General features: G+C 44.3%; 2 protein-coding genes across 13 annotated transcripts; one reads left to right on the top strand and one right to left on the bottom strand.

Annotated features, from left to right (window-relative positions):
* Nucleotides 1-142,627: 142,627 nt before the first annotated feature.
* LOC122550562 (centrosomal protein of 57 kDa) lies at nucleotides 142,628-193,067 on the bottom strand. 4 transcript variants are annotated; one of them, XM_043691474.2, is made up of 12 exons: nucleotides 192,702-193,066; nucleotides 173,727-173,781; nucleotides 173,367-173,523; nucleotides 168,921-169,100; nucleotides 168,465-168,586; nucleotides 159,068-159,181; nucleotides 156,358-156,435; nucleotides 153,702-153,803; nucleotides 149,233-149,310; nucleotides 147,664-147,908; nucleotides 146,963-147,107; nucleotides 142,628-144,567 (listed from the first exon to the last, which is right to left on the bottom strand). In XM_043691474.2, exons 2-12 carry the CDS (start codon nucleotides 173,730-173,732, stop codon nucleotides 144,334-144,336), a joined length of 1,461 nt encoding a protein of 486 aa, XP_043547409.1. In that variant the 5' UTR covers nucleotides 173,733-173,781; nucleotides 192,702-193,066; the 3' UTR covers nucleotides 142,628-144,333. The 4 variants fall into 4 exon arrangements, with proteins under 4 accessions (XP_043547409.1, XP_087844140.1, XP_087844138.1 ...); XM_087988014.1 differs by having other exon boundaries at nucleotides 173,731-173,781; nucleotides 192,702-193,065; XM_087988012.1 differs by lacking the exon at nucleotides 173,727-173,781 and having other exon boundaries at nucleotides 153,702-153,797; nucleotides 192,702-193,067.
* Nucleotides 193,068-193,214: 147 nt separating this feature from the next.
* Nucleotides 193,215-283,097, top strand: fam76b (family with sequence similarity 76 member B). 9 transcript variants are annotated; one of them, XM_043691481.2, is made up of 12 exons: nucleotides 193,282-193,545; nucleotides 202,070-202,115; nucleotides 207,903-207,967; nucleotides 208,057-208,111; nucleotides 225,841-225,912; nucleotides 228,310-228,474; nucleotides 238,268-238,431; nucleotides 243,793-243,840; nucleotides 250,228-250,311; nucleotides 255,077-255,212; nucleotides 255,598-255,699; nucleotides 256,547-256,741. In XM_043691481.2, exons 5-12 carry the CDS (start codon nucleotides 225,862-225,864, stop codon nucleotides 256,724-256,726), a joined length of 930 nt encoding a protein of 309 aa, XP_043547416.2. In that variant the 5' UTR covers nucleotides 193,282-193,545; nucleotides 202,070-202,115; nucleotides 207,903-207,967; nucleotides 208,057-208,111; nucleotides 225,841-225,861; the 3' UTR covers nucleotides 256,727-256,741. The 9 variants fall into 9 exon arrangements, with proteins under 9 accessions (XP_087844137.1, XP_043547416.2, XP_043547413.1 ...); XM_087988011.1 differs by lacking the exons at nucleotides 193,282-193,545; nucleotides 202,070-202,115 and adding an exon at nucleotides 193,215-193,275; XM_043691478.2 differs by lacking the exons at nucleotides 202,070-202,115; nucleotides 225,841-225,912; nucleotides 256,547-256,741 and adding an exon at nucleotides 279,890-283,097 and having other exon boundaries at nucleotides 228,310-228,465; nucleotides 255,080-255,212.
* The last annotated feature ends 5,261 nt before the right edge of the window (nucleotides 283,098-288,358 follow it).

Genomic DNA, 288,358 nt, shown 5'->3' with positions numbered 1-288,358 from the left:
GCGACAGAGAAAACACACGAGAGAGAGAGAAAACACATCAGAGAGAGAGAGAGAACACACGAGAGAGAGAGAGAACACACGAGAGAGAGAGAGAGAACACACGAGAGAGAGCGAGAGAGAGAACACACGAGAGCGAGAGAGAGAGAACACACGAGAACGAGAGAGAGGGAGAATACACGAGAGAGAGAGAACACACGAGAGAGAGAGAGAGAAAACACATGAGAGAGAGAGAAAACACACGAGAGCGAGAGAGAGAGAGAGAACACATGAGAGTGAGAGAGAGAACACACAAGAGTGAGAGAGAACAAACGAGAGTGAGAGAGCAAGAGAACACACGAGAGTGAGAGAGAGAGAGAGAACACAAGAGAGTGAGAGAGAGAGAGAACACACGAGAGTGAGAGAGAGAGAACATACGAGGGAGAGAGAGAGAGAGAGAGAACACTCAAGAGCGAGAGAGAGAGAGAACACACGAGAGCGAGAGAGAGAGAGAGAACACACGAGAGCGAGAGAGAGACAGAACACACGAGAGAGAGAGAGAAAACATACGAGAGTGAGAGAGAGAGAGAGAGAACACTCAAGAGCGAGGGAGAGAGAGAACACACGAGAGCGAGAGAGAGAGAGAGAACACACGAGAGCGAGAGAGAGACAGAACACACGAGAGAGAGAACACACACGAGAGAGAGAACACATGAGAGAGAGAGAGAGAGAAAACACACGAGAGAGAGAGAAAACACACGAGAGCGAGAGAGAGAGAGAGAACACATGAGAGTGAGAGAGAGAACACACAAGAGTGAGAGAGAACACACGAGAGTGAGAGAGCAAGAGAACACACGAGAGTGAGAGAGAGAAAGAGAGAGAACACAAGAGAGTGAGAGAGAGAGAGAACACACGAGAGTGAGAGAGAGAGAGAACATACGAGAGTGAGAGAGAGAGAGAGAACACTCAAGAGCGAGAGAGAGAGAGAACACACGAGAGCGAGAGAGAGAGAGAGAACACACGAGCGCGAGAGAGAGACAGAACACACGAGAGAGAGAGAGAACATACGAGAGCGAGAGAGAGAGAACACTCAAGAGCGAGGGAGAGAGAGAACACACGAGAGCGAGAGAGAGAGAGAGAACACACGAGAGCGAGAGAGAGACAGAACACACGAGAGAGAGAGAGAACACACACGATAGAGAGAGCGAACACTAAAGAGAGAGAGAGAGAGAGAAAGAGAGAAAACACACGAGAGAGAGAGAAAACACACGATAGAGAGAGAACACCCAAGTGAGAGAGAACACACGAGTGAGAGAGAACACAGGAGTGAGAGAGAACACACGGGTGAGAGCGAACACACGAGAGAGAGAGAACACATGAGAGGGAGAGAGAAAACACACGAGAGAGAGAGAAAACACACAAGAGCGAGCGAGAGAGAAAACACACGAGAGAGAGAGAGAAAACACATCAGAGAGAGAGAGAGAACACACGAGAGAGAGAGAACACATGAGAGAGAGCGAGAGAGAGAACACACGAGAGAGAGAGAAAACACACGAGAAAGAGAGACAGGACATACGAGAGAGAGCGAGAGAGAGAACACACGAGAGCGAGAGAGAGAGAGTACACACGAGAGCGAGAGAGAGAGAACATACGAGAGTGAGAGAGACAGAGACAGAACACACGAGAGTGAGAGAGAGAGAGAACACACGAGAGTGAGGGAGAGAGAGAACACACGAGAGAGAGAGAGAGAACACATGAGAGCGAGAGAGAACACACGAGAGTGAGAGAGAGAGAAAACACACGAAGAGAGAGAGAGAGAGAAAACACACGAGAGCGAGAGAGAGAGAGAACACACGAGAGCGAGAGAGAGAACACACGAGAGTGAGAGAGAGAGAGAGAACACATGTGAGCGAGAGAGAGACAGAACACACGAGAGAGAGAGAGAACACACACGATAGAGAGAGAGAACACTCGAGAGAGAGAAAGAGAGAAAACACACGAGAGAGAGAGAAAACACACAAGAGAGAGAGAACACATGAGTGAGAGAGAACACACGAGTGAGAGAGAACACAAGAGTGAGAGAGAACACATGGGTGAGAGCGAACACACGAGAGAGAGAGAACACACGAGAGGGAGAGAGAAAACACATGAGAGAGAGAAACAAAACACACAAGAGCGAGCGACAGAGAAAACACACGAGAGAGAGAGAGAAAACACATCAGAGAGAGAGAGAACACACGAGAGAGAGAGAGAACACACGAGAGAGAGAGAGAACACACGAGAGAGAGAACACACGAGAGAGAGAGAGAAAACACATGAGAGAGAGAGAGAGCGGACACACGAGAGAGAGCGAGAGAGAGAACACACGAGAGCGAGAGAGAGAGAGAACACACGAGAGCGAGAGAGAGAGAGAATACACGAGAGAGAGAGAGAACACACGAGAGAGAGAGAACACACGAGAGAGAGAGGGAGAGAAAACACACGAGAGAGAGAGAAAACACACGAGAGCGAGAGAGAGAGAGAAAACACATGAGACTGAGAGAGAGAACACACAAGAGTGAGAGAGAACACACGAGAGTGAGAGAGCAAGAGAACACACAAGAGTGAGAGAGAGAGAGAGAGAGAACACACGAGAGTGAGAGAGAGAGACAGAGAACACACGAGAGTGACAGAGAGAGAGAACATAAGAGAGTGAGAGAGAGAACACACGAGAGTGAGAGAGAGAGAGAGAACATACGAGAGTGAGAGAGAGAGAGAGAACACACGAGAGCGAGAGAGAGACAGAACACACGAGAGAAAGAGAGAACACACACGATAGAGAGAGAGAACACTCGAGAGAGAGAGAGAGAGAGAAAGAGAGAAAACACACGAGAGAGAGAGAAAACACACGAGAGAGAGAGAACACCCAAGTGAGAGAGAACACACGAGTGAGAGAGATCACAAGAGTAAGAGAGAACACACGGGTGAGAGCGAACACACAAGAGAGGGAGAACACACGAGAGGGAGAGAGAAAACACACGAGAGAGAGAGAAAACACACAAGAGCGAGCGAGAGAGAAAACACACGAGAGCGAGAGAGAACACACGAGAGTGAGAGAGAGAGAGAGAACACACGAGAGCGAGAGAGAGAGAGAACACACGAGAGCGAGAGAGAGAGAACATACGAGAGTGAGAGAGACAGAGAGAGAGAACACACAAGAGTGAGAGAGAGAGAGAACACACGAGAGTGAGAGAGAGAGAACACACGAGAGTGAGAGAGGGAGAGAACACAACAGAGAGAGAAAGAACACAAGAGAGAGAGAACACACAAGAGAGAGAGAGATAACACAGAAGAGAGAGAGAGAGAGAGAGAACACACGAGAGCGAGAGAGAGAGAACACACGAGAGAGAACACGAGAGAGAGAGAACACACGAGAGAGAGAGAGAGAGAGCAAACACATGAGAGCGAGAGAGAGAGAGAACACATGAGACAGAGCGAGCAAACACATGAGAGCGAGAGAGAGAGAGAACACACGAGAGCGAGAGAGAGAGAGAGAACACACGAGAGCGAGAGAGAGAGAGAACACACGAGAGCGAGAGAGAGACAGAACACACGAGAGCGAGATACAGAGAGAACACTCGAGAGCGAGAGAGAGAGAAAGAGAACACACGAGAGCGAGAGACAGGGAGAACACACGAGAGAGAGAACACACGAGAGAGAACACGAGAGAGAGAGAGAACACACGAGAGAGAGCAAACACATGTGAGCGAGAGAGAGAGAGAGAGAACACACGAGAGCGCGAGAGAGAGAGAAAACACACGTGAGCGAGAGAGAGAGAGAGAGAACACACGAGAGGGAGAGCGAGAGAACACACGAGAGTCAGAGAGAGAGAGAACACATGAGAGCGAGAGAGAGAGAACACACGAGAGCGAGAGAGAGAGAGAGAACACACGAGAGTGAGAGTGAAAGAGAACACACGAGAGAGAGAACACACGAGAGAGAGAGAGAGTGAAAACACACGAGAGAGAGAGAGAAAACACACGAGAGCAAGAGAGAGAGAGAACATACGAGAGTGAGAGAGAGAGAGAGACCACATGAGAGCGAGAGAGAGAACACACAAGAGTGAGAGAGAACACACGAGAGTGAGAGAGCAAGAGAACACACGAGAGTGAGAGAGAGAGAGAGAACACACGAGAGTGAGAGAGAGAGAGAGAACACACAAGAGTGAGAGAGAGAGAGAACATACGAGAGTGAGAGAGAGAGAGAACACACGAGAGCGAGAGAGAGACAGAACACACGAGAGAGAGAGAGAACACACGAGAGAGAGAGAGAGAACACACGAGAGAGAGAGAGAAAGAGAGAAAACACACGAGAGAGAGAGAAAACACACAAGAGAGAGAGAACACACGAGTGAGAGAGAACACACGAGTGAGAGAGAACACAAGAGTGAGAGAGAACACACGGGTGAGAGCGAACACACGAGAGAGAGAGAACACACGAGAGGGAGAGAGAAAACACATGAGAGAGAGAGAGAAAACAAACAAGAGCGAGCGACAGAGAAAACACACGAGAGAGAGAGAAAACACATCAGAGAGAGAGAGAGAACACACGAGAGAGAGAGAGAACACACGAGAGAGAGAGAGAGAAAACACGAGAGAGAGAGAACACACGAGAGGGAGAGAGAAAACACACGAGAGAGAGAGAAAACACACAAGAGCGAGCGAGAGAGAAAACACACGAGAGAGAGAGAGAAAACACATCAGAGAGAGAGAGAGAACACACGAGAGAGAGAGAACACATGAGAGAGAGCGAGAGAGAGAACACACGAGAGAGAGAGAAAACACACGAGAAAGAGAGACAGGACATACGAGAGAGAGCGAGAGAGAGAACACACGAGAGCGAGAGAGAGAGAGTACACACGAGAGCGAGAGAGAGAGAACATACGAGAGTGAGAGAGACAGAGACAGAACACACGAGAGTGAGAGAGAGAGAGAACACACGAGAGTGAGGGAGAGAGAGAACACACGAGAGAGAGAGAGAGAACACATGAGAGCGAGAGAGAACACACGAGAGTGAGAGAGAGAGAAAACACACGAAGAGAGAGAGAGAGAGAAAACACACGAGAGCGAGAGAGAGAGAGAACACACGAGAGCGAGAGAGAGAACACACGAGAGTGAGAGAGAGAGAGAGAACACATGTGAGCGAGAGAGAGACAGAACACACGAGAGAGAGAGAGAACACACACGATAGAGAGAGAGAACACTCGAGAGAGAGAAAGAGAGAAAACACACGAGAGAGAGAGAAAACACACAAGAGAGAGAGAACACATGAGTGAGAGAGAACACACGAGTGAGAGAGAACACAAGAGTGAGAGAGAACACATGGGTGAGAGCGAACACACGAGAGAGAGAGAACACACGAGAGGGAGAGAGAAAACACATGAGAGAGAGAAACAAAACACACAAGAGCGAGCGACAGAGAAAACACACGAGAGAGAGAGAAAACACATCAGAGAGAGAGAGAACACACGAGAGAGAGAGAGAACACACGAGAGAGAGAGAGAACACACGAGAGAGAGAACACACGAGAGAGAGAGAGAAAACACATGAGAGAGAGAGAGAGCGGACACACGAGAGAGAGCGAGAGAGAGAACACACGAGAGCGAGAGAGAGAGAGAACACACGAGAGCGTGAGAGAGAGAGAATACACGAGAGAGAGAGAGAACACACGAGAGAGAGAGAACACACGAGAGAGAGAGGGAGAGAAAACACACGAGAGAGAGAGAAAACACACGAGAGCGAGAGAGAGAGAGAAAACACACGAGAGAGAGAGAAAACACACAAGAGAGAGAGAACACATGAGTGAGAGAGAATTCACGAGTGAGAGAGAACACAAGAGTGAGAGAGAACACACGGGTGAGAGCGAACACACGAGAGAGAGAGAACACACGAGAGGGAGAGAGAAAACACATGAGAGAGAGAGAAAACACACAAGAGCGAGCGAGAGAGAAAACACACGAGAGAGAGAGAGAAAACACATGAGAGAGAGAGAGAAAACAAACAAGAGCGAGCGACAGAGAAAACACACGAGAGAGAGAGAAAACACATCAGAGAGAGAGAGAGAACACACGAGAGAGAGAGAGAACACACGAGAGAGAGAGAGAGAACACACGAGAGAGAGCGAGAGAGAGAACACACGAGAGCGAGAGAGAGAGAACACACGAGAACGAGAGAGAGGGAGAATACACGAGAGAGAGAGAGAACACACGAGAGAGAGAGAACACACGAGAGAGAGAGAGAGAAAACACATGAGAGAGAGAGAAAACACACGAGAGCGAGAGAGAGAGAGAGAACACATGAGAGTGAGAGAGAGAACACACAAGAGTGAGAGAGAACAAACGAGAGTGAGAGAGCAAGAGAACACACGAGAGTGAGAGAGAGAGAGAGAACACAAGAGAGTGAGAGAGAGAGAGAACACACGAGAGTGAGAGAGAGAGAACATACGAGGGAGAGAGAGAGAGAGAGAGAACACTCAAGAGCGAGAGAGAGAGAGAACACACGAGAGCGAGAGAGAGAGAGAGAACACACGAGAGCGAGAGAGAGACAGAACACACGAGAGAGAGAGAGAAAACATACGAGAGTGAGAGAGAGAGAGAGAGAACACTCAAGAGCGAGGGAGAGAGAGAACACACGAGAGCGAGAGAGAGAGAGAGAACACACGAGAGCGAGAGAGAGACAGAACACACGAGAGAGAGAACACACACGAGAGAGAGAACACATGAGAGAGAGAGAGAGAGAAAACACACGAGAGAGAGAGAAAACACACGAGAGCGAGAGAGAGAGAGAGAACACATGAGAGTGAGAGAGAGAACACACAAGAGTGAGGGAGAACACACGAGAGTGAGAGAGCAAGAGAACACACGAGAGTGAGAGAGAGAAAGAGAGAGAACACAAGAGAGTGAGAGAGAGAGAGAACACACGAGAGTGAGAGAGAGAGAGAACATACGAGAGTGAGAGAGAGAGAGAGAACACTCAAGAGCGAGAGAGAGAGAGAACACACGAGAGCGAGAGAGAGAGAGAGAACACACGAGCGCGAGAGAGAGACAGAACACACGAGAGAGAGAGAGAACATACGAGAGCGAGAGAGAGAGAACACTCAAGAGCGAGGGAGAGAGAGAACACACGAGAGCGAGAGAGAGAGAGAGAACACACGAGAGCGAGAGAGAGACAGAACACACGAGAGAGAGAGAGAACACACACGATAGAGAGAGCGAACACTAAAGAGAGAGAGAGAGAGAGAAAGAGAGAAAACACACGAGAGAGAGAGAAAACACACGATAGAGAGAGAACACCCAAGTGAGAGAGAACACACGAGTGAGAGAGAACACAGGAGTGAGAGAGAACACACGGGTGAGAGCGAACACACGAGAGAGAGAGAACACATGAGAGGGAGAGAGAAAACACACGAGAGAGAGAGAAAACACACAAGAGCGAGCGAGAGAGAAAACACACGAGAGAGAGAGAGAAAACACATCAGAGAGAGAGAGAGAACACACGAGAGAGAGAGAACACATGAGAGAGAGCGAGAGAGAGAACACACGAGAGAGAGAGAAAACACACGAGAAAGAGAGACAGGACATACGAGAGAGAGCGAGAGAGAGAACACACGAGAGCGAGAGAGAGAGAGTACACACGAGAGCGAGAGAGAGAGAACATACGAGAGTGAGAGAGACAGAGACAGAACACACGAGAGTGAGAGAGAGAGAGAACACACGAGAGTGAGGGAGAGAGAGAACACACGAGAGAGAGAGAGAGAACACATGAGAGCGAGAGAGAACACACGAGAGTGAGAGAGAGAGAAAACACACGAAGAGAGAGAGAGAGAGAAAACACACGAGAGCGAGAGAGAGAGAGAACACACGAGAGCGAGAGAGAGAACACACGAGAGTGAGAGAGAGAGAGAGAACACATGTGAGCGAGAGAGAGACAGAACACACGAGAGAGAGAGAGAACACACACGATAGAGAGAGAGAACACTCGAGAGAGAGAAAGAGAGAAAACACACGAGAGAGAGAGAAAACACACAAGAGAGAGAGAACACATGAGTGAGAGAGAACACACGAGTGAGAGAGAACACAAGAGTGAGAGAGAACACATGGGTGAGAGCGAACACACGAGAGAGAGAGAACACACGAGAGGGAGAGAGAAAACACATGAGAGAGAGAAACAAAACACACAAGAGCGAGCGACAGAGAAAACACACGAGAGAGAGAGAGAAAACACATCAGAGAGAGAGAGAACACACGAGAGAGAGAGAGAACACACGAGAGAGAGAGAGAACACACGAGAGAGAGAGAGAACACACGAGAGAGAGAGAGAAAACACATGAGAGAGAGAGAGAGCGGACACACGAGAGAGAGCGAGAGAGAGAACACACGAGAGCGAGAGAGAGAGAGAACACACGAGAGCGAGAGAGAGAGAGAATACACGAGAGAGAGAGAGAACACACGAGAGAGAGAGAACACACGAGAGAGAGAGGGAGAGAAAACACACGAGAGAGAGAGAAAACACACGAGAGCGAGAGAGAGAGAGAAAACACATGAGACTGAGAGAGAGAACACACAAGAGTGAGAGAGAACACACGAGAGTGAGAGAGCAAGAGAACACACAAGAGTGAGAGAGAGAGAGAGAACACACGAGAGTGAGAGAGAGAGACAGAGAACACACGAGAGTGACAGAGAGAGAGAACATAAGAGAGTGAGAGAGAGAACACACGAGAGTGAGAGAGAGAGAGAGAACATACGAGAGTGAGAGAGAGAGAGAGAACACACGAGAGCGAGAGAGAGACAGAACACACGAGAGAAAGAGAGAACACACACGATAGAGAGAGAGAACACTCGAGAGAGAGAGAGAGAGAGAAAGAGAGAAAACACACGAGAGAGAGAGAAAACACACGAGAGAGAGAGAACACCCAAGTGAGAGAGAACACACGAGTGAGAGAGATCACAAGAGTAAGAGAGAACACACGGGTGAGAGCGAACACACAAGAGAGGGAGAACACACGAGAGGGAGAGAGAAAACACACGAGAGAGAGAGAAAACACACAAGAGCGAGCGAGAGAGAAAACACACGAGAGCGAGAGAGAGAGAGTACACACGAGAGCGACAGAGAGAGAACATACGAGAGCGAGAGAGAGAGAGAACACATGAGAGCGAGAGAGAACACACGAGAGAGATGAAGAGAAAACACACGAAGAGAGAGAGAGAGAAAAAACACACGAGAGCGAGAGAGAGAGAGAGAACACACGAGAGCGAGAGAGAGAAAACACGAGAGCGAGAGAGAGAGAGAGAGAACACACGAGAGCGAGAGAGAGAGAGAGAACACACGAGAGCGAGAGAGAGAGAGAGAACACATGAGAGCGAGAGAGAGAGAGAACATACGAGAGTGAGAGAGAGAGAGAGAACCACTCAAGAGCGAGAGAGAGAGAGAACCCACGAGAGCGAGAGAGAGAGAGAGAACACACGAGAGCGAGAGGGAGACAGAACACACGAGAGAGAGAGAGAGAACACACACGATAGAGAGAGAGAACACTCGAGAGAGAGAGAGAGAGAAAGAGAGAAAACACACGAGAGAAAGAGAAAACACACGAGAGAGAGAGAACACCCAAGTGAGAGAGAACACACGAGTGAGAGAGAACACAAGAGTGAGAGAGAACTCACGGGTGAGAGCGAACACACGAGAGAGAGAGAACACATGAGAGGGAGAGAGAAAACACACGAGAGAGAGAACACACGAGAGAGAGAGAGAAAACACATGAGAGAGAGAGAGAGCGGACACACGAGAGAGAGCGAGAGAGAGAACACACGAGAGCGAGAGAGAGAGAGAACACACGAGAGCGAGAGAGAGAGAGAATACACGAGAGAGAGAGAGAACACACGAGAGAGAGAGAACACACGAGAGAGAGAGGGAGAGAAAACACACGAGAGAGAGAGAAAACACACGAGAGCGAGAGAGAGAGAGAAAACACATGAGACTGAGAGAGAGAACACACAAGAGTGAGAGAGAACACACGAGAGTGAGAGAGCAAGAGAACACACAAGAGTGAGAGAGAGAGAGAGAGAGAACACACGAGAGTGAGAGAGAGAGACAGAGAACACACGAGAGTGACAGAGAGAGAGAACATAAGAGAGTGAGAGAGAGAACACACGAGAGTGAGAGAGAGAGAGAACATACGAGAGTGAGAGAGAGAGAGAGAACACACGAGAGCGAGAGAGAGACAGAACACACGAGAGAAAGAGAGAACACACACGATAGAGAGAGAGAACACTCGAGAGAGAGAGAGAGAGAGAAAGAGAGAAAACACACGAGAGAGAGAGAAAACACACGAGAGAGAGAGAACACCCAAGTGAGAGAGAACACACGAGTGAGAGAGATCACAAGAGTAAGAGAGAACACACGGGTGAGAGCGAACACACGAGAGAGGGAGAACACACGAGAGGGAGAGAGAAAACACACGAGAGAGAGAGAAAACACACAAGAGCGAGCGAGAGAGAAAACACACGAGAGCGAGAGAGAGAGAGTACACACGAGAGCGACAGAGAGAGAACATACGAGAGCGAGAGAGAGAGAGAACACATGAGAGCGAGAGAGAACACACGAGAGAGATGGAGAGAAAACACACGAAGAGAGAGAGAGAGAAAAAACACACGAGAGCGAGAGAGAGAGAGAGAACACACGAGAGCGAGAGAGAGAAAACACGAGAGCGAGAGAGAGAGAGAGAGAACACACGAGAGCGAGAGAGAGAGAGAGAACACACGAGAGCGAGAGAGAGAGAGAGAACACATGAGAGCGAGAGAGAGAGAGAACATACGAGAGTGAGAGAGAGAGAGAGAACCACTCAAGAGCGAGAGAGAGAGAGAACCCACGAGAGCGAGAGAGAGAGAGAGAACACACGAGAGCGAGAGGGAGACAGAACACACGAGAGAGAGAGAGAGAACACACACGATAGAGAGAGAGAACACTCGAGAGAGAGAGAGAGAGAAAGAGAGAAAACACACGAGAGAAAGAGAAAACACACGAGAGAGAGAGAACACCCAAGTGAGAGAGAACACACGAGTGAGAGAGAACACAAGAGTGAGAGAGAACTCACGGGTGAGAGCGAACACACGAGAGAGAGGGAACACATGAGAGGGAGAGAGAAAACACACGAGAGAGGGAGAAAACACACAAGAGCGAGCGAGACAGAAAACACACGAGAGAGAGAGAGAAAACACATCAGAGAGAGAGAGAGAACACACGAGAGTGAGAGAGAGAGAGAACATACGAGAGTGAGAGAGTGAGAGAGAACACACGAGAGCGAGAGAGAGACAGAACACACGAGAGAGAGAGAGAACACACACGATAGAGAGAGAGAACACTCGAGAGAGAGAGAGAGAGAAAGAGAGAAAACACACGAGAGAGAGAGAAAACACACGAGAGAGAGAGAACACCCAAGTGAGAGAGAACACACGAGTGAGAGAGATCACAAGAGTGAGAGAGAACACACGGGTGAGAGCGAACACATGAGAGAGAGAGAACACACGAGAGGGAGAGAGAAAACACACGAGAGAGAGAGAAAACACACAAGAGCGAGCGAGAGAGAAAACACACGAGAGCGAGAGAGAGAGAGTACACACGAGAGCGAGAGAGAGAGAACATACGAGAGCGAGAGAGAGAGAGAACACATGAGAGCGAGAGAGACCACACGAGAGCGAGAGAGAACACACGAGAGAGATGGAGAGAAAACACACGAAGAGAGAGAGAGAGAAAAAACACACGAGAGCGAGAGAGAGAGAGAACACACGAGAGCGAGAGAGAGAACACACGAGAGCGAGAGAGAGAGAGAGAGAACACACGAGAGCGAGAGAGAGAGAGAACACACGAGAGCGAGAGAGAGAGAGAGAACACATGAGAGCGAGAGAGGGAGAGAACATACGAGAGTGAGAGAGAGAGAGAGAACACTCAAGAGCGAGAGAGAGAGAGAACCCACGAGAGCGAGAGAGAGAGAGAGAACACACGAGAGCGAGAGGGAGACAGAACACACGAGAGAGAGAGAGAGAACACACACGATAGAGAGAGAGAACACTCGAGAGAGAGAGAGAGAGAGAGAAAGAGAGAAAACACACGAGAGAAAGAGAAAACACACGAGAGAGAGAGAACACCCAAGTGAGAGAGAACACACGAGTGAGAGAGAACACAAGAGTGAGAGAGAACTCACGGGTGAGAGCGAACACACGAGAGAGAGAGAGAGAAAACACACGAGAGAGGGAGAAAACACACAAGAGCGAGCAAGAGAGAAAACACACGAGAGAGAGAGAGAAAACACATCAGAGAGAGAGAGAGAACACACGAGAGAGAGAGAACACATGAGAGAGAGCGAGAGAGAGAACACACGAGAGAGAGAGAAAACACATGAGAGAGAGAGAGAGAGGACACACGAGAGAGAGCGAGAGAGAGAACACACGAGAGCGAGAGAGAGAGTACACACGAGAGCGAGAGAGAGAGAATATACGAGAGTGAGAGAGACAGAGAGAGAACACACGAGAGTGAGAGAGAGAGAGAGAACACACGAGAGTGAGGGAGAGAGAGAACACACGAGAGCGAGAGAGAGAGAGAGAGAACACATGAGAGCGAGAGAGAACACACGAGAGCAAGAGAGAAAACACGAGAGAGAGAGAGAGAAAACACACGAAGAGAGAGAGAGAGAGAAAACACGCGAGAGAGAGAACACACAAGAGCAAGAGAGAGAACACACGAGAGCGAGAGAGAGAGAGAGAGAACACACGAAAGCGAGAGAGAGAGAGAACACACGAGAGCGAGAGAGAGAGAGAGAACACATGAGAGCGAGAGAGAACACACGAGAGCGAGAGAGAACACACGAGAGAGAGAGAGAGAAAACACACGAAGAGAGAGAGAGAGAAAACACACGAGAGAGAGAGAAAACACACGAGAGAGGGAGAAAACACACAAGAGCGAGCGAGAGAGAAAACACACGAGAGAGAGAGAGAAAACACATCAGAGAGAGAGAGAGAACACACGAGAGAGAGAGAACACATGAGAGAGAGCGAGAGAGAGAACACACGAGAGAGAGAGAAAACACATGAGAGAGAGAGAGAGGACACACGAGAGAGAGCGAGAGAGAGAACACACGAGAGCGAGAGAGAGAGTACACACGAGAGCGAGAGAGAGAGAATATACGAGAGTGAGAGAGACAGAGAGAGAACACACGAGAGTGAGAGAGAGAGAGAGAACACACGAGAGTGAGGGAGAGAGAGAACACACGAGAGCGAGAGAGAGAGAGAGAGAACACATGAGAGCGAGAGAGAACACACGAGAGCAAGAGAGAAAACACGAGAGAGAGAGAGAGAAAACACACGAAGAGAGAGAGAGAGAGAAAACACGCGAGAGAGAGAACACACAAGAGCAAGAGAGAGAACACACGAGAGCGAGAGAGAGAGAGAGAACACACGAAAGCGAGAGAGAGAGAGAACACACGAGAGCGAGAGAGAGAGAACACATGAGAGCGAGAGAGAACACACGAGAGCGAGAGAGAACACACGAGAGAGAGAGAGAGAAAACACACGAAGAGAGAGAGAGAGAAAACACACGAGAGCGAGAGAGAGAGAGAGAACACACGAGAGCGAGAGAGAGTACACACGAGAGCGAGAGAGAGAGAGAGAACACACGAGAGATAGAGAGAGAGAGAGAACACACGAGAGGGAGAGAGAAAACACACGAGAGAGAGAGAAAACACACAAGAGCGAGCGAGAGAGAAAACACATCAGAGAGAGAGAGAGAACACACGAGAGCGAGAGAGAGAGAGAACACACGAGAGAGAGAGAACACACGAGAGAGAGAGAACACACGAGAGAGAGAGAGAGAAAACACATGAGAGAGAGAGAGAAAACACACGAGAGCCAGAGAGAGAGAGAGAACACACGAGAGTGAGAGAGAGAACACACAAGAGTGAGAGAGAACACACGAGAGTGAGAGAGCAAGAGAACACACGAGAGTGAGAGAGAAAGAGAGAGAACACACGAGAGTGAGAGAGAGAGAGAGAGAGAACACACGAGAGTGAGAGAGAGAGAGAACATACGAGAGTGAGAGAGAGAGAGAGAACACACGAGAGCGAGAGAGAGACAGAACACACGAGAGAGAGAGAGAACACACACGATAAAGAGAGAGAACACTCAAGAGAGAGAGAGAGAAAGAGAGAAAACACACGAGAGAGAGAGAAAACACACAAGAGAGAGAGAACACACGAGTGAGAGAGAACACACGAGTGAGAGAGAACACAAGAGTGAGAGAGAACACACGGGTGAGAGCGAACACACGAGAGAGAGAGAACACATGAGAGGGAGAGAGAAAACACATGAGAGAGAGAGAGAGAAAACACACAAGAGCGAGCGAGAGAGAAAACACACGAGAGAGAGAGAGAAAACACATCAGAGAGAGAGAGAGAACACACGAGAGAGAGAGAACACATGAGAGAGAGCGAGAGAGAGAACACACGAGAGAGAGAGAAAACACATGAGAGAGAGAGAGAGAGGACACACGAGAGAGAGCGAGAGAGAGAACACACGAGAGCGAGAGAGAGAGTACACACGAGAGCGAGAGAGAGAGAATATACGAGAGTGAGAGAGACAGAGAGAGAACACACGAGAGTGAGAGAGAGAGAGAACACACGAGAGTGAGGGAGAGAGAGAACACACGAGAGCGAGAGAGAGAGAGAGAACACATGAGAGCGAGAGAGAACACACGAGAGCAAGAGAGAACACACGAGAGAGAGAGAGAGAAAACACACGAAGAGAGAGAGAGAGAGAAAACACGCGAGAGAGAGAACACACAAGAGCAAGAGAGAGAACACACGAGAGCGAGAGAGAGAACACACGAAAGCGAGAGAGAGAGAGAACACACGAGAGCGAGAGAGAGAGAGAGAACACATGAGAGCGAGAGAGAACACACGAGAGCGAGAGAGAACACACGAGAGAGAGAGAGAGAAAACACACGAAGAGAGAGAGAGAGAAAACACACGAGAGCGAGAGAGAGAGAGAGAACACACGAGAGCGAGAGAGAGTACACACGAGAGCGAGAGAGAGAGAGAGAGAACACACGAGAGCGAGAGAGAGAGAGAGAACACACGAGAGGGAGAGAGAAAACACACGAGAGAGAGAGAAAACACACAAGAGCGAGCGAGAGAGAAAACACACGAGAGAGAGAGAGAAAACACATCAGAGAGAGAGAGAGAGAACACACGAGAGCGAGAGAGAGAGAGAACACACGAGAGAGAGAGAGAACACACGAGAGAGAGAGAACACACGAGAGAGAGAGAGAGAAAACACATGAGAGAGAGAGAGAAAACACACGAGAGCCAGAGAGAGAGAGAGAACACACGAGAGTGAGAGAGAGAACATACAAGAGTGAGAGAGAACACACGAGAGTGAGAGAGCAAGAGAACACACGAGAGTGAGAGAGAGAGAGAGAGAACACACGAGAGTGAGAGAGAGAGAGACAGAACACACGAGAGTGAGAGAGAGAGAGAACATACGAGAGTGAGAGAGAGAGAGAGAACACACGAGAGCGAGAGAGAGACAGAACACACGAGAGAGAGAGAGAACACACACGATAAAGAGAGAGAACACTCGAGAGAGAGAGAGAGAAAGAGAGAAAACACACGATAGAGAGAGAAAACACACAAGAGAGAGAGAACACACGAGTGAGAGAGAACACACGAGTGAGAGAGAACACAAGTGTGAGAGAGAACACACGGGTGAGAGCGAACACACGAGAGAGAGAGAACACATGAGAGGGAGAGAGAAAACACACGAGAGAGGGAGAAAACACACAAGAGCGAGCGAGAGAGAAAACACACGAGAGAGAGAGAGAAAACACATCAGAGAGAGAGAGAGAACACACGAGAGTGAGAGAGAGAGAGAACATACGAGAGTGAGAGAGAGAGAGAGAACACACGAGAGCGAGAGAGAGACAGAACACACGAGAGAGAGAGAGAACACACACGATAGAGAGAGAGAACACTCGAGAGAGAGAGAGAGAGAAAGAGAGAAAACACACGAGAGAGAGAGAAAACACACGAGAGAGAGAGAACACCCAAGTGAGAGAGAACACACGAGTGAGAGAGATCACAAGAGTGAGAGAGAACACACGGGTGAGAGCGAACACACGAGAGAGGGAGAACACACGAGAGGGAGAGAGAAAACACGAGAGAGAGAGAGAGAAAACACACGAGAGCCAGAGAGAGAGAGAGAACACACGAGAGTGAGAGAGAGAACACACAAGAGTGAGAGAGAACACACGAGAGTGAGTGAGCAAGAGAACACACGAGAGTGAGAGAGAGAGAGAGAGAACACACGAGAGTGAGAGAGAGAGAGAACATACGAGAGTGAGAGAGAGAGAGAGAACACACGAGAGCGAGAGAGAGACAGAACACACGAGAGAGAGAGAGAACACACACGATAGAGAGAGAGAACACTCGAGAGAGAGAGAGAGAGAAAGAGAGAAAACACACGAGAGAGAGAGAAAACACACAAGAGAGAGAGAACACAAGAGTGAGAGAGAACACACGAGTGAGAGAGAACACAATAGTGAGAGAGAACACACGGGTGAGAGCGAACACACGGGAGAGAGAGAACACACGAGAGGGAGAGAGAAAACACACGAGAGAGAGAGAAAACACACAAGAGCGAGCGAGAGAGAAAACACACGAGAGCGAGAGAGAGAGAGTACACACGAGAGCGAGAGAGACAGAGAGAGAACACACGAGAGTGAGAGAGAGAGAGAACACACGAGAGTGAGGGAGAGAGAGAACACACGAGAGCGAGAGAGAGAGAGAACACATGAGAGCGAGAGAGACCACACGAGAGCGAGAGAGAACACACGAGAGAGATGGAGAGAAAACACACGAAGAGAGAGAGAGAGAAAAAACACACGAGAGCGAGAGAGAGAGAGAACACACGAGAGCGAGAGAGACCACACGAGAGCGAGAGAGAACACACGAGAGAGATGGAGAGAAAACACACGAAGAGAGAGAGAGAGAAAAAACACACGAGAGCGAGAGAGAGAGAGAACACACGAGAGCGAGAGAGAGAACACACGAGAGCGAGAGAGAGAGAGAGAGAACACACGAGAGTGAGAGAGAGAGAGAACACACGAGAGCGAGAGAGAGAGAGAGAACACATGAGAGCGAGAGAGAGAGAGAACATACGAGAGTGAGAGAGAGAGAGAGAACACTCAAGAGCGAGAGAGAGAGAGAACCCACGAGAGCGAGAGAGAGAGAGAGAACACACGAGAGCGAGAGGGAGACAGAACACACGAGAGTGAGAGAGAGAGAGAGAGAACACACGAGAGTGAGAGAGAGAGAGAACATACGAGAGTGAGAGAGAGAGAGAGAACACACGAGAGCGAGAGAGAGACAGAACACACGAGAGAGAGAGAGAACACACACGATAAAGAGAGAGAACACTCAAGAGAGAGAGAGAGAAAGAGAGAAAACACACGAGAGAGAGAGAAAACACACAAGAGAGAGAGAACACACGAGTGAGAGAGAACACACGAGTGAGAGAGAACACAAGAGTGAGAGAGAACACACGGGTGAGAGCGAACACACGAGAGAGAGAGAACACATGAGAGGGAGAGAGAAAACACATGAGAGAGAGAGAGAAAACACACAAGAGCGAGCGAGAGAGAAAACACACGAGAGAGAGAGAGAAAACACATCAGAGAGAGAGAGAGAACACACGAGAGAGAGAGAACACATGAGAGAGAGCGAGAGAGAGAACACACGAGAGAGAGAGAAAACACATGAGAGAGAGAGAGAGAGGACACACGAGAGAGAGCGAGAGAGAGAACACACGAGAGCGAGAGAGAGAGTACACACGAGAGCGAGAGAGAGAGAATATACGAGAGTGAGAGAGACAGAGAGAGAACACACGAGAGTGAGAGAGAGAGAGAACACACAAGAGTGAGGGAGAGAGAGAACACACGAGAGCGAGAGAGAGAGAGAGAACACATGAGAGCGAGAGAGAACACACGAGAGCAAGAGAGAACACACGAGAGAGAGAGAGAGAAAACACACGAAGAGAGAGAGAGAGAGAAAACACGCGAGAGAGAGAACACACAAGAGCAAGAGAGAGAACACACGAGAGCGAGAGAGAGAACACACGAAAGCGAGAGAGAGAGAGAACACACGAGAGCGAGAGAGAGAGAGAGAACACATGAGAGCGAGAGAGAACACACGAGAGCGAGAGAGAACACACGAGAGAGAGAGAGAGAAAACACACGAAGAGAGAGAGAGAGAAAACACACGAGAGCGAGAGAGAGAGAGAGAACACACGAGAGCGAGAGAGAGTACACACGAGAGCGAGAGAGAGAGAGAGAGAACACACGAGAGCGAGAGAGAGAGAGAGAACACACGAGAGGGAGAGAGAAAACACACGAGAGAGAGAGAAAACACACAAGAGCGAGCGAGAGAGAAAACACACGAGAGAGAGAGAGAAAACACATCAGAGAGAGAGAGAGAGAACACACGAGAGCGAGAGAGAGAGAGAACACACGAGAGAGAGAGAGAACACACGAGAGAGAGAGAACACACGAGAGAGAGAGAGAGAAAACACATGAGAGAGAGAGAGAAAACACACGAGAGCCAGAGAGAGAGAGAGAACACACGAGAGTGAGAGAGAACATACAAGAGTGAGAGAGAACACACGAGAGTGAGAGAGCAAGAGAACACACGAGAGTGAGAGAGAGAGAGAGAGAACACACGAGAGTGAGAGAGAGAGAGACAGAACACACGAGAGTGAGAGAGAGAGAGAACATACGAGAGTGAGAGAGAGAGAGAGAACACACGAGAGCGAGAGAGAGACAGAACACACGAGAGAGAGAGAGAACACACACGATAAAGAGAGAGAACACTCGAGAGAGAGAGAGAGAAAGAGAGAAAACACACGATAGAGAGAGAAAACACACAAGAGAGAGAGAACACACGAGTGAGAGAGAACACACGAGTGAGAGAGAACACAAGTGTGAGAGAGAACACACGGGTGAGAGCGAACACACGAGAGAGAGAGAACACATGAGAGGGAGAGAGAAAACACACGAGAGAGGGAGAAAACACACAAGAGCGAGCGAGAGAGAAAACACACGAGAGAGAGAGAGAAAACACATCAGAGAGAGAGAGAGAACACACGAGAGTGAGAGAGAGAGAGAACATACGAGAGTGAGAGAGAGAGAGAGAACACACGAGAGCGAGAGAGAGACAGAACACACGAGAGAGAGAGAGAACACACACGATAGAGAGAGAGAACACTCGAGAGAGAGAGAGAGAGAAAGAGAGAAAACACACGAGAGAGAGAGAACACCCAAGTGAGAGAGAACACACGAGTGAGAGAGATCACAAGAGTGAGAGAGAACACACGGGTGAGAGCGAACACACGAGAGAGGGAGAACACACGAGAGGGAGAGAGAAAACACGAGAGAGAGAGAGAGAAAACACACGAGAGCCAGAGAGAGAGAGAGAACACACGAGAGTGAGAGAGAGAACACACAAGAGTGAGAGAGAACACACGAGAGTGAGTGAGCAAGAGAACACACGAGAGTGAGAGAGAGAGAGAGAGAACACACGAGAGTGAGAGAGAGAGAGAACATACGAGAGTGAGAGAGAGAGAGAGAACACACGAGAGCGAGAGAGAGACAGAACACACGAGAGAGAGAGAGAACACACACGATAGAGAGAGAGAACACTCGAGAGAGAGAGAGAGAGAAAGAGAGAAAACACACGAGAGAGAGAGAAAACACACAAGAGAGAGAGAACACAAGAGTGAGAGAGAACACACGAGTGAGAGAGAACACAATAGTGAGAGAGAACACACGGGTGAGAGCGAACACACGGGAGAGAGAGAACACACGAGAGGGAGAGAGAAAACACACGAGAGAGAGAGAAAACACACAAGAGCGAGCGAGAGAGAAAACACACGAGAGCGAGAGAGAGAGAGTACACACGAGAGCGAGAGAGAGAGAACATACGAGAGTGAGAGAGACAGAGAGAGAACACACGAGAGTGAGAGAGAGAGAGAACACACGAGAGTGAGGGAGAGAGAGAACACACGAGAGCGAGAGAGAGAGAGAACACATGAGAGCGAGAGAGACCACACGAGAGCGAGAGAGAACACACGAGAGAGATGGAGAGAAAACACACGAAGAGAGAGAGAGAGAAAAAACACACGAGAGCGAGAGAGAGAGAGAACACACGAGAGCGAGAGAGAGAACACACGAGAGCGAGAGAGAGAGAGAGAGAACACACGAGAGTGAGAGAGAGAGAGAACACACGAGAGCGAGAGAGAGAGAGAGAACACATGAGAGCGAGAGAGAGAGAGAACATACGAGAGTGAGAGAGAGAGAGAGAACACTCAAGAGCGAGAGAGAGAGAGAACCCACGAGAGCGAGAGAGAGAGAGAGAACACACGAGAGCGAGAGGGAGACAGAACACACGAGAGAGAGAGAGAGAACACACACGATAGAGAGAGAGAACACTCGAGAGAGAGAGAGAGAGAGAAAGAGAGAAAACACACGAGAGAAAGAGAAAACACACGAGAGAGAGAGAACACCCAAGTGAGAGAGAACACACGAGTGAGAGAGAACACAAGAGTGAGAGAGAACTCACGGGTGAGAGCGAACACACGAGAGAGAGAGAGAAAACACACGAGAGAGGGAGAAAACACACAAGAGCGAGCGAGAGAGAAAACACACGAGAGAGAGAGAGAAAACACATCAGAGAGAGAGAGAGAACACACGAGAGAGAGAGAACACATGAGAGAGAGCGAGAGAGAGAACACACGAGAGAGAGAGAAAACACATGAGAGAGAGAGAGAGAGGACACACGAGAGAGAGCGAGAGAGAGAACACACGAGAGCGAGAGAGAGAGTACACACGAGAGCGAGAGAGAGAGAATATACGAGAGTGAGAGAGACAGAGAGAGAACACACGAGAGTGAGAGAGAGAGAGAGAACACACGAGAGTGAGGGAGAGAGAGAACACACGAGAGCGAGAGAGAGAGAGAGAGAACACATGAGAGCGAGAGAGAACACACGAGAGCAAGAGAGAAAACACGAGAGAGAGAGAGAGAAAACACACGAAGAGAGAGAGAGAGAGAAAACACGCGAGAGAGAGAACACACAAGAGCAAGAGAGAGAACACACGAGAGCGAGAGAGAGAGAGAGAACACACGAAAGCGAGAGAGAGAGAGAACACACGAGAGCGAGAGAGAGAGAACACATGAGAGCGAGAGAGAACACACGAGAGCGAGAGAGAACACACGAGAGAGAGAGAGAGAAAACACACGAAGAGAGAGAGAGAGAAAACACACGAGAGCGAGAGAGAGAGAGAGAACACACGAGAGCGAGAGAGAGTACACACGAGAGCGAGAGAGAGAGAGAGAACACACGAGAGGGAGAGAGAAAACACACGAGAGAGAGAGAAAACACACAAGAGCGAGCGAGAGAGAAAACACATGAGAGAGAGAGAGAAAACACATCAGAGAGAGAGAGAGAACACACGAGAGCGAGAGAGAGAGAGAACACACGAGAGAGAGAGAACACACGAGAGAGAGAGAACACACGAGAGAGAGAGAGAGAAAACACATGAGAGAGAGAGAGAAAACACACGAGAGCCAGAGAGAGAGAGAACACACGAGAGTGAGAGAGAGAACACACAAGAGTGAGAGAGAACACACGAGAGTGAGAGAGCAAGAGAACACACGAGAGTGAGAGAGAAAGAGAGAGAACACACGAGAGTGAGAGAGAGAGAGAGAGAACACACGAGAGTGAGAGAGAGAGAGAACATACGAGAGTGAGAGAGAGAGAGAGAACACACGAGAGCGAGAGAGAGACAGAACACACGAGAGAGAGAGAGAACACACACGATAAAGAGAGAGAACACTCAAGAGAGAGAGAGAGAAAGAGAGAAAACACACGAGAGAGAGAGAAAACACACAAGAGAGAGAGAACACACGAGTGAGAGAGAACACACGAGTGAGAGAGAACACAAGAGTGAGAGAGAACACACGGGTGAGAGCGAACACACGAGAGAGAGAGAACACATGAGAGGGAGAGAGAAAACACATGAGAGAGAGAGAGAAAACACACAAGAGCGAGCGAGAGAGAAAACACACGAGAGAGAGAGAGAAAACACATCAGAGAGAGAGAGAGAACACACGAGAGAGAGAGAACACATGAGAGAGAGCGAGAGAGAGAACACACGAGAGAGAGAGAAAACACATGAGAGAGAGAGAGAGAGGACACACGAGAGAGAGCGAGAGAGAGAACACACGAGAGCGAGAGAGAGAGTACACACGAGAGCGAGAGAGAGAGAATATACGAGAGTGAGAGAGACAGAGAGAGAACACACGAGAGTGAGAGAGAGAGAGAACACACGAGAGTGAGGGAGAGAGAGAACACACGAGAGCGAGAGAGAGAGAGAGAACACATGAGAGCGAGAGAGAACACACGAGAGCAAGAGAGAACACACGAGAGAGAGAGAGAGAAAACACACGAAGAGAGAGAGAGAGAGAAAACACGCGAGAGAGAGAACACACAAGAGCAAGAGAGAGAACACACGAGAGCGAGAGAGAGAACACACGAAAGCGAGAGAGAGAGAGAACACACGAGAGCGAGAGAGAGAGAGAGAACACATGAGAGCGAGAGAGAACACACGAGAGCGAGAGAGAACACACGAGAGAGAGAGAGAGAAAACACACGAAGAGAGAGAGAGAGAAAACACACGAGAGCGAGAGAGAGAGAGAGAACACACGAGAGCGAGAGAGAGTACACACGAGAGCGAGAGAGAGAGAGAGAGAACACACGAGAGCGAGGGAGAGAGAGAGAACACACGAGAGGGAGAGAGAAAACACACGAGAGAGAGAGAAAACACACAAGAGCGAGCGAGAGAGAAAACACACGAGAGAGAGAGAGAAAACACATCAGAGAGAGAGAGAGAGAACACACGAGAGCGAGAGAGAGAGAGAACACACGAGAGAGAGAGAGAACACACAAGAGAGAGAGAACACACGAGAGAGAGAGAGAGAAAACACATGAGAGAGAGAGAGAAAACACACGAGAGCCAGAGAGAGAGAGAGAACACACGAGAGTGAGAGAGAGAACACACAAGAGTGAGAGAGAACACACGAGAGTGAGAGAGCAAGAGAACACACGAGAGTGAGAGAGAGAGAGAGAGAACACACGAGAGTGAGAGAGAGAGAGACAGAACACACGAGAGTGAGAGAGAGAGAGAACATACGAGAGTGAGAGAGAGAGAGAGAACACACGAGAGCGAGAGAGAGACAGAACACACGAGAGAGAGAACACACACGATAAAGAGAGAGAACACTCGAGAGAGAGAGAGAGAAAGAGAGAAAACACACGATAGAGAGAGAAAACACACAAGAGAGAGAGAACACACGAGTGAGAGAGAACACACGAGTGAGAGAGAACACAAGTGTGAGAGAGAACACACGGGTGAGAGCGAACACACGAGAGAGAGAGAACACATGAGAGGGAGAGAGAAAACACATGAGAGAGAGAGAGAAAACACACAAGTGCGAGCGACAGAGAAAACACACGAGAGAGAGAGAGAAAACACGTCAGAGAGAGAGATAGAATACACGAGAGAGAGAGAGAACACACGAGAGAGAGAGAGAGAACACACGAGAGCGAGAGGGAGAACACACGAGAGCGAGAGAGAGAGACAGAAAACACGAGAGCAAGAGAGAGAGAGAGAACACATGAGAGCGAGAGAGAACACACGAGAGCGAGAGAGAACACACGAGAGAGAGAGAGAGAAAACACACGAAGAGAGAGAGAGAGAGAACACACGAGAGCGAGAGAGAGTACACACGAGAGCGAGAGAGAGAGAGAGAACACACGAGAGCGAGAGAGAGAGAGAGAGAACACACGAGAGGGAGAGAGAAAACACACGAGAGAGAGAGAAAACACACAAGAGCGAGCGAGAGAGAAAAAACACGAGAGAGAGAGTGAAAACACATCAGAGAGAGAGAGAGAACACACGAGAGCGAGAGAGAGAGAGAACACATGAGAGAGAGAGAGAACACACGAGAGAGAGAGAACACACGAGAGAGAGAGAGAGAAAACACATGAGAGAGAGAGAAAACACACGAGAGCCAGAGAGAGAGAGAGAACACACGAGAGTGAGAGAGAGAACACACAAGAGTGAGAGAGAACACACGAGAGTGAGAGAGCAAGAGAACACACGAGAGTGAGAGAGAGAGAGAGAGAACACACGAGTGTGAGAGAGAGAGAGAGAGAACACACGAGAGTGAGAGAGAGAGAGAACATACGAGAGTGAGAGAGAGAGAGAGAGAACACACGAGAGCGAGAGAGAGACAGAACACACGAGAGAGAGAGAGAACACACACGATAGAGAGAGAGAACACTCGAGAGAGAGAGAGAAAGAGAGAAAACACACGAGAGAGAGAGAAAACACACAAGAGAGAGAGAACACACGAGTGAGAGAGAACACACGAGTGAGAGAGAACACAAGAGTGAGAGAGAACACACGGGTGAGAGCGAACACACGAGAGAGAGAGAACACACGAGAGGGAGAGAGAAAACACATGAGAGAGAGAGAGAAAACACACAAGAGCGAGCGACAGAGAAAACACACGAGAGAGAGAGAAAAAACACGTCAGAGAGAGAGAGAGAATACACGAGAGAGAGAGAGAACACACGAGAGAGAGAGAGAGAGAACACACGAGAGTGAGAGGGAGAACACACGAGAGCGAGAGAGAGAGACAGAACACACGAGAGCGAGATAGAGAGAGAACGCACGAGAGCGAGAGAGAGAGAGAGAACACATGAGAGCGAGAGAGAACACACGAGAGCGAGAGAGAACACACGAGAGAGAGAGAGAGAAAACACACGAAGAGAGAGAGAGAGAGAACACACGAGAGCGAGAGAGAGTACACACGAGAGCGAAGGAGAGTGAGAGAACACACGAGAGCGAGAGAGAGAGAGAGAGAACACACGAGAGGGAGAGAGAAAACGCACGAGAGAGAGATAACACACAAGAGCGAGCGAGAGAGAAAACACACGAGAGAGAGAGAAAACACATCAGAGAGAGAGAGAGAACACACGAGAGCGAGAGAGAGAGAGAACACATGAGAGAGAGAGAGAACACACGAGAGAGAGAGAACACACGAGAGAGAGAGAGAGAAAACACATGAGAGAGAGAGAGAAAACACACGAGAGCCAGAGAGAGAGAGAGAACACACGAGAGTGAGAGAGAGAACACACAAGAGTGAGAGAGAACACACGAGAGTGAGAGAGCAAGAGAACACACGAGAGTGAGAGAGAGAGAGAGAGAACACACGAGAGTGAGAGAGAGAGAGAACACACGAGAGTGAGAGAGAGAGAGAACATACGAGAGAGAGAGAGAGAGAGAACACACGAGAGCGAGAGAGAGACAGAACACACGAGAGAGAGGGAGAACACACACGATAGAGAGAGAGAACACTCGAGAGAGAGAGAAAGAGAGAAAATACGCGAGAGAGAGAGAAAACACACAAGAGAGAGAGAACACACGAGTGAGAGAGAACACACGAGTGAGAGAGAACACAAGAGTGAGAGAGAACACACGGGTGAGAGCGAACACACGAGAGAGGGAGAACACACGACTGGGAGAGAGAAAACACATGAGAGAGAGAGAGAAAACACACAAGAGCGAGCGACAGAGAAAACACACGAGAGAGAGAGAAAACACATCAGAGAGAGAGAGAACACACGAGAGAGAGAGAGAACACACGAGAGTGAGAGATAGAATACACGAGAGCGAGAGAGAGAACACACGAGAGCGAGAGTGAGAGAGAGAACACACGAGAGCGAGAGAGAGAGAGAACACACGAGAGCGAGAGAGAGAGAGAGAACACATGAGAGCAAGAGAGAACACACGAGAGCGAGAGAGAACACACGCGAGAGAGAGAGAGAAAACACACGAAGAGAGAGAGAGAAACACACGAGAGCGAGAGAGAGAGAGAGAACCCACGAGAGAGAGAGAGAGAAAACACATGAGAGAGAGAGAGAAAACACACGAGAGCCAGAGAGAGAGAGAACACACGAGAGTGAGAGAGAGAACACACAAGAGTGAGAGAGAACACACGAGAGTGAGTGAGCAAGAGAACACGCGAGAGTGAGAGAGAGAGAGAGAGAACACACGAGAGAGAGAGAGAGAGAGAACACACGAGAGTGAGAGAGAGAGAGAACATACGAGAGTGAGAGAGAGAGAGAGAACACATGAGAGCGAGAGAGAGACAGAACACACGAGAGAGAGGGAGAACACACACGATAGAGAGAGAGAACACTCGAGAGAGAGAGAGAGAAAGAGAGAAAACACACGAGAGAGAGAGAAAACACACAAGAGAGAGAGAACACACGAGTGAGAGAGAACACACGAGTGAGAGAGAACACAAGAGTGAGAGAGAACACACGGGTGAGAGCGAACACACGAGAGAGAGAGAACACACGAGAGGGAGAGAGAAAACACATGAGAGAGAGAGAGAAAACACACAAGAGCGAGCGAGAGAGAAAACACACGAGAGAGAGAGAGAAAACACGTCAGAGAGAGAGAGAGAATACACGAGAGAGAGAGAGAACACACGAGAGAGAGAGAGAGAGAACACACGAGAGCGAGAGGGAGAACACACGAGAGCGAGAGAGAGAGACAGAAAACACGAGAGCAAGAGATAGAGAGAACACACGAGAGCGAGAGAGAGAGAGAGAACACATGAGAGCGAGAGAGAACACACGAGAGCGAGAGAGAACACACGAGAGAGAGAGAGAGAAAACACACGAAGAGAGAGAGAGAGAACACACGAGAGCGAGAGAGAGTACACACGAGAGCGAGAGAGAGAGAGAGAACACACGAGAGCGAGAGAGAGAGAGAGAACACACGAGAGGGAGAGAGAAAACACACAAGAGCGAGCGAGAGAGAAAACACACGAGAGAGAGAGAGAAAACACATCAGAGAGAGAGAGAGAACACACGAGAGCGAGAGAGAGAGAGAACACACGAGAGAGAGAGAGAACACACGAGAGAGAGAGAACACACGAGAGAGAGAGAGAGAAAACACATGAGAGAGAGAGGGAAAACACACGAGAGCCAGAGAGAGAGAGAGAACACACGAGAGAGAGAGAGAGAGAACACACGAGAGTGAGAGGGAGAACACACGAGAGCGAGAGAGAGAGACAGAACACACGAGAGCGAGATAGAGAGAGAACGCTCGAGAGCGAGAGAGAGAGAGAGAACACATGAGAGCGAGAGAGAACACACTAGAGCGAGAGAGAACACACGAGAGAGAGAGTGAGAAAACACACGAAGAGAGAGAGAGAGAGAACACACGAGAGCGAGAGAGAGTACACACGAGAGCGAGAGAGAGAGAGAGAACACACGAGAGCGAGAGAGAGAGAGAGAACACACGAGAGCGAGAGAGAAAACGCACGAGAGAGAGATAACACACAAGAGCGAGCGAGAGAGAAAACACACGAGAGAGAGAGAGAAAACACATCAGAGAGAGAGAGAGAACACACGAGAGCGAGAGAGAGAGAGAACACATGAGAGAGAGAGAGAACACACGAGAGAGAGAGAACACACGAGAGAGAGAGAGAGAAAACACATGAGAGAGAGAGAGAAAACACACGAGAGCCAGAGAGAGAGAGAGAACACACGAGAGTGAGAGAGAGAACACACAAGCGTGAGAGAGAACACACGAGAGTGAGAGAGCAAAAGAACACACGAGAGTGAGAGAGAGAGAGAGAACACATGAGAGTGAGAGAGAGAGAGAGAACACACGAGAGTGAGAGAGAGAGAGAACACACGAGAATGAGAGAGAGAGAGAGAGAACATACGAGAGTGAGAGAGAGAGAGAGAACACACGAGAGCGAGAGAGAGACAGAACACACGAGAGAGAGAGAGAACACACACGATAGAGAGAGAGAACACTCGAGAGAGAGAGAGAGAGAAAGAGAGAAAATACGCGAGAGAGAGAGAAAACACACAAGAGAGAGAGAACACATGAGTGAGAGAGAATACACGAGTGAGAGAGAACACAAGAGTGAGAGAGAACACACGGGTGAGAGCGAACACACGAGAGAGGGAGAACACACGAGAGGGAGAGAGAAAACACGAGAGAGAGAGAGAGAAAACACACGAGAGCCAGAGAGAGAGAGAGAACACACGAGAGTGAGAGAGAGAACACACAAGAGTGAGAGAGAACACACGAGAGTGAGAGAGCAAGAGAACACACGAGAGCGAGAGAGAGAGAGAGAACACACGAGAGTGAGAGAGAGAGAGAACACACGAGAATGAGAGAGAGAGAGAACATACGAGAGTGAGAGAGAGAGAGAGAACACACGAGAGTGAGAGAGAGAGAGAGAACACACGAGAGCGAGAGAGAGACAGAACACACGAGAGAGAGAGAGAACACACACGATAGAGAGAGAGAACACTCGAGAGAGAGAGAGAGAAAGAGAGAAAATACGCGAGAGAGAGAGAAAACACACAAGAGAGAGAGAACACACGAGTGAGAGAGAATACACGAGTGAGAGAGAACACAAGAGTGAGAGAGAACACACGGGTGAGAGCGAACACACGAGAGAGGGAGAACACACGAGAGGGAGAGAGAAAACACGAGAGAGAGAGAGAGAGAAAACACACAAGAGCGAGCGACAGAGAAAACACACGAGAGAGAGAGAGAGAACACACGAGAGCGAGAGAGAGAGAGAGAACACACGAGAGGGAGAGAGAAAACACACGAGAGAGAGAGAAAACACACAAGAGCGAGCGAGAGAGAAAAAACACGAGAGAGAGAGAGAAAACACATCAGAGAGAGAGAGAGAACACACGAGAGCGAGAGAGAGAGAGAACACATGAGAGAGAGAGAGCACACACGAGAGAGAGAGAACACACGAGAGAGAGAGAGAGAAAACACATGAGAGAGAGAGAAAACACACGAGAGCCAGAGAGAGAGAGAGAACACACGAGAGTGAGAGAGAGAACACACAAGAGTGAGAGAGAACACACGAGAGTGAGAGAGCAAGAGAACACACGAGAGTGAGAGAGAGAGAGAGAGAACACACGAGTGTGAGAGAGAGAGAGAGAGAACACACGAGAGTGAGAGAGAGAGAGAATATACGAGAGTGAGAGAGAGAGAGAGAACACACGAGAGCGAGAGAGAGACAGAACACACGAGAGAGAGAGAGAACACACACGATAGAGAGAGAGAACACTCGAGAGAGAGAGAGAAAGAGAGAAAACACACGAGAGAGAGAGAAAACACACAAGAGAGAGAGAACACACGAGTGAGAGAGAACACACGAGTGAGAGAGAACACAAGAGTGAGAGAGAACACACGGGTGAGAGCGAACACACGAGAGAGAGAGAACACACGAGAGGGAGAGAGAAAACACATGAGAGAGAGAGAGAAAACACACAAGAGCGAGCGACAGAGAAAACACACGAGAGAGAGAGAGAAAACACGTCAGAGAGAGAGAGAGAATACACGAGAGAGAGAGAGAACACACGAGAGAGAGAGAACACACGAGAGTGAGAGGGAGAACACACGAGAGCGAGAGAGAGAGACAGAACACACGAGAGCGAGATAGAGAGAGAACGCACGTGAGCGAGAGAGAGAGAGAGAACACATGAGAGCGAGAGAGAACACACGAGAGCGAGAGAGAACACACGAGAGAGAGAGAGAGAAAACACACGAAGAGAGAGAGAGAGAGAACACACGAGAGCGAGAGAGAGTACACACGAGAGCGAAGGAGAGTGAGAGAACACACGAGAGCGAGAGAGAGAGAGAGAGAACACACGAGAGGGAGAGAGAAAACGCACGAGAGAGAGATAACACACAAGAGCGAGCGAGAGAGAAAACACACGAGAGAGAGAGAAAACACATCAGAGAGAGAGAGAGAACACACGAGAGCGAGAGAGAGAGAGAACACATGAGAGAGAGAGAGAACACACGAGAGAGAGAGAACACACGAGAGAGAGAGAGAGAAAACACATGAGAGAGAGAGAGAAAACACACGAGAGCCAGAGAGAGAGAGAGAACACACGAGAGTGAGAGAGAGAACACACAAAAGTGAGAGAGAACACACGAGAGTGAGAGAGCAAGAGAACACACGAGAGTGAGAGAGAGAGAGAGAGAACACACGAGAGTGAGAGAGAGAGAGAACACACGAGAGTGAGAGAGAGAGAGAACATACGAGAGAGAGAGAGAGAGAGAACACACGAGAGCGAGAGAGAGACAGAACACACGAGAGAGAGGGAGAACACACACGATAGAGAGAGAGAACACTCGAGAGAGAGAGAAAGAGAGAAAATACGCGAGAGAGAGAGAAAACACACAAGAGAGAGAGAACACACGAGTGAGAGAGAACACACGAGTGAGAGAGAACACAAGAGTGAGAGAGAACACACGGGTGAGAGCGAACACACGAGAGAGGGAGAACACACGAGTGGGAGAGAGAAAACACATGAGAGAGAGAGAGAAAACACACAAGAGCGAGCGACAGAGAAAACACACGAGAGAGAGAGAAAACACATCAGAGAGAGAGAGAGAACACACGAGAGAGAGAGAGAACACACGAGAGTGAGAGATAGAACACACGAGAGCGAGAGAGAGAACACACGAGAGCGAGAGTGAGAGAGAGAACACACGAGAGCGAGAGAGAGAGAGAACACACGAGAGCGAGAGAGAGAGAGAGAACACATGAGAGCGAGAGAGAACACACGAGAGCGAGAGAGAACACACGCGAGAGAGAGAGAGAGAAAACACACGAAGAGAGAGAGAGAAACACACGAGAGCGAGAGAGAGAGAGAGAACCCACGAGAGAGAGAGAGAGAAAACACATGAGAGAGAGAGAGAAAACACACGAGAGCCAGAGAGAGAGAGAGAACACACGAGAGTGAGAGAGAGAACACACAAGAGTGAGAGAGAACACACGAGAGTGAGTGAGCAAGAGAACACACGAGAGTGAGAGAGAGAGAGAGAGAACACACGAGAGAGAGAGAGAGAGAGAGAACACACGAGAGTGAGAGAGAGAGAGAACATACGAGAGTGAGAGAGAGAGAGAGAACACACGAGAGCGAGAGAGAGACAGAACACACGAGAGAGAGAGAGAACACACACGATAGAGAGAGAGAACACTCGAGAGAGAGAGAGAGAAAGAGAGAAAACACACGAGAGAGAGAGAAAACACACAAGAGAGAGAGAACACACGAGTGAGAGAGAACACACGAGTGAGAGAGAACACAAGAGTGAGAGAGAACACACGGGTGAGAGCGAACACACGAGAGAGAGAGAACACACGAGAGGGAGAGAGAAAACACATGAGAGAGAGAGAGAAAACACACAAGAGCGAGCGACAGAGAAAACACACGAGAGAGAGAGAGAAAACACGTCAGAGAGAGAGAGAGAATACACGAGAGAGAGAGAGAACACACGAGAGAGAGAGAGAGAGAACACACGAGAGCGAGAGGGAGAACACACGAGAGCGAGAGAGAGAGACAGAAAACACGAGAGCAAGAGAGAGAGAGAACACACGAGAGCGAGAGAGAGAGAGAGAACACATGAGAGCGAGAGAGAACACACGAGAGCGAGAGAGAACACACGAGAGAGAGAGAGAAAACACACGAAGAGAGAGAGAGAGAGAACACACGAGAGCGAGAGAGAGTACACACGAGAGCGAGAGAGAGAGAGAGAACACACGAGAGCGAGAGAGAGAGAGAGAACCCACGAGAGGGAGAGAGAAAACACACGAGAGAGAGAGAAAACACACAAGAGCGAGCGAGAGAGAAAACACACGAGAGAGAGAGAGAAAACACATCAGAGAGAGAGAGAGAACACACGAGAGCGAGAGAGAGAGAGAACACACGAGAGAGAGAGAGAACACACGAGAGAGAGAGAACACACGAGAGAGAGAGAGAGAAAACACATGAGAGAGAGAGGGAAAACACACGAGAGCCAGAGAGAGAGAGAGAACACACGAGAGAGAGAGAGAGAGAACACACGAGAGTGAGAGGGAGAACACACGAGAGCGAGAGAGAGAGACAGAACACACGAGAGCGAGATAGAGAGAGAACGCTCGAGAGCGAGAGAGAGAGAGAGAACACATTAGAGCGAGAGAGAACACACGAGAGCGAGAGAGAACACACGAGAGAGAGAGTGAGAAAACACACGAAGAGAGAGAGAGAGAGAACACACGAGAGCGAGAGAGAGTACACACGAGAGCGAGAGAGAGAGAGAGAACACACGAGAGCGAGAGAGAGAGAGAGAACACACGAGAGCGAGAGAGAAAACGCACGAGAGAGAGATAACACACAAGAGCGAGCGAGAAAGAAAACACACGAGAGAGAGAGAGAAAACACATCAGAGAGAGAGAGAGAACACACGAGAGCGAGAGAGAGAGAGAACACATGAGAGAGAGAGAACACACGAGAGAGAGAGAACACAAGAGAGAGAGAGAAAACACATGAGAGAGAGAGAGAAAACACACGAGAGCCAGAGAGAGAGAGAGAACACACGAGAGTGAGAGAGAGAACACACAAGCGTGAGAGAGAACACACGAGAGTGAGAGAGCAAAAGAACACACGAGAGTGAGAGAGAGAGAGAGAGAACACATGAGAGTGAGAGAGAGAGAGAGAACACACGAGAGTGAGAGAGAGAGAGAACACACGAGAATGAGAGAGAGAGAGAGAGAACATACGAGAGTGAGAGAGAGAGAGAGAACACACGAGAGCGAGAGAGAGACAGAACACACGAGAGAGAGAGAGAACACACACGATAGAGAGAGAGAACACTTGAGAGAGAGAGAGAGAAAGAGAGAAAATACGCGAGAGAGAGAGAAAACACACAAGAGAGAGAGAACACATGAGTGAGAGAGAATACACGAGTGAGAGAGAACACAAGAGTGAGAGAGAACACACGGGTGAGAGCGAACACACGAGAGAGGGAGAACACACGAGAGGGAGAGAGAAAACACGAGAGAGAGAGAGAGAAAACACACGAGAGCCAGAGAGAGAGAGAGAACACACGAGAGTGAGAGAGAGAACACACAAGAGTGAGAGAGAACACACGAGAGTGAGAGAGCAAGAGAACACACGAGAGCGAGAGAGAGAGAGAACACACGAGAGTGAGAGAGAGAGAGAACACACGAGAATGAGAGAGAGAGAGAACATACGAGAGTGAGAGAGAGAGAGAGAACACACGAGAGTGAGAGAGAGAGAGAGAACACACGAGAGCGAGAGAGAGACAGAACACACGAGAGAGAGAGAGAACACACACGATAGAGAGAGAGAACACTCGAGAGAGAGAGAGAGAGAAAGAGAGAAAATACGCGAGAGAGAGAGAAAACACACAAGAGAGAGAGAACATACGAGTGAGAGAGAATACACGAGTGAGAGAGAACACAAGAGTGAGAGAGAACACACGGGTGAGAGCGAACACACGAGAGAGGGAGAACACACGAGAGGGAGAGAGAAAACACGAGAGAGAGAGAGAGAAAACACACAAGAGCGAGTGACAGAGAAAACACACGAGAGAGAGAGAGAGAACACACGAGAGCGAGAGAGAGAGAGAGAACACACGAGAGCGAGAGAGAGAGAGAGAACACACGAGAGCGAGAGGGAGACAGAACACACGAGAGAGAGAGAGAGAACACACACGATAGAGAGAACACTCGAGAGAGAGAGAGAGAGAGAAAGAGAGAAAACACACGAGAGAAAGAGAAAACACACGAGAGAGAGAGAACACCCAAGTGAGAGAGAACACACGAGTGAGAGAGAACACAAGAGTGAGAGAGAACTCACGGGTGAGAGCGAACACACGAGAGAGAGAGAACACACGAGAGGGAGAGAGAACACTCGAGAGAGAGAGAGAAAGAGAGAAAACACACGAGAGAGAGAGAAAACACACAAGAGAGAGAGAACACACGAGTGAGAGAGAACACACGAGTGAGAGAGAACACAAGAGTGAGAGAGAACACACGGGTGAGAGCGAACACACGAGAGAGAGAGAACACACGAGAGGGAGAGAGAAAACACATGAGAGAGAGAGAGAAAACACACAAGAGCGAGCGACAGAGAAAACACACGAGAGAGAGAGAGAAAACACGTCAGAGAGAGAGAGAGAATACACGAGAGAGAGAGAGAACACACGAGAGAGAGAGAGAGAGAACACACGAGAGTGAGAGGGAGAACACACGAGAGCGAGAGAGAGAGACAGAACACACGAGAGCGAGATAGAGAGAGAACGCACGTGAGCGAGAGAGAGAGAACACATGAGAGCGAGAGAGAACACACGAGAGCGAGAGAGAACACACGAGAGAGAGAGAGAGAAAACACACGAAGAGAGAGAGAGAGAGAACACACGAGAGCGAGAGAGAGTACACACGAGAGCGAAGGAGAGTGAGAGAACACACGAGAGCGAGAGAGAGAGAGAGAGAACACACGAGAGGGAGAGAGAAAACGCACGAGAGAGAGATAACACACAAGAGCGAGCGAGAGAGAAAACACACGAGAGAGAGAGAAAACACATCAGAGAGAGAGAGAGAACACACGAGAGCGAGAGAGAGAGAGAACATATGAGAGAGAGAGAGAACACACGAGAGAGAGAGAGAGAGAGAAAACACACGAAGAGAGAGAGAGAAACACACGAGAGCGAGAGAGAGAGAGAGAACCCACGAGAGAGAGAGAGAGAAAACACATGAGAGAGAGAGAGAAAACACACGAGAGCCAGAGAGAGAGAGAGAACACACGAGAGTGAGAGAGAGAACACACAAGAGTGAGAGAGAACACACGAGAGTGAGTGAGCAAGAGAACACACGAGAGTGAGAGAGAGAGAGAGAGAACACACGAGAGAGAGAGAGAGAGAGAACACACGAGAGTGAGAGAGAGAGAGAACATACGAGAGTGAGAGAGAGAGAGAGAACACACGAGAGCGAGAGAGAGACAGAACACACGAGAGAGAGAGAGAACACACACGATAGAGAGAGAGAACACTCGAGAGAGAGAGAGAGAAAGAGAGAAAACACACGAGAGAGAGAGAAAACACACAAGAGAGAGAGAACACACGAGTGAGAGAGAACACACGAGTGAGAGAGAACACAAGAGTGAGAGAGAACACACGGGTGAGAGCGAACACACGAGAGAGAGAGAACACACGAGAGGGAGAGAGAAAACACATGAGAGAGAGAGAGAAAACACACAAGAGCGAGCGACAGAGAAAACACACGAGAGAGAGAGAGAAAACACGTCAGAGAGAGAGAGAGAATACACGAGAGAGAGAGAGAACACACGAGAGAGAGAGAGAGAGAACACACGAGAGCGAGAGGGAGAACACATGAGAGCGAGAGAGAGAGACAGAAAACACGAGAGCAAGAGAGAGAGAGAACACACGAGAGCGAGAGAGAGAGAGAGAACACATGAGAGCGAGAGAGAACACACGAGAGCGAGAGAGAACACACGAGAGAGAGAGAGAAAACACACGAAGAGAGAGAGAGAGAGAGAACACACGAGAGCGAGAGAGAGTACACACGAGAGCGAGAGAGAGAGAGAGAACACACGAGAGCGAGAGAGAGAGAGAGAACCCACGAGAGGGAGAGAGAAAACACACGAGAGAGAGAGAAAACACACAAGAGCGAGCGAGAGAGAAAACACACGAGAGAGAGAGAGAAAACACATCAGAGAGAGAGAGAGAACACACGAGAGCGAGAGAGAGAGAGAACACACGAGAGAGAGAGAGAACACACGAGAGAGAGAGAACACACGAGAGAGAGAGAGAGAAAACACATGAGAGAGAGAGGGAAAACACACGAGAGCCAGAGAGAGAGAGAGAACACACGAGAGAGAGAGAGAGAGAACACACGAGAGTGAGAGGGAGAACACACGAGAGCGAGAGAGAGAGACAGAACACACGAGAGCGAGATAGAGAGAGAACGCACGTGAGCGAGAGAGAGAGAGAGAACACATGAGAGCGAGAGAGAACACACGAGAGCGAGAGAGAACACACGAGAGAGAGAGAGAGAAAACACACGAAGAGAGAGAGAGAGAGAACACACGAGAGCGAGAGAGAGTACACACGAGAGCGAAGGAGAGTGAGAGAACACACGAGAGCGAGAGAGAGAGAGAGAGAACACACGAGAGGGAGAGAGAAAACGCACGAGAGAGAGATAACACACAAGAGCGAGCGAGAGAGAAAACACACGAGAGAGAGAGAAAACACATCAGAGAGAGAGAGAGAACACACGAGAGCGAGAGAGAGAGAGAACACATGAGAGAGAGAGAGAACACACGAGAGAGAGAGAACACACGAGAGAGAGAGAGAGAAAACACATGAGAGAGAGAGAGAAAACACACGAGAGCCAGAGAGAGAGAGAGAACACACGAGAGTGAGAGAGAGAACACACAAGAGTGAGAGAGAACACACGAGAGTGAGAGAGCAAGAGAACACACGAGAGTGAGAGAGAGAGAGAGAGAACACACGAGAGTGAGAGAGAGAGAGAACACACGAGAGTGAGAGAGAGAGAGAACATACGAGAGAGAGAGAGAGAGAGAACACACGAGAGCGAGAGAGAGACAGAACACACGAGAGAGAGGGAGAACACACACGATAGAGAGAGAGAACACTCGAGAGAGAGAGAAAGAGAGAAAATACGCGAGAGAGAGAGAAAACACACAAGAGAGAGAGAACACACGAGTGAGAGAGAACACACGAGTGAGAGAGAACACAAGAGTGAGAGAGAACACACGGGTGAGAGCGAACACACGAGAGAGGGAGAACACACGAGTGGGAGAGAGAAAACACATGAGAGAGAGAGAGAAAACACACAAGAGCGAGCGACAGAGAAAACACACGAGAGAGAGAGAAAACACATCAGAGAGAGAGAGAGAACACACGAGAGAGAGAGAGAACACACGAGAGTGAGAGATAGAACACACGAGAGCGAGAGAGAGAACACACGAGAGCGAGAGTGAGAGAGAGAACACACGAGAGCGAGAGAGAGAGAGAACACACGAGAGCGAGAGAGAGAGAGAGAACACATGAGAGCGAGAGAGAACACACGAGAGCGAGAGAGAACACACGCGAGAGAGAGAGAGAGAAAACACACGAAGAGAGAGAGAGAAACACACGAGAGCGAGAGAGAGAGAGAGAACCCACGAGAGAGAGAGAGAGAAAACACATGAGAGAGAGAGAGAAAACACACGAGAGCCAGAGAGAGAGAGAGAACACACGAGAGTGAGAGAGAGAACACACAAGAGTGAGAGAGAACACACGAGAGTGAGTGAGCAAGAGAACACACGAGAGTGAGAGAGAGAGAGAGAGAACACACGAGAGAGAGAGAGAGAGAGAGAACACACGAGAGTGAGAGAGAGAGAGAACATACGAGAGTGAGAGAGAGAGAGAGAACACACGAGAGCGAGAGAGAGACAGAACACACGAGAGAGAGAGAGAACACACACGATAGAGAGAGAGAACACTCGAGAGAGAGAGAGAGAAAGAGAGAAAACACACGAGAGAGAGAGAAAACACACAAGAGAGAGAGAACACACGAGTGAGAGAGAACACACGAGTGAGAGAGAACACAAGAGTGAGAGAGAACACACGGGTGAGAGCGAACACACGAGAGAGAGAGAACACACGAGAGGGAGAGAGAAAACACATGAGAGAGAGAGAGAAAACACACAAGAGCGAGCGACAGAGAAAACACACGAGAGAGAGAGAGAAAACACGTCAGAGAGAGAGAGAGAATACACGAGAGAGAGAGAGAACACACGAGAGAGAGAGAGAGAGAACACACGAGAGCGAGAGGGAGAACACACGAGAGCGAGAGAGAGAGACAGAAAACACGAGAGCAAGAGAGAGAGAGAACACACGAGAGCGAGAGAGAGAGAGAGAACACATGAGAGCGAGAGAGAACACACGAGAGCGAGAGAGAACACACGAGAGAGAGAGAGAAAACACACGAAGAGAGAGAGAGAGAGAACACACGAGAGCGAGAGAGAGTACACACGAGAGCGAGAGAGAGAGAGAGAACACACGAGAGCGAGAGAGAGAGAGAGAACCCACGAGAGGGAGAGAGAAAACACACGAGAGAGAGAGAAAACACACAAGAGCGAGCGAGAGAGAAAACACACGAGAGAGAGAGAGAAAACACATCAGAGAGAGAGAGAGAACACACGAGAGCGAGAGAGAGAGAGAACACACGAGAGAGAGAGAGAACACACGAGAGAGAGAGAACACACGAGAGAGAGAGAGAGAAAACACATGAGAGAGAGAGGGAAAACACACGAGAGCCAGAGAGAGAGAGAGAACACACGAGAGAGAGAGAGAGAGAACACACGAGAGTGAGAGGGAGAACACACGAGAGCGAGAGAGAGAGACAGAACACACGAGAGCGAGATAGAGAGAGAACGCTCGAGAGCGAGAGAGAGAGAGAGAACACATTAGAGCGAGAGAGAACACACGAGAGCGAGAGAGAACACACGAGAGAGAGAGTGAGAAAACACACGAAGAGAGAGAGAGAGAGAACACACGAGAGCGAGAGAGAGTACACACGAGAGCGAGAGAGAGAGAGAGAACACACGAGAGCGAGAGAGAGAGAGAGAACACACGAGAGCGAGAGAGAAAACGCACGAGAGAGAGATAACACACAAGAGCGAGCGAGAAAGAAAACACACGAGAGAGAGAGAGAAAACACATCAGAGAGAGAGAGAGAACACACGAGAGCGAGAGAGAGAGAGAACACATGAGAGAGAGAGAGAACACACGAGAGAGAGAGAACACACGAGAGAGAGAGAGAGAAAACACATGAGAGAGAGAGAGAAAACACACGAGAGCCAGAGAGAGAGAGAGAACACACGAGAGTGAGAGAGAGAACACACAAGCGTGAGAGAGAACACTCGAGAGTGAGAGAGCAAAAGAACACACGAGAGTGAGAGAGAGAGAGAGAGAACACATGAGAGTGAGAGAGAGAGAGAGAACACACGAGAGTGAGAGAGAGAGAGAACACACGAGAATGAGAGAGAGAGAGAGAGAACATACGAGAGTGAGAGAGAGAGAGAGAACACACGAGAGCGAGAGAGAGACAGAACACACGAGAGAGAGAGAGAACACACACGATAGAGAGAGAGAACACTTGAGAGAGAGAGAGAGAAAGAGAGAAAATACGCGAGAGAGAGAGAAAACACACAAGAGAGAGAGAACACATGAGTGAGAGAGAATACACGAGTGAGAGAGAACACAAGAGTGAGAGAGAACACACGGGTGAGAGCGAACACACGAGAGAGGGAGAACACACGAGAGGGAGAGAGAAAACACGAGAGAGAGAGAGAGAAAACACACGAGAGCCAGAGAGAGAGAGAGAACACACGAGAGTGAGAGAGAGAACACACAAGAGTGAGAGAGAACACACGAGAGTGAGAGAGCAAGAGAACACACGAGAGCGAGAGAGAGAGAGAACACACGAGAGTGAGAGAGAGAGAGAACACACGAGAATGAGAGAGAGAGAGAACATACGAGAGTGAGAGAGAGAGAGAGAACACACGAGAGTGAGAGAGAGAGAGAGAACACACGAGAGCGAGAGAGAGACAGAACACACGAGAGAGAGAGAGAACACACACGATAGAGAGAGAGAACACTCGAGAGAGAGAGAGAGAAAGAGAGAAAATACGCGAGAGAGAGAGAAAACACACAAGAGAGAGAGAACACACGAGTGAGAGAGAATACACGAGTGAGAGAGAACACAAGAGTGAGAGAGAACACACGGGTGAGAGCGAACACACGAGAGAGGGAGAACACACGAGAGGGAGAGAGAAAACACGAGAGAGAGAGAGAGAAAACACACAAGAGCGAGTGACAGAGAAAACACACGAGAGAGAGAGAGAGAACACACGAGAGCGAGAGAGAGAGAGAGAACACACGAGAGCGAGAGAGAGAGAGAGAACACACGAGAGCGAGAGGGAGACAGAACACACGAGAGAGAGAGAGAGAACACACACGATAGAGAGAACACTCGAGAGAGAGAGAGAGAGAGAAAGAGAGAAAACACACGAGAGAAAGAGAAAACACACGAGAGAGAGAGAACACCCAAGTGAGAGAGAACACACGAGTGAGAGAGAACACAAGAGTGAGAGAGAATTCACGGGTGAGAGCGAACACACGAGAGAGAGAGAACACACGAGAGGGAGAGAGAACACTCGAGAGAGAGAGAGAAAGAGAGAAAACACACGAGAGAGAGAGAAAACACACAAGAGAGAGAGAACACACGAGTGAGAGAGAACACACGAGTGAGAGAGAACACAAGAGTGAGAGAGAACACACGGGTGAGAGCGAACACACGAGAGAGAGAGAACACACGAGAGGGAGAGAGAAAACACATGAGAGAGAGAGAGAAAACACACAAGAGCGAGCGACAGAGAAAACACACGAGAGAGAGAGAGAAAACACGTCAGAGAGAGAGAGAGAATACACGAGAGAGAGAGAGAACACACGAGAGAGAGAGAGAGAGAACACACGAGAGTGAGAGGGAGAACACACGAGAGCGAGAGAGAGAGACAGAACACACGAGAGCGAGATAGAGAGAGAACGCACGTGAGCGAGAGAGAGAGAACACATGAGAGCGAGAGAGAACACACGAGAGCGAGAGAGAACACACGAGAGAGAGAGAGAGAAAACACACGAAGAGAGAGAGAGAGAGAACACACGAGAGCGAGAGAGAGTACACACGAGAGCGAAGGAGAGTGAGAGAACACACGAGAGCGAGAGAGAGAGAGAGAGAACACACGAGAGGGAGAGAGAAAACGCACGAGAGAGAGATAACACACAAGAGCGAGCGAGAGAGAAAACACACGAGAGAGAGAGAAAACACATCAGAGAGAGAGAGAGAGAACACACGAGAGCGAGAGAGAGAGAGAACATATGAGAGAGAGAGAGAACACACGAGAGAGAGAGAGAGAGAAAACACACGAAGAGAGAGAGAGAAACACACGAGAGCGAGAGAGAGAGAGAGAACCCACGAGAGAGAGAGAGAGAAAACACATGAGAGAGAGAGAGAAAACACACGAGAGCCAGAGAGAGAGAGAGAACACACGAGAGTGAGAGAGAGAACACACAAGAGTGAGAGAGAACACACGAGAGTGAGTGAGCAAGAGAACACACGAGAGTGAGAGAGAGAGAGAGAGAACACACGAGAGAGAGAGAGAGAGAGAACACACGAGAGTGAGAGAGAGAGAGAACATACGAGAGTGAGAGAGAGAGAGAGAACACACGAGAGCGAGAGAGAGACAGAACACACGAGAGAGAGAGAGAACACACACGATAGAGAGAGAGAACACTCGAGAGAGAGAGAGAGAAAGAGAGAAAACACACGAGAGAGAGAGAAAACACACAAGAGAGAGAGAACACACGAGTGAGAGAGAACACACGAGTGAGAGAGAACACAAGAGTGAGAGAGAACACACGGGTGAGAGCGAACACACGAGAGAGAGAGAACACACGAGAGGGAGAGAGAAAACACATGAGAGAGAGAGAGAAAACACACAAGAGCGAGCGACAGAGAAAACACACGAGAGAGAGAGAGAAAACACGTCAGAGAGAGAGAGAGAATACACGAGAGAGAGAGAGAACACACGAGAGAGAGAGAGAGAGAACACACGAGAGCGAGAGGGAGAACACATGAGAGCGAGAGAGAGAGACAGAAAACACGAGAGCAAGAGAGAGAGAGAACACACGAGAGCGAGAGAGAGAGAGAGAACACATGAGAGCGAGAGAGAACACACGAGAGCGAGAGAGAACACACGAGAGAGAGAGAGAAAACACACGAAGAGAGAGAGAGAGAGAGAACACACGAGAGCGAGAGAGAGTACACACGAGAGCGAGAGAGAGAGAGAGAACACACGAGAGCGAGAGAGAGAGAGAGAACCCACGAGAGGGAGAGAGAAAACACACGAGAGAGAGAGAAAACACACAAGAGCGAGCGAGAGAGAAAACACACGAGAGAGAGAGAGAAAACACATCAGAGAGAGAGAGAGAACACACGAGAGCGAGAGAGAGAGAGAACACACGAGAGAGAGAGAGAACACACGAGAGAGAGAGAACACACGAGAGAGAGAGAGAGAAAACACATGAGAGAGAGAGGGAAAACACACGAGAGCCAGAGAGAGAGAGAGAACACACGAGAGAGAGAGAGAGAGAACACACGAGAGTGAGAGGGAGAACACACGAGAGCGAGAGAGAGAGACAGAACACACGAGAGCGAGATAGAGAGAGAACGCTCGAGAGCGAGAGAGAGAGAGAGAACACATTAGAGCGAGAGAGAACACACGAGAGCGAGAGAGAACACACGAGAGAGAGAGTGAGAAAACACACGAAGAGAGAGAGAGAGAGAACACACGAGAGCGAGAGAGAGTACACACGAGAGCGAGAGAGAGAGAGAGAACACACGAGAGCGAGAGAGAGAGAGAGAACACACGAGAGCGAGAGAGAAAACGCACGAGAGAGAGATATCACACAAGAGCGAGCGAGAAAGAAAACACACGAGAGAGAGAGAGAAAACACATCAGAGAGAGAGAGAGAACACACGAGAGCGAGAGAGAGAGAGAACACATGAGAGAGAGAGAGAACACACGAGAGAGAGAGAACACACGAGAGAGAGAGAGAGAAAACACATGAGAGAGAGAGAGAAAACACACGAGAGCCAGAGAGAGAGAGAGAACACACGAGAGTGAGAGAGAGAACACACAAGCGTGAGAGAGAACACACGAGAGTGAGAGAGCAAAAGAACACACGAGAGTGAGAGAGAGAGAGAGAGAACACATGAGAGTGAGAGAGAGAGAGAGAACACACGAGAGTGAGAGAGAGAGAGAACACACGAGAATGAGAGAGAGAGAGAGAGAACATACGAGAGTGAGAGAGAGAGAGAGAACACACGAGAGCGAGAGAGAGACAGAACACACGAGAGAGAGAGAGAACACACACGATAGAGAGAGAGAACACTTGAGAGAGAGAGAGAGAAAGAGAGAAAATACGCGAGAGAGAGAGAAAACACACAAGAGAGAGAGAACACATGAGTGAGAGAGAATACACGAGTGAGAGAGAACACAAGAGTGAGAGAGAACACACGGGTGAGAGCGAACACACGAGAGAGGGAGAACACACGAGAGGGAGAGAGAAAACACGAGAGAGAGAGAGAGAAAACACACGAGAGCCAGAGAGAGAGAGAGAACACACGAGAGTGAGAGAGAGAACACACAAGAGTGAGAGAGAACACACGAGAGTGAGAGAGCAAGAGAACACACGAGAGCGAGAGAGAGAGAGAACACACGAGAGTGAGAGAGAGAGAGAACACACGAGAATGAGAGAGAGAGAGAACATACGAGAGTGAGAGAGAGAGAGAGAACACACGAGAGTGAGAGAGAGAGAGAGAACACACGAGAGCGAGAGAGAGACAGAACACACGAGAGAGAGAGAGAACACACACGATAGAGAGAGAGAACACTCGAGAGAGAGAGAGAGAAAGAGAGAAAATACGCGAGAGAGAGAGAAAACACACAAGAGAGAGAGAACACACGAGTGAGAGAGAATACACGAGTGAGAGAGAACACAAGAGTGAGAGAGAACACACGGGTGAGAGCGAACACACGAGAGAGGGAGAACACACGAGAGGGAGAGAGAAAACACGAGAGAGAGAGAGAGAAAACACACAAGAGCGAGTGACAGAGAAAACACACGAGAGAGAGAGAGAGAACACACGAGAGCGAGAGAGAGAGAGAGAACACACGAGAGCGAGAGAGAGAGAGAGAACACACGAGAGCGAGAGGGAGACAGAACACACGAGAGAGAGAGAGAGAACACACACGATAGAGAGAACACTCGAGAGAGAGAGAGAGAGAGAAAGAGAGAAAACACACGAGAGAAAGAGAAAACACACGAGAGAGAGAGAACACCCAAGTGAGAGAGAACACACGAGTGAGAGAGAACACAAGAGTGAGAGAGAACTCACGGGTGAGAGCGAACACACGAGAGAGAGAGAACACACGAGAGGGAGAGAGAAAACACACGAGAGAGGGAGAAAACACACAAGAGCGAGCGAGAGAGAAAACACACGAGAGAGAGAGAGAAAACACATCAGAGAGAGAGAGAGAACACACGAGAGTGAGAGAGAGAGAGAACATACGAGAGTGAGAGAGAGAGAGAGAACACACGAGAGCGAGAGAGAGACAGAACACACGAGAGAGAGAGAGAACACACACGATAGAGAGAGAGAACACTCGAGAGAGAGAGAGAGAGAAAGAGAGAAAACACACGAGAGAGAGAGAAAACACACGAGAGAGAGAGAACACCCAAGTGAGAGAGAACACACGAGTGAGAGAGATCACAAGAGTGAGAGAGAACACACGGGTGAGAGCGAACACACGAGAGAGAGAGAACACACGAGAGGGAGAGAGAAAACACACGAGAGAGAGAGAAAACACACAAGAGCGAGCGAGAGAGAAAACACACGAGAGCGAGAGAGAGAGAGTACACACGAGAGCGAGAGAGAGAGAACATACGAGAGTGAGAGAGACAGAGAGAGAACACACGAGAGTGAGAGAGAGAGAGAACACACGAGAGTGAGGGAGAGAGAGAACACACGAGAGCGAGAGAGAGAGAGAACACATGAGAGCGAGAGAGACCACACGAGAGCGAGAGAGAACACACGAGAGAGATGGAGAGAAAACACACGAAGAGAGAGAGAGAGAAAAAACACACGAGAGCGAGAGAGAGAGAGAGAACACACGAGAGCGAGAGAGAGAACACACGAGAGCGAGAGAGAGAGAGAGAGAACACTCGAGAGAGAGAGAGAGAAAGAGAGAAAATACGCGAGAGAGAGAGAAAACACACAAGAGAGAGAGAACACACGAGTGAGAGAGAATACACGAGTGAGAGAGAACACAAGAGTGAGAGAGAACACACGGGTGAGAGCGAACACACGAGAGAGGGAGAACACACGAGAGGGAGAGAGAAAACACGAGAGAGAGAGAGAGAGAAAACACACAAGAGCGAGCGACAGAGAAAACACACGAGAGAGAGAGAGAAAACACATCAGAGAGAGAGAGAGAACACACGAGAGGGAGAGAGAAAACACACGAGAGAGAGAGAAAACACACAAGAGCGAGCGAGAGAGAAAAAACACGAGAGAGAGAGAGAAAACACATCAGAGAGAGAGAGAGAACACACGAGAGCGAGAGAGAGAGAGAACACATGAGAGAGAGAGAGCACACACACGAGAGAGAGAGAACACACGAGAGAGAGAGAGAGAAAACACATGAGAGAGAGAGAAAACACACGAGAGCCAGAGAGAGAGAGAGAACACACGAGAGTGAGAGAGAGAACACACAAGAGTGAGAGAGAACACACGAGAGTGAGAGAGCAAGAGAACACACGAGAGTGAGAGAGAGAGAGAGAGAACACACGAGTGTGAGAGAGAGAGAGAGAGAACACACGAGAGTGAGAGAGAGAGAGAACATACGAGAGTGAGAGAGAGAGAGAGAACACACGAGAGCGAGAGAGAGACAGAACACACGAGAGAGAGAGAGAACACACACGATAGAGAGAGAGAACACTCGAGAGAGAGAGAGAAAGAGAGAAAACACACGAGAGAGAGAGAAAACACACAAGAGAGAGAGAACACACGAGTGAGAGAGAACACACGAGTGAGAGAGAACACAAGAGTGAGAGAGAACACACGGGTGAGAGCGAACACACGAGAGAGAGAGAACACACGAGAGGGAGAGAGAAAACACATGAGAGAGAGAGAGAAAACACACAAGAGCGAGCGACAGAGAAAACACACGAGAGAGAGAGAGAAAACACGTCAGAGAGAGAGAGAGAATACACGAGAGAGAGAGAGAACACACGAGAGAGAGAGAGAGAGAACACACGAGAGTGAGAGGGAGAACACACGAGAGCGAGAGAGAGAGACAGAACACACGAGAGCGAGATAGAGAGAGAACGCACGTGAGCGAGAGAGAGAGAACACATGAGAGCGAGAGAGAACACACGAGAGCGAGAGAGAACACACGAGAGAGAGAGAGAGAAAACACACGAAGAGAGAGAGAGAGAGAACACACGAGAGCGAGAGAGAGTACACACGAGAGCGAAGGAGAGTGAGAGAACACACGAGAGCGAGAGAGAGAGAGAGAGAACACACGAGAGGGAGAGAGAAAACGCACGAGAGAGAGATAACACACAAGAGCGAGCGAGAGAGAAAACACACGAGAGAGAGAGAAAACACATCAGAGAGAGAGAGAGAACACACGAGAGCGAGAGAGAGAGAGAACATATGAGAGAGAGAGAGAACACACGAGAGAGAGAGAGAGAGAAAACACACGAAGAGAGAGAGAGAAACACACGAGAGCGAGAGAGAGAGAGAGAACCCACGAGAGAGAGAGAGAGAAAACACATGAGAGAGAGAGAGAAAACACACGAGAGCCAGAGAGAGAGAGAGAACACACGAGAGTGAGAGAGAGAACACACAAGAGTGAGAGAGAACACACGAGAGTGAGTGAGCAAGAGAACACACGAGAGTGAGAGAGAGAGAGAGAGAACACACGAGAGAGAGAGAGAGAGAGAACACACGAGAGTGAGAGAGAGAGAGAACATACGAGAGTGAGAGAGAGAGAGAGAACACACGAGAGCGAGAGAGAGACAGAACACACGAGAGAGAGAGAGAACACACACGATAGAGAGAGAGAACACTCGAGAGAGAGAGAGAGAAAGAGAGAAAACACACGAGAGAGAGAGAAAACACACAAGAGAGAGAGAACACACGAGTGAGAGAGAACACACGAGTGAGAGAGAACACAAGAGTGAGAGAGAACACACGGGTGAGAGCGAACACACGAGAGAGAGAGAACACACGAGAGGGAGAGAGAAAACACATGAGAGAGAGAGAGAAAACACACAAGAGCGAGCGACAGAGAAAACACACGAGAGAGAGAGAGAAAACACGTCAGAGAGAGAGAGAGAATACACGAGAGAGAGAGAGAACACACGAGAGAGAGAGAGAGAGAACACACGAGAGCGAGAGGGAGAACACATGAGAGCGAGAGAGAGAGACAGAAAACACGAGAGCAAGAGAGAGAGAGAACACACGAGAGCGAGAGAGAGAGAGAGAACACATGAGAGCGAGAGAGAACACACGAGAGCGAGAGAGAACACACGAGAGAGAGAGAGAAAACACACGAAGAGAGAGAGAGAGAGAGAACACACGAGAGCGAGAGAGAGTACACACGAGAGCGAGAGAGAGAGAGAGAACACACGAGAGCGAGAGAGAGAGAGAGAACCCACGAGAGGGAGAGAGAAAACACACGAGAGAGAGAGAAAACACACAAGAGCGAGCGAGAGAGAAAACACACGAGAGAGAGAGAGAAAACACATCAGAGAGAGAGAGAGAACACACGAGAGCGAGAGAGAGAGAGAACACACGAGAGAGAGAGAGAACACACGAGAGAGAGAGAACACACGAGAGAGAGAGAGAGAAAACACATGAGAGAGAGAGGGAAAACACACGAGAGCCAGAGAGAGAGAGAGAACACACGAGAGAGAGAGAGAGAGAACACACGAGAGTGAGAGGGAGAACACACGAGAGCGAGAGAGAGAGACAGAACACACGAGAGCGAGATAGAGAGAGAACGCTCGAGAGCGAGAGAGAGAGAGAGAACACATGAGAGCGAGAGAGAACACACGAGAGCGAGAGAGAACACACGAGAGAGAGAGTGAGAAAACACACGAAGAGAGAGAGAGAGAGAACACACGAGAGCGAGAGAGAGTACACACGAGAGCGAGAGAGAGAGAGAGAACACACGAGAGCGAGAGAGAGAGAGAGAACACACGAGAGCGAGAGAGAAAACGCACGAGAGAGAGATAACACACAAGAGCGAGCGAGAAAGAAAACACACGAGAGAGAGAGAGAAAACACATCAGAGAGAGAGAGAGAGCACACGAGAGCGAGAGAGAGAGAGAACACATGAGAGAGAGAGAGAACACACGAGAGAGAGAGAACACACGAGAGAGAGAGAGAGAAAACACATGAGAGAGAGAGAGAAAACACACGAGAGCCAGAGAGAGAGAGAGAACACACGAGAGTGAGAGAGAGAACACACAAGCGTGAGAGAGAACACACGAGAGTGAGAGAGCAAAAGAACACACGAGAGTGAGAGAGAGAGAGAGAGAACACATGAGAGTGAGAGAGAGAGAGAGAACACACGAGAGTGAGAGAGAGAGAGAACACACGAGAATGAGAGAGAGAGAGAGAGAACATACGAGAGTGAGAGAGAGAGAGAGAACACACGAGAGCGAGAGAGAGACAGAACACACGAGAGAGAGAGAGAACACACACGATAGAGAGAGAGAACACTCGAGAGAGAGAGAGAGAAAGAGAGAAAATACGCGAGAGAGAGAGAAAACACACAAGAGAGAGAGAACACATGATTGAGAGAGAATACACGAGTGAGAGAGAACACAAGAGTGAGAGAGAACACACGGGTGAGAGCGAACACACGAGAGAGGGAGAACACACGAGAGGGAGAGAGAAAACACGAGAGAGAGAGAGAGAAAACACACGAGAGCCAGAGAGAGAGAGAGAACACACGAGAGTGAGAGAGAGAACACACAAGAGTGAGAGAGAACACACGAGAGTGAGAGAGCAAGAGAACACATGAGAGCGAGAGAGAGAGAGAGAACACACGAGAGTGAGAGAGAGAGAGAACACACGAGAATGAGAGAGAGAGAGAACATACGAGAGTGAGAGAGAGAGAGAGAACACACGAGAGTGAGAGAGAGAGAGAGAACACACGAGAGCGAGAGAGAGACAGAACACACGAGAGAGAGAGAGAACACACACGATAGAGAGAGAGAACACTCGAGAGAGAGAGAGAGAAAGAGAGAAAATACGCGAGAGAGAGAGAAAACACACAAGAGAGAGACAACACACGAGTGAGAGAGAATACACGAGTGAGAGAGAACACAAGAGTGAGAGAGAACACACGGGTGAGAGCGAACACACGAGAGAGGGAGAACACACGAGAGGGAGAGAGAAAACACGAGAGAGAGAGAGAGAGAAAACACACAAGAGCGAGTGACAGAGAAAACACACGAGAGAGAGAGAGAGAACACACGAGAGCGAGAGAGAGAGAGAGAACACACGAGAGCGAGAGAGAGAGAGAGAACACACGAGAGCGAGAGGGAGACAGAACACACGAGAGAGAGAGAGAGAACACACACGATAGAGAGAACACTCGAGAGAGAGAGAGAGAGAGAAAGAGAGAAAACACACGAGAGAAAGAGAAAACACACGAGAGAGAGAGAACACCCAAGTGAGAGAGAACACACGAGTGAGAGAGAACACAAGAGTGAGAGAGAACTCACGGGTGAGAGCGAACACACGAGAGAGAGAGAACACATGAGAGGGAGAGAGAAAACACACGAGAGAGGGAGAAAACACACAAGAGCGAGCGAGAGAGAAAACACACGAGAGAGAGAGAGAAAACACATCAGAGAGAGAGAGAGAACACACGAGAGTGAGAGAGAGAGAGAACATACGAGAGTGAGAGAGAGAGAGAGAACACATGAGAGCGAGAGAGAGACAGAACACACGAGAGAGAGAGAGAACACACACGATAGAGAGAGAGAACACTCGAGAGAGAGAGAGAGAAAGAGAGAAAACACACGAGAGAGAGAGAAAACACACGAGAGAGAGAGAACACCCAAGTGAGAGAGAACACACGAGTGAGAGAGATCACAAGAGTGAGAGAGAACACACGGGTGAGAGCGAACACACGAGAGAGAGAGAACACACGAGAGGGAGAGAGAAAACAAACGAGAGAGAGAGAAAACACACAAGAGCGAGCGAGAGAGAAAACACACGAGAGCGAGAGAGAGAGAGTACACACGAGAGCGAGAGAGAGAGAACATACGAGAGTGAGAGAGACAGAGAGAGAACACACGAGAGTGAGAGAGAGAGAGAACACACGAGAGTGAGGGAGAGAGAGAACACACGAGAGCGAGAGAGAGAGAGAACACATGAGAGCGAGAGAGACCACACGAGAGCGAGAGAGAACACACGAGAGAGATGGAGAGAAAACACACGAAGAGAGAGAGAGAGAAAAAACACACGAGAGCGAGAGAGAGAGAGAGAACACACGAGAGCGAGAGAGAGAACACACGAGAGCGAGAGAGAGAGAGAGAGAACACACGAGAGCGAGAGAGAGAGAGAACACACGAGAGCGAGAGAGAGAGAGAGAACACATGAGAGCGAGAGAGAGAGAGAACATACGAGAGTGAGAGAGAGAGAGAGAACACTCAAGAGCGAGAGAGAGAGAGAACACACGAGAGCGAGAGAGAGAGAGAGAACACACGAGAGCGAGAGGGAGACAGAACACACGAGAGAGAGAGAGAGAACACACACGATAGAGAGAGAGAACACTCGAGAGAGAGAGAGAGAGAGAAAGAGAGAAAACACACGAGAGAAAGAGAAAACACACGAGAGAGAGAGAACACCCAAGTGAGAGAGAACACACGAGTGAGAGAGAACACAAGAGTGAGAGAGAACTCACGGGTGAGAGCGAACACACGAGAGAGAGAGAACACACGAGAGAGAGAGAGAAAACACACGAGAGAGGGAGAAAACACACAAGAGCGAGCGAGAGAGAAAACACACGAGAGAGAGAGAGAAAACACATCAGAGAGAGAGAGAGAACACACGAGAGAGAGAGAACACATGAGAGAGAGCGAGAGAGAGAACACACGAGAGAGAGAGAAAACACATGAGAGAGAGAGAGAGAGGACACACGAGAGAGAGCGAGAGAGAGAACACACGAGAGCGAGAGAGAGAGTACACACGAGAGCGAGAGAGAGAGAATATACGAGAGTGAGAGAGACAGAGAGCGAACGCACGAGAGTGAGAGAGAGAGAGAACACACGAGAGTGAGGGAGAGAGAGAACACACGAGAGCGAGAGAGAGAGAGAGAACACATGAGAGCGAGAGAGAACACACGAGAGCAAGAGAGAACACACGAGAGAGAGAGAGAGAAAACACACGAAGAGAGAGAGAGAGAGAAAACACGCGAGAGAGAGAACACACAAGAGCAAGAGAGAGAACGCACGAGAGCGAGAGAGAGAGAGAGAACACACGAAAGCGAGAGAGAGAGAGAACACACGAGAGCGAGAGAGAGAGAGAGAACACATGAGAGCGAGAGAGAACACACGAGAGCGAGAGAGAACACACGAGAGAGAGAGAGAGAAAACACACGAAGAGAGAGAGAGAGAAAACACACGAGAGCGAGAGAGAGAGAGAGAACACACGAGAGCGAGAGAGAGTACACACGAGAGCGAGAGAGAGAGATAGAACACACGAGAGCGAGAGAGAGAGAGAGAACACACGAGAGGGAGAGAGAAAACACACGAGAGAGAGAGAAAACACACAAGAGCGAGCGAGAGAGAAAACACATGAGAGAGAGAGAGAAAACACATCAGAGAGAGAGAGAGAGAACACACGAGAGCGAGAGAGAGAGAGAACACACGAGAGAGAGAGAACACACGAGAGAGAGAGAGAGAGAGAACACATGAGAGCGAGAGAGACCACACGAGAGCGAGAGAGAACACACGAGAGAGATGGAGAGAAAACACACGAAGAGAGAGAGAGAGAAAAAACACACGAGAGCGAGAGAGAGAGAGAGAACACACGAGAGCGAGAGAGAGAACACACGAGAGCGAGAGAGAGAGAGAGAGAACACACGAGAGCGAGAGAGAGAGAGAACACACGAGAGCGAGAGAGAGAGAGAGAACACATGAGAGCGAGAGAGAGAGAGAACATACGAGAGTGAGAGAGAGAGAGAGAACACTCAAGAGCGAGAGAGAGAGAGAACCCACGAGAGCGAGAGAGAGAGAGAGAACACACGAGAGCGAGAGGGAGACAGAACACACGAGAGAGAGAGAGAGAACACACACGATAGAGAGAGAGAACACTCGAGAGAGAGAGAGAGAGAGAAAGAGAGAAAACACACGAGAGAAAGAGAAAACACACGAGAGAGAGAGAACACCCAAGTGAGAGAGAACACACGAGTGAGAGAGAACACAAGAGTGAGAGAGAACTCACGGGTGAGAGCGAACACACGAGAGAGAGAGAACACACGAGAGAGAGAGAGAAAACACACGAGAGAGGGAGAAAACACACAAGAGCGAGCGAGAGAGAAAACACACGAGAGAGAGAGAGAAAACACATCAGAGAGAGAGAGAGAACACACGAGAGAGAGAGAACACATGAGAGAGAGCGAGAGAGAGAACACACGAGAGAGAGAGAAAACACATGAGAGAGAGAGAGAGAGGACACACGAGAGAGAGCGAGAGAGAGAACACACGAGAGCGAGAGAGAGAGTACACACGAGAGCGAGAGAGAGAGAATATACGAGAGTGAGAGAGACAGAGAGCGAACACACGAGAGTGAGAGAGAGAGAGAACACACGAGAGTGAGGGAGAGAGAGAACACACGAGAGCGAGAGAGAGAGAGAGAACACATGAGAGCGAGAGAGAACACACGAGAGCAAGAGAGAACACACGAGAGAGAGAGAGAGAAAACACACGAAGAGAGAGAGAGAGAGAAAACACGCGAGAGAGAGAACACACAAGAGCAAGAGAGAGAACGCACGAGAGCGAGAGAGAGAGAGAGAACACACGAAAGCGAGAGAGAGAGAGAACACACGAGAGCGAGAGAGAGAGAGAGAACACATGAGAGCGAGAGAGAACACACGAGAGCGAGAGAGAACACACGAGAGAGAGAGAGAGAAAACACACGAAGAGAGAGAGAGAGAAAACACACGAGAGCGACAGAGAGAGAGAGAACACACGAGAGCGAGAGAGAGTACACACGAGAGCGAGTGAGAGAGATAGAACACACGAGAGTGAGAGAGAGAGAGAGAACACACGAGAGGGAGAGAGAAAACACACGAGAGAGAGAGAAAACACACAAGAGCGAGCGAGAGAGAAAACACATGAGAGAGAGAGAGAAAACACATCAGAGAGAGAGAGAGAGAACACACGAGAGCGAGCGAGAGAGAGAACACACGAGAGAGAGAGAACACACGAGAGAGAGAGAACACACGAGAGAGAGAGAGAGAAAACACATGAGAGAGAGAGAGAAAACACACGAGAGCCAGAGAGAGAGAGAGAACACACGAGAGTGAGAGAGAGAACACACAAGTGTGAGAGAGAACACACGAGAGTGAGAGAGCAAGAGAACACACGAGAGTGAGAGAGAGAGAGAGAGAACACACGAGAGTGAGAGAGAGAGAGAGAGAACACACGAGAGTGAGAGAGAGAGAGAACATACGAGAGTGAGAGAGAGAGAGAACACACGAGAGCGAGAGAGAGACAGAACACACGAGAGAGTGAGAGAACACACACGATAAAGAGAGAGAACACTCGAGAGAGAGAGAGAGAGAAAGAGAGAAAACACACGAGAGAGAGAGAAAACACACAAGAGAGAGAGAACACACGAGTGAGAGAGAACACACGAGTGAGAGAGAACACAAGAGTGAGAGGGAACACACGGGTGAGAGCGAACACACGAGAGAGAGAGAACACATGAGAGGGAGAGAGAAAACACATGAGAGAGAGAGAGAAAACACACAAGAGCGAGCGAGAGAGAAAGCACACGAGAGAGAGAGAGAAAACACATCAGAGAGAGAGAGAGAACACACGAGAGAGAGAGAACACATGAGAGAGAGCGAGAGAGAGAACACACGAGAGAGAGAGAAAACACATGAGAGAGAGAGAGAGAGGACACACGAGAGAGAGCGAGAGAGAGAACACACGAGAGCGAGAGAGAGAGTACACACGAGAGCGAGAGAGAGAGAATATACGAGAGTGAGAGAGACAGAGAGAGAACACACGAGAGTGAGAGAGAGAGAGAACACACGAGAGTGAGGGAGAGAGAGAACACACGAGAGCGAGAGAGAGAGAGAACACATGAGAGCGAGAGAGAACACACGAGAGCAAGAGAGAACACACGAGAGAGAGAGAGAAAACACACGAAGAGAGAGAGAGAGAAAAAACACGCGAGAGAGAGAACACACAAGAGCAAGAGAGAGAACACACGAGAGCGAGAGAGAGAGAGAGAACACATGAAAGCGAGAGAGAGAGAGAACACACGAGAGCGAGAGAGAGAGAGAGAACACATGAGAGCGAGAGAGAACACACGAGAGCGAGAGAGAACACACGAGAGAGAGAGAGAGAAAACACACGAAGAGAGAGAGAGAGAAAACACACGAGAGCGAGAGAGAGAGAGAGAACACACGAGAGCGAGAGAGAGTACACACGAGAGCGAGAGAGAGAGAGAGAACACACGAGAGCGAGAGAGAGAGAGAGAACACACGAGAGGGAGAGAGAAAACACACGAGAGAGAGAGAAAACACACAAGAGCGAGCGAGAGAGAAAACACACGAGAGAGAGAGAGAAAACACATCAGAGAGAGAGAGAGAGAACACACGAGAGCGAGAGAGAGAGAGAACACACGAGAGAGAGAGAGAACACACGAGAGAGAGAGAACACACGAGAGAGAGAGAGAGAAAACACATGAGAGAGAGAGAGAAAACACACGAGAGCCAGAGAGAGAGAGAGAACAGACGAGAGTGAGAGAGAGAACACACAAGAGTGAGAGAGAACACACGAGAGTGAGAGAGCAAGAGAACACACGAGAGTGAGAGAGAGAGAGAGAGAACACACGAGAGTGAGAGAGAGAGAGAGAGAACACACGAGAGTGAGAGAGAGAGAGAACATATGAGAGTGAGAGAGAGAGAGAGAACACACGAGAGCAAGAGAGAGACAGAACACACGAGAGAGAGAGAGAACACACACGATAAAGAGAGAGAACACTCGAGAGAGAGAGAGAGAAAGAGAGAAAACACACGAGAGAGAGAGAAAACACACAAGAGAGAGAGAACACACGAGTGAGAGAGAACACACGAGTGAGAGAGAACACAAGAGTGAGAGAGAACACACGGGTGAGAGCGAACACACGAGAGAGAGAGAACACATGAGAGGGAGAGAGAAAACACATGAGAGAGAGAGAGAAAACACACAAGAGCGAGCAACAGAGAAAACACACGAGAGAGAGAGAGAAAACACGTCAGAGAGAGAGATAGAATACACGAGAGAGAGAGAGAACACACGAGAGAGAGAGAGAGAACACACGAGAGCGAGAGGGAGAACACACGAGAGCGAGAGAGAGAGACAGAAAACACGAGAGCAAGAGAGAGAGAGAACACACGAGAGCGAGAGAGAGAGAGAGAACACATGAGAGCGAGAGAGAACACACGAGAGCGAGAGAGAACACACGCGAGAGAGAGAGAGAAAACACACGAAGAGAGAGAGAGAAACACACGAGAGCGAGAGAGAGAGAGAGAACCCACGAGAGAGAGAGAGAGAAAACACATGAGAGAGAGAGAGAAAACACACGAGAGCCAGAGAGAGAGAGAGAACACAGGAGAGTGAGAGAGAGAACACACAAGAGTGAGAGAGAACACACGAGAGTGAGTGAGCAAGAGAACACACGAGAGTGAGAGAGAGAGAGAGAGAGAGAACACACGAGAGAGAGAGAGAGAGAGAGAACACACGAGAGTGAGAGAGAGAGAGAACATGCGAGAGTGAGAGAGAGAGAGAGAACACACGAGAGTGAGAGGGAGAACACACGAGAGCGAGAGAGAGAGACAGAACACACGAGAGCGAGATAGAGAGAGAACGCTCGAGAGCGAGAGAGAGAGAGAGAACACATGAGAGCGAGAGAGAACACACGAGAGCGAGAGAGAACACACGAGAGAGAGAGTGAGAAAACACACGAAGAGAGAGAGAGAGAGAACACACGATAGCGAGAGAGAGTACACACGAGAGCGAGAGAGAGAGAGAGAACACACGAGAGCGAGAGAGAGAGAGAGAACACACGAGAGCGAGAGAGAAAACGCACGAGAGAGAGATAACACACAAGAGCGAGCGAGAGAGAAAACACACGAGAGAGAGAGAGAAAACACATCAGAGAGAGAGAGAGAACACACGAGAGCGAGAGAGAGAGAGAACACATGAGAGAGAGAGAGAACACACGAGAGAGAGAGAACACACGAGAGAGAGAGAGAGAAAACACATGAGAGAGAGAGAGAAAACACACGAGAGCCAGAGAGAGAGAGAGAACACACGAGAGTGAGAGAGAGAACACACAAGAGTGAGAGAGAACACACGAGAGTGAGAGAGCAAAAGAACACACGAGAGTGAGAGAGAGAGAGAGAGAACACATGAGAGTGAGAGAGAGAGAGAGAACACACGAGAGTGAGAGAGAGAGAGAACACACGAGAATGAGAGAGAGAGAGAACATACGAGAGTGAGAGAGAGAGAGAGAGAACACACGAGAGCGAGAGAGAGACAGAACACACGAGAGAGAGAGAGAACACACACGATAGAGAGAGAGAACACTCGAGAGAGAGAGAGAGAAAGAGAGAAAATACGCGAGAGAGAGAGAAAACACACAAGAGAGAGAGAACACATGAGTGAGAGAGAATACACGAGTGAGAGAGAACACAAGAGTGAGAGAGAACACACGGGTGAGAGCGAACACACGAGAGAGGGAGAACACACGAGAGGGAGAGAGAAAACACGAGAGAGAGAGAGAAAACACACGAGAGCCAGAGAGAGAGAGAGAACACACGAGAGTGAGAGAGAGAACACACAAGAGTGAGAGAGAACACACGAGAGTGAGAGAGCAAGAGAACACACGAGAGTGAGAGAGAGAGAGAGAACACACGAGAGTGAGAGAGAGAGAGAACACACGAGAGTGAGAGAGAGAGAGAACATACGAGAGTGAGAGAGAGAGAGAGAACACACGAGAGCGAGAGAGAGACAGAACACACGAGAGAGAGAGAGAACACACACGATAGAGAGAGAGAACACTCGAGAGAGAGAGAGAGAAAGAGAGAAAACACACAAGAGAGAGAGAAAACACACAAGAGAGAGAGAACACACGAGAGCGAGAGTGAGAGAGAGAACACACGAGAGCGAGAGAGAGAGAGAACACACGAGAGAGAGAGAGAACACACGAGAGAGAGAGAACACACGAGAGAGAGAGAGAGAAAACACATGAGAGAGAGAGAGAAAACACACGAGAGCCAGAGAGAGAGAGAACAGACGAGAGTGAGAGAGAGAACACACAAGAGTGAGAGAGAACACACGAGAGTGAGAGAGCAAGAGAACACACGAGAGTGAGAGAGAGAGAGAGAACACACGAGAGTGAGAGAGAGAGAGAGAGAACACACGAGAGTGAGAGAGAGAGAGAACATATGAGAGTGAGAGAGAGAGAGAGAACACACGAGAGCAAGAGAGAGACAGAACACACGAGAGAGAGAGAGAACACACACGATAAAGAGAGAGAACACTCGAGAGAGAGAGAGAGAAAGAGAGAAAACACACGAGAGAGAGAGAAAACACACAAGAGAGAGAGAACACACGAGTGAGAGAGAACACACGAGTGAGAGAGAACACAAGAGTGAGAGAGAACACACGGGTGAGAGCGAACACACGAGAGAGAGAGAACACATGAGAGGGAGAGAGAAAACACATGAGAGAGAGAGAGAAAACACACAAGAGCGAGCAACAGAGAAAACACACGAGAGAGAGAGAGAAAACACGTCAGAGAGAGAGATAGAATACACGAGAGAGAGAGAGAACACACGAGAGAGAGAGAGAGAACACACGAGAGCGAGAGGGAGAACACACGAGAGCGAGAGAGAGAGACAGAAAACACGAGAGCAAGAGAGAGAGAGAACACACGAGAGCGAGAGAGAGAGAGAGAACACATGAGAGCGAGAGAGAACACACGAGAGCGAGAGAGAACACACGCGAGAGAGAGAGAGAAAACACACGAAGAGAGAGAGAGAAACACACGAGAGCGAGAGAGAGAGAGAGAACCCACGAGAGAGAGAGAGAGAAAACACATGAGAGAGAGAGAGAAAACACACGAGAGCCAGAGAGAGAGAGAGAACACAGGAGAGTGAGAGAGAGAACACACAAGAGTGAGAGAGAACACACGAGAGTGAGTGAGCAAGAGAACACACGAGAGTGAGAGAGAGAGAGAGAGAGAGAACACACGAGAGAGAGAGAGAGAGAGAGAACACACGAGAGTGAGAGAGAGAGAGAACATGCGAGAGTGAGAGAGAGAGAGAGAACACACGAGAGTGAGAGGGAGAACACACGAGAGCGAGAGAGAGAGACAGAACACACGAGAGCGAGATAGAGAGAGAACGCTCGAGAGCGAGAGAGAGAGAGAGAACACATGAGAGCGAGAGAGAACACACGAGAGCGAGAGAGAACACACGAGAGAGAGAGTGAGAAAACACACGAAGAGAGAGAGAGAGAGAACACACGATAGCGAGAGAGAGTACACACGAGAGCGAGAGAGAGAGAGAGAACACACGAGAGCGAGAGAGAGAGAGAGAACACACGAGAGCGAGAGAGAAAACGCACGAGAGAGAGATAACACACAAGAGCGAGCGAGAGAGAAAACACACGAGAGAGAGAGAGAAAACACATCAGAGAGAGAGAGAGAACACACGAGAGCGAGAGAGAGAGAGAACACATGAGAGAGAGAGAGAACACACGAGAGAGAGAGAACACACGAGAGAGAGAGAGAGAAAACACATGAGAGAGAGAGAGAAAACACACGAGAGCCAGAGAGAGAGAGAGAACACACGAGAGTGAGAGAGAGAACACACAAGAGTGAGAGAGAACACACGAGAGTGAGAGAGCAAAAGAACACACGAGAGTGAGAGAGAGAGAGAGAGAACACATGAGAGTGAGAGAGAGAGAGAGAACACACGAGAGTGAGAGAGAGAGAGAACACACGAGAATGAGAGAGAGAGAGAACATACGAGAGTGAGAGAGAGAGAGAGAGAACACACGAGAGCGAGAGAGAGACAGAACACACGAGAGAGAGAGAGAACACACACGATAGAGAGAGAGAACACTCGAGAGAGAGAGAGAGAAAGAGAGAAAATACGCGAGAGAGAGAGAAAACACACAAGAGAGAGAGAACACATGAGTGAGAGAGAATACACGAGTGAGAGAGAACACAAGAGTGAGAGAGAACACACGGGTGAGAGCGAACACACGAGAGAGGGAGAACACACGAGAGGGAGAGAGAAAACACGAGAGAGAGAGAGAAAACACACGAGAGCCAGAGAGAGAGAGAGAACACACGAGAGTGAGAGAGAGAACACACAAGAGTGAGAGAGAACACACGAGAGTGAGAGAGCAAGAGAACACACGAGAGTGAGAGAGAGAGAGAGAACACACGAGAGTGAGAGAGAGAGAGAACACACGAGAGTGAGAGAGAGAGAGAACATACGAGAGTGAGAGAGAGAGAGAGAACACACGAGAGCGAGAGAGAGACAGAACACACGAGAGAGAGAGAGAACACACACGATAGAGAGAGAGAACACTCGAGAGAGAGAGAGAGAAAGAGAGAAAACACACAAGAGAGAGAGAAAACACACAAGAGAGAGAGAACACACGAGAGCGAGAGTGAGAGAGAGAACACACGAGAGCGAGAGAGAGAGAGAACACACGAGAGCGAGAGAGAGAGAGAGAACACATGAGAGCGAGAGAGAACACACGAGAGCGAGAGAGAACACACGCGAGAGAGAGAGAGAAAACACATGAAGAGAGAGAGAGAAAAACACACGAGAGCGAGAGAGAGAGAGAGAACCCACGAGAGAGAGAGAGAGAAAACACATGAGAGAGAGAGAGAAAACACACGAGAGCCAGAGAGAGAGAGAACACACGAGAGTGAGAGAGAGAACACACAAGAGTGAGAGAGAACACACGAGAGTGAGTGAGCAAGAGAACACACGAGAGTGAGAGAGAGAGAGAGAGAGAGAACACACGAGAGAGAGAGAGAGAGAGAGAACACACGAGAGTGAGAGAGAGAGAGAACATACGAGAGTGAGAGAGAGAGAGAGAACACACGAGAGCGAGAGAGAGACAGAACACACGAGAGAGAGAGAGAACACACACGATAGAGAGAGAGAACACTCGAGAGAGAGAGAGAGAAAGAGAGAAAACACACGAGAGAGAGAGAAAACACACAAGAGAGAGAGAACACACGAGTGAGAGAGAACACACGAGTGAGAGAGAACACAAGAGTGAGAGAGAACACACGGGTGAGAGCGAACACACGAGAGAGAGAACACACGAGAGGGAGAGAGAAAACACATGAGAGAGAGAGAGAAAACACACAAGAGCGAGCGACAGAGAAAACACACGAGAGAGAGAGAGAAAACACGTCAGAGAGAGAGAGAGAATACACGAGAGAGAGAGAACACACGAGAGAGAGAGAGAGAGAACACACGAGAGTGAGAGGGAGAACACACGAGAGCGAGAGAGAGAGACAGAACACACGAGAGCGAGATAGAGAGAGAACGCACGAGAGCGAGAGAGAGAGAGAGAACACATGAGAGTGAGAGAGAACACACGAGAGCGAGAGAGAACACACGAGAGAGAGAGAGAGAAAACACACGAAGAGAGAGAGAGAGAGAACACACGAGAGCGAGAGAGAGAGAGAGAACACACGAGAGCGAGAGAGAGTGAGGGAACACACGAGAGCGAGAGAGAGACAGAGAGAACACACGAGAGGGAGAGAGAAAACGCACGAGAGAGAGATAACACACAAGAGCGAGCGAGAGAGAAAACACACGAGAGAGAGAGAAAACACATCAGAGAGAGAGAGAGAACACACGAGAGCGAGAGAGAGAGAGAACACATGAGAGAGAGAGAGAACACACGAGAGAGAGAGAACACACGAGAGAGAGAGAGAGAAAACACATGAGAGAGAGAGAGAAAACACACGAGAGCCAGAGAGAGAGAGAGAACACACGAGAGTGAGAGAGAGAACACACAAGAGTGAGAGAGAACACACGAGAGTGAGAGAGCAAGAGAACATACGAGAGTGAGAGAGAGAGAGAGAACACATGAGAGTGAGAGAGAGAGAGAACACACGAGAGTGAGAGAGAGAGAGAACATACGAGAGTGAGAGAGAGAGAGAGAACACACGAGAGCGAGAGAGAGACAGAACACACGAGAGAGAGGGAGAACACACACGATAGAGAGAGAGAACACTCGAGAGAGAGAGAAAGAGAGAAAATACGCGAGAGAGAGAGAAAACACACAAGAGCGAGCGAGAGAGAAAACACATGAGAGAGAGAGAGAAAACACATCAGAGAGAGAGAGAGAGAACACACGAGAGCGAGAGAGAGAGAGAACACACGAGAGAGAGAGAACACACGAGAGAGAGAGAGAGAGAGAACACATGAGAGCGAGAGAGACCACACGAGAGCGAGAGAGAACACACGAGAGAGATGGAGAGAAAACACACGAAGAGAGAGAGAGAGAAAAAACACACGAGAGCGAGAGAGAGAGAGAGAACACACGAGAGCGAGAGAGAGAACACACGAGAGCGAGAGAGAGAGAGAGAGAACACACGAGAGCGAGAGAGAGAGAGAACACACGAGAGCGAGAGAGAGAGAGAGAACACATGAGAGCGAGAGAGAGAGAGAACATACGAGAGTGAGAGAGAGAGAGAGAACACTCAAGAGCGAGAGAGAGAGAGAACCCACGAGAGCGAGAGAGAGAGAGAGAACACACGAGAGCGAGAGGGAGACAGAACACACGAGAGAGAGAGAGAGAACACACACGATAGAGAGAGAGAACACTCGAGAGAGAGAGAGAGAGAGAAAGAGAGAAAACACACGAGAGAAAGAGAAAACACACGAGAGAGAGAGAACACCCAAGTGAGAGAGAACACACGAGTGAGAGAGAACACAAGAGTGAGAGAGAACTCACGGGTGAGAGCGAACACACGAGAGAGAGAGAACACACGAGAGAGAGAGAGAAAACACACGAGAGAGGGAGAAAACACACAAGAGCGAGCGAGAGAGAAAACACACGAGAGAGAGAGAGAAAACACATCAGAGAGAGAGAGAGAACACACGAGAGAGAGAGAACACATGAGAGAGAGCGAGAGAGAGAACACACGAGAGAGAGAGAAAACACATGAGAGAGAGAGAGAGAGGACACACGAGAGAGAGCGAGAGAGAGAACACACGAGAGCGAGAGAGAGAGTACACACGAGAGCGAGAGAGAGAGAATATACGAGAGTGAGAGAGACAGAGAGCGAACACACGAGAGTGAGAGAGAGAGAGAACACACGAGAGTGAGGGAGAGAGAGAACACACGAGAGCGAGAGAGAGAGAGAGAACACATGAGAGCGAGAGAGAACACACGAGAGCAAGAGAGAACACACGAGAGAGAGAGAGAGAAAACACACGAAGAGAGAGAGAGAGAGAAAACACGCGAGAGAGAGAACACACAAGAGCAAGAGAGAGAACGCACGAGAGCGAGAGAGAGAGAGAGAACACACGAAAGCGAGAGAGAGAGAGAACACACGAGAGCGAGAGAGAGAGAGAGAACACATGAGAGCGAGAGAGAACACACGAGAGCGAGAGAGAACACACGAGAGAGAGAGAGAGAAAACACACGAAGAGAGAGAGAGAGAAAACACACGAGAGCGACAGAGAGAGAGAGAACACACGAGAGCGAGAGAGAGTACACACGAGAGCGAGTGAGAGAGATAGAACACACGAGAGTGAGAGAGAGAGAGAGAACACACGAGAGGGAGAGAGAAAACACACGAGAGAGAGAGAAAACACACAAGAGCGAGCGAGAGAGAAAACACATGAGAGAGAGAGAGAAAACACATCAGAGAGAGAGAGAGAGAACACACGAGAGCGAGCGAGAGAGAGAACACACGAGAGAGAGAGAACACACGAGAGAGAGAGAACACACGAGAGAGAGAGAGAGAAAACACATGAGAGAGAGAGAGAAAACACACGAGAGCCAGAGAGAGAGAGAGAACACACGAGAGTGAGAGAGAGAACACACAAGTGTGAGAGAGAACACACGAGAGTGAGAGAGCAAGAGAACACACGAGAGTGAGAGAGAGAGAGAGAGAACACACGAGAGTGAGAGAGAGAGAGAGAGAACACACGAGAGTGAGAGAGAGAGAGAACATACGAGAGTGAGAGAGAGAGAGAACACACGAGAGCGAGAGAGAGACAGAACACACGAGAGAGTGAGAGAACACACACGATAAAGAGAGAGAACACTCGAGAGAGAGAGAGAGAGAAAGAGAGAAAACACACGAGAGAGAGAGAAAACACACAAGAGAGAGAGAACACACGAGTGAGAGAGAACACACGAGTGAGAGAGAACACAAGAGTGAGAGGGAACACACGGGTGAGAGCGAACACACGAGAGAGAGAGAACACATGAGAGGGAGAGAGAAAACACATGAGAGAGAGAGAGAAAACACACAAGAGCGAGCGAGAGAGAAAGCACACGAGAGAGAGAGAGAAAACACATCAGAGAGAGAGAGAGAACACACGAGAGAGAGAGAACACATGAGAGAGAGCGAGAGAGAGAACACACGAGAGAGAGAGAAAACACATGAGAGAGAGAGAGAGAGGACACACGAGAGAGAGCGAGAGAGAGAACACACGAGAGCGAGAGAGAGAGTACACACGAGAGCGAGAGAGAGAGAATATACGAGAGTGAGAGAGACAGAGAGAGAACACACGAGAGTGAGAGAGAGAGAGAACACACGAGAGTGAGGGAGAGAGAGAACACACGAGAGCGAGAGAGAGAGAGAACACATGAGAGCGAGAGAGAACACACGAGAGCAAGAGAGAACACACGAGAGAGAGAGAGAAAACACACGAAGAGAGAGAGAGAGAAAAAACACGCGAGAGAGAGAACACACAAGAGCAAGAGAGAGAACACACGAGAGCGAGAGAGAGAGAGAGAACACATGAAAGCGAGAGAGAGAGAGAACACACGAGAGCGAGAGAGAGAGAGAGAACACATGAGAGCGAGAGAGAACACACGAGAGCGAGAGAGAACACACGAGAGAGAGAGAGAGAAAACACACGAAGAGAGAGAGAGAGAAAACACACGAGAGCGAGAGAGAGAGAGAGAACACACGAGAGCGAGAGAGAGTACACACGAGAGCGAGAGAGAGAGAGAGAACACACGAGAGCGAGAGAGAGAGAGAGAACACACGAGAGGGAGAGAGAAAACACACGAGAGAGAGAGAAAACACACAAGAGCGAGCGAGAGAGAAAACACACGAGAGAGAGAGAGAAAACACATCAGAGAGAGAGAGAGAGAACACACGAGAGCGAGAGAGAGAGAGAACACACGAGAGAGAGAGAGAACACACGAGAGAGAGAGAACACACGAGAGAGAGAGAGAGAAAACACATGAGAGAGAGAGAGAAAACACACGAGAGCCAGAGAGAGAGAGAGAACAGACGAGAGTGAGAGAGAGAACACACAAGAGTGAGAGAGAACACACGAGAGTGAGAGAGCAAGAGAACACACGAGAGTGAGAGAGAGAGAGAGAGAACACACGAGAGTGAGAGAGAGAGAGAGAGAACACACGAGAGTGAGAGAGAGAGAGAACATATGAGAGTGAGAGAGAGAGAGAGAACACACGAGAGCAAGAGAGAGACAGAACACACGAGAGAGAGAGAGAACACACACGATAAAGAGAGAGAACACTCGAGAGAGAGAGAGAGAAAGAGAGAAAACACACGAGAGAGAGAGAAAACACACAAGAGAGAGAGAACACACGAGTGAGAGAGAACACACGAGTGAGAGAGAACACAAGAGTGAGAGAGAACACACGGGTGAGAGCGAACACACGAGAGAGAGAGAACACATGAGAGGGAGAGAGAAAACACATGAGAGAGAGAGAGAAAACACACAAGAGCGAGCAACAGAGAAAACACACGAGAGAGAGAGAGAAAACACGTCAGAGAGAGAGATAGAATACACGAGAGAGAGAGAGAACACACGAGAGAGAGAGAGAGAACACACGAGAGCGAGAGGGAGAACACACGAGAGCGAGAGAGAGAGACAGAAAACACGAGAGCAAGAGAGAGAGAGAACACACGAGAGCGAGAGAGAGAGAGAGAACACATGAGAGCGAGAGAGAACACACGAGAGCGAGAGAGAACACACGCGAGAGAGAGAGAGAAAACACACGAAGAGAGAGAGAGAAACACACGAGAGCGAGAGAGAGAGAGAGAACCCACGAGAGAGAGAGAGAGAAAACACATGAGAGAGAGAGAGAAAACACACGAGAGCCAGAGAGAGAGAGAGAACACAGGAGAGTGAGAGAGAGAACACACAAGAGTGAGAGAGAACACACGAGAGTGAGTGAGCAAGAGAACACACGAGAGATAGAGAGAGAGAGAGAGAGAGAACACACGAGAGAGAGAGAGAGAGAGAGAACACACGAGAGTGAGAGAGAGAGAGAACATGCGAGAGTGAGAGAGAGAGAGAGAACACACGAGAGTGAGAGGGAGAACACACGAGAGCGAGAGAGAGAGACAGAACACACGAGAGCGAGATAGAGAGAGAACGCTCGAGAGCGAGAGAGAGAGAGAGAACACATGAGAGCGAGAGAGAACACACGAGAGCGAGAGAGAACACACGAGAGAGAGAGTGAGAAAACACACGAAGAGAGAGAGAGAGAGAACACACGATAGCGAGAGAGAGTACACACGAGAGCGAGAGAGAGAGAGAGAACACACGAGAGCGAGAGAGAGAGAGAGAACACACGAGAGCGAGAGAGAAAACGCACGAGAGAGAGATAACACACAAGAGCGAGCGAGAGAGAAAACACACGAGAGAGAGAGAGAAAACACATCAGAGAGAGAGAGAGAACACACGAGAGCGAGAGAGAGAGAGAACACATGAGAGAGAGAGAGAACACACGAGAGAGAGAGAACACACGAGAGAGAGAGAGAGAAAACACATGAGAGAGAGAGAGAAAACACACGAGAGCCAGAGAGAGAGAGAGAACACACGAGAGTGAGAGAGAGAACACACAAGAGTGAGAGAGAACACACGAGAGTGAGAGAGCAAAAGAACACACGAGAGTGAGAGAGAGAGAGAGAGAACACATGAGAGTGAGAGAGAGAGAGAGAACACACGAGAGTGAGAGAGAGAGAGAACACACGAGAATGAGAGAGAGAGAGAACATACGAGAGTGAGAGAGAGAGAGAGAGAACACACGAGAGCGAGAGAGAGACAGAACACACGAGAGAGAGAGAGAACACACACGATAGAGAGAGAGAACACTCGAGAGAGAGAGAGAGAAAGAGAGAAAATACGCGAGAGAGAGAGAAAACACACAAGAGAGAGAGAACACATGAGTGAGAGAGAATACACGAGTGAGAGAGAACACAAGAGTGAGAGAGAACACACGGGTGAGAGCGAACACACGAGAGAGGGAGAACACACGAGAGGGAGAGAGAAAACACGAGAGAGAGAGAGAAAACACACGAGAGCCAGAGAGAGAGAGAGAACACACGAGAGTGAGAGAGAGAACACACAAGAGTGAGAGAGAACACACGAGAGTGAGAGAGCAAGAGAACACACGAGAGTGAGAGAGAGAGAGAGAACACACGAGAGTGAGAGAGAGAGAGAACACACGAGAGTGAGAGAGAGAGAGAACATACGAGAGTGAGAGAGAGAGAGAGAACACACGAGAGCGAGAGAGAGACAGAACACACGAGAGAGAGAGAGAACACACACGATAGAGAGAGAGAACACTCGAGAGAGAGAGAGAGAAAGAGAGAAAACACACAAGAGAGAGAGAAAACACACAAGAGAGAGAGAACACACGAGAGCGAGAGTGAGAGAGAGAACACACGAGAGCGAGAGAGAGAGAGAACACACGAGAGCGAGAGAGAGAGAGAGAACACATGAGAGCGAGAGAGAACACACGAGAGCGAGAGAGAACACACGCGAGAGAGAGAGAGAAAACACATGAAGAGAGAGAGAGAAAAACACACGAGAGCGAGAGAGAGAGAGAGAACCCACGAGAGAGAGAGAGAGAAAACACATGAGAGAGAGAGAGAAAACACACGAGAGCCAGAGAGAGAGAGAACACACGAGAGTGAGAGAGAGAACACACAAGAGTGAGAGAGAACACACGAGAGTGAGTGAGCAAGAGAACACACGAGAGTGAGAGAGAGAGAGAGAGAGAGAACACACGAGAGAGAGAGAGAGAGAGAGAACACACGAGAGTGAGAGAGAGAGAGAACATACGAGAGTGAGAGAGAGAGAGAGAACACACGAGAGCGAGAGAGAGACAGAACACACGAGAGAGAGAGAGAACACACACGATAGAGAGAGAGAACACTCGAGAGAGAGAGAGAGAAAGAGAGAAAACACACGAGAGAGAGAGAAAACACACAAGAGAGAGAGAACACACGAGTGAGAGAGAACACACGAGTGAGAGAGAACACAAGAGTGAGAGAGAACACACGGGTGAGAGCGAACACACGAGAGAGAGAACACACGAGAGGGAGAGAGAAAACACATGAGAGAGAGAGAGAAAACACACAAGAGCGAGCGACAGAGAAAACACACGAGAGAGAGAGAGAAAACACGTCAGAGAGAGAGAGAGAATACACGAGAGAGAGAGAACACACGAGAGAGAGAGAGAGAGAACACACGAGAGTGAGAGGGAGAACACACGAGAGCGAGAGAGAGAGACAGAACACACGAGAGCGAGATAGAGAGAGAACGCACGAGAGCGAGAGAGAGAGAGAGAACACATGAGAGTGAGAGAGAACACACGAGAGCGAGAGAGAACACACGAGAGAGAGAGAGAGAAAACACACGAAGAGAGAGAGAGAGAGAACACACGAGAGTGAGAGAGAGAGAGAGAACACACGAGAGCGAGAGAGAGTGAGGGAACACACGAGAGCGAGAGAGAGACAGAGAGAACACACGAGAGGGAGAGAGAAAACGCACGAGAGAGAGATAACACACAAGAGCGAGCGAGAGAGAAAACACACGAGAGAGAGAGAAAACACATCAGAGAGAGAGAGAGAACACACGAGAGCGAGAGAGAGAGAGAACACATGAGAGAGAGAGAGAACACACGAGAGAGAGAGAACACACGAGAGAGAGAGAGAGAAAACACATGAGAGAGAGAGAGAAAACACACGAGAGCCAGAGAGAGAGAGAGAACACACGAGAGTGAGAGAGAGAACACACAAGAGTGAGAGAGAACACACGAGAGTGAGAGAGCAAGAGAACATACGAGAGTGAGAGAGAGAGAGAGAACACATGAGAGTGAGAGAGAGAGAGAACACACGAGAGTGAGAGAGAGAGAGAACATACGAGAGTGAGAGAGAGAGAGAGAACACACGAGAGCGAGAGAGAGACAGAACACACGAGAGAGAGGGAGAACACACACGATAGAGAGAGAGAACACTCGAGAGAGAGAGAGAGAGAAAATACGCGAGAGAGAGAGAAAACACACAAGAGAGAGAGAACACACGAGTGAGAGAGAACACACGAGTGAGAGAGAACACAAGAGTGAGAGAGAACACACGGGTGAGAGCGAACACACGAGAGAGGGAGAACACACGAGTGGGAGAGAGAAAACACATGAGAGAGAGAGAGAAAACACACAAGAGCGAGCGACAGAGAAAACACACGAGAGAGAGAGAAAACACATCAGAGAGAGAGAGAGAACACACGAGAGAGAGAGAGAACACACGAGAGTGAGAGATAGAACACACGAGAGCGAGAGAGAGAACACACGAGAGCGTGAGTGAGAGAGAGAACACACGAGAGCGAGAGAGAGAGAGAACACACGAGAGCGAGAGAGAGAGAGAGAACACATGAGAGCGAGAGAGAACACATGAGAGCGAGAGAGAACACACGCGAGAGAGAGAGAGAAAACATACGAAGAGAGAGAGAGAAACACACGAGAGCGAGAGAGAGAGAGAGAGAACCTACGAGAGAGAGAGAGAGAAAACACATGAGAGAGAGAGAGAAAACACACGAGAGCCAGAGAGAGAGAGAGAACACACGAGAGCGAGAGAGAGAACACACAAGAGTGAGAGAGAACACACGAGAGTGAGTGAGCAAGAGAACACACGAGAGTGAGAGAGAGAGAGAGAACACACGAGAGAGAGAGAGAGAGAGAGAACACACGAGAGTGAGAGAGAGAGAGAACATACGAGAGAGAGAGAGAGAGAGAGAACACACGAGAGCGAGAGAGAGACAGAACACACGAGAGAGAGAGAGAACACACACGATAGAGAGAGAGAACACTCGAGAGAGAGAGAGAGAGAGAGAAAGAGAGAAAACACACGAGAGAGAGAGAAAACACACAAGAGAGAGAGAACACAAGAGTGAGAGAGAACACACGAGTGAGAGAGAACACAATAGTGAGAGAGAACACACGGGTGAGAGCGAACACACGGGAGAGAGAGAACACACGAGAGGGAGAGAGAAAACACATGAGAGAGAGAGAGAAAACACACAAGAGCGAGCGACAGAGAAAACACACGAGAGAGAGAGAGAAAACACGTCAGAGAGAGAGAGAGAATACACGAGAGAGAGAGAGAACACACGAGAGAGAGAGAGAGAGAACACACGAGAGCGAGAGGGAGAACACACAAGAGCGAGAGAGAGAGACAGAAAACACGAGAGCAAGAGAGAGAGAGAACACACGAGAGCGAGAGAGAGAGAGAACACATGAGAGCGAGAGAGAACACACGAGAGCGAGAGAGAACACACGCGAGAGAGAGAGAGAAAACATACGAAGAGAGAGAGAGAAACACACGAGAGCGAGAGAGAGAGAGAGAGAACCTACGAGAGAGAGAGAGAGAAAACACATGAGAGAGAGAGAGAAAACACACGAGAGCCAGAGAGAGAGAGAGAACACACGAGAGTGAGAGAGAGAACACACAAGAGTGAGAGAGAACACACGAGAGTGAGTGAGCAAGAGAACACACGAGAGTGAGAGAGAGAGAGAGAGAACACACGAGAGTGAGAGAGAGAGAGAACATACGAGAGTGAGAGAGAGAGAGAGAACACACGAGAGCGAGAGAGAGACAGAACACACGAGAGAGAGAGAGAACACACACGATAGAGAGAGAGAACACTCGAGAGAGAGAGAGAGAGAGAGAAAGAGAGAAAACACACGAGAGAGAGAGAAAACACACAAGAGAGAGAGAACACAAGAGTGAGAGAGAACACACGAGTGAGAGAGAACACAATAGTGAGAGAGAACACACGGGTGAGAGCGAACACACGGGAGAGAGAGAACACACGAGAGGGAGAGAGAAAACACATGAGAGAGAGAGAGAAAACACACAAGAGCGAGCGACAGAGAAAACACACGAGAGAGAGAGAGAAAACACGTCAGAGAGAGAGAGAGAATACACGAGAGAGAGAGAGAACACACGAGAGAGAGAGAGAGAGAACACACGAGAGCGAGAGGGAGAACACACGAGAGCGAGAGAGAGAGACAGAAAACACGAGAGCAAGAGAGAGAGAGAACACACGAAAGCGAGAGAGAGAGAGAGAACACATGAGAGCGAGAGAGAACACACGAGAGCGAGAGAGAACACACGAGAGAGAGAGAGAGAAAACACACGAAGAGAGAGAGAGAACACACGAGAGCGAGAGAGAGTACACACGAGAGCGAGAGAGAGAGAGAGAACACACGAGAGCGAGAGAGAGAGAGAGAACACACGAGAGGGAGAGAGAAAACACACGAGAGAGAGAGAAAACACACAAGAGCGAGCGAGAGAGAAAACACACGAGAGAGAGAGAAAACACATCAGAGAGAGAGAGAGAGAACACACGAGAGCGAGAGAGAGAGAGAACACACGAGAGAGAGAGAGAACACACGAGAGAGAGAGAACACACGAGAGAGAGAGAGAGAAAACACATGAGAGAGAGAGGGAAAACACACGAGAGCCAGAGAGAGAGAGAGAACACACGAGAGAGAGAGAGAGAGAACACACGAGAGTGAGAGGGAGAACACACGAGAGCGAGAGAGAGAGACAGAACACACGAGAGCGAGATAGAGAGAGAACGCTCGAGAGCGAGAGAGAGAGAGAGAACACATGAGAGCGAGAGAGAACACACGAGAGCGAGAGAGAACACACGAGAGAGAGAGTGAGAAAACACACGAAGAGAGAGAGAGAGAGAACACACGAGAGCGAGAGAGAGTACACACGAGAGCGAGAGAGAGAGAGAGAACACACGAGAGCGAGAGAGAGAGAGAGAACACACGAGAGCGAGAGAGAAAACGCACGAGAGAGAGATAACACACAAGAGCGAGCGAGAGAGAAAACACACGAGAGAGAGAGAGAAAACACATCAGAGAGAGAGAGAGAACACACGAGAGCGAGAGAGAGAGAGAACACATGAGAGAGAGAGAGAACACACGAGAGAGAGAGAACACACGAGAGAGAGAGAGAGAAAACACATGAGAGAGAGAGAGAAAACACACGAGAGCCAGAGAGAGAGAGAGAACACACGAGAGTGAGAGAGAGAACACACAAGAGTGAGAGAGAACACACGAGAGTGAGCGAGCAAAAGAACACACGAGAGTGAGAGAGAGAGAGAGAGAACACATGAGAGTGAGAGAGAGAGAGAGAACACACGAGAGTGAGAGAGAGAGAGAACACACGAGAATGAGAGAGAGAGAGAACATACGAGAGTGAGAGAGAGAGAGAGAACACACGAGAGCGAGAGAGAGACAGAACACACGAGAGAGAGAGAGAACACACACGATAGAGAGAGAGAACACTCGAGAGAGAGAGAGAGAAAGAGAGAAAATACGCGAGAGAGAGAGAAAACACACAAGAGAGAGAGAACACATGAGTGAGAGAGAATACACGAGTGAGAGAGAACACAAGAGTGAGAGAGAACACACGGGTGAGAGCGAACACACGAGAGAGGGAGAACACACGAGAGGGAGAGAGAAAACACGAGAGAGAGAGAGAGAAAACACACGAGAGCCAGAGAGAGAGAGAGAGAACACACGAGAGTGAGAGAGAGAACACACAAGAGTGAGAGAGAACACACGAGAGTGAGAGAGCAAGAGAACACACGAGAGTGAGAGAGAGAGAGAGAACACACGAGAGTGAGAGAGAGAGAGAACACACGAGAATGAGAGAGAGAGAGAACATACGAGAGTGAGAGAGAGAGAGAGAACACACGAGAGCGAGAGAGAGACAGAACACACGAGAGAGAGAGAGAACACACACGATAGAGAGAGAGAACACTCGAGAGAGAGAGAGAGAAAGAGAGAAAATATGCGAGAGAGAGAGAAAACACACAAGAGAGAGAGAACACACGAGTGAGAGAGAATACACGAGTGAGAGAGAACACAAGAGTGAGAGAGAACACACGGGTGAGAGCGAACACACGAGAGAGGGAGAACACACGAGAGGGAGAGAGAAAACACGAGAGAGAGAGAGAGAGAAAACACACAAGAGCGAGCGACAGAGAAAACACACGAGAGAGAGAGAGAACTCACGAGAGCGAGAGGGAGAACACACGAGAGCGAGAGAGAGAGACAGAAAACACGAGAGCAAGAGAGAGAGAGAACACACGAGAGCGAGAGAGAGAGAACACATGAGAGCGAGAGAGAACACACGAGAGCGAGAGAGAACACACGAGAGAGAGAGAGAGAAAACACACGAAGAGAGAGAGAGAGAGAACACACGAGAGCGAGAGAGAGTACACACGAGAGCGAGAGAGAGAGAGAGAACACACGAGAGCGAGAGAGAGAGAGAGAACACACGAGAGGGAGAGAGAAAACACACGAGAGAGAGAGAAAACACACAAGAGCGAGCGAGAGAGAAAACACACGAGAGAGAGAGAGAAAACACATCAGAGAGAGAGAGAGAACACACGAGAGAGAGAGAGAACACACGAGAGTGAGAGAGAGAACACATGAGAGCGAGAGAGAGAACACACGAGAGCGAGAGAGAGAGAGAGAACACACGAGAGCGAGAGAGAGAGAGAACACACGAGAGCGAGAGAGAGAGAGAGAACACATGAGAGCGAGAGAGAACACACGAGAGCGAGAGAGAACACACGAGAGAGAGAGAGAGAGAGAAAACACACGAAGAGAGAGAGAGAAACACACGAGAGCGAGAGAGAGAGAGAGAACACACGAGAGAGAGAGAGAGAAAACACATGAGAGAGAGAGAGAGAGAGAGAACACACGAGAGGGAGAGAGAAAACACACGAGAGAGAGAGAGAACACACGAGAGTGAGAGATAGAACACACGAGAGCGAGAGAGAGAACACACGAGAGCGTGAGTGAGAGAGAGAACACACGAGAGCGAGAGAGAGAGAGAACACACGAGAGCGAGAGAGAGAGAGAGAACACATGAGAGCGAGAGAGAACACATGAGAGCGAGAGAGAACACACGCGAGAGAGAGAGAGAAAACATACGAAGAGAGAGAGAGAAACACACGAGAGCGAGAGAGAGAGAGAGAACCTACGAGAGAGAGAGAGAGAAAACACATGAGAGAGAGAGAGAAAACACACGAGAGCCAGAGAGAGAGAGAGAACACACGAGAGCGAGAGAGAGAACACACAAGAGTGAGAGAGAACACACGAGAGTGAGTGAGCAAGAGAACACACGAGAGTGAGAGAGAGAGAGAGAACACACGAGAGAGAGAGAGAGAGAGAGAACACACGAGAGTGAGAGAGAGAGAGAACATACGAGAGAGAGAGAGAGAGAGAGAACACACGAGAGCGAGAGAGAGACAGAACACACGAGAGAGAGAGAGAACACACACGATAGAGAGAGAGAACACTCGAGAGAGAGAGAGAGAGAGAGAAAGAGAGAAAACACACGAGAGAGAGAGAAAACACACAAGAGAGAGAGAACACAAGAGTGAGAGAGAACACACGAGTGAGAGAGAACACAATAGTGAGAGAGAACACACGGGTGAGAGCGAACACACGGGAGAGAGAGAACACACGAGAGGGAGAGAGAAAACACATGAGAGAGAGAGAGAAAACACACAAGAGCGAGCGACAGAGAAAACACACGAGAGAGAGAGAGAAAACACGTCAGAGAGAGAGAGAGAATACACGAGAGAGAGAGAGAACACACGAGAGAGAGAGAGAGAGAACACACGAGAGCGAGAGGGAGAACACACAAGAGCGAGAGAGAGAGACAGAAAACACGAGAGCAAGAGAGAGAGAGAACACACGAGAGCGAGAGAGAGAGAGAGAACACATGAGAGCGAGAGAGAACACACGAGAGCGAGAGAGAACACACGCGAGAGAGAGAGAGAAAACATACGAAGAGAGAGAGAGAAACACACGAGAGCGAGAGAGAGAGAGAGAGAACCTACGAGAGAGAGAGAGAGAAAACACATGAGAGAGAGAGAGAAAACACACGAGAGCCAGAGAGAGAGAGAGAACACACGAGAGTGAGAGAGAGAACACACAAGAGTGAGAGAGAACACACGAGAGTGAGTGAGCAAGAGAACACACGAGAGTGAGAGAGAGAGAGAGAGAACACACGAGAGTGAGAGAGAGAGAGAACATACGAGAGTGAGAGAGAGAGAGAGAACACACGAGAGCGAGAGAGAGACAGAACACACGAGAGAGAGAGAGAACACACACGATAGAGAGAGAGAACACTCGAGAGAGAGAGAGAGAGAGAGAAAGAGAGAAAACACATGAGAGAGAGAGAAAACACACAAGAGAGAGAGAACACAAGAGTGAGAGAGAACACACGAGTGAGAGAGAACACAATAGTGAGAGAGAACACACGGGTGAGAGCGAACACACGGGAGAGAGAGAACACACGAGAGGGAGAGAGAAAACACATGAGAGAGAGAGAGAAAACACACAAGAGCGAGCGACAGAGAAAACACACGAGAGAGAGAGAGAAAACACGTCAGAGAGAGAGAGAGAATACACGAGAGAGAGAGAGAACACACGAGAGAGAGAGAGAGAGAACACACGAGAGCGAGAGGGAGAACACACGAGAGCGAGAGAGAGAGACAGAAAACACGAGAGCAAGAGAGAGAGAGAACACACGAAAGCGAGAGAGAGAGAGAGAACACATGAGAGCGAGAGAGAACACACGAGAGCGAGAGAGAACACACGAGAGAGAGAGAGAGAAAACACACGAAGAGAGAGAGAGAACACACGAGAGCGAGAGAGAGTACACACGAGAGCGAGAGAGAGAGAGAGAACACACGAGAGCGAGAGAGAGAGAGAGAACACACGAGAGGGAGAGAGAAAACACACGAGAGAGAGAGAAAACACACAAGAGCGAGCGAGAGAGAAAACACACGAGAGAGAGAGAAAACACATCAGAGAGAGAGAGAGAGAACACACGAGAGCGAGAGAGAGAGAGAACACACGAGAGAGAGAGAGAACACACGAGAGAGAGAGAACACACGAGAGAGAGAGAGAACACACGAGAGAGAGAGAGAGAGAAAACACATGAGAGAGAGAGGGAAAACACACGAGAGCCAGAGAGAGAGAGAGAACACACGAGAGAGAGAGAGAGAGAACACACGAGAGTGAGAGGGAGAACACACGAGAGCGAGAGAGAGAGACAGAACACACGAGAGCGAGATAGAGAGAGAACGCTCGAGAGCGAGAGAGAGAGAGAGAACACATGAGAGCGAGAGAGAACACACGAGAGCGAGAGAGAACACACGAGAGAGAGAGTGAGAAAACACACGAAGAGAGAGAGAGAGAGAACACACGAGAGCGAGAGAGAGTACACACGAGAGCGAGAGAGAGAGAGAGAACACACGAGAGCGAGAGAGAGAGAGAGAACACACGAGAGCGAGAGAGAAAACGCACGAGAGAGAGATAACACACAAGAGCGAGCGAGAGAGAAAACACACGAGAGAGAGAGAGAAAACACATCAGAGAGAGAGAGAGAACACACGAGAGCGAGAGAGAGAGAGAACACATGAGAGAGAGAGAGAACACACGAGAGAGAGAGAACACACGAGAGAGAGAGAGAGAAAACACATGAGAGAGAGAGAGAAAACACACGAGAGCCAGAGAGAGAGAGAGAACACACGAGAGTGAGAGAGAGAACACACAAGAGTGAGAGAGAACACACGAGAGTGAGAGAGCAAAAGAACACACGAGAGTGAGAGAGAGAGAGAGAGAACACATGAGAGTGAGAGAGAGAGAGAGAACACACGAGAGTGAGAGAGAGAGAGAACACACGAGAATGAGAGAGAGAGAGAACATACGAGAGTGAGAGAGAGAGAGAGAACACACGAGAGCGAGAGAGAGACAGAACACACGAGAGAGAGAGAGAACACACACGATAGAGAGAGAGAACACTCGAGAGAGAGAGAGAGAAAGAGAGAAAATACGCGAGAGAGAGAGAAAACACACAAGAGAGAGAGAACACATGAGTGAGAGAGAATACACGAGTGAGAGAGAACACAAGAGTGAGAGAGAACACACGGGTGAGAGCGAACACACGAGAGAGGGAGAACACACGAGAGGGAGAGAGAAAACACGAGAGAGAGAGAGAGAAAACACACGAGAGCCAGAGAGAGAGAGAGAGAACACACGAGAGTGAGAGAGAGAACACACAAGAGTGAGAGAGAACACACGAGAGTGAGAGAGCAAGAGAACACACGAGAGTGAGAGAGAGAGAGAGAACACACGAGAGTGAGAGAGAGAGAGAACACACGAGAATGAGAGAGAGAGAGAACATACGAGAGTGAGAGAGAGAGAGAGAACACACGAGAGCGAGAGAGAGACAGAACACACGAGAGAGAGAGAGAACACACACGATAGAGAGAGAGAACACTCGAGAGAGAGAGAGAGAAAGAGAGAAAATATGCGAGAGAGAGAGAAAACACACAAGAGAGAGAGAACACACGAGTGAGAGAGAATACACGAGTGAGAGAGAACACAAGAGTGAGAGAGAACACACGGGTGAGAGCGAACACACGAGAGAGGGAGAACACACGAGAGGGAGAGAGAAAACACGAGAGAGAGAGAGAGAGAAAACACACAAGAGCGAGCGACAGAGAAAACACACGAGAGAGAGAGAGAACTCACGAGAGCGAGAGGGAGAACACACGAGAGCGAGAGAGAGAGACAGAAAACACGAGAGCAAGAGAGAGAGAGAACACACGAGAGCGAGAGAGAGAGAACACATGAGAGCGAGAGAGAACACACGAGAGCGAGAGAGAACACACGAGAGAGAGAGAGAGAAAACACACGAAGAGAGAGAGAGAGAGAACACACGAGAGCGAGAGAGAGTACACACGAGAGCGAGAGAGAGAGAGAGAACACACGAGAGCGAGAGAGAGAGAGAGAACACACGAGAGGGAGAGAGAAAACACACGAGAGAGAGAGAAAACACACAAGAGCGAGCGAGAGAGAAAACACACGAGAGAGAGAGAGAAAACACATCAGAGAGAGAGAGAGAACACACGAGAGAGAGAGAGAACACACGAGAGTGAGAGAGAGAACACATGAGAGCGAGAGAGAGAACACACGAGAGCGAGAGAGAGAGAGAGAACACACGAGAGCGAGAGAGAGAGAGAACACACGAGAGCGAGAGAGAGAGAGAGAACACATGAGAGCGAGAGAGAACACACGAGAGCGAGAGAGAACACACGAGAGAGAGAGAGAGAGAGAAAACACACGAAGAGAGAGAGAGAAACACACGAGAGCGAGAGAGAGAGAGAGAACACACGAGAGAGAGAGAGAGAAAACACATGAGAGAGAGAGAGAGAGAGAGAACACACGAGAGGGAGAGAGAAAACACACGAGAGAGAGAGAAAACACACAAGAGCGAGCGAGAGAGAAAACACACAAGAGAGAGAGAAAACACATCAGAGAGAGAGAGAGAACACACGAGAGCGAGAGAGAGAGAGAACACACGAGAGCGAGAGAGAGAACACACGAGAGCGAGAGAGAGAGAGAGAACACACGAGAGCGAGAGAGAGAGAGAACACACGAGAGCGAGAGAGAGAGAGAACACATGAGAGCGAGAGAGAACACACGAGAGCGAGAGAGAGACAGAACACACGAGAGAGAGAGAACACACACGATAGAGAGAGAGAACACGAGAGAGAGAGAGAGAGAGAAAGAGAGAAAACACACGAGAGAGAGAGAAAACACACAAGAGAGAGAGAACACACGAGTGAGAGAGAACACACGAGTGAGAGAGAACACAAGAGTGAGAGAGAACACACGGGTGAGAGCGAACACATGAGAGAGAGAGAACACACGAGAGGGAGAGAGAAAACACATGAGAGAGAGAGAGAGAAAACACACAAGAGCGAGCGACAGAGAAAACACACGAGAGAGAGAGAGAAAACACGTCAGAGAGAGAGAGAATACACGAGAGAGAGAGAGAACACACGAGAGAGAGAGAGAGAACACACGAGAGCGAGAGGGAGAACACACGAGAGCGAGAGAGAGAGACAGAAAACACGAGAGCAAGAGAGAGAGAGAACACACGAGAGCGAGAGAGAGAGAGAGAACACATGAGAGCGAGAGAGAACACACGAGAGCGAGAGAGAACACACGAGAGAGAGAGAGAAAACACACGAAGAGAGAGAGAGAGAGAGAACACACGAGAGCGAGAGAGAGTACACACGAGAGCGAGAGAGAGAGAGAGAACACACGAGAGCGAGAGAGAGAGAGAGAACACACGAGAGGGAGAGAGCAAACACACGAGAGAGAGAGAAAACACACAAGAGCGAGCGAGAGAGAAAACACACGAGAGAGAGAGAAAACACATCAGAGAGAGAGAGAGAACACACGAGAGCGAGAGAGAGAGAGAACACACGAGAGAGAGAGAGAGAGAACACACGAGAGAGAGAGAGAGAACACACGAGAGAGAGAACACACGAGAGAGAGCGAGAGACCACGAGAGAGTGAGATAACATGAGAGAGAGAGAGAACACACGAGAGAGAGAAAACACGAGAGAAAGAGAGAGAGAACACACGAGAGTGAGAGAGAACACACGAGAGTGAGAGAGCAAGAGAACACACAAGAGTGATAGAGAGAGAGAGAGAACACACGAGAGTGAGAGAGAGAGAGAGAACACACGAGAGTGAGAGAGAGAACACACAAGAGTGAGAGAGAACACACGAGAGTGAGAGAGAGAGAGAGAGAACACACGAGAGTGAGAGAGAGAGAGAGAACACACGAGAGTGAGAGAGAGAGAGAGAACACACGAGAGCGAGAGAGAGACAGAACACACGAGAGAGAGAGAACACACACGATAGAGAGAGAGAACACGAGAGAGAGAGAGAGAGAGAAAGAGAGAAAACACACGAGAGAGAGAGAAAACACACAAGAGAGAGAGAACACACGAGTGAGAGAGAACACACGAGTGAGAGAGAACACAAGAGTGAGAGAGAACACACGGGTGAGAGCGAACACACGAGAGAGGGAGAACACACGAGAGGGAGAGGGAAAACACATGAGAGAGAGTGGGAAAACACACGAGAGCCAGAGAGAGAGAGAGAACACACGAGAGTGAGAGAGAGAACACACAAGAGTGAGAGAGAACACACGAGAGCGAGAGAGAGAGACAGAAAACACGAGAGCAAGAGAGAGAGAGAACACACGAGAGCGAGAGAGAGAGAGAGAACACATGAGAGCGAGAGAGAACACACGAGAGCGAGAGAGAGAACACACGAGAGAGAGAGAGAGAAAACACACGAAGAGAGAGAGAGAGAGAACACACGAGAGCGAGAGAGAGTACACACGAGAGCGAGAGAGAGAGAGAGAACACACGAGAGCGAGAGAGAGAGAGAGAACACACGAGAGGGAGAGAGAAAACACACGAGAGAGAGAGAAAACACACAAGAGCGAGCGAGACAGAAAACACACGAGAGAGAGAGAGAAAACACATCAGAGAGAGAGAGAGAACACACGAGAGCGAGAGAGAGAGAGAACACACGAGAGAGAGAGAGAACACACGAGAGAGAGAGAACACACGAGAGAGAGAGAGAGAAAACACATGAGAGAGAGAGGGAAAACACACGAGAGCCAGAGAGAGAGAGAACACACGAGAGTGAGAGAGAGAACACACAAGAGTGAGAGAGAACACACGAGAGTGAGAGAGAGAGAGAGAACACACGAGAGTGAGAGAGAGAGAGAGAGAACACACGAGAGTGAGAGAGAGAGAGAACATACGAGAGTGAGAGAGAGAGAGAACACACGAGAGCGAGAGAGAGACAGAACACATGAGAGAGGGAGAGAACACACACGATAGAGAGAGAGAACACTCGAGAGAGAGAGAGAGAGAAAGAGAGAAAATACGCGAGAGAGAGAGAAAACACACAAGAGAGAGAGAACACATGAGTGAGAGAGAACACACGAGTGGGAGAGAACACAAGAGTGAGAGAGAACACACGGGTGAGAGCGAACACACGAGAGAGGGAGAACACACGAGAGGGAGAGAGAAAACACATGAGAGAGAGAGAGAGAACACACGAGAGAGAGAGAGAACACACGAGAGAGAGAGAGAACACACAAGAGCGAGAGAGAGAACACACGAGAGTGAGAGAGAGAACACATGAGAGCGAGAGAGAGAACACACGAGAGCGAGAGAGAGAGAGAGAAAACACATGAGAGCGAGAGAGAACACACGAGAGCGAGAGAGAACACACGAGAGAGAGAGAGAGAAAACACACGAAGAGAGAGAGAGAAACACACGAGAGCGAGAGAGAGAGAGAGAACACACGAGAGTGAGAGAGAGTCCACACGAGAGCGAGAGAGAGAGAGAGAACACACGAGAGCGAGAGAGAGAGAGAGAACACACGAGAGGGAGAGAGAAAACACACGAGAGAGAGAGAAAACACACAAGAGCGAGCGACAGAGAAAACACACGAGAGAGAGAGAGAAAAAACATCAGAGAGAGAGAGAGAACACACGAGAGCGAGAGAGAGAGAACACACAAGAGAGAGAGAACACACGAGAGAGAGAGAACACACGAGAGAGAGAGAGAGAAAACACATGAGAGAGAGAGAGAAAACACACGAGAGCCAGAGAGAGAGAGAGAACACACGAGAGTGAGAGAGAGAACACACATGAGTGAGAGAGAACACACGAGAGTGAGAGAGCAAGAGAACACACGAGAGTCAGAGAGAGAGAGAGAGAGAGAGAACACACGAGAGTGAGAGAGAGAGAGAGAGAGAGAGAACACACGAGAGTGGGAGAGAGAGAGAACATACGAGAGTGAGAGAGAGAGAGAGAACACACGAGAGCAAGAGATAGACAGAACACACGAGAGAGAGAGAGAACACACACGATAGAGAGAGAGAACACTCGAGAGAGAGAGAGAGAGAAAGAGAGAAAACACACGAGAGAGAGAGAAAACACACAAGGGAGAGAGAACACACGAGTGAGAGAGAACACACGAGTGAGAGAGAACACAAGAGTGAGAGAGAACACAGAGGTGAGAGCGAACACACGAGAGAGAGAGAACACACGAGAGCGAGAGAGAGAGAGAACACACGAGAGAGAGAGAGAACACACGAGAGAGAGAGAACACACGAGAGAGAGAGAGAGAAAACACATGAGGGAGAGAGAGAAAACACACGAGAGCCAGAGAGAGAGAGAGAACACACGAGAGTGAGAGAGAGAACACACAAGAGTGAGAGAGAACACACGAGAGTGAGAGAGCAAGAGAACACACGAGAGTGAGAGAGAGAGAGAACACATGAGAGTGAGAGAGAGATAGAGAGAACACACGAGAGTGAGAGAGAGAGAGAACATACGAGAGTGAGAGAGAGAGAGAGAACACACGAGAGCGAGAGAGAGACAGAACACACGAGAGAGAGAGAGAACACACACGATAGAGAGAGAGAACACTCGAGAGAGAGAGAGAAAGAGAGAAAACACACGAGAGAGAGAGAAAACACACAAGAGAGAGAGAACACACGAGTGAGAGAGAACACACGAGTGAGAGAGAACACAAGAGTGAGAGAGAACACACGGGTGAGAGCGAACACACGAGAGAGAGAGAACACACGAGAGGGAGAGAGAAAACACATGAGAGAGAGAGAGAAAACACACAAGAGCGAGCGACAGAGAAAACACACGAGAGAGAGAGAGAAAACACGTCAGAGAGAGAGAGAGAATACACGAGAGAGAGAGAACACACGAGAGAGAGAGAGAGAGACAGAAAACACGAGAGCGAGAGAGAGAGAGAATGCACGAGAGCGAGAGAGAGAGAGAGAACACATGAGAGCGCGAGAGAACACACGAGATCGAGAGAGAGAACACACAAGAGAGAGAGAGAACACACGAGAGAGAGAGAACACACGAGAGAGAGAGAGAGAAAACACATGAGAGAGAGAGAGAAAACACACGAGAGCCAGAGAGAGAGAGAGAACACACGAGAGTGAGAGAGAGAACACACATGAGTGAGAGAGAACACACGAGAGTGAGAGAGCAAGAGAACACACGAGAGTCAGAGAGAGAGAGAGAGAGAGAACACACGAGAGTGAGAGAGAGAGAGAGAGAGAACACACGAGAGTGAGAGAGAGAGAGAACATACGAGAGTGAGAGAGAGAGAGAGAACACACGAGAGCAAGAGACAGACAGAACACACGAGAGAGAGAGAGAACACACACGATAGAGAGAGAGAACACTCGAGCGAGAGAGAGAGAGAAAGAGAGAAAACACACGAGAGAGAGAGAAAACACACAAGAGAGAGAGAGCACACGAGTGAGAGAGAACACACGAGTGAGAGAGAACACAAGAGTGAGAGAGAACACACGGGTGAGAGCGAACACACGAGAGAGGGAGAACACACGAGAGGGAGAGAGAAAACACATGAGAGAGAGAGGGAAAACACACGAGAGCCAGAGAGAGAGAGAGAACACACGAGAGTGAGAGAGAGAACACACAAGAGTGAGAGAGAACACACGAGAGCGAGAGAGACAGACAGAAAACACGAGAGCAAGAGAGAGAGAGAACACACGAGAGCGAGAGAGAGAGAGAGAACACATGAGAGCGAGAGAGAACACACGAGAGCGAGAGAGAACACACGAGAGAGAGAGAGAGAAAACACACGAAGAGAGAGAGAGAGAGAACACACGAGAGCGAGAGAGAGTACACACGAGAGCGAGAGAGAGAGAGAGAACACACGAGAGCGAGAGAGAGAGAGAGAACACACGAGAGCGAGAGAGAAAACACACGAGAGAGAGAGAAAACACACAAGAGCGAGCGAGAGAGAAAACACACGAGAGAGAGAGAGAAAACACATCAGAGAGAGAGAGAGAACACACGAGAGCGAGAGAGAGAGAGAACACACGAGAGAGAGAGAGAGAAAACACATGAGAGAGAGAGGGAAAACACACGAGAGCCAGAGAGAGAGAGAGAACACACGAGAGTGAGAGAGAGAACACACAAGAGTGAGAGAGAACACACGAGAGTGAGAGAGAGAGAGAGAGAACACACGAGAGTGAGAGAGAGAGAACACACGAGAGTGAGAGAGAGAGAGAACATACGAGAGTGAGAGAGAGAGAGAACACACGAGAGCGAGAGAGAGACAGAACACATGAGAGAGGGAGAGAACACACACGATAGAGAGAGAGAACACTCGAGAGAGAGAGAGAGAGAGAAAGAGAGAAAATACGCGAGAGAGAGAGAAAACACACAAGAGAGAGAGAACACATGAGTGAGAGAGAACACATGAGTGAGAGAGAACACAAGAGTGAGAGAGAACACACGGGTGAGAGAGAGAACAAACGAGAGAGAGAGAGAACACACAAGAGCGAGAGAGAGAACACACGAGAGCGAGAGAGAGAGCGAGAGAGAGAGAGAACACACGAGAGCGAGAGAGAGAGAGAGAGAAAACACATGAGAGCGAGAGAAAACACACGAGAGCGAGAGAGAACACACGAGAGAGAGAGAGAGAGAGAAAACACACGAAGAGAGAGAGAGAAACACACGAGAGCGAGAGAGAGAGAGAGAACACACGAGAGTGAGAGAGAGTCCACACGAGAGCGAGAGAGAGAGAGAGAACACACGAGAGCGAGAGAGAGAGAGAGAACACACGAGCGGGAGAGAGAAAACACACGAGAGAGAGAGAAAACACACAAGAGCGAGCGAGAGAGAAAACACACGAGAGAGAGAGAGAGAGAGAACACACGAGAGCGAGAGAGAGAGAACACACAAGAGAGAGAGAGAACACACGAGAGAGAGAGAACACACGAGAGAGAGAGAGAGAAAACACATGAGAGAGAGAGAGAAAACACACGAGAGCCAGAGAGAGAGAGAGAACACACGAGAGTGAGAGAGAGAACACACATGAGTGAGAGAGAACACACGAGAGTGAGAGAGCAAGAGAACACACGAGAGTCAGAGAGAGAGAGAGAGAGAGAGAACACACGAGAGTGAGAGAGAGAGAGAGAGAACACACGAGAGTGAGAGAGAGAGAGAACATACGAGAGTGAGAGAGAGAGAGAGAACACACGAGAGCAAGAGATAGACAGAACACACGAGAGAGAGAGAGAGAACACACACGATAGAGAGAGAGAACACTCGAGAGAGAGAGAGAGAGAGAAAGAGAGAAAACACACGAGAGAGAGAGAAAACACACAAGAGAGAGAGAACACACGAGTGAGAGAGAACACACGAGTGAGAGAGAACACAAGAGTGAGAGAGAACACACAGGTGAGAGCGAACACACGAGAGAGAGAGAACACACGAGAGCGAGAGAGAGAGAGAACACACGAGAGAGAGAGAGAACATACGAGAGAGAGAGAACACACGAGAGAGAGAGAGAGAAAACACATGAGGGAGAGAGAGAAAACACACGAGAGCCAGAGAGAGAGAGAGAACACACGAGAGTGAGAGAGAGAACACACAAGAGTGAGAGAGAACACACGAGAGTGAGAGAGCAAGAGAACACACGAGAGTGAGAGAGAGAGAGAACACATGAGAGTGAGAGAGAGATAGAGAGAACACACGAGAGTGAGAGAGAGAGAGAACATACGAGAGTGAGAGAGAGAGAGAGAACACACGAGAGCGAGAGAGAGACAGAACACACGAGAGAGAGAGAGAACACACACGATAGAGAGAGAGAACACACGAGAGAGAGAGAGAACACACGAGAGTGAGAGAGAGTACACACGAGAGCGAGAGAGAGAGAACACACGAGAGCGAGAGAGAGAGAGAGAACACACGAGAGGGAGAGAGAAAACACACGAGAGAGAGAGAAAACACACAAGAGCGAGCGAGAGAGAAAACACACGAGGGAGAGAGAGAAAACACATCAGAGAGAGAGAGAGAACACACGAGAGCGAGAGAGAGAGAGAACACACAAGAGAGAGAGAGAACACACGAGAGAGACAACACACGAGAGAGAGAGAGAGAAAACACATGAGAGAGAGAGAGAAAACACACGAGAGCCAGAGAGAGAGAGAACACACGAGAGTGAGAGAGAGAACACACATGAGTGAGAGAGAACACACGAGAGTGAGAGAGCAAGAGAACACACGAGAGTGAGAGAGAGAGAGAGAGAGAGAGAACACACGAGAGTGAGAGAGAGAGAGAGAACACACGAGAGTGAGAGAGAGAGAGAACATACGAGAGTGAGAGAGAGAGAGAGAACACACGAGAGCGAGAGAGAGACAGAACACACGAGAGAGAGAGAGAACACACACGATAGAGAGAGAGAACACTCGAGAGAGAGAGAGCGAGAAAGAGAGAAAACACACGAGAGAGAGAGAAAACACACAAGAGAGAGAGAACACACGAGTGAGAGAGAACACACGAGTGAGAGAGAACACAAGAGTGAGAGAGAACACACAGGTGAGAGCGAAACACACGAGAGAGAGAGAACACACGAGAGCGAGAGAGAGAGAGAACACACGAGAGAGAGAGAGAACACACGAGAGAGAGAGAACACACGAGAGAGAGAGAGAGAAAACACACGAGAGCCAGAGAGAGAGAGAGAACACACGAGAGTGAGAGAGAGAACACACAAGAGTGAGAGAGAACACACGAGAGTGAGAGAGCAAGAGAACACACGAGAGTGAGAGAGAGAGAGAGAACACACGAGAGTGAGAGAGAGATAGAGAGAACACACGAGAGTGAGAGAGAGAGAGAACATACGAGAGTGAGAGAGAGAGAGAGAACACACGAGAGCGAGAGAGAGACAGAACACACGAGAGAGAGAGAACACACACGATAGAGAGAGAGAACACTCGAGAGAGAGAGAAAGAGAGAAAACACACGAGAGAGAGAGAAAACACACAAGAGAGAGAGAACACACGAGTGAGAGAGAACACACGAGTGAGAGAGAACACAAGAGTGAGAGAGAACACACGGGTGAGAGCGAACACACGAGAGAGAGAGAACACACGAGAGGGAGAGAGAAAACACATGAGAGAGAGAGAGAAAACACACAAGAGCGAGCGACAGAGAAAACACACGAGAGAGAGAGAGAGAAAACACGTCAGAGAGAGAGAGAGAATACACGAGAGAGAGAGAACACACGAGAGAGAGAGAGAGAACACACGAGAGCGAGAGGGAGAACACACGAGAGCGAGAGAGAGAGAGAACGCATGAGAGAGAGAGAGAGAACACATGAGAGCGAGAGAGAACACACGAGAGCGAGAGAGAACACACGAGAGAGAGAGAGAGAAAACACACGAAGAGAGAGAGAGAGTGTTTTAAAAAATTCTCAAGGTCAGGTTCGTAGGAGAGTAGTCTGACACAGAACAAACGACCAAGAGGCGAGTCTGCTAGAATATGGGCATTTTATTCCCCGCAGCGTTGCCACAACGGGTCTGGCTTATACTCACTCTACATGTTACCGGAACTGGGAGCCGTCAGTTCTCGTAGAGCGGTTGCCAACAACCCACGCTCGGCGGTTAAACGTAACCCCGGAGCAGACTCACCGAACTGGAGACTTTTCCAGCTGATATACTCTTTTCCAGATATAAACATTCATGTGAACAGCAGAGCAAGGCTAAAAAACACATTCCATTCTGGTTACATACAGATAAGAAGATTCACACGGGGAGGTGTGTAATAAGATTCACACGGGACTAAGCAACACCTCCATTCCGGTTAGATTCACACATGTATTGGGACATAATTTTTAACCGTTTCACCACATTCCACTGCTTGGCCCAATACATGTGTTACATTATGATTCACACATGTATTGGGACATAATTTTACACCACATTCCACTGCTTGGCCCAATACATGTGTTACATTATGCTTAATTCAGTTCAATTCGTTTCAGTTAATTTCAGTTCAGTCAATTCAGTGTAGTTCAATTCAGTTCCGTCCATTTCAATTCAATTTAGCTCAGTTCCATTTTGTTCCGTTCAATTTGATTCACTTCAGTTCCACTCAGTTCAGTTCAGTTCAATCCCATTCAATTCTGTTAACTCCGCTTCAGCTTTTTGGACATGCCCACATCCTCCGCTGTACCCCAGGCAAGGTGTTCTTCGGCAGGACTGGGATCCTCTCTCAAACAAACTGCCACGTACATGCCCACATCCATGCCATCCCGGGACGGTCGGGACCTCCACAGTTTGTTCTTCTGGTTTCTTAGTCTTTTTCCAAAACATTGTTCTGTATCAAAATCTCTCCTCAATTGCGATTGACCCTGCTCGACTACGCCAAATGTTTTAAAAAATTCTCAAGGTCAGGTTCGTAGGAGAGTAGTCTGACACAGAACAAACGACCAAGAGGCGAGTCTGCTAGAATATGGGCATTTTATTCCCCGCAGCGTTGCCACAACGGGTCTGGCTTATACTCACTCTACATGTTACCGGAACTGGGAGCCGTCAGTTCTCGTAGAGCGGTTGCCAACAACCCACGCTCGGCGGTTAAACGTAACCCCGGAGCAGACTCACCGAACTGGAGACTTTTCCAGCTGATATACTCTTTTCCAGATATAAACATTCATGTGAACAGCAGAGCAAGGCTAAAAAACACATTCCATTCTGGTTACATACAGATAAGAAGATTCACACGGGACTAAGCAACACCTCCATTCCGGTTAGATTCACACATGTATTGGGACATAATTTTTAACCGTTTCACCACAGAGAGAGAACACACGAGAGCGAGAGAGAGTACACACGAGAGCGAGAGAGAGAGAGAGAACACACGAGAGCGAGAGAGAGAGAGAGAACACACGAGAGGGAGAGAGAAAACACACGAGAGAGAGAGAAAACACACAAGAGCGAGCGAGAGAGAAAACACACGAGGGAGAGAGAGAAAACACATCAGAGAGAGAGAGAGAGAACACACGAGAGCGAGAGAGAGAGAGAACACACAAGAGAGAGAGAGAACACACGAGAGAGACAACACACGAGAGAGAGAGAAAACACATGAGAGAGAGAGAGAAAACACACGAGAGCCAGAGAGAGAGAGAACACACGAGAGTGAGAGAGAGAACACACATGAGTGAGAGAGAACACACGAGAGTGAGAGAGCAAGAGAACACACGAGAGTGAGAGAGAGAGAGAGAGAGAGAACACACGAGAGTGAGAGAGAGAGAGAGAACACACGAGAGTGAGAGAGAGAGAGAACATACGAGAGTGAGAGAGAGAGAGAGAACACACAAGAGCGAGAGAGAGACAGAACGCACGAGAGAGAGAGAGAACACACACGATAGAGAGAGAGAGAACACTCGAGAGAGAGAGAGAGAGAGAAAGAGAGAAAACACACGAGAGAGAGAGAAAACACACAAGAGAGAGAGAACACACGAGAGAGAGAGAACACACGAGAGAGAGAGAGAGAAAACACATGAGAGAGAGAGAGAAAACACACGAGAGCCAGAGAGAGAGAGAGAACACACGAGAGTGAGAGAGAGAACACACAAGAGTGAGAGAGAACACACAAGAGTGAGAGAGCAAAAGAACACACGAGAGTGAGAGAGAGAGAGAGAGAACACATGAGAGTGAGAGAGAGATAGAGAGAACACACGAGAGTGAGAGAGAGAGAGAACATACGAGAGTGAGAGAGAGAGAGAGAACACGCGAGAGAGAGACAGAACACACGAGAGAGAGAGAGAACACACACGATAGAGAGAGAGAACACTCGAGAGAGAGAGAGAGAGAAAGAGAGAAAACACACGAGAGAGAGAGAAAACACACAAGAGAGAGAGAACACACGAGTGAGAGAGAACACACGAGTGAGAGAGAACACAAGAGTGAGAGAGAACACACGGGTGAGAGCGAACACACGAGAGAGAGAGAACACACGAGAGGGAGAGAGAAAACACATGAGAGAGAGAGAGAAAACACACAAGAGCGAGCGACAGAGAAAACACACGAGAGAGAGAGAGAAAACACGTCAGAGAGAGAGAGAGAATACACGAGAGAGAGAGAGAACACACGAGAGAGAGAGAGAGAACACACGAGAGCGAGAGGGAGAACACACGAGAGCGAGAGAGAGAGACAGAAAACACGAGAGCGAGAGAGAGAGAGAACGCACGAGAGCGAGAGAGAGAGAGAGAACACATGAGAGCGAGAGAGAACACACGAGAGCGAGAGAGAAAACACGAGAGAGAGGGAGAGAAAAAACACGAAGAGAGAGAGAGAGAGAGAACACACGAGAGCGAGAGAGTACACACGAGAGCGAGAGAGAGAGAGAGAACACACGAGAGCGAGAGAGAGAGAGAGAACACACGAGAGGGAGAGAGAAAACACACGAGAGAGAGAGAAAACACACAAGAGCGAGCGAGAGAGAAAACACACGAGAGAGAGAGAGAAAACACATCAGAGAGAGAGAACACACGAGAGCGAGAGAGAGAGAGAACACACGAGAGAGAGAGAGAACACACGAGAGAGAGAGAACACACGAGAGAGAGACAGAGAAAACACATGAGAGAGAGAGAGAAAACACACGAGAGCCAGAGAGAGAGAGAGAACACACGAGAGTGAGAGAGAGAACACACAAGAGTGAGAGAGAACACACGAGAGTGAGAGAGCAAGAGAACACACGAGAGTGAGAGAGAGAGAGAGAGAGAACACACGAGAGTGAGAGAGAGAGAGAGAACACACGAGAGTGAGAGAGAGAGAGAACATACGAGAGTGAGAGAGAGAGAACACACGAGAGCGAGAGGGAGACAGAACACACGAGAGAGAGATAGAACACACACGATAGAGAGAGAGAACACTCGAGAGAGAGAGAGAGAGAAAGAGAGAAAATACGCGAGAGAGAGAGAAAACACACAAGAGAGAGAGAACACACGAGTGAGAGAGAACACACGAGTGAGAGAGAACACAAGAGTGAGAGAGAACACACGGGTGAGGGCGAACACACGAGAGAGGGAGAACACACGAGAGGGAGAGAGAAAACACAAGAGAGAGAGAGAGAAAGCACACAAGAGCGAGCGACAGAGAAAACACACGAGAGAGAGAGAGAAAACACATCAGAGAGAGAGAGAACACACGAGAGAGAGAGAGAACACACGAGAGAGAGAGAGAACACACGAGAGCGAGAGAGAGAACACACGAGAGCGAGAGAGAGAGAGAACACACGATAGCGAGAGAGAGAGAGAGAACACACGACAGCGAGAGAGAGAGAGAGAACACACGAGAGGGAGAGAGAAAACACACGAGAGAGAGAGAAAACACACAAGAGCGAGCGAGAGAGAAAACACACGAGAGAGAGAGGGAAAACACATCAGAGAGAGAGAGAGAAAACACACGAGAGCCAGAGAGAGAGAGAGAACACACAGAGAGAGAGAGAGAAAACACGTCAGAGAGAGAGAGAGAATACACGAGAGAGAGAGAGAACACACGAGAGAGAGAACACACGAGAGTGAGAGAGAGTACACACGAGAGCGAGAGAGAGAAGGAGAACACACGAGAGCGAGAGAGAGAGAGAGAACACACGAGAGGGAGAGAGAAAACACACGAGAGAGAGAGAAAACACACAAGAGCGAGCGAGAGAGAAAACACACGAGAGAGAGAGGGAAAACACATCAGAGAGAGAGAGAGAAAACACACGAGAGCCAGAGAGAGAGAGAAAACACACGAGAGAGAGAGAGAAAACACGTCAGAGAGAGAGAGAGAATACACGAGAGAGAGAGAGAACACACGAGAGAGAGAGAGAGAGAACACACGAGAGCGAGAGGGAGAACACACGAGAGCAAGAGAGAGTGACAGAAAACACGAGAGCGAGAGAGAGAGAGAACACACACGATAGAGAGAGAGAACACTCGAGAGAGAGAGAGCGAGAAAGAGAGAAAACACACGAGAGAGAGAGAAAACACACAAGAGAGACAGAACACACGAGTGAGAGAGAACACACGAGTGAGAGAGAACACAAGAGTGAAAGGGAACACACAGGTGAGAGCGAACACATGAGAGAGAGAGAACACACGAGAGCGAGAGAGAGAACACACGAGAGAGAGAGAGAACACACGAGAGAGAGAGAACACACGAGAGAGAGAGAGAGAAAACACATGAGAGAGAGAGAGAAAACACACGAGAGCCAGAGAGAGAGAGAGAACACACGAGAGTGAGAGAGAGAACACACAAGAGTGAGAGAGAACACACGAGAGTGAGAGAGCAAGAGAACACACGAGAGTGAGAGAGAGAGAGAGAGAACACACGAGAGTGAGAGAGAGATAGAGAGAACACACGAGAGTGAGAGAGAGAGAGAACATACGTGAGAGAGAGAGAGAGAACACACGAGAGCGAGAGAGAGACAGAACACATGAGAGAGAGAGAGAACACACACGATAGAGAGAGAGAACACTCGAGAGAGAGAGAGAAAGAGAGAAAACACACGAGAGAGAGAGAAAACACACAAGAGAGAGAGAACACACGAGTGAGAGAGAACACACGAGTGAGAGAGAACACAAGAGTGAGAGAGAACACACGGGTGAGAGCGAACACACGAGAGAGAGAGAACACACGAGAGGGAGAGAGAAAACACATGAGAGAGAGAAGAAAACACACAAGAGCGAGCGACAGAGAAAACACACGAGAGAGAGAGAGAAAACACATCAGAGAGAGAGAATACACGAGAGAGAGAGAGAACACACGAGAGAGAGAGAGAGAGAACACACGAGAGCGAGAGGGAGAACACACGAGAGCGAGAGAGAGAGACAGAAAACACGAGAGCGAGAGAGAGAGAGAACACACACGATAGAGAGAGAGAACACTCGAGAGAGAGAGAGCGAGAAAGAGAGAAAACACACGAGAGAGAGAGAAAACACACAAGAGAGAGAGAACACACGAGTGAGAGAGAACACACGAGTGAGAGAGAACACAAGAGTGAAAGAGAACACACAGGTGAGAGCGAACACACGAGAGAGAGCGAACACACGAGAGCGAGAGAGAGAGAGAGAACACACGAGAGAGAGAGAGAACACACGAGAGAGAGAGAACACACGAGAGAGAGAGAGAGAAAACACATGAGAGAGAGAGAGAAAACACACGAGAGCCAGAGAGAGAGAGAGAACACACGAGAGTGAGAGAGAGAACACACAAGAGTGAGAGAGAACACACGAGAGTGAGAGAGCAAGAGAACACACGAGAGTGAGAGAGAGAGAGAGAGAACACACGAGAGTGAGAAAGAGATAGAGAGAACACACGAGAGTGAGAGGGAGAACACACGAGAGAGAGAGAGAGAGACAGAAAACACGAGAGCGAGAGAGAGAGAGAACACACACGATAGAGAGAGAGAACACTCGAGAGAGAGAGAGCGAGAAAGTGAGAAAACACACGAGAGAGAGAGAAAACACACAAGAGAGAGAGAACACACGAGTGAGAGAGAACACACGAGTGAGAGAGAACACAAGAGTGAAAGAGAACACACAGGTGAGAGCGAACACACGAGAGAGAGAGAACACACGAGAGCGAGAGAGAGAGAGAACACACGAGAGAGAGAGAGAACACACGAGAGAGAGAGAACACACGAGAGAGAGAGAGAGAAATCACATGAGAGAGAGAGAGAAAACACACGAGAGCCAGAGAGAGAGAGAGAACACACGAGAGTGAGAGAGAGAACACACAAGAGTGAGAGAGAACACACGAGAGAGAGAGAGAGAACACACGAGAGAGAGAGAATGAGAACACACGAGAGCGAGAGGGAGAACACACGAGAGCGAGAGAGAGAACGCACGAGAGCGAGAGAGAGAGAGAGAACACATGAGAGCGAGAGAGAACACACGAGAGCGAGAGAGAACACACGAGAGAGAGAGAGAGAAAACACACGAAGAGAGAGAGAGAACACACGAGAGCGAGAGAGAGTACACACGAGAGCGAGAGAGAGAGAGAGAACACACGAGAGCGAGAGAGAGAGAGAGAACACAGGAGAGGGAGAGAGAAAACACATGAGAGAGAGAGAAAACACACAAGAGCGAGCGAGAGAGAAAACACACGAGAGAGAGAGAGAAAACACATCAGAGAGAGAGAGAGAACACACGAGAGCCAGAGAGAGAGAGAGAGAACACACGAGAGTGAGAGAGAGAACACACAAGAGTGAGAGAGAACACACGAGAGAGAGAGAGAGAACACACGAGAGAGAGAGAGAGAGAACACACGAGAGCGAGAGGGAGAACACACGAGAGCGAGAGAGAGAGAGAACGCACGAGAGCGAGAGAGAGAGAGAGAACACATGAGAGCGAGAGAGAACACACGAGAGCGAGAGAGAACACACGAGAGAGAGAGAGAGAAAACACACGAAGAGAGAGAGAGAACACACGAGAGCGAGAGAGAGTACACACGAGAGCGAGAGAGAGAGAGAGAACACACGAGAGCGACAGAGAGAGAGAGAACACAGGAGAGGGAGAGAGAAAACACATGAGAGAGAGAGAAAACACACAAGAGCTAGGGAGAGAGAAAACACACGAGAGAGAGAGAAAACACATCAGAGAGAGAGAGAGAACACACGAGAGCGAGAGAGAGAGAGAACACACGAGAGAGAGAGTGAACACACGAGAGAGAGAGAACACACGAGAGAGAGAGAGAGAAAACACATGAGAGAGAGAGAGAAAACACACGAGAGCCAGAGAGAGAGAGAGAACACACGAGAGTGAGAGAGAGAACACACAAGAGTGAGAGAGAACACACGAGAGTGAGAGAGCAAGAGAACACACGAGAGTGAGAGAGAGAGAGAGAGAACACACGAGAGTGAGAGAGAGAGAGAGAACACACGAGAGTGAGAGAGAGAGAGAACATACGAGAGTGAGAGAGAGAGAGAGAGAACACACGAGAGCGAGAGAGAGACAGAACACACGAGAGAAAGATAGAACACACACGATAGAGAGAGAGAACACTCGAGAGAGAGAGAGAGAAAGAGAGAAAATACGCGAGAGAGAGAGAAAACACACAAGAGAGAGAGAACACACGAGTGAGAGAGAACACACGAGTGAGAGAGAACACAAGAGTGAGAGAGAACACACGGGTGAGAGCAAACACACGAGAGAGGGAGAACACACGAGAGGGAGAGAGAAAACACATGAGAGAGAGAGACAAAACACACAAGAGCGAGCGACAGAGAAAACACACGAGAGAGAGAGAAACCACATCAGAGAGAGAGAGAACACACGAGAGAGAGAGAGAACACACGAGAGCGAGAGAGAGAACACACGAGAGCGAGAGAGAGAGAGAGAACACACGAGAGCGAGAGGGAGAGAGAACACACGAGAGCGAGAGAGAGAGAACACATGAGAGCGAGAGAGAACACACGAGAGCGAGAGAGAACACACGAGAGAGAGAGAGAGAAAACACACGAAGAGAGAGAGAGTGAAACACACGAGAGCGAGAGAGAGAGAGAACACACGAGAGTGAGAGAGAGTACACACGAGAGTGAGATAGAGAGAGAGAGAGAACACACGAGAGCGAGAGAGAGAGAGAGAACACACGAGAGGGAGAGAGAAAACACACGAGAGAGAGAGAAAACACACAAGAGCGAGCAAGAGAGAAAACAAACGAGAGAGAGAGAGAAAACACATCAGAGAGAGAGAGAGAACACACGAGAGCGAGAGAGAGAGAGAACACACAAGAGAGAGAGAGAACACACGAGTGAGAGAGAACACAAGAGTGAGAGAGAACACACGGGTGAGAGCGAACACACGAGAGAGAGAGAACACACGAGAGGGAGAGAGAAAATACATGAGAGAGAGAGAGAAAACACACAAGAGCGAGCGACAGAGAAAACACACGAGAGAGAGAGTGAAAACACATCAGAGAGAGAGAGAGAACACACGAGAGAGAGAGAGAACACACGAGAAAGAGAGAGAACACACGAGAGAGAGCGAGAGAGAGAACACACGAGAGAGAGAGAGAAAACACACGAGAGAGAGAGAGTGGACACACGAGAGAGAGAACACACGAGAGCGAGAGAGAACACACGAGAGAGAGAGAGAGAAAACACACGAAGAGAGAGAGAGTGAAACACACGAGAGCGAGAGAGAGAGAGAACACACGAGAGTGAGAGAGAGTACACACGAGAGTGAGATAGAGAGAGAGAGAGAACACACGAGAGCGAGAGAGAGAGAGAGAACACACGAGAGGGAGAGAGAAAACACACGAGAGAGAGAGAAAACACACAAGAGCGAGCAAGAGAGAAAACAAACGAGAGAGAGAGAGAAAACACATCAGAGAGAGAGAGAGAACACACGAGAGCGAGAGAGAGAGAGAACACACAAGAGAGAGAGAGAACACACGAGTGAGAGAGAACACAAGAGTGAGAGAGAACACACGGGTGAGAGCGAACACACGAGAGAGAGAGAACACACGAGAGGGAGAGAGAAAATACATGAGAGAGAGAGAGAAAACACACAAGAGCGAGCGACAGAGAAAACACACGAGAGAGAGAGTGAAAACACATCAGAGAGAGAGAGAGAACACACGAGAGAGAGAGAGAACACACGAGAAAGAGAGAGAACACACGAGAGAGAGCGAGAGAGAGAACACACGAGAGAGAGAGAGAAAACACACGAGAGAGAGAGAGTGGACACACGAGAGAGAGAACACACGAGAGCGAGAGAGAGAGAGAATACACGAGAGCGAGAGAGAGAGAGAATACACGAGAGAGAGAGAGAGAACACACGAGAGAGAGAGAACACATGAGAGAGAGAGAGAGAAAACACACGAGAGAGAGAGAAAACACACGAGAGTGAGAGAGAGAGAGAGAACACACGAGAGTGAGAGAGAGAACACACAAGAGTGAGAGAGAACACACGAGAGTGAGAGAGCAAGAGAACACACGCGAGTGAGAGAGAGAGAGAGAGAGAACACAGGAGAGTGAGAGAGAGAGAGAGAACACACGAGAGTGAGAGAGAGGGAACATACGAGAGTGAGAGAGAGAGAGAGAACACTCAAGAGCGAGAGAGAGAGAGAGAACACATGAGAGCGAGAGAGAACACACGAGAGCGAGAGAGAACACACGAGAGAGAGAGAGAGTAAACACACGAAGAGAGAGAGAGAACACACGAGAGCGAGAGAGAGTACACACGAGAGCGAGAGAGAGAGAGAGAACACACGAGAGCGACAGAGAGAGAGAGAACACAGGAGAGGGAGAGAGAAAACACATGAGAGAGAGAGAAAACACACAAGAGCTAGCGAGAGAGAAAACACACGAGAGAGAGAGAAAACACATCAGAGAGAGAGAGAGAACACACGAGAGCGAGAGAGAGAGAGAACACACGAGAGAGAGAGTGAACACACGAGAGAGAGAGAACACACGAGAGAGAGAGAGAGAAAACACATGAGAGAGAGAGAGAAAACACACGAGAGCCAGAGAGAGAGAGAGAACACACGAGAGTGAGAGAGAGAACACACAAGAGTGAGAGAGAACACACGAGAGTGAGAGAGCAAGAGAACACACGAGAGTGAGAGAGAGAGAGAGAGAACACACGAGAGTGAGAGAGAGAGAGAGAACACACAAGAGTGAGAGAGAGAGAGAACATACGAGAGTGAGAGAGAGAGAGAACATACGAGAGTGAGAAAGAGAACACACAAGAGTGAGAGAGAACACACGAGAGAGAGAGAGAGAACACACGAGAGAGAGAGAGAGAGAACACACGAGAGCGAGAGGGAGAACACACGAGAGCGAGAGAGAGAGAGAACGCACGAGAGCGAGAGAGAGAGAGAGAACACATGAGAGCGAGAGAGAACACACGAGAGCGAGAGAGAACACACGAGAGAGAGAGAGAGAAAACACACGAAGAGAGAGAGAGAACACACGAGAGCGAGAGAGAGTACACACGAGAGCGAGAGAGAGAGAGAGAACACACGAGAGCGACAGAGAGAGAGAGAACACAGGAGAGGGAGAGAGAAAACACATGAGAGAGAGAGAAAACACACAAGAGCTAGCGAGAGAGAAAACACACGAGAGAGAGAGAAAACACATCAGAGAGAGAGAGAGAACACACGAGAGCGAGAGAGAGAGAGAACACACGAGAGAGAGAGTGAACACACGAGAGAGAGAGAACACACGAGAGAGAGAGAGAGAAAACACATGAGAGAGAGAGAGAAAACACACGAGAGCCAGAGAGAGAGAGAGAACACACGAGAGTGAGAGAGAGAACACACAAGAGTGAGAGAGAACACACGAGAGTGAGAGAGCAAGAGAACACACGAGAGTGAGAGAGAGAGAGAGAGAACACACGAGAGTGAGAGAGAGAGAGAGAACACACGAGAGTGAGAGAGAGAGAGAACATACGAGAGTGAGAGAGAGAGAGAGAACACACGAGAGCGAGAGAGAGACAGAACACACGAGAGAAAGATAGAACACACACGATAGAGAGAGAGAACACACGAGAGAGAGAGAGAGAACACACGAGAGCGAGAGAGAGAACACACGAGAGTGAGAGAGAGAGAGAGAACACACGAGAGCGAGAGGGAGAGAGAACACACGAGAGCGAGAGAGAGAGAACACATCAGAGAGAGAGAGAACACACGAGAGCGAGAGAGAACACACGAGAGAGAGAGAGAGAAAACACACGAAGAGAGAGAGAGTGAAACACACGAGAGCGAGAGAGAGAGAGAACACACGAGAGTGAGAGAGAGTACACACGAGAGTGAGATAGAGAGAGAACACACGAGAGCGAGAGAGAGAGAGAGAACACACGAGAGGGAGAGAGAAAACACACGAGAGAGAGAGAAAACACACAAGAGCGAGCAAGAGAGAAAACAAACGAGAGAGAGAGAGAAAACACATCAGAGAGAGAGAGAGAACACACGAGAGCGAGAGAGAGAGAGAACACACAAGAGAGAGAGAGAACACACGAGTGAGAGAGAACACAAGAGTGAGAGAGAACACACGGGTGAGAGCGAACACACGAGAGAGAGAGAACACACGAGAGGGAGAGAGAAAATACATGAGAGAGAGAGAAAACACACAAGAGCGAGCGACAGAGAAAACACACGAGAGAGAGAGTGAAAACACATCAGAGAGAGAGAGAGAACACACGAGAGAGAGAGAGAACACACGAGAAAGAGAGAGAACACACGAGAGAGAGCGAGAGAGAGAACACACGAGAGAGAGAGAGAAAACACACGAGAGAGAGAGAGTGGACACACGAGAGAGAGAACACACGAGAGCGAGAGAGAGAGAGAATACACGAGAGCGAGAGAGAGAGAGAATACACGAGAGAGAGAGAGAACACACGAGAGAGAGAGAACACATGAGAGAGAGAGAGAGAGAAAACACACGAGAGAGAGAGAAAACACACGAGAGTGAGAGAGAGAGAGAGAACACACGAGAGTGAGAGAGAGAACACACAAGAGTGAGAGAGAACACACGAGAGTGAGAGAGCAAGAGAACACACGCGAGTGAGAGAGAGAGAGAGAGAGAACACAGGAGAGTGAGAGAGAGAGAGAGAACACTCGAGAGCGAGAGAGAGAGAGAGAACACATGAGAGCGAGAGAGAACACACGAGAGCGAGAGAGAACACACGAGAGCGAGAGAGAGTACACACGAGAGCGAGAGAGAGAGAGAGAACACACGAGAGCGACAGAGAGAGAGAGAACACAGGAGAGGGAGAGAGAAAACACATGAGAGAGAGAGAAAACACACAAGAGCTAGCGAGAGAGAAAACACACGAGAGAGAGAGAAAACACATCAGAGAGAGAGAGAGAACACACGAGAGCGAGAGAGAGAGAGAACACACGAGAGAGAGAGTGAACACACGAGAGAGAGAGAACACACGAGAGAGAGAGAGAGAAAACACATGAGAGAGAGAGAGAAAACACACGAGAGCCAGAGAGAGAGAGAGAACACACGAGAGTGAGAGAGAGAACACACAAGAGTGAGAGAGAACACACGAGAGTGAGAGAGCAAGAGAACACACGAGAGTGAGAGAGAGAGAGAGAGAACACACGAGAGTGAGAGAGAGAGAGAGAACACACGAGAGTGAGAGAGAGAGAGAACATACGAGAGTGAGAGAGAGAGAGAGAACACACGAGAGCGAGAGAGAGACAGAACACACGAGAGAAAGATAGAACACACACGATAGAGAGAGAGAACACACGAGAGAGAGAGAGAGAACACACGAGAGCGAGAGAGAGAACACACGAGAGTGAGAGAGAGAGAGAGAACACACGAGAGCGAGAGGGAGAGAGAACACACGAGAGCGAGAGAGAGAGAACACATCAGAGAGAGAGAGAACACACGAGAGCGAGAGAGAACACACGAGAGAGAGAGAGAGAAAACACACGAAGAGAGAGAGAGTGAAACACACGAGAGCGAGAGAGAGAGAGAACACACGAGAGTGAGAGAGAGTACACACGAGAGTGAGATAGAGAGAGAACACACGAGAGCGAGAGAGAGAGAGAGAACACACGAGAGGGAGAGAGAAAACACACGAGAGAGAGAGAAAACACACAAGAGCGAGCAAGAGAGAAAACAAACGAGAGAGAGAGAGAAAACACATCAGAGAGAGAGAGAGAACACACGAGAGCGAGAGAGAGAGAGAACACACAAGAGAGAGAGAGAACACACGAGTGAGAGAGAACACAAGAGTGAGAGAGAACACACGGGTGAGAGCGAACACACGAGAGAGAGAGAACACACGAGAGGGAGAGAGAAAATACATGAGAGAGAGAGAAAACACACAAGAGCGAGCGACAGAGAAAACACACGAGAGAGAGAGTGAAAACACATCAGAGAGAGAGAGAGAACACACGAGAGAGAGAGAGAACACACGAGAAAGAGAGAGAACACACGAGAGAGAGCGAGAGAGAGAACACACGAGAGAGAGAGAGAAAACACACGAGAGAGAGAGAGTGGACACACGAGAGAGAGAACACACGAGAGCGAGAGAGAGAGAGAATACACGAGAGCGAGAGAGAGAGAGAATACACGAGAGAGAGAGAGAACACACGAGAGAGAGAGAACACATGAGAGAGAGAGAGAGAGAAAACACACGAGAGAGAGAGAAAACACACGAGAGTGAGAGAGAGAGAGAGAACACACGAGAGTGAGAGAGAGAACACACAAGAGTGAGAGAGAACACACGAGAGTGAGAGAGCAAGAGAACACACGCGAGTGAGAGAGAGAGAGAGAGAGAACACAGGAGAGTGAGAGAGAGAGAGAGAACACTCGAGAGCGAGAGAGAGAGAGAGAACACATGAGAGCGAGAGAGAACACACGAGAGCGAGAGAGAACACACGAGAGAGAGAGAGAGAAAACACACGAAGAGAGAGAGAGAACACACGAGAGCGAGAGAGAGTACACACGAGAGCGAGAGAGAGAGAGAGAGAACACACGAGAGCGACAGAGAGAGAGAGAACACAGGAGAGGGAGAGAGAAAACACATGAGAGAGAGAGAAAACACACAAGAGCTAGCGAGAGAGAAAACACACGAGAGAGAGAGAAAACACATCAGAGAGAGAGAGAGAACACACGAGAGCGAGAGAGAGAGAGAACACACGAGAGAGAGAGTGAACACACGAGAGAGAGAGAACACACGAGAGAGAGAGAGAGAAAACACATGAGAGAGAGAGAGAAAACACACGAGAGCCAGAGAGAGAGAGAGAACACACGAGAGTGAGAGAGAGAACACACAAGAGTGAGAGAGAACACACGAGAGTGAGAGAGCAAGAGAACACACGAGAGTGAGAGAGAGAGAGAGAGAACACACGAGAGTGAGAGAGAGAGAGAGAACACACGAGAGTGAGAGAGAGAGAGAACATACGAGAGTGAGAGAGAGAGAGAACATACGAGAGTGAGAGAGAGAACACACAAGAGTGAGAGAGAACACACGAAAGAGAGAGAGAGAACACACGAGAGAGAGAGAGAGAGAACACACGAGAGCGAGAGGGAGAACACACGAGAGCGAGAGAGAGAGAGAACGCACGAGAGCGAGAGAGAGAGAGAGAACACATGAGAGCGAGAGAGAACACACGAGAGCGAGAGAGAACACACGAGAGAGAGAGAGAGAAAACACACGAAGAGAGAGAGAGAACACACGAGAGCGAGAGAGAGTACACACGAGAGCGAGAGAGAGAGAGAGAACACACGAGAGCGACAGAGAGAGAGAGAACACAGGAGAGGGAGAGAGAAAACACATGAGAGAGAGAGAAAACACACAAGAGCTAGCGAGAGAGAAAACACACGAGAGAGAGAGAAAACACATCAGAGAGAGAGAGAGAACACACGAGAGCGAGAGAGAGAGAGAACACACGAGAGAGAGAGTGAACACACGAGAGAGAGAGAACACACGAGAGAGAGAGAGAGAGAAAACACATGAGAGAGAGAGAGAAAACACACGAGAGCCAGAGAGAGAGAGAGAACACACGAGAGTGAGAGAGAGAACACACAAGAGTGAGAGAGAACACACGAGAGTGAGAGAGCAAGAGAACACACGAGAGTGAGAGAGAGAGAGAGAGAACACACGAGAGTGAGAGAGAGAGAGAGAACACACGAGAGTGAGAGAGAGAGAGAACATACGAGAGTGAGAGAGAGAGAGAGAACACACGAGAGCGAGAGAGAGACAGAACACACGAGAGAAAGATAGAACACACACGATAGAGAGAGAGAACACTCGAGAGAGAGAGAGAGAAAGAGAGAAAATACGCAAGAGAGAGAGAAAACACACAAGAGAGAGAGAACACACGAGTGAGAGAGAACACACGAGTGAGAGAGAACACAAGAGTGAGAGAGAACACACAGGTGAGAGCAAACACACGAGAGAGGGAGAACACACGAGAGGGAGAGAGAAAACACATGAGAGAGAGAGACAAAACACACAAGAGCGAGCGACAGAGAAAACACACGAGAGAGAGAGAAACCACATCAGAGAGAGAGAGAACACACGAGAGAGAGAGAGAACACACGAGAGCGAGAGAGAGAACACACGAGAGCGAGAGAGAGAGAGAGAACACACGAGAGCGAGAGGGAGAGAGAACACACGAGAGCGAGAGAGAGAGAACACATGAGAGCGAGAGAGAACACACGAGAGCGAGAGAGAACACACGAGAGAGAGAGAGAGAAAACACACGAAGAGAGAGAGAGTGAAACACACGAGAGCGAGAGAGAGAGAGAACACACGAGAGTGAGAGAGAGTACACACGAGAGTGAGATAGAGAGAGAGAGAACACACGAGAGCGAGAGAGAGAGAGAGAACACACGAGAGGGAGAGAGAAAACACACGAGAGAGAGAGAAAACACACAAGAGCGAGCAAGAGAGAAAACAAACGAGAGAGAGAGAGAAAACACATCAGAGAGAGAGAGAGAACACACGAGAGCGAGAGAGAGAGAGAACACACAAGAGAGAGAGAGAACACACGGGTGAGAGCGAACACACGAGAGAGAGAGAACACACGAGAGGGAGAGAGAAAATACATGAGAGAGAGAGAGAAAACACACAAGAGCGAGCGACAGAGAAAACACACGAGAGAGAGAGTGAAAACACATCAGAGAGAGAGAGAGAACACACGAGAGAGAGAGAGAACACACGAGAAAGAGAGAGAACACACGAGAGAGAGCGAGAGAGAGAACACACGAGAGAGAGAGAGAAAACACACGAGAGAGAGAGAGTGGACACACGAGAGAGAGAACACACGAGAGCGAGAGAGAGAGAGAATACACGAGAGCGAGAGAGAGAGAGAATACACGAGAGAGAGAGAGAACACACGAGAGAGAGAGAACACATGAGAGAGAGAGAGAGAAAACACACGAGAGAGAGAGAAAACACACGAGAGTGAGAGAGAGAGAGAGAACACACGAGAGTGAGAGAGAGAACACACAAGAGTGAGAGAGAACACACGAGAGTGAGAGAGCAAGAGAACACACGCGAGTGAGAGAGAGAGAGAGAGAGAACACAGGAGAGTGAGAGAGAGAGAGAGAGAACACACGAGAGTGAGAGAGAGGGAACATACGAGAGTGAGAGAGAGAGAGAGAACACTCAAGAGCGAGAGAGAGAGAGAACACACGAGAGCGAGAGAGAGAGAGAGAACACACGAGAGCGAGAGAGAGACAGAACATACGAGAGAGAGAGAGAACACACACGATAGAGAGAGAGAACACTCGAGAGAGAGAGAGAGAAAGAGAGAAAACACACGAGAGAGAGAGAAAACACACGAGAGAGAGAGAACACCCAAGTGAGAGAGAACACACGAGTGAGAGAGAACACACGAGTGAGAGAGAACACACGGGTGAGAGCGAACACACGAGAGACAGAGAACACACGAGAGGGAGAGAGAAAACACACGAGAGAGAGAGAAAACACACAAGAGCGAGCGAGAGAGAAAACACACGAGAGAGAGAGAGAAAACATATCAGAGAGAGAGAGAGAACACACGAGAGAGAGAGAACACACGAGAGAGAGCGAGAGAGAGAACACACGAGAGAGAGAGAAAACACACGAGAGAGAGAGAGAGGACACACGAGAGAGAGCGAGAGAGAGAACACACGAGAGCGAGAGAGAGAGAACATACGAGAGTGAGAGAGACAGAGAGAGAACACACGAGAGTGAGAGAGAGAGAGAACACACGAGAGTAAGGGAGAGAGAGAACACATGAGAGCGAGAGAGAACACACGAGAGCAAGAGAGAACACACGAGAGAGAGAGAGAGAAAACACACGAAGAGAGAGAGAGAGAGAAAACACACGAGAGCGAGAGAGAGAGAGAGAACACACGAGAGCGAGAGAGAGAGAGAACACACGACAGCGAGAGAGAGAGAGAGAACACATGAGAGCGAGAGAGAACACACGAGAGCGAGAGAGAACACACGAGAGAGAGAGAGAGAAAACACACGAAGAGAGAGAGAGAGAGAAAACACACGAGAGCGAGAGAGAGAGAGAGAGAACACACGAGAGCGAGAGAGAACACACATGAGAGCGAGAGAGAGAGAGAGAACACACAAGAGCAAGAGAGAGAGAGAGAACACACGAGAGGGAGAGAGAAAACACACGAGAGAGAAAGAAAACACACAAGAGCGAACGAGAGAGAAAACACACGAGAGAGAGAGAAAACACATCAGAGAGAGAGAGAGAGAACACACGACAGAGAGAGAGAACACACGAGAGCGAGAGAGAGAGAGAACACACGACAGCGAGAGAGAGAGTGAGAACACATGAGAGCGAGAGAGAACACACGAGAGCGAGAGAGAACACACGAGAGAGAGAGAGAGAAAACACACGAAGAGAGAGAGAGAGAAAACACACGAGAGCGAGAGAGAGAGAGAGAGAACACACGAGAGCGAGAGAGAGTACACACAAGAGCGAGAGAGAGAGAGAACACACGAGAGCGAGAGAGAGAGAGAGAACACACGAGAGGGAGAGAGAAAACACACGAGAGAGAGAGAAAACACACAAGAGCGAGCGAGAGAGAAAACACACGAGAGAGAGAGAGAAAACACATCAGAGAGAGAGAGAGAGAACACACGAGAGAGAGAGAGAACACACGAGAGAGAGAGAACACACGAGAGAGAGAGAGAAAACACACGAGAGCCAGAGAGAGAGAGAGAACACACGAGAGTGAGAGAGAGAACACACAAGAGTGAGAGAGAACACATGTGAGTGAGAGAGCAAGAGAACACATGAGAGTGAGAGAGAGAGAGAGAACACACGAGAGTGAGAGAGAGAGAGAGAACACACGAGAGTGAGAGAGAGAGAGAGAACACACGAGAGCGAGAGAGAGACAGAACACACGAGAGAGAGAGAGAACACACACGATAGAGAGAGAGAGAGAAAGAGAGAAAACACACGAGAGAGAGAGAAAACACACAAGAGAGAGAGAACACACGAGTGAGAGAGAACACACGAGTGAGAGAGAACACAAGAGTGAGAGAGAACACACGGGTGAGAGCGAATACACGAGAGAGAGAGAACACACGAGAGGAAGAGAGAAAACACATGAGAGAGAGAGAGAAAACACACAAGAGCGAGCGACAGAGAAAACACACGAGAGAGAGAGAGAAAACACATCAGAGAGAGAGAGAGAACACACGAGAGAGAGAGAGAGCACACGAGAGAGAGAGAGAACACACGAGAGAGAGCGAGAGAGAGAACACACGAGAGATGAGAGAAAACACACGAGCGAGAGAGAGCGGACACACGGGAGAAAGCGAGAGAGAGAACACACGAGAGCGAGAGAGAGAGAGAACACACGAGAGCGAGAGAGAGAGAGAATACACGAGAGAGAGAGAGAACACACGAGAGAGAGAGAACACACGAGAGAGAGAGGGAGAGAAAACACACGAGAGAAAGAGAAAACACACGAGAGCGAGAGAGAGAGAGAGAACACACGAGAGTGAGTGAGAGAACACACAAGAGTGAGAGAGAACACACGAGAGTGAGAGAGCAAGAGAACACACGAGAGTGAGAGAGAGAGAGAGAGAACACACGAGAGTGAGAGAGAGAGAGGACATACGAGAGTGAGAGAGAGAGAGAGAACACTCTAGAGCGAGAGAGAGAGAGAACACACAAGAGCGAGCGAGAGAGAGAACACACGAGAGAGAGAGAGAAAACACATCAGAGAGAGAGAGAGAGAACACACGAGAGAGAGAGAGAACACACGAGAGCGAGAGAGAGAGAGAACACACGACAGCGAGAGAGAGAGCGAGAACATATGAGAGCGAGAGAGAACACACGAGAGCGAGAGAGAACACACGAGAGAGAGAGAGAAAACACACGAAGAGAGAGAGAGAGAGAAAACACACGAGAGCGAGAGAGAAAGAGAGAGAACACACGAGAGCGAGAGAGAGTACACACAAGAGCGAGAGAGAGAGAGAGAACACACGAGAGCGAGAGAGAGAGAGAGAACACACGAGAGGGAGAGAGAAAACACACGAGAGAGAGAGAAAACACACAAGAGCGAGCGAGAGAGAAAACACACGAGAGAGAGAGAGAAAACACATCAGAGAGAGAGAGAGAACACACGAGAGAGAGAGAGAACACACGAGAGAGAGAGAACACACGAGAGAGAGAGAGAAAACACACGAGAGCCAGAGAGAGAGAGAGAACACACGAGAGTGAGAGAGAGAACACACAAGAGTGAGAGAGAACACATGTGAGTGAGAGAGCAAGAGAACACATGAGAGTGAGAGAGAGAGAGAGAACACACGAGAGTGAGAGAGAGAGAGAGAACACACGAGAGTGAGAGAGAGAGAGAGAACACACGAGAGTGAGAGAGAGACAGAACACACGAGAGAGAGAGAGAACACACACGATAGAGAGAGAGAGAGAAAGAGAGAAAACACACGAGAGAGAGAGAAAACACACAAGAGAGAGAGAACACACGAGTGAGAGAGAACACACGAGTGAGAGAGAACACAAGAGTGAGAGAGAACACACGGGTGAGAGCGAATACACGAGAGAGAGAGAACACACGAGAGGAAGAGAGAAAACACATGAGAGAGAGAGAGAAAACACACAAGAGCGAGCGACAGAGAAAACACACGAGAGAGAGAGAGAAAACACATCAGAGAGAGAGAGAACACACGAGAGAGAGAGAGCACACGAGAGAGAGAGAGAACACACGAGAGAGAGCGAGAGAGAGAACACACGAGAGATGAGAGAAAACACACGAGCGAGAGAGAGCGGACACACGGGAGAAAGCGAAAGAGAGAACACACGAGAGCGAGAGAGAGAGAGAGAACACACGAGAGCGAGAGAGAGAGAGAATACACGAGAGAGAGAGAGAACACACGAGAGAGAGAGAAACCACATCAGAGAGAGAGAGGGAGAGAAAACACACGAGAGAAAGAGAAAACACACGAGAGCGAGAGATGAGAGAGAGAACACACGAGAGTGAGAGAGAGAACACACAAGAGTGAGAGAGAACACACGAGAGTGAGAGAGCAAGAGAACACACGAGAGTGAGAGAGAGAGAGAGAGAACACACGAGAGTGAGAGAGAGAGAGGACATACGAGAGTGAGAGAGAGAGAGAACACTCTAGAGTGAGAGAGAGAGAGAACACACGAGAGCGAGAGAGAGAGAGAGAACACACGAGAGCGAGAGAGAGACAGAACACACGAGAGAGAGAGAGAACACACACGATAGAGAGAGAGAACACTCGAGAGAGAGAGAGAGAGAAAGAGAGAAAACACACGAGAGAGAGAGAAAACACACGAGAGAGACAGAACACCCAAGTGAGAGAGAACACACGAGTGAGAGAGAACACAAGAGTGAGAGAGAACACACGGGTGAGAGCGAACACACGAGAGAGAGAGAACACACGAGAGGGAGAGAGAAAACACACGAGAGAGAGAGAAAACACACAGGAGTGAGCGAGAGAGAAAACACACGAGAGAGAGAGAAACCACATCAGAGAGAGAGAGAGAACACACGAGAGAGAGAGAACACACGAGAGAGAGCGAGAGAGAGAACACACGAGAGAGAGAGAAAACACACGAGAGAGAGAGAGAGGACACACGAGAGAGAGCGAGAGAGAGAACACACGAGAGCGAGAGAGAGAGAGTACACACGAGAGCGAGAGAGAGAGAACATACGAGAGTGAGAGAGACAGAGAGAGAACACACGAGAGTGAGAGAGAGAGAGAACACACGAGAGTGAGGGAGAGAGAAAACACATGAGAGAGAGAGAGAAAACACACAAGAGCGAGCGACAGAGAAAACACACGAGAGAGAGAGTGAAAACACATCAGAGAGAGAGAGAGAACACACGAGAGAGAGAGAGAACACACGAGAAAGAGAGAGAACACACGAGAGAGAGCGAGAGAGAGAACACACGAGAGAGAGAGAGAAAACACACGAGAGAGAGAGAGTGGACACACGAGAGAGAGAACACACGAGAGCGAGAGAGAGAGAATACACGAGAGCGAGAGAGAGAGAGAATACACGAGAGAGAGAGAGAACACACGAGAGAGAGAGAACACATGAGAGAGAGAGAGAGAAAACACACGAGAGAGAGAGAGAACACACAAGTGAGAGAGAACACACGAGTGAGAGAGAAAACACACAGGAGCGAGCGAGAGAGAAAACACACGAGAGAGAGAGAGAAACCACATCAGAGAGAGAGAGAGAACACACGAGAGAGAGAGAACACACGAGAGAGAGCGAGAGAGAGAACACACGAGAGAGAGAGAAAACACACGAGAGAGAGAGAGAGGACACACGAGAGAGAGCGAGAGAGAGAACACACGAGAGCGAGAGAGAGAGAGTACACACGAGAGCGAGAGAGAGAGAACATACGAGAGTGAGAGAGACAGAGAGAGAACACACGAGAGTGAGAGAGAGAGAGAACACACGAGAGTGAGGGAGAGAGAAAACACGAGAGAGAGAGAGAAAACACACAAGAGCGAGCGACAGAGAAAACACACGAGAGAGAGAGTGAAAACACATCAGAGAGAGAGAGAGAACACACGAGAGAGAGAGAGAACACACGAGAAAGAGAGAGAACACACGAGAGAGAGCGAGAGAGAGAACACACGAGAGAGAGAGAGAGAAAACACACGAGAGAGAGAGAGTGGACACACGAGAGAGAGAACACACGAGAGCGAGAGAGAGAGAATACACGAGAGCGAGAGAGAGAGAGAATACACGAGAGAGAGAGAGAACACACGAGAGAGAGAGAACACATGAGAGAGAGAGAGAGAAAACACACGAGAGAGAGAGAGAACACACAAGTGAGAGAGAACACACGAGTGAGAGAGAACACAAGAGTGAGAGAGAACACACGGGTGAGAGCGAACACACGAGAGAGAGAGAACACACGAGAGGGAGAGAGAAAACACACGAGAGAGAGAGAAAACACACAGGAGCGAGCGAGAGAGAAAACACACGAGAGAGAGAGAGAAACCACATCAGAGAGAGAGAGAGAACACACGAGAGAGAGAGAGAACACACGAGAGAGAGCGAGAGAGAGAACACACGAGAGAGAGAGAAAACACACGAGAGAGAGAGAGAGGACACACGAGAGAGAGCGAGAGAGAGAACACACGAGAGCGAGAGAGAGAGAGTACACACGAGAGCGAGAGAGAGAGAACATACGAGAGTGAGAGAGACAGAGAGAGAACACACGAGAGTGAGAGAGAGAGAGAACACACGAGAGTGAGGGAGAGAGAAAACACATGAGAGAGAGAGACAAAACACACAAGAGCGAGCGACAGAGAAAACGCACGAGAGAGAGAGTGAAAACACATCAGAGAGAGAGAGAGAACACACGAGAGAGAGAGAGAACACACGAGAAAGAGAGAGAACACACGAGAGAGAGCGAGAGAGAGAACACACGAGAGAGAGAGAGAAAACACACGAGAGAGAGAGAGTGGACACACGAGAGAGAGAGAGAACACACGAGAGAGAGAGAGAGAATACACGAGAGCGAGAGAGAGAGAGAATACACGAGAGAGAGAGAGAACACACGAGAGAGAGAGAACACATGAGAGAGAGAGAGAGAAAACACATGAGAGAGAGAGAGAACACACAAGAGTGAGAGAGAACACACGAGAGTGAGAGAGCAAGAGAACACACGCGAGTGAGAGAGAGAGAGAGAGAGAACACAGGAGAGTGAGAGAGAGAGAGAGAGAACACACGAGAGTGAGAGAGAGGGAACATACGAGAGTGAGAGAGAGAGAGAGAACACTCAAGAGCGAGAGAGAGAGAGAACACACGAGAGCGAGAGAGAGAGAGAACACACGAGAGCGAGAGAGAGACAGAACATACGAGAGAGAGAGAGAACACACATGATAGAGAGAGAGAACACTCGAGAGAGAGAGAGAGAGAAAGAGAGAAAACACACGAGAGAGAGAGAAAACACACGAGAGAGAGAGAACACCCAAGTGAGAGAGAACACACGAGTGAGAGAGAACACACGAGTGAGAGAGAACACACGGGTGAGAGCGAACACACGAGAGACAGAGAACCCACGAGAGGGAGAGAGAAAACACACGAGAGAGAGAGAAAACACACAAGAGCGAGCGAGAGAGAAAACACACGAGAGAGAGAGAGAAAACATATCAGAGAGAGAGAGAGAACACACGAGAGAGAGAGAACACACGAGAGAGAGCGAGAGAGCGAACACACGAGAGAGAGAGAAAACACACGAGAGAGAGAGAGAGGACACACGAGAGAGAGCGAGAGAGAGAACACACGAGAGCGAGAGAGAGAGTACACACGAGAGCGAGAGAGAGAGAAAACATACGAGAGTGAGAGAGACAGAGAGAGAACACACGAGAGTGAGAGAGAGAGGGAACACACGAGAGTAAGGGAGAGAGAGAACACACGAGAGCGAGAGAGAGAGAGAGAACACATGAGAGCGAGAGAGAACACACGAGAGCAAGAGAGAACACACGAAGAGAGAGAGAGAGAGAAAACACACGAGAGCGAGAGAGAGAGAGAGAACACACGAGAGCGAGAGAGAGAGAGAACACACGACAGCGAGAGAGAGAGAGAGAACACATGAGAGCGAGAGAGAACACACGAGAGCGAGAGAGAACACACGAGAGACAGAGAGAGAAAACACACGAAGAGAGAGAGAGAGAGAAAACACACGAGAGCGAGAGAGAGAGAGAGAGAACACACGAGAGCGAGAGAGAGTACACACGAGAGCGAGAGAGAGAGAGAGAACACACGAGAGCAAGAGAGAGAGAGAGAACACACGAGAGGGAGAGAGAAAACACACGAGTGAGAGAGAAAACACACAAGAGCGAGCGAGAGAGAAAACACACGAGAGAGAGAGAGAAAACACATCAGAGAGAGAGAGAGAGAACACACGAGAGAGAGAGAGAACACACGAGAGCGAGAGAGAGAGAGAACACACGACAGCGAGAGAGAGAGCGAGAACATATGAGAGCGAGAGAGAACACACGAGAGCGAGAGAGAACACACGAGAGAGAGAGAGAAAACACACGAAGAGAGAGAGAGAGAGAAAACACACGAGAGCGAGAGAGAAAGAGAGAGAACACACGAGAGCGAGAGAGAGTACACACAAGAGCGAGAGAGAGAGAGAGAACACACGCGAGCGAGAGAGAGAGAGAGAACACACGAGAGGGAGAGAGAAAACACACGAGAGAGAGAGAAAACACACAAGAGCGAGCGAGAGAGAAAACACACGAGAGAGAGAGAGAAAACACATCAGAGAGAGAGAGAGAACACACGAGAGAGAGAGAGAACACACGAGAGAGAGAGAACACACGAGAGAGAGAGAGAAAACACACGAGAGCCAGAGAGAGAGAGAGAACACACAAGAGTGAGAGAGAGAACACACAAGAGTGAGAGAGAACACATGTGAGTGAGAGAGCAAGAGAACACATGAGAGTGAGAGAGAGAGAGAGAACACACGAGAGTGAGAGAGAGAGAGAGAACACACGAGAGTAAGAGAGAGAGAGAGAACACACGAGAGTGAGAGAGAGACAGAACACACGAGAGAGAGAGAGAACACACACGATAGAGAGAGAGAGAAAGAGAGAAAACACACGAGAGAGAGAGAAAACACACAAGAGAGAGAGAACACACGAGTGAGAGAGAACACACGAGTGAGAGAGAACACAAGAGTGAGAGAGAACACACGGGTGAGAGCGAATACACGAGAGAGAGAGAACACACGAGAGGAAGAGAGAAAACACATGAGAGAGAGAGAGAAAACACACAAGAGCGAGCGACAGAGAAAACACACGAGAGAGAGAGAGAAAACACATCAGAGAGAGAGAGAGAACACACGAGAGAGAGAGAGAGCACACGAGAGAGAGAGAGAACACACGAGAGAGAGCGAGAGAGAGAACACACGAGAGATGAGAGAAAACACACGAGCGAGAGAGAGCGGACACACGGGAGAAAGCGAGAGAGAGAACACACGAGAGCGAGAGAGAGAGAGAACACACGAGAGCGAGAGAGAGAGAGAATACACGAGAGAGAGAGAGAACACACGAGAGAGAGAGAACACACGAGAGAGAGAGGGAGAGAAAACACACGAGAGAAAGAGAAAACACACGAGAGCGAGAGAGAGAGAGAGAACACACGAGAGTGAGAGAGAGAACACACAAGAGTGAGAGAGAACACACGAGAGTGAGAGAGCAAGAGAACACACGAGAGTGAGAGAGAGAGAGAGAGAACACACGAGAGTGAGAGAGAGAGAGGACATACGAGAGTGAGAGAGAGAGAGAGAACACTCTAGAGCGAGAGAGAGAGAGAACACACGAGAGCGAGAGAGAGAGAGAGAACACACGAGAGCGAGAGAGAGACAGAACACACGAGAGAGAGAGAGAACACACACGATAGAGAGAGAGAACACTCGAGAGAGAGAGAGAGAGAAAGAGAGAAAACACACGAGAGAGAGAGAAAACACACGAGAGCGAGAGAGAGAGAGTACACACGAGAGCGAGAGAGAGAGAACATACGAGAGTGAGAGAGACAGAGAGATTACACACGAGAGTGAGAGAGAGAGAGAGAACACACGAGAGTGAGGGAGAGAGAGAACACACGAGAGCGAGAGAGAGAGAGAGAACACATGAGAGCGAGAGTGAACACACGAGAGCGAGAGAGAACACACGTGAGAGAGAGAGAAAACACACGAAGAGAGAGAGAGAGAGAAAACACACGAGAGCGAGAGAGAGAGAGAGAGAGAACACATGAGAGCGAGAGAGAGAACACCCGAGAGCGAGAGAGAGAGAGAATACACGAGAGCGAGAGAGAGAGAACACATGAGAGTGAGAGAGAACACACGAGAGCGAGAGAGAACACACGAGTGAGAGAGAGAGAAAACACATGAAGAGAGAGAGAGAGGAAAACACACGAGAGCGACAGAGAGAGAGAGAACACACGAGAGCGAGAGAGAGTACACACGAGAGTGAGAGAGAGAGAGAACACACAAGAGTGAGAGAGAGAGAGAGAACACACGAGAGGGAGAGAGAAAACACACGAGAGAGAGAGAAAACACACAAGAGCGAGCGAGAGAGAAAACACACGAGAGAGAGAGAGAGAAAACACATCAGAGAGAGAGAGATAACACACGAGAGAGAGAGAACCCACGAGAGAGAGCGAGAGAGAGAACACACGAGAGCGAGAGAGAGAGAGAACACACGAGAGCGAGAGAGAGAGAACATACCAGAGTGAGAGAGACAGAGAGAGAGAACACACGCGAGTGAGAGAGAGAGAAAACACACGAGAGAGAGAGAGAAAACACACGAGAGCGAGAGAGCACACACGAGAGCAAGAGAGAACACACGAGAGAGAGAGAGAAAACACACGAAGAGAGAGAGAGAGAAAACACACGAGTGCGAGAGAGAGAGAGAACACACGAGAGCGAGAGAGAGAACACACGAGAGCGAGAGAGAGAGAGAGCGAACACACGAGAGCGAGAGAGAAAGAGAACACACGAGAGAGAGAGAGAGCGAGAACACACAAGAGAGATAGAGAACACATGAGAGAGAGAGACAGAAAACATGAGAGAGAGCGAGTGAGCGAGAGAACACACGAGAGAGAGTGAGAACACGAGAGAGAGTGAGAACACACGAGAGAGAGAGAACACACGAGAGAGAGAGAGAGAAAACACGAGAGAGAGAGAGAACACACCAGAGTGAGAGCGGGAACACACCAGAGTGAGAGAGAGAGAGAGAACACACGAGAGTGAGAGAGAGAGAAAACACACAAGAGAGAGAGAGAGAAAACACACGAGAGAGAGAGAGAAAAAAAACACGCGAGAGAGAGAGAGAACACACGAGAGAGAGCGAGAGAGAGAACACACAAGAGCGAGAGAGAGAGAGAACACACGAGAGCGAGAGAGAGAGAACATACGAGAGTGAGAGAGACAGAGAGAGAGAACACACGAGAGTGAGAGAGAGAGAGAACACACGAGAGTGAGAGAGAGAGAGAACACACGAGAGTGAGAAAGAACACGAGAGAGAGAACACACGAGAGATAGAGAGAGAGAACACACGAGAGAGAGAGAAAACACACAAGAGAGAGAGAGAGGACACACGAGAGAGAGCGAGAGAGAGAACACACGAGAGCGAGAGAGAGAGAGAACACACGAGAGCGAGAGAGAGAGAGAACATACCAGAGTGAGAGAGACAGAGAGAGAGAACACACGAGAGTGAGAGAGAGAGAGAACACACGAGAGCGAGAGAGAGAGAGAACACTCGAGAGCGAGAGAGAGAGAGAACACATGAGACCGTGAGAGAACACACGAGAGCGAGAGAGAACACACGAGAGAGAGAGAGAGAAAACACACGAAGAGAGAGAGAGAGAGAAAACACACGAGTGCGAGAGAGAGAGAGAGAACACACGAGAGCGAGAGAGAGAACACACGAGAGCGAGAGAGAGTGAGAGCGAACACACGAGAGCGAGAGAGAAAGAGAACACACGAGAGCGAGAGAGAACACACGAGAGAGAGAGAGCGAGAACACACAAGAACGATAGAGAACACATGAGAGAGAGAGACAGAAAACACGAGAGAGAGCGAGTGAGAGAGAGAACACATGAGAGAGAGAGTGAGAACACGAGAGAGAGTGAGAACACACGAGAGAGAGAGAGAGAACACACGAGAGAGAGAGAGAGAACACATGAGAGAGAGAGAGAGAAAACACGAGAGAGAGAGAGAGAGAGAACACACGAGAGTGAGAGCGGGAACACACCAGAGTGAGAGAGAGAGAGAGAACACACGAGAGTGAGAGAGAGAGAAAACACACAAAAGAGAGATAAAACACACGAGAGAGAGAGAGAAAAAAAACACGCGAGAGAGAGAGAGAGAGAACACACGAGAGAGAGCGAGAGAGAGAACACACGAGAGCGAGAGAGAGAGAACATACGAGAGTGAGAGAGACAGAGAGAGAGAACACACGAGAGTGAGAGAGAGAGAGAACACACGAGGGTGAGAGAGAGAGCGATCACACGAGAGTGAGAGAGAGAGAGAACACAATAGAGAGAGAAAGAACACGAGAGAGAGAGAACACACGAGACATAGAGAGAGAGAACACAGAAGAGCGAGAGAGAGAGAGAGAGAACACACGAGAGCGAGAGAGAGAGAACACACGAGAGAGAACACGAGAGAGAGAGAACACACGAGAGAGAGAGAGAGCAAACACATGAGTGCGAGACAGAGAGAGAACACATGAGAGAGAGCGAGCAAACACATGAGAGTGAGAGAGAGAGAGAACACACGAGAGTGAGAGAGAGAGAGAGAACACCCGAGAGCGAGAGAGAGAGAGAGAACACACGAGAGCGAGAGAGAGAGAGAGAGAACACACGAGAGCGAGAGAGAGAACACACGAGAGCGAGATACAGAGAGAACACACGAGAGCGAGAGAGAGAGAGAGTGAGCCATTGATTGAATGAATGAATGACTGGAGTGTGATTCATTGATTGAATGAATGAATGAATTAATGACTGGAGAGTGAATCATTGGTTGAATGAATGAATGAATGACTGGAGTGTGATTCATTGATTGATTGAATGAATGGTGAATGACTAGAGTTTGATTCATTGATTGAATGGATGAATGAATGAATGATTGGAGAGTGAATCATTGGTTGAATGAATGAATGAATGACTGGAGTGTGATTCATTGATTGATTGAATGAATGGTGAATGACTGGTGTGTGATTCATTGATTGAATGAATGAGTGAAATACTCGAGTGTGACTCATTGATTGTGTGAATGAAGGAATGAATGAGTGGAGTGTGAAGCATTCATTGAATGAATGAATGGTGAATGACTGGAGTGTGATTCATTGATTGAATAATGAATGAATGAATGACTGGAGTGTGATTCATTGATTGAATGAATGAATTAATTAATTAATGATTGGAGTGTGATTTATTGATTGAATGAATGAAGGAATGAATGTATGGAGTACGATTCATTGATTGAACGAATGAATGAATGAATGAATGAACTGTGATTCATTGAATGATTGAATGAAAGAATGAATGAATGACTGGTGTGTGATTCATTGCCTGATTGAATGAATTAATTAATTAAGGACTGCAGTGTGACCCATTGATTGAATGAATGACTGGAGTGTGATTCATTGATTGAATGAATAAATGACTGGAGTGTGATTCATTGAATGAATAAATGAATGAATAACACAAGGGATGAATGGTTGGAGTATGATTCATTGAATGAATGAATGACTGCAGTGTGATTCATTAAATTAATGAATGAATGACTAGAGTATGATTCATTGAATGAATGAATAAATAACTGGAGAGTGAGCCATTGATTGAATGAATGAATGACTGGAGTGTGATTCAATGATTGAAAAGATGAATGAATGAATGACTGGAGAGTGAATCATTGGTTGAATGAATGAATGAATGATTGGAGCGTGATTCATTGATTGATTGAATGAATGGTGAATGACTGGAGTGTGATTCATTGATTGAATGAATGAGTGAAATACTAGAGTGTGACTCATTGATTGTGTGAATGAAGGAATGAATGAGTGGAGTGTGAACCATTCATTGAATGAATGAATGAATGAATGGTGAATGACTGGAGTGTGATTCATTGATTAAATAATGAATGAATGAATGACTGGAGTGTGATTCATTGATTGAACGAATTAATTAATTAATTAATGATTGGAGTGCGATTTATTGATTGAACAAATGGAGGAATGAATGAGTGGAGTACGATTCATTGATTGAAAGAATGAATGAATGAATGAATGGTGTTTGATTCATTGAATGATTGAATGATAGAATGAATGACTGACTGGAGTGTGATTCTTTGACTGATTGAATGAATGAATGACTGACTGGCGTGTGATCCATTGATTGATTGAATAAATGAATTAATTAATTAACAACTGCAGTGTGACCCATTGATTGAATGAAAGAATGCATTAATTAATAAATTAGTGACTGGAGTGTGATTCATTGATTAAATGAATGAATGACTGGAGTGTGATTCATTGATTGAATGAATGAAGGAATGAAGGACTGGAGTGTGATTCATTGATTGAACGAAGGAATGACTAGAGTGTGATTCGTTGATTGAATGAAGGAATGACTGGAGTGTGATTCGTTGATTGAACGAATGAATGACTGGACTGTGATTCATTGATTGAATGAATGAAGGAATGAAGGACTGGAGTGTGATTCATTGATTGAACGAAGGAATGACTAGAGTGTGATTCGTTGATTGAACGAAGGAATGACTGGAGTGTGATTTGTTGATTGAACGAATGAATGACTGGAGTGTGATTCATTAATTGATTGAATGAATGGTGAATGATTGGAGTGTGATTCATTGATTGAATGAATGTGTGAAATACTACAGTGTGACTCATTGATTGCGTGAATGAAGGAATGAATGAGTTGAGTGTGAAACATTCATTGAATGAATGGCGAATGACTGGAGTGTGATTCATTGATTGAATAATGAATGAATGAATGACTGGAGTGCGATTCATTGATTGAACAAATTAATTAATTAATTAATGATTGGAGTGTGATTTATTGATTGAACGAATGAAGGAATGAATGAATGAATTAATTAATTAATGACTGGAGTGGGATTCACTGATTTAATGAATGAATGAATGAAGGACTGGAGTGTGATTCATTGATTGAACGAAGGAATGACTGGAGTGTGATTCGTAGATTGAACGAATGAATGGCTGGAGTGTGATTCATTGATTAATTAATTAATTAATTAATTAACGGCTGCAGTGTGACCCATTGATTGAATGAATTAATGAATTAATGACTGGAGTGTGATTCATTGATTGAATGAAGGACTGGAGTGTGTTTCATAGATTGAATGAATGAAGGACTGGAGTGTGATTCATTGATTGAACGAAGGAATGACTGGAGTGTGATTCGTTGATTGAATGAATGAATGAATGGTGTGTGATTCATTGATTGAATGAATGAATGACTGGTGTGTGATTCATTGATTGAATGAATGAATGACTGGAGTGTGATTCATTGATTGAATGAATTAATGAATAAATGAATAAATTAATGACTGGAGTGGGATTCATTGATGGAACGAGTGACTGGAGGGTGATTCATTGATTGAATGAAGGACTGGAGTGTGATTCATTGATTGAACGAAGGAATGACTGGAGTGTGATTCATTGATTGAATGAATGAATGACTGGTGTGTGATTCATTGATTGAATGAATGAATGACTGGAGTGTGATTCATTGATTGAATGAATGAATGACTGGAGTGCGAACCATTGATTGAATGAATGGTGAATGACTGGAGTGTGATTCATTGATTGAATTAATTAATTAATTAATTAATGATTGAAGTATGATTAATTGAGTGTGTGAATGAACGAATGAATGAGTGGAGTAAGATCCATTGACTGAACTAATGAATGAATGAATGGAGTGTGATTCATTGAATGATTGATTGAATGAATGAATGAATGACTGGAATGAGTGGAGTGTGATTCATTGATTGAACGAATGAATGAATGACTGGAGTGTGATTGATTGATTGAATAAATGAATTAATTAATTAACGACTGTAGTGTGACCCACTGATTGAATGAATGAATGAATAAATTAATGACTGGAGTGGGATTCGTTGATTGAATGAATGAATGAATGAAGGACTGGAGTGTGATTCATTGATTGAATGATTGAGTGAATGACTAGAGTGTGACTCATTGATTGTGTGAATGAAGGAATGAATGAGTGGAGTGTGATTTATTGATTGAACTAATGAATGAATGAGTGGAGTACGATTCATTGACTGAACGAATGAATGAATGACTGGAATGAGTGGAGTGTGATTCATTGATTGAATGAATGACTGGAGTGTGATTAATTGATTGAATAAATGAGTTAATTAATTAACAATTGCAGTGTGACCCATTGAATGAATGAATACATTAATGACTGGAGTGTGATTCATTGATTGACTGAATGAATGAATAAATTAATGACCGAAGGGCTGGAGTGTGATTCATTGATTGAACGAAGGAATGACTGGAGTGTGATTCATTGATTGAATAATGAATGAATGAATGACTGGAGTGTGATTCATTGATTGAACGAATTAATTAATTAATTAATGATTGGAGTGTGATTTATTGATTGAACGAATGAAGGAATGAATGAATGGAGTACGATTCATTGATTGAACGAATGAACGAATGAATGAATGGAGTGTGATTCATTGAATGATTGAATGAAAGAATGAATGAACGACTGCAGTGTGACCCATGGATTCATTGCCTGATTGAATGAATGAATTAATTAACGGCTGCAGTGTGATTCATTGATTGAATGAATGACTGGAGTGTGATTCATTGATTGAATGAAGGACTGGAGTGTGATTCATTGATTGAACGAAGGAATGACTGGAGTGTGATTCATTGATTGAATGAATGAATGACTGGTGTGTGATTCATTGATTGACTGAATGAATGACTGGAGTGTGATTCATTGATTGAATGAATGAATGAATAAATTACTGACTGGAGTGTGATTCATTGATTGAATGAATGAATGAATGAATGACTGGAGTGTGATTCATTGATTGAATGAATGAATGAATAAATTAATAAATTAATGACTGGAGTGGGATTCATTGAATGAATGACTAGAGTGTGATTCATTGAATGAATGAATGGCTGGAGCATGATTCATTGATTGAATGAATGCCTGGAGTGTGATTCATTGAATGAATGAATGAATTACTGCACTGTGATTCATTGATTGAATGAATGAATGAATGAATGAATGAGTGGAGTGCGATTCATTGATTTGTGACTCATTGGATGAATGTGTATTCTATAAATGTGACTCATTGATTGAATGACTAGAGAATGATTCATTGAATGAATGAATGAATGAATGACTGGAGTGTGATACATTGAATGAATGAATGTATGGATGTCTATAGTGTTATTCATTGACTGAATGAACGAATGAATATGAATGACTGGAGTGCGATTCATAGATTGAATAATGAATGAATGAATGAGTGGAGTGTGATTCGTTGATTGAACGAATGAATGGCTGGAGTGTGATTCATTGATTGAATGAATGAATTAATTAATTAATTAACGGCTGCAGTGTGACCCATTGATTGAATGAATGAATGAATTAATTAATTAATGACTGGAGTGTGATTCATTGATTGAACAAAGGAATGACTGGAGTGTGATTCATTAATTGAATGAATGAATGAATGACTGGTGTGTGATTCATTGATTGAATGAATGAAGGACTGGAGTGTGATTGATTGATTGAATGAATGAATGCATAAATTAATGACTGGAGTGTGATTCATTGAATGAATGAATGAATGGAGTGTGATTCATTGAATGATTGAATGAAAGAATGAATGAATGACGGGAGTGTGATTCGTAGAATGATTGAATGAAAGAATGAATGAATGACTGGAGTGTGATTCATTGACTGATTGAATAAATGAATGAATGACTGGTGTGTGATTCATTGATTGAATAAATGAATGAATTAATTAACGACTGCAGTGTGACCCATTGATTGAATTAATTAATTAATTAATGACTGAAGTGTGATTCATTGATTAAATGAATGAATGACTGGAGTGTGATTCATTGATTGAATGAATGAAGGAATAAATTAATGACTGCAGTGGTATTCATTGATTTAATTAATGAATGAAGACTGGAGTGTGATTCACTGATTGAACGAAGGAATGACTGGAGACTGATTCGTTGATTGAACGAATGAATGGCTGGTGTGTGATTCATTGATTGAATGAATAAATTAATTAATTAACGACTACAGTGTGACCCATTGATTGATTGAATGAATGAATTAATTAATTAATGGCTGGAGTGTGATTCATTGATTGAATGAATGAATGAATGAAGGACTGGAGTGTGATTCATTGATTGAACGGAGGAATGACTGGAGTGTGATTCATTGACTGATTGAATGACTGGTGTGTGATTCATTGATTGAATAAATGAATTAATTAATTAACGACTGCAGTGTAACCCATTGATTGAATGTATGAATGAATGAATGAATGAATTAATTAATTAATTACTGGAGTGTGATTCATTGAATGAATGACTGGTGTGTGACTCATTGATTGAATGAATGAATGAATGAATGACTGGAGTGTGATTCATTGATTGAACGAATGAATGACTGGAGTGTCATTCATTAATTGAACGAATTAATTAATTAATTAATGACTGGAGTGTGATTCATTGATTGTGTGAATGAAGGAATGAATGAGTGGAGTGTGATTCATTGAATGAACTAATGAATTAATGAGTGGAGTGTGATTCATTGATTTGTGATTCATTGATTGAATGAATGAATGACTAGAGTGTGATTCATTGAATGAATGAATAACTGGAGTGTGATTCGTTGAATGAATGAATAAATTAATTAATGACTGGAGTTGGATTAATTGATTTAATGAATGAATGAATGAAGGACTGGAGTGTGATTCATTGATTGAACGAAGGAATGGCTGGAGTGTGATTCTTTGAATGAATGAATGAATTAATTAATTAACGACTACAGTGTGACACATTGATTGAATGAATGAATGAATGAATTAATGACTGGAGTGTGATTCATTGATTGAATGAATGACTGGTGTGTGATTCATTGATTGAATGAAGAACTGGAGTGTGATTCATTGATTGAACGAAGGAATGACTGGAGTGTGATTCATTGATTGAATGAATGAATGACTGGTGTGTGATTCATTGATTGACTGAATGAATGACTGGAGTGTGATTCATTGATTGAATGAATGAATGAATAAATTACTGACTGGAGTGTGATTCATTGATTGAATGAATGAATGAATGAATGACTGGAGTGTGATTCATTGATTGAATGAATGAATGAATAAATTAATAAATTAATGACTGGAGTGGGATTCATTGAATGAATGACTAGAGTGTGATTCATTGAATGAATGAATGGCTGGAGCATGATTCATTGATTGAATGAATGACTGGAGTGTGATTCATTGAATGAATGAATGAATTACTGCACTGTGATTCATTGATTGAATGAATGAATGAATGAATGAATGAATGAGTGGAGTGCGATTCATTGATTTGTGACTCATTGGATGAATGTGTATTCTATAAATGTGATTCATTGATTGAATGACTAGAGTATGATTCATTGAATGAATGAATGAATGAATGAATGAATGAATGAATGAATGACTGGAGTGTGATACATTGAATGAATGAATGTATGGATGTCTATAGTGTTATTCATTGACTGAATGAACGAATGAATATGAATGACTGGAGTGCGATTCATAGATTGAATAATGAATGAATGAATGACTGGAGTGTGATCCGTTGATTGAACGAATGAATGGCTGGAGTGTGATTCATTGATTGAATGAATTAATTAATTAATTAATTAACGGCTGCAGTGTGACCCATTGATTGAATGAATGAATGAATTAATTAATTAATGACTGGAGTGTGATTCATTGATTGAACGAAGGAATGACTGGAGTGTGATTCATTAATTGAATGAATGAATGAATGACTGGTGTGTGATTCATTGATTGAATGAATGAAGGACTGGAGTGTGATTGATTGATTGAATGAATGAATGCATAAATTAATGACTGGAGTGTGATTCATTGATTGAATGAATGAATGAATGAATGGAGTGTGATTCATTGAATGATTGAATGAAAGAATGAATGAATGACTGGAGTGTGATTCGTTGAATGATTGAATGAAAGAATGAATGAATGACTGGAGTGTGATTCATTGACTGATTGAATAAATGAATGAATGACTGGTGTGTGATTCATTGATTGAATAAATGAATGACTGGAGTGTGATTCATTGATTAAATGAATGAATGACTGGAGTGTGATTCATTGATTGAATGAATGAAGGAATAAATTAATGACTGGGGTGGGATTCATTGATTTAATAATAGAATGAAGACTGGAGTGTGATTCATTGATTGAACAAAGGAATGACTGGAGTGTGATTCATTGATTGAACGAAGGAATGACTGGAGTGTGATTCATTGATTGAATGAATGAATGTATGAAGGACTGGAGTGTGATTCATTGATTGAACGGAGGAATGACTGGAGTGTGATTCATTGACTGATTGAGTAAATGAATGAATGACTGGTGTGTGATTCATTGATTGAATAAATGAATGAATTAATTAACGACTGCAGTGTGACCCATTGATTGAATTAATTAATTAATTAATGACAAGTGTGATTCATTGATTAAATGAATGAATGACTGGAGTGTGATTCATTGATTGAATGAATGAAGGAATAAATTAATGACTGGAGTGGGATTCATTGATTTAATAATAGAATGAAGACTGGAGTGTGATTCATTGATTGAACAAAGGAATGACTGGGGTGTGATTCATTGATTGAACGAAGGAATGACTGGAGTGTGATTCATTGATTGAATGAATAAATTAATTAATTAACGACTACAGTGTGACCCATTGATTGATTGAATGAATTAATTAATTAATTAATGGCTGGAGTGTGATTCATTGATTGAATGAATGAATGAATGAAGGACTGGAGTGTGATTCATTGATTGAACGGAGGAATGACTGGAGTGTGATTCATTGATTGAATGAATGACTGGTGTGTGATTCATTGATTGAATAAATGAATTAATTAATTAACGACTGCAGTGTGACCCATTGATTGAATGTATGAATGAATGAATTAATTAATTAATTACTGGAGTGTGATTCATTGAATGAATGACTGGTGTGTGACTCATTGATTGAATGAATGAATGAATGAATGACTGGAGTGTGATTCATTGATTGAATGAATGAATGAATTAATTAATTAATGACTGGAGTGGGATTCATTGATTTAATGAATGAATGAAGGACTGGAGTGTGATTCATTGATTGAACGAAGGAATGACTTGAGTGTGATTCGTTGATTGAACGAATGAATGGCTGGAGTGCGATTCATTGATTGAATGTATTATTTAATTAATTACCGGCTGCAGTGTGACCCATTGATTGAATGAATGAATGAATTAATGACTGGAATGTGATTCATTGATTGAATGAATGACTGGAGTGTGATTCATTGATTGAATGAAAGACTGGAGTGTGATTCATTGATTGAACGAAGGAATGACTGGAGTGTGATTATTGATTGAATGAATGAATGACTGGTGTGTCATTCATTGATTGAATGAAAGAATGACTGGAGTGTGATTCATTGATTGAATGAATGAATGAATAAATTAATAAATTAATGACTGGAGTGGGATTCATTGAATGAATGTCTAGAGTGTGATTCATTGAATGAATGAATGGCTGGAGCGTGATGCATTGATTGAATGAATGTCTGGAGTGTGATTCATTGAATGAATGAATGAATTACTGCACTGTGAGTCATTGATTGAATGAATGAATGAATGAATGAGTGGAGTGTGATTCATTGATTTGTGACTCATTGGATGAATGTGTATTCTATAAATGTGATTCATTGATTGAATGACTAGAGTATGATTCATTGAATGAATGAATGAATGACTGGAGTGAGATACATTGAATGAATGAATGTATGGAGGTCTATATTGTTATTCATTGACTGAATGAACGAATGAATATGAATGACTGGAGTGCGATTCATAGATTGAATAATGAATGAATGAATGACTGGAGTGTGATTCGTTGATTGAAAGAATGAATGGCTGGAGTGTGATTCATTGATTGAATGAATTAATTAATTAATTAATTAACGGCTGCAGTGTGACCCATTGATTGAATGAATGAATGAATTAATTAATGACTGGAGTGTGATTCATTGATTGAACGAAGGAATGACTGGAGTGTGTTTTATTAATTGAATGAATTAATTAATTAATTAATTAACGGCTGCAGTGTGACCCATTGATTGAATGAATGAATGAATGGATTAATTAATGACTGGAGTGTATTTCATTAATTGAATGAATGAATGAATGACTGGAGTGTGATTCGTTGATTGAACGAATGAATGGCTGTAGTGTGATTCATTGATTGAATGAATGAATGAATTAATTAATTAATTACTGCAGTGTGACCCATTGATTGAATGAATGAATGAATTAATTAATTAATGACTGGAGTGTGATTCATTGATTGAACGAAGGAATGACTGGAGTGTGTTTCATTAATTGAATGAATGAATGAATGACTGGTGTGTGATTCATTGATTGAATGAATGAAGGACTGGAGTGGGATTCATTGATTGAATGAATGAATGCATAAATTACTGACTGGAGTGTGATTCATTGATTGAATGAATGAATGAATGAATGAATGGAGTGTGATTCGTTGAATGATTGAATGAAAGAATGAATGAATGACTGGAGTGTGATTCATTGACTGATTGAATAAATGAATGAATGACTGGTGTGTGATTCATTGATTGAATAAATGAATGAATTAATTAACGACTGCAGTGTGACCCATTGATTGAATTAATTAATTAATTAATGACTGAAGTGTGATTCATTGATTAAATGAATGAATGACTGGAGTGTGATTCATTGATTGAATGAATGAATGAATTAATTAATTAATGACTGGAGTGGGATTCATTGATTTAATTAATGAATGAAGGACTGGAGTGTGATTCATTGATTGAACGAAGGAATGACTGGAGTGTGATTCGTTGATTGAACGAATGAATGGCTGGAGTGTGATTCATTGATTGAATGTATTAATTAATTAATTAACGGCTGCAGTGTGACCCATTGATTGAATGAATGAATGAATTAATGACTGGAGTGTGATTCATTGATTGAATGAATGACTGGAGTGTGATTCATTGATTGAATGAAGGACTGGAGTGTGATTCATTGATTGAATGAAGGAATGACTGGAGTGTGATTCATTGATTGAATGAATGAATGACTGGTGTGTGATTCATTGATTGAATGGATGAATGAATAAATTAATAAATTAATGACTGGAGTGGGATTCATTGAATGAATTAATGACTAGTGTGTGATACATTGAATGAATGAATGGCTGGAGCATGATTCATTGATTGAAGGAATGACTGGAGTGTGATTCATTGAATGAATGAATGAATTACTGCGCTGTGATTCATTGATCGAATGAATGAATGAATGAATGAGTGCAGTGCGATTCATTGATTTGTGACTCATTGGATGAATGTGTATTCTATAAATGTGATTCATTGATTGAATGACTAGAGTATGATTCATTGAATGAATGAATGAATGAATGAATGAATGAATGAATGAATGAATGAATGACTGGAGTGTGATACATTGAATGAATGAATGTATGGATGACTATAGTGTTATTCATTGACTGAATGAACGAATGAATATGAATGACTGGAGTGCGATTCATAGATTGAATAATGAATGAATGAATGACTGGAGTGTGATTCGTTGATTGAACGAATGAATGGCTGGAGTGTGATTCATTGATTGAATGAATGAATTAATTAATTAATTAACGGCTGCAGTGTGACCCATTGATTGAATGAATGAATTAATTAATTAACTAATGACTGGAGTGTGATTCATTGATTGAACGAAGGAATGACTGGAGTGTGATTCATTAATTGAATGAATGAATGAATGACTGGTGTGTGATTCATTGATTGAATGAATGAAGGACTGGAGTGTGATTGATTGATTGAATGAATGAATGCATAAATTAATGACTGGAGTGTGATTCATTGATTGAATGAATGAATGGAGTGTGATTCATTGAACGATTAAATGAAAGAATGAATGAATGACTGGAGTGTGATTCGTTGAATGATTGAATGAAAGAATGAATGAATGACTGGAGTGTGATTCATTGACTGATTGAATAAATGAATGAATGACTGGAGTGTGATTCATTGATTGAATGAATGAAGGAATAAATTAATGACTGGAGTGGGATTCATTGATTTAATTAATGAATGAAGACAGGAGTGTGATTCATTGATTGAACGAAGGAATGACTGGAGAGTGATTCGTTGATTGAACGAATGAATGGCTGGTGTGTGATTCATTGATTGAATGAATAAATTAATTAATTAACGACTACAGTGTGACCCATTGATTGATTGAATGAATGAATTAATTAATTAACGGCTGGAGTGTGATTCATTGATTGAATGAATGAATGAATGAAGGACTGGAGTGTGATTCATTGATTGAACGGAGGAATGACTGGAGTGTGATTCATTGATTGAATGAATGACTGGTGTGTGATTCATTGATTGAATAAATGAATTAATTTCTTAACGACTGCAGTGTGACCCATTGATTGAATGTATGAATGAATGAATGAATGAATTAATTAATTAATTAATTAATTACTGGAGTGTGATTCATTGAATGAATGACTGGTGTGTGACTCATTGATTGAATGAATGAATGAATGACTGGAGTGTGATTCATTGATTGAACGAATGAATGACTGGAGTGTCATTCATTAATTGAACGAATTAATTAATTAATTAATGACTGGAATGTGATTCATTGATTGTGTGAATGAAGGAATGAATGAGTGGAGTGTGATTCATTGAATGAACTAATGAATTAATGAGTGGAGTGTGATTCATTGATTTGTGATTCATTGATTGAATGAATGAATGACTAGAGTGTGATTCATTGAATGAATGAATAACTGGAGTGTGATTCGTTGAATGAATGAATAAATTAATTAATGACTGGAGTTGGATTAATTGATTTAATGAATGAATGAATGAAGGACTGGAGTGTGATTCATTGATTGAACGAAGGAATGGCTGGAGTGTGATTCTTTGAATGAATGAATGAATTAATTAATTAACGACTACAGTGTGACACATTGATTGAATGAATGAATGAATGAATTAATGACTGGAGTGTGATTCATTGATTGAATGAATGACTGGTGTGTGATTCATTGATTGAATGAAGAACTGGAGTGTGATTCATTGATTGAACGAAGGAATGACTGGAGTGTGATTCATTGATTGAATGAATGAATGACTGGTGTGTGATTCATTGATTGACTGAATGAATGACTGGAGTGTGATTCATTGATTGAATGAATGAATGAATAAATTAATAAATTAATGACTGGAGTGGGATTCATTGAATGAATGACTAGAGTGTGATTCATTGAATGAATGAATGGCTGGAGCATGATTCATTGATTGAATGAATGACTGGAGTGTGATTCATTGAATGAATGAATGAATTACTGCACTGTGATTCATTGATTGAATGAATGAATGAATGAATGAGTGGAGTGCGATTCATTGATTTGTGACTCATTGGATGAATGTGTATTCTATAAATGTGATTGAATGACTAGAGTATGATTCATTGAATGAATGAATGAATGAATGAATGAATGAATGAATGAATGAATGAATGACTGGAGTGTGATACATTGAATGAATGAATGTATGGATGTCTATAGTGTTATTCATTGACTGAATGAACGAATGAATATGAATGACTGGAGTGCGATTCATAGATTGAATAATGAATGAATGAATGACTGGAATGTGATCCGTTGATTGAACGAATGAATGGCTGGAGTGTGATTCATTGATTGAATGAATGAATGAATTAATTAATTAAAGGCTGCAGTGTGACCTATTGATTGAATGAATGAATGAATGCATAAATTAATGACTGGAGTGTGATTCATTGATTGAATGAATGAATGAATGAATGGAGTGTGATTCATTGAATGATTGAATGAAAGAATGAATGAATGACTGGAGTGTGATTCGTTGAATGATTGAATGAAAGAATGAATGAATGACTGGAGTGTGATTCATTGACTGATTGAATAAATGAATGAATGACTGGTGTGTGATTCATTGATTGAATAAATGAATGAATTAATTAACGACTGCAGTGTGACCCATTGATTGAATTAATTAATTAATTAATGACTGAAGTGTGATTCATTGATTAAATGAATGAATAGCTGGAGTGTGATTCATTGATTGAATGAATGAATGAATGAAGGACTGGAGTGTGATTCATTGATTGAACGGAGGAATGACTGGAGTGTGATTCATTGATTGAATGAATGACTGGTGTGCGATTCATTGATTGAATAAATGAATTAATTAATTAACGACTGCAATGTGACCCATTGATTGAATGTATGAATGAATGAATGAATGAATGACTTAATTAATTAATTACTGGAGTGTGATTCATTGAATGAATGATTGATGTGTGACTCATTGATTGAATGAATAAATGAATGACTGGAGTGTGATTCATTGATTGAACGAATGAATGACTGGAGTGTCATTCATTAATTGAACGAATTAATTAATTAATTAATGACTGGAGTGTGATTCATTGATTGTGTGAATGAAGGAATGAATGAGTGGAGTGTGATTCATTGATTGTGTGAATGAAGGAATGAATGAGTGGAGTGTGATTCATTGATTTGTGATTCATTGATTGAATGAATGAATGACTAGAGTGTGATTCATTGAATGAATGAACAACTGGAGTGTGATTCATTGAATGAATGAATAAATTAATTAATGACTGGAGTTGGATTAATTGATTTAATGAATGAATGAATGAAGGACTGGAGTGTGATTCGTTGATTGAATGAAGGAATGGCTGGAGTGTGATTCATTGAATGAATGAATTAATTAATTAATTAACGACTACAGTGTGACCCATTGATTGAATGAATGAATGAATTAATTAAATAATTAATGGCTGGAGTGTGATTCATTGATTGAATGAATGACTGGAGTGTGATTCATTGATTGAATGAATGAAGGACTGGAGTGTGATTCATTGATTGAACGAAGGAATGACTGGAGTGTGATTCATTGATTGAATGAATGAATGAATGAATGACGGGTGTGTGATTCATTGATTGAATGAATGAATGACTGGAGTGTGATTCATTGAATGAATGAATGACTGAATAAATTAATAAATTAATGACTGGAGTGGGATTCAATGAATGAATGAATGAATGAATGAATGATTGGAGTGTGATTCATTGAATGAATGATTGACTGGAGTGTGTTTCATTGAACGATGAATGTATGGATGACTGGCGCGTAACACATTGATTGATTGAATGAATGAAGGACTGGAGTGTGATTCATTGATTGAATGAATGAATGCATAAATTAATGACTGGAGTGTGATTCATTGATTGAATGAATGAATGAATGAATGGAGTGTGATTCATTGAATGATTGAATGAAAAAAATGAATGAATGACTGGAGTGTGATTCGTTGAATGATGGAATGAAAGAATGAATGAATGACTGGAGTGTGATTCATTGACTGATTGAATAAATGAATGAATGACTGAAGTGTGATTCATTGATTAAATGAATGAATGACTGGAGTGTGATTCATTGATTGAATGAATGAATGAATTAATTAATTAATGACTGGAGTGGGATTCATTGATTTAATTAATGAATGAAGGACTGGAGTGTGATTCATTGATTGAACGAAGGAATGACTGGAGTGTGATTCGTTGATTGAACGAATGAATGGCTGGAGTGTGATTCATTGATTGAATGTATTAATTAATTAATTAACGGCTGCAGTGTGACCCATTGATTGAATGAATGAATGAATTAATGACTGGAGTGTGATTCATTGATTGAATGAATGACTGGAGTGTGATTCATTGATTGAATGAAGGACTGGAGTGTGATTCATTGATTGAATGAAGGAATGACTGGAGTGTGATTCATTGATTGAATGAATGAATGACTGGTGTGTGATTCATTGATTGAATGGATGAATGAATAAATTAATAAATTAATGACTGGAGTGGGATTCATTGAATGAATTAATGACTAGTGTGTGATACATTGAATGAATGAATGGCTGGAGCGTGATTCATTGATTGAATGAATGACTGGAGTGTGATTCATTGAATGAATGAATGAATTACTGCGCTGTGATTCATTGATCGAATGAATGAATGAATGAATGAGTGCAGTGCGATTCATTGATTTGTGACTCATTGGATGAATGTGTATTCTATAAATGTGATTCATTGATTGAATGACTAGAGTATGATTCATTGAATGAATGAATGAATGAATGAATGAATGAATGAATGAATGAATGAATGACTGGAGTGTGATACATTGAATGAATGAATGTATGGATGACTATAGTGTTATTCATTGACTGAATGAACGAATGAATATGAATGACTGGAGTGCGATTCATAGATTGAATAATGAATGAATGAATGACTGGAGTGTGATTCGTTGATTGAACGAATGAATGGCTGGAGTGTGATTCATTGATTGAATGAATGAATTAATTAATTAATTAACGGCTGCAGTGTGACCCATTGATTGAATGAATGAATTAATTAATTAACTAATGACTGGAGTGTGATTCATTGATTGAACGAAGGAATGACTGGAGTGTGATTCATTAATTGAATGAATGAATGAATGACTGGTGTGTGATTCATTGATTGAATGAATGAATGCATAAATTAATGACTGGAGTGTGATTCATTGATTGAATGAATGAATGGAGTGTGATTCATTGAACGATTAAATGAAAGAATGAATGAATGACTGGAGTGTGATTCGTTGAATGATTGAATGAAAGAATGAATGAATGACTGGAGTGTGATTCATTGACTGATTGAATAAATGAATGAATGACTGGAGTGTGATTCATTGATTGAATGAATGAAGGAATAAATTAATGACTGGAGTGGGATTCATTGATTTAATTAATGAATGAAGACAGGAGTGTGATTCATTGATTGAACGAAGGAATGACTGGAGAGTGATTCGTTGATTGAACGAATGAATGGCTGGTGTGTGATTCATTGATTGAATGAATAAATTAATTAATTAACGACTACAGTGTGACCCATTGATTGATTGAATGAATGAATTAATTAATTAACGGCTGGAGTGTGATTCATTGATTGAATGAATGAATGAATGAAGGACTGGAGTGTGATTCATTGATTGAACGGAGGAATGACTGGAGTGTGATTCATTGATTGAATGAATGACTGGTGTGTGATTCATTGATTGAATAAATGAATTAATTTCTTAACGACTGCAGTGTGACCCATTGATTGAATGTATGAATGAATGAATGAATGAATTAATTAATTAATTAATTAATTACTGGAGTGTGATTCATTGAATGAATGACTGGTGTGTGACTCATTGATTGAATGAATGAATGAATGACTGGAGTGTGATTCATTGATTGAACGAATGAATGACTGGAGTGTCATTCATTAATTGAACGAATTAATTAATTAATTAATGACTGGAATGTGATTCATTGATTGTGTGAATGAAGGAATGAATGAGTGGAGTGTGATTCATTGAATGAACTAATGAATTAATGAGTGGAGTGTGATTCATTGATTTGTGATTCATTGATTGAATGAATGAATGACTAGAGTGTGATTCATTGAATGAATGAATAACTGGAGTGTGATTCGTTGAATGAATGAATAAATTAATTAATGACTGGAGTTGGATTAATTGATTTAATGAATGAATGAATGAAGGACTGGAGTGTGATTCATTGATTGAACGAAGGAATGGCTGGAGTGTGATTCTTTGAATGAATGAATGAATTAATTAATTAACGACTACAGTGTGACACATTGATTGAATGAATGAATGAATGAATTAATGACTGGAGTGTGATTCATTGATTGAATGAATGACTGGTGTGTGATTCATTGATTGAATGAAGAACTGGAGTGTGATTCATTGATTGAACGAAGGAATGACTGGAGTGTGATTCATTGATTGAATGAATGAATGACTGGTGTGTGATTCATTGATTGACTGAATGAATGACTGGAGTGTGATTCATTGATTGAATGAATGAATGAATAAATTAATAAATTAATGACTGGAGTGGGATTCATTGAATGAATGACTAGAGTGTGATTCATTGAATGAATGAATGGCTGGAGCATGATTCATTGATTGAATGAATGACTGGAGTGTGATTCATTGAATGAATGAATGAATTACTGCACTGTGATTCATTGATTGAATGAATGAATGAATGAATGAGTGGAGTGCGATTCATTGATTTGTGACTCATTGGATGAATGTGTATTCTATAAATGTGATTGAATGACTAGAGTATGATTCATTGAATGAATGAATGAATGAATGAATGAATGAATGAATGAATGAATGAATGACTGGAGTGTGATACATTGAATGAATGAATGTATGGATGTCTATAGTGTTATTCATTGACTGAATGAACGAATGAATATGAATGACTGGAGTGCGATTCATAGATTGAATAATGAATGAATGAATGACTGGAATGTGATCCGTTGATTGAACGAATGAATGGCTGGAGTGTGATTCATTGATTGAATGAATGAATGAATTAATTAATTAAAGGCTGCAGTGTGACCTATTGATTGAATGAATGAATGAATGCATAAATTAATGACTGGAGTGTGATTCATTGATTGAATGAATGAATGAATGAATGGAGTGTGATTCATTGAATGATTGAATGAAAGAATGAATGAATGACTGGAGTGTGATTCGTTGAATGATTGAATGAAAGAATGAATGAATGACTGGAGTGTGATTCATTGACTGATTGAATAAATGAATGAATGACTGGTGTGTGATTCATTGATTGAATAAATGAATGAATTAATTAACGACTGCAGTGTGACCCATTGATTGAATTAATTAATTAATTAATGACTGAAGTGTGATTCATTGATTAAATGAATGAATAGCTGGAGTGTGATTCATTGATTGAATGAATGAATGAATGAAGGACTGGAGTGTGATTCATTGATTGAACGGAGGAATGACTGGAGTGTGATTCATTGATTGAATGAATGACTGGTGTGCGATTCATTGATTGAATAAATGAATTAATTAATTAACGACTGCAATGTGACCCATTGATTGAATGTATGAATGAATGAATGAATGAATGACTTAATTAATTAATTACTGGAGTGTGATTCATTGAATGAATGATTGATGTGTGACTCATTGATTGAATGAATAAATGAATGACTGGAGTGTGATTCATTGATTGAACGAATGAATGACTGGAGTGTCATTCATTAATTGAACGAATTAATTAATTAATTAATGACTGGAGTGTGATTCATTGATTGTGTGAATGAAGGAATGAATGAGTGGAGTGTGATTCATTGATTGTGTGAATGAAGGAATGAATGAGTGGAGTGTGATTCATTGATTTGTGATTCATTGATTGAATGAATGAATGACTAGAGTGTGATTCATTGAATGAATGAACAACTGGAGTGTGATTCATTGAATGAATGAATAAATTAATTAATGACTGGAGTTGGATTAATTGATTTAATGAATGAATGAATGAAGGACTGGAGTGTGATTCGTTGATTGAATGAAGGAATGGCTGGAGTGTGATTCATTGAATGAATGAATTAATTAATTAATTAACGACTACAGTGTGACCCATTGATTGAATGAATGAATGAATTAATTAAATAATTAATGGCTGGAGTGTGATTCATTGATTGAATGAATGACTGGAGTGTGATTCATTGATTGAATGAATGAAGGACTGGAGTGTGATTCATTGATTGAACGAAGGAATGACTGGAGTGTGATTCATTGATTGAATGAATGAATGAATGAATGACGGGTGTGTGATTCATTGATTGAATGAATGAATGACTGGAGTGTGATTCATTGAATGAATGAATGACTGAATAAATTAATAAATTAATGACTGGAGTGGGATTCAATGAATGAATGAATGAATGAATGAATGATTGGAGTGTGATTCATTGAATGAATGATTGACTGGAGTGTGTTTCATTGAACGATGAATGTATGGATGACTGGCGCGTAACACATTGATTGATTGAATGAATGAAGGACTGGAGTGTGATTCATTGATTGAATGAATGAATGCATAAATTAATGACTGGAGTGTGATTCATTGATTGAATGAATGAATGAATGAATGGAGTGTGATTCATTGAATGATTGAATGAAAAAAATGAATGAATGACTGGAGTGTGATTCGTTGAATGATGGAATGAAAGAATGAATGAATGACTGGAGTGTGATTCATTGACTGATTGAATAAATGAATGAATGACTGGAGTGTGATTCATTGATTGAATGAATGAAGGAATAAATTACTGACTGCAGTGGGATTCATTGATTTAATTAATGAATGAAGACTGGAGTGTGATTCATTGATTGAACGAAGGAATGACTGGAGAGTGATTCGTTGATTGAACGAATGAATGGCTGGTGTGTGATTCATTGATTGAATGAATAAATTAATTAATTAACGACTACAGGGTGACCCATTGATTGATTGATTGAATGAATGAATTAATTAATGACTGGAGTGTGATTCATTGATTGAATGAATGAATGAATGAAGGACTGGAGTGTGATTCATTGATTGAACGGAGGAATGACTGGAGTGTGATTCATTGATTGAATGAACGACTGGTGTGTGATTCATTGATTGAATAAATGAATGAATTAATTAACGACTGCAGTGTGACCCATTGATTGAATGTATGAATGAATGAATGAATGAATTAATTAATTACTGGAGTGTGATTCATTGAATGAATGACTGGTGTGTGACTCATTGATTGAATGAATGAATGAATGACTGGAGTGTGATTCATTGATTGAACGAATGAATGACTGGAGTGTCATTCATTAATTGAACGAATTAATTAATTAATTAATGACTGGAGTGTGATTCATTGATTGTGTGAATGAAGGAATGAATGAGTGGAGTGTGATTCATTGAATGAACTAATGAATTAATGAGTGGAGTGTGATTCATTGATTTGTGATTTATTGATTGAATGAATGAATGACTAGAGTGTGATTCATTGAATGAATGAATAACTGGAGTGTGATTCGTTGAATGAATGAATAAATTAATTAATGACTGGAGTGAGATTAATTGATTTAATGAATGAATGAATGAAGGACTGGAGTGTGATTCGTTGATTGAACGAAGGAATGGCTGGAGTGTGATTCATTGAATGAATGAATGAATTAATTAATTAACGACTACAGTGTGACCCATTGATTGAATGAATGAATTAATTAATTAATTAATTAATGGCTGGAGTGTGATTCATTGATTGAATGAATGACTGGAGTGTGATTCATTGATTTAATGAATGAATGACTGGAGTGTGATTCATTGAATGAATGAATGAATGAATGAATAAATTAATGACTGGAGTGCGATTCATTGAATGAATGACTAGAGTGTGATTCATTGAATGAATGAATGAATGAATGATTGGAGTGTGATTCATTGAATGAATGATTGACTGGAGTGTGTTTCATTGAATGATGAATGTATGGATGACTGGCACGTAACACATTGATTGATTGAATGAATGAATGATGAATTACTGGAGTGAGATTCATTGATTGAATAATGAATGACAACAGTGCAATTCATTTTTTTGAATGAATGAATGACTGGAGTGTGACTCGTTGATTGAATGGATGAATGACTGGAGTGTGAACCATTGATTGAATGTATGGTGAATGACTGGCGTGTGATTCATTGATTGAATGGATGAATGAATGAATGACTGGAGTGTGAATCATTGATTGAACGAATTAATTAATTAATTAATGATTGAAGTATGATTCATTGAGTGTGTGAATGAAGGAATGATTGAGTGGAGTGTGATTTATTGATTGAACGAATGAACGAATGAATGAGTGGAGTAAGATCCATTGACTGAACTAATGAATGAATGAATGGAGTGTGATTCATTGAATGATTGATTGAATGAATGAATGAATGACTGGAATGAGTGGAGTGTGATTCATTGATTGAACGAATGAATGAATGACTGGAGTGTGATTGATTGATTGAATAAATGAATTAATTAATTAACGACTGTAGTGTGACCCACTGATTGAATGAATGAATGAATAAATTAATGACTGGAGGGTGATTCATTGAATGAATGAATGAATGAATAAATTAATGACTGGAGTGGGATTCGTTGATTGAATGAATGAATGAATGAATGAATGAAGGAAGGACTGGTGTGTGATTCATTGATTGAATGATTGAGTGAATGACTAGAGTGTGACTCATTGATTGTGTGAATGAAGGAATGGAGTGGAGTGTGATTTATTGATTGAACTAATGAATGAATGAGTGGAGTACGATTCATTGACTGAACGAATGAATGAATGACTGGAATGAGTGGAGTGTGATTCATTGATTGAATGAATAACTGGAGTGTGATTCATTGATTGAATAAATGAATTAATTAATTCACAATTGCAGTGTGACCCATTGATTGATTGAATGAATCCATTGATGACTGGAGTGTGAGTCATTGATTGAATGAATGAATGAATAAATTAATGACCGAAGGGCTGGAGTGTGATTCATTGATTGATCGAAGGAATGACTGGAGTGTGATTCATTGATTGAATAACGAATGAATGAATGAGTGTGATTAATTAATTAATTCGTTCAATTAATGAATTAATGACTAGAGTGTGATTCATTGCGTGAATGAAGGAATGACTAGATTGTGATTCATTGAATGAATGAATAACTGGAGAGTGATTAATTGAATGAATGAATAACTGGAGTGTGATTCATTGATTGAATGAATGACTGACTGCAGTGTGATTCATTGATTGATTGAATTAATTAATTAATTAATGACTGCAGTGCGACCCATTGATTGAATGAATGAATAAATTAATGACTGCAGTGTGACCCAATGATTGAACGAATGAATGAATAAATGAACGAATGGGATTCATTGATCGACTGAATGAATGAATAGGTGATTGGTCTTTCTTGTAATTATGGCTATACTATTTCTTTAAAAACATATAAATAATGTGTAATTTTCAAATGTAATTGCGCAACTTCATCACGGACCATAGAAGCTTCAATCTCTGTGTTGGTGGATAGAATTGCATCAAGGTACCTTAATTCAATAAACGAATGAACCTTGAACATAGAACATAGAACAGTACAGCACAGAACAGGCCCTTCAGCCCACGATGTTGTATCGACCATTGATCCTCATGTAAGGTGAACCTAATGTACGAACTCTCAAATTACTGTGACCATATGCATGTCCAGCAGTCTCTTAAATAGCCCCAATGACTTCACTTCCACAACTGCTGGTGGCAACGCATTCCATGCTCTCACAACTCTCTGCATAAAGAATCGGCCTCTGACATCCCCTCTATACTTTCCGCCAAACAGCTTAAAACTATGACCCCGCGCGTTAACAATTTCTGCGCTAGGAAAAGGTTTCTGGCTATCAACTCTATCTATGCCTCTCATTATCTTGTACACCTCAGTTAGGTCCCCTCTCTTCCTTCTTTTTCCAATGGAAAAAGACTGAGTTCAGCCAACTTCTCTTCATAAGATAAGCCCTCCATTCCAGGCAGCATCCTGGTAAACATCCTCTGAACCCTCTCCAAAGCATCCACATATTTCCTATAGTAGGGCAACCAGAACTGGATACAGTATTCCAAGTGTGGTCTAACCAAAGTTTTATAGAGCTGCAACAAGATCTCACGACTCTTAAACTCAATCCCCCTGTTAATGAAAGCCAAAACACCATATGCTTTCTTAACAACCCTGTCCACTTGGGTGGCAATTTTAAGGGATCTATGTACCTGCACACCAAGATCCCACCGTTCTTCTACACTGCCAAGAATCCTGTACTCAGCTTTCAAGTTCGACCTTCCAAAATGCATCATTTCGCATTTATCCAGGTTGAACTCCATCTGCCACCTCTCAGCCCATCTCTGCATCGTGTCAATGTCACACTGCAGCCTACAACAGCCCTCTATACTGTCAACGACACCTCCAACCTTTGTGTCATCTGCAAACTTGCTAACCCATCCTTCAATCTCCTCATCCAAGTCATTAATAAAAATTACAAAGAGTAGAGGTCCAAGAACAGAGCCCTGTGGAACACCACTCACCATAGACTTCCAGGCAGAATATTTTCCTTCCACTACCATTCGCTGTCTTCTGTCGACCGGCCAATTCTGTATCCAGACAGCTAAGTTCCCCTGTATCCCATTCCTCCTGACCTTCTGAACGAGCCTACCTTGGGGAAGCCTTACTGAAGTCCATATACACAACATTCACCGCTTGACCCTCATCAACTTGTCTGGTAACATCCTCAAAGAACTCAATAAGATTTGTGAGGCATGACCTGCCCCTCACAAAGCCGTGCTGACTGCCTTTAATCAAACCATGCTCTTCCAGATGGTCATAACTTTCTATCCCTCAGAATCCTTTCTAACACCTTGCAGACGACAGACGTGAGACTGACTGGTCTGTAATTGCCAGGGATTTTCCTATTTCCTTTCTTGAAGAGAGGAATTACATTTGCCTCCTTCCAGTCCTCCGGTAAGACTCTGGTGGAGAGCGAGGATGCAAAGATCTTCGCAAGAAATGAAGCAATCACATTTCTCACTTCCCAAAGCAACCTGAGGGCAAATCTGGTCTGGCTCTGGTGACTTGTCAATTTTAATGTTTGTCAAAATTTTCAACACATCAGCTTCCTCAATCTCTATCTGTTCCAGCATGCTTACCTGCTCCTCAATGGTTTCATTCACTACAAGGTGCTTTCCCTTAGTAAAGGCAGAAGCAAATCACTCATTTAGGTTTTCCCCTACTACCTCAGACTCTATACACAAGTTCCCTATGCTATCCTTGATCGGCCCCACTCTTTCTTTGGTCATTCAAAATGCCTTTGGATTCTCCCTCATCCTTCCTGTCAAGCCTTTTTCATGCCCCCTCCTGGCTCTACTCAAACCATTTTTGAGCTCCTTCCTCACCTGCAATCCTTTAGAGCTGAGCAAGACCCTTGCTTCCTCCACCTTACATAAGCTGCCTTCTTTCTAAGATGCTTATGAACACAGTGCCAATTAAGCAACCTGCGTTGCCCTGGATGGTGTTATATTTCTTGAGTGTTGTCAGGGCTGCCCTCATCCAGGCAAGCGGCAAATATTTTCATCACACTCCTGACTCATGCCTTGGAAATAGTGGATAATCTTTAGCAAGGCAGGAGGGGAGTTACCCACTGCAGTATTCCTAACCTCTGACAGGCACTTGTAGCTAGTATGGTTGGCTTGGCACAACACTAAGTTCAAACTAACTTAGACACCCCTCAAATTACTTTCACCTATGTGCTTGTCCAGCAGTGGCTTAAATATACCAAATGTCTCTGACTCTACCATCACCATTGGCAGTGCATTCCACATGCCAAACTCTCTGCTTAAAGAACCCACCTTTGACATCTCCTCTACAGTTATAACGCCTTGCGACAGCCAGTTCTGCCCAGGGGAAAAGGCTCTGGTTATCTACTCTATCTAAGCCTTGTGCACCTCTATCAAGTCATTTCTCTTTCTTCTTCTCTCCAGTATGAAAAGTCCAAGCTCCCTTAACCTCCAAGACAAGCCTTCCAATCCTGGCAGCATGCTGCTAAATTTCCTCTGCATCCTCTCTAAAGCATCTACATCATTCCTATATTAAGCAACTAGAACTGGGCACCATGCCCCACATGTGGCCTAACCAGGGTTCTATAGAGCTGTCACAAAACCTCATGGCTCTTACACTCAATGCACCTGTTAAAGCCAAAACATAATATGCCTTCTTTAGAACCCTATCAGCTTGGGTGGCAACTCTTCCATCCATTTCCATAGAAATCCTCCAAGATCTTGCTGTTCCGCCACACTACTAAAGGGTCTGCATTCAGCATTCAAACTCTACCTCCCAAAGTGAGTCACTTGGCATTTATCCATTTGAACTCCATCTGCCACTTTTCAGCCCAGCTCTGCATTATGTTAATTTCATGTTGTAGCCTGCAACAGCCCTCAACACTATCTACAACACCCCTGACTTTTGTGTCATCAGCAAACTTACCAACCCACCCTTCCACTTCTTCATCCAAGTCATTGTAGCTTCTTTAAAAGAGCAGAGGCCCAAGAACCAATCCCTGCAGACACCACTGGTCACTGACCTCCAGTCGGAATACTTTCCATCCCCTACGACTCAGTGTTTTTTTTTCAGCCAGCCAATTCTATATTCACACTGCCAAATCTCCTTGCGTCCCATACCTCCTAAAATTTCTGAATGAGCTTACTGTAGGGTGTCTCATCAAATGTCTTACTGAAATCCATTACACTACATCCACTGCTTGACCTTTGAGGATGTGACAAGACAAGTTGACAAAGAACTCAATAAGGCTTGAGGCATGACCTGACCTTCATAATGCTATGCTATCTTTAATCAAAGAAAGAATTTATAACTATTTGGAAAACAAATCTCCGAATTGTTGCAGTACCTTGCTTGCCATCGACAAGCATGTACTGACAGAAATCCCTGAAAAATTACAGACCTATGTTCCTTTTCTTGAACAATGGAACAACATTTGCCTCCCTCTAATCAGCCAGACTTATTCCAGTGGAGAGTGACCATCACCAGAGAGCAACCATCTTATTTTTCACTTCCTGTAGTAACTTTGAATATATCTCGTCCTGCCCCGAGGATTTGATGCTTCCCAGAATTTCTAGCATATCAACTTCCTTAATATCAATCTGTTCAAGTGTATTAATCTCGTCCAGTGTTTGCACTTTCAACAAGTCCCCTCTCTCCAGTTAATACTGGTGTAGCTCCTTGGTCACTCTAAGTTGGTGTTGCAGGTAGCAAGACTATGAGTCTGAAAGGGGCCCTCCTGGTTTATGAATTTTGGGTAATCTGTACTGTTGGAGCAGTCTGGTTTCAATTTTTGGAAGTCTGTTATACTTATTTCTCCAGATTTCTGAAGTTCTTTTTGAGTAGGTCTGTGAGCCAGTTCTCTAGTTGTGGGGTCTGGTTCTCAAACATTCTGTCTACAAAAAAAAAGGACAAATACAAGGTGACCATTTACCACCCCAAAAACTACAAAGACATTAGCCAAATGAGAGAATTATCAGGCAACACAACAATCCTTCTTTGGCAAGTGGCACTGTGCCATAGGCCCAGACCTCATGACAAAGAATTCACCACTATTAAAATTATACCTAGCCCAAAGATGGTTGTCATTGTTGAAGACCAATCAGCTCGGTGCCATGACAAAGTAGCTTGCTCTGCCAACACTTCAGTTGTATTAATGAAAGCCCTTCCAACAATGTCAGAAGTAGGGATGTGCCATAATTGAAGTCCAGAATTCAATTCATGACTCCGAAGGTAGTGAAACAGTCTATGTTCAAATGCAGCAATGCTAAGTTAACATCGTAAATTTTATTTATTTTCAAATTTATTAGTCCAGTGACCAGTGACAGAACCTAATTATGTCTCCTTGATGTTTAAGAGTCATTCAAATACAGACCACAAACATACAATTTTGTGGCAAGTTACAGAACCTCCTGACTCCCCAAGCCTGTCCACCATTTATAAGGCACAAGTCTACAAACATGCACCATTGCAAGTTGCCAGACCACTTATGATTAGGAGCTTCTGATCGAGGTATACAAGATTATGAATGGAATAGATACAGGCAGCAGCCAGAGACTTTTGCCCAGGGCAGTATTGAGTGATACGAGGAAGGTATAAAGGAGATGGTAGAGGTAGGTTGAATGCATTGCCAGCTGTGAATGCATTGCCAGCTGTGAATGCATTGCCAGCTGTGACGGTGAAAGCAGAGGCATTCGGGACATTTAAACAACAACTGGACAGCAATAGGGTAGGGGGAATGAGTCTGGGTAGGTTACTCTTCACAGCATCGGTGTGGACTTTTGCCACACTGTGGTGATTCTGAGAAAAACAATACACAACCACTTCTGCGATATTTTCTGTACTCACTGTAAACAGTACAAAAGGTAAACCAGCAAAAGGGTGACAAAAGATTTTTTTCAAAATCCCACTTATCAAAATTGTTGATTTAATCCAGCCATTGGCTGAATCAGGGGAATTAGTCAATACAGTCACACAAATACAAGCAAACCAATTAGACTATGCTTTTATAGAACTGAGACTAACTGTTCAAAATTTACCAGGTATTCCTTCAATTACATTGGCCAACAGCACTCCATTTCTTACTGTGAAACTCTTACAGAAAGCAGATTTTTCCCTTTTAAGAAAGGCCTAAAAGAAATTGCGAAGTCTTTCACCATGAATGCATTCATCTTTCAGATACTCTATAGTCCTTCCAGTGTCATGAACTGAAATCCACAAAATTAGCGATTTGCAATCTTTGCAATAAATGTTCTGTATATTAATTTATAATAAAGTGCAAGTATACACAGCTTTGTGCAGATTGCCAGTCACCTAAAAAAATGCAAAATCTTTATTGAAATAAATTTTTCTCAAGCGTACTTTCTGCTGAATGCCAGGATCAGGGGCATAAATATAACATCATGGTCTATTCATCTTTAAAAATAGACTAAAAACAGTTATGTATAAAATGTGCACAAACCATCATTTGCAATTAAAGTTGACAAATAAAAAATGTTATTTACACAAACAATCGTCACCTACTCCATGCCTTGAATATATTGCTAGATAATTTTCCCTGAGATATGAATCTGGGGGTCATTAATTTGCAAACCTTTAGATTATTTTCTAACTTCGTAATGCAGTACTGTTGAACTTCAAAGTAACTGCTGCTGTGACCACAGCAGACTAAAGTGAACTATTAGAGCAGCAGTAAAAGTAAAAAGACTTTCAGATCAAGTGAGTTTGAATTTTTCCCCAACTGAAGAACACACATGCACCTCAACACCTATAAGTTACAAGTCATGTAATTATTACAGTCAACGACAAGTCATTGAAGTGTAGTAGTTCACCAACAAGATTTAAAAGCTCCCATTTCACAAACAGACATTCACCATTTTTCACATAACATCTGATCAAAAAGATAGGAATAATTGAAAAACAATTTGGATGACATAAGCATATTGGAGACTGAAGTTTCAAAAATACATCGCTTCAATAGCTCCAACAAACATCATCTTTTTGAAGAGTAGTTTGTAGGGTCTGCATATCTCTTAATAAACAAAGGCTCTTTTTGCTTTTAGTTCCTGGTCGCACTTGAATAGCAGTATCACTTCCTCTAGTTGTTGCTACCCTGGCTTGCACGTCATTTAAATTCTTATGAGCTTTTTTCTGAGTTGACCCTCCACTGGTGTAATGCTTCCTCCTCATAGTTTCCTGCAGTTTAAGCTTAAAAAAGTGAAAACAAGCAAGATCCATATCAATCACAGAATGAAAAGCAGAAAGATAGTAGAATGCTCATTCTTGATCTTTTAAATGCAGCGTGCAACCTGAAACCACATTTGGTAACTTATTGTTAACAGGTTTCCAATCACATGGATGGGTAGTATCTATTATGTCTAGGAAAACGCCTGGTAAATTCTATGTGATGAGACATGTTACATTCATGGACAACACTAGATAACATTTTTCAATCAAACCTGGGCCAGTCATGGGCAATACTGTACTGTCAAAAATAAGAGTTTGTGGTCTGAAGCATGGATATAAATGGAGCTAGCTAACAGGGAAGTGGACATGAATGATTCATTAGTTGGCTGACAAGATGCAATAGTGTGTCAAAGGAATCAGTGCTGGGGTCTCACCTATTGACAATTTATGTAAATTACTTTTTATGTAAATGGAGCAGCCACCCAAAGTAAGTGCCAGGGACCCAGATACAATTCAAGTGGAGGGAAACTGGTGTGTGAAGTTTGTAAGTTCTGTCTCTGTTGGAGTTTCCAATGGGTGCTCCAGTTGATCCCCACACTCCAAAGATGTGCAGGCTAGGTGGACTGACCACACTGACTTGCTCCGGAGTGTCCAGGGATGTGCAGGCTAAATGCATTATCCATGTTAAATGCAGGAAGACAGGGAAAAGGGTTTAAGTCTGGAAGGCATGTTCTTTGGAGGGTCAGTGCAGAACGATGGGCCAAACTCTCTCTATCTGCACTGTTGGGATTCTGCAACTTGGATGAAGGACAAAAAAAAAAGGAAAATACTGCAGGTTGAATATACAAAGTGCTGGAGAAACTCAGGCTTGGCAACTTATGTGGAAGGGACCGAAACCACAGTTACAGAATTTTCTGGCACAAAATCACCTAGAAAGTTGCAAGGAAGATATAAAAAGTATCAATAAAAGAGATGCAGAAGATTGACTGAGCGCACAAAGATCTGGAAAATGTGAAACTGTTCATATGTTTAATTGGTGAGCAATACATATATGGACCTGGGCATTATGTGCAGGAATTGCAAAGCATTTAGTAAAGCTAACAGAATTGAAAGATTTGAATGCAAAAACGTGGAGAACTGTGTACCGTATTGGTCACCTTATTTAAGGAAGAATGTAAAATGCAGGTTTGCTGGATTTGTACCCTAAAATTAGCATTAGGTCTAATAAGGAAAGGGTGGAGAGGGTAGGCTTAAATTTGCTGGCTTTGGAATGGTCAGAGCAACTTGATTAAAGCTTGATCCTGAGGGGTCTTGATAGGGTACATGTGGAAAGGATATTTCCTCTTGGAATCTCTCGAGCTATGGGTCACTGTCTAATAAGGATTAGCCATTTAAGACAGAGATAAAGAGAATCTGAGGGTTACAAATCTTTAGAAGACTTCACAATAGGTGGAGAGAGTGAAGTTTTTGAATATTTTAAAAGGTAGAAATAAATAGATCCTGATAACCAAGTGAATGAAATATTTTCAGGGATGGACAAAAATGCCAAATCAGGCCAGCCAAGATCTTAGCATGTTGTAGGTGGTGTTTGGACACCAAATACCTTTCTCCTGTTCCTAAAATCACATGTATATGCAAACATTTATCACATTTCAGTGTCACATCAAGACAGACCATACAAGTGACTTCGAGTGAAAGCTAACCTAGTGAGAAAACAATTTAAATTACTATCCAATGAGTTGGTCAAATACAAAAATGATCAAGAAATAGTATCATAAATAGGGCTACAATTTTGTGAAACTCATTTGAGTAGTCTTCTACAAAAAGAAATCTGGGTAATTCAATCCTGAAATGTAATGTTGGTGTAGCAAATAATTATTTTGGACCACTGAGAAAAATAGATAAATATAGAAATTCAGGGCAGTGAACAGTTTTGATTTTTAAAATATGCTAGTGTCCTTGAAGTGGTTGAAAATATGTTAGCCAATTCTCATCTATATCAGTGGTCTGCAGGCCATAACATGACGACTGACCAGGATCCTTTCTGCATCACTAATGATGCTGCACAACAAGACAGGCCTCCACATGCACAGCATGCAATGTCAGAAATGCAAATAACAGAGTCCGAATTTATAAACAGGACTTGTTACTGCTGCAAATAATTGCAAACTGGATTTTTAATACTGTTGGGCAGAAACAGTGGAAGAAATAGTTGAATATGGAGCTAAATACAAGAACAAGCCTATATGACTTCTTACGTGTCTCACTAAAAATAATATGCCTACATGAGTTTGTATTAAGGATTGTGGTAGTGACAAGCAGTGTAAATAGATAAGACATGTAGGTGTTCTGAGTATTTTCCCCCACCACTGAGTACAAATAGGAACTGACCTACTTAGAGAATATTTATCCTTACCGATGCCTGGTGTTGACGGACTTGACCAATTTGATCTCTTTTTGCTTCTATTCTTTTCATCAGTGATTCTAATTCTTGTTCCAAGTCCTCTCTCACTGTATTTGAATTTGCTTCACGAATTTGATTCACCAGTTCTTGGTGCTCACTAGATTTAAAAAAAAACATAGCGTACATTATTTGCACTGAAATTGGAAGGTTAGCTTTTAATACCCAAGGACTTAGTGCAGTTGATTAGGTACCGAGCATTTCAAAAGAGCATTTCGGAAAGGGGAAAAGAGTCAGAGTATAGAAAGAATTGGAAATAAAGTGATGTACCCCCACACAGTTCCTTCCCTACATTAGATGCCTGCATCCCTCGGTGGCAAGCAGAAAGAAAAAAGAGAAATAGAAAATAATGAATGTAACTGGCACCAATAAATGGAGAGGGTGCACTCAACTTGCACTTCCAACTTATTCTTTACTAGATCAACCGGAAGAATAGTATACAGCTTCCTCATAACCAGTCCCTCAGCAGTCAACTTGTCCCAGCTGACAACAAAAACACTCCACTTTCAGATAGGACCCTGACTAGAAGCAAATTTATATCTCCGTAATAGAGCGCCCATATTTCACAAGCAGCTACATAAAGCCAAAAGAAAGTGTATTCACAAATTGTCAATTCCACAAGGCACCAATTACATGCAGAGAAACAGTATACTTACAAGCTCATTTGTCCAAACTCATCTTGTAGCGTCAACAGTAATTCAGACAGCACCTCACGTGACCTGGAGGAAGTGGTAGATCCAGAAGAACTGCCAGCCATTATATTGGAATCTCGTGAGATTTTGTTCCTGGCCATTGACTGGTCACTGACAACATGATCGTTGCACAAAATCTTGTTGTGTTGCTTCAACAAATGCAAGACATGCTGAACATTTGCACGGACTGAATGGCTTGGACTTACAGACTGAATAAGAAAAGGAAATTGAACATAGCAACAAATTGTTAAATTGAAAATAATTGTTTCTTATTACACATCCTTGATGAAAGCTTTTTCATATGATAACTAGTTGTATATTGATCATTCTTGCTTCTCATCTATTGTTAAATCCACAATTTAATAAATCTTTCCAGTATGAGGAATATAAGGATTATCTACGCCATATCCCCTCTTTCAAAAATTCAACAGTTGATCTTGTGCAGAATTCTAAACAAGCTTAAAACAAACTGTGACCAAATCATAAATGTCCTCATTTATGCTGGGCAAACTTGAACTGAAACAAATAGAAGATTGCAACAAAATGGTTATGCCCTTTTAAAAACTTTTCTCGGGATGACAGCATCGTTGGCAAAAGTTAATTTTTTTTGTCCATCCCTAATTGCCCTTGAGAAGATGGTGGCACGTTACCTTTAGTAACTTCAGACCATCTAGTATAGGTGCATACCATTAGAAAAGCCAATTCCAGGCTTTCAATCAGCAAAGTATGGTGCTCTAGTTCCAAGCCAGGATGGCATGACTTAAATGGGGTACTTGGAGGTGGTATTACCTTGCATCTGCTGCCCTTGTTCTTTTCGATGATAATTGAGAATGAGAGACCTGAAGGAACTTTAGTAAGTTGCAGTGCAACTTATAGAGAGTATAGTGTGGTTATGGTAGATTGAAAGCAGAGAGCATTGATAGTAGGAAATCAGCTTCCAACACTTAAGAATTTATAACATGGACATGAAACTCAAACATAAAAGTGCAAGATCCTTTATTTGTTGTTACAAATCATTTAGCACAATAATATTGTGGGACTGGAGCTGGAAAGGCCAGGGAGGAGAATAGGGATAGCAGGCTTTATCCTTCAATGACTCCTGAATAATAGTGATTTATGGTATTCAAATTCAACAGCTGTGTTTTGGAGAAGTATAACAAAATTACCATAACCACACAACATGAACACACTCTACATATTGTTCGTAAATGGTCCATTATCCTTTTTGGAGTGATGCCAGTCAAACATGACTCCAGATGGATGAAAGATGACATGACTGACAACTGGAAATAAAGATCGAATAAAATCAAGTTTCATCTATAAAATGGTTTACATTCAAGTTCTCTTGAAAGCTATTAAAATTCACTGTACCTCCTTAGCCAGACATCATTCTTGCATATCTCAGGCCACATTCGAAAGCATGTGTTAGAGGACTTGAACAAACAAAGGCAATAGAAAATGTGCCAGCAAGGCAAGAATAAGCATCATCGCAATATCAGAACAAAATGCAAAACTGATGCAAAAGATACTCACTTTTCCTGCAACAAATGGTATATCACCGAGGTTGAAGCGATAATGAGGCTGTACATGCGAATGGTTTGTACAAGGTTTCTGGAAAAGAAAAAAAAGTGCTAAGGAGAGCATGTCAGAGATTCATATATTTACATACAGCTCAGCAATTTTCTCTTCACAACCATCCAGTAAAACAGTGCTCAAAGTACCAAAATTTGGCTAATGTCAGCTGGAAGTTTCTGGGCAGTATATGCCAGAGTCAGACAGTTATATCTTCAAGCCACTCTCCAGTACCTGAATACCACAATCCAGGTTGATTCTTTTATCTGCATCCTCCATTGCTATTTCATGGAATATGAGCATCACTGGCAAGGACTAACGCATAAAAATATACGAGAATTAATTGTAAGTCAATCAAATGAGGTGGATCTGGAGTCACATGCATGCTAGATTGGGCAATGTGGCAAATTTCCTTCCCCGCCCCCCAGGAAGATATTAGTTAACCAGATGCACTCTTTTGACAAATCCTTAATAACTCATTATCACCAAGACAAACTCCAGATTTAATAATCAAATTTATATACCACCACAGCTACTGGACACCATGAACTCTCAGCAATAGCCAGCACCAATGAATTACTAGTCTAGTGGCATTACAACAACTTTATTAAAGCACATTACTGAAGGAGAATTTCCTCCTTCAGAAAAGCGGTGTTAAAGAGAACCAGCTTACAGTTAAGGAGATGCAAAAAATCGGTGTTGTTTAACAATAGAATTTGCCTCAGTCCCCAATCAAACATTACTCCCTTAAGTCAGTATCATAAGTGCAACTGGGAGGTTTAGATGCAACATGGTTTGATGAAGTAACAGAAGATGATTAAATGAATCTGGTGGAAGCTTTTGAAAGAATGACAAAACAGATGCCTGCCAAGAAAAAGGTTGTGCTTGCATTAGCATAAAAAGGTACCCACGAGATCAGAGCACAGAAATGGTGAGCAATTACCTTTCCAAAGTGAAAGATGATGGGTAGTGGTATCCCCCAGGTGATGGTGTTAGGATGACTGTTCATAATAATAAAGATTTGATTTGGTTTGAATATGGAGGTTACAATGCATTCTCACACATCCAAAATCACTAAGAGAGTATGGCTTGAATGGGAAACCATGGCAGATGAAATTAAATGCAAAGAATTGCATATGCAAATAGCAAGAGGCAATAGACACAATGGTAGAAAGGTGGTGTGCAGACATGCCATAGAAGGTGGTCATAAAAATTGAGAACACTGGTTTAAAAAAGAAGTGTTTATATAGCTGTTTCTAGTCAACAGCTATCTTCCAGGAGGTTGAAGGCAGGGAATTCTGCTATAGTAGTGCCATTGCTCAGGAAATGACTACCGTCAGAAAATCACTTCCATTACTTTAGTGATCAAGATCAGACCAATAAGGCAGTGATTGACCAGTTCTGCATTTTGGGTAAAAGTCACAGATGTGCAATTTTTGACATTTTTGGGTATACACCAGGGTTTTAGGTGGAATTAGCTAGTGATGTATCTAGTTCTGGAGCGCAACTCTTTAGTATGTTTGTCAGGAAGTACCCTGATAGCACCAAGTGACTTCAACTAGTATCTTGATATCACGAGTCAAACTGTTAAAAGACTGTCATCTGGAGATAACAGGGACATAAGACCACAAGTTATAAATGATGACTGAACACAATTGCGCTGCTACCGCTCATGACTGTCAATGTTGAAATTGTTGGGTCTATTTGAAATGCAGTACAGTGGCAGTGGCAGTCAAGTTGGGACATTAATGTCCAGAATAATGTCATGCATTACTCACTTCTGCTGAGTTTCTGCCAGTGTCCTGCAGCAGTGCTACTGAGCCAGTCTTGGCAATGGACTTTGAAGCTCCCCATCCAGAGGAAATTCTATGCACTAGAAACACTTTCAATTAATTTTCAACAGGAGAATACTGATTCATCAACTGGGGGAAGTGCAGTTGCTGGTTTGTGAGCAACATGCCCACTTGCCCATGTTTGACCGGATGTCCGGAAGCAACTGGGGTCCAGTCAATATTTAGGACTTCTAGGATAACTCCCTCCTGACTATATACCATCCTGCCACTTCGGACATGAGATAGTAGTGTTTCGTATATTCTCCAAGGACGAGTTGAACATTTTTTCATAAGCTCCCAGATATTAGGAAATAGGACTTGGCAAGATTGAAAGAGCTGGATTTGTCTTTTTTTTTTAAAAAGTGACCAAGTTGATGCGAGTTAATCTGCCTGATTTCAATCCTTTCTTAGATTTGGTTCAATGGAGTAGTTTTCTAGGCCATTGCAAGTCACAGTTAATAATCAACAACCGCAGATCCAGACTCTGATCTGGTGAGGATAGTTTTTCTTCCCTAAGAGGAAGTACGTTAGTGAACCATCTGGGTTTTTACATCAGTTGACAATTATTTCCAGGTTAACATTAGCATAGTTTAAGATTATAATTGAGATTTATTAATGGAGTCCAAATTTCATATTGCTGAGAAAATGCTGCAGATTCTTGGACCTTAGATTCCTAGTCCAGTGATGTTATCACTGCGCCATTGCCTCCATATATTAGATTAGATTATAACAGTGTGGAAACAGGCCCTACGGCCCAACAAGTTCACACCGACACTCCGAAGAGCAATCCATTCCCCTATATTTACCCCTTTACGTAACACTACAGGCAATTTAGCATGGCCAATTCACCTAACCTGCACATCTTTGGACTGTGGGAGGAAACCGGAGCACGCAGACAAAGTGAGAATGTGCAAACTCCACACAGACAGTTGCCAGAGGTGGGAATTGAACCACTATGCCACCGTGCCGCCCAATGTTGACATTGTGTTGTTTTTCCAGTTAACCAGTTCTGCTCCAATCCATCTGCATCTTTGGTAGTTGTATCATCTGATATGAAAATATTTGAATGTGTTTTTCAAACAAGGCGTACTTTCAAGGAAACTTTCATTATTTTTCCAGTCACATGGACCAACCCTAAACCAAAATGATATTTTAGAAGATTGCAGAGTGCTTCAAAATCCTTGTAGAAGCAGGTCAGTTCTTGTTAGCTAGAGCAAGTTGGTAAGGAAAAGTCAGGGAACTCTCGACCGGCGAACCTTTTAGGGTGGGAAGGTAGTTGGATGGAATTGAGGAACAGGGTTTACATGTATTTGGAAAAGCAGGAATGATGTGCATTGGAAGTCAAATCTCAAACTTGATTGGGTTTTTTGAAGTAGTAAAAAAAAAAGGACTTAACAGGACAGAGCAGTGGATGTGATCTGTATGGATCTTAGTCAGGCATTTGACAAGGTTCTCCATGGGAAACTGGTTAGCAAGGTTGAGGCTCATCGAACACAGGGAGGACTAGCCATTTGGATATAGAACAGACTCAAAAGGTAAAAGACAAAGGGTGGTAGTGGTGGAGGGTTGCCTTTCAGGCTAGAGGCCTCTGACCAATGGTGTGATACAAGAGTTGGCGCTGGGTCCACTTCTTTTTGTCATTTATATAATGATTTGGATGTGAACATAGGAAGTATAGTTAGAGATTTGCAGATGACACCAAAATTGAGGTGGAGTGGACAGCAAAAATAATCTTGATCATATGGGCCAGTAGGTTGACGAGTGGCAGATGGAGTTTAATTCAGATAAATGTGAGGTGCTGCATTTTGGAAAGGCAAATCAGAGCAGGGCTTATATACTTAACGGTAAGGTCGTGGGGAGTGTTGTTGAACAAAGAGACCTTGGAGTGCAGGTTGATAGCACCTTGAAAGTGGAGTCACAGTTAGATAGGATAGGGAAAGGCAGCGTTTGGTATGCTTTCCTTTATTGGGCAGAGCATTGAGTATAGGAGCTGGGAGGTCATGTTGAGGCTGCTCAGGACATTAGTTAGGCCACTTTTGGAATAGTGTGCACAATCCTGGCCTCCCTTCTATCTCGAAACTTGAAAGGGTTCAGAAAAGATTTAAGGATGTTGCTGGGGTTGGAGGATTTGAGCTATAGGGAGAGGCTGATTAGCCTCTCTGTAGTGCTGGAGGCTGTTTTTCTGTAGTGCTGGAGGCTGAGGGATTACCTTTCAGAAGTTTACAAAATCATGAGGGGTATGGATAGGGTAAATAGACAAGGTCTTTTCCCTGGGGTGGGGGAAATGAGTCTAGAACGAGAGGGCATAGGTTTAGAATGAGGGGGAGAAAAAAAACTTAAGGGACCTAAATTGCAACCTTTTCAAGCAGAAGGTAATTAGTATAATGGAATGAGCTGCCAGAAGTAGTGCAGGAGGCTGGCACAATTATAACATTTAAAAAGCATCTAATACGTACATGAATAGGAAGAATTAACAGACATGGGCCTAGTGCTGGTAAATGGGACTAGATTGGTTAGGATATTTGGTGGGCATGGACAAGTTGGAACAAAGGGGCTGTTTCCATGCTGTACATCTTTATGGCTAAGTATCAACTCTACCTTGACTTGCTGCTTCCTCTTGCTTCTTACTCTCTTCATCTTTGGTACCATTGGTGACACTGCTTGTAACAAAATTCTGTTTCTTTCCAGGCCAGTCTGCAACTATAATAAAAAGTCCTCAAACATGCAAACATAACAATAAAATTCCAGTCTTTCAAAACATATACTTCAAATGTTATTAAAGACTGTGGAATACTGAACCACGTTCAAATAAATGATACAAACATATGAAAAGCTTGGACTCCCAAAACCCTTTGTGCTTCAGATTTCTGAAGCCTTTCTCAGTTTAGAAAATAGTCTCCGCCTCTATTCTTCTGAACAAAGTGCATAACCTTACACTTTTTCCACATTGCATTCCACTGTCACTTTTTTGCCCACTCTCCTGGCCTGTCCAAGACCCCTGTTCCTTCACCTTTCCTCTTCAACTGAAAGCTCAGCAAGAATACACAGCTCCTTTGTCCAGATTATTAAATTTATAACATGAATAGTTGTGGTCCCAATGCGGATTCCTGCAGAACTCCACTAGTCACCAGACCCCTTCATCCCTACTAGTCAGCCAATCTTTTACCTATGCCAGTACTTTGCCCTTACATTACTGATTCATTTTGTTTAGCAGCCATCTGTGCATCACCTTGTCAAAAGGTCTTCCAAAAACAAATAGAATCACAGAATCCTTGCAGTGTGGAAACACACTCTTCAGCCAAATCTACACCAACCCTCCGAAGAATATCCCACCCAGACCCATTCCCCTACTGTATTACTCTACATTTATCCCTGACTCATGCACCTAACCTGAACATTATGGGCAACTCATTCTGGCCAATTCACCTAACCTGCATATCTTTGGACTTTGGGCAGAAACCACACAGCACCTGGAGGAAACCCACTCAGACATGGGGAGAATGTCTGCATGGAGTTTGCACAGTTGCCAGAGGCTGGAATCAAACCCAGGTCTCTGGTGCTGTGCAGCAGTAGTGCTAACAACTGAGCCACCATGCCAATCACATTCAGTGGTTCTACTTTATCTTGCTCATTGTCTTCTCAAAGAATTCTAACATTTGTCATGTACAACATTCCCTTGACTAAACTATGCTGACTCATTCTTATTTTATCATGCACTTCCAAGTACTCCAAAATCTCAATCTTAATAATGGACCCTAAAGTCTTAATGACCAAGGACAGGCTGACTGACCCATTTGTTTAATGAGGAGGGAGGCAGACAGAAAGAGGAAACAGAGGTGTTACATTAGCTATTTTTCAGTCCTCCAGGACCCTCCCCAAATTGGTCTTGTTTCCTGGAAGACCACCAATGCCTCCACTTCTCCTCAGCTATTTCCTTCAGAACCCTGGGTTTGGTCCATATGGTCCAGGTCATTTATCCGTCATCAGAACTTGCAGCTTCACCACCACTTCTCCCAAGTGCTGACCATGACACACTCCTCTGAATTGACCATCGAAGCTCTAAAATGCTGCTGGGATCTTCCACTATTTTTTCTGTGCCCTATTACTTCTCCAGTGGTCCATTGTCCGTGCTTGCCTCTCTTGCAATCTTTTAATTGCAAATTTATAGCTAGTTTATCCTTATGTTTCATCTCCCCCACCCCATTGTATTTTAGCTGTCCTCTGCTGGTTTTCAAAAGCTTCCTACTAATCTTCACCACATTCTATGCCTTTTGCTTTGATGCTATCCCCTGATTTCCATCAGCCATGGCTGCCTCATCCTACCTTAGTATGTTTCTTTTTTCTTGGAATGAATTTCTGCAATGCCTCCCAAATTACCCTCAAACTTTTATCATTGATGCTCCACTGTCTACTCTCCTAGATTCCCCTTCCAATCAACTGTAGCCAGCTTCTTCCTCATGTCTTTGTTGCTACTTTTAATCAATTGTAATTCCATTACCTTGTATTCTAGGTTCTCCTTCTCAAACTGAAGGGTGAATTCTATAATATTATGGTCACTGCCTCCAAGGGGTTACAATACCTGAAATTCTCTAATCAAGAGCACCTCATTATATACCACCCAATCCAGAATTGCCTGGTCCCTAGCAGGCTCTACTACAAGCTATTACAAAAACAAACCCATCTCGCAGATGTTCTACAAATCCCTTTTCTTGGAATCTGCTAACACCCTGATTTTCCCTACCCATCTGCAAATTGTATCCCATGATTATTGTAATAGCGACTTTCTTACTTGTATTTTCTATCTCCCGATTACTCCTAGGATTCCTGCACATAATTCCAATCTGGACTTGTTCTACTTTGCAGTTTCTCAACTCATAGCAAAAAGATCTGACTCCAGATCATTTCTCATTAACTTAAATTTCATTCCTTACACAAGGCAACCTCTCCCCACCTGCCTGTTCTTTCAGTAGGATGCATTTCCTTGGAAATTTGGTTCTCAACCTTGATCACCTTGTGGCCACATCTGTGGTACCCACATCATACCCAGTTTCAACCTGCATTACAAGTTGACTCACCTGCATTTGTATATTGCACATATTTAAATGCAACACCCTCAGTCCTGCGTTGACTGTCCCCCTTTTTGTAGTTGTCGCCTTATCTGCTGTGGTTTAAGTTAGGTTCCTAAGCCTTGCTATACTGTCCAATTTTAAATTCCCAAATGCTTTAAGAACAGTATTAGATTCCTTATACAAACCTGTGCAGCTTTATTCTGTATCAGTTTTCGTTGATGTTCTTCTTCTCGTAACTTCTCTTCCAATTCAGAAATTTTCTTCTATGCAATAAACATAATTGGCTGTTAAAATTATGTCAGGCAGAAGGAAAAGTCTTGTATAATCTACAGAACTACATAGACATTTACTACAGCATCGTTATTGCAAGTGATTTGCTTTGTTGCAAGGATTCAGACTGTCATGCACCAGTCAAGTTTTGCCAAAAATAAAATAACGTGCAGTTATCAGCTCTATTACAGAATAAAAATTGGGCAGGAAATGCTGGTGTACACCTGTGCACAGATAAAATCCTGAAACTTGGAAGGTGCTGTTCAAATTCTCTTATTTTTCCAGGGACTCAGTTATAACTGTACCTTGTCAAGAGATTCTGTACTGAAATGCACAAGCATGAAGTTTCTGTACTCACTTGAAAGAAACAGGAGACTGGTACATCTGTGAGTGATACTCTAACGCGGCATGATAAGTTACAATTACTGTCAAACAACCAGAAATTCATGATGTGTTACAAAGTTCTTAAGATCAAAGATTGGGCTATTTTAGAACACAGAAGAATACAGCGCAGTATAGGCCCTTTGGCCCTCGATGTTGCGCCGATCCAACCCACCTAACCTATACTAACCCACTATCCTCCATATACCTATCCAATGCCCGCTTAAATGCCCATAAAGAGGGAGAGTCCACCACTGCTACTGGCAGGGCATTCCATGAACTTACGACTCGCTGAGTGAAGAACCTACCCCTAACTTCAGTCCTATATCTACCCCCCCTTAATTTAAAGCTATGCCCCCTTGTAATACCCGACTCCATACGCGGGAAAAGGTTCACGCTGTCAACCCTATCTAACCCCCTAATCATCTTGTACACCTCAATCAAGTCGCCCCTAAACCTTCTTTTCTCTAATGAAAACAGCCCCAAGTGTCTCAATCTTTCCTCATACGATCTTCCTTCCATACCAGGCAACATCCTGGTAAACCTCCTCTGCACCCGTTCCAGTGCCTCCACATCCTTCCTATGGCGACCAAAACTGCACACAATATTCCAGATGCGGCCGCACCAGAGTCTTATACAACTGCATCATGACCTCAGGACTCCGGAACTCAATTCCTCTACCAATAAAAGCCAGTACGCCATATGCCTTCCTCACCACACTATTTACCTGGGTGGCAACTTTCAGAGATCTGTGTACATGGACACCAAGATCCCTCTGCTCATCCACACTACCAAGTATCCGACCATTAGCCCAGTACCCCATCTTTTTGTTATTCTTCCCAAAGTGAATCACCTCACACTTAGCTACATTGAATTCCATTTGCCACCTTTCTGCCCAGCTCTGCAGCTTCCCTATATCCTGCTGTAACCTGCCACATCCTTCCTCACTGTCAACAACTCCTCCGACTTTCGTATCATCCGCAAACTTGCTCACCCAACCTTCTAACCCCTCTTCCAGGTCATTTATAAAAATGACAAACAGCAATGGTCCCAAAACAGATCCTTGCGGAACACCGCTAGTGACGGCACTCCATGAAGAAACTTTGCCATCAACTACTACCCTCAGTCTTCTTCCATCCAGCCAATTCCTAATCCAAACCTCCAACTCACCCTCAATGCCATACCTCCGTATTTTCTGCAGTAGCCTACCATGGGGAACCTTATCAAACGCCTTACTAAAATCCATATATACCACATCTACCGCTTTCCCCTCATCAACCTCCTTCGTCACCTTTTCAAAGAATTCAATAAGGTTTGTGAGGCACGACCTGCCCTTCACAAAACCATGCTGACTATCCTTGATCACATTATTCCTATCCAGATGTGCATAAATCCTATCCCTTACAATTCTCTCTAAGACTTTGCCCACAACAGAAGTGAGACTCACCAGCCTATAGTGACTAGGGTTATCCCTACTCCCCTTTTTGAACAAGGGAACCACATTTGCTATCCTCCAGTCTGCTGGCACTACTCCTGTAGACAAAGAGGACATAAAAATCAAGGCCAATGGCTCTGCAATCTCCTCCCTTGCTTCCCAGAGAATCCTAGGATAAATGCCATCAGGCCCAGGGGACTTATCTATTTTCACCTTTTCCAGGATTTCCAACACCTCTTCTCTACATACCTCAAAGCCATCCATTCTACTTATTTGTGACTCAGTATTCACATCGACGACAATGCCCTGTTCCTGAGTAAATACTGAAGAAAAGTATTCATTCAGTGTCTCCCCAATCTCTTCCGCCTCCACACGCAACTTCCCACTACTATCCTTGACTGGACCTATTCCTACCCTAGTCATTCTTTTATTCCTAACATACCTATAGAAAGCCTTAGGGTTTTCCCTAATCCTACCAACTAAGGACCTTTCATGTCCCCTTTCAATGAAAACAAATTTTCATTTGTTTTTATTGATTCTGCTCATTTCCTTTTTCTACCAAAAAAAATTAGTCATTTAAATATACTACACTTCCTTGCGCACACTGAAGAATTCTTTAATCTGATCTTTAAAAGTCTCACACTTGCACTACAGCTTGTCTGTAGAGGCTTGTGCACTTGATCAGGTGTCTGATGACAAGTTGCCAATTAAAAATCTTTTCCCATTGACTATAAACTCTGGGCTATTTAAATACTGGTTATCCTATAGGGAACATAACAGACAAAAATATTAACACATAACACATTAACCTCTGCTGTAGACTGTGTTGCTGTTAGTCTAAGATATTCTCGCTCGATTAAGTCAAGTTTTTCAAGCTTTGATTGTAGATCAGATTGCTCCAAGTTCTTCTTTTCCAAAGACATCTTGATTGATTAGCAGAAAAAAATTCAAACAGAAATTGTTTTAAATCAAAGTATGCTACAGGCTTTACAAGACACATTGCCACTTCAGAAGTGCAATTTTGCTCGAAATGTACTAACAGAGGAACAAGTGGGCCATTCAGGCTACTGATGCTCTAAACTTTAATGGCTGCTCCACATCAGAACTGTCTAACATTCCTGGTTCCATAATTCTAAAACAGATGCCTTAGAAATCCAAGTTCCAGTTTTCAAATTTTTTAAATGACACCTTTAAAAGCATTTGCAGATTTAAATTTCCACGATACTTCAATAACCGCTTTTAATAGCACTGCTCAATAGTATAACTCAAAATAAAAGATCATGCTACCTTTGGATTTTCCCCCAGGTTAGAAATTGGAGTTCCTTTTAAAATCAAAATGTTTTATATTTTCTAGCATGTTTGGCGAACAAGATTTTACAAAAAAAAACAGTAGTTACAGGTGCTGAAACAAAACCTCTAACAAGGAAATTCAGACATAAGAGGGGGATACGGACCACGCATAGACAGAAAAATAGTTTTGAATAGCATTTATTCATTTTGTGGGATATGGGCATTACTGGCTGGTCAGCATTTATTTCCCATCCCTAATTGCCCTTGAGAAAGTGGTGCTGAGCTGCCTTCTTGAACTGCTGCAGTCCACCTATTGAAGGTTGATCCACAACACCGTTAGGGAAGGAATTCCCAAATTTTGCCCCAGCAGTGAAAGAACGGTTTTCCAAGTCAGATGATGAGTGGCTTCAAGGGGAACTTGAACGTGGGTTTTTCCCATATAGCCACTGCCCTGGTCATTCTAGGAAGAGGCCATTGGTTTGGAATGTGCTGAAAATCTTTGGCAAATTTCTATAATGCCTCTAACAGATAAGAAGCACTACTGCTATTAAGCAACGGTGGTAGAGGGATTGGATGTTTGTAGATGTGGTGCCAATTAAGTAGTCTGCTTTGTCCTCGATTGTGTCATGTTTAGAGTGTTGTTGGGGATGCACTGACTTGTGCCTTGTAGATGGTGGACAGACTTTGGGAAATCAGGAATTAAGTTACCTGTTGCACTGTTCCTAGCCCTGATCTGCTCTTGTAGCCACTGCATTTATGTGGCAAATCCAGTTAAGTTTTGATCAATAGCAATGCCCAGGATGTTGATAGTGGAGGATTCAGTAACACCATTGAATGTCAGGGAGAAGTGGTCAGATTGTCTCTTATTGGTGATGAACATAACCTGCAATTTATGTGGCATGAATGGTACTTGCCACGTATCAACCCAAGCCTGGATCTTGTTGCATTTGCACACTGACTGCTTTAGTCTGAGGAATCATGAGTGGTGAACCTTGTTCGCCAATGATTGCATATCCCCACTTCAGGCCTTATGATGGAGTGAAGGCCATTCATGAAGCAGCTGAAGATGGTTGGGTCTAGGACACTACCCTGAGGAACTCCTGAGACATATCTGAGCTGAGATGAATGATCTCCAACTACGACCATCTTCCTGTATCAGGTATGACTCTAACCACCCGAGAGTTTGCACCTTGACACTCTGATTCCAGTTTTGCGAAGACTCTCTGGTGCCTCAGTTGAATGCAGCCTTAATATCAAGAGCTGTCACACTCACCTCTGGTTGTCTCTTTTGTTTGTGTTAGAACCAAAGCTACAAGGTGGTCAGGAGCTGATTGGCCCTGGTAGAACTCAAACTCTGCATCATGTTTAGGTTATTTCCGAGGTGGTGCTCTGCTGCTTGATAGCACTGTTGATGACACCTTCAATCACTTGACTTTTGATCAAAGAAATGAAATCAGATGGCATTGAGCTAGGCACCAGGAAAGACAATGGCAGAAACAGCCCTTTCAATCCCATGAAGTCATCCTCATGAACATCCAGGGGCTAGTGCCAAAATTGGGTGAGCTGTCTCGCACTAGTCAAACTTATGGAATCTTACCTTACAGATAATGTCCCAGACACTGCCATCACTGTCCCTAGATATGTCCTGTCTCACTAACAGGACAGACCCAGCAGAGGCAGTGGTACAGTGGTATACAGTTGAATGGTTTTATTCTGGGCGTCCTCAGCATTGAGTCCAGAACCCGTGAAGCCTCATGGCTTCAGGTTAAATAAGGGTGAGGAAATCTCTCCACGATAACCATGTACTGTCCTCCTTCAGCTGATGACTAGAGGCTGGCAAGGGCACCAAAAGGTACTCCGAGTGGGGGATTTCAATGTCCACCAAGACTGGCTCAGCAGCAGTACTCCAGATCGAGCTGGTTGGGTCCTAAAGGACATAGCTGCTAGACTGGGTCTGCGACAGGTAGTGAGGGAAAAACATACTTTACCTCATCCTAATCTGCTAGCTGTAGATGCATCTGTCCATGACAGTATCAGTAAGAGACCACCACACAGGTCTTGTGGAGAAAAAGTCCTGCCTTCACCTTGAAAATAATCTCCATCTTGTTGTATGGCACTACCATGCTAAATGGCGACCTTGAATAGATCTAGCAACACAAGATTGGGCATCTCTGAGGCATTATGGGCCATCAGCAGCAGCAGAATTAGACTTCAACCCAATGTATAACCTCATGGTCCAGTATATTACCCCACCCAACCATTACAATCAAGCAAGGAGATCAACCCTAGTTCAATAGAAAGTGCAGGAGAGCATACGACAAGCAGCACCAGACTTAGCTGAAGACGAGGTGTCAACCTAGCAAAGCTACCAGACAGGACAACATGCATGTCAAACAGCATAAGCAGGAAGTGATTGAACCCACAACCAATGGATCACATTTAAGTTCTGCAGTCCTGGTACATCCAGTTGTAAATGCTGGTGGATGACTAAACAACTCGCTGGAAAAGGGGGCTCCATAAACATCCCTCATCTTCAGTGTAAAGATGAGGCTGAAGGGTTTGCAGCAATCTTCACCAGACTGCTGAGTAGATCCATTTCAGCCTCCTCCAGTAATCCCCCAGTATTACAGATACCTGTTTTCAGCCAATTTGATTCACTCCTTGGGGTGACATGGTGGCTCAGTGGTTAGCACTGCTGCCTCAATGCCAGGGATCTGGGTTCTATTCAAGCCTTGGGTGTCTCTGTCGTTTGCACATTCTCCCATGTCTGCTTGGGTTTCCTCCAAGTGCTCTGGTTTTCTCCAACAGTCCAAGGATGTGCAGGTTAGCTGAATTGGCTGTGCTAAATTGCCCATAACGTGGAGGGATGTGTAGGTTAGATACATTCAGCAGGAGTAAATAGGAGAAATGGGCCTGGTGAGTTACTCTTCAGAGAGTTGGTGTGGACTTGTTGGGCAGAAGGGCCTGTTTCCACATGCCACATGAACCTGGAGGCACTGGATAAGCAAAGGCTGCAGGCCCTGACAACATTACTGAAGTTTTGTGCTCCAGAACTTGCTGCTCCCCTAACCAAGCTGTTCCAGTACAGTTGAAACACTGACATCGACCCAACAATGTGAAAAATTGCCCAGGTATGTCCTGTACATAAAAAGCAGCACAAATCCAACCTGGCCAATTACCACCCCATCAGTCTACTCTTGATCAAAGAAATGAAACCAGATGGATCACCTGGCATTGAGCTAGGCACCAGGAAAGACAACGATCCCTCAAAGTCGCCCTCATCAACATCTAGGGGCTTGGTAGATTTGGTAGCAATTGGTACAACTCAATGGCTTGCTAGGCCATATCAGAGGGCAACTGACAGTCAACCACATTACTGTGGGTCTGGAGTAACATTTTGGTCAGACCAGGTGAGGATGGCATGTTTCCTTCACTGAAGGAAATCAGATGGGTTTTTGACAATTTTTAATTCCAGTTTTTTTTAAAAAAACAAAAATTCAAATTGAATCGAACCTGGGTCTCCAAGTTAATACAGGTTGTTCTTCTAACACGACAGTTGCATCCTTCTGCAATGCCGCATTCCAGCAAATTGGTTATGAAAGGCCATTATAGAAAATTGCAATATCCATTCAGAGGTTCATGTTATCCAAATGTCCACAATTCAATTGCATCACACCAGTAGTCTAGCAATACCACTAGACCATCGCTGAGAGGGTCAGCACAGACATGGTGGGCCAAATGGCCTGTTTCTGCCCTTTCCTGTACTGTTCTTAGTTGTATTAAAGACAAGAGGAAGGTTATATTAAAGGCCACCAGGCTTGATGGAACGGATAACAAAAGAATGACCTAGAACCAAATGTATCTGTCAATGCAAAACTTAGGAAAATAACAGGGTTGCTCATGGAAAAGAGGATTCTGACGTGCAGGACAACTACTCACGTTCATTCACTAGAAGAAGGATTCAAACGTGTGACAAAGGTGTAATTGACCAGCCATAGAAATAGGGTAGTACAACTAAGTGCTGAATCCGAGTCAGGTGGCAATACCAGTCAAGCAACTTCCTTGGAGGAAGGAGAATGCTTCCCAACACTACTTCTAGATCCTTGACAATTTTAGTGTGATTGATATGGCCAACTACATGCCTGTCCTCTGGTGTTAGTGATTCATCCTGACTAGTTACGAGTGATTAATTTCTGAACTAGTAGATTTGAAAAGAAAACAAGGAATTTTCTGCTCACTATGAATGGTCAACCACATAAGGATTCCAGACCATCACCTGAAGTCCCAGAGTAAAAGTAGTCAGATAATGGTAGGCAATTCCTGCAAAGCATGTCCTGGAATGGAGATGAATGGCCAACAATCACAACTGAGTTCCTCTGAATTCCAGTTCTGCCAGGACTGCTTGATACTAGAATCCCTACAGCGTAGAAACAGCCCCTTTGGCTCAACAGGTCCACCCTGATCTCCCCCTCCTCCCACCCCCAAAAAGCAACCAGAGACCCATTCCCCTAACCTATTACTCTACACACCCCTGAACACTATGGGGAATTTAGCATGGCCAATTCACCTAGCCTGCACATCTTGAGATTGTGGGAGGAATCCAGAGCACCTGGAAGAAACTCACGCAGACACAGGGAGAATGTGCAACCTCCACACAGACAGACAGTCACCCAGGGCTGAAAATGAACCTGGGTTCCTGGCGCTGTGAGGCAGCAGTGCTAGCCACTGAGCCACCATGCCACCCTTAACACAGAGTCAAATGTCCATGTTTGATCCAAGATATTAGAGGTCAAGTCTGTCTGTCCAGTGAAACCCAAAACAGGTTTGCAGGTAACTATTGATAATCAGCAATATTATCAAAGTGATGGACAAGTAGATCATTTGGCAGGTTGTTGTATGGTCTTGTAGCTGTACTGCAACAGTTTGGATAGGGGTACAGCAAGTTCTGGAGCACATCTCCAGTACGGTTACTGGAATACTTTCAGGGCCAGTAGTTTTTACAGTATCTAACATCTGCAGACACTTTTTTCCTATCATGAAGAGTGAGTGAATCAAATTAGTTCCAATACCATACAACCCAGATGGCCTCCTTCTTCAAAGACTGCAATTTCCCCCCCAGACGTGATCGACGATGCTCTCCACCGTATCTCCTCCACTTCCTGCTCCTCCGCCCTGGAGCCCCACCCCTCCAATTGCCACCAGGACAGAACCCCACTGGTCCTCACCTGCCACCCCACCAACCTCCATATACATCGTATCATCCGTCGTCATTTCCGCCACCTCTAAACGGACCCCACCACCAGGGATATATTTCCCTCCCATCTCCTATCAGCGTTCCGAAAAGACTATTTCCTCCGTGACTCCCTCGTCAGGTCCACATCCCCCAACCAACCCAACCTCCACTCCTGGCACCTTCCCCTGCAACCGCAAGAAATACAAAACTTGCGCCCACACCTCCCCTTTTAATTCCCTCCAAGGCCCCAAGGGATCCTTCCATATCCGCCACAAATTCACCTGCACTTCCACACACATCCTTTACTGCACCCGCTGCACCCGATGTGGCTTGCTCTATATTGGGGAGACAGGCCGCCTACTTGCAGAATGTTTCAGAGAACACCTCTGGGACACCCGGACCAACCACCCCATGGCTCAACACTTCAACTTCCCCTCCCACTCCACCAAGGACATGCAGGTCCTTGGACTCCTCCATCGCCAGACCACAGCAACACGACGGCTGGAGGAAGAGCGCCTCATCTTCTGCCTAGGAACCCTCCAACCACAAGGGATGAATTCAGATTTCTCCAGTTTCCTCATTACCCCTCCCCCCACCTTGTCTCAGTCCCAACCCTCGAACTCAGCACCACCTTCCTAACCTGCAATCTTCTTCCTGACCTCTCCGCCCCACCCCCACTCCAGCCTATCACCCTCACCTTAACCTCCTTCCACCTATCCCATTTCCAACACCCCTCCCCCAAGTCCCTCCTCCCTCTTATCTTAGCCTGCTTGGCACACTCTCCTCATTCCTGAAGAAGGGCTCATGCCCGAAACATCGATTCTCCTGCTCCTTGGATGCTGCTTGACCTGCTGTGCTTTTCCAGCGACACATTTTCAGCTCTGATCTCCAGAATTTGCAGTCCTCACTTTCTCCTAATCAAATCAGAGGCAGACGTTAAAGTAGTCAGGATCATGCATTCCGCACTTCTAGCTGAAGACCATTGCAAATGCTTGAGCCTCATCTGTTGCAGTCTCATTACTAAGTATGTTGGAACACCATATCCCAATGACTATATTTGTCGAACCACTTTCAAGTGAGCTTGCTTGTCCAACATTATTCATGATGGAATGCAGCAGGACTGCACAACTTGAATTTCATCAGTTGGTTGAGGAATTGCTGTAATCACTTGCTGTTTGGCAGCTGTGTTGTAGCTGGTGCGCTTCCTGAAAGATCCTCTTGCATTCTTCTCTGAAGCAGCACTACTGCCCTGGCTTGAGGATAAATGGAGGAGTTGGGGAATATGTTGGGGCTTGAGGTTATAGTTTGCGTTCCAGTACAATTCTGCTGCTGTTGATGGCTCACAGTGCTTCATTAATGTCCAGTCTTGAGATGCTAGATTAGTTTGAAGTGGATCATATTGAGCAGAGTGTTCGAACCCTGCAACACAATTGACATGCCCCATCTTCATGTTGAGGATTTGGCCTCAAGTGGACAGTATTGTCATGAACAGATGTTTGCATGGCAGGTAGACTGGTGCAGATGAGATGAAGTATGATTTTTCCTCTTGTTGGTTCTTTCAAGACCTGCTGCAGACCCTAGTAACTGCGTCTTTTAAGACTATTTGATCAGAAGTAGTGCTGCTGAATCACTTGGTGAGGAACATTGAAGTCTCCCAACCAGAGTTAATTGCACCTTTGCAACCCTCAGGTGTTTTAATCAAGTGGTGTTCAACAAAGGGTCAACTATCACAATGTGAGCAATTCGCGATGGCATGGCTTTTGAGGGAATTAAAGCCAAACCTTCTGAAAAGGGGAAGAAATTAGAAATTTTCATAAAAGCTTTGGTGATTCAGGGTCACTGGCATCTGGACAAATTGCTGAGAAATCTGTTGTCATTACATTTGCAATTTGATATACTCTGGAATATTCAACCACTTTTGTCTGTTCTCCATATCCACTTCATGTTAATTCTGGATGTTAGAAAGCAAGTTGCATTTAGATTGTGGATTCTATTACTGTCCCAATTCAATATTGTACAAAAAGGAGTAAAAGTCTGAAAGAGTTAATGCTGTTAACACTACCCGATATGACATCACAAAGGCTTGGGGGTAGAATGGAGAAAACAACTGCAGAGAGAAGAACAGAACATCTGGGGTCTTCCTCAATTTCTGTAGTAATACCAACTATATTAGTTAACTTTTTACCATTATGCAACACATGAAATTTTGGTTAAAATAACAGCCTTGTTTTACAGGGACTACTAAGTGGTTTCGTTCGACTGTTTGAAGCCATGGGAGCTTGCAGATTCCTACCAGAGAAAGAAATGATGGCAACAAATCTATCAGGTAACACAGCAGGGGATGTGGGGATGCGATATCTAGTATTCGGGATCTCACATTTTGTCAATTATAAAACAAAAAAAAATTGATCCCAAGACTGATCATCCTTAAAATTATGGTCAAGTCCACATTCTCACAACTGTTGCAATGTATACCATCTGTTAATCTTTATTGATCAAAAGAATATCAAAATTAACAGCCTTGTCTTATAAAACAGATATTCCATTTCCTGGATTTTATCCAATACACTACTGAATGCCTCCCATTCCCAGTTTTAGCTGTTAAAAATGATATTGCTTAGTTTAAAGGTGGTCAATCCTGCTTGATTCCTCTAAAACACTGATCAATTCATGACTTACGTCCTCACAAAATGATTTTGTTATGAAAAATCCTCACTAAATTTAATAGCGGTTTCAAGAATGCATTTTTCCATAAAGCTAACTAGAATAAGTAAAAAAAAATGAATTTGGCTGTTCTAGTTGGTTTGCTTCCACAGTTGATCTGGAAATTAGTTTCCCCTTTATATCTACACTATTTAATATTTTCTAATCTCCAATAGTACTTGAAAGTCTATAATACAAGTCCTAAAAGAATAATTTTCTGTTCATCCATTTTAATCATACTATTTCCACTGTTTATTCAAATATTTCCCAAAGTGGTAATAAGCATTTCAGTATTGCAGTTCTACTGCATTTTTGAATGCCACAGTCCTTTCTAAAAGCCAACAACAGTACAACTTTTGAGAAAGTTAGCAAATAAAATGTGTCCATACAAATGGACACACAAATGCATTCCTGAAGTCAAATAATTTTGGCACACAAATACTTTAAAACATTTTGCTACAATAATCAGAATTGAATTAAGCAGAAGTTCATTAAACAATTTGTACTAAAATGCCTTCCAATCATTTAATATTTTCCAGATATTCAAGTAGCTTAAAGGCATTTTCAGAGCCAACAGCCAACATACACACTACTATCTTGAGCAATTTGGCACTGCAATTTGAAGAGGTTGGTATTGTTCAGATCAAATTGGAAGCAAAATACTGTAAATGCTGGAAATGTGAAACAAACAGAAGATGCCAGAGAAACTCAGAACTCAAAAGACATATAGGGCTCAAAATATTAACCTTCTCTATAAGATGTTGCCACAGCAGCTGACATTCAAATTGAGTCAGGTCAATACTGCATCCAGTTCCTAAATTTACATCAAACTGAAGTGCTGAGAGGTATACATTGAAGTTCAGATGTGGTAAATTTTCATGCCCATCTAAAAGCAATCACCAATTACACTGGGCGATCAATCAAGGGTCAGCTTGAAAATTTTGGGTTTGGGTTTTTGGGCTTGATAACCTCACCATTACCTGTCTTTGCAAGGCCATTTCTCTCCCCAGTTCAGCATTCTGCACCATTTTTCTCATATATTCCAGCTGCTTTTCCAGAATGTTACAATGAGATTCTGCTGCTGACAATTGTGCTGCCACTGCTGGAAATTAAAAACTGAGTTATAACATTTTGCTCAGATTCAAACCTGTATTTAATTGTAGGACATTACAGAATCCTTTTAATATCAGAATATTCTTTCCACAGTACTGAAACAAAATATCAAGATACATGGGAAATGCACAAACATCTGTTTCCAGATTCAAACAAGCAGCCCTGAAACATTAAAAAGTATTACTCAAACAATATATTAGTTATGGAAAGGTATCCACCTGCTATCAGAATTGATTCTTATAATATTCAGTATCCTCTAGTCAGAGGAAAAAGTGCCAGATTTTAGCTTTGAAAGCTCCAAATACTGAACCACTTCAACAAACCTCGACTATGTTGTGCTACTTCAATTTTCGCATTGCCTTCTTTTGGCTGGCTCTTATCCAAGATGTTTTTACTCTCAGCTGCTCCTCTGACCATCCATTTTAAGTTTTCCTCTGCCTGTGCTCGCTCCAACTCCAACTTACGAATTTTCTCCTGAAGATTTCTTAATGCTGAAAGTATAGCTAAATTAAAATGTCAGAAGCAGAAACAAAGTCAATCTTGATAGTTACATTCAACTAAATATCACTACAAATATGTTCAAGGACGTAAAGGTGCAAAATATTATTTTATAAAAGAGAGCTTGTCAGAAACATTGGCTAATACCTTACAAATATTTAAAAACTATTCAAACAAATAAGGAGATAAAACTAAGGACAGAAGAATTAGTTATGATGCTGACATTTTACTGGAGGTTTGCATTGCACACACATCAGAACAATCTTATCTAAATATCTGAAGGTTGCTGCACAATTAAGGCAGAGCGAAGCATGCAACCAAACCTGGGACTCACTGTCAAGCAGCACAGTAGCAAGTCTGGCATTGTCAGCACATTTGTGCGTGCATCCTGAACAAAGTGCTGTACCCTACTGGCCGGAACCAAGGAAGTACACATGTTGCATCATTAAAATTTTTACTCTGGCCATAGTGCAAGGGACTATTTCATTAACTGCATTCAGTATACACTTGTAATTAAAATTAGAAGCCATATTAGCTCGTTGGCATGTTAAGATACTGTTAAGATCAGAAATCATCTTTACATTGATGGAATTCAGCTGGGACAGAGCATAAAACCAGAGTTCGGTCAGGGGAAGGAGGGATGGGCTCCTGTCTCTCCCTTTCTCAGCCTTCAGAAGAGCAGGACTTAATTCTGCACAAGTTGGGGCAGAAAGCAGTACAAATTCTACCCTAAACACCTTCGCCATTAACCACATTTGGATTAAAATAGTGACAACACAGGGCAAGTGATTAGTTAGCAAAGTATTTTGTTCACTTGTCTCACCTCTTTAAGACACAGGAAATATATCAGGAAATTATCATTACCATTTCTAATTAGACAAGTGATAAATGAACAAAGATTAATCAAGACAATGATAACGACAGGGAAGCTGACGTCAGAGGCCCTGGACACTGGGATGATCCAGGGTAAACATGCCTGCAGCTCAGAGTTGCGAAGAAATATAGAAATGCAGCAAGGCAAGGAACACTATTCCAGGGCGTAGTCACAATTTAGGGCTGGGTCTTCTGATTTGGTCAGGGACAAGGGTGACTGCAAGGTTAAGCAGGCATGGGTACCTAGGAACTGCAGGATCCTCAGCCTTTGTAATTGTTCAAAACCTCAGAGGCGCTCAATTTATTTGAATAAGTATGTGGACTACAAGATAGATGAGCTAACTGCCATTTCACAATGATGGGGAAAAAAAAAGTGTGTTGTGGTAGCATGGGACTGACCCTGCTCACTGAAACAAGAATCCAAAAGATTTGCTTGGTTAGTTCAGAACATCTGCTCAGGAATGAAATTTGTGACAGGAGAGGCAGAATCTAGTCATATGGTTGCTGCAGATGCCTTCTGTCTTATAATAGGCAAGAGTCTCTGCAAAGTCATAAAGAGCAAGATATGAAACTGGAGGCAGAATCGCAAACTTCTGGATAATTACTTGAGCCATAAGCAATCTAACATAAAAAAGGATAATAAGATTAAAAAAACGAATACATAGTTCAAGGACTAGTATGAGAGAAGTAGGTTCTGACTTGCGGGGCACCAGTATGGCACAGGCACCAGTATGGGAGAAAGTGGGATCTCAATCATTGGCATACTCTACGCCTGAGCTATGCTGGAGTCAGTGTTCTCGCCAACATAAACCAGAAATAAGGTTTGAAATTGTACAGTGGGGACAAAAAGATCAAATTTGGTAAATCAAAAAAGTAGGGACAAGGCAAGAGAGAAGTTATTAATGAGAGGTGGTAAACAGACCATGTCAGAAAGAGGTATAAAAGTACAAAAAGTAGAAAGCAACAGAAGAGGTTACCAAAGAAATTGAAACCTGAATACTCAACAGCACAATTAGGACGGATAAAATGTTACAAACAGGTGGTAGATAGAGTTGGTAGGACATTTTAGAAAGGGGTGACAGTTCCGAAAACCAAGATATGTACAGAGATAAGAAATTAAAAAAGCAAAGTCACCTCTGGGACACGGGTACAGCCCACTCTCCCCAAATAAACAAACAGTAGGAGTGAACACAAAAGGAAAGAAATGTGAAAAGTATGGCAATAATCTTCAAAATAAGTAAGAATCAGGAGGGACTGAAGAAACTTATAAAATCACCAGAGATTGGAGATTGAGCAAACTGTTACAACTGCAGGTTGACATCCTCATGCGGTCATGTATTTCATCATTGCATCTTAAAAGTAGTAACTGGAAAAATTCATGTACCGATTCTCATTCTCAAAGTTCCTAGATTCAGGAAGGGTTCAATGAGAATGAATATAGCCAACATACAGAGGAACCTTAGTGGGCAGCACGGTGGCACAGTGGTTAGCACTGCTGCCTCACAGCACCAGAGACCTGGGTTCAATTCCTGCCTCAGGCGACTGACTGTGTGGAGTTTGCACGTTCTCCCCGCGGCAGCGTGGGTTTCCTCCGGGGGCTCCGGTTTCCTCCCACGGTCCAAAGATGTGCAGGTCAGGTGAATTGGCCATGCTAAATTGCCCGTAGTGTTAGGTAAGGGGTAAGTGTGGGGGTATGGGTGGGTTGCACTTCGGCGGGGCGGTGTGGACTTGTTGGGCCGAAGGGCCTGTTTCCACACTGTAAGTAATCTAATCTAAAAAAAAAACCTTGATTATTCAAATACCAATTTATCCGAAAATCGGATTATCCGTAGGAGATCGAGGTCCCAACAGAAACATTACAAAGACTTGTTTCCAACAGTGATTGTATCTTTTGCTTAGTGATTAAACAAGGATTATCTCCAAATGATTGACCTCCCACCCTCCCTATCTCTCCCCACACTTCCCCTGGAGTTCTACAGAGGGGTGTACCCTAAACCCCTTCTCTTCCCCAGATAATTTCTCTAACATTGGATCAATACAGGTCAAAGGTGGAACTTGACAAAAAGTTGCGTGCTTGGCTGTGTGTTCACACGTGTGTGTGCACATGGGCGCTATTTGGAAACTTACCCCACAAAGGCAGCAGCAGTCGTTGTTGGTGTACAGTCCAGCTACCCCAAAGAGGCAGTGGGGGGGGGGGGAAAGGAAAAGAGTGCTGGACAGAGATTGGGTTGTTGGATGGGGGTTGCGGGGGGGGGGGGGGAAAGAGAAGAGAGAAGCGGGGCTGATGGACGGGGTTGGGGGGATGTTGAGGGCAGGGGGAGGGATTGGGAGGGCGAGGGGGCAGTGTTGAATGGGGTGAGGGGCAGGACGGGGTCTCATGTTCTATGATGCTGCATTACCTCTTGAACGGGGAACAGACTTTGAAAACTCTGAGCCCCAGAGAAAAGGGATTTAAATCGATTAACAGAATAATCGATTATCCGAACGAAATTGTGCCCGCCCATCTCGCTCAGATAATCGAGGTTCCCCTGCATTCAAAAAGCAGGAAACTCCAGGCCAGTTAAATTAACATCTGTCATAGGGAAAACATTTGGAGCTGTTAAGACATTAGAGCAGAACATTTGGAAAAATTTACAACAAACCAGTAGAATCAACAGAATATTAGGAAAACCATATTTAACAAATTTATTGGGGTTCTTAGAGCAAGTAACATGCACAGTAGGGGGAAAACTGGTGCATGAAATGTACTTGGATTTCCAGACGTTTGATCATAAAAGGTGCCACGAAAGGTTATTGTGGGAACTAAAAACTCATGGGGTACCATTCAATATATTGGTGTGTACAGAATTGTGTTAATACAAAATGGAGAGGTGTAAAATGAGCCTTTTTTTGAATTAGTAAGATACAATGGGTCATGTGCCACAGGGATCAGTGCGAGGGCCTCAACATTTTACAATTTAAATAACTTCGATGAAACAACCACGTTGCTAAATTTGCTGATGACAGAAATACTTAGTTGCAAAAAAAGGGTGCATAGGGATATAAATAGCTTAAATGAGCGCGCAAATCTGAAAAATGGAGTGTTGTGCAGGAAAATATCCATTTGCAGGAAGTGATCCGTTTGGCATGAAGCATGCAAGGTTAGTATTCAGCTTTAGCAAAATATTTAGGAAAACTAATATAATGATACTGCTATTCACTAAATTGGTTAGATTGCCAGATTCTCAGATAACACTGCTTTATAATATTGTAATTTACAGTTTTACAACATGATTATTTGAATGTTATTCAAATTTATCTAAGTTAAATTCATACTGAAGAAAGTTTATTGTACACATTCAGGCACAAGAATTGGACAAATGGGTTACAAATTATGTGACAATTTTCAGATTATATACCTCTACTATTGCTCTCAGGATATGCAACAACAGGCTTATTGGAGGATTGGCACACATCAGTATTGAGGAAGGGCTTGTCCATTGGGTATACAGCAAACGATGGTTCAGACAAGCTATCAGATGATGGTAATACTTGAAAACTTCCATCCGAACAAGGCTGTAAACAGAATGAAAATAATGTGATTTAACAGATCAAGTCATTCCTGGCTATGTTGAATAGGATTTGAACCGAATTCCTTGTGGGCAGAGGTTAGGAAGGCAGTTGCACACAATTGCACCAGAGTGATATACTTGCAGTGGACTTATGTCACTATACAGAAAAGATCAATGGACAGAACTAAGTATACTCATTATAATTACTTGCATTCAAGGTTGAGCATCATAGATGATCAAGTTACAATGTTACAAGTGGAATCTGTAGAATAAGACAAAATAGTTTTAGTTCAACTGTACACTGCACAGCAACTTTTAAAAGATCCTTAAACTCAATTCATAACAATGCAATAAAAGATTTGTGTTCTACACAAAACTCCTGCATATTATCTTTCAGAGTATGTTCAAGTTTTGTTTTTTTTTCAAACAAAGTCTTCAAATATGTAAGCTACATACTTGATCGTAGAAACATATGTAAAGTTAGCGCAACCCAATTTGAAAGCCTTGGGAAAGAGAGCATACATCACATCAGTTGTGGGAATGCAATATCTCAATTTCTGAGGTCTTCTTTTGTGGCCAGTGGACAATAGCATACTCATCTATGTCTTTATTTCATGTATTTATGCTCTTGCCAACTCTTCTCCATTCTAAAGCAATGGCAAGGCTCCTCTTATTTTCTACATGATACTACCTTTTCCATCACCTCCAACAGGATGCAAAACACATACTCCTGCCCTTTCTACTTTGAGTTCACACCAATATCACCTGCTTAACACCAAAGAATGTTAATCTCTGCTCTCTCTGCCTGAAGCCCCATATACTTTTCAGAATCAAATAGCAATTTGCTTGCATGCCTTTCAATTTAGGACTGCTTAGCTTCTTCATGGGGTCTGATTTAAATTGGGGAGATTAAAGGCAATGTCAAGAGTGTGGTGCTGGAAAAAAAAAAATCGATGTTTTAAGCATAAGCCCTTCATCGGGAATGCAGCTTGTGGGCCAGGGTGGAGAGGCAGGTGGAGAGGCAGCTGAGAATGCAATAGGTAGGTGAAGGCAGGAAGCAGGTGATATGTCAGAGGAAGGTGGAGCACATAGATGGGAAAGACGATGGACATGTCAAGACAGTGGTGCCAAATTGGAGACTTGGGACTGGGATAAGGTGGGGGGAAATGAGGAAACTGGCAAAATCCACATTAATCCCGTGTGGTAGCCAGGTCTCAAGGTGGGGTCTCAATGAGGAGTTCTGCCTCCAGATGTTGGTTGGTGTGGGTGTCTCAGAGAGCACACAACTGATCTTCAGCATCTGTAGTCCTTACTTCCTCCTAGGAGATTAAAGGCAGTTTGGTAATTGCTTTATGGAACATGAAGTCCATAAACACACAACACCTTCTCATTAGAATTTTAAAAAATTATTCAACTTCATAGGAGCATAGAATCACTACAGTGTGGATACAGGCCATTTGGCCCAATAAGTCCATACAGACTCTCCGAAGAGCATTCCACCCAGGCTCAGGCTCAACCCCTACCTTATCATTGTATCACTACACTCTCATCCAGGTTATTGATAAAAATGACAAAGCAGATCTTTGCAGGACCCCACTAGCAACTGAACTCCAGGATGAACATTTCCCATCAACCACCACCTCTGTCTTCTTTCAGCTAGCCAATTTCTGATTCAAACTGCTAAATCACCCTCAATCTCAAGCCTCCGTATTTTGTGCAATAGCCTATCGTGGGAACCTTATCAAAACAGCTGACTGAAATCCATATCTACCACATCAACAACTTTACCCTCATCCACCTGTTTATTGAGTTCTTTGAGATGGTGACTAAAGTTTGTGAGGCACAACCGACTCCGCTGGCCCAAAACATTGATGCTCATGCCCATCAGTTGCTGCCTGACCTGCTGTGCTTTTTCAGCAACACTCTCTACTGCCATCTTTGTTGCCCATTATGAATTCACCTGATTCTAACTGCAAGGCACTTAAATTTGTCTTCAGCAGTCTTTTTCTTCATATATCTATATTTGCAGTCAGCTTTTATATTTTCCATGAACGTACTGTCATATTCTGGTTTTCCCTTTCTAAATTAAGCCTCTGAACTTTTAAATTTCTCAGTCCTCAGGTTTTCTGCTTTTTCTGGCCAATTTAGACGTCTCATCTTTGGCTTTAAAATTATCCCTGATTTTCCTTGTTAACCATGGTTGATCCACCTTCCCTGTTTTAATCTTATGCCAGATAGGGATATGCAATTAATTGCTGAAGTTAATCCAAGTGTTCTTTAAATGTCTACCATTGCCTATCCACCATCAATCCTCAAGGGCTAAGGTGAAAAGGACGCCTCAAGGACCAAAGTGGACATCTAAACATAGAACTGCAAGAGATGAGTGAGGTTTTCAATGAATATTTCTCCTTTGTTTATCATGGAGAAAGACAAGATAACTTGGGAACTTGATGAAGTTGTGGTGGTATCTTGGGGACAGTCCATATCATAGTAGTGACGATGTTGGATGCATTAGAATGCACGAAGGTGGATAAATCTCCTGGTCTTGACCAGATATATCCAAGATACTGCAAGTGACTTACATTTTAGCATCATTAGCCACAGGTGAGGTACCAGAAGGTTGTTTCATACTGAATGTTGCGCCATTATTCAACGGTAGCAAAGAAAAGCCTAGAGACTATAGACCAGTAAGCTGGACATCTGCGGTGGATACGTTACTTGAGAAGATTGAGTGATAAGATATACATTAGAAAGATGGGTTTAATTAAGAGTAGTCATCATGGCTTTGAGAGCAGGTTGACCATGGTCAACCATGGTCTTACATAATGAAGTGACCAGAAAGGTTGACAAGGACAGGGCGGTAGATAGTCTATATTGATTCCAGTAAGGCCTTTGATAACCTTCCAGAGTGGCTTATCATGTGGAAACTTAGATCACTTGGAATCTAGGGCGGGCTGGCAAAATGGATATACAATTGGCTTGATGGTATGAAGGAGAGGGTAATAGTGGAAGGATGCTTGTCAGATTGGAGGCCTGTGACGAGTGGAGTGCCTCAAGGGTTGGTGCTGAACCCATTACTGTTTGTAATCGATATCGTTTCTATAGATAATAATCCTGCCTTATACGTTGTTAAGTTTGCAGGTGGCATGAAAATAGGTGGTTGTGTGGATACTGAAGGAGGCTAGCAAAAATTGCAGCAGGACCTCGAACAGCTGGGGAAGTGGGCTGAGAAATGGCAAATGGAGTTTAATGTAGATAAGTGTAAGGTCTTGCATTTTGAAAAGTCAAATAAAGATAGGGGTTATATGGTGAATGGTAGGACCTTAAGGAGTGTTGCGGAACAGCGTGATCTTGGAGTTCCAGTTCATGGTTCTCCGGGTGGAGTCACAGGTAGATAGGGCAATGAAGATGGCTTTTGGCACACTGGCCTTCAGTCAGGGCATTGAGTATAGAAGTTGGGAAGTTATGTGCAGTTATACACGATGTTGGTGAGGCAGCACTTGGAGTACTGTGTTCAGTTATGGTTATCTTGTTATAGGAAGGATGTTATTAAACTGGAAAGAGTGCAGAAGAAATTGTCAAGGATGTTGCCTGGACTCAAGGGACTGAGTTATAAGGAGAGGTTGGACAAGCTAGGACTTTTTTCTTTAGAATATAAGAGACCAAGGTGGACCTTATTAAGGTGTCTAAAATCATGAGCAGGATGGATAGGGTGACTGCATTCAGTCTTTTTTCCCAGGGTTGGGGGAAGAACTGGAAAGTTAAGGGGTAACATTAAAAGGGAACCCGAAGAGCAACTTTTTTTTCCCCCACAGAGGGTGGTATGCATATGGAGTGAGCTACCAGCAGAAGAGGTTGAGGCTGGTACATTAACATTTAAAAGGCATTTGGACAAATACATGGATAGGAAAGGATTAAAAGAATATGGCCTACCTGCAGGGAAACAGGGTTAGCATAGATGGACATTTCAGTCAGCATGGACCAGTTTGGGCCAAAAGGCCTGTATCCATGCTGCCTGTAGGCGTGGATCGCATCTGGAATAAGGCCACAGGGAGTAGCTTAACCCAGAAGAGGCCAGTCTCAGTCATTAATTTGGCAAGTTTAGTCTGAAGAGTCTGGTTAAAATGTTCAACAAGGCCAGCAGCCTGAGGACAACAAGTAGGGCGGCACGGTGGCACAGTGGTTAGCACTGCTGCCTCACAGCACCAGAGACCTGGGTTCAATTCCCGCCTCAGGCGACTGACTGTGTGGAGTTTGCACGTTCTCCCCGTGTCTGCGTGGGTTTCCTCCGGGTGCTCCGGTTTCCTCCCACCATCCAAAGATGTGCAGGGTCAGGTGAATTGGCCATACTAAATTGTCTGTAGTGTTAGGTAAGGGGTAAATGTAGGGGTATGGGTGGGTTTCGCTTCGGCGGGTCGGTGTGGACTTGTTGGGCTGAAGGGCCTGTTTCCACACTGTAATCTAATCTAATCACAATGCAGTTGCTGACAAATAAAGCTGGGAACAGTTCTTCATTAATATTACTAACAATATGTGGTCTATTGTTGAACTAATGCATGCAGGTATACTGAACAGGGAATAACTTCGTTAAGCAAAATCTTCACGAGTCTCAGCAGTAGCGTTGGTACTAGGGTAGGCATCAATCCACTTAGAAAAGACAACAATAACAGCCAAAACTTATTTATAGCACTGACATTTCTGCAACTCAATGTAATCCAGTTGAAGTTCTCAAAGGGACCCTCCGGCAAGGGAGTTCTACCCTAAACACAAATTAAGCCTTTTCTAGGTTGATGTTCCTGACAAATAAGACACCGGGTGCTAACCGTCTAAGCTACACAGCTATGGTGGTATCCCCACCTCCAATCAGGAGAAGGTCGGTGACTGAACGGGCACCAGTGAGTTGCATAATGCACATATTCAATAACCCAGAAAGCAAGTTCATCAGACATACAAGTTTGACCCGCAGGAGTAGTCCAGAGTTGAGCGTCAGGGTCATACAAACAGCTGAACTCCGACTATAACATCTTAGTGTCAGGGGAATCCCCTGAAGTTTAACAATATCTTAAATGGTTGGCATTAATTTATCAAAAGTAGACTGGTTTTTATTAGAATTTATAGTCTGCCTCATCATTCTGGGCATAAACATAAGATCCCCTTTAGAGGCTGCGTTTGCTGCCCCATCTGCCAAATGGTTGCTGATGTCAGTTAAACCTTTGCCATTACTATGGGTAATACATTTAATATATTGATAAGCTGTAAAATTTAAGAACCTCTTGATCAGTCTTCCTTTTTCCCTTTTTATTCTGTGACATTCCTATTTTGCTCCTCTTCAATCTGAATTATAATTTGCATCCTTTCATACTTCTACCATTGAATATTCTTTGCCATGTATTTACTCATTTGATTTGTAATGTTATCAAATCTGAAACTATTATCCTCACTTTACTCATCCATTGGATTCGCTCTGTGCCTTGAACCACATTCTAACTTTACTGACAATTTCTAAATCTTTCCCATGTTAGCTCATATGCAACTATCTTCCCAAAGCCTTCTGACTCATCCACTCTCTCTATACTGCAAGACTTTTCTTCCAAAATCCAGTGTTGAGTGACCCAGAATTTCTTCAAATCAAACTTTGTAAATTTTAAGTCATCATCTACTATCAGGCTGCAGTTTTTATCTTGGTACTTGTTGGATTTTGAATTAAATTCCAGCTTCACATCCTTTCTATCAGATATTGTTGCCTTGCACCTCTGCCTCCTTCTCAATAACTTGTCACTGAAACTGCTGTGCATTACACCTTTGTCAGTTGCAGACTTGACTGTTTCGATGCTTTCTCGCCCAGATTCTACCCTACCCCTTAATTTCATCTATAAATATGGTGTCACCTCAGCAGTGAGTCCCAGTTGACTGTCAACTTTTGTCAACTGAGCTACTTTTGACTTAAACAGAATTTGATGGGACCTTCCATGTAGATTATGACATCCAATAATTAAGATCCTTGTATTCAAAATCTCCCTTGTTAATTTAAGGCCAACTATTGAACTGCACAGTTCTTAGTATTGTCAGTACATTTTAGATAGAGATCTCTCAGACTGTAACCTTTTCTCACGTGCACATTTCTTTTAAGAACTTCAACCAGTTTGAGAATACCCACTTCGTCAATTTGATGCCCAATTTAATGGCGTTTTCACAGCAAGAGACGAATTATCTTTTAAGTTTCTGACAATATTGATGCCAAAGTCCAATTAATTCTTGAATTTTCAAGCCCATATTTTTCCAGCAAATTTGCTGTTGGGCTGACTTTACCATGTCTAAATTCTTCCTACCTCCCAATGGCCATTGTTCATTACCCAATTTTTTGTGTTTAGGTCACCAGACAACTGTCTAAATCTATGGACTTTTTCCAGATATTTATCATGTAACACCTGCAAAGGACAATCATTCTCAATGGTTGAATCTGTACAATTTCCCTTTATTTTCAAAAGAATTTAAAAGATGAATATTTCAACAGGTACAACAACACAATATTAAAACACTTTTTAAAGCAAATTTAAATCTTTAAAATACAATTTTCAAATCAAATTTAATTGTCTAAATCACAACTTGTTTAATCAAGACCATTATTTTACGTTCGGAGCTCCAGAAAACAAGATAAACATTCAAACTCAAATGTGCATCCAAACCACTCATAACAGAGTTAAATTTTCTACAGGCTGAAAGGAAACAGCGCTGAGCCTCCTCTCTCTCACAGAGACACAGATTCCCTATTTTTTCCCCTTTTACTATTTAATTCAAGACAAGTTTTTAAATGCAGTTTCATTAGTCTGTGACGCAAGAAAACATGCAACCGGAATTTATTTTAATTCTATTCCGAAACACACGATTTTCTTCCCAAATTGATATTGATTCACTTTTTCCTCAATTACATATATACATCCGCAGGAAGTAACTCAGTCCCTGCAAATTTTTCTCTCCGCAATCTGCCTTTAATGAACAAAATTCACAACTTCTCAATCATTTCTTTTTTGACCAATTAATCAGAATCAGCATCCCATCAGCATCCAGTGTCGGAACCCAAACTACGGGATCAGTGTCCCGTTGGACTTCCGTTTCAGAACCCGAACCTTTTATAGAATCTCATTACAACATATCTCTCTTCTCACATAATAATCTAATAAGTTTATCACAAAGTCAGTGTCCCGTTTCAGAACCGGTGGCCCGTCGAACTTCCGTTTCAGAACCCGAACCACCTTTTAGTAGTTCCACCTGCCAGCACCTGGCCCATATCCCTCCAAACCCTTCCTATTCATATGCCTCTTACATGTTGCAATTGTACTAGCCTCCACCACTTCCTCTGGCAGCTCATTCCATACACGTACCATCCTTTGCGTGAAAACGTTGCCCCTTAGGTCTTGTTTATATCTTTCCCCTCTCACCCTAAACCTATGCCCTCTAGTTCTGGACTCCCCGACCCCAGGGAAAAGAAAGACTTTGTCTACTTATCCTACCCATGCCCCTCAATTTTGTAAACCTCTATAAGGTCACCCCTCAGCCTCCGACCTCCAGGGAAAACAGCCCCAGCCTGTTTAGCCTCTCCCTATAGCTCAAACCCTCCAACCCTGGCAACATCCTTGTAAATCTTTACTGAACCCTTTCAAGTTTCACAACGTCTTTCCAATAGGAAGGGTACCAGAATTGCACACAATATTCCAAGTGTGTCACTCTCAATCTTAATGAAGAATTCTGCTTTATTATGATCACTCTTTATTATGATCTTGCACCACAATGTTGCTAATTAATCGTCTCATAATACCATACCCAATCTAGGAAGCTTGCTCTCTAGCTGGTTCCTCAACATACTGTTCAAGGAAACCATCCCTCATACATTCCAGGAAATCCTGCTCCATCATATTGTTATCATCAGTTTGGTTCATCCAGTTAGTATGTAGATTGAATTCACCCGTAATAACTGCTGTACTCTTACTGCATGCATCTCTAATTTCCTGTTTGATACAGACCTCAACATCACAACTTTCCGTTTGGTGGTCTGCACAAAATTCCCACTAATGTCTTTTTCCCTTCGGTGTTCCACAGGTCCACCCATATTAATTCCACATCGTCAAGGTTCATGCTCCCCCTTACTACTGTATTAATTTCTTTCTTAACCAGCCATCTCCCTTCCCATCTATCTTTCGTGAAAATTGAACAACCATGGATGTGGAGTTCTCATCTTTGGTCACTCTGGAGGCAGGTCTCTGATGCCAAATACATGACATCCACTAATAAACTTAGCACAGTTGCATCCACCTTGCTCCAAATGCAGCTCACATTGAGACACAGAGCCCTCAGGCTCAATTGGTTTTGGACATTTATGGCCCTTTCACTGTTGTTGTGAAATGTGATCCTTGTTGATTTCTCTCTTTGGTTTCTCTGCCTTCCACATTTCCCCTTACTGTCCTTTGTTTTTGTACCCACTTTACTTCCTTCCGACTTCCTACATTTGTTCCAACCCCTAGCCATATTAGGTTAAACCCTCCCCAGTAGCATGAGCAAACACCCCAATCCTGCCCAAGTGCAGACCACCTGGTTTGTATTCGTCTCACATCCCCCAGAACCAGTTCCAATGTCCCAGGAACCTGAATCCCTCCCTCTCGTAATACACTTCAATTCATGTATTCACCTTAAATTTGCCACCTTAGCTCTGACTCGCGTGTGGGAGCCGTAGCAATCCTGAGATTACCACCTTTGAGCTCCTACATTTTAGTTTAACTCCTACCTCTCTAAATTCAGCTTGTAAAACATCATCCTTTTTTCTAAAACCTATTAAACAAAGTCTCATGATATGTTAAACCTTCGTTTAACCCTGAGGCTCCCAGCCTTATTCCTGATAAAGGGCTTTTGCCCGAAACGTCGATTTTCCTGCTCCTCAGATGCTGCCTGACCTGCTGTGCTTTTCCAGCACCACTCTAATCTAGACTTCGTTTAATAGAACATGCTCTCTACTTGGTTTCATGTGCCGCTCTAAACTTTTTCAAAAGCATTTTATGAACTACTTATCTAGGTTATTGTCAATTTGAGTCTAATTTACGTGAAGTTGAAAATCACCCATGCATGTCGTCCCCTCAATCTTACGTATTTATCCTAATGGTGATTAATGCTTAGGGTAATATTAATGCCTGAACACCACTTCTACTAGCAATTCAGTATATTTCCTGGTCTCCTGAACCAAGTTCATCTCTAACTTTTGCATCAATTACATCTCTGATCATCAGCACAATCCCCTCAACCTTTATCCATTTGCTGTTCTTCTTGAAAAACAGGTACCTCAAATCAGAACACAGTTCTCATAATTCTGATCCAGACCTCCACAGCGGCAATCAAATAATTTCATTTACTTCGATGTATGTAGTCAATTCATTTACTTTCTAATCAATGTTATGTGCATCCAGATACAGAATTTCTAGTTGTCTCTTTTTGTTATCTTTGTAAAATCCAAGTCTTGGTACTTGGTGGCATCTAAGTAACAGAACAGAGAGCCTACAATTCTGATCTTCATTTCAGATTTAATAACGTACTGTCCCACTTCAACTCTCCCCCTTGGTTTGCTATATTTACCTAAGCCTCATTCCATCTCCAACCCCTGTTCAGTTTCTCTAGTTACCTGGCTTGAAAAGATCATCTGATGTAGTCTTGAGAATGTATATATGGTGATGAGCAGGCACGGAAAGAGTTAAGTACTGAGTTTTGTGAAACAAGGGATTCAGCTGAACATGACTCTGGGTAATCCAAGATAGAAGACGGGAAAAATGTCTGGCTGTAACAGGCGGCTCCTTTGAGGTATTTTAGGTGTTGCGGGTGATTTCCTCGAATTCCAGGAGCAGCAATTACTGTTTTATATACTGTTGTATTGTTTTGGATCATTAGAGGAAAAAAAAAGCCAAAACAACAGTTTTAAAAGTGAGAGGAACAGACAAAGGAGGTCAGCGCAGGAGAGCGTGCACGAGAGACCCACACTGCTAACTGACACAGCAGCAAACCTGCACAGTTACTGCCTTTGCTGTTTGAATTAGTGTATCACTGGACTGCGTTTGGGAAAATTAATGAAGACTGAAATTCACAACTAGTCTTGGAGGAACTGTTCGGGCGAAGTCACAGCACAGAAACAGATAAGCGAGTAAGTGAATATTTTAAGCGTGGGCTTACAGTAAGTCTGCAGTAGTGAGTAGAATGGGTTCTTTCTTGATTATGTGTTATACTGCGATATGATTAAACTTTAAAATATAATCCACAAGAATTAATTTAATCTGGAGCAGTGTTTTGTAGAGGAAAACTTATTTCTTGGGTCTGTTAATTGACTGCAGCAAAAATGGCCTTTAGCAGAGTGATATACTCGTCTTGTCGGATGTGGGAGTATAGAACAAGTTTGTGTTACTGAGGATCATGTCTGCAATAAATGCCATTGGTTGAGAATCCATGAGATTGAATGGACTGGTTGGAGAGACAGAGGCAATGAGGAATTTACAACAGCAAGGTGGTGTGATGGATGGCAGTTATAGGAAGGGAGGAAAATCACAGATACAGTCACATAGATGGGTTAATTCCAGGAAAGGTAGACAAGGTAGACAGGTAGTGCAGAAGTCTTCTGTGGTTATCCCTATTTCAAACAAATACGCGATTTTGAAAAACGTAGGGGGTGATGGGTTCTCAGGGGAACGTAGCACAAACAGCCAAGTTTCTGGCATTGAGACTGCCTCTAATGCAATGAGGGGTACATCAGGTTCCAAGAGATTGATCGTGTTAGAGGACTCTAGTCCGAAGTACTGACAGACGTGACTGTGGCCAGCAGTGAAAAATCAGAATGGTGTGTTGCTTCCCTGGTGGCAGAATCAAGGATGTTGCGGAGAGGGTGCAGAATGTTCTCGAGGGGGAAAGAGGGTCTAGTAGGAGGTCATTGTCGTTGGCTCCAGTGCGTACAAAGGAAGGGAAAAGGTTGAGATTCTGAAGGGAGATTACAGAGTTAGACAGAAATTTAAAAAGGAGGTCCTCGAGAGTAGTAATATCTGGATTACTCCCGGTGCTATGAGCTAGTGAGGGGAGGATAGAGCAGATGAATGCACGGCTGAGTAGCTGGTGTACGGGAGAACTATTCACACTTTCGGACCATTGGAATCTCTTTTGGGGTAGAAGTAACCTGTACAAGAAGGATGGATTGCACCTAAATTGGAAGGGGACGAATATACTGGCAGGGAGATTTGATAGAGCTGCTCAGGAGGATTTGAACTAGTAAGGTTGAGGGGGGCAACCAAGGGAGATAGTGAGGAAAGTGATCAATCCGAAATTGGTACAGTTGAGAACAGAAGCGAGTCAAACAGTCAGGGCAGGCAGGAACAAAGCAGAGAACAAGTAAGACTGGTAAATTAAACTGCATTTATTTCGATGCAAGAGGCCTAACAGGGAAGGCAGATGAACTCAGGGCATGGTTAAGAATATGGGACTGGGATATTATAGCAATTACAGAAATGTGATTCAGGGATGGGCAAGACTGGCAGCTTAATGTTCCAGGATACAAATGCTACAGGAAGGATAGAAAGGGAGGCAAGAGAGGAGAGGGAGTGGCATTTTTGATAAGGGATAGCATTATAGCTGTACTTAGGTAGGATATTCCTGGAAATACATCCAGGGAAGTTATTTGGGTGGAAATGAGAAATAAGAAAGGGATGATCACCTTATTGGGATTGTATTATCGACCCTCTAATAGTTAAAGGGACACTGAGAAAAAACTTGTAAGGAGACCTCAGCTATCTGCAAGAATTTTAAGATGGTTATGGTAGTGGATTTTAATCTTTCCAAACATAGACTGGGACTGCCACAGTGTTCAGGGTTTGGATGGGGAGGAATTTAAGAGTGTACAAGAAAATTTTCTGATTCTGTATGTGGATGCACCTAGTGGAGCAGATGCAAAACTTGACCTACTCTTGGGAAATAAGGTTGGGCAGGTGAAGGAGATGTCAGTGGGGGAGCACTTTGGGGCCAACAACCATAATTCTATTAGATTTAAAATAGTGATGGAAAGGGATAGACCAGATCTAAAAGTTGAAGTTCTAAATTGGAGAAAGGCCAATTTTGACTGGATTCGGCAAGAACCTTCAAAAGCTAATTGGGGCACGTAATGGGATGGCTGGGAAATGGGATAACAAGAATCCAGAGAATGTATATTCCTGTTAGGTTGAAAGGAAAGGCTGGTAGGCAAAGGGAATGCTGGATGACTAAAGAAATTGAAGGTTTGGTTCAGAAAAAGGTGGAAGCATATGGCAGGTATAGACAGGATAGATTGAGTGAATCCTTAGAAGAGTATAAAGGCATTTACTTAAGTGGAAAATCAGGAGGGCAAAAGGGGACATGAGATAGCTTTGACAAATAGAGTTAAGGAGAACCCAAAGGTTTTTACAAATACATTAAGGACAAAAGGGTAACTAGGGATAGATCAGCAAAGCAGCCTTTGTGTGGAGCACCAGGAGATGGGGAAGATACTAAATAGAGTATTTTGCATCAGTATTTACTGGGAAAAAGGACATGGAATATCTAGAATGTAGGGAAATAGATGGTGTCATCTTGAAACATCCATGTGAGAGGAGGAACTGCTGGATGTCTTGAAATGTATAAACATAGACAAATCTGAGGGAACTGCTCAGTACCCTAGAATTCTGTGGGAAGCTAGAGAAGTGATTGCTGGGCTTCTTGCTGAAATATTTGTATCATCGATAGTCACAGGTGAGGTGACAGAAGACTGGAGGTTGGCTAACATGGTGGCACTGTTTAAAGTGGTAAGGACATGCTAGGGAACTATGGACCAGTGAGCCTGACGTCAGTGGTGGGCAAGTTGTTGGAGAGAATTCTGAGGGACAGGGCATACATGTATTTGAAAAGGCAAGGATTAATCAGGGATAGTTAACATGGCTTTGTGCATGGGAAATCATGTCTCACAAACCTGATTGAGGTTTTGAAAAAGTAACAAAGAGGATTGATGAGGGCAGAGTGGTAGACATGATCTATATGGACTTCAGTAAGACATTCAACAAGGTTCCCTATGGAAGACTGGTGAGCAAGATTAGACCTCATGGCATACAGGGAGAACTAGCCATATGGATACAGAACTGGCTCAAAGGGAGAAGACAGATGATGATGGTGGAGGGTTGTTTCCCAGACTGGAGGCGTGACCAGTGGAGTGCCACAAGGATCAGTGCTAGGCCCACTATTTTTCATCATTTTACATAAATGATTTGGATGTGAGCATAAGAGGTATAGTTAGTAAGTTTGCAGATGATACCAAGATTGGAGGTGTAGTGGATGTCAAGGAGGGCTGCCTCAGATTGTAGCGGGATCTTGATCAGATGGGCCAATGAGCTAAGAGGTGGCAGATGGAGTTCAATTCAGATAAATGTGAGGTGTTGCATTTTGGGAAAGCAAATCTTAACAGGACTTATACACTTAATGGTAAGGTCCTAGGGAGTGTTGCTGAACAAAGATCTTGGAGCACAGGCTCCTTGAAAGTAGAGCCACAGGTAGATAGCTAGTGAAGAAAGCATTTGGTATGCTTTCCTTTATTGTTCAGAATATTGAGTACAGGAGTTGGGAAGTCATGTTGTGGCTGTGCAGGCCATTGGCTGGGCCACTATTAGAATATGGTGCACAATTCTGGTCTCCTTCCTATTGGAAGGATGTTGTGAAACTTGAAAGGGTTCAGAAAAGATTTACAAGATGTTGCCAGAGTTGGAGGATTTGAGATATCAGAAGAAGTTGAATAGGCTGGAGCGGTTTTCCTTGGAGCGTGAGAGGTTGAGGGGTGACCTTATAGAGGTTTATAACATCACGAGGTGCACAAATAGGATAAATAGATAAAGTCTTTTCCCTGGGGTGGGGGAAGTCCAGAACTAGAGGGCATAGGTTGAGAGTGATAGGTTTAGAGTGAGAGGGGAAAGATATATTAAAAAAAAGACCTCAGGGTCAACTGTTTCATGCAGAGGGTGGTAGATGTATGGAATGAGCTGCCAGAGGAAGTGGTGGAGGCTAGTACAATTGCAACATGTAAAAGGCATCTGGATGGGTATATTAAAAGGAAGGGTTTGGAGGGATGTGGGCCAGGTGCTGGCAGGTGGGACTAGATTGCATTATCTGGCCGGCATGGATGAGTTGAACCAAAGGGTCTGTTTCTGTGCTGTACATCTGACTCTGATCAAATAAGAACGGGGTGCTGGAGACAACAATGAGTTAACAATGTGGAAAAGAGCCATTTAACAAGATGAGGTAGCATTCAGTATGCAACTGAGATTAACCAGGTGAAAAGTATCTATTGTATGAATCCAGTTAACAAGATTAAGAACATTGTATAACAGTCACCCAAACAATATGTATGTTGCCTTATCTGGATGCTCCTTCCTGTAAAATGACTATATAGTTCAATGACAAACTACTGTTCCAGAGAAGACTGAACTCTTTGTGCACAGGGGCGCCTCAGTGGCACAGTGGTTAGGACTGCTGCCTCACAGTGCCAGAGACCCGGGTTCAATTCCCGCCTCAGGCGACTGACTGTGTGGAGTTTGCACATTCTCCCCGTGTCTGCGTGGGTTTCCTCCGTGTGCTCCGGTTTCCTCCCACAGTCCAAAAAACAATGTGCAGGTTAAGTGAATTGGCCACGCTAAATTGCCCATAGTGTTAGGTGCAGTGGTAAATGTAGGGGAATGGGTCTGGGTGGGTGCGCTTCAGCAGGTCGGTGTGGACTTGTTGGGCCGAAAGGCCCGTTTCATTCTCTCTCCCTTCAGGGCCTGAAATAAAGATGAAGGAGGTAAGACTATACTGTGTCTGAGCATTTTACTTCAAGTGAAGGGGGAAAACGGGATGACATTCCATGAATGAGTCAGTTGGTAACCTTGCCTTTAATGAAAATCCATTGCTCACTTAGGAATTGGATGTGATAGCACCCTTCCAAGCATATTTTGTACATTTGTTTATGGAGTTTAAAGGTCAGCACATTTGTTACATTCTTGTAACTGCAGAATAATAGCCTTAAAATTGTGAAAGAATGATGTTTGCTTTTACCCTCGTACCTATGCTGTGGTTTCTCAAACCGTAGCCCACAAGACCAATTTTGTATGCCAACATTTTTTTTGCCTTCCCAAATCCCTATGCTGCAGCTTTCCAGTCTTTCCCCATTTCAGTCATTGTATTCAGCTTGTTAATCTTACTGCCAAAACACAACCTTATATTTTCCCCCATGTTACATTCCACTTGTCAAGTTCTTGCCCATTCACTTAACTTGTGTAAACTCTGATTCTCATTGACTTTTCAATTTGCAAATTATGTTATCTGCAGCAACCATTTTAATTGGAAAAATTCCATAAAACAAAACAATGACAGTTTAAGAACAACTTATGTCGTCTATATCTGGTGTCCGAGACAGTTGGTGCTTCCCCGCACAATCACTAGATGTTGAAGTTTCATATTCCTCCAATGTTGCAAAGATAGGTCTAGCTACATTGCTACAGTACACTTCAAGCAGTTAGATCATACTCTTCCGTAAGTGGCAACTGACAACAAATCCACCAAGCAGCTGGTTCATATGCAAAACCCACAGTGAAAAAGGAGGAGATCTTATGATTGATTTCCAAGCATAGACTGAAAGTCATTTAGCAGAATGCCTCAATTTTGAAAAGAATATCATGGAATATCACAGGGCCATGTGACACTTTAATATTGTGTACAGTTTTGGTCTCATCTGAGGAAAGACATTCTTGCTATTGAGGGAGTTCAGCAAAGGTTCACCAGACCAAATCCTGGGTTTGCAATACTGACATGACCAAACGCTCACTGAAATTTAGAAGAATGAGTGGGATCTAATGGAAACAATCCTGATCAGAGTGGACAGGCTAGATGCGGTAAGAATGTTCCCAAGGTTGGGAAAGTCCAGAATGAGGGGACACAATCTAAGAATAATGGGTAAGCCGCTCAGGACCGAGATGAGGAAGAATTTCTTCACTAAGTTGTGAACCTTTAGAATTCTCTCCCACAGAAAGAGGTTGGGGCCAGTTGGTTAGACATATTCAAGGAGGAAGCTGGACCCCTTACAGTTTAAAAGGGAGAGAAATCAGGAATGGGATATTAAAATTGCACAGCCATGACCATATTGAATGGTGATGCAGGCTTGAAGGGCCCACTGACCTACAACTGCACTCATTTTCTATGTTTCTGTGAAGATCATGGAGTCATACAACACAAACAGATCCTTCTTCCAACCAGTCCATACCAAACGTAATTCCAACCTAAACTAGTCCCATCTGCCTGCTCCTGCCCATATCCCTCCAAACCTTTCCTTTTCTTGTACTTATCCAAGATCTTAAACATTGTGATTGCAATCATACCCACTACTTCCTCAGGAAGTTCATTCCACACACAAACCACTCTTTTGAACATCTCTCTCCACTCACCTTAAAAATGTGGACCCTAATGTTGAAATCCTGACATCTTAGGGGGAAGACAACTATCGTAAACCCTATCTTTATCCATCAATTTTTACAAACCTCTAAAAGGTCACCCCTCAACCTCCTATGATCTAGTGAAAGAAACTCACTGCTTTTCTTTATAAACTCAAACACTCCATATCCAGAAACATTCTGGTAAATCTCTTCTGAACCCTCTAACTTAGTAATATCCTTTCCATAACTGGGCAAACAGAACTGGATAAACAGAACTGGACACAGTATTCCAGAAGAGGCCTCATCCATGTCCTGTACAACCACAGCATGACTTCCCAATCCTAAACTCAACGATCTGAGCAAAGTGATGGAAACGTCAAAGAAGTTACCTGAACCCCCAGGTCATTTTGTTCTACAACACTTCAGGCCATTCCATTCATTGTAAAAAAAGGTTTGTTCGTACCAAAATGCAATATCTCGCATTTACCAAAATGAAATCCATCTGCCATTTTTCAGCACATTGACCCGTGTAATCAAGATCTTTTTGTAATCTTAGAAAACCTCCTTCACTGTCTACTATTCCTCTAATTTTGTTGTCGATTGCATAGTTCTTGAGCAGGACTTCAGTCTAACACAGACTGAATGCTTTTCAGACAGTTCCCAGTGTTGTCGCGCTCCCCCTTCAGTTGAAGTAAAACACTCAGGCACAATATGGCTTTACCCCCTTCATCTTTATTCTGGGCCCTGGAGGGAGAGAGAACGATCACCCAAGTGAACAGAGACATGAGTTCATGGTCTTCTCTCGAACCGCAGTTTCTCAATAAACCATATAGTAGTTTTACAGGGAATAGCATCCAAAGCAACATACATATTAATTGTCGACTGTGACAATCAATGAGTATCAATAGTAGAGACCAAGCCCTTTACTGTTACACAATGAATGTTCTTAACCTTGTTAACTGGCTTCATACAATACTTTACACCTTATTAATCTGACCTTACATACTTGAATGCTACCACATCTTGTTAAATGGCTCTACTTAATGAATGTCCTTCCACCTTGTTAACCCATGACCCTTGCCTCCAGCAGTCCATTATTAATTGCAAGTTCTTGTCTTATCACAGTCATAACTCAGCTGAATCTCTTGTTTCACAAAACTTAATTCCTTCCCTGCCTGCACATTCACCCGATACACATTCTCACCAGGGACAGGGCAATGGACACCAACTACTACTGGAGGATCACAAATTTAGTGAAAGATGCTCTGACTAAAGCTTGCTAATCTTCCAGTGCAAAAAATATTGTTCAGGACAGAAAGTTGCAAACTGGCATTTTCCAAGATCCATGATTACATGCTAAGGCTCAGGCTAAGGTCTGCGATGGTCATTAGAGATATTATGGGGAAAGGTTATCATCTCAGGCAGTTGAGTACACCTAAATACTCAAATGTAAACTCCCTCAGGCTGAATTCTGACATGAATTATGTATCATGAATGACAAGTGAAAATGCTGCAAGGGGGAAATTTGAAGCTTTCTTTATATGTACCCTACCAAATTCTAAGTACATATTTGGAAAACTACAAATATCCAGGTCTTTATATCATTTAATAAACAGCACGAGACAGCCATTCAGCATAACAATCATGCTAATTAACATCACAATTTAAAACCAAAACTAAAATATTCCAAGTCCACATAATGAAGATTGACTTCATATCAATAGTGGGGTAAATCTCAAGGTTGGGGGGAAGCTTTTGATTATTGAAACATCACAAACCACTAACAACTGTAACAGGTGTTATGGCACCAGGTTACAGGCCAACACATTTATTTGAAACCACAAGCTCTTGATTTGGAGATTCCGGTGTTGGTCTAGAGTGTACAAAGTTAAAAATCACACACCAGGTTGGATTAGATTAGATTCCTTAGTGTGGAAACAGGCCCTTCAGCCCAACAAGTCCACACTGACCCTCCGAAAAGCAACCCACCCAGACCCATTCCCCTACATTCACCCCTGACTAATACACCTAACACTACGAGCAATTTAGCATAGCCAATTTACCTAACCTGCACATCTTTGGACAGTAGGAAGAAACCAGAGCACCTAAAGGAAACCCACACAGACACGGGGAGAATGTACAAACTCCACAGAAAGTCGCCCAAGGCTGTAATCGAACCTGGGTCCCTGGCACTGAGGTAGCTCTGCCGTCCTGTTATAGCCCAACATGTTTAATTGGAAGCACTAGCTTTTGGAGCGCCACTCCTTCAGATAGTTGCGGAGGAAACAATTGTAATACACAGCAAAAGTTGAAGCACTGTTCTTCATCAGGTGAAATGGAGGTAAGCACACAGGCACAGAATTTAAAGGCAGAGTGATCAAAAGATAATACAAGTGGCGTGAGTCGAGAATCTTTGCAAGTGATCAAAAAGTCAGAAGGAGTGAAGTAGACAAGTTACCTGACGAAGCAGCGCTTCGAAAGCTTGTGGTTTCAAATAATACCTGACTACAACCTGGTGTCATATGACTTCTGACCTTGTCAACCCCAGTCCAATACTAGAATCCACGCGGCTTGGTACTCGATATGCAACAACAAGCACAATGAATCGAACTATTAAAAAACTGCATAGGTCCTCACAGCACGGAGCTTGATGCCTCCCCCTCCGTCAGTACTACGTTTGACACATTGAAATAATAAACAAGAACCTCACCCTTCTGTTTCTAGAATCGGTTGCCATGTCCAAACAGTCGAACGCGCTTTTATCTACAAAACGTCAACAAGCAGAGCCGAGAATATCCAAACTGAAAACTAAAACGAATAAACCCCCACAAACAAGGTCACCATTTGAGACCATTCGAGTGGGTGGAGCCGCTAGTAGGAGCATCGTCACTTCATGGGTGGAACCGGCTGATTAGCCGCTGTCACTTGAATAACAAGAGATTTGCTCAATGGGAGAGACAGAGAGAGATTTACTTGTACTTCTTAAATTGTCTTTCCGGCCAAAGCGACTTCAAAAAATACTAACTGAGAAAATAGCCCTACAAAACCCATACGTTCCACTGACATCACGTGGTTATTTTAAATCCGGGTTCGTCCGCCCGCCACTGCCTCTAACTGTCACTTTCCATTGGTAGCCGCTCACGGTTGATGAAGCTATTATTTCATTGGTCAGGATTGGTTGCGTGTATCAGTACGCTGTTCTATAGAGCACTGTGATTGGCTGAACGCTGCAGTTTTGCGTCTGGTTTCTGATGTTGGATATTCGTCCGGTGTGACGCCAGGAGGTCAGACCTTTATATATTATTTTTTAGTTTGTGTTTTTATTTTGGCTGGGGGGAGGGGGAATAAAGGAGGAAGTAAAATTCTCTCGAATTGCCAAGTTTGTGGGTTTCTATTCCTGTTCGTGCGAAGAAGTCAGCCGACGTGTTGAAGACTGAGCGGCCGGTTGCGGCTATTGATTGGTATTTGAAATAATGGCCGCGCTTTACGCTTGTACCAAGTGCCACCAGCGATATCCGTTCGAGGACCTCTCCCAGGGCCAGCAGCTGTGTAAGGTTTGTAGTAAACATCAGCTCTACTCACCTGAAATGCGTTACTCTGCTCTTTGTCATTTATATTTATCTGTTCCAAAATCCGGCCAAGTCCGTTGTGCTGTATGCCGATCCATTGCTGTTTGTCGCTAAAGTAGTCGCTGCCCAACGCGGAAGACGCACCAATAAAGCTGCTGGCCAAGAAATTTGTTTCGAGCTTCACTTGAGAGGTAGCTGACCGCGTCACCCGAATCTTTTCCTGTCGGTCCTCGTTCAGTTTCTGAAGTTTTCGTGATATTCTTTACCACCGCCGTCCTCTTTCTGTTCTTGCTGTTACTTCGTCCGTTGATTAGTTCGCATGTGCAAGATTTGAGGGTATTTTAACTGTTCTCCTCCAGTGACAAACTCCACAAGGACTAGTACGTGTATAATAAATTTTAGACTTTTTAGATGATCTGATGAATTCAAATGGAAAATTCAAGTTACGAAGTTTTTGACTGTGTCATGTACTGAAAAATCCAGAATATGAAATGGAAAGCAAATTACAGTTATTGTCTCAATTTTTCGATTCCTTCTGCCCTTTTGGGCAGTATGTTTTTATTGTAACTGCATTTTAATCAGATTTCTATGCTTTTTTTCCCATTAATATTAAATCTGAGCCCTTCAGTTACTAACTTACCTGCTAGTTTTTTTCTAACTTACGTATGCATTACTCTTCATAATTTTGAACGCATTTATTAAAACTTTTCTTAATCTTCTCTGTTCTAAGGGAGAGTAATCACTGACTTTGGTGTCTTTCTGTTTCATGTGCTTGTACCTTTTTAAGATCTTAACATCATTCCTAAAACATGATATCCAGCTGAGGCCTGACCAAGAATCTTTAAAATGAAAAGAAAAACGAAATGCTGAAGATCTGAAATTAAACAGTGTTGCAGAAATTCAGCTGGTCTGGAGGCTTTTGTGGAGCAAGAAACAGTGCTACAATTTTGAGTGGAATGCTTTGCAATTTTTATAGTGTCTTTGTAATCTTAGAAATTACTTTATCAGCTTTCAAAAATTCTTATTAGTTGTCAGTCTTAATTATGTAATTATTGTGTTGGACACCATGTCGTGGAAAGTTCTGAATACGTGACTAGATTTAGAAGCCTGAAAATTTAAAGTTTCTAAGATCCAGTTTCTATATCCTCTTTCCTAAGGGAAGTTCCTGCTGTATCGTGCTTTTTCTTTGAGTATATGATTGGAAAGTTTGCACTTTTCATTTGCCATTGCTGCCCCCTTGATGGATGTTTGCTGAAAAATAAAGTGTTGTTACTGGGGTGATACATTAATGTCTTGAATATTTGTTCATCATTTTTCCTTTGGTGTATGAAGTTGAAAATGACGTGGTAGATTTATAGGTGATGTATATTGCAGAAGATGTGTTATGTTTTACATCTTGCTGATTATCAGATTTCAACGTGAGATGTAACTAAAGAGAATCAAGACTTTTAAGTTTATAAATAATTTGGGCCTTTGCTTGGGCTCCTAATTTTAGTGTATAAGTTAGTAATTTTTTTTGACAAACATTGTTTCTTCATTCCGGTCTGATGATAAATATGCTGGTACAATACAGGCAAATTATTTGACAATTCAACTTTTATGTTTCATAAAGTTCTTAACATAAGAATTCTCTGGCCAAGATGATTCTTTAAGATCAACTTTGAAATGCACTGGTCAGTAAGTTAATTCTTGGTTGCCAAAGTAGGATCCTGGTTGCATTATATCACAATTTTCCTTTTTTTTTAAAATTCTGTTCCTAGTTTATGTTTATTTGTAAGCAATAAAAGTATATGCTCCAGTGGAATTTTTTTCTGAAATGTAACTTCTGTTTTGGAGTCATAGAGATGTACAGCACAGAAACAGACCCTTCAGTCCATGCCAACAAAATATCCCAACCCAATCCAGCCCCACCTGCCAGCACCTGGCCCAAACCCCTCCAAACCCTTCCTATTAATATACCCATCCAGGTGCCTTTTGAATGTTGCAATTGTACTAGCCTCCACCACTTCATCTAGCAGCTCATTCCATACATGTACCACCCTCTGCGTGAAAAAGGTGCCCCTGAGGTCTCTTTTATATCTTTCCCCTCTCACCCTAAACCTATGCTCTCTAGTTTTGGACTCTCCCAACGCAAGAATAAGTTTTTGTCTATTTATCCTATCCATGCCCCTCATGATCTTATAAACCTCTATAAGATCACCGCTCAGTCCCCAGCCGCCATAGGGAAAACAACCCTAGCCTATTCAATCTCTCCCTATAGCTAAAATCCTCCAACCCTGGCAACATCCTTGTAAATCTTTTCTAAACCCTTTCAAGTTTCACAACATCCTTTTCCGATACAAAGGAGACCAAAATTGCATGCAATATTCCAACAGTGACCTAACCAATATTCTGTACAGTTGCAACATGACCTCCCAATCCTGTACACCATACTCTGACCAATACAAGAAAGCATACTAAATGCCATCTTCACTATCTGAAACTCCACTTTCAAGGAGCTAAGAACCTGCACTCCAAGGTCTCTTTGTTCAGCAACACTACCTGGTAATTTACCATTAACTGTATAACTCCTGCTAAGATTTGCTTTCCCAACATGCAGGACCTTGCATTTACCTAAATTAAACTCCAAACTGCCACTTCTCAATCCATTGGCCCATCTGATCAAGGTCCCATTGTAATCTGAGGTAACCTTCTTTGCTGTCCACTACACCTCCAATTTTGGTGTCATCTGCAAACTTACTACCTATACCTTTTATGCTCACATCCAAATCATTTATATAAAATGAAGAAAAGTAGTGGACCCAGCACTGATCCTTGTAGCATTATCACTGGTCACAGGCCTTCAGTCTGAAAACAACCCTCCACCACCTTTGAGCCAGTTCTGTATCCAATTGATGAATTCTCCCTGTATTCCTTGAGATCTAATTTGCTAACTTATCTTGTATGTGAGACATGATTTCCCACATACAAAGCCATGTTAACTATGCCTAGTCAGTCCTTGCCTTTTCAAATATATGTACATCCTATCCCTCAGGATTTTCTCCAACAACTAGCCCGCCAGCGACATCAGGTTCTCTGGTCTATAGTACCCTGGCTTGTCCTTACCACCTTTCTTAAACAGTGGCACCACGTTAGCCAACCTCCTGTCTTCTGGCAGTTCCTGTGACTATCGATGATACAATATCTCCTTAAGAGGCCCAACAATCACTTCCCTAACTTTCCACAGAGTTCTCGGGTACACCTGGGCGGCACGGTGGCACAGTGGTTAGCACTGCTGCCTCACAGCGCCTGAGACCCGGGTTCAATTCCCGCCTCAGGCGACTGACTGTGTGGAGTTTGCACGTTCTCCCCGTGTCTGCGTGGGTTTCCTCCGGGTGCTCCGGTTTCCTCCCACAGTCCAAAGATGTGCAGGGACAGGTGAATTGGCCATGCTAAATTGCCCGTAGTGTTAGGTAAGGGGTAAATGTAGGGGTATGGGTGGGTTTCGCTTCGGCGGGTCGGTGTGGACTTGTTGGGCCGAAGGGCCTGTTTCCACACTGTAATCTAATCTAATCTAAAACCTGATCAGGTCCTGGGGATTTATCCACTTGTATGCGTTTCAAGACATCCAGCACTTCCTCTGTAATATGGACATTTTTCAAGATGACACAATCTATTTCCCTACATTCTAGATCTTCCATGACTTTTCCCCAGTACATACTGATGCAAAATACTCGTTTAGTAACTCCCATCTCCTGCAGTTGCACACAAAGGTTGCCTTGCTGATCTTTGAGGGGTCCTACACTCTCCCTAGCTACCCTTTTGTCAAAGAACAACGAAAACTTGTAACTTTCTCCAAGCCTGAGCAGATCCAAATCCACTGTCTAAATCTATCACCCAATTCTTAAGCGTCTGTATCCTTCTGCTCCCCACCTACTCATGCATCTGTCCAGGTGCACTTAAATAAATCTACCGTGCCTGCCTCTACTGGCAACATGTGGCAGGCACCTACCACACTCTGTGTAAAGTACTTGTCATGTATATCCCCCTTAAACTTTTCACCTCTCACCTTGAATGTTATTGAATCCTTCACCCTGGGGGAAGAAGCTTATCTCTGTCTACCCTGTCTTTTCCTTTCTTTGTAGACCTCAATCAGGTTCCCCCCCGCCTCAATCTCCGTTTTTCTAATGTAAACAATCCTAACCTACTTAACCTTTTGTCCTTAATTTATTTGTAAAAAACCCTTTGGATTCTCCTTAACTCTATTTGCCAAAGCTAACTCATGTTCCCTTTTTGCCCTCCAGATTTCCCTCTTAAGTATACTCCGACCGCCTTTATACTCTTCTAAGGATTCACTCAATCTATCCTGTCTATATCTGACATGTGCTTCCAATGTTTTCTTAACCAAACCCTCAATTTCTTTAGTCATCCAGCATTCCCTATACCTACCAGCTTTCCTTTCACCCTAACAGACATATACTGTCTCTGGGCTCTCGTTATCTCATTTCTGAAGGCTTCCCATTTTCCAGCATCCCTTTACCTGTGAACATCTGCCCCCAATCAGCTTTTGAAAGGTCTTGTCTAGTACTGTCAAAGTTGGTCTTTCTCCAATTTAGAACTTCAACTTTTGGATCTGGTCTATCCTTTTCCATCATTATTTAAAACTAATAGAATTATGGTTTCTAGCCCCAAAATGCTCCTCCTGATATCCCAGTCCCATATTCCTTACCATGCCCTGAGTTTATCTGCTTTGCCTGTTCGGCCTTGATGTAAGAGCTTGCAGAAAGCACAAACATTGGCTGTTTTACTGACATTTCCTTTATAATCTGGACTTGGGGATATTGATCATGTTAGTAGATGGTTATAGAGTAGTCCTGAGTCCTGAACTAACTCTTATTTCAAAATTGCATGGTTTATAAAGGTACTTGAATTTAGTACTGTGAAAGTGCAATAACTTTTTCTAGAGGGGGAGAAACAGTTACCATGGAGAGACAGTCTGGCACTGAAGGTAACATCGAGAATCGGCTAAGTGGCAAGTAATGCTACCTTGTTGAATAGGTACAACTTGCAATTTTGTTTCGTAGATTTTTCTCTCTCTGAAGCAATAATTTCAAGCAGGTTATAGCTGGATCATGAGCACTCCAGACCCATCAGGATGTATATGGATGGTGTTTGTTGTCTTGGCATAGACTTCTGAGCTATTTGTCACAGGTTCTTGTCAAGTCTAGTCTCATGATTACAACCGCCTTTTTATTTGTTAAATATGTACTTGAAACAGAGACTAAGGATTTGTTTGAGTGTAAATTGCATAGTTGTCTTTTGAGATTTTGAGACTCACTCTGACTTCTCATCGTAGCTAACCAACCGTGCATCATGGACTGCCTACCCTGGCCTTGTGCATATCCTATTTGATTCTATTACTAAATTACTTTGTGCAGTTCCCAGAACAACTCTCCTGCTCACTGGGTGTTTGCCACAAGACTCGCCTGCACCATTCTAAAAAGCCTATTGTATGATTTGACAAGGTCCATTGTTCACCTCTTTTCTGGGACCAATAATCAAGGCCACCCACGTTTGTCTCCCTCATACCTGCTTCTTTCATTTCAGTAGGAAAGCAGCCCCAGAAGGATAGACAGTCAGAACAAGTGGTCCACTGACTAACATTTGGGTCCTCACCCTTTATACGGAGAGCATCCTGATTCTGATGTTTTGGTCTGGCGTTGGAGACTGCTCTTGACTTATTGTGCTAGGGCCTAACGAACAAAGACGATTCATCCTTGACTTGACTGAGCTCTGCTGACAACCATGACTAACTTTGTTACTTTATCTGTGCTAAACAGCATGGAATGACAGAAGTAATAAAAGCTTGGTAGTACAGGCTGAAGGGACAAAGCACGTAAAGGTATGGCGGAGATGTTACAAGCATCCAGGTCAGCTCAGCAACTGAAAAGACTGGATTTACAGCCTGGCCCAGTCTAAGTACACGCAGGGACACAAACCAATGTTCTTGCAACATTAAATGGATACTTGCTAGTGCAGAAGTGAAGTGCCATGAGGAATCTTGGAGGCATGTCTGTGGATGTGGAGTGTGTTTGGCTGATATGCTTACAAATGCTGTTCGAGCAAGAAGCAAAGTGAAGTTGCTTGGTCTTTGCTCTGATTCCTGAGATTTCTTGACATTTGGATTGAATGGCACATTTTGATAAGGTGGGGAACTGTATGTTAATGAGGCTCTGGATGTAGGTTTGCTCGCTGAGCTAGAAGGTTCACTTCCAGACGTTTTGCAACTATACTGGGTAACATCTTCACTGGGCCTCTGGGCAAAACACTGCAGATAATTCCTGCTTTCTATTTATATGTTTGGGTTGCTGATGTCATTTCCGGTGCTGATGTCATTTCTGGTGGTGATGTCATATCCAGTTCTTTTTCTCAGTGGGTTGTAGATGGGGTCTAACTCAATGTGTTTGTTGATAGAGTTCCGGTTGGAATGCCATGCTTCTAGGAATTCTCGTGTGTCTCTCTGTTTGGCTTGTCTTAGGATGGATGGCACTCAACAAAGGCATGACAGATAGTGAGATCCTTCTACAAGATAGACCATAAGGAATAGGAACAAGAATAGGTTGTTCGGCCCTTGAGCCTGCTCTGCCATTCAATGGAGAAAGTGAGGTCTGCAGATGCTGGAGATCAAAGTTGAAACTTTATTGCTGGAACAGCACAGCAGGTCAGGCAGCATCCAGGGAACAGGAGATTCGACGTTTCGGGCAGAAGGGCCTGTGCCCGAAACGTCGAATCTCCTGTTCCCTGGATGCTGCCTGACCTGCTGTGCTGTTCCAGCAATAAAGTTTCAACTGCCATTCAATGGGTTGATAGCTGATCTGATATTCCTCAGTCACTTTCTTGTCTTCTTATACTAATCAATAATCTATGTATCTCAATGTTAAATATACACAAGACTCTTCTTGCCACAGAGCTGTGAGGACAATTCCAAAGATACCCAGTCGTCTAAAAGAGTAGTTCCACCTCTTTAATTTGGCACCCCAGTATTTTGAGACTATGCCTTCCACTCTTAGACTTTCCAATGAGACATCCTCTCACCACTTACCCAGTCAATCCCCTTAACAATCGTACTTTTCCACGAGAACACCTCTCCTTATAAACTTTAGACTTGCTGTCTTCTGAATCTGCCACGCATCTTTGCCATATCCTACATCACTCCGGCCTCAATAAGATTCTGGCCTAAACTTGTGTGTTCAAATTTGTTTTAATTCTCATTTGTGACATTCCTCTCCACGTTCCTCCAAAAAGATATTCACTTTGCCACTTCTAAGTTGTCAAGAGTGTGGTTCTGGAAAAGCAAGCAGGTCAGACAGCATCTGAGGAGCAGGAGATTTTGACGTTTTGGGCAAGAGCCCTTCATCAGGAATGTTGTACTTCTAAGTTGTACCTGTTGATTTTGCCAATTATTCTATCTGTCATCTCGAAGTAATTTGGTATCTCACTAAATTATCAAGTTTTGCATAAGTTGCAAAATCTTAAACTGACAAAGGTAGGCGATGGGTTGGTGGTATTATTGCTGGAGCTTTAACTCAGAGGCCTAGATAATATTCTGGGGACCCATGTTCGAATCCAGCCAGAGCACACGGTGGAATTTTAATTCAATAAGTAGTTGGATAAATATGTCTAATCCATGAATCCATTGCTGATGTTCGGGTAAAAACCCATATGGCTTACATGTGATTCCAGGTCCACAGTTACATGTTTACTGTCCTTTGGGATGGATAACAGATGCTACCTAGCCAGCGATGTGCTCATCCTGTGAATGCATAAAAAAAAAATTTCCCAAGTCCAGATCATCCATTTGTAACAAGCCCAGCTGTGGCTCTAATACCTTTGATTCTTGAATATTGATATCCAGTTAGAAAAATGGCTATTCACCAATACCGTTATCCCTTAATGAATTCTGTAAGCAAATTAACACCCCACCTTTAATCCAATGTGCTTTTGTTTGGAACATATAGATGTTATGAGGTACAGGTTATGCTGCTATAACGAGCATTACATGTGTGCGAATTGGCTTTAATGCTATTGATGAATTGTGGATGTTTGGTTAATGTAAACTTTCTACTGAACAGGTATAAATTTTTTTTCTATTAGCAATCTTGTGCAGTGCAATTTTCTGTAATGGTTTTCCATGGTATGATTTGTTTGTAGCACAAAATTGCAGAGAAACACAACCGTCGCACTAAAGCAGAATGACTGGTACTTCATTAAGTCCTGTTTGAAAACCTAGGTATAAAAAGGTTTTCAAACAGGACTTAATGAAGTACCTTCAACAAGGTCCTATCATTTTGCCGATGAACTCGGTCAAATTATTTTGCCTTTTTCATAATTCTGCATTTTAATATGCTTTTTGAAATGAGAATTTATTTTCTGTTTAGGATAATAGAAATCCTGTCTTAGAATAATGTTGGTTTTCTCAATATTCTGTTAGATTGACTTGTTTCATGACTGTTACTTATTTTGAATACAGATGGCGCATCTATAGTTTTCTGACGTCACACCCTAATCTGGGGGAGGTAATGGTCAAGTTTTGTTGTCTTTGCCACCCTTACCTTAGCAACCTATGATTCATCCTATCTGATCCAAGCATTTTTGTGTTCTTTCATCATTCACAGGATGAGAGCATCACTGGCTGGGCCAGCATTTATTGCCCATTCCTAATTGTCGAGAGAGTAGTTGAGAGTCAACCACATTGCTGTGGATTTGGAGTCACATGTAGCCAGGTTGGGTTAGGATGGCAGTTTCCGTCCCTAAAGGACATTACTGAACCAGGTGGATTTTTCTGAAAATCGGCAATGAATTTTTAGTCAATGTTTGACTCTTAATTCCAGATATTTATTGAATTTAAATTCTACCATCCAGCTTTCGAACCTGTGTCCTCAGGATATTATCTGGGTCTCTGGGTTAACAGTCCAGAAATAATATCACTAGGCCATTGCTTTCCAGATGCTTGTTTTGAATAATGCCAACCTATTCAGCATCTCCCTTTTATAATCTGATCCAAATTAATTGCTTCCTTTCCTCTGCAGTGACATTTAGCTTCAAATTCCGTTTGTGGAGGGGGAGGTGGGAAAAGAAGTTTTCTGTAACTTAATCATGGCTTTTATAAGATTTCACTATTTGCCCGAATCAACGTTGCTTCTTTCAGATACTTGCCCTTTTGAAGGTAAAGCTTACTTAAAATCCTGTTTCTTTTCATGAAGTTTTGCAGGGGTAGATTTTCTCATGAACAACTAGTTAATGACAAGACTTCAATTTTTGAGAACGGATGCAAAATAAAATGTGTACCTTCTGCATATTTTCCTACATGTAAGGTTTCATGTTTTGTCACAATATGTTTTGCATTTAATTAATGCATCGCCCTGTACATTTTACTGCAGTGTTTCCCAAACTCAGTTCCCACAAAACTTCATTTTAACACTTGAAAATTCACATGACTCCACCCCACTGCTGCACTAGCAAAACCAAAGCCATAAGAATGGCACATTGTAACCTTAAATTTGTAGTTCAGATGCATGTGTAGATCAAGTCGTTCAGGTTTTTCACATGTACACAACTTACAAAAAATATTACTTTTACAAGGTATTTTGAAAGTAATTGTATAGGTCTCGGGTGAGCTCTCTATACTCCCTGCGCCCCCAAGTCCTCAGTCATACAGCATAGAAACAAGCCCTTTGGACCAACATTTCCATGCAAAGCAGGTTTCCTCAACTGAACTCTCCCATTTGCCAAATCCCTCTTAAACCTTTCCTATTCATATACCTGTCCAAATATCTTTCACATTTTGTAATTAAGAACATAAGAACTCTGAGCAGGAGTAGGCCACCTGGTCCTTTGCGCCTGGTCTGCCATTCAATAAGAGCATGACTAATCTTTTTGTAGCCTCAGCTCCACTTAGTCCCCCTCTCCCCATAATCCTCAATCTTTTTTTGAACAGTAAAGGAATTATCTAGCTTATCTTTGAAAACCTTTACTGAGGAAGCCTCAACTCCTTCACGAGGCAGGGAATTCCATAGATTCATAACCCTCTGGGTGAAGACGTTCATTCTCAATTCAGTCCGAAACCTGCTCACCCTAATTTTGAGGCAATGCCCTCATGTCCAAGGTTCACCTGGCAGTGGCAACCTCCTCTCTACTTCTATCTTACTTATTCCTTTCATAATTTTATGTTTCTATAAATCCCCCCCCTCCCATTCTTCTTCTAATTATATTCCAAGGAATATAATTCCCAGCCTCATAAGCCAAACCACTCGACTCTGGAATCAACCTAATGAAATTCGTGGAGTTTGCACATTCTCCCCGAGTATGCATGGGTGCTCCGGTTTCCTCCCACAGTCCAAAGACGTGCAGGGCAGGTGAATTGGCTATGCTAAATTGCCCATAGGTTAGGTGCGTTAGTCAGAGGGAAATGGGTCTGGGTGGGTTACTCTTCGGAGGGTTGGTGTGGACTTGCTGGGCCGAAGGGCCTGTTTCCACACTGTAGAGAATCTAATCTAATCTAGTGCTCGTACACCCTTTCTCAAGTAATCATAGAATCGGTGTGAAAACAGACTCTTCGGCTCAACAAGTCCACACTGACCCTCCAAAGAGTGACCCACCAGACCCATTTCCCTACTCTATTACTCTGCATTTATCCCAGACTCCTGTATCTAACCTACACATTCCTGAACACTATGGGCAATTTAGCATGGCCAATTCACCTAAACTGCACATCTTTGGATTGTGGGAGGAAACCGAAGCACCCGGAGGAAACCCACAGACACAGGAACAACATGCAAACTCCACACAGACGGTCACCCAAGGTTGGAAATGAACTTGAGTCCGTGGCGTTGTGTCACAGCAGTACTAACTGTGCTGCCCCAAAGTAAGGAGACCAAAACTATATACAGTACTCCAGGTATAGCCTCACTAGTACCCTCTATAACCGCAACATGACATCTCTGCTTTTAAACTGAATCCCTTTCGCAAGAAATATCCAGGGATGTCAGACTACTCTGAAAGACGGACAAGGAGATAAAGGAGGTGATGTAGCTCTAATATTTAAGGATGACATCAGGGCGGTAGTGAGAGATTTTATTGGTTCTATGGAGAATAAGGTTGAATCTATTTGGGTAGAAATTCAAAGAAAAAAATCACTGATAGGTGTAGTACATCAGCCAGCAAAAAGTAACATCACATTGCGGTGAGCAATAAACAAAGATAACTAATACCTGCTTTTAAATAAAAAGTACAGCAACTATCATGGGAGAATTTAATCTACATGTCAATTGCACAAACCAGGTCAATCAGGGTAGCCTTGAGGAGGAGCTCATTGAATGTATTTGCAATAGTTTTCTTTAACAGGTATGTAGTGAAATTGATGAGGGAGCAAGTCAATTTGCACGTGGCTTGGATAGTAATCCAGAGATTATAAACACTTTAGGACCTCTTCCTTAATTTTGTTCCTAGTGCTTGATAATCCTTCCTTGCCTTGCCCATGTTGCTTGTCCCAACATGGACCACAATAACTGGATCCTTTTCCTCTCGCTCCAGTATCCTTGTACCATTGTATCTTTCTAATTGTAATGGTGCCCGTCTGTACCACTACCTCTGGCAGCTTGTTCCCTACATGCATCTGTGCGTAAAAATTGATCATCAGGTCCCCAGTCTTTCCCCTCTCTCCTTTTAAACCTGTTTTGAACTTCCCTACCTGAGCAAAAAGATCTTATCTATTCACCTTATCTATGCCCTCATGATTTTATAACCTCTATAAGATCACCTGTCAGGCTTCCAGGAAAAATTGATTAGATTAGATTACTTACAATGTGGAAACAGGCCCTTCGGCCCAACAAGTCCACACCGCCCCGCCGAAGCGCAATCCACCCATACCCCTACCCCTACATTTACATTTACATTTACCCCTTACCTAACACTACGGGCAATTTAGCATGGCCAATTCACCTGACCTGCACATCTTTGGACTGTGGGAGGAAACCGGAGCACCCGGAGGAAACCCACGCAGACACTGGGAGAACGTGCAAACTCCACACAGTCAGTAGCCTGAGGCGGGTATTGAACCCGGGTCTCTGGTGCTGTGAGGCAGCAGTGCTAACCACTGTGCCACCGTGCCGCCCACCAGCCTATCCAGCCTCTCCCTTTCACTCAAACTCCAGCCCTGGCACCATCATTGTAAACCGTTTTTGCACCTTTTCCAGTTTAAAAACATCCTTCCTATTGGCAGGGTGACCAGAATTGTATGCAGTACTCCAAGTGTGGCCTTTCCAGTATCTTGTAAGCTGTGACTGATGATTAGATTACTTACAGTGTGGAAACAGGCCCTTCGGCCCAACAAGTCCACTCCGACCCGCCGAAGCGCAACCCACCCATACCCCTACATTTACCCCTTTAACCTAACACTACGGGCAATTTAGCATGGCCAATTCACCTGACCTGCACATCTTTGGACTGTGGGAGGAAACCAGAGCAGCCGGAGGAAACCCACGCACACACTGGGAGAATGTGCAAACTCCACACACTCAGTCGCCTGAGTCTGGAATTGAACCCGGGTCTCTAGCGCTGTGAGGCAGCAGTGTTAACCACTGTGCCACCGTGCCGCCCATGACGTAGCATCCCAACTCCTATACTCAATGTTGTGACCACTGAAAGCAAGCATGCCAAATTATTTCAGTTAGCACTTCTCTTTTTCTTTCACCATTGTGCACATACACTCCCTGCTAATATTAAATCCTCTCTCCCCCCCCCCCCCCCCCCCCCCCCATTCCCATTTACTGGAACTCCCCAACCCAATGCTTAGTGTTTCCTGTTTCCAACCCAGTTTTGTCACACTGTTTTCCCTTTCCAAGTTACCTGTACTCCCACACACTGTGTACTCACCAGCTTCCCTCCTCTTCCCTTTTCTTTTGTCTAGTTACTGGTGCTTGTGAAGCAGAGTTGCCATCCTGTATAAGGAGCCTGTACTAACAAATTGGCAAGTGTAGGAATATAGGGAAATTTGAATCCGCCACTCATTTTTCCCCGTTCAGCTCCATGACCACCTTCTCATTTGGTCAGCATCTGAGTTATTCTTCAAACCCATCACATTTCTGCTTCTCTATGGTTATTAATAAAAAAAATTGAATGCTGTTACCTGTGTTTCTTCCTCCATGGATGCTGCTGAATTTCATTTTCTCCAGGACTTTTGTTTTGAGTTACTGAGTTATGTTTGCTTGCCTGTGCCAAGTGGTGCACAAACAGCCCAGACCCCCTCAAACTTGCTGTTAAAAGTGGCTTCTGATGTTAAAGGGTCTTGTTATTTGCATCAATCTTTGAGTCCGAGCTTGTTCTGTCAAAGCCTTCAGAATGGACAGTCTCCTTAATCCTATTGGCCCTTGCAAACCAGAAATTGGGAATTCTTGATTAATCTATTGACTAACTTGTTACTCTGGCCTCCAGATTGGAGTAGAGATGTAATTTTGTTGAAGATGTGGCTCTTTTATAAGAGGTCCAGAGCTACTTTTGGATTGTTTGCAATAAATCACTTTTTCAATTTGTTCAACTTTTATTTTCAATTCAATTATTATTTATGTATGGTTCAAGTACATTTATTGCAAAATGATTTGGCTCTTGGAAGAAACTGTTTCTTTCTCTTCATCCTATACCGAGGGTAGTCAAGGTAATTTATTGTTTCAAATGGGACAAATTGAAACTGCATTTTCTGTTTGCACCCATAGTGGGGGATAATATAGATTTGATTTTGTGAGCAAAAACACCTGATTTTTTTTTTCTCTCTAGTATTGACTCCATCCCTATTCCTGCCAAGTCTCTAGTTACATCGCTACATTATTCCTAGGCTCAAATATTCCAATGTGCACCTCTGAGGTCTCCCATATTCTACTGTAAACTTGAGGTCATCCAAAACTCTCTACTGTCTGTGCCTTAGCTTCCTCTTTCACCTCTGTTTGCTGACCTCGTGAAGTAGTGTCTAGGTTTTGAAATTTTCATTCTTTATGGCCTTGCTGCTACTTATCTTTGTAGTCTTCTCTAATACACAGCCTGTGAATATCTACTTACTGTAATTTTGCACTGTTGTGCATTTCCATTTACAGCTGTTTTAGCATTGGTGACCATGCCATTGGTTTATCTAAGTTCAGGTTCTGGAATTCCATCGCTATCTGTATCTTTCTCTTTTCAACCATTGCTTAAAATCTACTACTATGAGTTTTCAATCTGGTATTTCCTTTGTTTTATTTGTCATGCACTGTTTTCATGTGCTGTGAAAAATGTTGAGATATTTGACTGAGTGCTTTTGCTTATCTTTCAAAAAGGAGTGTCGGATAGCACATCCAGTAGTCAAGTGTACATACTGCAGAACTGAATTCCAACAAGAAAGGTACAGTAATAATGAAATGTTTTCATTTAGTTCTGTGATCATTTGAAATCTTAACCTTCTCTGAATTATGGATTTCTTATTTTGTGCAGCAAAACCAACACAATATGCAAGAAATGTGCACAAAATGTGAAGCAGTTTGGAACAGTAAGTTGAAGTGGTGTTTTGTGACATTATAATAACACAATTGCATTAGAATTATCTGATACTAAACTTTGTTACTGGGACAATTATTAATATTTTAGTATTAGTAGTCAAATTTCTACTGATAAATAATTTAGGTACTGCAGTACTGCTGTTATCCAGCTTCTGAGTTTGAGCACATTGAGCAGGTTAAGCAGATTGTGCCTAGCATCTGTTGCAATTTTTTACTTTAGGATTTGCTTTAATTTGTCTCACTCTTTCATATTATGTCTACAGATTGTGTTCATGTAGCATCAGTCATTTTGCTCAACACATATTGCCTGTGGTAATCATTAGTTAATTTTGCCACCTAAAAACTTAGATGACTTTGATGGGTATAGGGCCGACTGAGGTACTTGAAGGCTGCTTTTGTCTGCATTTCATAAAATGGGATGTTGGAAAGGAATAATTTATTCTGAAGAGTAATGTTCCAACATGTAAGCAGACTAAATTGATGGTTGATTGTCAGGTGAGCCCCGTGCAACTCAAAATAAATTTTCTTTGCACAGACATTTTCAGTGTAAACTCCATGAAGCAAGAACATTTGCTGATAACATTATGAAATATTTATTTTAAACCTTCATATATGAATGCTTGTCCAAGAGCAATCATCACCTTTTTGTTTTCAACTTTCAATGGGTAATTCTCCAGCTATTTTGGGGGGGAAAAACTCTCCAATTCCAACTTGGAGATGGATATTTGGACAGTTTTGGCATACTTGTGTAGATAGTGAAATAGGACATAATCAAAAGAGTTCAATCTGACTTCTGGGTAACCATACAACCTGACTCTTATTCCTGGTATGGTTCATTAGGTTTCAAGTACAGTTATTGCAAAAATAATTCAGTTCTTGGAAGAAACCGTTTCTTTCTCTTCATCCTATACCTAGGGTAGTCAAGGTAACTTATTGTTTCAAATCACAAGTTAGCTTGAACGATAGAATTAGATGGAAGTGGTTGTGTTTTTCATTTTGTGCAATCAGTGTTGGAAATAGCATTTCTAATTCTAGCTTGAAGATTTGGGGCTTTTGAATTTATACCTTTTGGTGGACACATCTTGATTCTCAAGATGTACTTTTGCCTTTTATATAAATGATATATTGAAACAGTGGCACAGTGGTTAACACTGGTGCCTCAATATGCCCAGGACCTAGCTTTAGGTTACTGTCTGTGTGTTTTTTGCATGTTCTCCCCATATTTGTGTGGATTTCTGCCAAATGCTCTTCCTCCCACTGTTCAAAGATGCGCAGGTTAGGTGGGTTAGTCATGCAGAATTGTCCCATAATGTCCAGGGATGTAAAGGTTAGATGGATAAGCTCTGGTAAATGTGATGTTATGGGGAACGGGTGGCTCTTGGTGTGATACCATTCAGGTTTTGCTGGCTTGATGGGTCGAATGCCCTATGCACCATAGTGATTCTATGAAACTTTTCTTTTATTGTTTGAGCTAAATTGACTCTGATCGATTAGATCTCCAATGTAGTGGGATGAAATTTCCACTATGGTAGAAGGCAAATTAGGTAATCCTTTGTTTTACTGTTCAAGTACAGGGATGTGACATTTCAGCCATTTGTCAGATTTCTGATCAAACTTACCTTCAAACTGGCTAGGATCTCTGTTTTATCGTTTGTTAAGAACAGGAGCTGCTGTCATGAATTACCATAAGTGGAAAATGATAGTGGAGCAGTGACTGGAAGAAAGAGGTGCTCCTTACAAAATAAGTTCTGTTTCTTGTTGATTCAGCTGTTGAATATTACTGACTTACCCTGTTTTCCTAATCATCCTGTTCAGAAATCTTATTACATACCTCTGGAGCAGGTGGGATTTGATACCAGCCCAGGGATAGGGACACTACCATTGCACTGCAAGGGCCCTAGACTCAGCTGCTGCAGCTTGTGCATTAGCAGTTTGCGACTGAATCCCAAAGAACTGGACTCTACAGCTGGCAACTGAGACAGAATTAATACTACTTGAAGTCTGGCACAGCAGCATGGAAATGGGAAGACTTGTTAGAAGATATTCAAAGAGTAGTCAGGAGGTAGGCATTAAGTATTCCAATTATTTGGAATTTGAGAGGTCAAGATTTATAGTTAAACAGTTTCCCCAGACATATTTCTGTTTCTGAAGTGAGTAACTTAAGTCAGGAAATATCCCAACTTGGTAGACCTGCTTCAGTGAAATTGCTTTGTCAGAAACAACTTTTTTGATTTTGTAGAGCTCAGCCTGCTACATCCAGAAGCAGATTGGAAGTAGCCACAGGAGTGGCTGGTTAAAATGCCTGGTCCTCTGGGATTTTATTGCAGTTATTTCCTTGTAGCTTATTCTGTGCACCCTTGCCCAACAAACACTGTCTTCTCCCTTCCAGTCTCTAAGCCACTTAAAAGAAAACTTGTACCCTGAAATCCCCTAATGCCTTCAGTGCCAATTCATTTCAATTCTCAGTTCAATCTTCTACAGCCCAATTAACTTTGTAGCTGTAAACTCTTCACATCTATTTAGCTTGTCACTTACAGGTTTACAATTTCATAGAACATAGAATAATACAGCGCAGAACAGGCCCTTCGGCTCTAGGTGTTGCGCCGACCTGTGGACTTTTCTTAGCTCATCCCCCTACACTATCCCAAAATCATCCATGAGCTTATCTAAGGTTTGTTTAAATCTCCCTAATGTGGCTGAGTTGACGACCTTAGCAAGTAGGAGAAAGTGAGGCTGAAGATCAGAGCTGAAAATGTGCTGCTGGAAAAACGCAGCAGGTCAGGCAGCATCCAAGGAACAGGAGAATCGACGTTTCGAGCATAAGCCCTTCTTCAGGAATGATTTTGTAGAACTAGGCCTGCTCCATCCAGAAGCAGATTGGAAGTAGCCACAGGAGTGGCTGGTTAAAATGCCTGGTCCTCTGGGATTTTATTGCAGTTATTTCCTTGCAGCTTATTCTGTGCACCCTTGCACCCTACGGACCTTAGCAAGTAGGACATTCCATGCCCTTACCATTCTGTGTGTAAAGAACTTGTCTCTGACATCAGTCTTAAATCTATCACCCCTCAATTTGTAGTTATGCCCTCTCGTACAAGCTGATGTCATCATCCTAGGAAAAAGTCTTTCTCTGTCTACCCTATCTGATCATCTTGTATGTCTCTATCAAATCCACCCCCCCCCCACCTTAGCCGCCTTCTTTCCAATGAGAAAAGACCCAAGTCTCTCAGCCTTTCTTCATAAGACCTTCCCTCCAGACTAGGCAACATCCTGGTAAATCTCCTGTGCACCTTTTCCAATGCTTCCACATCCTTTTTTGTAATGGGGCTTCCAGAACTGTACGCAATATTCCAAGTGTGGCTGCATCAGCATTTTGTGTAGTTGCAACATGATATTGTGGTTCCAGAACTCAATCCCTCTACCAATGAAATCTAACACACCGTATGCCTTCTTAATAGCACTATCCACCCGGGTGGCAACTTTCAGGGATCTATGCACATGGACTCCAAGATCCCTCTGCACATCCACACTACCAAGAATATTTCCATTGACCAAGTCCTCTGCCATCCTGTTGGTCTTCCTAAAGTGCATCACCTCACATTTAGCTGCATTGAACTCCATTTGCCACACCTCAGCACAATTCTGCAGTTTATCCAAATCCCCCTGCAACCTGTAACATTCTTCCAAACTGTCCACTACTCCACCGACTTTAGTGTCGTCTGCAAACTTATTAATATATCCACCTATGCCTACGTCTAAGTCATTTATAAAAATGACAAACGGCAGTAGTCCCAAAATAATAACTGGGCTTCAGACTGAATATTTTCCATCAACCACCACTCGCTGCCTCCTTCCAGAAAGCCAGTTTCTAATCCAAACTGCTAAATCACCCTCCATTCCATGCCTCTGCATTTTCTCCATCAGCCCACCATGTGGAACCTTATCAAAGGTTTCTCTGGGAAGCAAGGGAGGAGATTGCAGAGCCATTGGCCTTGATTTTTATGTCCTCGTTGTCTACAGGAATAGTGCCAGAAGACTGGAGGATAGCAAATGTGGTTCCCTTGTTCAAGAAGGGGAGTAGGGATAACCCTAGTAACTATAGGCCGGTGAGTCTCACTTCTGTTGTGGGCAAAGTCTTAGAGAGAATTGTAAGGGATAGGATTTATGAACATCTGGATAGGAATGTGATCAAGGATAGTCAGCATGGTTTTGTGAAGGGCAGGTCATGCCTCACAAACCTTATTGAATTCTTTGAGAAGGTGACTAAGGAGGTGGATGAGGGGAAAGCAGTAGATGTGGTGTATATGGATTTTAGTAAGGCGTTTGATAAGGTTCCCCATGGTAGACTACTGCAAAAAATACGGAGGTATGGCATTGAGGGTGAGTTGGAGGTTTGGATTAGGAGTTGGCTGGCTGGAAGAAGACAGAGGGTAGTAGTTGATGGCAAAGGTTCATCTTGGAGTGCTGTCACTAGCGGGTGTTCCGCAAGGATCTGTTTTGGGACCATTGCTGTTTGTCATTTTTATAAATGACCTGGAGGAGGGGTTAGAAGCTTGGGTGAGCAAGTTTGCGGATGATACGAAAGTCGGAGGAGTGGTAGACAGTGAGGAAGGATGTGGCAGGTTACAGCGGGATATTGATAAGCTGCAGTTGAAACTTTATTGCTGGAACAGCACAGCAGGTCAGGCAGCATCCAGGGAACAGGAGATTCGACGTTTCGGGCACAGGCCCTTCTTCAGGAATGAGCAGAGAGTGTTCAGCAGGAGAAGATAAAAGGTAGGGAGGAGGGACTTGGAGGAGGGGCGTTGGAAATGTGATAGGTGGAAAGAGGTCAAGGTGAGGGTGATAGGTCGGAGTAGGATGGAGGCGGAGAGGTCAAGAAGAAGACTGCAGGTCAGGAAGGCGGTGCCGGGCTGGAGGGATTCGGCTGAGACAAGGTGGGGGAAGGGGGGATGAAGAAACTGGTGAAGTCCAAGTTCATCCCCTGTGGTTGGAGGGTTCCCAGTCGGAAGATAAGACGCTCCTCCTCCGACCGTCGCGTTGTTGTGGTTTGGCGGTGGATGAGTCCAATGACCTGCATATTCTCGGTGGAGTGGGAGGGGGAGTTGAAATGCTGTGCTACAGGGTGGTTGGGTTGGTTCGTCCGGGTGGCCCAGAGGTGCTCTCTGAATCGCTCCGCAAGTAGGCGGCCTGTCTCCCCAATATAGAGGAGGCCACACCGGCTGCAGCGGATGCAGTAGATGATGTGGGTGGAGGTGCAGATGAATCTGTGGCGGCTATGGAAGTTTCCTTTGGGGCCTTGGAGAGAAGTGAGGGGGGAGGTGTGGGCGCAAGTGTTGCACCTCCTGCGGTTGCAAGGGAAGGTGCCGGGAGTGGAGGTTGGGTCGGTGGGGGGTGTGGATCTGACAAGGGAGTCGCAGAGGGAGTGGTCTCTACGGAAAGCTGATAGGGGATGGGAGGGAAATATATCCTTGGTGCTGGGGTCTGTTTGGAGGTGGCGGAAGTGACGGCGGATGATGCGCTGTACATGGAGATTGGTGGGGTGGTAGGTGAGGACCAGTGGGGTTCTGTCCTGGTGGCGGTTGGAGGGGCGGGGCTCAAGGGCGGAGGAGCGGGAAGTGGAGGAGATGCGGTGGAGGGCACCGTCGACCACGTCGGGGGGGAAATTGCGGTCCTTGAAGAAGGAGGCCATCTGTGTTGTACGTATTTTGAACTGGTCCTCCTGGGAGCAGATGCGGCGGAGACGAAGGAATTGGGAGAATGGGATGGCGTTTTTACAGGGGGCAGGATGGGAGGAGGTGTAGTCCAGGTAGCTGTGGGAGTCGGTTGGTTTGTAGTAGATGTCCGTGTTGATTCGGTCGCCTGAGATAGAAACAGAAAGGTCTAGGAAGGGGAGGGAGGAGTCCGAGACTGTCCAGGTGAATTTGAGGTCGGGGTGGAAGGTGTTAGTGTAGTGGATGAACTGTTCAACCTCCTCGTGGGACCACGAGGTAGCGCCGATACAGTCATCAATGTAGCGAAGGAAAAGATGGGGGGTGGGGCCAGTGTAGTTGCGGAAGATGGATTGTTCCACATACCCTACGAAGAGGCAGGCATAGCTGGGGCCCATGCGGGTGCCCATGGCTGCTACTCTTGTTTGGAGAAAGTGGGAGGATTGGAAAGAAAAGTTGTTCAGGGTGAGGACCAGTTCGGTCAGTCGAAGGAGGGTGTCGGTGGAACGGTACTGGGTGGTACAGTGGGAAAGGAAGAAGCGGAGTGCTTTGAGTCCTTCGTGATGGGGGATGGAGGTGTACAGGGACTGGATGTCCATGGTGAAGATGAGGCGTTGGGGACCGGGGAAGCGGAAATCCTGGAGGAGATGGAGGGCGTGGGTGGTGTCACGAACGTAGGTGGGGAGTTCTTGGACTAATGGGGACAGGACCGTGTCGAGGTATGCCGAGATGAGTTCGGTTGGGCAGGAGCAGGCTGAGACGATGGGTCGTCCGGGGCAGTCAGGTTTGTGGATTTTGGGCAGGAGGTAGAAACGGGCGGTGCGGGGTTGTGGGACTATGAGGTTGGAGGCGGTGGATGGGAGGTCCCCTGAGGTGATGAGGTTGGGATGGTCTGGGAGATGGTGGTTTGGTGGTGGGGGATGGGGTCATGGTCAAGGGGACGGTAGGAGGAGGTATCTGCGAGCTGGCGTTTGGCCTCAGCGGTGTAAAGGTCAGTGCGCCAAACTACTACTGCGCCTCCCTTGTCAGCTGGTTTGATGGTGAGGTTGGGGTTGGAACGGAGGGAGTGGAGGGCTGCGCGTTCCGAGGGTGAGAGGTTGGAGTGGGTGGGAGGGGTGTGGGAGTTCAGGTAGCGGTTAATATCGCGGCGGCAGTTTGCTATGAAGAGGTCGAGGGCAGGTAGGAGGCCAGCACGGGGTGTCCAGGTGGACGGGGTGTGTTGGAGGTGGGAGAAGGGGTCGTCAGAGGGTGGGCGAGAGTCTTGATTGAAGAAGAAGGCACGGAGGCGATGGCGGCGGAAGAATTGTTCGATGTCACTCCGTGTATTGAATTCATTGACCCGAGAACTGGTGGGAACGAAGGTGAGACCTCTGCTGAGGACTGATCTTTCATCCTCAGAGAGGGGCAAGTCTGGAGGGATGGTGAACACACGGCAGGGCGGGGAGCTAGGACCTGGTGTGGGACTGGAGCTGGATGTGGGGGCGGGGTTAGGCCTGGGGGCGGGGACAGAGGTCGGCGTGGGGGCGGAGTTGGACATGGTGATGGAGACCGGCGGGGGGGGGGCAGGGTTAGGCGTGGTGACGGAACTCGGCCGGGGGGCGGAGTTAGGCGTGGTGGCAGAACGTGGCGTGGGGGCGGAGTTAGGCGCGGTGGCGGAACGCAGCGGGTGTGCGGGGTTAGGCGTGGTGACGGAACGCGGCGGGGGGGCGGGGTTAGGCGTGGTGACGGAACGCGGCGGGGGGGGCGGAGACACATGCGGCGATGTGGTCCAAATGTAGGTTGCTGACGTCACTGGGGGCAGAAGTAGCTGTGGTGACCACGGAGACAGAGTTCTTCCCCATAGCCGCGGAGGTCGCCAATCTGTTGGCGATTGTCTTCATGACGATCGCAGAGCAGGTTGTCTGTGCGGCGATCCCGGAGGCGGTTGTTTGGGCCGCGATCATGAAGGTTGCGAAGTCGGTGGGGGCCGAAGTGACGTCATCGTCGGTGGCGTCTGCGGCTATTGTCGCGGGCGCTGTAGCGGCCGCGTGTGTAATGGCGCCGGACTGGTTTCGGAGGCCGATGGAAGTTTCTGGAACGGTTGAGGAATCCGGAGTTTGGGGGTAAGTGCATGAAAGTTTTTGGTACTTACTGCCTTTAATTTCCGATATGGCTAGAAAGAACAGTTTGTTCAGACTATGGATTCTTCTGTAAATGAAGAACAGTAGAGGTCCTTTGCAGGTCTGTGAGAGAGTTGTCCTGAGCTGGGGTAGGTCGAGCTGCAGGGAATGTAGGTACCGGCGCATGGCTGCAAGCGTGGAGTGGAGGATCCGGAGGGAGGTCCGTTGCTGGAGGCTGCGGATTTGTTGCAGGTACTGGTAGTCCTGGTTGGGTCCAAATTGTGTTGGTCGGAAGGTGATCTGGAGTCCATGGGGGAATCAGTCGGTTCCGTAGGCAGGTGCTGAGAAAGGAGATATGGCTGTGGTAACGAGTCTGCTTCAGAATGTGGCTGAAGAGCTTCTGTGCAGAGGAGATGACCTGGGGTGTCTGTGCAGAGGAGATGACTGCGCTTTCTCCTCCTGATAAGCTGCAGAACTGGGCAGAAAGGTGGCAAATGGAGTTCAATGTAGCGAAGTGTGAGGTGATTCATTTTGGTAAGAGTAATAAAAAGATGGGGTACTGGGCTAACGGTCGGATACTTGGTAGTGTGGATGAGCAGAGGGATCTTGGTGTCCATGTACACAGATCTTTGAAAGTTGCCACCCAGGTAAATAGTGCGGTGAAGAAGGCATATGGCGTACTGGCTTTTATTGGTAGAGGAATTGAGTTCCGGAGTACTGAGGTAACGTTGCAGTTGTATAAGACTCTGGTGCGGCCGCATCTGGAGTATTGTGTGCAGTTTTGGTCCCCATACTATAGGAAGGATGTGGAGGCACTGGAACGGGTGCAGAGGAGGTTTACCAGGATGTTGCCTGGTATGGTAGGAAGATTGTATGAGGAAAGGCTGAGGCACTTGGGGCTGTTTTCATTGGAGAAAAGAAGGTTTAGGGGTGACTTGATAGAGGTGTACAAGATGATTAGGGGTTTAGATAGGGTCGACAGTGAGAATCTTTTTCCACGTATGGAGTCAGCTATTACAAGGGGGCATAGCTTTAAATTAAGGGGTGGTAGGTATAGGACAGATGTTAGGGGTAGATTCTTTACTCAGCGAGTCGTGAGTTCATGGAATGCCCTGCCAGTAGCAGTGGTGGACTCTCCTTCATTATGGGCATTTAAACGTGCATTGGATAGGCATATGGAGGATAGTGGGCTAGTGTAGGTTAGGTGGGCTTGGATCGGCGCAACATCGAGGGCCGAAGGGCCTGTACTGCGCTGTATTCTTCTATGTTCTATGTTCTAAAGGCTTTGTTGAAGTCCAAGTATACCATGTCAACTGCCCTACCCTCATCTATATGCTTGGTCACCACCTCAACAAAACTCAATGAGGTTTGTGAGGCACGAACTGCCCTTGACGAAACCATGTTGACTATCTGAAATCAAATTGTTGCTTGCTAGATGATTATAAATCTTATCTCTTTTAATCCTTTCCAAAACCTTTCCAACAACAGAAGTAAGGCTCACTGGTCTATAATTACCAGGGTCATCACTGCTGCCCTTCTTGAACAAGGGCACAACGTTTGCAATCCTCCAGTCTTCGGGTACTAAACCTGTAGACAATGATGACTCAAATATCAAAGGCAAAGGCTCTGCTATATCCTCCTAGCTTCCCAGAGGATCCTCCTATAAATCCCATTTGGCCCAGGAGACTTGTCTACTTTCACTCCTTCTAGAATTGGTAAACCTGTTCATAACTAACAGGTGTTTTTGGAAAAAAAAAGTGATTAAGGGATTTTGAAACCATTCTATATACTTCCATTATTATAAAAATGATACAAAAATTCTTAGTCAACATTAATATCGACATCCTGTTTTGAGTTTGTAAAGGGGGTTAGGCTTGAGTGTCTTCTGTTTAATTCTGAGAAGACAAAGGATGGTGCAGGAAGAGTTTGCGATGTAACTAAATCATGTATGCCATAGAATATAGTATCTCAGGCATGCAGGTGACAAAATACTTAAACCTGTAGAAAGGATGAGCATGTGGCTATCACGGGTCCTTTTGAAAGAATCCTTTGGACTTGGTGTAGAAGTGAAACATAAACTCAAAATTGCATTACAAAATTGAAGATCAAGGTAGTGGAAGTCTTCAAATACTGAACATCGATTTAACATCAAAATTGCAGTATTAATAAACTATTATATCTGGGTTAAATTAGTCTCAGCATGAGGAGTGACAAACATCTTTTAGTATAAAGAAAACAAAAATAACTGAGTACTGAAGATCTGAAGCAAAACACATTGCTGAAGAAGCACAGGTCAGCAGCATCTGTAGAGAGAAAACAGTGGATTGGAAAATGGTTGGAGGCACCAAATACTGCAAAGGCTATGGACTCGACAACATTCTGGCAATGGTCTGAAGACCTGTACTCCAAAACTTGCTATTCCCCCTAGCCAAGCTCTTCAGGTATAGTTACAACACTGACATCTACCTGGCAAAGTGGAAATTTGCCCAAGTATTTCCAGGCAGGAAATGTATAACCTGTCCAATTACTGCCCCCATCAATAAAGTGATGGAAGGTATCATCAAAAATGTTATCCAGCAGCAATAACCTGTTCACTGACGCCCAGTTTGCATTCTTCCAGAGCCACTCAGGTCCTGACCTCATTGCAGCCTTGGTTCAAACATGGACAAAAGAGCTCAATTCCAGAGATCACATGAGTGTGACAACCCTTAACATCAATGTCATGTTTGATCGAGTGTGGTATTAAGGAGCCCTAGCAAATTCGGAATCAATGAGTATCCGGTGCAAACTCTGGTGGTTAGTCATACCTGCCACATAGGAAGATGGTAATTGTCATTGGAGATCAGTCATCTCAGCTCCAGGACAATTCTGCAGAAATTCCTCAGGGTAGTGTTCTTGGCCCAACCATCTTCTGTTGCTTCATCAATGACCTTCCCTCCAAGTTAGATGAGGGAATTGTGCAATTAATTGCAAACATTTTCAGCACCATAAAGAAGTCCATGTTCAAATGCAGCAAGCTATGGACAATAAATGGGCTTGGGCTGAGAAGTGGCAGTTAACATTTGTACGACATGAATGCCAAGCCTTTATAGAACCATAATCCCTACAGTGTGAAAACAAGCCCTTCAGCCCAACATGTCCACACCGACCCTCAGAAGAGCAACCACCCAGACTCATTCCCCTAATCTATTACTCTACACTTACCCCTGACTCATGCATCTAACCTACATTCCCCTGAGCACTGTGTGGGTAATTTAGCATGACCAATTCGCCTAACCTGCACATCTTTGGATTGTGGGAGGAAACCGGAGCACCCGGAGGAAACCCACAGACACTGAAGACCGTGCAAACTCCACACAGACAGTCACCCAAGGCTGGAATTGAACCCGGCTCCCTGCTGTGAGGCAGCACTGTTATCCAGCAGCTATTAGATTATTATCTGATTTGAGACAATCTAATTACCTTGAAATACAATAGCACTGTCAACATCCTGCATTATCAGTGCCTGGAAACTCAACTGGTCCTGCTACATGAACACAGTGGCTATAAGGCAGCTCAGAGTGTAAGAATACGACGAGTAACTCGTCACCTAACTTCTCAAAGGAGTCTACCATCTATAAGCACCATCAGGAGTGTGATGGATTGTTGCTCACTAGTCTGGATGACTGTAGCTCCAATAATGCTGAAGAAGCTGACACCCTCCAGAACTTGATGCCACTGCATCTGCAAGCATCCACTCCCTCCCCCAATTGCCCATTCGCAGCAGTGTGTACTATCTACAGGATGCACTGAGAAATTCACCAAAGATACTTGCATTGTATTTTTCAAACCCATGGCCACTTCTATCTAGAAAGACAGGGCAGCAGATATATGGGAACACCACCATTTTCAAGTTCCCCTCCAGGCCACTCGCCATCCTGGCAAAGAAATACATTGCCATTTTTTTCACTGTTATTTGGCTTAAAATCCTGGAAATCCCTCCCTAATGGCATTGTCAACCCACGCAAGGTTGACTGCAGCAATTCAAGAAGGTAGCTATCCTCCAACTTAAAGGCAACAAAGTATTGACAACAAGTGTTGGCCATCCAGCGATACCCATGTTGTATGAGTGATTTTATTTGATAAAAAAGCCTTGTTCCAATTGTGGAGAAAGTGAGGTCTGCAGATGCTGGAGATCAGAGCTGAAAATGTGTTGTTGGAAAAGCGCAGCAGGTCAGGCAGCATCCAGGGAACAGGAGAATCGTCGTTTCGGGCATAAGCCCTTCTTCAGGAATGAGTATCTAATTGTTCTAATTGTATCCAGCATATACCATACTAAACTGCACCATATTCTGAAGATGTTTTTTCGGCGATTGGAGAGGGAGTTTAAAAAGAAACGTATACGGATGATATCAGATGAACAAGTGGATTCTTTCCTGTTTTGGAAACAAAAGACTGAGGAGAGGCAAAAATCACAAATTGAGGGGCTTTGTAGGGTAAACATACTGTTTTACTTGTAAGTGTCAAAACTAGAACCATTAATATAAAATAGTCAGCAATAAATCAGGAGATTCAAAAAAAATCTTTAATCACGCAATGGGGCGAATGTGATTGATGTGAAGAGCATCAATGCTTTCAAAGGAGGGTTGTACAAGCATATTAGGGAATAGGTCATACTGGTAGAATTATATTAAAAAAGGAACTGTAACACTGGTACAAAATGGTTGGGCTGAGTGTTCTTTTTCTGTGCTTTATAATCTATATATAAAACATCCAACTTACAATTGGTAACATTTGTCATTACCTTTCAAATACAACATATACTACCATCTAGTATACAACATATACTGCCATCTATATACTTCCAATCATAAAGCCAGATTTATGATTGGAAGTAACAATAAGGCTACTTATGATGAGAGTAAATTGGACAGAAACACTTGTGTCCTCGCATGAACAGCTAATGTGGAAATCTGAAATGAGACAGTACAAAACAAAGGATATACTCAAAACAGGTGATGAACCAGCTGTGGAAAGGACGATGGATGAAGACTTGCCATCTGAGGTAGTTTGGGCTGAGGTTAGGAATAGGAAAGGTGAGCTCACCCTGTTAGGAGTTTTTTACAGGCCTCCTAATAGTCCTAGAAACGTAGAAGAAAGGATTGCGAGAATGATTCAAGAGAAGAGTGAAAGTAATAGGGTGGTTGTTATGGGGGACTTTAACTTTCCTGATATTAATTGGGAAAGCTATAGCTCAAGTTCGTTAGATGGGTCAGTGTTTGTCCAATGTGTGCAGGAGGGTTTCCTGACACAATATGTAGATAGGCCAACAAGAGGTGAGGCCATACTGGATTTGGTTCTGGGTAATGAACCAGGCCAGGTGTTAGAATTAGAGGTAGGTGAGCACTTTGGGGACAGTGACCACAATTTGGTGACCTTTACTCTAGTGATGGAGAGGGATAGGTGTGCACTACAGGGCAAGAGTTATAGATGGGGGCAGGGAAATTATGATGCTGTGAGGCATGACTTAGGATGTGTGGCCTGGAAAAGTAAGCTTCAAGGCAAGGGTGTAATTGATATGTGGAGCTTGTTCAAGGAGCAGCTATTGAGTGTCCTTGATAAGTATGTGCCCGTCAGGCAGGGAGGAAAGGGTCGTGTGAGGGAGCCGTGGTTTAATAAGGAATTGGAATCCCTTGTTAAATGGAAGAGGGCGGCCTATGTAAAGATGAGGCGTGAAGGTTCAATTGGGGCGATTGAGAGTTATAAGGTAGCCAGGAAGGACCTGAAGAGCGAGCTAAGAGCAGCAAGGAGGGGTCATGAAAGGTCCTTAGTTGGTAGGATTAGGGAAAACCCTAAGGCTTTCTATAGGTATGTCAGGAATAAAAGAATGATGAGGGTAGGAATAGGTCCAGTCAAGGATAGTAGTGGGAAGTTGCGTGTGGAGGCTGAAGAGATTGGGGAGACACTGAATGAATACTTTTCTTCAGTATTCAATCAGGAACAGGACATTGTTGTCAATGTGAGTACTGAGTCACAATTAAGTAGAATGGATGGCTTTGAGGTATGTAGAGAAGAGGTGTTGGAAATTCTGGGAAGGGTGAAAATAGATAAGTCCCCTGGGCCTGATGGCATTTATCCTAGGATTCTCTGGGAAGCAAGGGAGGAGATTGCAGAGCCATTGGCCTTGATTTTTATGTCCTCGTCTACAGGAGTAGTGCCAGAAGACTGGAGGCTAGCAAATGTGGTTCCCTTGTTCAAGAAGGGGAGTAGGGATAACCCTAGTAACTATAGGCCGGTGAGTCTCACTTCTGTTGTGGGCAAAATCTTAGAGAGAATTGTAAGGGATAGGATTTATGAACATCTGGATAGGAATAATGTGATCAAGGATAGTCAGCATGGTTTTGTGAAGGGCAGGTCGTGCCTCACAAACCTTATTGAATTCTTTGAGAAGGTGACTAAGGAGGTGGACGAGGGGAAAGCAGTAGATGTGGTGTATATGGATTTTAGTAAGGCGTTTGATAAGGTTCCCCATGGTAGACTACTGCAAAAAATACGGAGGTATGGCATTGAGGGTGAGTTGGAGGTTTGGATTAGGAGTTGGCTGGCTGGAAGAAGACAGAGGGTAGTAGTTGATGGCAAAGGTTCATCTTGGAGTGCCGTCACTAGCGGTGTTCCGCAAGGATCTGTTTTGGGACCATTGTTGTTTGTCATTTTTATAAATGACCTGGAGGAGGGGTTAGAAGGTTGGGTGAGTAAGTTTGCGGATGATACGAAAGTCGGAGGAGTTGTAGACAGTGAGGAAGGATGTGGCAGGTTACAGCGGGATATAGATAATCTGCAGAACTGGGCAGAAAGGTGGCAAATGGAGTTCAATGTAGCTAAGTGTGAGGTGATTCACTTTGGTAAGAGTAATAAAAAGATGGGGTACTGGGCTAACGGTCGGATACTTGGTAGTGTGGATGAGCAGAGGGATCTTGGTGTCCATGTACACAAATCTTTGAAAGTTGCCACCCAGGTAAATAGTGCGGTGAAGAAGGCATATGGCGTACTGGCTTTTATTGGTAGAGGAATTGAGTTCCAGAGTACTGAGGTCATGTTGCAGTTGTATAAGACTCTGGTGCGGCCACATCTGGAGTATTGTGTGCAGTTTTGGTCGCCATACTATAGGAAGGATGTGGAGGCACTGGAACGGGTGCAGAGGAGGTTTACCAGGATGTTGCCTGGTATGGTAGAAAGATCGTATGAGGAAAGGCTGAGGCACTTGGGGTTGTTTTCATTGGAAAAAAGAAGGTTTAGGGGTGACTTGATAGAGGTGTATAAGATGATTAGGGGTTTAGATAGGGTCGACAGCGTGAATCTTTTTCCACGTATGGAGTCAGCTATTACAAGGGGGCATAGCTTTAAATTAAGGGGGGGTAGGTATAGGACAGATGTTAGGGGTAGGTTCTTACTCAGCGAGTCGTGAGTTCATGGAATGCCCTGCCAGTAGCAGTGGTGGACTCTCCCTCATTATGGGCATTTAAGCGGGCATTGGATAGGCATATGGAGGATAGTGGGCTAGTGTAGGTTAGGTGGGCTTGGATCGGCGCAACATCGAGGGCCGAAGGGCCTGTATTGCGCTGTATTCTTCTATGTTCTATGTTCTAAACAGAGGGACCTGAATGTTTATGTGTAAGAATCATTAAAAGTCGCAGGACCAGTTGAGAATGCAGTTACTAAAATTGTTCATCATGCATTATAGCTGAACTAAGAGGCCGAGGTTCAAGTCACACTTGCTCCAGAGGTGTGTAAAAACCTATTTTGGATGGCTTGATTTTAAAAGATACACCCTTGGCCTTTATTAATAGTGACAGAGTTAAAGAGTGGAGCAGTTATGTTGAAGCCAAATACGATACTAGTTTGGCCTTGGGTCGAATATTCTGCGCGGTTCTCGGCACCACACTTGTAGAAGAACGTGAAAACATTGGAAAGATTTGAGGTAATAATTTCAGAGATGAATAATTTCTGTTGTGATTAATTGGAGAAGTTTGAAATCTTCCTTGGGAAAGAGATGATTGAGAGAAGATCAAATATTCAAAATCATAAGGGGACTTGACAGGATACATCAGGGCAAACTGTGTTCTCAGGTGTGAAAGCGCCAGGAGCAGAAGGAACATATTTTGAGTAATTGACTTGAGAAGCGAAAGTAGTATGAGGATAAACTAGTTCAACTAGCACATGATAAGCATGCCAAAATGGGTTAGATTTGTATTTGAAGCTGACGAATGTACAAGGTTCTGAAAAGAAGGCATCTGAATGGCACTCTGAGAAATGCTTATTTCGAGAACTGGTGTAGATGTGATGGGTTGAACAACTGCTTTTTCTGCTATGATGATTTTGTGATTTAACTTCCCATTTGGATTTAGTCTAGTCCCATTTGCCAGCATTTCACCCATTTCCCTCTTAAACCCTTCCTATTCATCCATCCATCCAGATGCCTTTTAAATGTTGTAGTTTTACCAGTCTCCTCCACTTCCTCTGGCAGCTTGTTTCACACGTGCATCAACCTCTGTATGAAAAAGTTTCCTCCTAGGTCACTTTAAATTTTTTTTCCCCCTCACCTTCAACCTATGCCCTCTAGTCCTGGATTCCCCTACCCTCTGAAAAAGATCTTCGCCGTTGACTCTATCCATGCCCCTTATGATTTTATACTTATGATTCTGTAGTCACCCCCCCCCCCCCCCCCCCCCCCCCCCAGCCTACTACACTCCAGCGCAAATAGCCACACAGCATATTCAACCTCTCTCTTATAGCCCAAACCCTGCAATCCTGTCAATGTCCTTATAAAACTTTTCAAGTTTAACAATGTCTTTCTTATAACAGGGAGACCACAATTGAATATAGTATTCTAAGTCTGTATTCCTGATGAAGGGCTTTTGCCCGAAATGTCGATTTTACTGCTCGGATGCTGCCTGAACTGCTGTGCTTTTCAGCACCACTCTAATCTAAACTCTGGTTTCCAGCATCTGCAGTCATTGTTTTTACCTATAGTATTCTAAAACTGGTCTCACCAATGTCTTGTACAGCCACATAAGGACATCCCAACTCATATACTAAATGCACTGTCCAATGAAGGCAAGCATACCAAATGCTGGTTCACCATCCTGCCTACTTGCGACACCACTTTCAAGGAACCATGCACCTACACTCCTTGGTATTTTTAGTAACACTCCCCAGGATCATATTAAGTGCATAAGTCCTGGCCTGATTGCCTGACCAAAATGCAGCACCTCACATTTACCTAAATTTAATTCCATCTGCCACTCATTTGCCCATCTGAACATGGGCCCTTTGTCGTCTTACTGTCCACAACATCACCGATTTTGGTGTCATCTGCAAACATGCTAACCATACCTCGTATATTCACATTGAAATCAATTATATAAATGGTGAAAAACAACGGACCCAGCGCCATCCTTGTAGCACACTGTGCTGGTCAGAGGTCTGAAAAACAACCCTCCATCACCACCCTCTCTCCTACCTTCAAATAAATTTTGTACCCAGTTGGCTCCAATTTCCCTGGATTCCCTGTGGTCTAACCTTGTTAAATAGCCTACCATGTGAAACTTTGCCAAAAGCCTTGCTGAATTCCACATCGACAATATCCTGTGCTCTGACTTCTTCAATTTTCTTTGTCACTACTTCAAAAAACTCAATTCTGTGTATAACTAATGGTGACTGCTATTTGCAAGCTACTAACTTGAAAATTTGAGCAATATGTCCATGAATGCAAAAAACAAAATTTGTTATTGAAGTAAAGCAAATAATCTAGCTTAGAGTAGAAACAAGAACTTTGACAGGTTCAGTCCATTTTACACAATTTCTTGACTTAAAACATTATCTAATCATTTGAGTCTTAATTTTGTGATTTAATAAGAGCTTTTATTTATATAGTGCCTTTGACATAAATCACCCATGGAACTTCACGGGAGCAGTATAAAACAAAATGACATTGAACAGCAAAAGGTAATATTAAGATAGATGACAATTATAAATAGAAGCTGTTATAAGGATCTGATGTAGATTTCTAACCAATGGAATTCGATTTAATACCATTTGTGCTTGGATCACCAGAGGAACTGTGCACATAACAGCAGGAACATTATTTTTTTCTACTTAGATTCAAACCATGCTCCCTACTTTAAATCTTTTTCTTTAAAATTTGTCCACTTTCTTGATCGCTCTTCCCGAATCTGTCTCTGGATATTGTTCTCGAAGTACTCCAGTGTCTGGCCATCGGACTTTGTTTTTATAAAGTTTTTTTTTGTTGGTATTGCTGACAGTCTGTGTTTATTAGGTAAAAACAATGACTGCAGATGCTGGAAACATATTCTGGCTTAGTGGTGCTGGAAGAGCACAGCAGTTCAGGCAGCATCCGAGGAGCAGTAAAATCGATGTTTCGGGCAAAAGCCCTTCATCAGGAATGATGCTCCTCGGATGCTGCCTGAACTGCTGTGCTCTTCCAGCACCACTAATCCAGAGTCTGTGTTTATTGCTCATCCCTACTTTTGAAGGTGATGATGGGCTGTCCTCTCCAATCGCTGCATTCAGTGTTTTTAGGAAATGAGTTTCAAATTAGCAAAGGAACAGTGCCATGTCAGACAGAATCAGAAATTGCTGGAAAAGCTCAGGTCTGGCAGCATTTGTGAAGGGAAATCAGAGTTAAAGTTTTGGTCTGACGATCCTTCCTCAGATATACGGAAGGGTCACTGGGCTTGAAACACTAACTTTGATTTCTCTTCACAGATGTTGCCAGACCTGCTGAGCTTGCCGATAATTTCTGTTTTGATTTTTGATTTACAGCATCCATACTTATTTGGTTTTATTTATTTAGTGCCAAGTCAGGTTTGTTTGTGGCTTCAAGGGGAATCTGCAAACATTGATGCTCCTATTTGTCTGCTAATCTTGCTCTTCTAGGTGGTAGAAGTTTAGGGCTTGGAAGTTTTGGGGAGTCAGTGAGTTTTCCACAGGATTCTGAGCATCTTGTCTTCTCTTATAGCAACACTATTTATGTGGTTGGCTCGAACAATTGATAATCCCTATGATGTTGATTGTGTGGAATTCTAAGAGGTTAATGCCATTAGCTAGGGGAGCTGGTTGAGTTCTCTTTTGTTGGCAATGTTATTGGCCCAGAACTTGCGTGACATGAATATTACTTGGCACTTGTCAGCCCAAGCCTGAATATTATCCAAGCCTTGCTGAAAATTGACTTTGAATACTTCTGTATCTGAGGAGTTGCAAATAATGCTGAATGCCATGCGGTCATCCGTGAAAATCTCCATTTCTGGTTTTGTAGTGAAAGGAGGTTATTGAGGCAGCCAAAAATGTTTGGGCCAGAACTAAACCACCTTGTTCTGTCTGATTTTTCAGCCAACAAAAGTTTTCTGGTCACCCCCAGCTATTGCAATTCCCACTCTCTTCAATTTTATTGGGGCTCTTTGATTGCTGTATTTTGTCAAATTCTGCCTTGATTTTCAGAGCAGTCACTGTCACCTACTTTCTGCGAGTGTATGTTTTTGTCTATGTTTAAGCAAACACTGTACTGAGGTAATGAGCTGAGTGGCTACGGTAGAACCCAAACTGAGTGAGCACGTTACTGTTGAGCAAGAACTCTTGTTAGCATTGATGGCCTGTTGCATCACCTATTTTCCTCACTGAGAATCTAGTGATGAGGCAGTATTTGCCCTACTTACTGTTGACACAATGTACTTGAACAATTTTCCCTGCTGGCTGGTCGATGCTAGTATGACCTCTACTGAAATTGTCAAACTAAGGGTATGAGTCTGCACTAGTATGCCTCTGTTTAGAATGGAAGGACCAGTTATTGTCCTCTCAAGCCAGATTCAGTCTGGCTGTGGACAGATCATGGTATTAATGAGTCTTTTTGTGTTTTATCATATCTCGTACTGCAAAAGTTGAAGTTACCTCCCAACACCTCATTTCATCTCTCTCAATTGAACTAAAATGAATATTTGAATGCATTTCATACATTAGTATAATCTTCTTGTATGTTGGTTAATCTGAGGTGCAAAAATGTTAATTTTTAAAATTCTTGAAATATTAGATGTAATTGTGAATAATTATTTGACTCTGACAACATTGGACAATTAAGAGAACCTTAATATCATTGATAAGAAAATCAATTACTTTGTGTAAATCAGAATGAGAACCTCGAACACAGTAACAGTAAAGCAAAATTTTCAGAGTGGTAGATTGTTTGTTTCTTTTAGTCCTTTGCATTGTTGGAACCCACTATGTATTATTCTATCCCCCTTTATTAAATGCAAATGTACAGCTTTTTTGTAATTGGTGCTCTGTTATAATGTTAGAGTTAATGTTTTGTATTGTTTTCAATGTTTGTAGCCCAAACCCTGTCAATATTGTAACATTATCGCAGCCTTCATTGGTACCAAGTGTCAACGTTGTACAAATTCAGAGAAGAAGTATGGGCCACCACAGACATGTGAACAGTGCAAACAGCAGTGTGCCTTTGATCGAAAAGATGAGAGTCGACGAAAGGTAATGGAAGTGAGCATATATTAATTGGCATTGAAATCAATTTCTCTGATCTACAATTTTTGAAGATGTAGTTCTAAAATAGCAATGTCATATGCGGAAATGGGTTTGGACTTGCAATGTTAAACCATGAATGATATACATATCTGTTCTTCATCAATGTCCTAGTAGTATTATTGGTAGACTACTAATCCAGAGACCCCAGATTTGATCTGAAAACATGGGATCAGATCCCGCCATGGTAGACAGAGGAATTTATGTTCCATTCACTATCTGGAATTAAGAGTCTTGTAATGACTGTGAAACTGGTGTCGATTGTCAGAAAAGGCAAGGAAATCTGCCATTCTTATCTGGTTTTGCCTACACTGCTGTCTCCTCTTCCTCCTCCTCCTCCCCCACCCCGCAGCAATTTGATAAACTCTTAACTGCTCTCTGACCAATAAATGTTGCCCTAGCCACTGATGCACATATATCATGAGTGAATAAAAAGAAAAGAAAATCAGCAAGTGAATCTGTTTGATTGTATGCCATTCAACAAGTTCTTTTTCATTTTTTTCTTGAATTAAGTAAAATGTGAATTTTTTCAGAGCTCATGTGAAATATTTTCAAGATAAGACTGTACAATTTTTGCATTTGGTTGGCTTTGCATTCAAAAACATGACTGTGCAGTAAATTAAACAGTACTAAATGCTTATCTGTGTTTTATTTCATTGGCTGTGGAAGTAACTGGCATGACCAACATTTATTGCTCATGCCTTAAGTAGTGGCGCATTAAGGCTATTTCAAAGGATGCTTAAGAGTTAACTGCATTACTGTGGTTACATTTTTAAAGTAGACTGGCTAAGGACTATAGAATTTCTTCCCAAAAGTGAACTGAATGTATTTTTTTAAACCATATCAATGTTAATTTCATGGTCACTGGTGCAGAGACTAGTTTTCAATTCTGGAAGTTTTTAAATTAATTTGTACTCCATCAGCTGCTATGATGGGATTTCAACCTGTGCTTCCAGTTTGAGCCTCTGGTTTGTGAATCAGTGATGATACTACTTTGACTTGTCTACGTTGTAAGCGTTGTACAGTTTAAACAAATTGTTTTTCATCCTTATATTTTCAAAGTTATTGCAAATGGGGTCGCTAGAATGTAAAATACATAATTTGATGTAGGTAATCACTTGCTTTTCAGGTTTGTTTGAAATCGCTTGTAAACTGTCATCAGTTCATTACCAGGTGGAATACATTATGATTATGGTTGATGTTACAATTGAACGGGTTAGATCCCAGACTGAAATCTGGTGTGATAGATCAGATTTTGTTTTCCTTTTCCTACCTGTCAAGGTGGCCTTTCATTGGAACATGAACATGCAATGCTGCTGACTGAATCTTAGCTTTCTGCTTTCTTGTTGTTATGCAAAAGAAATGAAGATATAATAGAATAAACTATCTAAACATTTTTTTTTTGAAATGCAATCGCATCTGTCTCAGCATGATCACTTTACAATATTAAATACTAGAACGAGATCTCGATCACATCTAATAAGGTTGACTTTCAGCTCCTGGTCTTGAGAGTTTAACTTCTTTGATTATTCACACTACTCAGTTTGACTTTGTCAGCTCCAAATAACTCCTTTAGAATGCTATGCAACCATTTCTCATCTAAGCCTTTTGCATTATGGAATAAGTGATTTTTCAATCTTTTCTCCAAGAGAAATTATTTTACATCTAACATCCATCAGGATTTTTGAAAGCTCAACCAAAAGCTTCCCGAGGTGAATGGGTTTTCCATCTGAGTACAAAAATACCGTTCTTCTAAATCGAATGCAAACTAATTCTTCCAGTGTTAACTCTGTCCAATCGTAAAACATAGTACATGCCAACAAATTCACATTCTCTCTGTCTATGCATATCAAGGGGAGAATGAGTTATCTGGATGGTGTTTCAGGAGACACTCACATTCAAATTTGGCCAGTGGTCAGGAACAAAAGGGTGTGACTACAAGTGAGACAGGTGGAAGAATCCTGAATTCAGCATTGGGAGAAATTCATCTCTTGATCTTGTCTAAAAGCTATGAAGTAGTTGTTCCTTGTGATAGAAAGGACAGAAGGGCTGATTGGCAAATGGTCACTGCACTGTGATACAAGAGGCTATTTAAGTGGGGTATGGTATCTTATTATTGAGTGTACAGATACCATTCTTTTGTAAACAGAATATAAGAGTACCACTTGGTATCTTGCCTGCCTGGTACCATGGTAGGGGATATCCCTAACTGGCTTGAAAGAATGTTGGAGTGGGAGGGGAAGGGTACAGTTGTTGGGACCAACAACATAGGCAAGAGTAACCCCCATAGTGAAAGTAAATAAGTTGGACATGAAACTAGTAAGTAGCGCTTGGTGGAAGTCAGCACAGTTTTAAAATCAAGTAACAAAACATAGAGAAATGGGAATCATACTTCAGATATAGCAGGGAGTAGCAAAACTGTAAGTATATTGATTAAACAGTAAAAGAGAATTAACAAATACGTGAATAAAGCTTCAGTGCTGAGGGACAGATTACCATTTCCAAATGAGAGTTCTGTGTATGAATGCATGGAGCACAAAGTAAACAAACGAAATGCGGTTACAAATTCAAATGTTATGTTATTATATAGTAGCCATTACTGAGGTATGGCTGCAAGATGGTCAGATTGGGAATTGAAAAATCAAGTTATAAGATTTACAGGATGGACAGCAGAGGGAGAGTGGCCTGGATGATTAGATGCCAAATTATTTCACTGGTGAGGGAGGATATAATGAGGGGAGAGCTTTCAGTGGAAAGTGGATGAAACTGGGGAATATTAAAGGGGAAAATTGTAATACATGTAGTAGCAAAGGCCCACAAAGCAGCTTAAAAAGAAAATCTACTAAAAGGGCTTATGGAAGGAAACTTGCCAGGGACATCAAAGTCAATAAGAAGAAATACTTTAGTTACATAAAGGGGAAGTGGCTGGTCAGGAGTAATGTTGGTCCACTAAAGATTGACAATATCTCTATTTTCAATGACTACAAAGAAATAACAGGTTGAATAATTACTGAGCAGCAGAAAAGGAGGACAGTATGCTAGAAGTCCTGACGAAATTAATAGTAGGTTGGGGACAGGAACTGAATAAATTAATGTAAGTAAAATTAGGTTATGGAAGTAGAGAGTACATTGTAGACACTCAAACGATAATATTTCAGAGTTCGCTTGAGAGAGGAGTTATCCCTCTGTATTGGACAATGGCACTTGTTACTCTACTTTTTAACAAGGGCAAAAGAGGAAAACCAAGGAATAACAGACCCATTAGCCTAATGTCTGTGTTGGAGACATTGGAGTCTGTAATCGAGGTTAACCTAACTGGGCACCTTTAGGTTTATCAAAAAGTACTAGCGTGAATTGATACCATGGATTGGTAGGTCATACCTGACGAACTTTCCAAATGAGAGTTCTGTGTAGGGGCAGGGAAAATTGCAGCAAACAATTTTGAGGAGGTAGCTGAGGTAGTGTCTAGGAATGTTGTTTTAAATGGATTAGAGCATAGAACAATACAGTACAGGCCCCACAGCCCTCGATATTATGTTGACCTTTTATCCTACATTAAGGACAACTGCATACCCTTCATTTTACTATCATCCATGTGCCTATCCAAGAGACCTTTAAGTGTCCCTAATGTATCTGACCCTACTACCACTGCTGGTGGTGCATTTCGTGTACCCACCATTCTCTGTGTAAAGAACTGACTTTTGACATCTCCCCTAAACCTTCCACCAATCACCTTAAAACTATGTCCCCTCATAATAGCCATTTCCATGCAGTTCTCACAAACATTAAGGTCCCCCTCACTAGTGAAGACTGAAGCAAAGTATTCATTAAGAATCTTCTGATTCCACATACAAATTCCCTCCACTATTCCTGATCTGCTGTATTCTTACTCTGGCCACCCTCTTTTTCCTCCACGTAAGTGTGGAACACCTTGGGATTTTCCTTAATCCCACCCTCCAAGGCTTTCTCGTGACCCTTTCTAGCTGTCCTAAGTCTATTCTTCAGTTCTTTCCTGGCTACCTTGTAACTCTGTTGAGCCCTGTCTGATCCTTACTACTTCAACCTTACATAACTTCCTTCTTCCTCTTGACCAGATGTTCCATATCTCTTGTCATCCAAGGTTCCTTTATCCGACTATCCCTTCCTTGCCTCATTTGGACAGATCTATCCAGCACTCGCAACAAGTGCTGCTTAAGCAGCCTCCACATTTCTGTCGTGCATTTACTAAGAGTAAATGTTCCCAATTTATGCCCAACAGTTCCTGCCATTGTAATTCCCCTTTCCCTAATTAAATACTTGCCCATACCCCATACCATCCGTCCTTGTTCTTCTGCATGACTATAGTAGAGGTTAGGAAGTTGTGATCACTATTACCAAAATGCTGTCCCACTGAGAGATCTAACACCTGGCCTTGTTCGTTGCCAAGCATCAAATCGAATATGGCCCCCGCTAGTTGGCCTACCTACATATTGAGTCAGGAATCCTTCCTGGACACACCTGATAAAATCTGCTCCATCCAAACTCAATATTAGGGAAGTTGAAACCATGACAACCCTTGGTACTTCTACAACTTTCCAAAATCTGCCTCCCCATCTGCTCTTCCTTGTCTCTATTGCTATTGGGACGGTCCCAAGAAAGTGACTACTCCTTTCCTGTTTGACTTCCACCCATACCCAAACCCTCCTCGATGACCCCCCTTTTTGCAGCTCTGAGATTATTTAGCAGTGTCACTCCCCCACCTCTTTTACCTCCCTCCCCATTCCTTTTGAAACATCTAAACTCCAGAACATCCAACAACTATTCCTGTCCCTGTGATATCCAGTGGTCACAACATCATAGCTCCAAGTACTGATCCATCCTCTTAAGTTCATGACCCTTATTCCTGACGCTTATTGTGTTAAAATAGACAAACTTCAACCCATCATACTGCACCTTTATCCTAGCAACTGTGCATCCTTCCTCATGTTCTCTCCATGTTGTATCTGCCTGTTCACCAGCTACACCATCCTCTGATTTGCTTCCCACCCCCCTGCCAAACTAGTTTAAACCCACCCGAAGAACTCTAGCAAACTTCCTGCCCAGGGTATTGTACCCCTGCAGTTCAAGTGCAACCTGTCTTTGTTGTGCAGATCCCACTTTCCCCAGAAGGTATCCCAATGATCCACACATATGAAGCCCTCCCTCCGACACTAGCTCTGCAGCCACATGTTCAGCTGCATGCAGTCTCTATTCCTAGCCTCTTTAGCCCATGGCAAAGGTAGCAATTTGGAGATGACTACTCTGCTCATACTGCCTTTGAGCTTCCAACCTATCTTCCTGTACAGAGGAACCTCAATTATCCAAAGGAAATCTCGAGGTCCCAACAGAAACATTACATCAAAAACGTGTTTCCAACACTGATCTCTTATTTTGTTTAGTGATTCAAAGTGAACCTAATGCTGCCGAGAGCAATCCTGTCTCAATGATTAACCACCTAATATCTGTCTCCTTGTCTCTGTCTCTTCCCACACTTTTTCCTGGTGGTGTGTGTGTGTCTGTACATGCACACACCATTTGGAGACTCACCCCCAAAAGGCAGTACCAACAGCAGCAGTCTTGTTGGTGTCCAGTCTGGAGAGAGGGCAGGAGAGGATTGGTGGGGGGGGGGGGCGTGCAGAGGGGCAGTGTTGGATGGGTTTGGTGGGCAGTGTTGAATGAGTTTGGGGCGGACGGGCAGGGGGCAGAGTAGGTTGGGTTTGGGGGTGGTGGTGGAATGGGTTTTGGGCAGACGAGGGTCAGTGTTGGATGGGTTTGGGGGTAGGTCGGGTGGTGTTGGACGGGTTTGAGCAGTGCCGGATGGGTTTGAGGATGGTGTTAGATGGGTTTGGGGGCTGCCGGGGGGCAGTGTTGGACAGGTTTGGGGGTGGTGTTGGAAGGGTTTGGGTGGGGCAGCGGGCTGGTGGGCGGTGTTGGATGGGTTTGGGTGGGGCGGCGGGGGGCAGTGTTGGATGGGCGGCAGATGGGGGGGTGGTTTTGGACGGGTTTGGGGGCGGTGTTGGACGGGTTTGGGAGTGGGTGGGGGGCGGTGTTGGATGGGTTTGGGGGCTGTGCTGGGCAGGTGTGCAGCAGGCGGTCTTGGATGGATTTGGGGGCGGTGTTGTATCTGCGACTTCCCCCTTCCTAGAACTGCCATCTATCATGTACCGTTGCTGTTGCAAATTCCTCATTGCCTCTGACTCTCCAACCGATCCATAGGATTTGCAACCAACAGCATTTATTGCAGATATAATCCACAGTAACCCGTAAACTCTCCTTAAACTCCCACATCTGACAAGAAGTGCATATCAGAGCTGAAAATGTGTTGCTGGAAAAGTGCAGCAGGTCAGGCAGCATCCAAGGAACAGGAGAATCGATGTTTCGGGCATAAGCCCTTCTTGCGCTTTTCCAGCAACACATTTTCAGCTCTGATCTCCAGCATCTGCAGACCTCACTTTCTCCTCAAAGAAGTGCATATCACTCTACTAAAGGCCGTTTTGTTCCTTCACAATCTACAGACCCACACAGTCTTATTCCTCTACAAAGCGCTGCTCCATGTTAAATTAATAGTTATGGCTTATATTTTAAGTTTAATCAAGAGACCTATCTCAAAAAACAAAAACAAATAATCAAGAAAGAACCCACTACTGCAGAATTTCTATAGGTCACACTTAAAACTATCCACTTATCTTTTTCTGTGCTGTGACTTCGCCCAAACAGTTACTCCAAGATCAGTTGTGAATTTCACTTTGTTAATTTTCCCTGATACGTCGATGTCCAGTGATATGTAAATTCAGATAGCAAAGGCAGTAACTGTGCAGGTTCACTGTAGTGCTAGTCTCCCCCTCAGCTGTTACAGCCAGAAAGTTTCCCCATCCTCCATCTTGAATGGGTCCATTCAGCTTCAGCTCCAGTTCCCCCTCTGTCTGAGAAGCTGGAGTTGGGTCCACTTCTCGCAGGTGAAGTCCGCAGGCACAGTAATGGTGACCCTTATCTCCCACATCCTGCATGAGGCGCGTACAACTGTCCTACCTTCCATTCCCTTGATTCTAAATTGCCAAAAGAATTTGGGAGGGAAAAAAGAAGCCTCCCCAACCCTGCACACGGAGTCTTTTTTTTGTTAGAGGAGGACCGGTGGGAGACTGCCCGAATATATTTAGTTCACTCATCCAGCTGTCCCCATGTCCACTTCCGCTCCTGCTCAGCCTTTATTCCACCAATTTCAGGATGGAATTCTTTAATATTTAAATTTACCTTATGGGTGTCCCCTGGCTCTCACTGTCAACACCCACTGCTGAAATGGATTTCCAGAAGGTATTTGATAAATAGGAAATTAAATTAGTAGCAGGCTAGAGAATGTAGGAATCATGAGTAGATACTCAAATTGCCAGAGTGTGACCAGTGATGTGTCTCCAGGATCTGTATTAGGGCCTCAATTGGTTGTTAATGGCATAATAAATCATGTCCAAATTTGCTGCTGATCCAATGTTAGATGGTATTGTACATAAGAATACATAGTAATAGGAGTTGACCATTCAGCCTCTTGAGCCTGTTCCATATTGTAGACTGTGTAGATGCATAAAATTACTAAGGGATATTGATAGACCAGGCGAATGGGCAAAACTATGGCTGATGGGGTTCAGTGCAAGCAAGTGTAAGGTTTTATGTTTTGGAGTAGAAAACATACTACTTAGGTGATATAAAGTTAAATACATTGGTTGTCCAAAGCGATGTGGGGTTTTAGGTGCTTGGATCATTAAAATATCACAACAGGTGCAGACAACAATCAAGAAAGCTAATGGAATGTTGGCCTCTATATATGGAGGATTGAGGTACAAGAATGCAGAAGTTGTATGAAACCCTGGTTGCCTCCATGTGGAATAATGTGAACAGATGTGAGTACCACATCTTAGTAAGGCTATCTTGGCTTTGCAGGGAGTGCATCGTACATTTACATGAATGGTACTGGAACTTAAGGTATTAAGTTATGAGGAGAGATAATAAAAATTAAACCGGTTTCCTCTTTCAATTAGTAGGTTAAGGGGTGATCTGACCAAAGTCTTCAAGATAATCAAGCCATCAAGTAGCACAGTGGTTAGCACTGCTGCCTCGTAACACTGAGGACCTGGGTTTGAATCCTCCCTTGGCCGACTGTCTGTGTGGAGTTTGCACGTTCTCCCTGTGACTGCATGGGTTTCCGCTGGGTGCTCTGGTTTCCTCCCACAGTCCAGGGATGTGCTGCTAGGTGGATTAGTCATGGTAAATGTGGGGCTACAATGATCAGATTGTTCTGCCTGGGATGCTGTTTGAATGGTTGGTGCAGATTCGCTGGGCTGAATGGCCTCTGTGCATAGTAAGGGTTGAGGAAAAGACGTGGTAGATACAGGTAAACTATTTCCAGTGGTTGGAGATTTTTCAACTGCAAGGCATAAAAATATTAAACTAAAAATTAGGGAGAGATGTTAAGAAGCACTTGCAGATGCAAAGTATAGAAGAGGTTTGAAACTCTCTCCCATAATTAGCAGTCGGTGATCAGTCAGTTGTTAATTTTAAATCCAAGATTCATAAAAATTTGTTAGACGCAAAGGTGTTAAGTGATATAGGCTATAGGCAGGTTTATGGCATTAGACAAAGATCAGCCATGATCTCGTTCAATGTTGAAAAGGCTGAAGGAGCTGATGGAGAAAGTGAGGACTGCAGATGCTGATGGAGAAAGTGAGGTGTGCAGCAGGTCAGGCAGCATCCAAAGAACATGAGAATCGACGTTTCGGGCATAAGCCCTTCTTCCTGAAGAAGGGCTTGTGCCCGAAACGTCGATTCTCCTGTTCTTTGGATGCTGCCTGACCTGCTGCACACTTCCAGCAACACATTTTCAGCTCTGAAGGAGCTGATGGCCTATTCCTGTTCCTAAATTCATACAAAGACTAAGGTTGAATGGAAACAAATGAAAAATCTGTAGTTACACTTATCTGGGAGGAAGTTACACACTGCAACTTAATCACTAGAGTTTTTATGCCATATATTGATTTATAAACTTGTTAGGTCCCTTCAATTATCTTCAGTTTCTCTCTGTGTGTGTGTGTGTGTGTGTGTGTGTGTGTAAATAATGCATATTTCAGTTTAACCATTCACATCCCTCCTTCTCACCACCATTGACATTTGAGTTCGCCTTGAAGTTTGAAAGCTTTGCCAAATGAATTGGGAGGAAAGTTAAGGAAAGGTATTGCAGCTGATTGTGACAGTTGACTTGAAAGTAACTGTGTATGACAGGGTTTTTTTCCAAACTTTTAGAGTCTGCTACTTAAGGTATTTTTAGGACCGTGTATTAAGAGGTGAATGACCATTGGTTTCATTTTTTTGGATCAATAAACAAAGATAGAAGTTTAAAATCTGAATAATCTGTAGCTCATTCATTCCTGAGAATTTTGTCCATTTTGCTTTCTAGAAAAATTAATCACACTTCATTTTGGTGCAAGGACTGCACAGGTGAAGTAACTTGGGAGTTCCTGCACATTCAAATGAAGAACCAAAATCTGTGTGAAGATGCCAAAGCTAAATCAAAATTTCACTTGCCAAAACTGCTTTTTGCAAATTCTGCAGCAAGTATTCTTGTCAGTGAAGTTTGAATTTATTGGCAGCTAAGATATATCAGAGATTATATTTTCTAAGCAGATTAATGCATATCATCAAAACAATTCTGTCAGCCCGTTTTGCCAAGCTTTGATTTTATTTGTAGGTTGATGGAAAACTACTTTGTTGGCTCTGTACACTTTCATATAAACGTGTTCTGCAGAAAACAAAAGAACAGAGAAAGAACTTGGGCTCTCACTCCTCTTCGTCTTCAACTTCATTACCAGAAAAAGATCTCTCTAAACATCACCATAGTACTAGTCGTCACAAGTGAGTTTGTTATTGATTTCTTGTAAAAACAAATGGTGTGTAGGTATCTTACATTCATGTCAAGGACAGTTTTTTTTTGTCATTTTAGGTTCCTTGTTTTTATTGTTCTTTTTGCACCTTTTGAGCATGCTTTGAAATTATAAATTTCAGCCAAATCTTGAGACTTTGTTAATATAATGTTTTATAATGGAATTCTTGCATAATATCTTCTCAATTTGGTCATTCATCTTTCCTTGCTGGATCCCATTTCCCTGCCAAGTTCAATGCCCATTATAAAGATTTTTAATGTTGCAATTTTGTAATGCACTTGAAGCAACCAACATAGTCAGACAGGAGGTTCCATGTGGTTTGGCAGGCTTAAAAGTAGATAAATCTCCAGGGCCAGGTGAAAGATATCCAGGATTGTTGAGTGAAACAAAGGAGAAATTAGCAAGGGTGATTGAAAGAATTTTGAACTGCCCTGGCCGTAGTAGAGGTGATGGAGATAGCCAGTGTGGTACTGTAATTCAAGAAAGGAGCAAGGAATAAACCTGGAAACTTCACATTGGTAGGTTTGCCACCTCAGTGGTACAGAAACCTATTGGAAGCACTTCTGAGGGACAGAGTTAATCTGCCTTTGGAGAGGCAGTGATTTAATCGAGAACAGTCAGCTTGGTTTTGTTGAAGAGAAGATCTGTTTGAACAACATTCTTTTTAATCACTCGTCAGATGTGGCATTGCTGGTCAGCCACCATTAATTGTCCGTGCCTAGTTGCCCTTGAGAAGGTGGTGGTGAACCACCTTCTTGAATCATTTCAGTCTGTGCTGTAGGTTGACCCAGAAGTTTGACCTAGGTCACTGAAGGAATGGTATATTTTCAAGTTCAGATGGTAAATCGCTTGGAGAGGAACTTGCAAGTTGTGGTTTTCTCATGTATTTAGGTCCCCATCACCCTTCTTGATGGAAATGGTCGGCTGTTGAGAAAGTGCTCTTGGAGCTTTGGTGAATTTCTGCACTGCATCTTGTAAACCCAGGAAACAAAGTCCTTTAGATCCCACCCAGCTTGATGGATATTTGAAATACTCCACAAAGAATACATTTTTCACCCTTGGCACCCTGTGTTGCTTTCAACTGTTGTTCAACATGCTTCATCTGCAAGGGAAGACCGTATGTGTAATCACCTGGTGGTTTCCACGCTCCAATTTAACCTGAAGCCATGAGACTACTTGGAGTCTGAACTCAGGACAACTCTCCTACCTTTGCTGCTGGCCAGGACATTGCCAAGAAAAATGAGTTCTGTCTGACACATTGTGTAAGTTATGATTTTGAGAGTATAACTGTCTATAGCTTGATGACTCTGAGAGACAGCTCTCCTAATTTTGGCACTAGCCCCCAGATGTTAGTGAGGAGCACTTTGCAGGGTTGACAGGGCTGTTCTGCCATTGTCATCTTTGTTGCCACATAGTCTGTTCAGTTCATTTCTTTGTTGTGACTTGGTAGTGATTGATACAACAACGTGGCTTGATCGTCTGTTTCCGAGGGTAGTAGAGTGTCCTAGAGGTGTACAGCATGGAAACAAACCCTTCGGTCCAACCCGTCCATGCCGACCAGATATCCCAACCCAATTTAGTCCCACCTGCCAGCGTCTGGCCCATATCCATCCAAACGCTTCCTATTCATGTACCCATCCAAATGCCTCTTAAATGTTGCAATTATACCAACCTCCACCACTTCCTCTGGCAGCTCTTTCCATACACGTACCACCCTCTGTGTGAAAACGTTGCCCCTTAGGACTCTTTATATCTTTCCCTTCTCACCCTAAACCTATGCCCTCTAGGTTCTTTCCCTGAAGAACATTGTCATTAGTGAACTGCTTTTGAAATTTTCAGAAGTGACCAGGTGTTTAGATGAGGGCAGCATCTTTGATTGTAGTCTACTTGAATTTCAGGAAGGCTTTTGATGAAGACCTAAATGAGAGACTAATGGCCAATGGGCCATTAAGGAAATTTGGCAAATTGACTCCATTTAGCTGAGTGGGAGGACATGGAGGATGATGATTGAGGGGTAATTTAGACTAGAATGTAAAAATAAAAGAAATTATGGACCCTTGAAATGAGACACCTAAACAGAAATTGCTGGAAAAGCTCAGCAGGTCTGGCAGCATCTGTGAGAGAAAGCAGAATTCATTTTTCAGGCCCAATGACCCTTCTTCAGACTGATCAGTGATAATTGAACTTCAATCCAAATAAATAAGGTGATGCACTTGGACAGGACAAACAAGATAAGGGAATACATAGTCGTAGCATGTTCAGCACGGAAACGGGCCTTTTGGTCTAACTCATCCATGACGACCAGATAGCCTAAATTAATCTAGTCCCATTTGCTAGCATTTGGCCCATATCACTCTAAACCGTTCCTGTTGATGAACCCATCTTTTTAAATGATGTAATTGTATGAGCTTCTACTACTTCCTCTGGCCGTGCTTTCCATACGTGTACCACTCTGCATAGAAAGTTGTTCCTTGGGTACGTTTTTAAATCTTTCCCTTCTCACCTTAAACCTAAGGGTGGCGGGGAGAGGGGGTGGAGAAGGGTGGGGGGGGGAGAGGGAAGGGGAAGAAACCTAGCCTATATAGCCTTTCCTTACAGCTCAAAACCTTTAATCCTAGAAACATTCTTGTAAATTGTCTGATCCCTTTCAAATTTAACAGTAATTAACAGTAAGATCCTGGGAGGCACTGAGAATCCGAGTGACCTCTGTGTGCATTTACACTGGTCCCTCTATGTTTCAAGATGAAGTGGTTAAGAAGACATAGAAGATATTTAGCTTTGTTACTAAGGCACAGAGCAGACATGTTATGCTGGAACTGTATAAAACATAGGTAGGCCGTCGTGTTTTGTGCAGATCTGGAAGGGATATGATTGTACTGGAGAGGGAGAAGAGATTTACCAGGATGTTGCCTGGGCTATAACAGTTTGCTATGAAGACCGATTGAACAGATTAGGGTTGGTTTCCTTAGAGCAGTAGAGGGAAGATACGATTGAGTTGTATAAATGACAACTGGTGTATGTTGTGAAGACAGGAACAGTCTTTTCCCTCTTTGAAAGAATCAATGACTGGGGGCATACATTTAAAGTATGGAGTAGAAGATATCAAAGATGCTGGGAAACTGGAGCTTGCTGACTAGAAGGGTGATAGAAGCAGAAAACCTCAGCAATTAATTATTTGGATCTGTGTTTGCAATGTCAAGGCATACAAGGCCAAGGGTCAAGTGCTGGAAATCGGGATTAAAGTGGTTAGATTGTTATTCTTGATCTGTGTGGATGCAGTGGGCCAAAGGCCCTTTTCTGTGTTGGGGATCTCTGACTCTATAATAAAGAAAGTTTGGCAGGGTATCTTAGAGCCCATGGTGTTGTAGATAGATAGTAATTGGTATGAATAGATAACTGGTGAATGGGCAGGAAACAGCGGGTGAGGACAATGGTGACATGTGACCAGTGGAGTCCCACAGTGGTCAGTGTTGAGACAGCAGCTGTTTCAACATGTATTAACAACTTGGATGAAGGAAGAAAATATACTGTAGCCAAACTTGCAGGCAATGCCAAAAGCAGGTAGATTGTGAGAGGTGCGCAACTAGTTTACAGAGAGAAATTGATAGCTTAAATGTGAAAAAAGTTGGCAAATGGAATATAATGTGGAAAAATGCAATGTTTTTCATTTTAAAAAGGAGAACATAAGAGCAATATTATTTAAATGGAGAAAAAAACTGCAGAAAGCTGCAACAAAAAGGGACTTGGTAGTTGTGTACAAAACATTAGAAAGCTAGCACACAATGCAGCATGTAATCAGAAAGGCTAACGGGATGTTGACCTTTATTTCTCCAAGGGCATAGGAGAAAAGGAGAAGATAGGTCTTAGTGCAACTGTGCAAGAGTACTGTGAACAGTTTTAGCTTCCTTATTGAAGAAAAGATATTGTTTCATTGTCTCGATTGCCTCCAATGTTCACCTAGCTGATACCCAGTTTGGAAAGTTTGTCTCCTAAATAAAAGCTGAACTTGGGACGATACTTATAAGAGTTTCGAAGAATGAGAGGTGAAGGATTCTTAAAGGGATTGACAGGGTAAATGCTGAGAGGATGTTTCACCTCACAGAAGAGTGTAATACAAGAGGATATAGTTTCAGAATAAAGGGACCCCAATTTGATGTGGGGATGAGGAAGAATTTCGAAGGTTGCGAGAGTCTTTGGAACTTGTTGCCACAGAGAGCTGTATGGGCAGAATTCCTGTGTATTTATAAGGCTAAGATGAATTCTTGTTCAGTCGGCAAATAGAGAGCAATCTGGAGAGGGCAGGAAAATGGACATGAATGTCGGATCAGGCATGACCCTATTGAATGATGGAGCAGGCTGTCTGGCTGAGCAGCCTTCTTCTGTTCCTATTACTTATGATTTAGTGGAATTTTGCTAAAAATGATTATCCATAAGTTTCTCTCCCATATTCCTTGTTAAATATTTCTTGTTGACATGTATCTTTCTTTCTTGTGGGTGCCCCTTGAATGGTTCATGTTGGTTGTCCATCCCTAATGCACCACAGTCACCCTAAAAAATATTTTCCAGCAAATTGGAAGATCTCCACAATTAGTGAAACTCAATTTAAGCTTTGTTTCTGCCAGGTAAAAACAATGACCACAGATGCTGGAAACCAGATTCTGGATTCGTGGTGCTGGAAAAGCACAACAGTTCAGGCAGCATCCGAGGAGCAGTAAAATCGACATTACGGGCAAAAGACCGTCATCTCTTGTTTCTGCCTGTCAAAACTTAGTTTTCATCCAAGTGGATATTTTCTTATTTGTATAGTTCCAACTTCAAAAATGATGCCCCTCTGTCTGTGGTATCTGATATTGCTAGGGTCCTGAGTGGGGAGAGAGATTACAAGTTTAAAGCTCTATATTTTGAATGGAGCGATTGAATTAAGGGGATTGGCATATAGTGAAACCATCCAGGTGTTTAACTATTTTAGCATCTCTAATCAACAACCTTAGCTGACCTCCCTAAGATGGGCAGCTTTTATTTTCCTCTTTGATTCATGATCTCTGCCCCTCCATGGCTAATAAAGTGAGCTTCTGGTATCAGTGGTGTAGGATTCAAATTGCTCTGCCTCCAAAATTTGCAGTGTGGTGAATTGCATAAATGTGAGGTAAGCCAATGTTCTGCTTCACCCCCAGATGCATCCCACACAATTTGTATGGAAATTTGATCCGCTTAACAATCTGCATACCAAATATCGCTGTATGTTAAATTGCAGAACTGAATTTGTACTTCTGTTTTAAATGAATAACCTTGTTGGAAAAGTTAACAAAGAACACCTGACTATATATTTCAGAATTGGCAGCCTAAGTCCAGAGCAGCAGCATGGAGTTTGGAAAATGAGGTAATATTTAGCTGTTATGTTACAAAATTTTTTTACCGTCGTGTATTTGTAAGATTTATTTTAAATTTTACTATTTTCTCCCTGACCACCTTGTTAATCTGGAAATATTTATTGTATTATCTTTTGTCATGTTTTCTCATGTTGAAAACCCATCTATATACTTATGGAATCTAGACTGGAAGAATGTTTTTGTATTTCACTGAAGTGTACAAAAAAAACCTTATTGACTATTTTTTCCATTCCTGTAACAATTGTTTGATTCACAATGTGTTGCTCCTCCCTAATTGTGTTGAATTTGATAATCATCTACCTCATTAAAGTACCTGAACAATTTGGGAGACCAGATAACCTTGTATATTAAATATTGTTTCCTTCTTTTGACTTGTTGCACCATGTGCAGACTGGTTAGTTAGAATGCCATTGTCTTTTCTTTCTACTCCATTAAGAATCTTGACTGTGTACTATATCATCTCATTTGTTCTTAATTTAGCACTAATTTTCACTTGCAGGCTTGGTTACTACAAGAAAGTTGAAGGATATATTCTGAAATTAATGGTTGCTTTTCTGATACTGTAATCAAGATGTGTTATTAGAACAGTGCTACAGGAGATAACACTGATCTATCATTACTTATGACCTTCATTATGATGACTATAGCATGTAAAAGCAAACCATGATATGCAGTACCTTTCGAAATGATAAAAAGTTCCAATGGACTTGATGGAACATTGTTTGATAATGTATGATGCACAAACACACAAGAAGCCTAGTCAAAGAGAGGTTTAAAGGAAAGCGAAGAGTCATAAAACTTTTGTCAGAGAATTCCAGAGCTGAGCACCTAGACAACTCTAGGCACAAATAAAGATTTGCCTGCACAATTGCAAACTTTTGGAACTGTACGCCTGGAGCAGATTGAAGTTCAGATGAGGCTATGGAGGGATTTAAAAACAAGCGTGAGAATTGTTAAATTGAGGCATTGCCAAATTGGGTCAGCAAGTACGATAATAGTGTGTGAACCAGTTTTGGTGTTACTTTGAATGTGAACTTTGCAGATTTGGATGTGCTTCATTTTATGTGTAATGGAGGATAGGATGCGAGCCAAGAGAGCACTGGATTTGTGAATTCAAGTGGTAATTAAATATGTATAAAGTTTCAGAAAAGATGAATTGAGGAACTGCAGATACAGGCAATGTTGGGCACAGGTGATGGGCAATTTTTATGCAGCTCAAATGTGTTTAAAAATGATTTTGTTGAGCTGTAGCCAAGTTGGTAAAGTTGGTGGTTAAATTATTCAACTTCAAATTCTATGGAGTACTGAGGTCAGGTATTTAACGTTCTGTTATTTTAGATCATAAAGTTTCTTAAAAAGTCATTGATCATTTAAAATCGGATTGCATTGATTTTTACCTGTACTAAAAATGGCAATTAGTCAGTTTACAATTCCATTTTATACTTAATGTTGATTTTCCTACAAAAGAAATGCTGCCAAGCTCTGTAATCTTATTTAAACTCCTTCAGCTTTATCTTAAATTTTCTGGAATCCATCCTCATGTATAATCATTTGTACAGTGTATTTCTTTTGAGTGTAATTGAGCAAAAATTTAATTCTTTTGCTCAGTTCAGTAGGCTTATTTTGTGTCACTGCTTGACAACCAAACAAAAGCATGCTTTTTGAAGAAGTTTGTTTTCTAACGGACTTAGGAAAAATTACTTTGAATTCTTGTGAATCTCTAGTTTGTATATGTACAGGTAGCCAACAACTTTTAATTCTGCATAGATTTTAGTCTTCATTATGGAAGTACTTGTTCTAAATTACTTTATTAATTTTCTTTTACAAATAGACACTGTATTTCACCTGTGTGATTTAGTGGCAGTTCAGGCTTCCTCCAATGTAGGGCTTATTTCTGTCATCCTTAACAACTGCCTCAGCTTTGAGCATTTGTGTTTGTTTTTACAGCTATTTCTGTGAAGCTGTATAAGCTCAAAGGGTGAGTAACAGAATTAACTCCACCAAATTACACAGCAGCACCAAAAACATTTGATTTAAATAATAAAATGTGAAGAACAACAGTACATAAATACTAAATATTATGTACAGAATTGCTGTATACAGACTATCAAGGAAGAAATCTGTACATTTGTTGATTTCTGAGCTGGTCCTTGTTTCAATGTTTTATGCTTTAGAGCTGCTGGTTAGAGACGGCTTGGGCGCAGCCAAGACAGTAAGAACAAGAAGAGTAGGTTCCGGTCAGCATAGTACCCATAGGCTGGAAGTTCTTCATATTCCTAAAGCATGAAGCACAATAACAAGGGCAACTGATACTTGTATAGGGTAGGTATTCAAACTGGAGTGGGGCAGGGCGTAATGTTGGTGGGGGAGAGGCAGATTTGGCAGATTCCAGATTGTTTTAAGCATTTGCTAACCTATGAGGACTTTAAGTTCCCTCTTGTGAGGATATACGCTTTCTGTAATGGTGGCACTGTTTTACTTCTGAGTAGTCAGTGTTCTTTATCAAGCAGTCCACCACTCACCTATGCAATGAAGTATTTCTTTAAAACCTTCAGAATTAAGGTGATAGACTTGCCAGATGTCTTGGGTTTCAAAAAAATTATTGACTACTTCATTTTTAAAATTTACAATTGAGGAAGATTTGAAGAGTTAAAATTATCTTAAAGGAGACGCCAAAGCGATTTTTAGTATTGCAAGCTTTTAATTAATTACCCAATTTATACCAGAATTAATACATTTTTGCTTCTGCCATCACATGTAACCTTTCCAAGAAGTCTTTTTTTCAAGACGTCTTGCCAAACTCTGGAAATATTGTTTCCTTTGTTGCACCATTTCTTCAGTTCCTGGGATTCACTCTAGCACTGCTGTCTTTTTCACACCTCACGTCACTGATCTTTTTTTGCTCACCACCAGACTGTCTAACTGCTAGATGCAATCCCTGAACCTTTTATTATCCTCTTACTGTGCATCAGAGTCATCATCTTCCAATCTCATGTGAATAATCTCTTTCCTAGTCAATACCAGCAATACCTCTGCCAACTTCCATTTTTGTACCTTGCAAATGTTTTGCATTTTTCAGCTCTTCTCATTGCCAATAGTACACGCAAACTTCATGCACTGTTAATAAGTCCAGGAGTCGATCTTCGGTAGCCTGGGAAAATTTATGTACTGATGTTTCACTTGGCAATTAGTGTGATTTAATATACGCAGGCTCATTTGAAAGTTTGTTCACTTTTTCACCTATTGAAATAGAAGGATGAAAAATCAGATTTGTAAAGGCCACTATTTTGATTTATGTCCTCCAGTACCAAGCGTGCATTATTATTAAATATACCCTTATTATATAAAATATGCTCCAATTTCTTACCTTTTTGATTTGGTTAAGTTACACAATTACAAATTAGTATTGTAACTATTTCATGATACTTTAGCTCATATGTAAGTGGGCACTTGCAACGTATGACAGCCTCCAGTAAAGCATTTGTTTTGTTTTTCAGTTTATTTTGAAATTTCTAGCATTTTTGTGTATTCTTTTTCACTACCATTGCTTTATTCCCAATATTTTAAAATATGCCAACACATTAAAATATCATTGTAGAATTATCGCAATCCAGAAGTAGGTCGTTTCACCCATCTTGTCTGTGTTGCTTCAAAGGAGCAATTTCACGCTCTGCTCTGGCCCTCCCTCTCCCTATCTCTGCTCACTCTTCCTTTTCAGATATTTAAAATATTTATTAAATGTGGAAGGAGGCTGTTATCTTTATGGAAAGCAAACAAGTCAGCCTATTTTCCAGACACCTTTTTTGTTCAATAAATTGAAGATTTCTGTCCCTACTACTTATTTTGGGCATTAGGTTCCAGGGGCCTGCCTCTCTGGGTACAAAAACATTTCCTCATTCTCCTTCTGATCCTCTTGCCCGTCACTTTAAATCTATGGCCCCTATTCGCTGATCCTTTCGCTTGTATTAAAAAAAAAATGGTTCTTTATATCTACTGTATCTAGGCACCTTGTATTCATGAGCACTTCCATCAAATCTCTCTTCAGCCTTCTCTGTCTCAAGAGAAAAATTTCCAGCCTATCCAATCACTTTTTTTACTAACAACAACTTTGCAGTCCTGGCAGTAGCATTAGAAATCTCCTTTTTGTAGTGCAATTATATATTTTTCTGAAGGTGACCATGAGTGCACTTTGGTTCTTGAGTAGTGGCCTAACTGCAGCACATCTTCCTTCCTCTTCTATTTCAATAAGTCAGGTAATGAAGAAAATTTCTGCTTTTCTAACTACTTTATCAAATTGTTATCCAGTATCTATTAAAAGATGTCATCTTTAACAAAACAATCTAAATGTTTACAATGCTGATTATAAGCTGGTTAGTCCATAATGTCTGTGCTGGTTGACACAGCTACCCAAATGTGCACCACTTTCCTGTTTTTGGTCTCTGGATCTGCTCATGATACTTGCAAGAGTAATTGCAATGATTTAAATCTTTGATCCTCTCTAATAATTATAGGTCACCCTTATTAATTCTATCTTGGCTATAATTATCATTTTATACATTTCTGTTGAATTATCTCTCCACCTCCTCTGTTTCAAAGAAAAACCAACCTTGCCCTACCAGTCTGTCTTCGTAGCTATTTTGTACAGTACAATTTAGATATCTATCACCATATTCAAAGAATCTAAACCCGAAAATACAAATATTTCCTTAACGCTATAATAACTTTATTTTACTAGCGCCCATCACTGCGAGGGGGTTGAAATTTCTTTGGGCAATGATGCTGTGTAGGTTTGTAAATTTTTCATTGGCAGGTTGTGTTTTAGACTGCTACCACTTGTTGAAGGACACTACACAGGTGTCAGGCTGTATGCTGCCTGCTCCTAGGGAATCTACATAGTTTGTACAGTATTGTGAACAATTTTTTTTGTTATACTGACCACTGCCATAGGCAATCTACAAAATGATGAATTAATGTAGATTAGTGTTGGTTGCAAAATAATAATGCATTTTGGAAGTGAGATGATGTATTCAATCAATTTTGATTCTGTTCCTGTGGCATATAACCACCCACTCAACCATGCTCACCACAAGCTGGAATAGAATAAATATAAAGAAGAGGCTAGATGTGATAACGGTAATTAACTCTGGAAAGATGTGGAGGCCAACAAATTATCTTTTCCTACTTGGATACAATGTAATTAGACTGGTAGGAAAAATGGATTTATCAGTGGCTGACAAAGAGAATATTATACTTTCATCTTCACTCCTTATTTATCAAAACAGAAGTAGACAGTGTTGAAATCTAAATCCTAACTTGAGTGGTGTTAATGGGAAAATACGTACAGCCTCAAATGTTTATGTACAAAAAAGATGAGTTTGACAGTGGCTATAGATCTTTTCCTGTTTGCAATTTGTTGTTTGTTACTGATGATAATATGCCACTTTAGTAGCTGTGATGCTAGCGTCCCAAGTATCTATAGTTTCTGTCTCCTGTGCGTCTTGATCTTAATTTGATATGTAGGATTCATAGGAAGAGGGTAGGTATTACAAATGTGGTAGAGGGAAATACTGTTTCTCTCTTTCCCCCTGCCCTCACCCCCAAAAAAAAATGGAGTTTGAACATAATCTTAAAATAAAACCTTGAAAATGGATATCCGGCTCAATCTGATAAATTCTAAAGTGGTAGACTGAGTAGCCTGGATCTTGCAGTTGCTTCAGAGATGGCTTATTTCTAGATTTGCTTCTAGATCTCTTAGTCATAACATTTCCGTAAAAGATTTTATTCATTTTTGATTTGTAAGTACGTGAATAAAAAATGTTTGGGATAGGGGCCAAGGCGCAGGCAGGTGGAACTAGTTTAGTTTGGGATTATAGTCGGCATGGACTGGTATGACCGAAAGATCTGTTTCTGTACTCCATGATTCTGGCTCTAAATTAACTTGATTTACCCAGAACACATTGATCTAGGATTTGAATCCCTGTTTAAACCTTTTGAATTTTGATCCCCTTGATTGACAATTGGCTTTAAATAGGCATCAAGAGGTGAGATATTTGCTGTGATTAAAATCTAAATTGTTTACTTCGAGCTTAATAACTAATCTAGATTTATAGCTGTACTGTGAATGGGATATAAAGTAGGATATTTGAATCTGCTTTTCCATGCAGTGAGATTCCTTGCTTAGTATTGTTCCTGCCCCTATATCTAATGTTTCAATGTATTTCAATTAAGTTTTATAGGGTTTATATTGAATTCAGTTCACTGAATTCAGTTTTTTTAGCTTGATGCTTCAGAACTGTTTTTATTGTCTTTTACTACTTCTGTTTTACCGTCAACAAATAGAATTTCTTTATAATTTAAACATATCTTTTTGTTTACAGCCATAAGTCGTCGTCAACTAGTATTCAAAATGAAGCTCCAAAGAAAAAGCCAAAACTTGAAACAAAGCCCTCCAATGGAGACAGGTAAGCACTGGGAATTACTCCTCTGAAGGAGTACAGTGGCAGTTCACTATCCTGATACTGAGAATGGCTAGGCTGTTCTATGAGGAAAGTTGGGTTCTATTTCACCTGTATTCACTGGAGTTTAGAAGGATGAAGAAGGAGAAGAAGGGCTTATGCCCGAAACGTCGATTCTCCTGTTCCCTGGATGCTGCCTGACCTGCTGCGCTTTTCCAGCAACACATTTTCAATTCTGGAGGGGGAGGGCAAACTGGTAGTGGTCTTGGTACAGGTTGATTCAAACAATGTAGTTTTATTTAAAAAGGTATAAGGACCTAAAAACAGAATGTAAAGAACTAAGACGAAAGTTGAAATGTTGGGCCTCAAAGGTAGTTGTCTCAGGCTTACTACCAGTGCCATGAGCTAGTCAAGAGTAGAAACGGAAAGATATATAAGATGAACACATGGCTGAAAAGTTGGTCTGAGGGGGAGAGTTTCAGATTCGTGGGGCATTGGGGCAGGTTATGGGGAAGGTTGCACCTTTACAAATTGGATGGGTTATGCCTGGACAGGACCAGGAGTGAACTACTGGCATGGCTACTGGTAGAGTGATTAGAAGGGTTTAAAGTAGTGTGGCGGGACATGGGAGGAGGGAAGTAGATGCTGAAATTGAGGAAGAGGTAGAAACCAAGGCAAACATGACGAAGCACAAGAACAGGCAGGGGAAAGCTGCTGAAAAGAACAGAGGAAGTGATCTGAAATGCAGGAGTTTCAATGTGACAAGTATAATAGGCAAGGTAGATGAGATTAGAGCTTTGGTTAATACTTGGAACCATGACATTATTGCAATTATGGGGACTTGGCTGAATGTACCAGGATTTAGATGCTTTCGGTCTGATTAGAAGGGGATGTAAACGTGGTGGGGAAGTTGCATTACGGGCAAAAGAGTATCTCACTGCTGTACTGAGGGAGGATACATCAGAGGACTCATACAGTGTGGCAATATGGATAGACCTCTGGAATGGTAAAGGTGAAATCACAATGCTGGGGGTATATTGCAGGCCTCCCAACAGCCAGTGGGAGATAGCAGAGAGAATATGTAGACAGACTTTGGAATGATGAGATAACAGCAGGGCTGTTATGGGTGTTTTTTTTAATTCCCCTATGTTAACAGGGGGGGTCATGTCATGCTGGGGGTTGGATGAGCCCCAATTTGTAAGGACCATTCAGGAGGGTTTCTTGACACACTGCGTGTACACTCCAACCACGGAAAGAGTTATACCCGGACTTGGTTTTAGGAAATGAGCCAGGCCGAGTAGAGTGAGGTGTCAGTGGGGGGGAGCATCTCGAGGGAAATGTCCATCATACTAAGAGTTCTAAGATATTCCTGGATCAGGATAATGACAGTCCTTGGCTGAAAGTATCAAATTGAGGGAAGACAAACTACAACGGGAACTGGAGAATTTTGGTTAGAGGTGGCTGTTTGAGGGTAGATCTACATTGGACATATAGGAGTAATTTAAATGGCAGTTAAGTGTTCAGGAGTGGCTCGTTCTTTTGAAAATGAAGGACTGATGTGGAAAGTTATGTTCTTGGTCGAAAAGAAAAAGAAAGCATGTGTAATGTTGAGGGGAATGGGAACTGACGAACCCCTTTGAAGTTTATAAGGAAAGTAGGAAAGAACTGAAACAAGAAAATAGAAGGGCTAAAAGGCGTCATGAAAAGTCATTAGCAAACAGGATTAGGGAGAATCCCAAGGTCTTTTGTACGTATGTGTATACACACATGTGTCCAACTGTGCGTGCACAACCATGCACCGTCAAAGGAGGGAATCAATGCATGGAGTCAGAAGAGATAAGTGGGATCCTAAACTAATAATTTAGTTGGTATTCGACAAAGTGAAGGAATTGATAGGGTAGCAGGGATAATTCTGGAAATTACAGGCCTGTGATCCTCACATTGGTAGTAGGGAATTTATTGGAAAAGATTCTCTGGGACACGGTCTATGCACATTTATGAGCAATGGACCTATTAGTGAGAGACAGCATGGTTTTGTGCAGGGGAAGGTCATCCCTCACTAACTTGATTGTGTTTTTTGAGGAGGTGATGAAGATGAATGAGGGAAAAGCAGTTGATGTTTGAGCTCAGTGGTTAGGACTGCTGCCTCGGTGTCAAGGACCTGGGTTCGATTATAGCCTCGGGCAACCATCTGTGTCAAGTTGGCACATTCTCCCCATGTCTGTGTGGGTTTCCTCCGGGTGCTCCGGTTTTCTCCCACAGTCCAAAGATGTGTAGATTAGGTGAGTTGGCCGTGCTAAATTGCCTATGGTGTGTGGGTTATGTGCATTATTCAGGAGTAAATGTCGAGTAATAGAGTAGGGGTCTAGATGGGTTATTCTACGGACGGTCGGTTTGGACTTGTTTCCACACTGTAGGGATTCTTTGTTGTCGATATGGATTTGAGTAAAGCCTTTTGACAAATTGTCTCAGTTCAGATTGGCACAAAAAGGTAAAGTCATGGTATCAGGATGAGCTGGCAAGATGGATAGTCATGAGAGACAGGGTAGTGGTGGAAGGATGCCTTTTGGAATGGAGATTGTGACTAATTCCCTAAGAATTGTTTCCATTAGCTTCCCAACTATCAATGTGAGCCTCATTGGTTTTTTAGCTTCTTGGATTATCTCTATTTCCCAGGAGAAAGTGAGGGCTGGAGATCAGAGCTGAAAATGTGTTGCTGGAAAAGCGCAGCAGGTCAGGCAGCATCCAAGGAACAGGAGAAGAAGGGCTTATGCCCGAAACGTCGATTCTCCTGTTCCTTGGATGCTGCCTGACCTGCTGTGCTTTTCCAGCAACACATTTTCAGCTCTATCTCTATTTCCCTTCTTGAATAGCGGATTAGCTACTCGTCAGTACTCCGGGACCACTCCAGTGGCGAACGAGGCTACAAAGATGTTGGTCAAGGCCTGACCAATCTCCTCACTTGCCTCTCTTGATAATCTGAGGTCAATACCATAGGGGCGTGGGGACCTTAATGCTCTTCAAGAGATCCAACACCACTTCTTTCCTGATTCCACTTCTTTCCTGATTTTGAAATTCCTCGCATAATAACATGCTACACACAATTCTCACTATCTCCATATTTTACTCCTGGATGAATATCAATGCAAAGTACTTACTTAAGGTGAAAGGTTTGTAGCTCAGGTTGAGGTTTAGGGTGTAGGTTTGCTCGCTGAGCTGTAGGTTTGATATCCAGATGTTTCATTACCTGGCTAGGTAACATCATCAGTGGCGACCTCCAAGTGAAGCGAAGCTGTTGTCTCCTGCTTTCTATTTGTGTTTGTCCTGGAAGGGGTTCCTGGGGTTTGTGGTTATGTTAGATTAGATTAGATTACTTTACAGTGTGGAAACAGGCCCTTCGGCCCAACAAGTCCACACCGACCCGCCGAAGCGCAAACCACCCATACCCCTACATTTTACCCCTTACCTAACACTACGGGCAATTTAGCATGGCCAATTCACCTGACCTGCACATCTTTGGACTGTGGGAGGAAACCGGAGCACCCGGAGGAAACCCACGCAGACACTGGGAGAATGTGTAAACTCCACACAAACAGTTGCCTGAGGCGGGAATTGAACCCGGGTCTCTGGCGCTGTGAAGCAGCAGTGCTAACCACTGTGCCACCGTGCCGCCCACAGTGTCATTCCCCGTTTGTTTTCTGAGGGGTTGATAGATGGTATCCAGATCTATGTCTTTGTTTATGGCGTTGTGGTTGGAGTGCCAGACCTCTGGGAATTCTCTGGCATGTCTTTGCTTAGCCTGTCCCAGGATAGATGTGTTGTCCCAGTCAAAATGGTGGGGTTTTTTTCCTCCGTGTGTAGGGCTACGAGGCAGAGAGGGTCGTGTCTTTTTGTGATTAGCTGGTGTTCGTGTATCCTGGTGGCTAACTTTCTTCCTGTTTGTCCTACGTATTGTTTGTGGCAGTCCTTGCATGGAACTTTGTAGACGACGTTGGTTTTGTCCATGGATTGTACTGGGTCTTTTAAGTTTTAGTTTTTGTTTGAGAGTGTTGGTGGGTTTGTGTGCTACTAGGATTCCGAGGGGTCTTAGTAGTTTGGCTGTCATTTCTGAAACTTCTTTGTATGGTAAGGTGGTTAGGGTTTCTGGCTGTGTTTGGTCTGCTTGTCGTGGTTTGTTCTTGCAGTTCGCAGATTCCTCACGTTAGTTCCAGTTCTGTGACGCCAACTATTGCAAGTAGCCGTGAGAAGACTTTAACCCTGATCTTAAGTTTTTCTGATCAAATTAAATCCCCTTGAACTCTTTCCTGCTATATGAGTTTCTGCTGAACTCCACTTTCATGTATAGTGAATTACTTTTTTTAAAAAGTCATTTTTCTTGGTCATTACTTTTTTAAAATGATAAATACAGCATTTTGATAAACACAAACAAATGAAAATGATCATTAACTGCCTTCTGCTAGTCGAGGGAGCTTGGTAATCTGATTTCTATATATTTGGATATTATTATAAATTTATGAATGTCTTTTGGTACAAACCAAGGGTTCTGCTTAATGTTTAGATTGAAAATTGCGTATTTAACAGACCAACCCTGCTATATTAAAGCCTTGAACTCAATTACAAGCTGAAATGCAAGGGTGCAGCTTCAGCGCACAGCTTCTTGGCTCATAGAACATGCTTCGAAATGAAGGCAACCTGACATCTTAAAGTAACATTATGGTTTTAGGAAGTTGTGATTTAATTTTCTATTAAGCAACGTTTTCTTTCTTACTAGCAGCTCATTAACCCAGTCAATGGATTCTGGTGGGACAGACAACTTTGTAATAATCAACCAATTAAAGGAAGAAGTGATGTCTTTGAAAAGGCTTCTGCAGCAGAAAGAGCAGACTATCTTGGAAAGAGATAAAAAGGTAGATTAAATGCTAACAGGTATAATGCATTTATATTTGCAGCGGTATATGCTGAACTAATGAATTCTTGAAAGGACAGCATTGGGGTGATTTTTGGCTCATGTGTTTGTGGGTAAGGGAAGAGTAAGAAAAACTTCAATCACATTCAGATTGCTGTCTTGTGCTTCCAGCTGGAAAGCTTATGTATATGGTATATGAAACGTATTGCTCTATGATCTCAAAACTTTATAATGTTGCCTGGACAAAAGGTATTCTTTGTACAAATGCGCCAGTTGATTTTTTTTCAGGGAAAGAAATGGGGAAAAACAAAGTTTAAACAATATAACATTCAGTGGGATAAACTGGGGTTTTGCTTTTCAAATTCTTTTTCTTTCCCCATTCAAAGCTGACTGAGTTGAAGGCAGATTTTCAATACCAGGAATCTAATCTTAGAGCAAAAATGAACAACATGGAAAAAGCACACAAAGATGCGGTGGAACAGCTACAGGTATTTTTCTTTATTTCAGTACTTTTAATTTTCTTCTGTTCCCTGATTTTTTAACATAACTTGAGAGAATTTAGTTAAATAACATCTCAGTTTTTAAACTCTGATAATCCCAGTATTTATTTGACATGATTTGTGTTGCCTGGTATAAATGCTACATGCTAGTTTCCTGATCCAGAGATGTTTAAATTTGCAATAAAACTATGTACTTCTCAACTTTCTTGTTGGAAGGTGATCAGAATCACTGCAAAGCTCTACTCTTTCTCAACTTGAAATAATGGATTCAGACCACTAAGTGAAATGAGTGACAAGCAAGCCACAAAGTCATTTTTATTTACATGTTTACATCACTGTTTCCACTTAAGACTACCTTTGTTAATGCTGATAATGTTATGCATTGGCCTGTAAGAGTGAGGAGAAAGTGAGGTCTGCAGATGCTGGAGATCAAAGTTGAAACTTTATTGCTGGAACAGCACAGCAGGTCAGGCAGCATCCAGGGAACAGGAGATTCGACGTTTCGGGCACAGGCCCTTCTTCAGGAATGTAAGAGTGACTCCAAGTCATGTCTCAAGAGGTATCCCTTGTAAAATGGAAGTGATGGAATGCCTGGACCTTGGGTCACTTCCATGGTGTGTTCCAGTGTTGTGATGCCACAGGTTGTTGTTTTCAAAGAGCAATTTGTGAGCACAGGAACATCTTCAATTTACTGAAGGTCTCCAGAGAGGCTGCCCTGTGATCGAAAAGAATTTGAAAGGTTGAGGTCATGGAGTTTTCTGCACTATCTCATTCTGTAGAAAAACGTGGTACACGAGAACTAGATCCAACTGTTTGTCTCCTTTTAACACTTTAGGCCTCAGTCCTGTTTCTACCTTTCATAGCCTCCGTCCTTAAAATAAAAGCAAAAAGTACTACAACATACCTGATGTCACCTTTTTGGAGAGAATTTGAATTCTGGTGCAAGATCACAGACCTGAAATGTAACTATGTTTCTCTATCTATGGATGAAGCAAAAACTGTTCATTCCTTTTAGTTTTGTTTTTATTTCAGGGTTCTAGTACCTGTGGCATAATGCTTTTGTTAGCCTCTTTCTCGACCAGTCTGTAGCCCCTTGAGTCTTCAGGTAACTAATTCTCTCCAACCTATCAGGAATCCTCCGGATCTTATATTGCTATTGAGTTGCATCTTGCTTAACTAGACTGCAGCAGCTGCAGCCTGAACCTGTCCTACCTTTCCTCATTAAACAATCCATCTATTCCAAGTACTGACATTGTAAACCTCTTAACTGCCTCAATGCATCTGCATCCTCCTTTTAAATATGCGCAATACTACTGATGTCACCTCACCAGTGTTTTGTAGAACTGAAGCGTAATCTTCTATTTTTGTTTCAGTCCCCTCACAATAAGCTATAACTTTTATTAGCTTGGCTAATTACTTACTACATTAACGTTTCATGATTCAATATTCTCCATCTTTGAATTCTGCAATCTCTCACTATTTAGATATTTTGCATCTATGTACATTTTGGCAACAAGAGTAACAATTTCAATTTTTTCCACTACATTTTCTCTATTTGTCAGAATTTTGCCCACTCACTTGCCTATATTCCTTTGAGGTCACTATGACCTATTTTCAACTTGCTTCCTACCTATCTTCAAGTTTGGAAAATTTGACAACTATGCTTTTACATACATAGATTACATGGAATTCCCTAGTGTGGGAACAGGCCATTCAGCCCATTGAGTCCACACCAACACTCCGAAGAGGATCTCATCCTGACCCATCCCCTACGTTACCCTATCCCTGCATTTCCCATGCCTAATCCACCTTACTTACTTACATGTCTTTTTACGCTATGGGCAATTTAGCGTGGCGAATCCACCTATATTTGCATTTTCGGACTGAGAGGAAACTGTGGATCACCTGGAGGAAGCTCACTCAGACGCTGGGAGAATGTGCGAATTCCACACAGATAGTCATCCGAGGCTGGAATTAAACCCAGGTCCCTGGCGCCGAGAGGCAGCAGTGCTAACCACTGAGCCACCATGCTGCTTTGCATCCCTTTTTTTAAGTAGTTTATACAAATAATGGCATGCCATTCATTAATGTTGCTAACCTGAAAAACATCCTTTTAAGATGGCCTTTTGCTTTTGAACAAGACAATTCTGTAACCATGACAATATGCTACACGCACTTCACAATGAGCATTTTGTTTTTTACAATAACCTTTGTGGCATCATATCAAACTACCTATAAGTATCTCCACCCTTTCCCCTTTAGCACTTGATACACACTCAGAATTGTAATCGGATGATTAAACATGAATTCCCCTTCACATAAAAATGTCAACTGTTTGATTACTTCGAACATCCAAAAATGTGGCCTTTTATAATGGCTATTGTAATAGCTGCTAATATTTTCCCTATGGTGATTGTTGGTCTGTCATTTCCTGCTTTTTGTTTTCCTTTTGAATAAAAGAATTACATTTGCTATCTTCCAATCTAATGGGACCTTCCCTGAATCAAGCAAGTGTTAGAAAATTAACTTCCCTGGATGGTTGCAGCTCCAACAGCACCCAAAGTTTGACACCATTCAGGACGTAGCAGCCTGCTTGATTGGCACTATATCCACAAGTATCCATTCCTTCCACCACCAACACTTGGCAGTGGAGTGTATTGTCTACATAGCGCACTGTAGAAATTCACCCAAGATCATCATCATAACTTCCAATCCCTCAATTACCCATCTGTAGGGACAAGGGCATCAGGTACATGGGAACACCACCACTGTCAAGTTTCCCTCCAAGCCACTCACCATCCTGTCTTGGAAATATATCGTAGTTCCTTCACTGTCACTGGATCAAAGTTCTTGGTGACATGGAATTGAATTGAATTCACTTTGTTGTCACAAACTCACATGAATACAGTGAAAGGTTTGCAAGTCGTCACTGACAGCATCATCTTGGGTACCTAGGTATAGATTCTTGAGTCCAAAATCTTAGGAAAATAAAATAAAAATTCCATTTTCTATATTGGGGAGACAGGCCGCCTACTTGCGGAGCGATTCAGTGAGCACCTCTGGGCCACCCGGACGAACCAACCCAACCAACCTGTGGCACAGCATTTCAACTCCCCCTCCCACTCCACCGAGGATATGCAGGTCATTGGACTCATCCACCGCCAAACCACAACAACCCGACGGTCGGAGGAGGAGCGTCTTATCTTCCGACTGGGAACGCTCCAACCGCAGGGGATGAACTTGGACTTCACCAGTTTCTTCATCCCCCCTCCCCCCACCTTGTCTCAGCCGAATCCCTCCAGCCCGGCACCGCCTTCCTGACCTGCAGTCGTCTTCTTGACCTCTCCGCCTCCATCCTACTCCGACCTATCACCCTCACCTTGACCTCTTTCCACCTATCACATTTCCAACTCCCCTCCTCCAAGTCCCTCCTCCCTACCTTTTATCTTCTCCTGCTGAACACTCTCTGCTCATTCCTGAAGAAGGGCATGTGCCCGAAACATCGAATCTCCTGTTCCCTGGATGCTGCCTGACCTGCTGTGCTGTTCCAGCAATAAAGTTTCAACTTTGATCTCCAGCATCTGCAGACCTCACTTTCTCCCCAAATAAAAATTCCAGCCTTACAGACCTTCAAATGTACAAAATCATGGTAATAAATGAGAAAAATAAATAAATTCAGAATAACAGTCCTTCCACGATAATTCTTTTTGTAAAAGTGGGAAGAAAACAATTGTGGATCAACCCACACAGCCACCTCAAGGGCAATTCAGGACAGGCAATAAATGCTGGCTAGCCAGCAACACCCACGTCCCACAAAATATTTTTTGCATCAATTTTCTCACTAGCCTCTTGTTTTAAGATTCTAGAATGCAGTCCATCTGTAAAAGTTTATATATTTCATTTGTATGTTCCCTTCAATCTTATCCAAGTACTTCTTCCCACCTTCAAAACCAATCCCTTTGTCTTCCTCTGCTGAATCATAGCTGCTCCCAATCATCTTTTTTTTTGTAGCTAATTTGTATGCCTCTTCCTTGGATCTAACACGGTCCATAATTTCCTTTGTTAGTCATTTTCGGGAAAAGTGGTCCAACTTATTTTCATGCTGGAGGAATGAACAATTATTGCAATTCATCTGTCAGCACCGTGGTTAGCACTGCTGCCTCACAGCGCCAGAGACCCGGGTTCAATTCCCGCCTCAGGCGACTCTGTGTGGAGTTTGCACATTCTCCCCATGTCTGCGTGAGTTTCCTCCGGGTGCTCCGGTTTCCTCCCACAGTCCAAAAATGTGCAGGTCAGGTGAATTGGCCATGCTAAATTGCCCGTAGTGTTAGGTGAAGGGGTAAATGTAGGAGAATGGGTCTGGGTGGGTTACGCTTCGGCGGGTCGGTGTGGACTTGTTGGGCCGAAGGGCCTGTTTCCACATTGTAAGTAATCTAATCTAATCTTTTTCATGTTTGCCCTTGCCTATCCACCATAGTTCCTGTAAGGAAGATTCCGCAAAAAAGGTTCATGACTGTTATCATTGTAGTTATCCTTTATTTAGATTTTGAACCCTAGTTTCTGAATCAGCTATGTCACACTCCATCTTAATGAAAAATTCTATTGTATTGTCATTTTCCCCAAAAGGTCTTGAACACCTAGATTGCCAGTCATTTGTTTTTCATTACATGATACCAGGATGGCCTTGTTCTTTAGTTGGTTCCTAAATTTACTGATCCTATTGTTATTGTTTGGATTTTCCAAATCTATGTGTAAATTAAAATTGCCCATAATTACAGCTGTATCTTTATTACTTGCTCTGACTCTTCAATGCCTTCTTGTATACAGATCCCCTTATTGGTTTTCTCCCCATTGTTTTTTCTAAGCTGTATCAATACAGATTCCACTCACTGGAGCTAATCTCCTTCCTTACTATTAGGCTAATTTCCTCTTTAACCAGCAATGCGACCCAGCCTTTTCCTTTTTGTCTGTCCTTCCTAAAAACCTCTGGATATTCAGTTCCCATACCTGATCACTCTGCAGCCACATCTGAAATCACAATTATATCATACACTTGATATCAAATTAATCATATTTGCTTAATGAATTCATCCACTCTATTGTGAATCCTCTGTGCATTGATGTATAAAGCCTTAAGTGTTGTCGTCTTAAACATTCTTAGTACCATTTGCATTATTTTGTATTTTGGCTCTGTTTGATTCTGACCCTTGGATCCCTTGTTTATCACTACATTCACTTCCCAATCTGTCTTTGCTTTTGTCATTTCCCTCTCTACTGCCTCTCTGTGTAAGTTCTCACCCCTCTTAACATCCCCAACTTCATAAGCAAATACTTCCCCAGGACATCAGTATTCTAACATATATCAGCATGTCTATATGTTGGCTAAAATCTCCTGTGATTATCACTATGCCTTTCTGACAAGCTGCCATTATTCTTTTCTCTCTGCCTCACTCCCACAAGTCACTTTTTTTCCTTTATAATTTTCATCTCTATGCAAATAGTTTCGACATCCTGGTTTCCTGAAATTAAATCAATCCTTATTGTTGTGCTAATACCATCATATTAAAAACACAGCAGCCTCTCTGCCTTTTCCTAGCTTTGTGTTCTTACTAAATAAAAGTAACCTTCAATAGTCAGGTCCCATTCATGCCTTCATGTAGCTATGTCTGTAATTGTAATCAGACAACTGTTGCTTATTTTTATTTGCGGACTCTGTTCATCTGTTTTGTTTTCAAGGCTGTGTTTTCAGGTAAGTATTTAATTTTATCCTTTTTTTATTCTTGTAAATCCTAGTCTTCTCTTAATTCAGTTTTAGATTTACTTTCTCTCTCTCTCTCTCTCTCTCTCTCTCTCTCTCTCTCTCTCTCTCTCTCTCTCTCTCTCTCTCTCTCTCTCTCTCTCTCTCTCCTTTTTCTCCCCCCACCCCAAACTCATTACATGATACCAGGATGGCCTTGTTCTTTAGTTGGTTCCTAAATGTACCGATCCTATTGTTATAGTTTGTTTATAATCTCCTGCATTAATACCTATCCTCTTTGACCTTGACTCCACTCTTTGATTTGCCACATCTTTCTAGATTTTATCCCTTCCCTAACTAATTCAGTGGCTAGCAGTGCTACCTCATGTTGCCAGGGTCCCAGATTTGATTCCATTCTTGTGACGGTGTCTATGCGGAGTTTGTACCTCCTTCCTTTGTATGCATGTGTTTCAATTTCTTCTCTCAATCCAAAGATATGCAGGTTAAGTCGATTGGGCATGGTTACTTGCCCCATAATGTAGATGGATGTGCAAACTAGGTGGATTACCCATCATAAATGCAGGGGTTATTGGGATAGAATGCCGACAGTGTGGAAGCAGGCCATTTGGCCCATTAATTCTACACTAACTCTCTGAAGAGCATTCCACCCAGACCCAACCCTAACCTATCACTGTAACCCTGCATTTGGAATGTTCTTTGGTATAGATTTATTGGGCTGAATCCCTCTTTCCACATTAAGGATTCTGCGACTCTGTAATTCGTTTAAAATCCTGTCTGTTTCTTCTGTTATGCAGTTGGCAAGAAAACCGATCTCAGCATGGTTCAAGTGAAGATCATCCCAATGGTTCATATAGATCCTCCTTTCCTCATTACCTGTATCTATGCGAAATGAACTGGATCCCACTTCTCCCATGTCAGTCTGACCCATACATTGATCACTCTCCTCTGATTTTCACAAGATTCCAGAGATTACTAACCACAGTTGCTCAAACTTCAAACATTTGCCCTGGACCAAAATGGGACCTCTGAGCGTCCACTTTCTACAGTTGTAGCACACTGTCTGTCCTTTCTTTCATCCTACTAGATTGAATAAAATACTACATTTGCTTTTTATGCATTTACTAACCTTTCTACTAGTTATTAATACTATGTTGAAGTTTAGGAATAGTTTAGTCAACAGATACTTACCAAATAACTAGCTTCTGTAGTTGCAAAGTAAGCATCATTTCCTAAAATCTAAAAAAAGTTAGTAGAGCAAAAGGGAAGATAAATGTCTTTCCTTCCTCCTGTATTCTTATAATCACCCAATTCCAGCACTCTAATGCAAGGTATGCCTCCTGTGCTGGATCACTAATTTGGATCGTTTATATGCTCCTAACACACAAGACCTATCTGACCCAGTTACAGAAGAAGTGCTTCCTTGATTAACTTAAGCCTAACAGCACTACCAGTAGATGCCAAATTAAACTCTACTGAAAGCGACAAACTTCAGAATTTAAACTGGGACTTTAGGTAAAAGCTGATTATAATAAAATTGGATTTGTACAAAGGTTTAGATTTCCTTACCCACCAACTGCAAGTATTTAGTCAATGGGGTTAGTTTTGATTTGATGGTAGATTACTCAATGACACAACAAAAATGGTTGTCAAGGCATTGGTCCCCAACCTTTTCAGTACTGAGACATAGATACTGCATAACTGAGCAAATTTCCCTTTTCCTGCAAGACCATAAGACATAGGAGCAGACATTAGGCCATTCAGCCAGCTGAGTCTGCTCTGCCATTCAATCATGGCTGATAAGTTTCTTATCCCTATTCTCCCACCTTCTCCCCGGAACCCTTTATCCTCTTAACAGTCATGAACCTATCTATCTCAGTCTTAAATACAGTCAATAACCTCGCCTCCACAGCATTCTGTGGCAGTGAATTGCATAGATTCTCCACTGTTTCTGACTAAAGAAGATTCTCCTCATCTCCATTCTGAAAGGGCTGTGGCCTTTGGTTCTAGTCTGTCCTACCAATGGAAGCACGACCCAGCATCCACTCTGTCTAGGCCATTCAGTATTCTGTAAGTTTCAATTAAATCCAATCTCCTCCTTCTAAACTCCACTGAGTATAGACCCAGAGTCCTCAGCCGTTCCTCATATGTTGAGCTTTTCATTCCTGGGACCATTCTCGTGAACCTCTTCTGGACATGCTCCAGGGCCAGTACATTCTTCCTGAGATATGAGGCCCAAAACTGCACACAATACTTCAAATGTGGCCTGACCAGAGCCTTATAGAGCCTCAGAAGTATATTCCTGCTTTTATATTCAAGGCCTCTTAAAATAAATCCTATTTTAAAGCATTTGCTTTTCGAACTACTGACTCATCCTGCAAGTTTACCTTGACCAAATCCTGGACTAGAACTCCTAAGTCTCTTTGCACTTCGGACTTTGAATTTTCTCCCCATTTAGACAATAATCCATGGCTCTTCTGACCAGAGTGCACAACCTCACTATTTCCATCTGTCACTTCTTTTCCCACTCTCCTAACCTGTCCAATTTCTCCTGCAGCCTCCCTGCTTCCTCAGTGCTACCTGTCCATCTGCCTATCTTTATATTAACTGCAAACTTGGCAAGAATGCCTTCAGTTCCTTCATTTAGATTTTAATGTATCAAGTGCAAGGTTGTCCCACCACTGAGCCTTGTGGCACGCCACTTATCACAATCTCCCATCCTGAGAAGGACCCTTTTATTTTTGCGCTCTGCTTTCTGCCAGACAGCCAAGCTTCTATAGATGCTAGCACCTTGCATCTAACGGCATGGGCCCTTATCTTATTCAGCCTCCTGTGTGGCACCTTATCAAAGGCCTTCTTGAAGTCCAGGTAGATGATATCCATTGGCTCTCCTTGGTCTAACCTGCTCGTTACTTCCGCAAAGAATTCTAGCAAATTTGTCAGGCATGACCTTCCCTTGATAAAACCATGCAGATTTTGCCCAAATTTACGTCCACTTCCAAGTATTCAGAAATCTCATCCTTCACTATGGATTCCAGGATATTAGCCACAACCAAGGTTCAGCGAATTGGTGTGTAATTTTCCATCTTGTGCACAGTGGCTCAGTGGTTAGCACTGCTGTCACACACCACTAGATACCTGGTTCGATTCCAGCCTCTGGTGACTGTCTGTGTGGAGTTTGCACATTCTCCCCGTGTCTGTGTGGGTTTCCTCTGGATGCTCCAATTTCCTTCCACAGTCCAGTGATGTGCAAGTTTGGTGAATTGAGCATACTAAATTGCCCGCAGTGGTCAGGGATGTGTAGGTTAAGGGCATGAGTCAGGGGAAATGTAGAGTAATGAGGTCGCAGAATGGGTTTGTGTGGGATACTCTTTGGAAGGTTGGTGTGGACTTGTTGGGCCAAATGGCCTGTTTACACACTGTAAGGATTCTATTCTGTCATCTATAAACACGGTTGTCATGTTAGCAATTTTCCAGTCCTCTGGGACTATCCCTGATTTTAGTGATTCCTGAAAGATCACTGCTAACATCTTTTTATTATCTCTTCAGCTATCTCTCTTAGAATTCTGTGTTGTTGTCTGTGGTCCAGGTGATTTATCCACCTTTAGGCCTTTCATTTTTTTTCTAGCACCTTCTCCTTTGTAATGGCTGCCATACTCCATTCTTCCCCCTCACGCTCTTGAACTTTTGGGATATTACTTGTGTCTTCCACTGTGAGGACTGACGTAAAGTCATTGTTCAATTCCTCAACCATTTTCTTGTTCCCCACTATTACCTCTCCAGCATTATTTTCACCTCTCTTTTGTCCTTTAGTTTTCAAAAGAAACTGTAACAGGCTTCCTTCATATTATTGGCTAGCCTACCCTCCTGTTTAATCTTCTCTCTCCTTATTTCTTTTATTTTTGCCCTCTGTAAGCTTCCCAATCGTCTGGTTTCCCACTTCCATTCGCCACGTTATATGCTTTCTCTTTTGCTTTTATTCTACTCTGACTTCCCTAGTCAGCCATGGTTGCCTCATCCTCCTTGTACCATGCTGCTTTTTCCTTGGGATGAATTTCTGCTGTGTCTCCTGAATTACTCCCAGAAACTCCTACCTTTGCTATTCCACTGTCTTTCCTACTAGGCTTCTCTCCCAGTCAATTCTACCTAAACTCCTCCCTCATGCCTCTGGAGTTGCCTTTATTCAGCTATAATACCTCTGATTATATCTGCTCCCTCTCCAAATTGAATTTATTCTGCAATCATATTATGATCACTGCCTCCAAAGGGTTCCTTCATCTTGAGCTCTCTTATCAAGTCTGCCTCATGCACAGTACTAAATCCTGAGTGGGCTCCACCACAAGCTGCTCCAAAAAGCCATCTCATAGATATTCTACAAATTCCTTTTCTTACAATCCTCAAATGACCTGATTTTCCCAGTCCACCTGCATATTGAAATCCCCCATGATCACTATAACTTTGCTTTCCCCATGCACAATTTCTATCTTGCACCTAGCTCCTGATTACTGTTTGGAGACCTATACCCAACTTGCAACTGTTTTATTTCTTAAACTTTTTGTGGTTACTCAATTCTACCCACACAGATTTACGTTTCTTTCTTACATTGCACACATTCAGATATAACACCTTCAGTCCTGTATTAACCGTCCCTCTTCTCATTGTTATTCATTTGTCCAGTGTGCTTGAAATTTGACTGCTAACCCTTTCCAATCACTCTGTCCTATTTGTGTCTGTACTGGAGATTTTAATAATCTCTCCTGAGTTCTGCAGTCTTGCCTCCTCCTTTAGTTCAGATTTTCTAATAACCCTGATAACTGAAACCCTCTCCATTTAGTTTAAAGCCCTGTCTGCTGCCCTAATAATGCGATTTGCTCAGACTCTGGTCCCAGCATCGTTCGCATGAAGACTGCCCCATTGGAACAAGTCCTTTCTTCCCCAGTACTGGTACCATGTCACATTCATTCAAACCCATTTCTCCCACACCAATCTTTGAGGCATGCATTTACCTGTTTAATCTTATTGATCCTGTGGCAATTAGCTTGTGGCTCAGATAGCAATCCAAAGATTATTACCTTTTTTGGTTTTGCATTTTAATTTAATTCTTATCTGTTAATACTCCCTTAGCAGAACTTTTACCCTCCCACTCCAAGTTCCTTTGCAGCCCAGGCCAGATATCCTGAACCTGAGCACCAGACAGACAACACAACCTTAGGGACTCTTGAACCCGCTCACAGAGAACAGTTTCTATATCTCTAACTATATCATGCCCAACTCCAGCAATGTTTTTCTGTCCCCACTTGAATGGCTACTGCACTACTTTCAGTTGACTCATCGTCCCAGTAGACCCCATTCCCATCCACACAAGGAGCAATACTCTTGAACCTTGGTCAAGGACAGAGGTTAAGGCTCCTGCAATGCTACCTCCTGGATCCCTCTACCTGCCTCACTCACAGCCACACCCTCCTGTCCCTGACAACTGACGATAACTCACCGGGAATAAATAAATACACTGTCAGCGATACTTTAGCTACAAATTAATAAAATACAGGAGCAAAAGAAGTGAGTGGCACAGTGGCTGCGTTAGCACTGCTGCCTCAGTGCCAGGAACCCAGGTTCAAATCCACCTTCGGGCGACTGTCTGTTTGGAATTTGCACATTCTCCCTGTGGATTCATGAGTTTCCTCCAGGTGATCTAGTTTCCTCCCACAGTCCAAAGATATGCAGGTTAGGTGGATTGGCCATGCTAAATTGCCCCATAGTGTTCAGGAATGTGTAGGTTAGGTGCATTAGTCATCGGAAGTGTAGAGTAATACAGTAGGGGAATGGGTCTGGGTGGAATACCTCTTCAGAGGGTTGGTGTGGTCTTGTTGGGCTCAATGGCCTGTTTCCACGCTATAGGAATTCTATATAGGAATAGGAAAGGTGAGGTCACCCTGTTAGGAGTCTTTTACAGGCCTCCTAATAGTCCTAGAATCATTGAAGAAAGGATAGGGAAGGTGATTCAGGAGATGAGTGACAGTAATAGGGTAGTTGTTATGGGGGACTTTAACTTTCCTGATATTGATTGGGAAAGCTAGAGCTCAAGTTCGTTAGATGGGTCAGTGTTTGTTCAATGTGTGCAGGAGAGTTTCCTGACACAATATGTAGACAGGCCAACAAGAGGTGAGGCCATACTGGATTTGGTTCTGGGTAACGAACCAGGCCAGGTGTTAGAATTAGAGGTAGGTGAGCACTTTGGGGATAGTGACCATAATTCGGTGATTTTTACTCTCGTGATGGAGAGGGATAAGTGTGTACTACAGGGCAAGAGTCAGGGAAATTATGATGCGGTGAGGCATGACTTAGGATGTGTGGCTTGGAAAAGTAGACTCCAAGGCAAGAGTGTAAATGATATGTGGAGCTTGTTCAAGGAGCAACTATTGAGTGTCCTTGATAATTATGTACCTGTCAGGCAGGGAGGAAAGGGTCGTGCGAGGGAGCCGTGGTTTAATAAGGAATTGGAATCCCTTGTTAAATGGAAGAGGGCGGCCTATCTCAAGATGAGACGTGAAGGTTCAATTGTGGCGATTGAGAGGTATAGGGTAGCCAGGAAGGACCTGAAGAGAGAGCTAAGAGCAGCAAGGAGGGGACATGAAAGGTCCTTAGTCGGTAGGATTAGGGAAAACCCTAAGGCTTTCTATAGGTATGTTAGGAATAAAAGAATGACTAGGGTAGGAATAGGTCCAGTCAAGGATAGTAGTGGGAAGTTGCGTGTGGAGGCGGAAGAGATTGGGGAGACACTGAATGAATACTTTTCTTCAGTATTTACTCAGGAACAGGACATTGTCGTCGATGCGAATACTGAGTCACAAATAAGTAGAATGGATGGCTTTGAGGTATGTAGAGAAGAGGTGTTGGAAATTCTGGAAAAGGTGAACATAGATAAGTCCCCTGGGTCTGATGGCATTTATCCTAGGATTCTCTGGGAAGCAAGGGAGGAGATTGCAGAGCCATTGGCCTTGATTTTTATGTCCTCTTTGTCTACAGGAGTAGTGCCAGAAGACTGGAGGATAGCAAATGTGGTTCTCTTGTTCAAAAAGGGGAGTAGGGATAACCCTAGTAACTATAGGCCGGTGAGTCTCACTTCTGTTGTGGGCAAAATCTTAGAGAGAATTGTAAGGGATAGGATTTATGAACATCTGGATAGGAATAATGTGATCAAGGATAGTCAGCATGGTTTTGTGAAGGGCAGGTCGTGCCTCACAAACCTTATTGAATTCTTTGAGAAGGTGACTAAGGAGGTGGACGAGGGGAAAGCAGTAGATGTGGTGTATATGGATTTTAGTAAGGCGTTTGATAAGGTTCCCCATGGTAGACTACTGCAAAAAATACGGAGGTATGGCATTGAGGGTGAGTTGGAGGTTTGGATTAGGAGTTGGCTGGCTGGAAGAAGACTGAGGGTAGTAGTTGATGGCAAAGTTTCTTCATGGAGTGCCGTCACTAGCGGTGTTCCGCAAGGATCTGTTTTGGGACCATTGTTGTTTGTCATTTTTATAAATGACCTGGAGGAGGGGTTAGAAGGTTGGGTGAGTAAGTTTGCGGATGATACGAAAGTCGGAGGAGTTGTAGACAGTGAGGAAGGATGTGGCAGGTTACAGCGGGATATAGATAAGCTGCAGAACTGGGCAGAAAGGTGGCAAATGGAGTTCAATGTAGCTAAGTGTGAGGTGATTCACTTTGGTAAGAGTAATAAAAAGATGGGGTACTGGGCTAATGGTCGGATACTTGGTAGTGTGGATGAGCAGAGGGATCTTGGTGTCCATGTACACAGATCTCTGAAAGTTGCCACCCAGGTAAATAGTGCGGTGAGGAAGGCATATGGCGTACTGGCTTTTATTGGTAGAGGAATTGAGTTCCGGAGTCCTGAGGTCATGATGCAGTTGTATAAGACTCTGGTGCGGCCGCATCTGGAATATTGTGTGCAGTTTTGGTCGCCATACTATAGGAAGGACGTGGAGGCACTGGAACGGGTGCAGAGGAGGTTTACCAGGATGTTGCCTGGTATGGAAGGAAGATCGTATGAGGAAAGACTGAGACACTTAGGGCTGTTTTCATTAGAGAAAAGAAGGTTTAGGGGTGACTTGATTGAGGTGTACAAGATGATTAGGGGGTTAGATAGGGTTGACAGTGTGAACCTTTTCCCGCGTATGGAGTCGGGTATTACAAGGGGGCATAGCTTTAAATTAAGGGGGGGTAGATATAGGACTGAAGTTAGGGGTAGGTTCTTCACTCAGCGAGTCGTAAGTTCATGGAATGCCCTGCCAGTAGCAGTGGTGGACTCTCCCTCTTTATGGGCATTTAAGCGGGCATTGGATAGGTATATGGAGGATAGTGGGTTAGTATAGGTTAGGTGGGCTTGGATCGGCGCAACATCGAGGGCCAAAGGGCCTGTACTGCGCTGTATTGTTCTATGTTCTATGTTCTATATTCCACGCCATGCCACACCACACCACATACTTGAGTTAGTTAGTTTAAGGAGTGTGACTCGCTTGAATCGCAGCATCAAGGGAAGACCCCCCCCCCCCCGCGCCGATGTATTAGTGTTTGAAGCTCTCACACCAGCTCCTCGACTTGAGTTCTTCCAGCAACCAACATTTACTGCAGACACGGTTACTGGCAACCACAATGGAATCCACTAACTTCCACATCATACAGAAACAACACATTACCTGACTCTCCATTCTTATTTTATTTAGTTAGTTTTGAATTTGTTTTTCTTTTACATTTTAACTGGTTTTGCATCTCTACTTATGCAATTTAAAACAAATAGGTAAGTTGTATCCAATAAATAAACATTCAAAGTTAGCAGATCCCTTATTAGCTAATCCAATCACAGCCCTCCTGTCATGTCACCTTTCAGTTTCCCACTCAGATTTATAAACTCTTCCCAGACCGCTCTCCAATCTGCTCCTATCCTGAATTGTAGGCCCCACACGGTAACTTTTATATACTGCTCTCGCTCAGTTTCTCTCCTGAAGCATGGTGACAAAAGTCAACAGGTATTGCCTTTAGTAGTAAATGCCAAGGTTCTGGAAGAGATCAGAAGCACTTTTAGTTTAAATTCTGAAGTTTGTAGACATATATATAATGTAGTGATTAGAAGGTCAGGTAGGTAGATTTAATAGAGTATGAGTTTCCTGATTGGACCGGTTAACAGTCCCAATCAGGGAGTTCTGCCTGACCAATACAAACAGGAGTGTCAGGGATTCTGCTCATTCTTGGAGCCGGTTCTGAGCTTAGCTGATCAATGTCATTTGTTATGCACATATAAATAAAGGGTCACTTTGTAGAGTTATTTCAAATAGAGTTTTAATTAGGCTTCAACTGAAAGTGCAGTTGTGCTTAGTTAATCAAGTAGGCAGCTCAAACCAATTCCTATGTAACTGGGTCAGACAGCTGAGGGGTGACTTTATACAGGTTTGTAAAATCATGCCGGGTATAGATAAAATGAAAGGCAAGGTCTTTTCCCTAGGGTAGAGGAGTCCTAAACTAGAGGGCACAAGTTTAAGGTGAGCGGGGAAAGTTTGACAAAGGACCCAATTTTCACAAACCGTGTGGGTCTGTGCATGCAAGAGCTGCCAGAGGAAGTGGAAGATGCAGGTACACTTCCACCATTTTAAAAAATATTTGCTCAGATACATGAATAAGAAGAGTTTAAAGTGATATCAGCTGAATGCATGCAAATTGGACTGGTTATGTTTGGGCTACCTGGTTGGCATGGATGAGTTGGACCAAAGGATCAATTTCTGTGCTGTATAAATCTATATATGTTGTTCACTTGCATTGTTGATGACACCTTCTGTCACTTTATTGATCACGAGTAGGCTGATGGGGTGGTAATTGCCTGGTTGGATTTACCCTCCATTTTGTGTAAGGAATTTAAATGGGCAGTTTTCCACATTTTCAGAAAAACTGTACTGGAATAGCTTTGCGAGGTGTGCAACAAATTCTGGAGACGGACTGCCAATTCCATCCTCTCTGAAAACAAAATTAGTCTGTTCGAAACCTCATCACATCTCCAAGTTTAGCTTCTGACCACATAATTGAGCTATTGCTGATACCACATTTCCACTTGTAACAATATCTAATGTCAACCTTGTCCTTACTCATATGTTGCTGAAATGTCTTTGTCTATGCCTTTGTGGCCTCTCAACTTTACTGTTCAATGCATTCTTGATTGGTATCCCACTTTATATCCTTTTGTCCATATCTTGACTTGTAGCAAGTCCCATCAATCATGTGCTTGCTGGCCTTTGCTTCTGTTCAAGAAGGTATTGTCTTTAAAATTCACACGCTTACTTCCAAAATCCTGTGGCTTCGCCACTCCCTGAATTTTTAATCTCTGCTAGCCTGACTTGCAGTTCTAATTTTGTACCCTTGACAATTTGTTCATTCTGCCTTTGATTGCTTGGGCTTTGAACTCCTGACACCCTCTCCAGAATATTACTTTTTCTACTTGCTTAACTGAGCTTATGGTCAACTGATTGATTATTATAATGCTTCTGTGCAGCTCTTTGGGCTTTTTTTTTTTACATTTAACGTACAATACAAATATGTTTTGGTTGGAGATGTAAATCAGGAAGAAGCCTCAATATATAATTCATTTGGTGCTTCTCATAAATTGCAAATAGCTCAGTCCGATCTTTGTTTTTGGCTCTGATAGTCATGACATTTATATGGTGGAAATGAATTTTTGATAAAGGTGAGCCTCAGGATGTTGATTATGAGGGGTGTTTGATAAAGGTGATGTTAATTTGTTCAAGATGCTTCTTGCCTTGAACTCTAGTTTGACACTTGTTTAGACCTCACCAAGATCTTGTCTGGGTCTCCTGTTTTTGTTCTGCTAACCTTATAGAGGAAAGCTTATTGATAAGTACTAGATGATATGCAGCCAAAATGCTACCCTGAGAAACTCCTGAAGTGATGTCTATTGATAAAATTGCCTCAAAAACCACAATCATTTACTGGCATGCTCTACTCATTGCTATCATAAGTATCTACAATGAACTTATGAGCTTTTTGAAAACCGATTTTGAATAAATCATTTAGTTAAATTGAACTTTCAAATTTATTTTCCAATTTGTTCCATTACTTTTTCAAAGACTTTAAAACACTGATTACCAAATGAGAGCACATATCTTTCAACTTCTGATGTACTGGCTGCACATTGGGGAAAACTGAAAAATCCACATGTTTAGAGTGTACGCTTTGGAGTCATAGAGTAACACAACATGGATACGGGCCCTTCAGTCCAAACTGGTCAATGTGACAATGGTGCCCACTTAGCTAGTTCCAATTGCCTCCATTTGATCCATTCCCTCTAAATCATTCCCATCCATGAACCTATCCAAATGTTTTTTTAAATATTGCTATTGTACCTGTCTCAACCACTTTCTCTGGCAGCCTATTGCACGTAAGCACCACACTCTGCGTGAAAGTTACTCCTCAGGTCCTCCTTAAATTTTTCCCCTCCCACCTTAAACCTGTGCACTCTCTCTCGTTTTCAATTTCCCATCACTGAGAAAAAGACTATACGCGTTCATGCTATCTATCCCCCTCCTAATTTTATACACCTCAATTAGGTCACCCTTCATTCTCCTACATTCCAAGGAATAAAGTCCATCCTGGCAGCATCCTCATAAATAGTCTTTGCACTCCTTCCAGTTTAGCTATTTCTTTCCTGTAACCAAAACTGGGGTGGCACGATGGATCAGTGGTTAACACTGCTGTATCACAGCATCAGAGACCCAAGTTAGATTCCAGCCTCTGGAAACTGTCTGTGGAGTTCTCTCTGGGTGCTCCAGTTTCCTCCAACAGTCCAAAGATATGCAAGTTAGGTGAATTGGCTTTGCGAAATTGCCCATAGTGTTCAGAGATGTGTAGGTTAGGTGCATTCGTTGGGGGTAAATAGAACATAGAAAAGTACAGCACAGCACAGAACAGGCCCTTTAGCCCACGATGTTGTGCTGAGATTTAATCCTAATGTCAAATATAGTAACTTAACCTACGCGCCCCTCAACTCACTGCTGTGCATGTCCAGCAGTCGCTTAAATGTCCCCAATGACTCTGCTTCCACCACCACAGCTGGCGATGTGTTCCATGCATTCACAACTTACTGCGTAAAGAACCTACCTCTGACGTCTCCTTTATATCTTCCTCCTAATATCTTTAAACTATAATTCTCATACTAGTCATTCCTGCCGTGGGGAAATGTCTCTGGCTATTGATTCTATCTATTCCTCTCATTATTTTGTACACCTCGATCAGGTCTCCTCTCTTCCTCCTTCTCTCCAGAGAGAAGTCCGAGCTTATTCACCCTTTCTTCATAAGGCAAGCCCTCCAGTCCAGGCAGCATCATGGTAAACCTTCTTTGCACCTTCTCCAAAGCCTCCATATCTTTCCTATAGTAGGGCGACCAGAACTGGACACAATATTCCAAGTGTGGTCTCACCAGGGACTTGTAGAGCTGTAGCAAAACCTCGTGGCTTTTAAACTCTATCCACCTGTTAATGAAAGCCAGAACACCATATGCTTTCTTGCCACCCAAGTGGATAGGGTTGTTAACTTTGAGGGATCTATGTACTTGCACACCCAGATCCCTCTGTTCCTCCACACTGCCAAGAATCCTGTCTTTAATCCTATATTCAGTATTCGAATTTGACCTTCCAAAATGCATCACTTCGCATTTATCCAGATTGAACTCCATTTGTCATTTCTCAGCCCAGCTCTGCATCCTATCTGTCGTGCTGCAGCCTGCGGTAGTCCTCTATAGTATCGACAACACCTCCAACCTTTGTGTCATCTGCAAATTTACTAACCCACCCCTCAACCTTCTCATACAAGTCATTTATAAAAACTACAAAGAGCAGATGCCCAAGAACAGAGCCCTGCGGGACCCCACTCAACACTGACCTCCTGGCAGAATATTTCCCATCTACAACCACTCTCTGCCTTCTGTCAGCCAGCCAATTCTGAATCTAGATAACCAAATCTCCCTGTATCCCATACTTCCTGCCTTTATGAATGAGCCTACCATAGGGAACTCTATCAAATGCCTTGCTGAAGTCCATATACACCCTATCCACTGCTCGACCTGTCTTGACACCTCTTCAAAGAACTCAATAAGATTTGTGAGGCATGACGTGCTCCTCTCAAAGCCATGCTGACTGCTTTTAATCACATTGCTTTGCCAAATAGTCATAAATCCTGTCCCTCAGAATTCTTTCCAAAACTTTGCTGACCACAGACGTAAGACTGACTGGTCTGTAATTGCCAGGGATTTCCCTATTACCCCTCTTGAAAAGAGGAACAACATTCGCCTCCTTCCAATCCTGTGGAGAGTGAGGAGGCAAATATTCTCGCCAGCGGCTTAGCAACCTCCTTTCTCGCTTCCCAGAGCAGCCTAGGATAAATCTGGTCTGGCCCCGGAGACTTATCAATCTTAATATCTTCCAAAATTTCTAGCACATCAACTTCATCAGTCTTGATCTGGTCAAGATTGTATCCCAGTTCCTCTAAGTTTTCATTTACAACAAGTTCCCTTTCCTTGTTGAAAACTGAAGCAAAAAACTCATTTAGAGCTTCCCCTATCTGCTCAGACTCCACGCATAAGTTCCCTACGCTATCCCTGATCAGCCCTACCTTCTCCCTGATCATTCTCTTATTCCTCACGTATGAGTAAAATGCCTTTGGGTTCTCCCTAATCCTTATTGCCAAGTCTTTTTCGTGCCCCCTCCTGCTCTCATCAGTCCAATTCTGAGCTCCTTTCTAGCTAGCCTGTAATCCTCTAAAGCTGTGTTCGATCCTTGCTTCCTCCACCTTGCGATCCACAGGTCGAGCAGTGGATAGGGTGTATATGGACTTGAGCAAGGCATTTGATAGGGTTCCCCATGGTGGCTCATTCATAAAGGCAGGAAGTATGCTGCTGCCTTCCTTTTGACAAGAAGTTCCTCCTGTTCTTGTCATCCAAGGTTCCTTCATCTTACCCCTTCTTACCTGTCTCAGAGGAACAAATTTGTGCATCCCTCGCAACAACTGTGCCTTAAATAGTCTCCACATGTCTGCTGTGCCCTTTCTGTGGAACAATTGCTCCCAGTCTGTACTTCCCAACTCCTGTCTGATAGCGTCATAATTTCCTTTTCCCCAATTAAATATCTTCCCTTGGTAACAGCTCCTTTCACTCTCCAAGGCTATGCTAAATGTGAGGCAGTTGTGATCACTTTCACCAAAGTGCTCTCCCACCGTGAGATCTGACACCTGTCCTGGCTCGTTGCAGAGCACCAAATCCAAAATGGTCTCTCCAAAAATGTAGAGTAACTGGGAATGGTTTTCGGTGGGATACTGTTTGTAGGGTTGGTGTGGGCCCATTGAGCCAAAAGGCCTATTTCAACACTGTAGGAATTTTATGGTTCTATGAAAACTGTACACAACTCTCCAGTTGGTGCCTCAGCAACGACCTATACAACTGTATGTAACATAATGTCCCAATTCCTATACTCACTGCCTCAACTGAAGGCCAGCATGCTAAATGCCTCTTTACCACCCTGTATACTTGTGACACTACTTTCAAAGAACTATGAACTTGTACTCATAAGTCCCTCTGTTCCAAAACTCTCTTCAGGACCTTACTATTTACTGTATAAGTCCTACCTTGATTTAACTTTTCCAAAGTCTAACACCTCACACTTATCGGTATTGATTTTCATTTGTCAGTCTTCAGCCTACAGCCCCATCCGACCAAGATCCCTCTAATTTTTGTTAACCTTCCTTGCTATCAATGATATCTCCTAAATTTGTATCATCCGCAGTCTTACTCATTGTATCTTGTACATTCATATCCAGATCATTTATTTAGATAACAAAGGTCTGAGCACCGACCACTGTGGGACACCAGCCTGAGAAACAACCTTCAACAATTACCCTCTGCTTCCTACCATTTGAGCCAATTTTGATTCCAATTAGCAAGCTGTCCCTGGCTCTCATGTGACCTAACCTTCATGATGAGCCCGCCATGCGGAACCTTGTCAAAGGACTTACTAAACTCCATGTAGACAACATTTGCTTCCCTACCCTCATCTATCCTATTGGTTACCTATTTGAAAAACGCTAACAAATTTGTCACACGTGACTTCCCTCGCACAAATCAATGTTGACTAGCCCCATCAGATCTTGACTCTCAAAATGTTGGTTGATCCTGACTGTTGGTATCCTGTCCAACAACTTACCTATCACTGATGTCAGGCTCACTGGCCTGTTGTTCCCTGGCTTGTCTTTGGTGTCTTTTTTAAACAGTGGAACAGCATTAATCACCTTCCAGTCTTGTGGAATTTCACCAGTAGCTAACGATGAAGCAAAAATCTCTGCAACGGCCTTTGCAATTTCTTCCCTACCCTCTCATCGTCCGAGGATGGACTTGATCAGGCCCAGGGGATTTGTCCACTTTAATGCATTTTAATGCTGCAAACACCACCTCTCTGTAATACGTATGCAGAGCAAAACACCCCCACTTGTTGCTCTTATTTCCTTAGCATCCATGATTCTCTCCTCCCTACACAGAGGAGAAGTATACATTAAAAATCTCACCTGTGGCACCACACAAAAGAATAACTGATAGACTGCCTTGCTGATCTTTGAGAGGCTCTACGTGTGGAGCCACAGGAGATGGGGAAGGTACTAAAACGAGTATTTTGCATCAGTGTTTACTGTGGAGAAGAACGTGGAAAATACAGAATGTGGGGGGAAATATATGGTGACATCCTGAAAAATGTCCAATTGTAGAGGTGGTGCTGCTGGATATCTCAACACGAGTGTTGCTGACAAAGAGACCTTGGAGTGCAGATTCATAGATCTTGAACTTTGAGTTGCAGGTAGATAAGATAATGAGGAAGGCATTTGCTATGCTTTGCTTTACTGGTCAGAGCATTGAGTGTAGGAGTTGAGAGGTCATATTGTACAGGACATTGGTTAGGCTACTTTTGGAATATTATGTGCAATTCTGGTCTCCTTCCTCTCGGAAGGATGTTGTGAAACTTGATAGGATTCATAAAAGATTTACAAGGATGTTGCCAGGTTTGGAAGATTTGAGCTGTAGAGAGAGGCTGAATAGGCTGGGGCAGTTTTCCCTGGAATTTTGGAGGCTGAGAGTTGACCTTCTATAGGCATGAGGGGCATGGATAGGATAAATAGACAAAGTCTTTTCCCTAGGGTGAGGGAGTCCAGAGCTGGAGGATATAGGTTCAAGGTGAGAGGGGAAAAATGTAAATGGGACCAAAGGGGCAACCTTTTCATGCAGAGGGTACGGAATGAGCTGCCAGTGGAGGCTGGTATAATTGCAGCATTTAATAGGAATCTGGATGGGTATATGAATAGGAATGTTTAAGAGGGATATGGGCCAAGTGCTGGCAAATGGGACGAGATTAGGTTAGGATATCTAATCGGTATGGATGAGTTGGACCGAAAAGATCTGTTTCTGTGCTGTATCTCTGACAGATTATCATGCTGTTCTTTAAGGAGACCTATTCTCTCCCTAGGAGAAAGTGAGGACTGCAGATGCTGGGGATCAGAGCTTAAAAATGTGTTGCTTATGCCCGAAACATCAATTCTCCTTCTCCTTTGATGCTGCCTGACCTGCGCTTTTCCAGCAACACATTTTTAAGCTATTCTCTCCCTAGCCACCTTTTTTGCAATTAATATAGCTAAGAGGACCTCGGGATTATTTTTAACCTTATCTGCCAGATCCATCTCGTATCCCTTTTTTCCTCATGATTTCCTTAAGTGTGCCTCTACATTTTTTATAGTCATCTAAGGATTCACTTGGGCCCGATAGCTTAAAGTTGAAAAGTGTGATGCTGGAAAAACACAGGCCAGGCAGCATCCGAGGAGCAGAAGAATCGACGTTTCGGGCATAAGCCCTTTTCTCCCGATAGCTTAAACTCAATGTCGGCCTTTTTCTTGACCAGAGCTCCAAAACCTGCCAGCTTTTCCCTTCACCCTAACAGGGACATATTGTCCCTGGATTCATGAAGTCACACTTTTAAAAGCTTCCAATTTGCCAATTGTTTCTTTTCCTTTAAACAGACTCACCCAGTTGACCTCTGCTAGATTCTGCCAAGTGCCCCCCCCCCCCCCCCCCCCCCTGCCAAGTTAGCCCTGCTTCAATTTAGCACCTTAACCTGTGGACCTCTTATCTTTTTCCATAACTGTGTTAAAATTGAGAGTTATGGTCACTGAACCCAAAGAGCGCTCTGACCGGCACTTCAGTCACTTTCCTGACCTTGTTTCCCTAAGAGGAGGTCCAGTGTTGCACCATCACAAGTAGTGGTCTCTATTGATTTAGAAAACTTTCTTGGACATCGCTGAAAGTTCTTCTTAATTATTGTTAGCATTTGATCGGCTTCAAGTTAAACAATGGTTTTCGTTACTTTGAATTTGTTTGAAAAGTTGAGCACAATAATTTTCAGAAAGCATTTTGAGCAATTTATTGCAGAAATACAAAAGTGGAGTTACAAGTATTTGCAAAGAAATTCATTTTGCTGAAATAAGCTATTTGAAGAATAATTATACTCCGATAAGCTTCCTCCTACTTATTTCCATCGTGCTGACCATCTTATTAGTTAGTATTCTCAAGTTTTCTTTTATGTACAAGATAGCTTAAGCCTTGTGGCAAGCTCAAGATTTGTAGGCAAATGGTGAGAGCTGTAGCTACGTGGAAAAACATTTAAAACATCCCATTATTAACAGAGCAGAGAAATTCTATGCCTTTCAAAAACTTTTTTTTAAATGCCATGTTTGTTAGCTACCTGATCACTTCAGCTGTTGTTTTAGTTTTCCTATATGTTAACCCAAATCCTCTCTCAAATCTGTATCTGTAGGCAACTGAGAAACCTGATCTGGACAGTCTCTGTGAGGATAACAATGTTGCCCATTTCATAATTAAAGTACAGGGAGGTGCTCGGTTTATGAGCATCCAACTTCTGAACACTTAAGAATGTGATGTCATACAGGAGTGTAATTTTAAATATCCACATTGCAAACATTTCTCATACTTACAAATAGCTACTTTTATATTGTCCTACAAATCAACTTGGAAATGGACTCAAGAATGGAAGCCATTTGCGACTTGGGGTCTACCCCTTTGGTCATTATTCTTTAGATTCGTATCAACCGTACAACCTTCAAGCCAATTGTTTTGAGGTCCAATACACAAATATAGATGGGAATCTTTTCACTTTTAAATAACTGTTCCATTATGTATTATTGCAGAGATGAGTTATGAGATGGCTTTTGAGTCCCTCTCTAACCTATTTTTTGCTATTGTGGTACACATGTTCAAATTTAGTAGACACTGTTTAAACTGGTAATTGTATTGTTGCAATTTTTTCATAGGCCAAAAATCGAGAATTAATGAAACAAGTTGCAGCATTATCCAAGGGTAAAAAGATAGAGAAGACTGGAAATGTTCTGCTGTCTCCTTGAAGGGTTCCTTGACATGAAAATATCATGAAAATAAAAGCAAATACTGCCATGGTAGTAGAAGTTACTGTGAAGTCGTTTCATTTAGAAAATGCACCCTGATTGTTTTCCAAGTGGTTAGATTTTTTTTTTTAAACTAGCAATAAGAAACTGTACACTTCAGAGAGGATTAATGATAGGTTATAAAATATCAAATCCCTTTTATTATCACCTTGAATTTGAATGTTTTAAAAAAGGGAAGGTAAATGAAGATTAATAAAACTTTTGTCTATTGTAACCTTCTGCAAATTGCCCTATTTCCTTGCAATAAAAATCTAAAGCGTCACTTTTTTTGACAAGGCAAATGTTAGTTTTACAGTAAAACATTTGTACAGAAAATCTGAGGTCTGACAAATTTATTCCTGCTAATTAAGTGTTCCTCTAATTCTGTAAGAAATGCTAGTGGGAACCTGGGAAAGGATTTGTTTTATAATGGGGTTCAAAAGCAAAATATAAATTAATTTCCTATTTTGAGCAGTGTAAATATCTTTCTACAGTTTGTCTATAGAATATGCTTTATGCAAATCAAAACCATTAGAATGTATAAAAATGTATACTGAAGACTCTAATTTGCCTTTGCAGTCAATTTTTCCAATGCTTGTAGAATTCAAAACAGTTGTTGTTTCTGATACATTTAACTGACATTAGAAATGTTTGAGTGGGAAAACTTTTTTTTTCAGCAACATTTCATCTTTCTTCCATCTTAATTGATGAATGTGTTCCAGCGTATGTGCAAAAATTGTTTGTTTGATTGAAGGGTAGTGTAGAATATGCATAATAGATCTGAAATAATTGAGATCTTCCTAGAGGGAGGACACAATTTGTTTCACATACTTTTCATTGAAGAGCAAGTCCACTTATTGATGTCATAATTGTTTCAATCTCCATCCAGAAAAGTATGCTGTCATTCATTTCTCTTCGTGTACATCAAAATGCAAATTGAGTTAATCCTGACTAAATGTTCTATTGTGAAATCATACATTCTTTTCTATTTTTAACATGCATGGATTTCATCCAGTGTGTGGTTAGAGTTGGATTTGTGCCTTAGAGAAGTTAGCATGAACTCACTCTACACCTTTTTAAAATAAATGTTAAGTTTACAGTGCTAGAGATAAATAATTGCTGTAAAAAGAAATTCAAATTGCGTAACTTTTTTCTGAGCGATCTCTATCATTGTTGACATGATCCTATACTAATAAGGCTGTAGCATGTTAACATGTTCACAGATTTATTTCATATAACTTATATGGCAAGCTGTTCACTCAAATTATTTCTAACTCAGCTATTTGTATAAAGCAAAAATGCCAATTGTGTATAAAAATAAATTTTGTATGATTATTAAATACTTAGCCTTTAATAAGATTAGATTTTCATGTAAAGGTGCTATTTAAAAACAGGAAATGGTCAACATATTTAACTATTGGACTTGTGGTATGATTTGATTTCATTTGGAAAACCTATTCAAATTTTCTACGTTTTAATATTTCATACATTTTTGTTAAATGACCCCTGAGTAAAAACTCAGCATTGTCTCAAAATTATTTTTTGTGAGATGGATGGTAACAATGTTAGAGGAGAAAGAAAGCAAAATGAACTTCAATGGCATTCAGTCACATGTGTAATACTTGTGCATATAACAACTTGATGGTTAACAGGCTTGTATAAATAATCTTTTACTTCTGGTTGTAGAAAAGTTCTTTATATGTACAGCCTTTGTTTACAATTCAATCAATTTGTAATTTAAGAATTCCTACCTTGCATTCTGAAGATTCTATTCTCATCCGTCTTTTGTTGACCAGTATTCTCAACCAGCATGAAGTTGAGTAGGTCATTTAAAGCTATGCATTTCAATCCTATTTAAAAAAAAAAATGTCAACAGTGTAATTTTTTTTGGTGACTGTACAATTCAAGTTTATTTATTCTATCTCAGGCTGATGCAGTTAGTACTTGATAATGTCACCATGCAATTTTAAGAACAGGCTTTAAAACTTCTAGCAGATAACTCTTCATAATGGGCATTATAGAAAAATAATTATAACTTTTATTTCAATTCTCTTGATTTCTTAGCAATGTTTGATAACATGTTATTCCATGTACAAGCATGGTTAATCCTAGGGTCTATGAATTACCTCCCCTAGAGCTCATGTATACTTGATTTAAGAACATAATTTTATAACCAGTTGATGAGAACACTTTGTATTTTGTGTATAAACAGGAACATATTACAAAATTTGGTAGAACTGAATTGGCAGAATATATGACTATGTAAATTGTCATCGACCTCTACCAGTAACAGTGCCTTGTCATTCTGGAATTGGCATATGTTCTATAGCTATAATACTACATTACCATTTGTATATAATGCTTTGCTAATGCAGTAGTTTACTTATTTATAATTCTGCAATTTTCTTTTCAGTGATTCCATGTTTTGAAACTACATTTTAATCATGTAATTCCATGTTTTTTCACAGACTAATTCTAGTTGCATTTTTTTGGTTAATCCTTTGTTAAAATAAGCCTTGATCAGATATGTATACAATGTAATTTGTAAATTGGGGTGCATAGAATTCAGACTTCACAGTATTTAAAGTTGGATAGTGAATTTGAATCATGTTTTGAATTTTAAGATTCTAATATTGTTTATATTGTTTTTACCTCCATTTATTACTTGAAAATTCTAAGTTGTAAAAAAAGTCTGGGATGTATGCTTTCAACAACAGACATAGACTTATGCTTTTTATTTTAATTTGCAAAGAAGTCTCCTGTACAAGTGGTGAAACTGCAAGGTGAAATTGTACTGTACTTCATTTTCATGTAACCATAAGTGTAAGCTCATTAAATTGTAATTTCTAATGGAATAGGATTTAAGTCAAAACTGCCAGTTGTATTTTAAAACCTTTGAAACTCTTGTACTTCCTCCCATTTCCTCTTTGAGGAACTGTATACATGCTTGGAATGTGTTCCTTAGAATTTGTAATTATACACAGGAACAATCTGAATTCTATAATCAGATATTGGTCAAACTGAAATTTTATACTTGTTTTCTAAATTTGGACAGTTTGAAATAAATCTTGTTTAACTACTTTGCATTTCATGTCAAATGCTGTTTTTTGACATTTCTCCCCACAAATCTTTCAGGTGCCAGGTTCTACAGTGGTCTGTCACTGTTTAGCACATCCTGGTAATTGTGATTAAATTGGTAAATTACCCATATGGGCTCTGAAACCAGTTTATAAATAAATGTCACAGATCTGTGATGGATTAATGAGTTTATTCAATGAAGAGCTGTTAGAATAGAAATATCTTGTGTCTTATCTGGCTTAACTATCTCAGCACAGACACTTTGTGGTTGCAATTGCTGAATTAGGAAAAAAAAATTACATCAATGTTACTTATGTTCTGAGAGACCCCAATGTTTCAAGTGCAGAACTAAGATTTGGTGATTGTGACTCACTGGGGTAGTGCAGTGGAAAGAGTTTGACTATTCTTTGGTGTCATTAAGTGGGTGAAAATTTAATTAGGCCACCAAATTGCCCCAATTGTGCTTAGTTGCATAATTCAGGTTATGAGGTTTTCCTATTCCCAATAAAATCTCAATACTGTAACCTATCTGTATTTAACCCATTGGAAAAAAAAGTAGTCCAGTTGAATTGCTAGTTTAAATTGAATACACTAACTGCATAACTGAAACTTTACCCCTTTTAACGATATCTACTCACATGCAGATGGGCACAAAGGGAGACAAGAAATGAACATAGTGGATGGAGAGAGCAGTTTAGAGGAAAGCTGGGAGACAGCAGCAAGCAACTAAGGACTTTCTTTCTCTCCTTTTCTGTGTGGAGGAGTAAGACATAAATACTTTCTGTTTGCATTTCAAGAACACACATCCTGTACAGATAGTTTTACATGTTGGTCACTTGGTTGGCACAGCATCATCTTCAAGGTGGTGCAAATACTGAGGCTGAAGCTAACTGAATGAGAAAGACGTGATTCTAATTCAGCTGCACTGAACTAGTTTTGTTCCTTATGTTCCCAACATACAGCATTGCCAGAAAGACTGAGGTATCCAGTTGCTGGTGAAATGTTGGTTGTGGCTGCATTCCCATGAAAGGAGGACGAGGGTCAACAGCAAATCCAGTAATAGCAGCAGGCCACTGCAAAGGTCAAAGAACAGGTAGAAGTCACAGTTGTAGGATTCCTTGGGATGTTTCTGGGCTGTGGAAGAACCAGAGGTTTTTGCCCATGAATCTATTTTCTGAGCATAAGTGAGTATCAATGCAGACCCATCTGTCCCAGATCACTGAGGTATATCTATGCCAGCTGCTAGAGTGTGAAGCTGTCCTTCTCCCACTGGCTGTCAAGGTCACTGCAGTTCCAAACCCCTCTATTCCAGGAAGTGACAGTGACCTATGTGGAATCTCTCAGTCAAGCATCCACAAATGTATCCAGCTAGTGACCAATGTCATCTCGACAAGGTCACACTGGATCTTTTCGTTTGACATCAGTGCTGCAGCCTGGGAATAAGATGAAGAAATAAAACTGGATTACGCCAGGTACATGGTGTTATTGATTTACATGTGTGGTACTGAAAGGGCCCCAACAGCCCTTTCAACAGGAAGGGATTCAATTTGATTAATATTCATGTGAACGATGATCACTGTTACCACTTGCTGAAAGTTTGTGCCAACTGCCCTGGCAACTGCAATGACTGGTACACCCTGAAGTATTCCTGTTTACCTGATACATTTGAGGTTCCAGGTAGGTTCCAAGGATGTTTGCTTGGAGACAGGATACCAACAGCAACCATTTCTAATGATGGCATTATGCAACCTCTTGACAGAGGCCGCACATGAATAACTCTTTTTGACCAGGGTGCAGACAATAGATTGTTTAAAAATGTGGTTTCACTGATTGGACCAGGATGCGGGGGTACTCATGTGGATAATATGCTATGTTCTGTATCATTGGAGGAGACAAGTAGGTAAGAGAGGGGGAGTGGGGGGGGAGGGAGAAGAGAGAGGTGGGGGGAGGGAGAAGAGAGAGGTGGGGGGGAGGGAGAAGAGAGAGGTGGGGGGAGAAGAGAGAGGTGGGGGGGGGGAGAAGAGAGAGGTGGGGGGGGGGAGAAGAGAGAGGTGGGGGGGGGGAGAAGAGAGTGGTGGGGGGGGGGAGAAGAGAGTGGTGGGGGGGGGAGAAGAGAGTGGTGGGGGGGGGAGAAGAGAGTGGTGGGGGGGGAGAGAAGAGAGAGGGGGGGGGAGAGAAGAGAGAGGGGGGGGGAGAGAAGAGAGAGGGGGGGGGGAGAGAAGAGAGAGGGGGGGGGAGAGAAGAGAGAGGGGGGGGGAGAGAAGAGAGAGGGGGGGGAGAGAAGAGAGAGGGGGGGGGGAGAGAAGAGAGAGGGGGGGGGAGAGAAGAGAGAGGGGGGGGGAGAGAAGAGAGAGGGGGGGGGGAGAGAAGAGAGAGGTGGGGGGGGAGAAGAGAGAGGTGGGGGGGGAGAAGAGAGAGGGGGGGGAGAGAAGAGAGGGGGGGGGAGAGAAGAGAGGGGGGGGAGAAGAGAGAGGTGGGGGGGGGAGAAGAGAGAGGTGGGGGGGGGGGAGAAGAGAGAGGTGGGGGGGGAGAAGAGAGAGGTGGGGGGGGAGAAGAGAGAGGTGGGGGGGGGAGAAGAGAGAGGGGGGGGGAGAGAAGAGAGAGGGGGGGGAGAGAAGAGAGAGGGGGAGGGGGAGAAGAGAGGGGGGGGAGAAGAGAGGGGGGGGGAGAAGAGTAGGGGGGGGAGAAGAGTGGGGGGGGGAGAGAAGAGAGTGGGGGGGGAGAGAAGAGAGAGGTGGGGGGGGGGAGAAGAGAGAGGTGGGGGGGGGAGAAGAGAGAGGTGGGGGGGGGGAGAAGAGAGAGGTGGGGGGGGGGAGAAGAGAGAGGTGGGGGGGGGAGAAGAGAGAGGTGGGGGGGGGGAGAAGAGAGAGGTGGGGGGGGGGAGAAGAGAGAGGTGGGGGGGGGGAGAAGAGAGTGGTGGGGGGGGGAGAAGAGAGGGGGGGGAGAAGAGAGGGGGGGGAGAAGAGAGGGGGGGGGGGAGAAGAGAGAGGGGGGGGGAGAGAAGAGAGAGGGGGGGGGAGAGAAGAGAGAGAGGGGGGGGGAGAGAAGAGAGAGGGGGGGGAGAAGAGAGGGGGGGGGAGAAGAGTAGGGGGGGGAGAAGAGTGGGGGGGGGAGAGAAGAGAGTGGGGGGGGGGAGAGAAGAGAGTGGGGGGGGGGGAGAGAAGAGAGAGGTGGGGGGGGAGAGAAGAGAGAGGTGGGGGGGGAGAGAGAGAGGGGGGGGGGGGAGAGAAGAGAGGGGGGGGGGGAGAGAAGAGAGAGGTGGGGGGGGGGAGAAGAGAGAGGTGGGGGGGGGGGGAGAAGAGAGAGGTGGGGGGGGGGAGAAGAGAGAGGTGGGGGGGGAGAGAAGAGAGAGGGGGGGGGGGACAAGAGAGTGGGGGGGGGGGACAAGAGAGAGGTGGGGGGGGGGGGAGAAGAGAGAGGTGGGGGGGGGGGAGAAGAGAGAGGTGGGGGGGGGGACAAGAGAGAGGTGGGGGGGGGGAGAAGAGAGAGGTGGGGGGGGGGAGAAGAGAGAGGTGGGGGGGGAGAAGAGAGAGGTGGGGGGGGAGAAGAGAGAGGTGGGGGGGGGGGGGAGAAGAGAGGTGGGGGGGGGGGGAGAAGAGAGAGGTGGGGGGGGGGGGAGAAGAGAGTGGTGGGGGGGGAGAAGAGAGGGGGGGGAGAAGAGAGGGGGGGGGGAGAGAAGAGAGAGGGGGGGGGGAGAGAAGAGAGAGGGGGGGGAGAGAAGAGAGAGGGGGGGGACAAGAGAGTGGGGGGGGGGGAACAAGAGAGAGGTGGGGGGGGGGAACAAGAGAGAGGTGGGGGGGGGGAGAAGAGAGAGGTGGGGGGGGGGAGAAGAGAGAGGTGGGGGGGGGAGAAGAGAGAGGTGGGGGGGGGAGAAGAGAGAGGTGGGGGGGGGAGAAGAGAGAGGTGGGGGGGGGAGAGAAGAGAGAGGTGGGGGGGGGAGAGAAGAGAGGGGGGGAGAAGAGAGAGGTGGGGGGGAGAGAAGAGAGAGGGGGGGGAGAAGAGAGAGGTGGGGGGGGGGAGAAGAGAGAGGTGGGGGGGGGAGAAGAGAGAGGTGGGGGGGGGAGAAGAGAGGGGGGGGAGAAGAGAGGGGGGGGAGAGAAGAGAGTGGTGGGGGGGGGGAGAAGAGAGTGGTGGGGGGGGAGAAGAGAGTGGTGGGGGGGGGGAGAAGAGAGTGGTGGGGGGGGAGAGAAGAGAGAGGTGGGGGGGGGAGAGAAGAGAGGGGGGGAGAAGAGAGAGGTGGGGGGGGGAGAAGAGAGAGGGGGGGGAGAAGAGAGAGGTGGGGGGGGGGAGAAGAGAGAGGTGGGGGGGGGAGAAGAGAGGGGGGGAGAAGAGAGAGGTGGGGGGGGGAGAAGAGAGGGGGGGGAGAGAAGAGAGTGGTGGGGGGGGGGAGAAGAGAGGGGGGGGGGAGAAGAGAGGGGGGGGAGAAGAGAGAGGTGGGGGGGGAGAAGAGAGGGGGGGGAGAGAAGAGAGTGGTGGGGGGGGGGAGAAGAGAGGGGGGGGGAGAAGAGAGGGGGGGGGGAGAAGAGGGGGGGGGGGAGAAGAGGGGGGGGGGAGAAGAGGGGGGGGGGGGAGAGAGGGGGGGGGGGAGAAGAGGGTGGTGGGGGGGGGGAGAAGAGGGGGGGGGGAGAAGAGAGTGGTGGGGGGGGGGAGAAGAGAGGGGGGGAGAGAAGAGAGAGGGGGGGGGGGAGAGAGAAGAGAGAGGTGGGGGGGGGAGAGAAGAGAGAGGTGGGGGGGGGAGAGAAGAGAGAGGTGGGGGGGGGAGAGAAGAGAGAGGTGGGGGGGGGAGAGAAGAGAGAGGTGGGGGGGGGAGAGAAGAGAGAGGTGGGGGGGGGAGAGAAGAGAGAGGTGGGGGGGGGAGAGAAGAGAGAGGTGGGGGGGGGAGAGAAGAGAGGGGGGGAGAAGAGAGAGGTGGGGGGGAGAGAAGAGAGGGGGGGGAGAAGAGAGAGGTGAGGGGGGGAGAAGAGAGAGGTGGGGGGGGGAGAAGAGAGAGGTGGGGGGGGGAGAAGAGAGGGGGGGGGAGAAGAGAGGGGGGGGAGAGAAGAGAGTGGTGGGGGGGGGGGGAGAAGAGAGTGGTGGGGGGGGGGAGAAGAGAGTGGTGGGGGGGGAGAGAAGAGAGTGGTGGGGGGGGGGAGAAGAGAGTGGTGGGGGGGGAGAGAAGAGAGAGGTGGGGGGGGAGAGAAGAGAGGGGGGAGAAGAGAGAGGTGGGGGGGGGAGAAGAGAGAGGGGGGGGAGAAGAGAGAGGGGGGGGAGAAGAGAGAGGGG

This window comes from Chiloscyllium plagiosum, unplaced genomic scaffold, assembly GCF_037043375.1.
Source record: "Chiloscyllium plagiosum isolate Xiang-an unplaced genomic scaffold, Cpla_swu_hap1 HiC_scaffold_6, whole genome shotgun sequence".
Taxonomy (NCBI): Eukaryota; Metazoa; Chordata; class Chondrichthyes; order Orectolobiformes; family Hemiscylliidae; genus Chiloscyllium; species Chiloscyllium plagiosum.
The sequence above is the reverse complement of the archived record's forward strand: the minus strand, read 5'-3'. Positions and strand labels throughout refer to the sequence as shown.

What these genes read in the sequence shown, in the direction of transcription:
- fam76b (XM_087988006.1), top strand. Translation starts at nt 193,465, where the DNA reads ATGGCCGCGCTTTACGCTTGTACCAAGTGCCACCAGCGATATCCGTTC. An exon ending in GTCGACGAAAGGTAATGGAA is followed by an intron (nt 228,475 to 238,267) that starts GTGAGCATATAT and finishes TTTTATTTGTAG; the next exon opens with GTTGATGGAAAACTACTTTG. An exon ending in ATGCGGTGGAACAGCTACAG is followed by an intron (nt 255,700 to 256,546) that starts GTATTTTTCTTT and finishes TTAACACTTTAG; the next exon opens with GCCTCAGTCCTGTTTCTACC.
- LOC122550562 (XM_043691471.2), bottom strand. Translation starts at nt 192,728, where the DNA reads ATGGCAACCGATTCTAGAAACAGAAGG. An exon ending in AGTAGCACAACATAGTCGAG is followed by an intron (nt 168,587 to 168,920) that starts GTTTGTTGAAGT and finishes TTTAATTTCCAG; the next exon opens with CAGTGGCAGCACAATTGTCA. An exon ending in TACAGAATAAAGCTGCACAG is followed by an intron (nt 153,804 to 156,357) that starts GTTTGTATAAGG and finishes TTTTTATTATAG; the next exon opens with TTGCAGACTGGCCTGGAAAG.